The 205,573-nt window shown below is 44.3% G+C and overlaps 1 protein-coding gene across 1 annotated transcript; it reads left to right on the top strand.

Moving 5' to 3' along the window:
* The first annotated feature begins 6,830 nt into the window (after positions 1–6,830).
* On the top strand, positions 6,831–199,844 carry rasa3 (RAS p21 protein activator 3). Its single transcript, XM_043691244.2, has 24 exons — positions 6,831–6,943; positions 109,207–109,324; positions 120,736–120,839; positions 147,395–147,489; positions 160,106–160,182; positions 164,990–165,070; positions 165,866–165,938; positions 168,278–168,354; positions 170,305–170,409; positions 174,915–175,068; positions 177,675–177,823; positions 179,473–179,587; positions 181,367–181,441; positions 181,531–181,654; positions 184,161–184,267; positions 185,732–185,809; positions 186,943–187,020; positions 187,332–187,405; positions 191,317–191,423; positions 192,319–192,401; positions 193,971–194,179; positions 195,113–195,216; positions 197,011–197,194; positions 198,262–199,844. The coding sequence occupies exons 1-24, from the start codon at positions 6,889–6,891 to the stop codon at positions 198,335–198,337; spliced, it is 2,502 nt and encodes an 833-aa protein (XP_043547179.1). The 5' UTR covers positions 6,831–6,888; the 3' UTR covers positions 198,338–199,844.
* Positions 199,845–205,573: the final 5,729 nt, after the last annotated feature.

The following is a 205,573-nucleotide window of genomic DNA, read 5'->3' as shown; positions in this document are numbered from 1 at the left end:
ACATATTAAAACAGCCATCCCCAATGGACAAGCCCAATGTATACACAGGATCTGTTCAGGTGAGGAGGAATGTGACGGGCACCTGGAAGTACTCAGGGATGTCCTCATAAGAACGGGGTATGTTGTTCAACTCATCGACCGCCAGTTCCGACGTGCCACAGCAAGGAACCGTAATGACCTCCTCAGGAGACAGACACATTTTGCAACCCTTTGATGTTCAGTACTTCCTAGGAGCTAAAAAACTACATGTTCTTCACGGCCTGCAACACATTATCCATGAGGATGAGCACCTCACCAAGACCTTCCCCATGCCTCCACTTCTTGCCTTTAAACAACTACCAAACCTCAAACAGATCATTGTTCATACCAAACTGCCCAGCTTTCAGGACAATACCATACAACCCTGTCACGTAACTGCTGCAAGATGTGTCAGAATGTCGACACAGATACCACCATTATGCACGGTACACCTCCCACTATGTACGTGGCAGGTACTCATGTGACTCAGCCAACGTTGTCTATCTCATACGCTGCAGGCAGGGATGCCTTGAGGCATGGTACATTGGCGAGACCAAACAGAGGCTACCGCAATGGGTGAATGGACACCACAGAACAATTAACAGACAGGAATGTTACCTCCCAGTTAGAGAACAATTCAGTGGTCTGGGACATTCGACCTATGACCTTCGGATGCCAATCCTCCAAGGCAGACTTTGGGACAGGCAACAACGCAAAGTGGCCGAGTAGAGTCTAATGGCCAAGTTCGGTACTCATGAGGATGGCCTCAACCAGGACCTTGGGTTCATGTCACACTATAGGTGACCCCATTGCACTATACATCACATAGATGGACGGACACACAGACGGACGGACAGACACACACACACACTCTTTCTCTCATACACTCACACATACACTTCCACACATATCCTCTCACAGACTTAAACCCCTTTACACTCACACTCACACACAAACATACACCCTCTCACAGATACTCATAACCCCCTCCCTCACCTCCTCCCACACACCCACATGCACACATACACATATAAGTTTGTGGGGTGAATTTGTACTTGCAGAATTACATTTTAATTGGCTCAAAAACTGCATAAATCCATGTAAGATCCTGTAAATCTTTTTTTTAGATTGGAATCAGTCTGACCATTGTGGCACAGACAGCCTCACAGGGAGCTAACACCTTCAATACCTTATCTGGGCCGACATGACACCAATTGTTAAAGTGCACTTGAGAATGTAACTTTTAAAAAAGGTTTTGCGATTTGCATATGAAAGAACTGAAACCAACATGGTCATTCTAAAAGATGAGAGACTTAACAAACAATCAGGGTCTTTTTCAACATATAATTTCAATTACATCACACTATAAACTTTTGCTATAAGTTCTGTGACATATAATTTTATTCTCCACAATCACCTGATGAAGGAGTAGTGCTCCGAAAGCTAGTGCTTCCAAATAAACCTGCTGGACTATTAACTTTGTACAGCCCAGTCCAACACCAGCATCTCCAAATCTTGAATCTGTTAGTACTTGCTTTCAAAATTTTGTATCTTCTGCCTGACTGAAGTGGTGAAAGAGAGTATAACCAAGGCGGGAGGGGTCTTTGATTATGTTGGCTGCTTTCCAGAGATAGCAGGAAGGCTATGAGTCACTAGAAGGAAGGCAGGTTTTTGTGACTGGGCTGTGTTCACAACTCTCTGTAATTTCTTGTGGTCTTGGGCAGAGTAGTTGCCATGATGTATCCAGGTTGCTATGGGATGTGCACTTGATTGGACCATGCCATATCACCTTCCCCCACAGAAACATTTGTGAAGAAAGTCTTTTTTGACCACAGGCCCATCAGGCCATTGTCCCCATGTGGTGTCCTCTAGGCCCTGTAGGAAGAGCCAGTGATTAATTCTGTAGGACAGTTCCTGAGGGGACTGTCAAACTCATTTGGCAGAAAGCCTCAGCACCAGAACTTCCAAACAGGCACCAGTACATAACTTGTTTAATTGTAAGTAGGACTTTCCCTGTCAGAGTTGAAACTTTATTGCTGGAACAGCACAGCAGGTCAGGCAGCATCCAGGGAACAGGAGATTCGACGTTTCGGGCACAGGCCCTTCTTCAGGATTCCTGAAGAAGGGCCTGTGCCCGAAACGTCGAATCTCCTGTTCCCTGGATGCTGCCTGACCTGCTGTGCTGTTCCAGCAATAAAGTTTCAACTTTGATCTCCAGCATCTGCAGACCTCACTTTCCCTGTCAGATCATTGCTGCCCTACCCCTATCCTTGCTGCTGAACTCCTCCTTAACACAGAACTCTTTGGGCTGTTCCCGGGAAGACACACTGAGAGAACCATCAGCTGCAGCTGGAGGACTTATCAATCAGTGCCTGAAATATGCTAGTCTTCCAGTTCAAATTGTTGCTGATGACTGGGTGTTGCAGAAGTGCATATTTTAAGGTCCAGGAAAACCGAAGGACAGAGTAAAGTTTGAGGCAATGCTTACAAAGGCTAGATGATGAAAGGATACTGTCTAATGCCCTCCTACCACAGCATAGTAAATGAAATGGAAGCTGTTATAAAAACTTCTGAGCTGTATGCACCAGTGAATATTTGACATGAAATGTATATTGTAAATATAATCTGTTGTGGTAAGAAAATGAGTACCTCATGAACTGTAATGGAAGAAACTGATGTGCAATTGCACTTTTTATGTATTGTCAGTTTGAAATGCTGTGTAATCTATCTTTACACATTTTATGAATAAAATATGTTTTTGGAAAAGAATGTAACTTCACTTCCACTTTAACCTATTTTACTCAGGAGTTGTCAGCAAAACAATTGTATCAAAGGATAGCCATTTTGGATTGCTTTAGCTTGAGAAAAAAGCCCACCAACACTTCCATAAGGCTGGGTCCTGAATGCCTTCCTCACAATGCTACCCACTTTCCAAGTATCTATCCTGAGATCAAATATATTTCTGGACAGGAAAGTTTCTCCTGTAATGCCAAACCAAACTCTGTCCAACCAAACTCCCTCTCCTTACCTCTGATTCCGCTGGGCGTTTCCAGCTCTTATTTTAGCAGAAAAAGCATGAACTGCTATTACTGGCAAACAGGTTCGACTTAATCATTGCTTTGTGGTGGGCTCTAGGAGTGGAATTCTTATAACTCATCTTCATTACTGGAGTTCAGTGTCAGGAGTGTGTAATGCCCTGAACAACAGGATCATTTTAAAGGCAGTGCCACATTTTACCCCACCCAGTGCCTGTCAGCAAAAACAGAATACTTTGCAGCCCAGTCTCTATGCTGTGGTTTTCACATATTATGCTGCAGGAAAAGGTTGCAAGTAAGCAGCAACACTGCTGTTTGTGATCTGAGGATACATTTTATGAGACTCTACTCTTGTTACTTCACAGGACAATACATTGAGGAAGTACAGTAATATTTGGGTCACACAGTCCACCTTCAGCAAGTAATTATGGTGAGTTGCTAGAAATACATGAATCCCACAAACAACATGCATTTAAATGGCACCTTTTATATAGGTGTTTCACAGGAATGTTGACACTGAGCCATAAATATATGAAATATTTCATTGAGGTTCTTATTTTTAAAGTGCAAATTGTGAATGTAACACATCAATGTACATTATTCACTAGAATAACAAGCAGTTCGCTAGAATTGCTTGTTGAAGGTGGAAAGTGTGATCCAAACATAAATGCAGTTCTGCAATGTAACTTGTGTTTTGAAAGTATGGGATGAATGAAGAACAATACTTAAAATAACTGAAAATTGATGTTTAGCATGTCCATCAACTGTTGAAAAAAACTGACATAATGACAGATCAATGAACGGGTTTGAATTCTTCATTGCAACTGGAAATGACAAAACTGCGCTGACATCATGCATGGAAACCAACCAAAGGTACAACACACACAAAATTGGAGTCAGATGACAACCCAGATGGCCTCTTTTTGAGGTTTCTTCTTGATGAAACTCATTAATCATAAAACCTCACCCAAAGCATCATTGGCACATTGTGTGATGTGAGGGAACAACATTAATAGGGGCTTGTGATTCAAATGTCTTAGTGTTCTCTCAAAAACTAAGGCCAAACGTCAAGTTGAACTGGTTTGCCAGTGTTGGTTGGATGGCAGCCTGGCAGTTTTATCGCATGATCATCCGCACCACCCCCATTCCTATATACTACTACCATTACTCGTCTGGCGTATCCATCATGGAGTGTTCATGCTGTCACTAATGAACTGGGTTTTAATAAAAGACAAACTTTTTTAAATTAATATCGCTATTAGTCATCTCCTCAGTTGGGTCCAGAGATTCGCCGATACTTTTATAAGAGACTCCTCGACAGACCGAAGTGGAACATAGGTGCCTCGTCACTGGACCCGAAATGTTAACTTTGTTTTCTCTCCAAGATGCTGCCAGACTTGTTGAGATTTATAGAGTCATAGAGTCATAGTGATGTACAGCATGGAAACAGACCCTTCGGTCAGTCCCACCTGCCAGCACCAGTAATTTATGAATTTGTTTCACATTTCCAGCAACCACAGTTTTTCTTGCTTATAGTAGTGGAATTTCACCACGTTCTCTGCAATTTTCTTTCATTTATTTTCGTTTAAAATCTGCAGAATACCTACAGGATCTGAAATGATTTGATTCAGGTTGGGTGGAGGTGTGGTGTTAGCTAATCTTCAATTTATACAATTTATACACTGCGGCATTCACTCATTCGGACTACAGAATCATAAAACTTGCACTTTTTAAAAATCTATTACCTTCAGAAATAATGGAAGCTGCTTATATTGCTCTTTCACAACAATTTGCTGATTTTTAAAAAAAGACGTCATATCCTCTTTCTTTAACCAGTATTCTAAACCTGCGCCCTTTGGTTACCATCATTCCCGCCAATGGAAAGCAGTTTCTTCTTATTGACTAACAAAACCCATCAGAATTTTCAACATTTTTAAATTAAATCTCCCTTGAACTCGCAGGAGAGCAATCACAGCTTTCCCATCTAACTAAAGACCCTCATCCCTGGTACTACATTGCAGTTTAATGTGGATAAATGTATGGTTATCCACTTTGGTGGCAAGAACAGGAAGGCAGATTACTACCCAAATGGAATCAATTTAGGTAAAGGGGCAGTACAAAGAGATCTGGGTGTTCTTGTACACCAGTCAATGAAGGTAAGCATGCAGGTACAGCAGGTAGTGAAGAAGGCTAATAGCATGCTGGCCTTCATAACAAGAGGGATTGAGTATAGAAGCAAAGAGGTTCTTCTGCAGCTGTACAGGGCCCTGGTGAGACCACACCTGGAGTACTGTGTGCAGTTCTGGTCTCCAAATTTGAGGAAAGACATTCTGGCTATTGAGGGAATGCAGCGTAGGTTCACGAGGTCAATTCCTGGAATGGCGGGTCTACCTTACGCTGAAAGACTGGAGCGACTGGGCTTGTATACCCCTGAGTTTAGAAGACTGAGAGGGGATCTGATGGAGACATATAAGATTATTAAAGGATTGGACACTCTGGAGGCAGGAAACATGTTTCCGCTGATGGGTGAGTGCCGAACCAGAGGACACAGCTTAAAAATACGGGGTAGACCATTTAGGACAGAGATGAGGAGAAACTTCTTCACCCAGAGAGTGGTGGCTGTGTGGAATGCTCTGCCCCAGAGGCCCAGTCTCTGGATTCATTTAAGAAAGAGTTGGATAGAGCTCTCAAGGATAGTGGAATCAAGGGTTATGGAGATAAGGCAGGAACAGGATACTGATTAAGGATGATCAGCCATGATCATATTGAATGGTGGTGCAGGCTCGAAGGGCAGAATAGCCTACTCCTGCACTTATTGTCTATTCTGTTGTCTATTGTCTATCATGGTAAATCTCCTCTGCGCTCTGCCAGGGCCTTGGGATGGATGAGATTTGTTACACAACATTGCGTAGCTGGATTCCACACAGCGTGCTGAGTTTTAGTATTTACGTGACTCAAGACTGACCAAACGCAAATTCTGAGAATAGGAAACTGTTACAGATGAGTCAGAGTAAAACCTCAATTTCTACCAGTTGTTTTGATTGTACCCTTTTTTTTCCTGAAAGTACAATGCTGCCTCCGGACACTGTGGAGCAGAAATGAAGAGAGAGAGCTTCATTAGCCCTGAGGACGAAGTGAAGGTAAAACACACCAAGCGGCTGTGAATCGGAGTCTCGGCTTTGCGCTGGTTACATTCTGCAACATTATCGTCTCATTGTTACATTGTATAGACAATGGGAGGGATACTTTGTAACCAGCCACCCTTTGTTCCAGTGTTCCAAACCCGAGTCTCTGTTCAGCAGAGCCCGGGACAGGATTCTCAAACCTGCGCCCAGCTCCGCTCCATCCCACCCCTGGCAGGTTCCCCCACTCCACACCAACAGCCCATTCTTCCCCCCCCCCCCCTAAAAAAAAGCCTCTCACTCGCTTACCCCAGCCCGCTCCTATACACAACAGTAGCTTTACCCCCGTCACAGCCTTTCCTGTACACTGCTGACAGTCCCTCCCTCCAGTGCCGGCCCAGGGACTCGAACCGCCGGCTAAATACAGGGGCCATGTGCCATATCACGGCTCTCGGCCAATCCGTTGCGAGCGGAGGCCCGGCCTCCAGCGCTCCACCAATCAGGATGCGGGAGGGCGCCCGCGCGCAGCCAGTAGGGGAACGCGGGGCGCTGGTCCAATCGGCGCGGCCGCTGCTCTGGGCGGTTCTCCAATGGGAGTGTGGCGGTGCGGGCTCAGGGCCAATGGGCGGTGAGAGTGCGGCTGGGCTTGTGGATGTTGTGAGGCGGATGGTCGGCGTCTCGCTCCGGCGGCGGCGGTGGCGGTGGCGGCGGGAATGGCGCTGGAGGAAGAGGGGCTGCGGCTCCTACAGAGCGTCAAAGTCAAGATCGGTAAGCAAGCGGGCGGGCAGGTGGCCGGGGGCCCGATCCCCACTCGTTGTCTTGCGGGAGGAGAAGCGCCTGGAAGCTGGGGAGGCAGATCTGACCCTGCGCCTCAATCACAGTCCCCCCACCCCAGAACATTCATAACCCGCATCCCATCTCCATCTGTCACCAGCCCTCCCTCACCATCACCAGCTCTCATCCCATCAGTGCTGCTGTCTAGTCCTCCCCAAGTTTGCAAACCCCTCACCCTCATATCCTCCTCCAATCCCTTCCTTCACCATCTTTTCATTCCTCCTGTCACCCACCCCTTCTCAACCCCTCACATCCTTCAGCTCCTGTCCTGTGCCCACCTTCTGATTCACCCAGTCTGTCCTATGTGTCCTCCCTCCCAGGAAGCCAGCCCCAGACTCAGTGTTCTTCAAATACACATCTCGCTGCATCACATACCCACTACCTGACAATTGGCACTGTGCCCAGTGCCCATCCTTTCTGTATGCATCAGTATGCCCCATATACGCCTTCTCCTGTACATACACCCTTTGATCTCTCGTGTAAATTGCTATCATTTTTCCCTTCATATGTTCCTTGACATACCCAATTCCCCATTTCCATTGTCTATCTCTTCTCTCCCCACCACCCACTCCTCAATTTTCCCATCACCATACCCATTCCATGTCATTCCCTCCTTCATCTTCCCCATCCCTCTCACTCCCCATCTCAATTTCCCACTCTTCACATTTCCCTGGATCATGTACTCCCTCATCTCACCTTCCCTCATCCTTGTCTCCTAGCCCTCCCATCTCCCGTCTTCACCCTCTTCTTCCTTTTCTCCTCTTCTTCCCCTCCTACCCCAATTCTCTCTCCCCATTCCCCATTCCCCTCTCCCATCCCAACTTCCCTTCCTCCCCATTCCCAAATCCCACTCCTTTCCATACCCAACTGCCCCTCTCCATCTCCTCTGCTACTCATTCCCATCTCCCCTCCTCCCATCCTCACTATTCCCACCTGCCCCTTCTCCATCACTCCCTCGTCATCATGCCCCAACCTTTCTCCTCATCTTACCTCCATCTGTTTCCTCTTCTCCCTTCTCATTCTCTTTCTTCCAAATCCTCAAGATCTCCATCTTTTACCGCTCTCCATTCCCTCATGCCTATCCCTCTTCCATTTTCCTCCGGTTCAGCCTTCACCCCACCCATTTCCCCTTTCTCTTCCCCTCCCCCTCCAATGACTTTGTTCATCCCATTTCTGCCCTCCCACCATCTCCCATTCCCACCATCTACCCAATATTCCTCCCCTTCCTATAGCCAATCCCATCTCGTTCTCCTAAATATCTCATTCTCCACCCATCTACATCTCACCTTCATTCTCCTGTACACCCCTTCCTGTTCTGCCCTCTGATAATTCCACCTTCCCTCTCATGCTTTCCCTCCTCCTATCTCATTAGTCTACCCCATCTCCACAAACTCCCCAATTCTTAAACAAAAACAGAAATTGTTGGATGTCTCAGCATTTCTGGCAGCACCTGTGAATGTTTCGGGTTCAGTGACCCATCTTCAGAACTGCACTCTTCTTACTTTGATCCCAGCCTCCTTCCACCTTCAAACCCCTTGACCTCACGGATCCCCAAAAAACACATTCAGTATTTGCCTCCAACTCACTCTTGCCCACCTCTGCCCTCCCTTGCCTATCCACTCCATCTCTAACCCCACCTCTCCCATCCATTCCATCTCTAACCCCACGTCTCCTATCCACTCCATCTCTGCCCTCCCTCTCCCATCCACTCCTTCTCTAACCTTACCTCTCCCATCCACTCCATCTCTAACCTCACCTCTCCCATCCACTCCATCTCTAACCCCACCTCTCCTATCCACTCCATCTCCGCCCTCCCTCTCCCATCCACTCCATCTCTGCCCTCCCTCTCCCATCCACTCCATCTCTAACGCCACCTATCCACTCCATCTCTAACCCCATCTCTCCCATCCACTCCATCTCTAACCCCACCTCTCCTATCCACTCCATCTCTAACCCCATCTCTCCCATCCACTCCATCTCTAACCCCACCTCTCGTATCCACTCCATCTCTAACCCCATCTCTCCCATCCACTCCATCTCTAACCCCATCTCTCGCATCCACTCCATCTCTGCCCTCCCTCTCCCATCCACTCCAGCTCTACCCTCCCTCTTCTATCCACTCCATCTCTAACCTCACCTCTCCCATCCACTCCATCTTTAACCTCACCTCTCCCATCCACTCCATCTCTAACTGCACCTCTCCTATTCACTCCATCTCTAATTTCACCTCTCCCATCCACTCCATCTCTAACCCCACCTCTCCTATTCACTCCATCTCTAATCTCACCTCTCCCATCCACTCCATCTCTAACCCCATCTCTCCTATCCACTCCATCTCTAACCTCACCTCTCCCATCCACTCCATCTCTAACCGCACCTCTCCTATCCACTCCATCTCTAACCCCACCTCTCCCATCCACTCCATCTCTAACCTCACCTCTCCCATCCACTCCATCTCTAACCGTACCTGTCCTATCCACTCCATCTCTAATCTCACATCTACCATCCTCTCCATCTCTAACCTCACCTCTCCTATCCACTCCATCTCTAACCTCACCTCTCCTATCCACTCCATCTCTAACCTCACCTCTCCCATCCACTCCATCTCTAACCTCACCTCTCCCATCCACTCTATCTCTAACCTCACCTCTCCCATCCTCTCCATCTCTAACCTCACCTCTCCCATCCACTCCACCTCTAACCTCACCTCTCCTATCCACTCCACCTCTAACCTCACCTCTCCCATCCACTGCAGCTCTGCCCTGCCTCTCTCATCCAGTCAACTCCTGCCCCCACCTTCCCATGCCCCTCCATGCCTGTTCCTTCAGCACCTCCCCTCCCATCATCATTTCCCTTCCCTTTCCTCCCCATGCCTCCCATTACTTCACTCCTTCCCTTCCTCCCCTTCCACACACCCTCTTTCCCTAGTCCCTTTCCCGCTTTCCTAACCAACATATTTCCCCCTCCTTTTCACTCCCCCTCCCACCTTCCCCCTTCTCACACCCCTTCCCGTCCTCTTCCCTTTATCCCATTCTCCCCTTACCCTCAACCACACCTCTTTCCCTCCCCTCCCTTCCACCCTCCTCCCCTTCCTCTCCCTCTTCCTCTTATTCCTCCAATATCACTTCCCTTAACCCCTCCTCTCCCCTCCCTCCTTTTACCCTTACCCACTCCCCTCCCACTCCCTCCCATTTCCTGCCTCATCTCCTTCCCCATTCCTGTCTCCCCTCCCACCCTGTTCGTCCCCCTCCCTTTCCCTCTCTCTTTACCATTTAGCTTATGTCTAACCCTTGCCCTCTCTCATTTCCTTGCCTCTCCCTCCCTATTCCCTTTATTCCCCCACCCCGCTCCCCTTCCCTCCCCTCCATCTCTCCCCTTTCCTGTCCTCTCTCCCATCCCCTGTCCTACCCACTATCTCACTCCCCCATATCTTGCTCCCTCTTGCTCAGCTCCCCTCACCTGTTATGCCCACTTTACTCCCCTCTTCAGTCTCACCCTTCACTTCCCTCTCCCTTTCTTTCCCACTTCCCTTCCCCTCATCATTCCCTTTCCTCCCCTTTCCCTTTCATCCTTTTCACTCAAGCGTTCCCTCCTTCTCTGCTCCCATTTCCCTTCCCTACCCATTCCACTCCACCTTCTTCTTCACTCTCCCATCTCCTTCCCTGCTTTTTCCTTCCCCACATCATCTTCTCCTTTTCCTCCATCCCCTTCCTGCCATTTCTTTCCCCCCCCCTTCTCCTCTGTCCTTCTCTCCCCTTCCACCAGCTCTCTCCTTCCATCCCCAGTCCTCTTAACCCTCTTGCCTTCTCCCTTCTCTCCTTGCTGGCCTCTTCCTCCACTGTTCCCTCTCCTCATTTCCGTCCTCTTCCTCTTCCCTCCCTCCTCTACCCCACTGACCTATTCACCCTTTTCAATCCTCTGCGCTGTCCCCATCCTCTCATCCCCATCCTCTCCTCCCCTTCCCCTCCCCCACTGCCCTCACACCACCTCCCCTAACTCCCCTCCCTCCTCCTGATCCCAATGCCCTCCATTCCCTTCGCCTCTCCCCCACTCCCTCCCCCTTATTACCCCACTCCCTGCCTCCTCACCCCTCCTCCCTTCCCTCCTACCTCTCCCCTGCCCCATCCCCTGTCTTCTCTCCTTCTCCCTCCCGCTCAAGTCTTTGGCCATACGTCTCTCTTACTGTCCAACTTTCCCCTTCCTTACCACTACTCTCTTCTCTCACCAACATCCCCCCCTCCAGCTACCCCTCTTTCTAAACCCCCTCCCCTCTCAGTTGCCGTGTTGATGCGTGTTGTTGCAGCATGTGTGCATCACAGGGAGAGCAGAGACCTCTGTGTGTTTCTGTACAGTGTTAACGGGGAATCCCGACTCACTGGTGAACAATAGGAGTTGCTGTTTGAAAGAAGCTTTTTAAAGCGGCCGCAGGGAACTATTTGGAAAGTGTATATTTTCAGTGGTTTGAGCATGCATTCTGTGAGCTTGAATGACTGTGCCTTTCTGGGTTGTGTTTTATTGTGTCTGTCATTGTACGTGTGTTCCCGGGGAACTGAGTGCACAGCTGCAGTTAACCTCAGCTTGTCCAAAATCACTGCTCTGAGTCACCCAGCAGGCCTCCAGAACTGTCTGGGAGGATCATTTTTTTGTTTAACTTTTCACTCTGTTTTCTTTATTTTTCTGCTTTGTACCAAGAATTTGTACCCATGTACCTTTGTACCTAAGGTGACTCAATAAGTGGTGACTTGTAAACTTTATGCTGTACTCGTGTGACAATAAACCTCATTCAATCTGTGCAGGCTTTAACCACTCTCTAACCCACTCCCCCCAAGGCCCTTTGGGAGGAGGTGTCAGATCTTAGGGAGCTGCATGAGAAATTCACCTCCAGCATGGAAGATCAGGCCAACCAGAGAATAATCTTTGAAAACTGTATTTTTGGCTTGATTATTTACAGTATCAGTTACATTTGTAGCAGGTGACTGCTAACAAGCCATGGAATTGCAGTTTCACCATCATTACATTGAGGCTGCGGTCCCTGTTGCAGTTATGTGCCATTGGCGCTAGAATTATGACAAGTACTGTATAATCTCGCGGGCTGTTGGGTTACTGGGACAGTGAGGGGATAGTCTGCTATCTCCTGAGCAAGGTTGTATGAAACATGCTGAGATCTTTATAGGGGAAAGATTGCAATGGATTGCAAAGCTTCAATCTCCTCTCTGCTTTTCTCTTTGGTCTCTGCTCTTCAGTCTTTCCACATCCACTTTTGTAAACTCCAGGCTGCCACTGTATTGAAGTTCAGAAGATGAGATTCCTTATGATAACTTATGATCTTATGTAACTCTTAACTTAGTATCAGCTCCCCATCTATTCTTTCATTGTAGAGATTATTGATGTACAGTACTTGTGTTTATGGCAATAATATTTGTGAGTTCATATTATTTTTAACTGTCAAGTTACAGCTATTCAGACTGTAATATAGCAGAACGTCTGCAACAAAATGCTATAAGAGAGTAACAGAAAAGCAAAATGCAGGTACTGCAGATGTTGGAAATACTCAACAGGTCTGTCAGCAACCGTGGAGACAGAAACAGAGTGAACATTTCACGTCGATACTCTTCCACCAGAGTTCAAAGGCTGTTATTCAAAGCAAGTGTTGTTTTATTACTACGTAGCACTACACATATTGCAAAGGATTTTCCACATTAAAAGGTGAAGCAACCATTTTTAAATAGGTAGTTTTGCCATTCCGCCTCACCCTGTTTATTTGAAATACTAGGTTCAAAAAGCTGCACAAACACTGTTTAATGCATCTTTAATTTCCCATTTCTTTAATTCAATAATGAAATGTACAGATGCACACATCTTGGGTGAATGTGTTTAGTAGTGTGAGATTTGCTGTGTTTGGGAAATTTGTTCTCTTGTTGTCCTCCTCCTTCTAGATACAGATGTTATTCTCTTTCACCACCCGCCATTCCTGCCCTCACTCTCCATGCCATTTTCCCCTCCAGTTTCCCCGGGAACAGAGGCGATTGAATTTCCTGGGTTTTTACATTCCAGCTGCCTTATGATTTTCGGGTGATAGTTTCAACTCCGCCTTTTTTTTAACATTTCCTGAAATATTGAGGAAAATGTGTTCCCTCACATTGGGAATTGTTTGTACACACTGGCTTGTTGGAATGATGTTAATTGTCAGGCTCACTCGTTTGTTTGAGCTTTTGATTCTTGAGTCCTGAGCAAGAATAAAACCGATGTGTTTCCTTGAGATTGCTGCAAACCAAAACCCGCAGATGTTGACTAGAAATCGCCAGATGTCAAAATATCCTGCGCTCCTTGTACAGAGAAATGAGTAGCAAACAAAACCAACATATTATACTGCCACCTCAAAACGTCCAAAAGCATGCTAATACAGGAAACATGGCAGCCAATGTGTGCACAGCAAGATCCCACAAACAGTGAGGAGTTAATAGTATTAGTATATGTACAGCTGATTGAGTGATAAAGATTGGCCTGGAGACTGGGGCAATTCTTCAGCTAGTTTTGGAAAAGCGGCCATAGGATCTTCTGCTTTCTCCTGAGAGGGCAGATGGGGACTTGACATAATAGCAAAAGTGAGGACTGCAGATGCTGTAGATTAGAGTCGAGAGTGTGGTGCTGGAAAAGCACAGCAGGTCAGGCAGCATCCGAGAAGCAGGAGAATCGACATTTCTGGCCAAATTCCTGATGAAGGGCTTTTGCCCGAAACGGTGATTCTCCTGCTCCTCGGGTGCTGCCTGACCTGCTGTGCTTTTCCAGCACCACACTCTCGACTTGATACAATGTCCCATCTGAAAGCTGACACCTCTGACATTGTGGTGCCACCTCAGTGCCACACGTCTGGCAGTGCAGTGCCCATTTAGTATCACATTGGAGTACCATGCAACATTCTTTAAAAGGAGAACAAATCTGGGCTGCTTGCTTTAGGAGCATAGAGACATAGGAGTGGACTATTAGACATAGAGTCATAGAGATGTACAGCACTGAAACAGACCCTTTGGTCCTACTCGTCCATGCTGACCAGATATCCTAACGTAATCTAGTTCCATTTGCCAGCTCTTGGCCCATATCCCTCTAAACCCTTCCTATTCAGCTACCCATCCAGATGCCTTCCTTTGAACCTACCCCACTATTCAATTTGATCATGACTGAGTGCACATTTCAATGCCTTTTATCCTCCTATCTCTATAATCCTGTCGGGAATGGGATTCAGAAATTTATTATCTCTAATTTTGCTGCATTTTCAAGCATTCGTTAACCTGTCTTCCTCTTCATTAGTTACTAGTTGCTATTCCATTCCTGCTGCTTCCCATTAGTTCCAAAAATGTTTGCTTTTTCCAACTCCTTTTGAGATATTGAGTCTGCAGCTTCACCTTTTGAGACAGCACATTTCAGAACACAATCCACCATAAAGCGTACAGTGCATTTCTAAATCTGACCCCTGTTTATTGTCACAGATTACTAAAATCTGCATCTCCGGCTTAGTAACCCTTCTGGTATTGAGAACAATTGCTCTGTCTTCACATGGATGTTGATGTGTGCATTATTCCAGAGGAGCTTTTGGCTGGACTCCAATCTTCTGGGCATTTGTGTAGATTTTTTTTGGCTCTGCGTTGTAAGTCGATCTCGTAAATCCTGCCATGTCCTGCCTCTTTGGAAACTCCAAGTATTTTCTTTATCATCGTCCCCACAGTGTCTAAAACAATTCTTGCTAGAAAAGGGATGTTTAATTGTCTACTACATAATAGTGTGTGAGAAAGCAGTTGATATCAGATTTGTGACAAATGCTTTGTGGATGTCTGCTGTTGAGGGAGAATGAGAATAACTCAGCAGTTGGCAGTTCTGTGGCTTATTCTGTGCAGTCCAACCCAAATGGATAATGACTTGATTCTTAGATTTTGCAGAAAAGGAGGGAAAAGACAAAATCTTGTTGAACGAGGGTGGGGAATTGAAGAGGCAACTGCTTATGAATTGAAGGATTAACGGTGGCACAGTGATCAGCACTGCTGCCTCACTGTGCCAGAGACCTGGGTTCAATTCCTGCCTCGGGCAACTGTCTGCGTGGAGTTTGTACATTCTCCCCGTGTCTGCGTGGGTTTCCTCCCACAGTCCACAGATGTGCCGGTCAGGTGAATTGGCCATGCTAAATTGCCTGTAGTGTTAGGTGTAGGGGAATGGGTCTGGGTTGGTTGCTCTTCGGAGGGTCGGTGTGGACTTGTGGGGCCGAAGGGCCTGTTTCCACATTGTAAGTAATCTAATCTAAAGAATAAAGCTAGACATCTTATTAAGTAACTGAGGAAGGTCTTTGTCTTGCTTAGAATGTCAACTTATCAGATTTAAATATTGTCCAACAGGATGTTGCATGAATATTGGGACTCTTCATCTAATTGTGACATCAAGCAGTGATGCCTTGAATTTCTTTTTATGGTTTGACCTATCATTATGCACGAGTAGCAATAGCTTCAGATGTAAGAAGATACCATTCAGTCCAGCAATCTCATTCTTTTATCTTGACCCTTGTTTTCGCTAGTCACCTTTCCTGGACTTCTTTGAACAGCTGCCATGCGTGGTGAACATCAAATGTGAACCAAAACGTTTGATCTGTCCTTGTGAAATTATCTCTCAATGCTTGTGTTTGATTCACTCTATTTCAAAAATGACCATGACCTCCTCTTCTCCAAGACTTATAATCCTGCCTGGCTTGATGGAGGTTTCAGACAAGTGATATATTTCATTCAGTGTTGAGTTGAGCCGCATCCAGTTATACGATGCATTGTTGTGTCTTTCCACAGCTGGATTGTGTTCTGGAGAGCATTGTGAAATGTATAATTACTGAAGGTTATTGTAGACCAATATACAGCAATGAATTTGTTGTCAGATAGTGGATAGCATTCTTGCCTTTGGCTCAGGGGTTTGTGTGATCACATCTCAACCATGTAATCTCCTTTGATTCTCATAGTGGAACACTGAGGGAGAGGTGTACTTTTGACAGTCATGATTTGGAGATGTCAGTGTTGGGATTGAGGTGTACAAAGTTAAAAATCACACAACACTAGGTTATAGTCCAATAGGTTTAATTGGAAGCACTAGCTTTTGGAGCACTGCTCCTTTATCAGGCACTCCGAAAGCTAGTGCTTCCAATTAAACCTGTTGGACTATAATCTGGTGTGTGATTGTTGACTTTGGACAGTACAGTATTTCTGATGAAATGTGAGTGCTCATCTGCCCTCTCAAATTGATGGACAAGGTTGATGATAAGATCTTAATGAAAAGCATGGAAGTTCATGCTGGGTTCCTGGGCCAATGTTTGTTCATCAATCAATATCACTAAAACAAATGATCTCAGTCATTACCATATTACTGTATGTGGGAGCTTACTTTGCATAAAATGGTTTTCATATTTCCGACAACAATGGTTACATGTCAAGTTGTTGGCTGAGAGGCACTTTGGAATATCCCGAGGTAATGAAAGGCGCTCTTGAAATGCAAATACTTTCTTTCTAAAGATTGTTGCTCATTACCACTCAACGTTTATGAGTTTTGGATTCATTGTGATTTCTCTTTCTCCCGTAACACATGAGACTGGTTTTAACAATGCTGAGCCGTAAGATTCAATTTGAGTCCTGAATAACAATGGGGTCTGTCAGGCAAATCTCCAGCTAGTGATACCAACTTGAAAGGAAACCTTTTGTGGTGAAGTAAATCAGTTTGAAAAACCTGACATAACTGGTAATTTTCTTAAAGGTAGTCATAATGAAACATGCAATATTTATGAGATGTAATTGAACTGGGAGAAGGAGAGATCACTGAAGTTGAATAAGTTGGCTGATTCAGATTTACTGCTCACCTCGTCAAGATCTGCTCTCAGTGAACACCTATTCATGATTGTTTTCTCAAAGTTGCATAAATATTTTGAATAATTATGAGTCTTTTTAAGGGTGAAAATTACTGTTAAAAGCTTCATAACTGTGAAGTAGTGACTTTGTTACGAATTGTTGTTGACTTACTTGGAACAGCTGCAGTGGGAGTGAAATGTACAGCACTGAGGCTTCCTAAAGCAGTGTATGACAACAGGCGCAACCTGTACTTTTTAAATTTACTCATGGGATGTGGGCGTCACTGGCTGGGCTAGTATTTATTGCCCATCTCTACTTGCCTGTAGAAGGTGATGGTGATGCAACGATCCCTTTCATGTGGATAGACCCACAATGCTTTTAGGTAGAGAGTTCCAGGATTTTGACCCAGCAGCACTGAAGCAATGGCGATACATATGCAAGTCGACAAGTATGGCGCTGGAAAAGCACAGCAAGTCAGGCAGCAACCAAGGAGCTGGAGAGTCGATGTTTCGGGCATAAGCTCTTCATCAGTAATGGCTTATGCTCGAAATGTCGATTCTCTTGCTCCTCGGATGCTGCCTGACCTGCTGAGCTTTTCCAGCACCATACTTTTCGACTCTGACTCTCCAGCATCTGCAGTCCTCAATTTCACCTAATATATTTCCAAGTCAAGATAGTGAACGACTCTGAAGAGATCTTGTGAGTGGTATTTGCCCTTGTCCTTCTCATTGATAATGGTCAAGGGTTTGGATGGTGTTGTTCAAGGAGCCTTGGTGAATTTCAACAGTGCATCTTTAGATGGTGTACACTGCTGCTACTGGAGGGAGTGGAGGGGGTAGGCTGGTTTAGTCTGGATGGTGTCAAGCTTCTTGAGGATTATTGGAGTTGCACCCATCAGGCAAGTGGGGAGAACTCCAACACACTCTTGACTTGTGTCCTGTAGATGATACCCAGCACCTTTAACAATTTAAAGCTCTCCATGGAGCTTCCCTGGAGCCATTGTCAAATGAAAATTGGCACAGAGTGACATAAAGGAATATTAAGACAGGTGGCCAAAGATTTGGTCAAAGAAGTAGGTTTTAAGCTTCATCTTAAAGGGTGATGCAGGAATGTTTGAGGTGGAACTTTCAGTGGTTAGGTCCAAGACAGCTAAAGGCATGGCTACTGGTGATGAAATGATTACAGTCAATGACACTGAAGAGATAAGAATTTGAGGATCACCGGGATTTATGAGGGTTGTACGTGACAGTGGAGGTTACAGAAATTGGGTACAAGCCCTGGAAGGATTGTAAAGGAGGGGCTGCAATGGCCGAGTGGTGTTGTTGCTGGACTGTTAGTCCAGAGACCCAGGCAATGTTCTGGGGACCTGGGTTCGAATCCCACCATGGCAGATGGCAGAGGATGTCCTGGATGGTGTCAAGCTTCTTGAGGATTGTTGGAGTTGCACCCATCAGGCAAGTGAGGAGTACTCCAACACACTCTTGACTTGTGTCCTGTAGATGATACACAGCACCTTTAACAATTTAAAGCTCTCCATGGAGCTTCCCTGGAGCCTTAATTCCCTGGAATTAAGGGTCTAATGATGAGCATGGATCCATTGCCAATTGTTAGAAAAGGCAACCCATTTGGTTCACTAATCCCCTATAGGGAAGGAAGCTGCCATCCTTCCTTGGTCTGGCCTAAATGTGACTTCAGACCCACAGCAATGAGATTAACTGCCTTCTGGACAATGAGGGGTGGGTAATAAATGCTGACTAGCCAGTGATACCCTCATCCCACGAATGAATAATTAAGAAAAGCATGGATGAGAAATTTTAAATTGGTATGGTAATAAAAGTATTGCTCTACACTGGATCATTTACATTTATCTGATGAGTACCTTCCTTTATGTGTATGTTGAATCTCCAAGGTGCATAAATGATCAGGTAATCTATTTTGTTGGGGTTAGTTAAGGGCTAAGTATTGGCCAGGACAAGAGGTGTTCTCTCTGGTTCTTCTTTGAAATAATGTCAGAGACTAATATCTACTTGAGAGGACATATTGCTTTGGCTTTAATGTCTCATCCAAAATAGCACCTTGTACACCTCAGGACTTCTCAAAAGGTTTTAAAACCAATTTTGTTCTTTCTGCCTTTCTTCTATACACCAAGAAAGCAGCCAGTTTCTGCAAATGACGTCTCATCATAAGCAATGAAATAATGAAAAAATTGTGTATTTTATTCAGATGGTTTAAGGTGTAAATAGTGCCCACGCTGATGGGGAAAACTACCTGCTTCTCTTCCAATTAGTGAAGTAAGATCCTTTTATGTCGACCTGAGAGGCCGGAGAGAGCCGTTTTGTTTAGTTTTATGACATCAGCAAATTTGGAAATATACCTGATTGCCTTATCCAAGCTGTTGCTAAATATTGTGAACAGTTGCGGCCCAAAAAATGATCCTTGTGCTAGCTGCCTTGTCACTGCCTTTCACTTTGAAGATGACTTCCTTTGTTTAAAATTTGAATTTTGTAGGTGTCGCTGGTCAGATTGGCATTTATTACCCATCCCTAATTGCCCAGAGGCAGTTAAGAATCAACCACATGTTGTTGTGGGTTTGGAGTCCAAAACTTTCCTCCCTGAAAGGGCATAAGGGAATGTTTATCCATTCTGTGTCTTGTTTGGTAACCAATTCTCGATCATTCTGAGTTTATTAGCCCCGATCCCATTTGTGCTGATTTTGCACAGTAGCCTCCAGTGTGGGACGGTATCAAAAGATTGCTGAAAATCTGAATAAACCACATCCACTGGTTCTCCCTCATCTATTCTACACTTTTGCCTTAAAAACAAACACTCCAGTGCGTTCGTCAGGCACAACACTTGTTCCATTAATCCATTTTGATTATTTGCAATCCCATTGATATTTTCGAAGTGTGCTGTTATCACATCCTTTAGAGCATTTTACTTACTTTTGATGATAGGCTAACTTGTCTTAATTGCCAGTATTTTGCCTCACTCCTTTATAAACAGTGGGGGTTACATTTACCATTTTCTAATCTGCCAGGACTGTTCCTGAATCTACAGAATTCTGAATGATGACAACAATGCATCCATTATCTCCATGACTACCTTCTCTTGTACCTCGGAACGAAGACTGTTAGGCCTTGGGGACCTAAACTAACAACAATGCAGCACTCCCTCAGAACTGACCATCTGACAGTGCAGCACTCCCTCAGTACTGACCCTCTGACACTGCAGCACTCCCTCAGTACTAACCCTCTGACAGTGTAGCACTCCCTCAGTACTGACCCTCTGACAGTGCAGCACTCTCTCAGTTCTCACCCCCTGATAGTGCATCACTCCCTCAGTACTGGCCCTCTGACAGTGCAGCACTCCCTCAGTATTGACCCTCTGACAATGCAGCACTCCCTCAGTACTGACCCTCTGACAATGCAGCACTCCCTCAGTACTGACCCTCTGACAGTGCAGCACTCCCTCAGTACTGACCCTCTGACAGTGCAGCACTCCCTCAGTATTGATGCTATGACAATGCAGCACTCTCTCAGTTCTCACCCTCTGATAGTGCAGTACTCCCTCAGTACTGACCCTCTGACATTGCAGCACTCCCTCAGTACTGACCCTCTGACAATGCAGCACTCCCTCAGTACTGACCCTCTGACAGTGCAGCACCCCCTCAGTACTGACCCTCTGACAATGCAGCACTCCCTCAGTACTGACCCTCTGACAGTGCAGCACTCCCTCACTACTGACCCTCTGACAGTGCAGCACTCCCTCAGTACTGACTCTCTGACAGTGCAGCACTTCCTCAGTACTGATGCTATGACAATGCAGCACTCCCTCAGTACTGACCCTCTGACAGTGCAGCACTCCCTCAGTACTGACCCTCTGACAGTGCAGCACTCCCTCAGTACTGACCCTCTGACAGTGCAGCGCTCCCTCAGTACTGATGCTATGACAATGCAGCACTCCCTCAGTACCGACCCTCTGACAATGCAGCACCTCCCTCAGTACTGACCCTTGGACAGTGCAGCACTCCCTCAGTACTGTCCCTCTGACAGTGCAGCGCTCCCTCTGTACTGACGCTATTACAACGCAGCACTCCCTCAGTACTGACTCTCTGACAATGCAGCATGCCCTCAGTACTGACCCTCTGACAGTGCAGCACTCCCTCAGTACTGACCCTCTGACAATGCAGCACTCCCTCAGTACTGACCCTCTGACAGTGCAGCACTCCCTCAGTACTGACCCTCTGACAATGCAGCACTCCCTCAGTACTGACCCTCTGACAATGCAGCACTCCCTCAGTACTGACCCTCTGACAATGCAGCACTCCCTCAGTACTGACCTTCTGAAGTGCAGCACGCGCTCAGTACTGATGCTATGACAATGCAGCACTCCCTCAGTACTGACCCTCTGACAATGCAGCACTCCCTCAGTGCTGACCTTTGGACAGTGCAGCACTCCTTCAGTACTGTCCCTCTGAGAGTGCAGCGCTCCTCAGTACTGATGCTATGACAATGCAGCAATCCCTCAGTACCGACCCTCTGACAATGCAGCACCTCCCTCAGTACTGACCCTTGGACAGTTCAGCACTCCCTCAATACTGACTCTTGGGCAGTGCAGCACTCCCTCAGTACTGACCCTCTGACTATGCATCACTCCCTCAGTACTGACCCTCTGACAATGCAGCACTCCCTCAGTACTGACCCTCTGACAATGCAGCACCCCCTCAGTACTGACCCTCTGACAATGCAGCACTCCCTCAGTACTGACCCTCTGACAGTGCAGCACTCCCTCAGTACTGACCCTCTGACAGTGCAGCACTCCCTCAGTACTGACTCTCTGACAGTGCAGCACTTCCTCAGTACTGGCCCTCTGACAGCGCAGCACTCCCTCAGTACTGACCCTTTGATCGTGCAGCACTCCCTCAGCACTGACCCTTTGACAATGTACTGCTGCTTCAGCACTGACCCTCCCAGTGTAGAGATGCCTGAGTACTCATCCCCTAACAAACTACCACTCCCTCAGTCTTCAGCAGTGCATTACATTGCCAGTACTGACTCTCTGATAGCGCAGCCTTCCCCTAATACTGAACATTCAACAGTGTAGGCTGCCGTCAGTACTCGGCTTCAGACAGTATAGGACTTCCTTACTCCCTCAGTAGTGACCCAGTGACAGTGCAGCACTCCCTCAGTACTGACCCTGCAACCGTGCAGCACTCCTTTGATACTGACCCTGCAACAGTACAGCACTCCTTCAGTATTGACCCTGCAACTGTGCAGCACTCCTTCAGATCTGACCCTGCAACAGTGCAGCACTCCTTTGATACTGACCCTGCAACAGTGCAGCACTCCTTTAGTACTGACCCTGCAACAGTGCAGCACTCCTTCAGTACTGACCCTGCAACAGTGCAGCACTCCTTCAGTACTGACCCTGCAACCGTGCAGCACTCCTTCAGATCTGACCCTGCAACAGTGCAGCACTCCTTTAGTACTGACCCTGCAACAGTGCAGCACTACTTCAGTCCTGACTCTGCAACAGTCAGCACTCCTTCGGTTCTGACCCTGCAACAGTCCAGCATTCCTTTGGTACTGACCCTGCAACAGTGCAGCACCTCTTCAGTAGGGCGGCACGGTGGCACAGTGGTTAGCACTGCTGCCTCACAGCACCAGAGACCCAGGTTCAATTCCTGACTCAGGTGACTGACTGTGTGGAGTTTGCACATTCTCCCCGTGTCTGCGTGGGTTTCCTCCGGGTGCTCCGGTTTCCTCCCACAGTCCAAAGATGTGCAGGTCAGGTGAATTGGCCATGCTAAATTGCCCATAGTGTTAGGTGAAGGGGTAAATGTAGGGGAATGGGTCAGTTGCGCTTCGGCAGGTCGGTGTGGATTTGTTGAGCCGAAGGGCCTGTTTCCACACTGTAAGTAATCTAATCTAATCTAATCTAATCTAATCTAATCTAATCTAATCTAATCTAGTTACCCTGCAAAGTGCAGCACTCCTTTGGTACTGACCCTGCAACAGTGCAGCACCCCTTCGTTACTAACCCTGCAACAGTACAGCACTCCTTCAGTACTGACCCTGCAACAGTGCAGCACTCCTTCGGTACTAACCCTGCAACAGTAGAGCACTCCTTCAGTACTGACCCTGCAACAGTGCAGCACTCCTTTGGTACTGACCCTGCAACAGTGCAGCACCCCTTCAGTACTGACCCTTCAACAGTGCAGCACTCCTTTGGTACTGAGTTTCCAACATTACTGCCTTTTCTCAATACTGCCCAGGATGTATTCCTGAACTTCAGCCTCTGGATTCGGGCTGTATCTCAAATTTTGCATAATGGGTCTGATTCTAGTCCAGTCTGTGTAAAACAGTGTTTTCTTGTTAGGACCACTGTGAGTGCAGTGGGTCCTGGCTGCTGCATCCCTTGCTGTCTTGGTGGAGTGGACTGGATTCCACCCTGTACTGGTTTAGAAAATGCCGGTTATAGAGGTTGTCTCATCTGGGGCACTGGCAACTTTGAAGGCAGAATGGTGAGCTGGTCTGTGTGCTGTGAGGTTTGTGAGCTGATTTGGGTGTGAACAAATAGCCATTCCCCCTGCCTATTAATAACATGTATTTGCCTGTCTGTTGCCTGGGAACTTACAAGATTAAAAATCCAGACTGAAGTGATCTCTTTCTGTAACTGCTTAATCTCAGACTAAAGACAGCTTCGTATTACTGAAGACATTCCTAGCTTCAGCCGGTGTGTCTGCGTGAATACGTCTTGTCGATGTTACTGAGCCTCTACCCAGAGACTATGAATGAACTCAGATCCTCCAGGGCAGTCTGAGTATTTGAACTCAGTTTTTAAAACTCTCGAAATAAAAAGTTGATCTCACTTGAAGTGATGATACAGCGATCAGATGGTCACTAATACTCCAAAGATTCAGTAGTTCCCCTGAGGGAAGCTCTTCTGAATCATTTTGGACATATATATATATCATTCCAGCCCCATATCCCTGTGGTTAACTGTTCCCAGAAGAAAAAACAGGAATTGTTAGAGAAACTCAGCAGGTCCAGCAGCATTTGTTGAAAGAAAGCAGTGTCAATGATTCTGTCTCTCAACAGATGTTGCCAGATCCACTGAGTTTCTCCAGCAATTTCTGTCTTTACTTCAGATTTCCAGGTATTTGTATTTTTTTTGTTCTGAGAAAGGGCTGAGCAAAGTTGTATTAAACTCCTACAACATTGTTGGAGCAACTTCAGTACTGGGACTGCAGTACTTCAAGATGACCTGGCCTGGGATAATTAAGGGATTAGATTAGATTCCCAATAGTGTGGAAACAGTTCCTTTGGCCCAACAAGTCCACACTGACCCTTCGAAGAATAACCCACCCAGACCCATTCCCCTACCCTGTATTTACCCCTGACTAATGCGCCTCACACTATGGGGCAAGTTAACATGGCCAATTCATCTAACGTGCACATCTTTGGATTGTGGGAGGAACCCGGAGCACCTGGAGGAAGCCCACGCAGACACGGGGAGAATGTGCAAACTCCACACAGACAGTCACTGAGGCAGGAATCAAACCTGGGTCCCTGGTCCTGTGAGACAGTAGTGCTAACCACTGAGCCACCATGCCTGGACAGACAGTGAAGTGCCAAATCTTGGCATGAATGCCTGTGTTTCTCCATCAGATTCATTCTCAAGATATGATTTTGATATGGAACCTGTACTGTCGTGTTTTGTTTATTGCTGCTAAGTTCCATCATCATTGGAGTTTCCTGTTGATGCTTTGCAGCAGCTTAACAGATCTTGCTCGGAAAGTAAGACCTTGTAAGGGAGCTGTATGGGCTCTATAAGTAGAGCTGTCATTTCTTTGCTCAAGGACCACCCTGGAAAACAAAGTATTGTGAAATGGGAGGGAAGTTTGGACACTGAACTGCTGTTGGCAGCATAAAAAGCAGCAGAAGTAATTCCAAGGTTTCACCTAATTATCCCAGACTCATTAGCATTTTGTTTGTGTTTTGCTATGTATTCTGTAGCAGTTTGAGATCTTTTTTAGTTTGCTGTTCTTGTTACAGGATTGGTGATTTGGTACATCTGGAATCTTACTAAAATTCCTTTCATTGTTCATCATTTCCTGTAGGGTTGCGTTTGATAAAGAAAGGACCTTTTCCTTTCTCTGTCTCTCTCTCTCTGACACTTTGCTGTTAAATCTCCTTATTGAAGTTGAATGCAGTTTTGTTTTCCCTCTTCTGCGACTGTTGCTGTTCTGCTCATGAATGCGGCATTTAATTGGGAGCTGGTCCCCTGGGGGTGGGGAGGGGGGGGTTGGTGGTGGTGTTGGCGATAACTCAGAGTGCTGTCGGGGGATAGGGGAAATGAACACTGCCCTTATTGATGCATTCTACTCTGAGCCTGCAAGAGCCTTGCTTTTTAATGTGCAGAGCACATGACCCTCGAAAACAGTTCAGTCGCCTGTGGAACATAATGGTGGGGAAATAGTGCTTTGAGCTGGGTTATATTTGGCAAGCACTAGAAAACACAAAATCATTCTCCAAAATACACGCAGTTCAGGGAGGTTACTGATGATGAAGTCATTCTGGTACGTAATATGACACGATTTAATCATTTTTACATTGCATTCACAAAAATTGGATTGGCGTAGTAATTATAACCTTTCTTAAGCTGCTTGATATTTTAAAATTCATTCATGGGATGTGGTTGTTGCTATCTAGACCAGCATTTATTGCCTACGCCTAAGCGCTGTGGAGAAGATTGTGATGAACTATTCCAGTGAATCCCTGCAGTCCATGGGGTGATAGTTGACCCACAGTGAGGGGGCTCCAGGTTTTTGATCTGATCACAGTGAAGGAATGGCGGTAAAGAAGAACAGCCTTTGAGGTTTCACTGAGCAGTACATCCCCAGGTGGAGTCCTGAGTGTGTAACACTCTTCGAGCAATACCACCAAACTGGAGGTCCTGGTACAGCCTCAGCGCTACCTGAATCTGAGGACATATATAAGTAACAAAGCAAACTGCTCTGCCTGCAATCCATAGACTATATGCACTCAAGCCTCTGGCCAGGAGGTACCTTGGAATGTCGTACCCAGCAGAGGCCACAGCATAACCAAATATCAAACATCAAAATTCTGGTCACTGCTCTGGACAACCTGTAAACCTCTGGATCAGCTCATTCTTTTACGAATAGCCCAATGACCAACTCATGCTTCCTGAAGATCAGGCTGATTGAAGCTACAGAGTGGTTGTTGTGAACAAGCACTTGTTGCGGTTACAAACACTGACATTCCATCATGAGCTTGCCATTGGAGTTTCTGTCCTTGAAGCTACCTCAGCCTACAATCAGAAACACAGCGGATGCTGAAACGATCAAGGTGCAACCACATGCAGAACCACTGTGGTTGCTGAGGGATGTTTCTGAGCAGCTGAAAAGAGAGGGTAAAGACAAAATCAGCACTCTAAGAGTACATCAGTGATCTGCCACTGTCCTGGAATGACTCATTTTTGGAGGCGGGGGGGTGGGTTTGGAGGCAGTCTGCGGTTTTTACATACACATTTCATCGTGGTAGCAGGCTGGTTCAGTGACCAGATGCCTCCACCCAAATTGGGAGGCCCAGGATTCTGGGACCTGGAGTATCGAGGTTACCAAGCGATCAGCAAGTTATCTTTTTGATAGCCAGGGTACCCTTTTTGAACAGATCAGGTGACCCTCTGATTATAGTGGTAAAAACAAGGACGGCAGATGCTGGAAACCAGATTCTCGATTAGAGTGGTGCTGGAAAAGCACAGCAGGTCAGGCAGCATCTGAGGAGCAGGAAAATCGATGTTTCGGGCAAAAGCCCTTCATCAGGAATAAAGGCAGAGTGCCTGCAAGGTGGAGAGGTAAATGAGAGGAGGGTGGAGGTGGGGAGAAAGTAGCATAGAGTACAATAGGTGAGTGGGGGAGGAGATGAAGGTGATAGGTCGGGGGGGGGAGGGTGGAGTGGATAGGTGGAAAAGAAGATAGGCAGGTAGGACAAGTCATGGGGACAGTGCTGAGCTGGAAGTTTGGAACTGGGGTGAGGTGGGGGAAGGGGAAATGAGGAAACTGGTGAAGTCCACATTGATGCCCTGGGGTTGAAGTATTCCGAGGCGGAAGATGAGGCGTTTTTCCTCCAGGCATCGGGTGGTGAGGGAGCGGCAGTGAAGGAGGTCCAGGACCCCCATGTCCTCGGCAGAGTGGGAGAGGGAGTTGAAATGTTGGGCGACGGGGCGGTGTGGTTGATTGGTGAGGGTCCAGAGATGTTCCCTAAAGCGCTCTGCTAAGAGGCGCCCAGTCTCCCCAATGTAGAGGAGACCGCATCAGGAGCAACGGATACAATAAATGACATTGGTGGATGTGCAGGTAAAACTTTGATGGATGTGAAGGCCCCTTTGGGACTTTGGATGGAGGTGAGGGAGGAGGTGTGGGCACAGGTTTTGCAATTCCTGTGGTGGCAGGGGAAGGTTCCAGGATGGGAGGGTGGGTTATTGGGAGGCATGGACCTGACCAGGTAGTCACGGAGGGAATGGTCTTTGCGGAAGGCAGAAAAGGCTGGGGAGGGAAATATATTCCTGGTGGTGGGGTCTGTTTGGAGGTGGTGGAAATGTCGGCGGATGATTTGGTTTATGTGAAGGTTGGTAGGGTGGAAGGTGAGCACCAGGGGCGTCCTGTCCTTGTTACGGTTGGAGGGGTGGGGTCTGAGGGCGGAGGTGCGAGATGTGGACGAGATGCGTTGGAGGGAATCTTTAACCACGTGGAAAGGAAAATTGCGGTCTCTAAAGAAGGAGGCCATCTGGTGTGTTCTGTGGTGGAGTCCCAGGCCACCTTGGGCATGTGGGACTCGGGGATCATTTGAGAGCATCAAATGTCTTCTGGGATTGTTACCTCTGGAGAAGATTTCATATAAAGTGTGTGTGAAATACTTGGAACTGTCAACATCTGTCAAACTGTGTTTTTATGAATGGGAGTGTTTTCTTGCTAGACCACAGTCAGCAATATAGAACATTAAGTGAACTTTATTTCTTCTCATGTGTGCCTTGGGAATACTAGATAGTAGGCGAAAAGGGGAAAAACTGATGGGTGGAAGTAGGCGATGTGTTGGCATTGAGGGTCTGAGAGACCATGGGAGATGGATAAAGGATACCAGGTGGCATAGATAAAGCATGGGCAGTGTGTGGAGGTGAGGGCTGGAGGAATGTTTAATTTTTACTTCTTTAATTATAATTTTCAGTTTTCAAATTATAATTTGCCAGCACACCGTGGCAACCAGAGGTTTCCTCCGTTTTTTCTGGGTCACTGTCACTGATAGTCCGGTGCTCCAATACAAATTGGGGTGGCACAGCTGACTCAGTGGTGAGCACTGCTGCCTCACAGCGCCAGGGACCCGGGTTTGATTCCCGCCTTGGGCGATTGTGTGGAGTTTGCACATTGTCCCCGTGTCTGTGTGGGTTTCCTCCCACATTCCAAGGATGTGCAGGTTAGCTGAATTGGTCATGGGAAATAGTGTTCGGGGATGAGTAGGTTAGGTGCATATAGGATAGGGGAATTGATCTGGGTGGGTTACTCTTCGGAGGGTCGGTGTGAACTTGTTCCCACGCTGTAGGGAATCTAATTCTTAAAAAAAAATCCAGACTCTGGATCGAAAATGGAAATGCCGAATGACCATTTTTAAAAGTTGAGTTTGCAGAGCTGGGATTTCTCCCAACTCCACACACCTAATCCAGAAATTAAAATGGGGTGAAGAGTCCCCCCTCCCCCCACTCCCACTATCACAGTGACCAGGCTTCACACTGCCCCGGATCATGATGCCAACCATGAATGGAATACAGGCAGTGCATGGCCGATGTGAGCACCCGATGTACAGGCACCATCTTTGAAACCATGGAAACCCCAACCAAATCACGGAGCACACAATAGCATCACACTGCAAACTCAGATTTCAGGCTAACATCCTGGAGATCTACTTGCTGTTCGACAGGCTGTTAGACTGTTCGACCCTGGAGATCCACTTGCTGTTCGACAGCTCGTTAGACTGTTCGACCCTGGAGATCCATTTGCTGTTCGACAGGCCGTTAGACTGTTCGACCCTGGACATTCACTTGCTGTTCAACAGGCTGATAGACTGTTCGACCCTGGAGATCCACTTGCTGTTCGACAGGCCGTTAGACTGTTCGACCCTGGACATTCACTTGCTGTTCGACAGGCCGATAGACTGTTCGACCCTGGAGATCCACTTGCTGTTCGACAGGCCGATAGACTGTTCGACCCTGGAGATCCACTTGCTGTTTGACAGGCCGTTAGACTGTTCGACCTTGGAGATCCACTTGCTGTTCGATAGGCCGTTAGACTGTTCAATTCTGGAGATCCACTTGCTGTTTGACAGGGACTTAGACTGTTTGGGGAATTTCTTATCCCTGCTGTTCTGTGGTATTCAAATACTCTGTATGTGAACAATCACTTGTTATTATAGAATGTGAATGTTGTTGTAAGGAGAGCCATTTTGTTGAAGCTTTATGTTTTGTACTCATTAGGACAAGAACGAGAATGTTAAATTTCAAATGACCTTGAAAATATGTTCTACAGGAGAATAGATTACTATTTGCTGAGGCTTTTCCATGGAGAAGGCTATCAAGTCCGGTTGGTTGTCCAAGGTCTTGGATAATTTTTAAAAAATGTATGAAACGTAAACGTACCCCTTCTGTTTTCTCCCTTCATGTAACTATATGTTGTTTCAGCATGAGCCATCTTACGAACTCAGCTGATTATCTTAAATAGGTTCTAAGTGAAGCTGTGAGCACACCCAGGATTGTTCAGCAAGGGCTGTCCAATCACAGAATACATCTAACAGTAGATGTTTTCTAACCATGGCTGGCTGCAGCTAAATATGCTCCATACTCTGTTTCTTATGAACAATTAAGGAGGTTTAATGAACCAATGACAAGGAGATACAGCTGCTGTGCCGGACATTTGGCTCTGAAGTTCATGTCTAGCCTTACTCAGACTTGCAGTTGGCAGACATTATTTGGACTAATGGCGGCATCCAGTTAGTGGAAATTGTTACTCACGGGCACTGCAGAGTAGAATTATGAAGTGGCTTGCTGAACCTGTTGTTCAAATATTTGAGATACTTTACCTTTGCAAGATCAATTGGGGTAGACTTTCTGGTATAATAAATCCTAACCTCCTACACTGTGCATGTGTCAGATTTGTAAATGATACGCTCATGATCTTTGAATTTTTCCTTATACACCTGTAAAGGAATGGAGGTGAACGGAGACTGATATGGAGAACTAAGAATTTATTTATGATCTGTGTGTATCTTCCTTTTATTTTGCATCTGGCAGTCTCCCCAGATATGAAAGTTTCTGCCCAGGGACTGCTTCTTTCGATTTCTTAAGCAAACAATTTGGAGCTCTTCATTACCTGACCATTCTTAATGCAGCTTGATGCCAATCAACAAATGTTATGCTAGAACTCTGAAGTGTTTCTGACAGTTATAGCCTCAAAGTTGGTTTTAACTGGGCTCAGTAGGTAGAGTACGCATCTTTGGATCAGAAGGTTGTGGGTTCAAGTTGCTTTCAAGAGCCTTGAGCATAAACTCTAGGCTGAGGCTTCATTGCAACACTGAGGCAGTACTGCACTGTCAGATCAGGTGTTCAGTAGAGACTCCATCTGCTCTCTGAGGTAAATGTAACGGTCCTATATCAATGTTAGAAGAAGGATAGGAGAGTGCTTTTTCGAGTTTTGACCAATATTTATCCTTTAAACAACGTCATTGTCAACAATTGTTGATTCTATTGCTGCTTGTGGGAGCTTGCTGAGAACAAGTTGAATGTTCTGCATTTCTCCAATGAATATATTCTTCATAACATTCCAAATTATTTTGACTTGAAAATTACTTGAGGTGGGACAAAATTCAACTTGTGTAACTGTAAATGGGATTAGAGTAGGTTAGGATATCTGGTTGGCATGGATGAGTTGGACCGAAGGGTCTGTTTCCATGCTGTGCTTCTGTAATATTTACAATATACATAGCACGTCAGGTGTACAGCCTGATGGCAAACTCATTTCAAATTGAAAATTACAGAAAGTGCAGCAGAAGTAAACTGTTTCATTTTGAGATATCTCAGTACAATTTTAACATCCTTGATAGCCACAATGTAAATTCCTTGCCTGGACTTCTACTGTTTCCAGTCCTATGGATGTATGACTGTGTACTATGGCTGAAAGGTCTTAGAAGGCAGCCTATTCTAATTTTGCCTCTGCAGCAGCTGTTTGGTTTAATGAACCAATGACAAGGAGATACAGCTGCTGTGCCGGACATTTGGCACTGAAGTTCATGTCTAGCCTTACTCAGACTTGCTTTAGTCCATCTTCAATACATAACTGTTTGGCAAAGTGCCTCATTAACAGAATTTAACAAGGATCAGGATTTGGCTTGGCTAGAGTTAAGAAAGCCCCTTCCCCTTAGATCCTTCCTACATGCCCTGAGTCCCACTCCCACCACATATTGTCCTTGAGGTGATGGGGAAGGTGGTGTCTCCCTCCTTTGGGAAATGTGCCATTGTAAAGATCATCTGGAGAGAGGTGGAGTGGGTTTGTTCGCATTGGTCTTGAGCTAAGATTAGAGTGGTGCTGGAAAAGCACAGCAGGTCAGTCAGCATCCGAGGAGCAGGATCCGAGGAGCATTGGTCTTGAGCTGCTCTATGGTGGAGGAGTTTGCAGTCTACAGTCTGTTCCCTGGAATGCACACCTCACCTCAGGACAACTATCAGCTGTGGCAGGAGAACCATCAATGCAGTCCACCCAGTACCTACTGGTCCTCCAGTGTAAGGAATTGTCCCAGACCTGCTATTGCAGACTGGCCCGTTCCACATTTCCTACATTATAACAGTGACTAGCTTTCAAAAAGTCATTTGTTGGCTGTGTATCTGGGACATCTTGAGGTTGTTAAAGAGGCAAGCTGTTTCTTCCTTTTCAGAATGGAATTGAGATTGGAAAGCTTGAATAATGGAACCCATAACTTTAGGAGGTGGGAAACAGAACAGGATGGGATTATAACAGAGTTAATTTAAGGAAATAATTTAAATAGTTCCATGATGCTCCGATTTGGGAATTTGCATATTGAACATGTGTAAAATAAATGGAAATCAATCCAAGGTATGAAGAAGCTCCTTTTGTTTTATGGCTTCAGCACAGGTTTGATATTATTGACATCTTAAAATCCCACCCTGATCCAAACCCACCCTTTTAGGGAGGAGTGGGCGATGCATTAAATTTTCACTCACTCACACAATTAACCACCTCTCACTAACATACTCTCTTCGTACAATGATAATGCACTGGATTTTCAAATGGATGCTTTATGCAAAGTCTTCTGCTTCTTTCATGTGTTTAAATATATGCAAAACACATTGGCACCTCAAAGAGGAACACTGTATTGTGAGACACTGCATAATGAAATCAGAGAGAAAAAAATAGAATTAGGACTTTGATGCTCCTTAACCCTTCAGCAATATCTGTTCATCAAAATCTCCTTTGCAGGAACCCATACTCCCACTATGCCCCAGTTTGTCCCTTTGTATCAGTAGAATTCCTGCAATGTGGAAACAGACCATTTGGCCCATCAACTCCAGACCAATCACTTGAAGAGCATCTCAACTGGACCCACTCTCCTACCATATCCCTGCATTTCCCATGGATAATCCACATCCCTGGAACACAATGGGCAATTTAGCATGACCATTGACCTGACCTGCACATCTTTGGACTGTGGGAGGAAACCAGAGCACCTGGGGGAAAACCACACAGACACAGGGAGACTGTGCAAACTCCACACAGACAGTCACATGAAGTGGGAATCGTACCAAGGACCCTGAAGCCTGAGGAAGCAGTGCTAACCACTGTGTTACCCCAATACCTTCATATCTATAATTTCCAGCCTTGTAATCCTCATCCTCATGGTCTGGTCATGTTATTAGCTCAGAGGTGGGGAAAGAGTGCCTGGAACTTGGGGACTGTTGTGATCTGGAAACGTGGGAGATGTGTCAAGATAGGCTACATATAGAGCAAGACCCTATCCCAAGTGCCAATGAGAGAGCCCGCTGGATCAAGTGGCAATCAGTAGCCTAAGTGGTGACCATCAGATTTTAAAGCCAGTCAGGCTCCAGGGACAATGGTATTCCCCCTCTCTCCTACCACCCCACACAACTGGAGAAGGTCTGGGTGGGTTTGGAATGAGCTGTGGTTGGAGGGTGTAGAAGAAAATTGGAGGTATTGGGAGGGGAGATCTGACATTGTGGAAGAGATTGGAGACTGTGGCTGAAAGGAAGGAGGGATCCTGGTGTGACGATATGTCACAGGGGAGGAGGTGGGTGAGAAGAGACAGACCTCTCATTAAGGAGGTAGTTCCTGTGAGGGGAAATCAACTGATCCAGATCTTGGAACCAGGTGGCAAGATGCTTAGCTGTGGGAACCCAAAGTTGACAAGCAGGAAGCTGGAAGAACACAGCAAGCCAGGCAGCTTCAGGAGGTGGAGAAGATGACGTTTTGGTTGTCCCTAGCTATTGGAACCAGTAGCCTTCTCTTCATGATTCACCCCCCCACCCCCCCGCCTTTTGTTCTGAGAAGGAACTTCTTCACCCAGGGGATTGTTAATCTGTGGAATTCCTTGCCCAGGGAAGTAGTTGACAGTACTTCAATAATCGCTTTTAGAGCTAAGGTAGATACTTCTTCGAAAGATAAAGGAGTTAAGGGATGTGGTGAAAACATGGGTAAGTGGATCTGAGTCCACGAAAAGATCAGCCATGATCTTATTGAATGGCGGAGCAGACTCGAAGGGCCGGGCGGCCTACTCCTGCTCCTAGTTCTTACGTTCCTTCAGCTTCTTTCAGCGATTCCATTACATGAAAAATGTAGATTACATTTGAGGAGCACACCCTCATTATAATATTTAAATGATGGGCCAACTTCAAGAGTTGGGTTGGATGCTCCTCAACCCTCATACCAGCTCAGTTTAAAAAAGGAAGTGGGAATGTTCAAGATGTCTCCAGTGCAGGTTTGATATTGTTGACGTCTTAAGATCTCACCCTGATGCAAACCCACCCTTTTAGGGAGGAATGGGCGATGCGTTAAATTTTCTCTCTCACACAATTAACTACCTCTCACTACTATACTTGACTGCATCTCCTGTGGCCACCAATAGTGACTGTGCCTTCAGAAATCTCTTCCCTCTTTCAATGCCATCTGCCATAAGACCCTTTGTAAAGTCCACCAGCCACTCGAGCAAGGTTTTGGTCACCTGACGTTCAGTTCCAGTTTTCCCTTCATTGTTATGAACTCGCAGATCCTTCATCTCAGGGCAGTTAGGGATGGGCAGTAAACACTGGCATATCCAGTAGTGCCCACATTCCAAAGCAATACAAATTACTCATGATGGCAAACTGAAACGAGAAAAGATTTAAACATTTTACATAAAAAGATGTTTTGAGTGCATTCTGAGTGTGACAGTATGGATTGAGATTAATGACATCAGGGGAAAGCTAAGACAATGGGCCCAGGAGAAGGTTTTGATCTGGAAGGCTCCTCTCCAGTTGCCGTGGGAGCTAGTGAAGGATCAAGTACGTTTGTTAAAGGCAATACAGTTTGTGTTTGTTCAGCAACTTAACCAAGCAAAATGTCTCACCATACTTCACAGGAACATTACAAAGCAAAATCTGACAGAGCTATGTCAGGAGATTTGGGTTGGCTGAATAGTCCCAGAAGTAGGTTTTTAAGAGGGGTCTTAAAGACGAGGAGAGATGGAGTTACTGGGGGAATTCCATTCGTCATTGTCCAGGCATATATTGAATGAATGAAAGGTGGGGAAGTTTCGTTACAGGATACTGAACTCTGCATATCTGAAATAGTTAAGTGGCTCACACAGGGAGGGCGATACCAGAGTGGGTATTTTTAGCCGAGTCTGAGGAAGTAGTTTTTCCATTGAGGATAAAGAACAGCTGGAACAGATTGTTGGAATGGATTGCTGAGGTCCGGAACACTAAGCTTATTGAATAAGCAGCTAAATGTTGGAGGATGGTCAGTTTGTTTTTCTAGGAGGATGAGATTAAACAGACCTAAGGGCCTTCTTTGCTGAAATCTGTCCTGTGATTTAGAGGAAGTTACACAATGGACTGCAACCGAATTGCCAGTGCAAAGTTATTTACGTCACACCGAAGCTCCAGCGACCTGATCCTAATGAAACATCTAAGGTTCTGAGAGGATTTGTAAGGGTAGATACCAGGAGGATGTTTCCTCTTGTTGGAGCGACTAGAACTAGGGGACATGTTTAAAAGAAAATGAGCCCCTTTCATGATGGAGATGAGGCGATGTTTTTCCTCTCAGAAGGCTGTTAGTGTATGGAGTTTGCTTCCTCAGAAAGCAGGGGAAGCTGGGTCATTTAAGTTATTCAAGTCATAGTTAGATAGATTTTTGATCGACAGGTGAGTTATGGGACAGGAGAATGAAATTGAGAGCACAACCAATTTTGCCATTATCTTACTCAATGGTGAGCTATCTTGAAGGGACTTGCTATCTCTTGCTTTTCAATGTTCACTCTCTACTCCAGAAATTATTAAATCCTCAATGGGTTAGGCTTCAGGATATCTTCCCAATCTCCCTTTTGTTGGTGTGTTTTGTTTACCAGATTCTGACCATGAATGTACTCAGTCACCTATGCCTGCAGTCGTTTATTTTATCAGCCTTAACATTGATGCCATGGTCAGTGGGTAGAATGTTTGCCTCTGAGTCAACGGGTCATAACTCAAGACCTACTCCAAAAGCCTGAGTGTGTAAGTCACTCTGCCACTTGCAGTGCAGTGTTTAGGCAGAGCTGCACAATCTGAGAGGCTGCCTTTCAGGCAAGACATTAAGGGAAAGCCTCATCTATCCCCTGAGGTGGATGTCAAAGATCCCATGACGCTATTTGCAAGAAGAGCAATTGGATTCTCTTTGGAGAACGAGTTAATGTTTATCCCTCAACCAGCATCACTGAAAATAGATTTAAGTGGTCGTTTCCCATTGCTGTATATGGCAGTATGCTGAGTGCAAGTTGTTAATGCATATCCTGCATGGCAACAGAGAATATATGACAATGTACTTAATTGACTGTGAGGCAGGTCGTGGTATCCTGAGGTTATGAAAAGTGTTATTTACATGTGAGCTTGTTCTTCCTTTACCCTTGATTTTGAGTTGCTATCCTTATTTACCAAAAGATAGAAAATAATCCTCAAATCAGTTCATACAAGGTTGCGATGCTTTTTCAGGTTTATTCACAGTTTAATTTGCAGTGTAGTAATTTTTAGAAAAAATTTGAAATCAGTCAATAAGGAGTTAAAATCATCCTTCAGAATTTATTTTTAATATTTTCTCTTGGATAATCTACACGATTAGTGGATGAATCAATTTTTTGTAAACCTTCATAATGTTACAATCAGTACCTGTGGGTTCCAGTTTGTCCAGAGTTCAAATACATTACTGGAATTAAAGACAGAATGAACCGTCTGTGGAATTAGAGCTGTCAATCATTCATCATTAAAGTTGCTGATGAGCAGGTGGTCATCTTAATTCCAAATACTTCTAATATCTTGAACAAGTATGGTTTAATTAGTACTTAGAATAAAGCCCAAGTATCCCAACTAATGTTTAGATCAATCAACCTGCCCTTGCCTCGGGCATATCTCAAACTTTTATTAATACTGTGATGAAAGTCAAAAAGCTCTCATTTTAACTCTAATCGAGCAACAAGTGCCATGGGAATTGGTTTAATCATTCATTTAGATCCTAGCTGATCAGTCTCAATTTCATTTCTGTTGCTCAACAAAAACCTATCAATCTCAGTCGTGAGATATTCAAATTGAATTTGTTAAGAGTGGAGAAGAAAATGTTCTATTCAGTGTGTGGATGGACTGACTGGAGAAGGTGCAAAACCTGACCTACTCTTGGGAAATAGGGCAGGCCAGGTGACTGAGGTGTCAGTGGGGGAGCACTTTGAGGCCAGTGACCATAATTCTATTAGTTTTAAAATAGTGATGGAAAAGGACAGACTGGATCTAAAATTTAAAGTTCTAAATTGGAGGAAGGCTCATTTTGACCGTACTAGGCAAGAACTTTCAAATGTTTATTGGGGGTGGATGTCCGCAGGTAAAGATAAGGCTGGAAAATGGGAAGCCTTCAAAAATGAGAAAACTAGAGTCCAGAGACAGTATGTTTCTGATAGGGTGAAGGGCAAGGCTGGTAGGTTTAGGGAATGCTGGATGATAAGAGATCTTGAGGTTTTGGTCAACAAAAAGAAGGAAGCATATGTCAGATATAGACAGCAGAGATCGAGTGAATGCTTAGAAGAGTATAAAGGCAGTAGGAGTAAGGGGCTGCATGGTGGCTCAGTGGTTAGCATTCCAGCCTCAGGTGACTGTGTGTAGAGTTTGTGCATTCTCTCTGTGGCTGTGTGGGTTTCCTCTGGGTGCTCTGGTTTCCTCCTATATCCAAAAATGTGCCGGTTCGGTGGATTGGCCATGCTAAGTTGCCCATTGTGTGCGGGGAAGTGTTAGCTATGTAGATTAGCCCATGGGAATTGCAGGGTTACAGGGATAAGATAAGGGGGGGTGGGATGTTTTTCAGAGGATGGGTATTGACACAATGGGCTGAATGGCCTCCTACCGTAATAGAGGGATTCTATATATTCAGTGGTTCTATACTTAAGAGGGAAATCAGGAGGGTAAAAAGGGGATATGAGATAGCTTTGGCAAATATGGTGAAGGAGAATCCAGAGGGGATTCTACAAATACGTTAAGGACAAAAGAGTAATGAGGGAGAGAATTGGGCTCCTCAAAGATCAGCAAGGCCACTTATGTTTGGAACCGCAGACGATGGGGAGATACTAAATGAGTATGTTGCATCAGTGTGGATTGTGGAGAAGGATATGGAATGTAGAGAATGTAGGGAAATAAATAGAGAGATCTTAGAAAATGCCTGTATTTCAGAGGAAGAGGTGCTGGACAACTTAAACTCATAAAGATGCACAAATCAGATGTACCCAAAAACTCAGTGGGAAGCTAGGGAAGTGATTGCTGAGCCCCTTGCTGAGATACTTGGATCATTGATAGCTGTAGGAGAGGTGCCAGAAGACTGGAGGCCATTTACTATTGTCACTATTTAAGAAAGGTGGTAAGGAAAAGCTAGGGAACTATAGACAGGTTGTGGGCAAGTTTTTGGAGGGATTCCTGAGGGACAGGATTTACCTGTATTTGGTTAGGCAAGGACTGATTAGGGATAGTCAGCATGGCTTTGTGTGTTGGAGATCATGTCTCACAAACTTGATTGAGTTCTTTGAAGAAGTGATGAAGAGATTGATGAGGGCAGAACGGTGGATGCAATCTATTTGTATTTCAGTAAAGCATTCGGCAAGGTTCCTCACAGTAAACTGGTTAGCAAGGTTAGATCACAGGGACTATGGGGAGAACTAGCCATTGGATACAGAACTGGCTTGAAGGTAGAAGACAGAGGGTGGTGGTGGAGGGTTGGTTTTCAGACTGGAGGCTTGTGACCAGTGGTGTGCCACAAGGATCGGTGCTGGGTCCACTGCTTTTCATCATTTATATAAATTATTTGGATGTGAACATAGGAGGTATGGTTAGTAAGTTTGCAGATGACACCAAATTTGGAGTGTAGTGGACAGCGAAGAAAATTACCTCAGAGTACAACAGGATCTTGATCAGATGGGACAATGTGCCAAGGAGTGGCAGATGGAATTAAATTTAGATAAATATGAGGTGCTGCATTTTGGAAATGCAAATCAGTGCAGGACTTATACAGTTAATGGTAAGGTCCTGGGAAGTGTTGCTGAACAAAGAGACCTTGGAGTGCAGGTTCATAGCTCCTTGAAAGTTGAGTCCCAGGTAGACAGGATAATGAAGAATGTGTTTGGTATGCTTTCCTTTATTGGTCAGTCCATTGAGTTGGGAGGTCATGTTGCGAATGTACAGAACAATGGTTAGGCATTGGAATATTGCGTTCAATTCTGGTCTCCCTGATATTGTGAAACTTGGAAAGGTTCAGAAAAGATATGCAACGATGTTGTCAGAGTTGGAAAGTTTGGGCTGTAGGGAGAGGCTGAATAAGTTGGGGCTATTTTCCCTGGAGCGTTGGAGGATGTGAGGTGACGTTATAGAGGTTTATACAGTCATGAGGGTGAATAGCCAAGGAGTTTTCCTGGAGGTGGGGCTGTCCAAAACTAGAGGGCATGGAGAGTTTAAGGTGAGAGGAATCTAAGGGGCAACTGTATGAATGAGCTGCCAGAGGAAGTGGTGGAGGCTGGTACAATACAGCATTTAAAAGGCATCTGGATGGGGACATGAATAGGAAGGGTTTAGATGGATATGGGCCAAATGCTGGCAAATGGGACTAGGTTAATTTAGGATACCTGGTTGTTGATGAGTTGGACTGAAGGGTCTGTTTCCGTGCTGAGTCTGGTATGACATTTCTTCAGACTGTTTTAAAGCATTCTCCAAATTTCTCTGGGTTTGTCCTTGTATCCTTGTCACCACTCACATTCCCACCTGGTTTTGTGTCATTGGCCAATTTGAAAATATTCCATTTGGCCCCCGACATCCAAATCCCTGGCATAGATTGTGAATAGCTGATCCATGTGGTCCCACTAGAAACAGCCTGTCATCTTGAGAATGACCTATTTGTTCCTAGTCTCCATTTTCTACCTGTTAACAAATTCTCAGTCCATCCCAATATATTATCCTAAATCCCATGTTCTCTACTTTTATTCGGAAACCACTTTTTTTGGGATTTGATGCACCTTCTGAAAGCCCAAATGTACCACACCCACTGGGTTCTCATTTTTATGTTCTGTTGGTGACAACCCAGTATTTAAACATGATTTCACTTTCATAAATCCAGGTTGACTTTGCCATTATGTTCCAGGTATCCAGGTTTCATATCCTTTATGATAGATTCTGGCATTTACCATCGACAGCTAACAGGCTGACAGGCCTGTCATTCTTTGTTTCTCTACTCCTCCTGTTCTTAAATAGTGGAATAATATTTGCTACCATGTAATCTACAGGAACTGTTTTAAAATCTATAAAATTTTGAACAATGATCACTAATGCATCAAGATCTCTGCAACACTCTTGGATGTGGATCATTGGGTTCAGAAGATTTATCGACTGTTGAACTCATTAATTTCTTTTTATCAATACTGATTTCTTTTAGTTCCCCATTCTCCTGGCTTTCTTGTAATTCTGGGAACTGTATTTTTCCTCCATGTAGACAGACAGAAGAGGCTGAGTCTGGTATTTTTTGGCTAAGATTGAGTTGCGTTGAGGGATTCTTACTGCAAGGCTAAGCACATTCTTATGCTAAACCAGAACAAACGTGCCTTGTTAACTACCTATCCCACCCCCACCATGTCCCTCATATCTGATTCTATCCCCATTTTACCAATTGGCATTCTTGGAACAACTTGCCACTGTCAGGCTAGTTTGGCATTGACCAGTGTTCTTTGCACCTGTGCTATCTCTAAAATCCTGTTGCGTAACGTGATGAGCACTGTCAGGACAGGGCTGCCCTGCATGGTTCCTGACCTTTACAATTGACGTGACAGACAGGGGAAACTTGGAGCCAACTGGATAGGATGATGTTGAGGCAGGACCAGCAGTGGACAGGAGAAAGTGAGTCAGAGTTGAAACGTGTGGTACTGGAATAACACAGCCAGTTAGGCAGCATTCGAGGAGCAAGAGAGTCGACGTTCATCAGGAATGTGGAGGGTGGAAGGGGGCTGAGAGATAAATAAGAGGTGGGGGTGGGTCTGGGCAGAAGGTAAGTGGGAAGGCAATAGGTGGATACAGGTAGGAGGTGATTGTGATAGGTTGTTGGGGAGGGTGGAATGGATTGGTGGGAAGGAAGATGAACTGGTAAGTCAGGTCAAGAGGGCATTAGAGGGTTGAATCTGGGATGAGGTGGGGGAGAGTGGATTTGGAAACTAGTGAAGTCGATGTTGATGCCATGTGGTTGAAGGACCCCAAGGCGAAAGATGAGGCGTTCTTCCTCCAGTTGGCAGGTGGATTTGATTGAGCGGTGAACGAGACCCAGGATTTGTGTGTCCTTGGGGGAATGGGAGGGTGAGTTGAAGTGTTTGGTTGCAGGGATAGTTTAGAGTGTGTGTCCTGGAGATGTTCCCGGAAACTATCCGGGAGTTGGCATCCTGTTTTCCCGATATAGAGGAGAGCAAATTGAGAGCAACGGCCGCAGTAAATGAGCTGGGTGGATGTGCAGGAAAATCTCTGCCAGATGTGAAAGGATCCTTTGAGGCCTTGGATGGAAGTGAGTGGGAGGTGTGGGCAGAGGATTTACACCTCCTGCAACGGCAAGGGAAGATACCAGGTGTGGAGGATGGGTTGGTAGGGGACATGGACCTAACAAGGGAGTCGTGGAGGGAATGGTCTGCCCTAGCGATCGACAGAAGACCATCATGGCCTGGTCCACGGGTGCCATCTGGATCAATGCTTCTCTCTGATAGGCCATGCTTCCACTATCTGTGTTCCTGTACTCACCTCCCACCAATCTCAAGCTCTGCCACTCTCAGTACTGCCTGTCCTCCCTCACCCATTGTCACCCATCCGATCCCCTGACACCACTGACCCACCACGCACCCCCAATCCACCCCCCAATCCTGTCTACTCACTGGTTTGGGACATTTCCCCATCTGCACCACAAGTAACAGCGTTACCATCCACTATCATCTCCCTGTCAGCTGTCTCACTGTCATTTCAGGAGGAAAATAGCCCACACTGGGACAGAAAGAGTCAGGACATTTGGCTCCTCACCCCTTAGGAGAGGACTCTGACTCTGACTATCATGAGCAGCTGACTGACCGTGTCCAAGCCTCTGGACTAGGGTGGCCTTGTGATTCAGTGGTCAGCACTGCTGCCTCCCAGTGTCAGGGAGTTGGGTTCGATCCCAGCCTTGGGCAATTGTCTGTGTGGAGTTTGCACGTTCTCCACGTGCCTGTGTGGGTTTCCTCTGGGTGCTACGTTTTCCTCCCACAGTCCAAAGACGTGCAGGTTAGGTGGATGGGCCATGGGAAATTGCCCATAGTGTCCAGAGCTGTACAGGCTACGTGGATATGGTAAGGGGGTGAGTCTGGGTGGACTTGATAGGGTAAATGGTCTGCTACCACATTGTGGGGATTCTATCTGTGACTCAAATATCAAGGGCATACTGAGCTGGGGAGCCCCTGAGCAAAGACTACTCCCCTTGACTTGACTGAGATCTGTTGTTAACCATACCAAGCTTCCTCGCGGAGAGGGGAAAGTGCACAAAGGCACAGCAAAGCGAGGCAGGGCTCCTGTGAGCATTTAGGTAGGCTCAGAGTGGGTGACCGCTATGGCAGCAAATGAAGAGCCTGGAGATGCAGCGTGGTCTCGTCCATGTTCTGAGTGTGTGACCCTGAGTATACAGTGTCCTTACTGCAGCATTACAATGAGAGGTGCTGGTACAGCCCAAAGTGCAGCACTGAAACGCAGAAGTGTCACAAGGGTTCTTCGTGGATGGTGCACATTGGATGCCATCATCAGTGGATGTATTGTGTGTGTGTGTGTGTGTGTGTGATTGTCTGTGTGTGTGGGTGGGTGTGTGTGTTTGTGTGTGCGTGTGTATGATGGGGGTGTGTGCGCATGTGTGTGTGATTGTGTGTATGTATGATGTCTGTGTCTGTATGTGTGTGAGTGCGTGTGTGTTTGTGTGTGCCTGTATAGTGGGGGTGTGTGCGTGTGTGTTTGTGTGAGCGTGTGTATGGTGGGGGTTGTGCATGTGTGTGTGTGTGTGTGTGTGGGCGTGTGTGTGGGTGGTGTGTGTGTGGTTGGGTGTGTGTGGGTGTGTGTGTATATGATTGTGTGTGTCTGTGTATGGTGTCTGTGTCTGTATTGTGTGTATGTGTATGGTGGGGGTGTGTGTGAGTGTGTGTGTGTATGGTGTCTGTCTGTTTTGTGTGTGTGTGCACATGTGTGTGTTTGTGTGCGTGTGTTTGTGTGCTTGTGTGTGTGTATGGTGTCTGTATTATGTGTGCGTGTGTGTGTGAGTGTGTGTATATGATGTCTGTCTGTATTGTGTGTGTGTGAGTGTGTGCATGTGTGTGTATATGTGGTGTCTGTATTGTCTGTGTGTGTGCGTGTGTGTTTGTGTGTGCGTGTGTATGGTAGGGGTGTGTGCGCATGTGTGTGTGAGTGTGAGTGTGTGTGAATGTGTGTGTGTGAGAGTGTGTGTGTCAGTGTGTTTGTGTGTTTCTGTGTGCATGTGTATGGTAGGGGTGTGTGTGTGTGAGTGTGAGTGTGTGTGAGTGTTGTGTATGTGTGTGTTTCTGTGTGCATGTGTATGGTGGGGGTGTGTGTGTGTGAGTGTGTGTGTGTGCGTGTGTATGGTGGGGGTGCGTGCACGTGTGTGTGCGTGTGTGTGTGTGTGTGGTGTCTGTCTGTATTGTGTGTGTGCGTGTGTGTGTGTGCGTGTGTGTGTATGGTGTCTATTGTGTGTGTGTGAGTGTGTGTATGGTGTCTGTATTGTGTGTGTGTGTATGGTGTCTGTCTGTATTGTGTGTGTGTGAGTGTGTGTGTGCGTGTGTGCGTGTATATGGTGTCTGTATTGTCTGTGTGTGTGCATGTGTGTTTGTGTGTGCGTGTGTATGGTAGGGGTGTGTGCGCATGTGTGAGTGTGTGTGAGTGTGTGTGTTGTGTGTGTGTGAGAGTGTGTGTGAGTGTATTTCTGTGTGCATGTGTATGGTGGGGGTGTGTGCGCGTGTGTTTGTGTGTGCGTGTGTATGGTGGGGGTGTGTGCGTGTGTGTGTATGATTGTGTGTGAGTGTGTGTGTGTGTATGGTGGGGGTGTGTGCGTGTGTGTGTGTGGGTGTGTGTGGGATTGTGTGTGCGTGTGTATGGTGGGGGTGTGTGCGCATGTGTGTGTTTTGAGTGTGTGTGTGATTGTGTGTGCTTGTGTATGGTAGGGGTGTGTGTGTGTGTGATTGTGTGTGCGTGTGTATGGGGTGTGTGTGTGCGTGTGTGTGTGTGGGGGTGTGTGTGATTGTGTGTACCTGTGTATGGTGGGTGTGTGTGCGTGTGTATGGTGGGGGTGTGTGCGCGTTTTTGTGTGTGGGTGTGTGTGATTGTGTATGCGTGTGTATGGTGGGGGTGTGTGCGCGTGTGTGTGTGTGATTGTGTGTGCGTGTGTATGGTGGGTGTGTGTGCGCGTGTGTGTGTGTGATTGTGTGTGCGTGTGTATGGTAGGTGTGTGTGCGCGCGTGTGTGTGTGTGATGTGTGTGCGTGTGTGTGAGTGTGTGTGTGTGTGTGTGAGTGCGTGTGCGTGTGTATGGTGGGGGTGTGTGAGTGTGTGTGCGTGTGTATGGTGGGGGTGTGTGCGCGTGTGTGTGTGGGTGTATGTGTGAGTGTGTGTGCGTGTGTATGGTGGGGGTGTGTGCGTGTGTGTGTGTGTGAGTGTGTGTGCGTGTGTATGGTGGGGGTGTGTGTGAGTGTGTGTGCGTGTGTATGGTGGGGGTGTGTGTGAGTGTGTGTGGGTGTGTGTGTGGGTGTATGTGTGAGTGTGTGTGTTGTGTGCATCCTGAGATGATGATGTCCGGTGTGCAGTGAGCTGAAGTTGCCAGGTATCTGCTTTGATTTCCACGTTGAGACTTTTCGGTGCCCAGATGTCTGGCATGTTTGGTAAGATGGGAAGCGGAATATATTTGAGGTGTTTTGGGTCATTTATGAGGTGCTCAGCAAGCTGTAATTTTCCTTCGTTGGCAACTCAGTGCTGTCTTGTGAGAAACTCATCACACTGCTCAGCAACAGCATAACAGATGCAATGGGATGCTCCCAGTGTTGAGGGATCTCACTGGACTTCTTGTTCAATTCTGTCACAAACAACACCATAGTCCATTTCACTTAGACCCATATAAGATTCGACCCAAGCAGTTTGTTTAGTTTCTGGGTTATCTCCTTATTCCCTATTATAAATTCTCCTGTCTCTGCCTCTATTGCACCCACATTTGCTTTTGATGATCTTTTTCTCTTTACATATCAATTGAAGCTTTTATTATATTCTGATATTCCTTGCTCCCAATCCTCAGATTTATTACTCTTTTGGGAAACTTTATGAGTGTCTTTCTTTGATCTAATATAATCTTCCAGTGGCACGTTTATTTATTACTTAGTCCAACTGTTACATTGAATCACTTGAAAGCTATAACATGAACAGAAGACATTTTAATCCATGTCAATATTTTCGCTCCACACGAGCAAGAATCATATTTATCTATTCTGTTCCCATCTGTATTCATCATCTAGCCCTCCTGATCTTCATGCTTGGTTGGGCTGCAGGTTAAAAAGGTTCTCAAATGTTGACAATGTCTTTGACCCGGTGAATCTCACAGCATGACAGCTCAGTCTGTGTGAAGACGTTTCTCTTATCCTTTATCCTCAAAGTACAGCCCTTTCCTCTGACCACCCACCACCCCGACCATGAGAAACCAGCCAGTTTCTAGCTAGCCTTGCTCATATTACCTACTGAGGTCTGGGGCAGGAGACAAGACCAATGTTTCTTTGCGGATCCCTGACAAAGGAATACACCCATTCGTATAGGCCTGTTGAATTAACCCAGTCTTTCCTCGGTCCCTGATTTATTCGATACCGGATTGACAAGTCAAGGACGATCCACAGTCCTCTCTGAAATAACTCCACAGAGGTCAGTATCTTGTGGAGAATCTTTGACACTAGTCCAGCTCCCTCAGAGACAGCTCTCAGAGTGAACAGAACCGTTGACACTCCTGTTCTTATCTGTCAGCCAGTACTCCCAGATTGGAGCTATCAATCTGGTCCAGTCAGGGAACACATATTCTCTGAGGTAAAAACAATGACTGCAGATGCTGGAAACCAGATTCTGGATCAATGGTGCTGGAAGAGCACAGCAGTTCAGGCAGCATCGAGGAGCTTCAGCAAAATCGATGTTTCGGGCAAAAGCCATATTCTCTGAGGTCAACCAGGTTGAGCTTGTTCCAGTCACTGTACTCTCTGATTAAAATTAGGCCCCAGTTGAATTCCTCTGGGCCTGATCTGGTTATTGGAAACAGGATTGGTCTGTCTCGTATACCCTGCTTACCTGCAACTATCTGGGAGTTAAGATCTCTGTCTTTGGGAAGGCAGCAAATTAGATTTAAAATAAAACTAAGTATTAAAACTTATATTTTAGTCATGTCCCTTGCACCCCCCCACACCCAGTTTACTTTCTACATGACTGGCAGTCTTAAAATCAGGCCTTTCATTTCTAAATAAACAATGTACTGAGGAATAGCAGAAAACACCCTCATATTAAAGTTCTATTTATATTGCAAAGTTGAGATCTGAAACCAAAAGGCAGCAGACACTTGGGAGAATACCACAACTGTGATATTATTTAAATAAGTAACAGTACAGAGTTTTAAACTGCTTTGCTAAGTTGGTTATATGCACTCTTTGTTCCCGCAGTCATTGTTTATTAATCATTTGTAGCCAGGTCTTTACAGGCTAATTAAAATTCACTCCTAATAATTTAGGGTTTTTTTTGGAATGCAGAATTTTTGAATTCTAGAATCTGACCAATCCGAATGATGCTAATTAAGCCAGTATTTGCTCTTTAAACTGAGCTTTCCAATTAGTCTGTTTCCTACTGCTTTTTTTTTACTTCCCTGAAAATTTCTCCCCATCAATGTTTATCTAATTCCTTCTGGGAAGTTTCTTTTGAACCCGCCCCTACCAGTCTCTCAGAACATTCTAGAATATAATTTCTCTGCATGAGAAAAAAGTCCCTTTATTTCTCTCCATTCTTTTTCAGATTACTTTCAATCTGACCACTGATTCTGCTGCCAGAGAAACACAACTTCTCATTAATTACTCCATTACATCTATTTTAATCTATTTTTAATTTTATATGCTATTAAATCTCTCTTTAATATCCGCCTCACCAGTCTCTCTACACAGCGGAAGTCCCTCATCTCTGTAAGCAATCAAGTAAATCTCTTCTCCACCCTCGTCATTGGTCGTTAGTAAGATTTTAGAGACCATTATTAAGCATGAGATTGCAGAGTACTTGGAGGTGCACGGTAAATTAGTCAGCACAGCTTTGTCAAGGAGAGGTCATTGCCTGACAAATCTGTTAGAATTCTTTAAGGAGTTAATGAGCAAGTTAGATAAAGGAGAGCCAGTGGACATGAACTGTTCGGATTTCCAGAAGGCCTTTGACAAGGTGCTGCACAGGAAGATGCGAAGTAAGACAAGAGCCCGTGGTGTTCGAGGCAGGTTACTGGCATGGATAGAGGATTGGCTGACTGGCAGAAGGCAGAGAATAGGGATAAAGGGTTCTTTTTCAGGATGGCAGCCAGTGACTAGTGGAGTTACACAGGGATCAGTGCTGGGACCACAGTATTCATGTTATGCATTCACTCTGAATGAAGGAACTGAGGGCATGGTAGCTCAGTTTGCAGATGACACAAAGATAGATGGAGAGGCAGCTGGTGTTGAGGAAGTGGTGAAGCAGTGCTACCTAACCCCAAAGGACTTCATCTCTCATCTCAGCAAGGTCACTGAAAGGGTTAATAGTGCCAGGAAGCAAGCTCAGCAAATGTTTTTCATGTAAGTGCGGTTTTATGTGTGACAGCCAAAGCTATATCTGTCCTTCTCAATTGGTGTTTTCCCAGCTGTGGTAACTCTTGTCAGACAGTGTCATTTCCCCTGTCAATTTGGTGTCTTTGCTTTTCCTTAAACCCAAACCTGTTTTGACATTGTTAAGATTATTTCAAGGCATTACTATGTAAACAAGGCTGAAGATGCTCATTTTTTCATCATCTTGGTTTTGTGCATGGACGTTTGGTTCGTTATCCCAGGGAAACAATGGTTTTCAAGACTTAAAATCTGACTTTAAATTTCCTGAGGTTTTCCATTTCAAAATGTGTGGAAGGTAAAGTGATCCTGTTTAATCTGACGTTCTCTTAATGAAAGGAATTCCTTTGATAGAGCTGCGATAGTATAGCCCATTCTACCCTTGGGTGTCTGCAGAATTCAATGAGTATATTTTATTGTTTGCAGGACATAGACAAAATTGCACCAACATCCAAAAGAAACAATGCTTACATTTCCACAGCATCTGTACCAACCTCAGGATGTCTTAATCATTTTACAGCCATCAAAGTACTTTTGAATGTAGTCACTATTGTAGTGTTGGAAATTCAGCTGCAAATTTGTGCAGAGCCAGTTCCCACAACAAGATAATAACCATCCACACTTTTATTTTGGAATGTTGTTTGTGGCAATGGGATGAAATCCTCTGCTCTTCTTTGGATTGTGTTGTGGGATCTTACAACACTTTGGAAATGCAGACAGGCTTGCTTTAATGTTGCATATAAAAGATGACACTATCACACTCCCTCAGTACTGTACCACGAGTGTCCGTCCAGATTATGTGCTCAAGCCTGGTGTGGGAATGTAACCAATCACATTTTCTGCCTGAGGAACAAAATGCCAATCAGCGTTCCATGGCTTAAAAAAGTCTAGATCATTCTACTGTGCTGGTGTTCTTCTTGCTCAGTGGTGCAATGTTAGACATGTGCTATAACTTCCAAATGGATATATAGGGTCCCAGAATGTCGAATTTGAAGATGAGAGATGCACAAGAGTCCAGAGGGGTAATGTTTTCACACAGAGGGTGGTGAGTGTCTGGAATGGGCTGCCAGAGGGAGCGGTGGAGATGAATACAATTTTGCCATTTAAGAAATCTTTGGGCATGTACATGGATGCGATTTATATGGAGGATTTTGGACTAAATGCAGGCAAATGGACTTGTTTAATTGTGAAAACTGGGCAGCATGGAATAATTGGGCCGAAGGGCCTGTTTCCATGATGTAGACCTCTATGTCTCTAAGGGAAGTGTCCTCCGTGTTCTCGAACTAATGGTAATGTTACTGGACGACTAATCCAGAGAACAGGACCAATGCTGTGGAAACATGGATTCACATCTCACTGTGGTAATTGGGGAAGTTAAACTGAATGAATCTCAACCTGCAATGCACTGCCAGTCATGAAGCTACAAGATTGTCATCCTAACGCATTTGGTTCACTAATGTCTTTCACAGGCGGTAATCTGACATCCTTACAGAGTGTAGCTTGTGTTTTACAGTACAACACAATAACGTGCCTGACTCTGAGCTGCCCTCTGAAAGAGCTGAGCAGGCCACTCACTTGTCTCAAACCCCACCACAGAGGAAAAGCAGGATGTGTTTACCTCCCTGTGACCTGCAGCGGTTCAAGAGGATGCTTCATCAGTGACTTCTCCAGAATAATTAGGGATTAGTGACAAATGTTGGCCTTTCCAGTGACACTCATTATACAGGATTAACCAAAACAAAATGCATGGCCATTTATTTCATTGTGGGAAGTCGCTGTTGGAAAACTGTTTCACAAATTCTAATAAAACATTCTGTGATTTTTAGGTCAAGACTACATCCGATTAAATCTCATTCATTCTGTCTCTAGTCGTATTATTGGAGGCAAACTGTACCATTTTGGTTTTGGGGAGTGAGAAGTGGAGATAAAAGTTGGCTCTTCACCTGGGTTATTTCTTCATGGCTAATGTCACATGAAGTTAATTCATCAGTTGGTGATTAGTTTTAGATTAGATTAGATTCCCTGCAGGTGTGGAAACAGGCCCTTCAGCCCGACCAGTCCACACTGACCCTCCGAAGAGTAACCCACCCAGACCCATTTTCCCCTGACTAATGTACCTAGTACTATGGGCAATTTAGCATGGCCAATTCACCTGACCTGCACAACTTTGTGACTGTTGGAGGAAACCCACCCAGACACGGGGAGAATGAGAACCTGAGGCTGGAATTGAACCTGGGACCCTGGTGCTGTGAGGTAGCAGTGCTAACCACTGAGCCACCGTGTTGCCCAGTTGAAGTAGCATTTGTTCCTGATTAGAGTTAATAGGCATCGTGGGTTATTATTGTAACTTGAGTTACTTGCCTGTTCTAATTGGTTTCCATCAGTCACATAGTGACTCGGGAATGTGTGTGTGTCAGTGGAAGTATGAGCTCAGAGGGAGAATGGCTTCCTTGTCTGCGTTTGTTTTTCCAAAAACTTCCATTTTAATGACAGATTTCAGAGGATTCTGCTGCGCATCCGTAAATAGAGACGCAAGAAAAGTTAGGAGTATTTAAAACTTAGTCCAGCTCCTGAGGAAATGTTCGACTGGCTCCCAGCCTACCTCAAACACCCTCACCACTTTCCCCAGGCTTGTTACACCCATCAGATCCTGACTCAACATCCTCCCCATTCCCCCAGGACCCAACCCTACACCCTGCTCCCTGCCATGCCACTCTCTCAGTGTCAACACACTTCCCCAGGGCTGCCAGTCCAGACAAATGTCAAATAACTGTCATTAGCTCAGTCTTTGTATTGCTGCATAGGAACAACTGGGAACATTCTGCAGGGTTCATGACTGATCTGCACTTCAGTTGCAATTGTGCGCTTTTGCTCCATATCCCTTCGTTCCCTCAGCCAACAAACATCTATCAATCACCGTTTTGAAATTTTGAATTGACTCTCTGCCTCAACAGCTTTTCAGCAGACAGTTCCAGGTTTCCCCTCCCTTTGTGTGGAAGTACTTCCTGACATCATGCCTGAACAGCCTGGCTCCAGTTATATGGTTATGGCTCTTTGTTCTGGACTCGCTGCACCAGAGGAAATAGTTTGTCTTTTTTCTACTCTATCCACTTGAATCATCGTAAACATTTTAATTGGATTGCCGTGATTTGGAGATGCTGGTGTTGGACTGAGTGGACAAAGTTAAAAATCACACAACACCAGGTGATAGTCCAACAGGTTTAATTGGAAGCACTAGCTTTCGGAGCGACGCTCCTTCATCAGGAGGAGCAGCGCTCCGAAAACTAGTGCTTCCAATTAAACCTGTTGGACTATCACCTGGTGTTGTGTGATTTTTGATTGGTTTGTGACTTAGTGCGGTCCATGTTCATCGTGATGATGTAACTGATATGAAAATACACCTGTTTAGAATGATCATGTGGACGGAAAGGTCTTAAACACTCCTCTGAAGAGCTGTGTTTGATAAACTATTATGTACAAGTGTAAGTAAAGGAATGATAGACTACACAAAGAGCGAAGACCCTGACTTAGTGATAAGGAGCAAGTAGCCTCAGGGACAGTCACTCACCACCTGAGATACTCCAGGCTGACATCTTCTCCTGTAGGTACCAGTATTGACTTAAACCACAAGGGGAAACATGTTCACAGTGAGGGGAGCAAACCTCCTCAGCAAGGGTCATGTTCAAACTGAGTCCAAAAGACACACCGTACAAGGGAAGACTCAGAGACAGGACAGGACCTCAGAAGATGTTGAAGGTACGGTTGAGTAAAAAGTGGAAAGATGTCAATTAACAGGAAAAGTTAACAGGAAGAGTTCAGTTACAGGGCTACGGTGTGGGAAGACTCTCAAGGGTGAATAAAAAGAACCTCTGAAGATTTTACAGCCTAGCCACGGACTGGAAACACTCTGGAGTAGAGTCATAGAGATGTACAGCACGGAAATAGACCCTTCGGTCCAACCCGTCCATGCTGACCAGGTATCCCAACCCAGTCTAGTCCCACCTGCCAGCACCCAGCCCATCACTTCAACAATAAGAAGGAAAATCCCAACCCCTGATCCAGCTCAGTCAGAATGCAGTCATCTGTCAGGATGGCATCTCCTGTAAAATTCTTGCCATTCCCTCCTGATACCACGGATGGTCCTCATGAGGACAGAAGTGGGAGCTTTGGAAGCACCAGTTTCATTGGAATTGAATGACATCAGGCTTACAGGTGAAGGAGCAATGCCATTAAGTCAGCACAGTCAGTTATATGCTGTGGGCCTGTTAGTGAAGTTCTGGTAGACAAAGTGAGGAATACTATAGAGTACGATGAATTAATTGAAGTATTTGATGCATACGTAAGCCCTAAAGACATTTATTGATAGAACGATGAAACTTAGCAATCTCAGTGTTCAGAAGAATCATGAGAAGCCTTTTTAATGGATTTATGTTTTCTTGCAGAGTGTTATAGATACACAGTGTTGAAAGATAACTTATCTAGAGACCATAGAATAGTCAGTATCAAGGATGAGGAGTTATTGGGATTTCTAAAATCCCAGAAGGATTTGACATTGGAACAGGCAATGCAGTTGACTATCTGGGCAGATATCAAAACTAGTCAGTGCTGCGAGGAAACTTTGGGAGTTCTTCTGATACAGTCAAATGGGTAAGTGCAACAATGGTGTCGTCACCCTCCGAAAAGCTCGGCAAAATGGTAAAATAGCAGGAATCAATGTTATTGATCATCCGACCAGGAGACCACAGATCTTTAGGTGTATGGCAAATCATTGTGAAGCTCAGACACAGAAGTTGATATGGCAGTGAACCGCTGTATACATTGGAAGAATAAGAATTCCTCTTTGTCAGGAATGCATGTATTTGTCTGTCTCTCTGAGAGAGAGTACTTCAGAATGAAGGCAGGAGAGAATTTCCAAAGCTATTTAAAGCTTAAACAAATTGAAGCAGGCATATCACATTACTGTGCAAGGAGATGCTAAAGCCATCTGCTTGGACACTTCCTGAACCTCTGAGGAGAAAAGTAAATTCTCATTTAGACAGTATGATAAAAAGCACCAGTGACAGAACCAGCATGATGATACACCAAATGGACTGCAACGGTTCAAAAGCCAGCTTTGCGGCAGATAGGAATGGGCAATAAATGCCCATTCCAGTGAAGCCCGCTGTTATTTTATTCAATAGATTAGGACATTGCCTAACCCAGCATTTAGTGCCTCTGCTGAATTGTCCAGAGAGCAGGTAAGAGCCAACACCATTGCTGTTGGTCATATAGGCCAGACCGGGTAAGGATGGCAGATTTCCTTCCCTGAATCAGATCGGTTTTTACAACAATTGACAGTAGTTACATGGCCTCCCTTGGGCTGATTTCAATTCAAGAGGTTTGTTGAATTCAAATTTCACCATACAAATTTGAACCCAAAATATTAGCCCAGGGTTCTGGGTTACCAATGTGGTGACTTTATCACTACACCACTGCCTCTCCTGAATGAATTACAAAATGGGATTTCTGCAAGTCACGACGATGTCAGCTGCTGACCTGGCTCTGACATGAGTAAGAGGAAAGACACCAGTTTAGAATGGTCATATGACAAAAATCTGAGATGTGCAAGAGCTGTATTTGATAATCTACTGTGTTCTGATCTAAATAAAGGAGTGTTATAGTACATAAGGAGTTGAGGAGCCTGACTGAGCACTGAGGAACAAGCAGCCTCAGGGAACATTCAACATGCAGACACCTGAGGCAGCCCAAGGTATGAAAAAAACTGGTTCCTCAATGTGCAATAGAATAGTATTGGCTTAAAGCTCAAGGTAAACATGGATCATTAATTTTCCATCCTTGAGGGAATGCAAATACGATCTTGGGACCTGAACTCATACTTTTTAACACCAGTATCATTCTGGTAGAACTGGTTCACAACTATCTCCAGTAGTTTGCCAACTGTGATTGAATCTATTTCTGGAGATTTTATCATGATTTGTCCCAAGTTCCAACTATTAGTCAACTAGCACATCCATCCTTGCAAAATATTTGTTGTATCAATTAGAAAGTAACAAGGTTGTAAGTGACAACATAGTCCGTAGATGTTTCTCACAGGCAGGCATACACCATTGAAGGGAAGGATGTGTGTTCTGGGTGCCCCAAGTGACTTACTTCGGCTCCACAGTCAACAATACTGGGTTACACCCTTTGGAAGATAAAGTGAGGGCGATCAAACGTGCCCCCGCTCACACGTGTATACCGGCCCTTAGCTCTTTCCTTGGGCTGGTGAGTTATTATGGAAAGTTCATACATAACCTGGCCTCCATCCTGGTACCTTTGCATCAACTCTAGGAAAAAGGTCCCCCTCGGAAATGATCACCATAGCCTTCAGGAAAGTAAAGATATAGCTATCATTCCCTAAGGTGTTGGCACACTACAGTCCCAAGTGAGATCTCCTCATACGGCTTCGGGGTAGAATTAGCTCAAATGTGGCCCAATAGCGTATGCAACTAGGACTTTGGCTCATGCAAAGTGTAAATACGCCCAGAATGTGAAGGTAGTCATATATGGAGTCAGGAAGTCCTAACAATACCTTGATGCATGTAAATCTGTCATAATAATGGACCTTAAATCCCTGATGGGTCTAATTAAAGAGGACAAGGCGGTGCCATCATAGTTTATAGAGTGGTGTTGGAAAAGTGCAGTCGGTCAGGCAGCATCTGAGGATCAGGAGAATCGGCGTTTTGGGCAAAAGCCCTTCATCAGCCCCTCCAGCACCACATCTCGACTCTAATCTCCAGCATCTGCAATCCTCACTTTCTCCTAGTGCCATCCATAGCTTCAGGCTGAATTCAGCAGTTGGTTTTTATATCAAGGGAGTATAATTACAAGTTGGAACACCATCCAGGAGGTCAAGTAGTGAATACAGATGCATTGAGGTATCTTCCACCGACAGATACTCCACTACTGTTACTGTCACTGGAAGAGTCTGTAACGGTTTTAAATTTTCTGGATACGCTTCCAGTCAAAGCTGACAGTATCAAACTTTGGACGTAGAAAGATCTGGGCCAGGCAAAACTGAAACAGCTGGTGGTGATGGGGGAAACCAAATAGCCAGAATTAAAACCTTTTTGGATCCGCAGCGACCAGATCACAGTAGAGGATGGGACATTATTATGGGGAGCAAGAGTGACTGTCCTGAGCAAAGGGCACTGCCAGATACTGGCTGAACTCAATCAGGGTCATCCAGCGGTTTCTAAAATGAAGATTTTGGCGAGAAGTTATGTCTGGTGGCCAGGATTGGATGCAGACATAGATGTGTTGGTGGGTAAGTGTCCACAGTGCCAACAAGGGCAAAGGTTACGGCCAACAGCTCCCACCCATTTATAGTAGTGGTTGGGTAATCCCTGGACTTGGTTATGCATTGACTCTGCAGGCCCTCTCATGCGCACAATGTTCTTCGTCATTGTGGAAGCCCAGTCAAGGTGGCTGGATATGCATGAGTTTATTCGTCAAACTCAGGGATGATGATAGAAAAACTGTGCACATGGTTTGCAGTGCCCAGTATTGAAATACTCTGTGCATGTCCAGCCACCTTGAGTGGGCTTCCACAATGACTGGAAGTATTGGTCACAGATGACAAGCCATCATTTACCAGCAGGGAATGTGAGTATTTCGTAAAAAGTCAAATGGTATTTGTCATATAAGGACAGCTCTATACCATCCATCATCCAATGGTCTGCCAGAACGGGCAGACCAAACTTTGAAAACAGGCCTAGAGAAACAGCCTATCGCTTCACTAGATACCAATCTGCCCAGCTTCCTATTTGATGATAGAACCACCCCTCATGCAACTACAGGGATAGCTCCATCAGAGTCTCTAATGGGGAGAAGACTCAGGTTAAATCTGATCTTCCCACACCTGGGGGGGCAGTGAAAAGGCATCAGGAATGTCAATACTGGACACAAGCCTCCGCTAAGTGAGAGAGATGACTTTTGGTGTGGGAATGGCCCTGCATGGGTAAGAGGTATGGTTGATGCGAGGTCAGGTCCAGTGATGTATAAAGTTGGGGTAGGTGTGACATCCCTGAATAAGTATGTGATCTTAAATGATGTGGGAACAAATTGTGCTTGGCTTCTTGACTGCCTTTCTGACTGTTCCGGAACCCCTGGGTTCGTGCTCTCCGTCAATTGTTGAGGATACCTTGGAGTCCTAGATGGACAAAGCAGGATTCATTTCAATGCCTTTGCCGCCTGGAGGAAAGAAGGAGTTTCTTTCAAGACACTTGGGCGTGAAAGGTGAGCTACTGTGCGTCACACACCACCCGTATCAGAGGCAAGGTTGGAGGAACCTGACCCAGTGCTAAAACATCCCAAGAAAAGCTACAAAACAAAAAATGGCCTGCATTCTTGGACTCAAAGGAGATGGGGGCGGGGGGGGGGCGAATGTTGTGATTGTAACAAGGTCAGCCAGGTGGACCTCATAGAATATGAATCCCTTGACCGGGGCTGCTAATCTGGGTGCTCTGACTGTCAGATAAGAACAGGAGTGTCAGACTTCCAGCTCACTCTGAGAGCTGGCTCTGAGGGATCAGTGTAAAGGATTTCCCACGTGTAAATAAAGGGTGAGTTGGTGATGGAACACTGTCCTGTGTGGAACTGTTTTGAAAATCTTTTTGTCTGTCCCTATGATTATTCTCCAGGGTTGTATAGATTAGTGTGACTTGAGCAAACCGTCCAAAAAGCAGGAGAGTAAACTTTTCCCATGTTTCCTTGTCCCTCTCAACACCCACAGCCTAGTCAGACAACTGCATCTGTTTCTATACATAGTCACAAAACTTGTTTTTTTTTTGTCTGCCATTTGTATGAAATGTCTGTGTCTAAGAAAGGATATCGTTGCCAGGAAAAATTGAACTGGCTTAATTTCTATTTTCTATGAAGAGAATAGTGCTGTACCGTGAGAGGGTCAGTACTGAGGGAGCACTGCACTGTCAGAGGGTCAGTACTGAGGGAATGCTGCACAGTCAAGGGGTCAGTACTGAGGGAGTGCAGCACTGTCAGAGGGTCAGTGCTGAGGGAGTGCTGCACTGTCAGAGGGTCAGTACTGAGGGAGTGCTGCACTGTCAGAGGGTCAGTGCTGAGGGAGTGCTGCACTGTTACAGGGTCAGTGCTGAGGGAGGGCTGCACTGTCAGAGGGACAGTACTGAGGGAGTGCTGCACTGTTGGAGGGTCAGTACTGAGGGAGTGCTGCACTGTTACAGGGTCAGTGCTGAGGGAGCGCTGTACTGTCAGAGGGTCAGTGCTGAGGGAGTGCTGCACTGTTACAGGGTCAGTGCTGAGGGAGTGCTGCACTGTCAGAGGGACAGTACTAAGGGAGTGCTGCACTGTTGGTGGGTCAGTACTGAGGGAGTGCTGCACTGTTACAGGGTCAGTGCTGAGAGAGCGCTGTACTGTCAGAGGGACAGTACTGAGGGAGTGCTGCATTGTCAGAGGGTCAGTATTGAGGGAGTGCTGCACTGTCAGAGGGTCAGTACTGAGGGAGTACTATATTGTCAGAGGGTCAGTACTGAGGGAACACTGCATTGTCAGAAGGTCAGTACTGAGGGAGTGCTACACTGTCAGAGGGTCAGTACTGAGGGAGTGCTACACTGTCAGAGGGTCAGTACTGAGGGAGTGCTGTACTATTATAGGGTCAGTGCTGAGGGACTGAGAAGAACAGTGATTTTACTGAGGTATTTAAAATTCTGAAGGGTTTTGATGGAGTAGACATAGAAAAGATGTTTTCACTTCTGGAGGTGACCCAATCTAGGACCCAGAAATATGTGCGGCAGTCAGTAATAACTCCAATTGGACATTCAGGGAAATATATTTCCTCAGCCTGGTGAGAATGTGGAGCTCAGTTGAAATGAAGTTATAGCACCGGAAACGAGTCATTTGGATCAACTGCTGTGTGCCAGTTTAGCCTCTGCACAAGCCAACTCACCCCATCACCATCGAGATGACCCCTTGTCCAGCTTCCTAACATCAAAGTCCAACCATTTAACACATAGCAGTGAGCTCCACAATCTCAGTCCTCTCTGGGTGACAAAGTTTATCTTGAATTCCACATCTGATTTATTTGTGGCTTTGATTGGATTTCAAGAATCGTCTCTACTGCACCTCTTTCATAATTTAATGACCTCCATCCGTTTCTGCTTTCTGAGGAAAATTGCCCCAGTTTGTTCAATTGTACAGTCTGCTCATTGTACAGGTCAGTTCTGATATCATTCCTGTGGAGCGCAAAGACAAAACTGCAGCATACATAGAGCGACGGAGAATAGGAAATGAATTATTAGAATGCAATCTAAACTCGCAAAATGAAAGCTTTCGGAAATTGTGCATGAAGGGTTGTAATCTCATTTCAGAGTTTGGTTGGTGGTTATAAACGGCTTGTGGTTTGTTGCTGTAGCTCCACCTTACCACCTCGATTAGATTGCATTCTTATAATTCATTTCCTCTTCTCCATTGCTCTATGTACAGTGTATATTTGACATTTCCTGTTTGAGGATGATTGTTAGTTTGGGAACCAGACTCCTTATCCCCCAACCAGTCTGCTGGAAAAGGCTGCCTTAAACAAACATTGATGGGAACAATGGGGCCAGGTACTGTGGCCTTGTCTCTCATCGAGGTTACCTTTGCAGTGAACGTGAAACTTCCAGAATGTATCCTAAGATAATTAGTAGAAGCATGACCATATTCTGTAATGACCATGAACGGGTGGTATTCTGAAATGGTTTTGGGAACAGCCAGGTGTAAATATCTTGTGAATTCTGTCCAAAATGGAAGAGGGTGTGTGTCTGTTTTGGTAACTTTAGGCGAGGGCACTCGGGTGAGGGACTTGAGAGGATCTCTGTGTGCAACTGAAAGGCAAACTAAGTGTTTAGTTTAATATCTCACGTGCAGGATGCCATTTATGACAGTGCAGCACTCCCTCAGTACTGACCCTTTAACAGTGCAGCACTCCCTCAGTCCTGACCCTCTGACAGTGCAGGACTCCTTCAGTAATGACCCTCTGACAGTGTAGTGCTCCCTCAGTACTGACTGTCTGACAGTGCAGCAGTGTTCTGCAATCTCAGTATTGACCCTCCGAAACTAAAATATTCCTGAGTACTGCCCCTCCACAGTGCCGTGCTGTCTCAGTACAGATCTTTGGAAAATGCAATGCACACACAGCACTGACCTTCCCACGGTCCCATGCAACCTCAGTGGTGACAATCTGACCGTGTGATGCTCACCCTGCAATAGTGCAGTGCATGCTTAGTATTGACCCCTGATAGTGCAATGCACTCACAATACTGCTCCCCTCCCTTTATTGTGTGATGCCCACACTGTACTGAGTATAAGTCTTAAAGGACTGCAGTCTGAGTTCTCGTCTGAATTTAAACTCAAAACTGTGGAGTTTGATTTGAACCAACAGCTTGCAGGTTTGGTGACCTAAGTACTATCCATTAATGCATGACTAACCGTTGTTTTTTCATATTCACCCAAGGGATTTTGGTATCGCTGGCTGGGCTGGCATTTACTGTCCATCCTGAGCTGACCTTGAGCTGTCTTGTTGAACTGCTGGAGTCACGTGCTGTAGGCAGATCCACGCTGCTGTTAGGGAGGGAATTCCAGGATATTGACCCAGTGACACTGAAGAAATGGCAATATATTTCCAAGTCAGCATGGTGAGAGGAATAGAGGGGAACTTGCAGGTGGTGGATTTCTATATATTTGCTGCCTACGAGGTGATACTGCTTATGAGTTTGCGCAGTGCTGTCTCCGAATCTTTGATGAAACTCTACAGTACACCTTGTAAGTGGTACAAGCTGTTACTGAGTGTCAGTGGTATAGGGAGTGGATGTCTGTTGATTAGGTAAAATAACTTCACAGTTGAAATAGTTGAAAATTCATAGTTGAAATTTGTGTGGATTTTCTTGGTACCCCACAAACTATCACAGTTCTTCCATTTTCAACATTATGTTCAAACTGCATGTCTCTTTTTGGGTTTTATTTTCTTTCTGTGGTGCAGTAAAAAAGTTCTGGGATGGGGGCGAATAGACAATAGACAATAGGTGCAGGAGTAGGCCATTCTGCCCTTCGAGCCTGCACCACCATTCAATATGATCATGGCTGATCATCCTTAATCAGTATCCTGTTCCTGCCTTATCTCCATAACCCTTGATTCCACTATCCTTGAGAGCTCTATCCAACTCTTTCTTAAATGAATCCAGAGACTGGGCCTCCACTGCCCAGTGGATTGCACCGATTATTGGCTTAAGCCCGAGAGCGGGACTTGTATACACAACTTTATGACTCAGAGATAAGAGTGCTACCCACAAGGTTGAGTCTGCCACTTAACTTGAATGCTCACCTTTATGAAATTGCTGTGGGCAGCAGTTTAACAGCAAGCCAAACCAAACCAGCAATTACCTGCAACTAGATTCCAGAGCAATATTGATTACCTCACACTCAGAATGGAAGGGGTGTATACAGACCGGAATTTTATTAATCTTCCTTTGTTTGCCTTTTCTATTTTGTTTTTGCTGTTGTCTGCATGTGTTCCATTGCTTTCATTCCTTTTCCATTTACTGTCATTTCCTTATCGCTCTTTGCCCCAATTACTGTCCCCTTCTCCTGGATACTCTGTATTGTTCTCTTTCCATCCCCCTCTCTTTCTATATTTGTCTTTCTATTTCTATCTTTCACCATCTCTCTCACTCACTTGCTATTTCTATCTCTCTTGCAGTCTTGCACCATCTCTTTATTTCTCACTCGCCATCTCTCTGCCTTTATCTTGTTTATCATCTCTGTTACAACCTATTTCGCTCTCTCATCATCTATATAGCTCTCTCTTTTGCCATCTCACTATCCCTCTGTCTGTTTCTGTCTCTATCACTCATCATCTTTCTGTCTCTCTCTCGCCATCTCTCTGCATTTCTCTTTTTTGCTGTTTCTCTCTATTTCTCCCTTGCTGTTTTCCTTTATGTCTCTTACTGTCCCTCTCTCTTTATATCTCTCTCCTCTATCTCTCTCTGTCTCTCTCTCCATCTGTGTTGGTATCTTTATCTCTCTCAATGATTCATTTTACCTCTCTTTCACTGCCTCTGTCTCCTTCACTTGCTGTCTCTCTCTCTCTCTCTCTCTGAGTTCCGTGCCCCAGCTTTTAATTTACCAGGTATACTGACCCTTCATTCTTCTCTTGCTCCTTTCCCCTTTATAATTAGTTTCTGCTATTTAGACATTTCTTATTATAGAGAATCTGCCAATCTATGTGGCTCGGTCCTGGTCCAACCTGACATTTCCCAGCATTCCTACAAGCTGGGTACTCAGAGGCTCAAAGAATAAATGATTACAGCTCAGAAGGAGGCCATGTTCAAATTACTAAAAATGTGTCCATTGAGAGCCTGAATTATCATACCAGCCCAATTGGCTCCCTAATGTCCTTTACAAAAACTATCTTGGATCCCTTGTTCTTTTACTTGAAAGACACTATTCCCTCCAGTGCAGGGAGTACCTAAGAGGGGGGGCAGAACCTTAAAATTCGACTCAGATTGTTCAGTCAGTAAACACTTCTTCAAATGAAGGGGAGTGGAAATCTCGAACTCTAAAAGGCTGGGGATTCAATTCACATTCAAAATCGAGATTGATAGATGTTTGTGAGCTATAGTAAGGGTTAGGGAACCAAGGCGTGTAATGGAGTTAAGATCCAAGTTGACAACGATTTAATGGAATGACAGAACAGGCTCGAGGGGCTGAATGGTCTCATCTGTTGCCTATGCTCATGTGTTCCAGTGAATTCAGTCTAGGTCTGTATGTGATTTAGTTCCCACTCACAGGGCAACTTGAGGAGCGGGACACCAAAACGCAACTGTTTTTATCGATGTCCAAATCCTGAGCATGAACCTTTCTCAAAAACAAGGATCTACCTGAAAAGGTGGGTGAGGTTTAAAACCTCACTCAAAATCTTTCAGCATTGGTCACAGAGTAACCTGACATATTGTCAGTGACAAAACACGGAACCTCACTGTTCAAATGTAAAATCTGACTGAAAATATAAGGTGTGCTCTCCCAGTCTGTGCCCCATGTACCTGTTCATGCACTCTGCCTCGATGATTAATACTGTGCTGTGCACTTTATCTGCTCTTCACAGCATGGAACATTTCCAAACAAGGACACCAGAAACATTAAATTCTGCAATATGGCTTAGATAACATTACTTAATGGTAACTTATTTTAATTCTGAACAAATATTCTTTGTAATTCTTTGTAAATGTTATGGTACAATACTTTTGCTTTGAATTGAGGGTGCTGATAACCTTTGAAACTTATGAACACAGTAACAACGTAAGACAGGGAGATTATCTTCGGTCCTTTCAGCTCACCTAACTCCAGAATTTACTTAGTTAACCCCATTGAACCCACAATCCAATGTATTCCATTTGGCCCGTCAGACCCTCCTATACCCAGTATTTCTTTGGTACATTTTTAGTAATTCTGCACATCGTCAAAAGAAATTGCAATTTTTTTCACATTCTCTCAGTATGGGCATCCCTGACAATTGCCCGTTCCTAGTTGCTGTGAGAAGATGGTGGGCATGCTTCAATATTGTTCTGCTTGAATCACATAAGGTGCAGAGTTTCATATCCCATCCCTGACCCATAATCAGATGTGAGAAAGGTGGATAAAGGACCCACTGCCCTCTGTCCTGATTAAGTCTGTGGCAGACAATTAATGGCAATTGATGTTCCTCATTCTGCCACCACTGGGATTTGACTTATCAATCTGGATCCAGTTGGTGAGACTTAAACCAAGATACCTTTCTTTGTGGAGAATTTCATTATCTCCTCAGTCTTACAGCTCCTGCCAATCAATATTTCCCTGTTGTTCTCCCTTTAGATTTATCTGGTGAATTAATTAATCAATTAACTCCATTATCTGTGTAATGATGTGCTATATTTAACACACTTACATCTTCCCTTTGAATAATAAGGTATGAAGATGCACAAGCACTCCTTGAACAAAAGTCATGAAAGTAAACAAAATTGTTTTTCTATATTTTTATCGTAAAACCGATCAGTAATAAAATCACACTTTCATATTCCATACTGTATTTCCCTTGCCTTCTTTGAACAAGCAAAAGTCGATTTAATCACAGTGTCAGAAGCAAAATTTGATGTTGTTCATTTTTCAGTGACTGCTCCTATTACCAAGACATCTCCGATAATTCTCGGAGCCCGTACCACTTCTTGTGAAACAGCCTAACACTCGGTGACTTGCATCAACTGACTTTATTTTGCCTTTCCTTTCTAACATGTCCTTAAGCTAGCGAGGTCAATCCTCACACTTTTCTTAGTGACACATTTTATTGAGTGTATATTGTCCCAAAGAGAGGGTTGTATACATAACATTCTATGTGCGAACCTTCCTCAGATTGCCCCTTGCCTAAGATTTCCTGCAGAATATTGGATAAATATACAATTTGGGCGGCACGGTGGCACAGCGGTTAGCACTGCTGCCTCACAGCGCCAGAGACCCGGGTTCAATTCCCGCCTCAGGCGACTGACTGTGTGGAGTTTGCACGTTCTCCCCGTGTCTGCGTGGGTTTCCTCCGGGTGCTCCGGTTTCCTCCCACATCACAAAGATGTGCAGGGTCAGGTGAATTGGCCATACTAAATTGCCCGTAGTGTTAGGTAAGGGGTAAATGTAGGGGTATGGGTGGGTTTCGCTTCGGCGGGTCGGTGTGGACTTGTTGGGCCGAAGGGCCTGTTTCTACACTGTAATCTAAATCTAATCTAATCTAAATCTAAATCTAATCTAATCTAAATCTAATCTAATCTATACCCCTGTGTCTATATTAAACTCAATATTTCAGCAGCTAAGGTACATTACATTGCCCCTTTTATTTAATTTGTTTCCCAGGTCAACAGGTAACATTGATTATCCTTTTCCACGCCAGACCCAACTAGCCATCCAGAAGATTAGCATGAGCAGCATCAACAAAACAATTAGATTCATATCTTCTGGGACAGCCATGGCTGGAAACTTCTAAATTTGATATCTTTAATATTTTATTTGATCTCAAGACTTCCCTCCCAGGAAGATGTTTTATGACAGTACTAAGTTCCAATGTGCCATATCTGGCATCCAGTCTTATCAGTGTGCACAACCAGTTTAACAGTCCAATCAAACTCCTTAACTAATCTGTTCCTTCCCTGGATGCAACATCACCTTTCTTTGAGGACCTGGTCTGTTTAGCACTTTCTAAATTGCACTGGCAATCCAGAGCCACTCCTGACTTATGCTGATAAATGTATAACCCAATATTTTAAACACCTTTTTTTTAGATTAGATTCCCTACTGTGCGGAAACAGGCCCTTCGGCCCAACAAGTCCACACCGACCCTCTGAAGAGCAACCCACCCAGACCCATTCCCTTACATTCACCCCTGACTAATGTACCTAACACAATGGGCAATTTAGCATGGCCAATTCACCTGGCCTGCACATCTTTGGATTGTGGGAGGAAACCGGAGTGCCCGGAGGAAACCCACGCAGACAGGGGGAGAATGTGCAAACTCCACACAGACAGTCGCCCAAGGCTGGAATCGAACCTGGCTCCCTGGCACTGTGAGGCAGCAGTGCTAACCACTGAGCCACTGTGCCACCCGATTCTGATGCCTGACTTCCAATCCTGAATTTCTTTTTCATTTTGTTTCATAGTTCACTCAAAATCCGTAGAAACGCACTACAGAAAATAATCGACATGCATCATAGAGATGTCAGCCATTCTCTCTCTCTTGTACCAGGAGAATATTGTTGGGTTTGCTTTAAGCTGAATACAACCTGAGAAATATCCTCTATATCACCTAGTTCTTTATGTGGTTTCAAATGTACTTCCCTTTCACCTTGCAGGTTTACATCAATTGACTTATACTCCCAGGACAAAGAAAACTAAGAGCTTAAAGATTACTTTTCCTCTACTGCCATATCCACTCAAACATCATGATCATGAACTTCTCTTCAAAATTGCAGGCCATTAGTCTCGCTTTAGCCGTTATGTGTCCAATCAAGGAGCTCTTCTGCTGTGCATGTCCATCTGTATGATAAGCACAAGCAGTTTAACTGTGCATGGCAATTCAGGCAGCATCCGAGGACGGGCAAAATCGACGTTTCGGGCAAAAGCCCTTCATCAGGAATAAAGGCAGAGAGCCTGAAGCGTGGAGAGATAAGCTAGAGGAGGGTGGGGGTGGGGAGAGAGTGGCATAGAGTACAATAGGTCAGTGGGGAAGGAGATGAAGGTGATAGGTCAGGGAGGAGAGGGTGGAGTGGATAGGTGGAAAAGGAGCTGGGCAGGTCGGACAAGTCCGGACAGGTCAGGGGATCGAGTTTCTGGAGGTTAGAAGCTAGGATGAGGTGGGGGAAGGGGAAATGAGGAAACTGTTGAAATCCACATTGATGCCCTGGGGTTGAAGTGTTCCGAGGCGGAAGATGAGGCGTTCTTCCTCCAGGCGTCTGGTGGTGAGGGAGCGGCGGTGGAGGAGGCCCAGCACCTCCATATCCTCGGCAGAGTGGGAGGGGGAGTTGAAATGTTGAGCCACTGGGCGATTTGGTTGATTGGTGCGGGTGTCTCGGAGATGTTCCCTAAAGCGCTCTGCTAGGAGGCGCCCAGTCTCCCCAATGTAGAGGAGACCGCATCGGGAGCAACGGATACAATAGATGATATTAGTGGATGTGCAGGTAAAACTTTGATGGATGTGGAAAGCTCCTTTGGGGCCTTGGATAGAGGTGAGGGAGGAGGTGTGGGCGCAGGTTTTACAGTTCCTGCGGTGGCAGGGGAAAGTGCCAGGATGGGAGGGTGGGTCGTAGGGGGGCGTGGACCTGACCAGGTAGTCACGGAGGGAACGGTCTTTGCGGAAGGCGGAGAGGGGTGGGGAGGGAAATATATCCCTGGTGGTGGGGTCTGTTTGGAGGTGGCGGAAATGTCGGCGGATGATTTGGTTTATGCGAAGGTTGGTAGGGTGGAAGGTGAGCACCAGGGGCGTTCTGTCCTTGTTGCGGTTGGAGGGGTTGGGTCTGAGGGCGGAGGTGCGGGATGTGGATGAGATGCGTTGGAGGGCATCTTTAACCACGTGGGAAGGGAAATTGCGGTCTCTAAAGAAGGAGGCCATCTGGTGTGTTCTATGGTGGAACCGCTCCTACTGGGAGCAGATACGGCGGAGGCGGAGGAATTGGGAATACGGGATGGCATTTTTGCAAGAGGTAGGGTGGGAAGAGGTGTAATCCAGGTAGCTGTGGGAGTCGGTGGGTTTGTAGAAGATATCAGTGTCAAGTCGGTCGTCACTGATGGAGATGGAGAGGTCCAGGAAGGGGAGGGAGGTGTCAGAGATGGTCCAGGTAAATTTAAGGTCAGGGTGGAATGTGTTGGTGAAGTTGATGAATTGCTCAACCTCCTCGCGGGAGCACGAGGTGGCACCAATGCAGTCATCAATGTAGCGGAGGAAGAGGTGGGGAGTGGTGCCGGTGTAATTACGGAAGATCAACTGCTCTACGTAGCCAACAAAGAGACAGGCATAGCTGGGGCCCATACGTGTGCCCATGGCTACCCCTTTGGTCTGGAGGAAGTGGGAGGATTCAAAGGAGAAATTGTTAAAGGTGAGGACCAATTCGGCCAAACGAATGAGAGTGTCGGTGGAGGGGTACTGTTGGGAACGCCTGGAGAGGAAAAAATGGAGGGCTTGGAGGCCCTGGTCATGGCGGATGGAGGTGTAGAGGGATTGGATATCCATGGTGAAGATGAGGTGTTGGGGGCCGGGGAAACGGAAGTCTTGGAGGAGGTGGAGGGCGTGGGTGGTGTCTCGAACGTATGTGGGGAGTTCCTGGACTAGGGGGGATAGGACAGTGTCGAGGTAGGTAGAGATGAGTTCAGTGGGGCAGGAGCATGCTGAGACAATGGGTCGGCCAGGGTGGTCAGGCTTGTGGATCTTGGGAAGGAGGTAGAACCGGGCAGTGCGGGGTTCCCGGACTATGAGGTTGGAAGCTGTGGGTGGGAGATCTCCTGAGGTGATGAGGTTCTGTATGGTCTGGCATTTCATCAGAGGCATCCTCCATCTCAAAGTAAAGGCCACAACATTTCACAATAATTTAATTCATGTTTGTCATCTTTCATACACCCAAATTAGTTGTTTGCTTAATTGAATTTCTGGCATTCTCTGTTATTAATGAATGTTACCTATAATCAGTGATGAATTAGAACTACAGCATATCTTGAAAGAGTGGCAGAGAAATTAATTCCCACCGGTAGGCAGCTGGAACACTTGATGCTGAGTCTTAGATCACAGTAACATCCTGGGAGCACTGGAGAATACTCCTTAGGCAGCTCCTCAGTAAAGACTGAGAAACTCCAGACCACCGAAAAGGAGTGTGAGGGAATGAGCAATAGGGGCCCAAGGTGTGGTGATTGCATCCAGGAGCATATGGTATAAGACCATTAGATATAGGTTAACCAGCCTATACCAGCATATCCCATAATAAAGATGCAGACTTAATCTAAGTTTGTTTAATATATTATTACAGCTCCGTGATACTGTAACCCTTTTCCTATAAATTCTGTGTCTTCTGGTCCTGTTCCACCACCACCTGTGAAGGAGCAGCGTTCTGAAAACTAGTGCTTCCAAATAAACCTGTTGGACAATAACCTGGCATTGTGTGATTTTTAACTTTGTCTGCCCCAGTCCAACACCGGTTCCTCTAAATCATAGGTTCAGTTAGGCAGTTTTTCAATGTGTATTGAATTTATAACAACTAGGCTTCATAATAAACTTAGTTGTTGGTTTGTTATCAAATAAAAACTCATGCAAAGAAAATATTGGTTACAATATACAGTTGGGCAGTTGGCAATATAAATGTATATCTCCTTTAATGTCCCCAAGACAAGCAAATTCACTGTTCAGGAAAGAAAAAGTGTACTACTCTTTCGAATTTATCTTGCTGAAAAAAACAGCAGCCTCAAGGATAAAATATAGAACATTTCAAAATCAACTGCTCCTGATATTCTGGCACACGTGGTCACAGTTAAGTAGTCACAGTTATCTCTAAGGGTCTTGTCTGTCACAGCTTGCTTAGGAATTACAAGAAGTTTCTGCCATTATTCATTCAGCATAACCAATCGATTTCACTCTGAACTTAACAATAAGGCTCTTGCAGCACCTGGACAGATTAGCGGGGCAATCTTGCTGGCCTCTTATTCTCCCCCTCCCCCATCTTATCAGATAAAGCTAGAGCCCCTTCCAGCCAGTCAATGATCAAAATCAGTGGGCTTCAGGAAGAGATCAAACACCAGTCATCATTCCTTGGATGCCTTATGTTCACAGTGACCTTTCAGTTACCCTCCCAGTGTGGCGACCTCCTGGACTGGCTTAGCGGCCTCCCAGTGGGGAATAGCAACCTCCCAGCCTGGCAGAGTAGCCTCCTTCCGTAGGCATCTCCCAGTGTGGTATGTTCCGGCCTCCTGTATGGCCTCCCAGCATGGTGTGTCACTAGCATGGTGTGGGGCCATGGGTCAGTGTGGACTGGAAGCTGTGTGCCAGTATAGTCTGTTGTACTAAACCTTTTCTGTAATACTGAACATTTTATTTCTCTATTATCTAAGATTTTGTAATAAAGAAGCTGTGCCTTGGTACTTTTGTGTCTAAGTTGACACTTTAAGTGGCAACATATAAACTTTTCACTATAATCATTGAGTATATGGGACAATAAAGGCTATTCTATTCAATTCTTTTTTTAAAGATTAGATTCCCTACAGTGTGGAAATAGGCCATTTTGCCTGACAAGTCCACATCGACCCTCCAAAGAGTAACCCACCCAGACCCATTTCCCTCTGGCTAATGCACCTAACACTACGGGCAATTTAGCATCGCCAATTCACCTGACCTGCACAACTTTGGACTGTGGGAGGAAACCGGAACACCCAGAGGAAACCCACACAGACATGGGGAGAATGTGCAAACTCCACACAGATGGTCGCCCGAGGGTGGAATTGAACCTGGGTCCCTGATGCTGTGAGGCAGTGTTTCAAAAAAAAGCACTCCAGGTATTCCCAAAAATTTGGATTAAATCCATCTTTCTAAAATCCTTCAAAATAAGGATCTTCCAAGAAATATTGTGTATGAATGTTCTCGTACCAGACAATTCATGCATATTGGTTTTTGAGTTCCATCTACAACATCTGTTTGCCACACCCTGAACATTCACAGAGTTCATTCTTTTGCTAATGTTACCCACTTCTCGATATCTGTTTTAATTACCAGGGGTATATCCAATCTCACTCCTTTTAGTCCTGATTTTGTTTTTGTATTGACAGTTCCTGCTCTATGTCTGTGCAAACTCACATTGTTGCTCCAATTTGATCCTCTCCCTCTCTGTGCTGCTGCTGAATGTAGCTTTTGCGCAGTAAAGACCACTGGGAATGAAAGCTTGCCAAGGAATTTTTTTAGGAGAAAGTGAGGACTGCAGATGCTGGAGATCAGAGCTGAAAATATGTTGCTGGAAAAGCGCAGCAGGTCAGGCAGCATCCAAGGAGCAGGAGAATCGACGTTTCGGGCATGAGCCCTTCTTCAGGAATTTTTTTACAAGGCTTCCGATAGCTGACAAAGCATGTTTCTTCCTAAAAATCTAACTCCAGTTAATTCCAAGAATCCATCCATGTTCACCACCTCAGTACAGTCCAAATATTTAAAAGCAGACACTGAATTACGGATATTCAAATGGAATTTTTGCTATCTTGCATATGGTCTGTTAGGCTCCATTAAATGTTATTTCATAGAATATCCATCTCATAGAGTCCTCCAGCATGGAGACAGGCCTTTGACCCAAACTTGTGCATGTTGACCAAAACGTCCACCCATTCTAACCCTGTTTCCCTGCACTTGGCCCATACTCTTCTAAACCTTTCCTATCCATGTATTTGTCCAAATGACTTCTAACTGTTGTTAATGTACCCACCTCAACCACTTCCGCTAGCAGCTCACTTTCTATATTTATCAAAGTCTTCCCCATTATGTCTTTAGTAAGTGATCTTTCTTATACATTTTGTCTGCAGGTTTTTAGTAGAATTCCCAGACTTTTCTCAGTTGCGAATTGTTGGGCTGCTCGATCTGAGAATACCTTCCACTTGACCCTGTTTCTAGGGTGAGGTGGTATTACTGGTGCCATACCTTGATTTGTTTTTCCTGGTAATGTTTTACTCTATGTCCATGTATCCGCTTCATATCTTTCCATTTATTATAAGGTTTGGCTTCACAAACCATCGTTGGAAGGTCCTACTTGGATTCATCCATTCTACTTCAAAGTAAATCTGATAAAAAAACCTCTGTCTGAAAAGAACTCTTAGTTTTCAATGAAATTCTATTAATGTCCTTCCAGATCCAAGCTAGCTAGTGAGACAGAAGCCATGACATTTCTCTTTGTTGCTCGAGTTTATTTGCTACTCAGTCTTCCAGATCCTTCCCCTCATCAGTCATAGAGATGTACAGCACCTTCGGTCCAGCTTGTCCATGCCGACCAGATATCCAAACCTAATTTAGTCTCATTTGCCAGCACTTGATCCATATCCCTCTAAACCCTTCCTATTCCTATACCCATCCAGATGCCTTTTAAATGTTGCAATTGTACCAGTCTCCACTACTTCCTCTGGCAGCTCATCCCATACACGCACAACCCTCTGTGTGAAAAAGTTACCCCTTAGGTCTCTTTTGCTTAGATTAGATTTCCTACAGTGTGGAAACAGACCTTTCAGCCCAACCAGTCCACACCGACCCTCCGAAGAGTAACCCACCCAGACCCATTTCCCTCTGACTAATGCACTTAGCACTATGGGCAATTTAGCATGGCCAATTCACATGACTTGCACATCTTTGGACTGTGGGAAGAAACCAGAGCACCCGGAGGAAACCCACATAGACACGGGGAGAACGTGCAAACTCCACATAGATAGTCACCCAAGGCTGGACTTGAACCTGGTGCTGTGAGGCAGCAGTGCTAACCACTGAGCCATCGTGCCACCCTATATCTTTCCCTTCTCACCCTAAACCTATGTCCTCTAGTTGTGGACTCCCCACTCCAGGGAAAAGACTTTCGATATTTACCCTATCCATGCCTCTCATGATTTTATAAACCTCTATAAGGTCACCCTCAGCCTCTGACACTCCAGGAAAAACAGCCCCAGCCTGTTCAGCCTCTCCCTATAGCTCTAATCCTCCAACCTTGGCAACATCTTTGTAAATCTTTTCTGAACCCTTTCCAGTTTCACAGTCCCACTGCTCCTTGTTCATATTTACCCAATCAATTAATTCGGACCCCAATTACTTGTGTAACTTATTGCTGTGTTAACATAACAGCTGCAGGCCTGGGAGTTCATGCCCTATTGGCTCCCAGGGTAAGTCCTGGTTTTGAACTGACACTCTGCATGATTGAAGGATCAGCTGTTGGGAATGGGGAGTATGAGTCCTTTGCTCCTTTGCTGACTGAGTGCTTTTCTATCTCCCCATCACCACCATCTTACAATCCCCTCTCCCACTGGAGCCCAGTGACGAGACATTGCCTTTGAGTGGGGGGAGGTCAGAGCAGCAGCAGCAGCAGATGCAGCCATTGTTTCCCTGATGGCACTGCCACTCAGTAGCGTTGCTGGCGTCTGGATGGCTGGCATCTCTGGGGCTCGTTGCTACTCAGTGAAGTGCCTGAGCAGCAGAAGGACGAGGTGGGTCAACCCAAAAAGAGGAAAGTTGGGGCTTCCTCTAGATCTGCATACAGCAGGCAAAACCCCTGTCCCCGCCACTAAATCCAACTCAGGCTCTCAGACTGCACAGGGAAGGCAGTTTCCTCAACGGCATGTATAAATCAGCTGCTATTTTTAACACCAATCTACTAACCTCATGGCCACATGTACTCGTCGTTTTATCTTAACAAAACTGCAATTATACAGCTCCTTTAACAGTAACTATTCCCAGATGCTTCATTTCTGAATTCTCATGCACTGGTTACTAACGAGCACCTAAGGGACAGGACCAAAACGTTTTAAGGAGGGACTTGAAGGCGGAAAGGTAGAGATATTGCAAACGCCTTATCACTTTCCCAGGATGTTCCAGAGAGTTTATGTTCAATGACTCATGTTTTGAAGTATAACAATGTTTGTTTAAGAGTGTGGGAACTGGAGAAATAGAGAATATTTTTATTTTGTTGGATGGATGTGTTGGTTAGGTGCTGAAGAATCATCTTCTACTTTATAGCTAACCGTTCAGGATACACTATCTTATCCTTAAATAGGTTTCTGTCTACATGAGGCCCTAATTAGATTACATTACATTACAGTGTGGAGACAGGCCCTTCGGCCCAACAAGTCCACAACGACCCGCCGAAGCGCAACCCACCCATACCCCTACATTTACCCCATACCTAACACTACGGGCAATTTAGCATGGCCAATTCACCTGACCTGCACATCTTTGGACTGTGGGAGGAAACCGGAGCACCCGGAGGAAACCCACGCAGACAGGGGGAGAACGTGCAAACTCCCACCTGAGGCAGGAATTGAACCTGGGTCTCTGGCGCTGTGAGGCAGCAGTGCTAACCACTGTGCCACCGTGCCGCCCATTCTCAATCTGACTGGATTAATCTGGTGCTGAGCACGAGGATAGAATCTCAGCAATGTTACCTCCATGTACGGTGATTGGGTAGTCATGGTTTAATACAGCAAGTAAAAATATTGCATGTGGGAAGTCCGGGATGCTACCTGTAACCTAGACAAGCACATATGCAGGAAAGGTTACCAGTCACAGAATCTTCAGCTCCCGATGTCAGAGCTCGAATAGTGACTGGAGTCACTTGTCACATCTGTGAGGCTGCGAACTACATTTAGGGAATTGCTGGCAGCACAGGTTAGGGAGAGAGGGAATGAGTAACTGTCAGGCAGTGTAAGAGAACCCCACAGGTAGTGCAGGAATACCTTGAGACAACCCCACTCGCTAATTGTTTTTCCATTTTGGATCTTGGTAGTGGTGATGGTTCCTCAGAGGAGCATAGTCCCTGGCACCAGACAGGGTTCAACTGCATGGGAGGAGAGGGAGAGTGAGTGAAAGAGCAGTTGTAGCTAATGAAAGAAGATAAAGATTGAATTAAATCAGGAAATGAGAGGAGCATGTAAGTTCGATAATACAGTAATAATTGGCAACTTCAACTTACATATGGACTGAGTAAACCTAATCAGCTCTAATGTTGTGGAGGATGAGTTCATGGAGTGTGTACAATATGGATTTCTGAAGTTATACATTAAAAAGCCACTTAGTTTAGATTTCGTATTAAATAAAGAGAAAGGATTAATTAATAAATCTTGAGAAACAGTGACCATCGACGAAGCGTGTGGAAAATGGTGCACATAACATGACAGAATTTCATATTCAGTTTAAATGTGATATAATTAATTCTGAAACTGGGATCTTAAATCTGAGTAAAGGAATCAGTGAAGGTATGAGGGGCAGGTTTACTATCATGGATGAGGGAAATACCAAAAGATTAGAGGTGGACAGAAAGAAATATTATATGAACAACAATAGATGTATATTTGCTTTAGGCATAAAAATGCAAAGTGGAAAGCAGCAGAAACCATGGCCAATGAAAGAAGTTAACGATTGCAAGGGAAGTGGCTTATAAGGATGCTGCAAAAGTTGAATATAGGAAGAAATTTAGAACCTGTTGAAAGAGGACCAAAAAGCTGATAAAAGGAAAAGAGCATATGAATGCAAATTAGTTAGAAACATAACGGCAGATTGTAAAAGCTTCTTGGAGGGACAATCAGAGCTCAGAATAGGCAACTGTATTCCTGGATCGAGAATGTGGTGCTGGAAAAGCGCAGCAGGTCAGGCAGCATCCAAGGAGCAGGAGAATCGACGTTTCGGGCATAAGCCCTTCATCAGGTCATTCCTGGGTAAACTATACTGTTGACTGTTCAGTATTTATTATTTGACCCCAGGAAGAAGAAGTGGGTAAGTTTCAAAATCAATGTTCTTTAAAACTTCGAAGCAGAGATCTGTGAGGAAACGTTGCTGCTGGCCAGATAAATCTGTTCTGTGGAAACTTTGATTTACGGAAGAGAAACAGTTCAGTTTGGATTATGGTAGACATTAAAACCTTACAATTATTGTGAAGATCTCTGAAGGAGGGCTGAAGATTTTTTGCTGGAGGAGATAGAGTACTTATCATTCTGAGACATTATCTGGCCAAAAACAAGAATAGTGGTTAATGGCACTGAATTGGATTAAATAAAGAATTCAAGGACTTCAAGTACATCTCGTCAGTGGTGAAGAAAATATCAGCGCTCCTTTGAATGTGGAAGAATTCGGGTTAAAACAGAAAACTTAATTTAATGTCTTCAATGTATTGAGTCATTTGAAGGTATCTCACAGGAGCATGGTCAGACAGGAATTTGACAGTGAGATACAGGAAAGGTTGGGACACATGACTGGAAGCTTTGTCAAAGCAGGAGGTTTTAAGGAGCATCGGAAAGAAGAAGATCAAGGAGAAGAAATTCCAGAGCTTAGGATCTGGGCAGCTCAAGACAGAGCTGCTAATGATTGAAGAAAGGAAATTGCAGAAAGATAATTGATGAAGAATTAATTCCCACTCTGCGGATTCTCAAGAGCAATTAGGATTGGACGACCGATGCTGGTCTCACCATTAACCCTCACATCCCATTAAAAAAAAATTTGAATTGTAAGGAAATTACAAAACTGTCATAAACTTGTGTAAAATTCTGCTGGTAAGGGGTCACAGATATTTTGGGGAAACAATGTGAATTGTAAACAAACAGAATAAGGCCAAGTATATAAAGAATTCAACAAAAAGTAAATCAACTAATTAATCCAAATACTCTGTGGTTTAAGATATATGTATCCACTGTTCAATGGATGAATGGAAGGCAAAGTATAGAGGTGAATAAAAAACTGACTCACTTTCAGTATTGACTGGCTGAAACATCGTGCTCAGGGTAATGTACAGGAGAACTTCTTTGATTAACACATCTAACAAGGAAGGAAGCAGATACAAAAGTAAAATATTGCAGATGCCAGCTTTCTGAAAAAGAAACAGGAAGTACTGGAAATACTCTGTTTGACAGCATCTCTGTGAAGACTTTTGTGTTCAAATGTAGATTATTGACCTGAATTGTTTATTCTGTTTTTCTCTCCATCAATGCTGCTTGACCAGCTGAGCATCTCCAACATGTTCTGTTTCTATTAAAGCAAGGTTTTTGGAAGTGAAATTAGGGCCACATGGAATGTTTCAGAATAGGAGACCACCTGGATTACAATGAACATAATTTGGTTGAAATTAATTATGCAAAGAGCTCACAGCACATCAAAGATAAACATGCTCAGTTTGGAAGGAGCTAATTGAGGTGATTCAGGAAGGGATTTGCTCAGGTAGGATTGGGGCAGGTGACTGCAGGCTCGAACTGTAATTGGAAAATATTCAGTCTCAGGCTCCATTGTGCCTGTGGTTAAAGCACCAGATTTTTAAACCGGGGGTTGTGAGTTCAATTTGGGGTGGCATGGTGGTTAGCACTGCTGCCTCACAGCACGCGATCCCAGCCTTGGGTGGCTGTGTGGAGTCTGAACGTTCCCCCTGTGTCTGTGTGGGTTTGCTCTGGCTGCTGTGGTTTCTTCCCACAGTCCAAAGACGTGCAAGTCAGGTGGGTTGGCCACGGCTAATGGGTGGTATGAGGATGGGGTGTTGGGGTTGGGTCTGGGTGGGATGCTTTTCTGACGGTCGGTATAGACTTGATGAGCCAAATGGCCTCTATCTGCACTGTAGGGATTCCATGAAGAGAGTGTTTATATGCAGATGAGATGTATTTCTTAGAAGGGAAAATTTACAGAGTCCAAAGCTGTTACAGCCTGGATGATAAAGGAAATAAAAGTTAAAAAGAAAAAAAGAAAAAGGAAGCTTATGAGAAATGTCAGGAGCAGAATTCAATTCATAACCAGGAAGACAATGGAAAGTACAGGAGAGAATTGAAATCAATGCTGGAGGCAAAGGACAGTTCCAAGAAAAGATGATCAAATCTGAAATAACTCCACAGAGGCTGATATCTGCTCACTAACTCACCCTTTATTTACTGTGCATTATCATTGATTCTGATCCAGCTTCTTCAGAGCTGGCTCTCAGAGTGAACAGAACCTCTGACACTCCTGTTTGTATCTGTCAGCCAGGGCTCCCTGATTGGACCAGATTAACAACCCCAGTCAGGTAACTCATATTCTATGAGGTCCACCGGGCTGAGCTCATTACAATCACTACAAAATCAACCGTAAGTTGAAAAGATGCTTTTATTGCTGTGGGCTCTCAGCCCAAGCATGAATAATATGGGTAGAATCATTCACTTGTCTCTATGTGCCAATGAGAGAAATAAAAAGTCTGAGGAAGTGCTTCTCACCCACACTGTGCATGCATTACCCAGGCCCAACTACCAGCCCAAGAGTGCACACTGCTAGCTCTGCTGAAATAATGAACATTCATTCCCTAGGGTAGTGTCCTAGGCCTAACCATCTTCAGCTGCTTCATCAATGTCCTTCCTCAAATGTAAAGTCAGAGGTGGTGATGATTGCACAGTGTTCAGCGCCATTCATAACTCTTCAGGTACTGACGCAGTCCATTCCTTATCTAGATGACTAAACAAGATTCAGGCTTGTGCTTATAAGTGGCAAGTAACATTCATACCATTCAAGAACCACGCAATGACCATCTTCAATAAGTAGGAATCAACCAATGCCTCTTGACATTCAATGGCATCGCCATCACTGAACCCTCCACTTTCAACATCCAGGGGTTACAAATGACCGGAAAAATGAACTGGAAATACAGTAGCTACAAGAGCAGAAACGTGGCTGGGAATTCTACGTAACCCATCTGCTCATTCCTCAAAACCATTTACAAGGCACAAGTCAAATATGAAGGAACGTCCTTCACTTATCTGGATGAGTGAAAATGCAACAGCACTCAAATAACACCATACCACCCAGGGGTCAAAGCAGCCCATTTGATTGACACCCTATCCTCACTTGCGACATTAATTCCCTCCACCGTCGATGCAGAGCGGCAGCAATGTGTCCCATTTCCAAGCTGCATTTAGACAACAACACCTTCCAAACTCAAGACCTCTTGTACCTAGAAGGACAAGTCCAGTAAATATATGGGAAGTAGGAATAGGGGAGTACCACTGGCTAAAACGTCCCCTTCATTGCCACACAGCAACCTTCCTTGGAACTGTACATTTAAAAAATTCATTCACTCCTCCCAGCTACACCAGCATTTCTTGCCCAATCTCTACTTGACCTTGAGAAGGTAGTGGTGAGCTGCCTTCTGGAATTGCTGCAGTCCATTTGCTGTAGGTTTATCCACAATGCCATTCTTTCACTGGCTGGGTCAAATGCCTGGTATTCTCCTGCTCTGTCTGCTCTCTTCCTTTAGTTGAACCTATGCCATACAGAACTCAACAGCAGCTCACTACCATCTTCCCAAGGGCATTAAGCGATTGGCAATAACTGTTGGCCCAACCAGCAAAGCCCAGTTCCTGTGATTTTTTTAAAAATTCAACAGCTTCAGGGAGGTAAAGGAATTTAACCAACATTTTCTGCCCTTGAACATAATTCTTGGATTTCCTTTGTCTTTTGACACAGTTAGACCCTTCAGGTGGACATGAAAGAATCCATGTTACGATTTGAAGAAGAACAAAGGACTTACCCCAGTACACTAGCCAGTATTTATCCTTCAACCAACATCACTAAAAGAAATTACTTTTCTAGCCATTCTCACATTACTGTGTGTGTGTGTGTGTGTGTGTAGATGTGCTTCCTACATTGGAACAGTGACAATACTCCCAAAAGTATTTCTATGGCAGTATAGTGCTTTGAGGTTGTAGTTTGGGAAATACTAAAACTTACTCATTAAAGTTGACAAACCTTCACCAAGAAACGTACACAAGCAAGGAAACTCAATGAAATCACTGACCACATTGTTGAAAATCCTGTCATCTGGAATTTAATTAAAAATCAAGATAACTCAAGACTATAGCACAATAAATAAGCCTTGATAAATTCCTTGGTCAGAGCTGTTCTTCTGATTGGAAGAATATTGGCAAATCACCGTGATTGATGCATCGACAGGACTCGACTGCTGAAATGATGGAGGACATCTAAGAGAATATCTTCGATATACATTTGATCTCTTTGATATATATTGAAGATCTCCTCCTTCTGGAGAACTTTTCGAAGTCAAAGTTTATTTTCTAAGTCTATTTTTCTATGACACCCTATCGTGACATCAGAGCCACTTTACTGCCAGTGAAGCATCTTTTTGAAATGTAGTCATTGTTATGATGTAATAAATGTAGCAACCAATAAGTGGCAACAACTAGTAATTGATAAATAAAATAGTACCCAACTTTTTGGTGTTGCTGAGGGATACATATTAACCAATGCACTGACAAGACCTCCCCTGCTCTTCAGAAAGATCCAGGGAATCTTTCACATTGCAGAAAGACAGCCTCCCTACTATAGGGGCACTGTCTCAGCTGATTTATCAGCTTTGATTTTGTGCTCAGGTTAGCGGAGTGGGACTGAAACACTTAATCTTTCAAATCTGAGGGGCACGAGTGCTACATCTTGAACGCGTGAAGTTCACTGTGGATTTCCTTGGATTGTTCCACATATTATAGTTTGGTTATTGCACGTTGACACGGTGCTGCTTCCTATTCCTAGTCTTTCTTCACATAAAGCAGGAGCGACTGCACCCTGTCGTACCACTTACCTGTTCCATTTGATAATTCTATCCTGGACAGATAAAGATCATTCCATGAGAGAGAACACAGAGACCAAGCCTCATTGCAACTTTAATTCAATACTTTTGTGATAATTTGAAGTTAATCTTTGATGACAGAAATTACATCATAATTTAGCAACTTAGAAACCTCTAGCTGTTCTTTCTGTTCAACATTTGGCATGTTCCTTGATTTCAAAGTAATGATAAATAACCTATTTCTTACTTATTCAATACCCTCATCTCCAATGTCTTTATCAGGATCTCTTTTACTGTTCTTGGAGAAAATCTATCTTAGAAACCAAACAACAGTTGATGCTTGCAGTTACTTTGTTGAACGTCTTTAGACTGTCATGGAATATGGAGTAAAGTCACAAAACAATGCAATTGACTTACATTTATATAGTGCCTTTAACTTAGCTTCACAGTAGAGTCATCAAATTAAAAAGAAGGAAGCATATGTCAGGTATAGACAGGAGAGATCAAGTGAATCCTTAGAGGAGTGTAAAGGCAGTAGGAGTATATTTAAGAGGGAAATCAGGAGGGTAAAAAGGGGACATGAGATATCTTTGGCAAATAGGGTTAAGGAGAATCCAAATGGCTTTTACAAATACATGATGGACAAAAGGGTGACGAGGGAGAGAGTAGGGCCCCCCAAAGATCAGCAAGGCGGCCTTTTTATGGAGCCGCAGGAGATGGGGAGGTACTAAACGAGTATTTTGCATCAGTGTTTATTGTGGAGAAGGTCATGGAAGATATAGAATGTGGGGAAATAGATGGTGACACCTTGAAAAATGTCCATATTACAGAGGAGAAAGTGGTGGATGTCTTGAAACGCATAAAGATGGATAAGTCCCCAGGACCTGATCAGGTGTACCCTAGAACTCTGCGGAAAGTTCAGGAAGTGATTACTGAGCCCCTTGCTGAGATATTTGTATCATTAATAGTCACAGGTGAGTTGCCAGAAGACTAGAGGTTGGCTAACATGGTGCCATTATTTAAGAAAGATGGTAAGGACAAGCCAGGGAACAATAGAATGGTGAGCCTGACGTTGGTGTTGGGCAAGTGGTTGGAAGGAATCCTGAGGGACAGAATGTACATGTATTTGGAAAGGCAAGGACTAATTAGGGATAGTCAACGTGGCTTTGTGCATGGGAAATTATGTCTCACAAACTTGATTGAGTTTTTTGAAGAAGTAACAAAGAGGATTGATGAGGGCAGCATTGTGGACATGACCTATGTGGACTTCAGTAAGGCATTCAACAAGGTTCCCCATGGGAGACTGGTTAGCAAGGTTAGATCTTATGGAATATAGGGAGAAGTAGCCATTTGGATATAGAACTGGCTCGAAGGTAGAAGACAGAGGGTGGTGGTGGAGGGTTCTTTCTCAGACTGGAGGCCTGTGACCAGTGGAGTGCCACAAGGATCGGTGCTGGGTCCACTGCTTTTTGACATTTTTATAAATGATTTGGATATGAACATAGGAAGAATAGTTAGTAAGTTTGCAGATGACACCAAAATTGGAGGTTACCTCAGATTACAATGGGATATTGATCAAATGGGCCAATGGGCTGAGGAATGGCAGATGGAGTTTAATTTAGATAAATGCGAGGTGCTGCATTTTGGGAAAGCAAATCTTAGCAGGACTTATACACTTAATGGTAAGGTCCTAGGGAGTGTTGCTGAACAAAGAAACCTTAGAGTACAGGTTCATAGCTCCTTGAAAGTGGAGTCGCAGATAGATAGGACAGTAAAGAAGGCGTTTGGTATGCTTTCATTTATCGGTCAGAATATTGAGTATAGGAGTTGGGAGGTCATGTTGTGGCTGTTCAGACATTGTTGAGGCCACTTTTGGAATATTGCATGCAATTCTGGTCTCCTTCCTATCGGAAGGATGTTGTGAAACTTGAAAGGATTCAGAAAAGATTTACAAGGATGTTGCCAGGGTTGGAGGATTTGAGCGATAGGGAGAGGCCGAATAGGCTGGGGCTGTTTTCTCTAGAGCGGCAAAGTCTTGAGAGGTGACCTCGTAAAGGTCTTTAAAATCATGAGGGGCATGGATATGATAAGTAGACAAAGTCTTTTCCTTGTGGTGGGGTAGTCCAGAACTAGAGGGCATAGGTTTAGGGTGAGAGGGACAAGACATAAAAGAGATCTAAGGGGCAACCTTTTCACACAGAGGGTGGTGTGTGCATGGAATGAGCTGCCAGAGGAAGTGGTTGCGGCTGGTACAATTGCAACATTGCATTTGGATGGGGATATGAATAGGAAGGGTTTAGAAGGATATGGGCCGAGTGCTGACAAATGGGACTAGATTAGGTTGGGATATCTGGTCGGCATGGATGAGTTGAACCGTAGAGTCTGTTTCCATTCTGTACATCTCTGTGACTCTATGACTCTAAAATGTGACACTAAACCACATCAACTGATATTGGGATGGGTGACCAAAAGCCTCATTAATGAGGTCGGTTTTAGAGGAGCATATTATAGGTGGAGAGAGAGAGGTGGTGATAAGGAATTCCAGCACATTGAGTTTCTACAACTCAAAGTATAGTACCCAGTGGACGAGCAATTAACACAACAAATAGGAAGTTTGGATATGGTGAGACAGTTCTGCTGCTGGTGAATGAGATAATAATGTGTACTTCCCTCATTGGATCAGCATTAAACATAAGGGCGAATGTGAGGAATGCTGTTGATGTGGAACTATAGTGATGTTCTCCTGTCTCCAGGAGAACTCACGGGTCTTGTAGCAGGAATTGTTTCCTGTATTTATTTGAGAGCAAACATGATTCATTCAGATTGTCGTCTTGAGTCTTTAAATACCAATAGGATAAGGCAAGAGCCACAACATTTCATATTCTTCAGAAGCTCATTAGCATTTTTAAATTCACTCGTGTGTGTGTGTGTACATACCTGTGTGTGTGTGTGTGTATACGAGTGTGTGTGAGAGGTAAAGCTGATATTGCATAATCCCTTGCTCCCCTGAGAAGATACTGGAGGTTAGGCTTGATACCACTTAGAGTCATAGAGTCATAGAGATGTACAGCATGGAAACAGACCCTTCGGTCCAACCCGTCCATGCCAACCAGATATCCCAACCAAATCTAGTCCCACCTGCCAGCACCGGGCCCATATCCCTCCAAACCCTTCCTATTCATGTACCTATCCAAATGCCTCTTAAATGTTGCAATTGTACCAACCTCCACCACTTTCTCTGGCAGCTCATTCCATACACTACCACCCTCTGCGTGAAAAAGTTACCCCTTAGGTCTCTTTTATATCTTTCCCCTCTCACCCTAAACCTATGCCCTCTCGTTCTGGACTCCCCGACCCCAGAGAAAAGACTTTGTCTATTTATCCTATCCATGCCCCTCATAATTTTGTAAACCTCTATAAGGTCACCCTTCAGTCTCCGACACTCCAGGGAAAACAGCCCCAGCCTGTTCAGCCTCTCCTTGTAGCTCATATCCTCCAACTCTGGCAACATGCTTGTAAATCTTTTCTGAACCCTTTGAAGTTTCACAACATCTTTCCGATAGGAAGGAGACCAGAATTGCACGCAATATTCCAAGAGTGGCCTAACCAATGTCCTGTACAGCCGCAACATGACCTCACAACGCCTATACTCAATACTCTGACCAATAAAGGATAGCATACCAAACGCCTTCTTCACTATCTTATCTACCTGCGACTCCACTTTCAAGGAGCTATGAACCTGCACTCCAAGGTCTCTTTGTTCAGCAACACTCCCTAGGACCTTACCATTAAGTGTATAAGTCCTGCTAAGATTTGCTTTCCCAAAATGCAGCACCTCGCACTTATCTGAATTAAACTCCATCTGCCACTTCTCAGCCCATTGGCCCATCTGGTCCAGATCCTGTTTTAATCTGAGGTAACCCTCTTCGCTGTCCACTACACCTCCAATTTTGGTATCATCTGCAAACTTACTAACTGTACCTCTTATGCTTGTATCCAAATCATTTATGTAAATGACAAAACGTGGAGGACCCAGCACCGATCCTTGTGGCATTCCACTGGTCACAGGCCTCCAGTCTGAAAAACAACCCTCCACCACCACCCTCTGTCTTCTACCTTTGAGCCAGTTCTGTATCCAAATGGCTAGTTCTCCCTGTATTCCATGAGATCTAACCTTGCTAATCAGTCTCCCGTGGGGAACCTTGTCGAACGGCTTACTGAAGTCCATATAGATCACATCTACTGCTCTGCCCTCATCAATCTTCTTTGTTACGTCTTCAAAAAACTCAATCAAGTTTGTGAGACATGATTTCCCACACACAAAGCCATGTTGATTATCCCGAATCAGTCCTTGCCTTTCCAAATACATGTACATCCTGTCTCTCAGGATTCACTTCAGAGGACTGTTGAAAAATACCTGTATTTGGGTGGGACTGGAATCACAAAGAGATTGTGTCTGGGGCAGGAGGGACTTTGAGGGCATTAGAACAAGCCAACATTGCCACGGCCACTATTACTGAGACATGATCTTAACATTGTGAGGTTTGATTGGTCGCTCTCTGGGTTTGCAGTCTAGGCCTTTGGATATCTAGTCTAGAATATAATTATAACACCACCATATCCCATGGTATTTGGGAATATGCATCTGCCCTGATCAATTTACTGCTGCACTGCAGTGATGAGAGCAGGAGATATGTTGGCTTTGATCCAGGAGTGGTGCAAGATTTTGCAAGAGCTTTCACAAGAGAAAAATGTTTAATGTACATCTTTGCTTTACATGTGTCACCGTAAAAGAAATCCCCAGGAATTCAGAGTTAATCTCCAAAACGCTGTATTCAGCAAAACACTAAAGACAATGCATAGGGGCAATAGAAGTGTAGTATTCTTTGACATTCTTTCCACTTATTGGTCATAAAAATATTAGTGAGTGGGTAAAATGACTGGCAGTCTAGAGTGAAGCAATTGGATAATGGAGAGTTTGTTGCACTTGTTAGGTGGGTCAACATGACCGTTCTGAAGAAGGATCAACTCTGCCTTCTCTCCACAAATACTGCCAGAACTTCTGAATTTTTTCAGCAATTTTAAATGTTGCTTCAGCGTGGCTGTTGGCTGACCAATGGCATGGGTGGGGGAGGGGAGGGGGGAAGGGTGCAGTTGTGGTTATGTGATGCAACCTCTGCAAGGCATTCAACTGGAGTTGGTACTGATTAAGTAAATTGATGAAGCTGTCCCCAATGAGATCATGTACCTAATAAACCATACCTTTGATTCTGTGGTGCAGTGGTAGTGTCCCTAGTGTCTCTGAGCCCGAAGACCCGGGTTCAAGCCTCATGTGCTCCAGAGGTGTGTAATAACATCTCTCAACAGGCTGATTAGAAAATATAAAATAAGCCATGTTTAAGGTTCTTGTGGTGCAGTGGTAGTGTCTCTATCTCTGACCAGGAGCCTTTGGTTCATCTCCCACCTGAACAGGTTGGTTAGAAAATAGTTGCATTTTTAAAATGAAGGTCGCGCACCTCTTCTTATGCAGTGCACAGTCTGAGGTCAGCGATATTGCAATCGCATTGATCAGATTTCTCATGAGCACAGCACTGCCAGCTAATTATAGATTACTCTCAGCCGATCTGATTTGTGAGGAGTTTGTTTCATTGCTGTGGGCTTGCATGCAGACCATTGGAATTAAAGCAGCCATGGTGACCCAGTGCCTCCACATGTGTTGAAGTTATTCCGAAATGAACTATTATAAGGAAAGTATTTGTTTGCATTGTATTGGGACAGGGTGTGGCTGCTGGAATGGAGTTTTGATACTGAAAATGGCCAAGAGAAAAACTATATTCGATAAAAAGAGCCTGAGCCACTCCACGGGGATCTCACATGTCTAGCAGGCGCATTATTTCCCTGCAATTTATCTCTCCCTTCACCATCAACAGCAAACTGGAATATTAATTCCTGCACAAATGAATAATTCATGTGAAGAATAATGCCATTTCTTTTGCAAAACAGCATCATTCCAAAAACAGAGACAGGCATTGCTTTTGAGATTAAATTCAACATACAGAAGGTTAAACTGGTTAACTTACAGTCTTAAAGAGAATGAAGGAACAGAGAGATCTGAGGGTTGACAGATCAACCTGTTAAAGATCACAGCACAAGTCCTGCTAATAAAGCTTTACAGAGTCATAGGGCCCAATTTTAACTTTGCTTAAATGAATAGTTCTTAATGAGTTCACATCAAACCTGTGAAGTGAGAAAAAAAGCAGAGAAATTAAGTTAAATATTAATCAATCACTGGTTAGGCCTCAACTGATGTATTATGTCCAATTCTGGACGCAACTCTTTCAGAAGTTGAGAGTCTCTGTCGACGCTGATGAGTTTATTTACTTGTTTGAAATTATACAGGATCAAGAGTGTCCTCTTTCCAAACCTCCATACCCCAACAATAAGGAATATAGTTACAAAATAGGGATTTCATAGATGTGTTCAAATTATGAATGGATCAAATAAGAAATGAGATAATGTTTCCATGGGTGGAAGGTTTGCTAGCCAGAGAACATAATCTATTGCCATTTGAACTCAAATAATAATCCATCTCATAAAAGTCAGCCTTTGCCCAAAGAATCCAAACTCTCTGTCTTTACCATCCACTAGCCGCTGAAGTCAAACTAGGTCTGGTGTAAACCTTCTTATTCCTGGTGTCTTTGCAGAACAAAAGAAACCACTTTTTAGCTTATTTTGTGCCAGTTTCCAGGCCAGGTTTGGTGGGAACAGTCTATGATTGGCTAACTCTGTCATCAGTTAATGTGTGGCCATAATCAAGTAGGAGAAAGAGGACTTTAATTCCTCAAATATTACTCATGTATAAGGCAATAAATATTTGGTCTCAGATATTTCACCTTTACACATGTATATATGGTAGATCGAAGATCCTTGTTTTCAAATTCTCCGTAACCTCACCAAACGTACGGTGGCTCAGTGGTTAGCACTGCTGCCTCACAGCACCAGGGTCCCAGGTTTTATTCCAGCCTCAGATGACTGTATGTATGGAGTTTGCACATTCTCCCCGTGTCTGGGTGGGTTTGCTCTGGTTTCCTCCCACAGTCCAAAGCTGTGCAGGTCAGGTGAATTGGCTATCCTAAATTGCCCATAGTGTTAGGTGCATTAGTCAGAGGGAGATGGGTCTGGGTGGGTTACTGTTTGGAGGGTCAGTGTGGACTGGTTGGGCCGAAGGGCCTGTTTCCACACTTTAGGGAATCTAATCTAAACCCCCATTTCTGTAATCTTCTCCTGACCTGCAACCCTCCAAGATCCTTAGACTCCTTCAGTTTGGTTTTTTGCACAATCTTGATTTTACAGGGTCAATCACTGACAGCCTTCAGTTACTAGCCCTAGGTTCTGGAATTCATTCGCTAAACCATTTGCTTCTTTTTCCCCTGCTTTTAAGAAAGTCTTAAAAACCTACCTCTTTGATTGATCTTTTGCACGCTTCTCTTATCCCCTTTACGTAGCTCTGTGTCAAATTTCATTTTATAATTACTTTTGTGAAATGCCTCGGGCTGCTTTGGTCCACTGGAGTACTGTGTAAGTACAAGTTGTTTGTATTCCAAGATAATTGGCAAAAAAAATCATATTGTCATCTGCACTGTGCTATCTGAAGGAATGGTGGAAGGCAGTTAACCTTCATAGGACTGCTACTTCTAACACACAAATGTATTTAATATCGGAAGGATGTTGTGAAACTTGAAAGGGTTCAGAAAAGATTTACAAGGATGTTGCCAGGGTTGGAGGATTAGAGCTATAGGGCGAGGCTGAACAAGCTGGGGCTGTTTCCCCTGGAGAGTCGGAGGCTGAGGGGTGACCTCATAGAGGTTTACAAAATTATGAGGGGCATGGATAGGATAAATAGGCAAAGTCTTTTCCCTGGGGTGCAGAACTAGAGAGCATAGGTTTAGGGAGAGAGGGGAAAGATATAAAAGAGACCTAAGGGGCAACATTTTCACACAGAGCGTGGTGCGTGTCTGGAATGAGCTGCCAGAGGAAGTAATGGAAGCTGGTACAATTGCAACATTTAAAAGGCATCTGGATGGGTGTATGAATAGGAAGGGTTTAGAGGGATATGGGCCAAGTGTTGGTAAATGGGACAAGATTAGGTTGGGATATTCGGATATTATAAACGAGTTGGACTGAAGGGTGTGTTTCGGTGCTGTATATCTGTATGACTCTATCTATGTGTCAGCAAGCTTTAGAACTCCAGTTTTAACTATTCATTTGAGTAAGGTAATCATTTTTTAAAAGACAAAATAAAGTTTTGCATTGCTGTGGTGATTCAGGAATTCATAAAATGTTTCTGAGCCCAAGCAGTATTTTCTCAGTGTAGCCACCGTTGTAATACAGGAAATCCCATGATCCATTTGTGCACAGAAAGCTCCCACATTCAACAAAGTAATAATAACCAGATTAGTTGTTTTACCGATGTTGGTTGAGAGATAAATATTAACCAGGTGTAAACCCCTGCTTAATGAACAACAAAGACTCTAACTATATAATGATGTTGTCAGAGGAACAGTTTTTGTTTGGTGGGGAAAGAGATGCCTGAAATTCACCTGACAAGGGAGCAGTGGTCTGAAAGCTTGTGATTTCAATTAAACCTGTTGGACTGTAACCCAGTGTTATGTGACTTCTGACTTTGTCCACTCCAGTCCAACACCGGCACCTCCACATCATGAAATTCAATATTTACAGATCGACAGCATTTAATAATGGTTCGATTCGAGCATGAAGCAGAGAGCTTCTGTTTGATGCAAAGTCCAGGTTGAAATGTCGCAGTTGCTCATCTTGGAGGGATATTCTTGAGAATATAAGATCACTGGTGAATTTGAGTCTTTCTGAAACTTGTTCAAAGTTTGAGTGATGATGGTAATACTGCACTTGTGTGAAGAGTCAGCCATAGAGCTAGTGTAGGACTGGAATCAGCCTCAGATCAGATCTAGAAAAGGGTGAAAGCTTCTCTTTAAAGGGGATTTGTAAAACAGTTGGGCTTTTATAGTGTTCCAGTAACCATTCGCTGTTAGGTTAATTCAGTTTCATGACGAGATGGGCTTTCAACTTTCTCTTGCTAGTAAAATAACCAGAACAGCAGGCTCTCTGACCATGTGTCAAAATTTGCATTAAACAAAACAACCGTACGCATTGCGATCAACTGATGTTGACCGATAGAAATTCCACTCTGCAACATCCAATATACTTTGCTTAACAACCAATTTCGTCTCATGTTACTTTCTGTGAAAGACTTTATTGATTGATCTCTTAACAACTGTTGGCTAATTGGTCATCAACCCTACCCTTTGAGTGCCACAAAAGAGCATGAATCAGAGACAGAGCGATAGTACTTGGAGATAGTAAGGATTGCAGATGCTGGAAGTCGATAAAATGTGGATCTGGAAAGGCACGTCAGGTTAGACAGCATCGGAGGAGCAGGCAAGTTGACATGTCAGGTCAGGAACCTTCATCAGGACTGAGGAGGGGGAAAGGAGCTCAAATAAATACAGGGCAGGGGTGGGGCTAGGGGAAAGGTATGTAGGGTGGTGATAGGTGGGTGCAGGTAGGGCGCTATTGTGATTGGTCAGTGGGGAGGGTGGAGTGGCTTGGTGAGTAAGAAGATGGACAGGTTTGGTCAGGTCAGGGAGGCGGGGAGGAGAAGGAGGGCTGGACGTGGGATGAGGTAGGGGGTGAGGAGATTTTGAAGCTGGTGAGCTCTATATTGAGGCCATTGTCTGTAAGCTGCTGAGATGGATTATAAGATGATAGCACTGTGGCCTTGACAGAACGTCAAGGTTGGCGAAATATCGAGGGCCGAAGGGCTTGTACTGTGCTGTAATGGTGTATGTTCTATGACTCTCTGTCAGAGTTCCCAATACTTGTGACAGCTGCAGAAATTGTGATGGTTTTTGCTCTAGGAGCATTATGATGTGGCAGCCTTTATAAAATGTGCCAAGGACAGTTATAACAGTCATGGAGATCACAGAGTCATCACACCCTTCAGTCCGCCTCACCTGTGCTGACCAGATGTCCTAAATTAATCTAGTACTACTTGTTCCCATTTGGCCCATATCCCCCTAAACCCTACCTATTCCTGATGCCTTTTAAATTGTCACAATGTCTGTGGAGCCTGCTGAAATATTGATTCTGATAACAATGAAAAATTAAGAATGTAGCTCACAGTGTAGTGCTACTGGGAATGCTCACTAAGTCATATCGGGGAGATGAACTCATAGAAGTCTGGCCACATTGAATGATTTGCACATTTTTGCCATTTCCTGTTTGAGACATATTTGTACTGAGAGTCCCGCTGGTCCCTGCGGTGATGTGGGATTGAAATGATGTCAAAAAGCCCCATGTGATTAGGACAGAGCTATCAGTGGGAGAGGGAGAGATGAGAGAGCAAAACGGATGTTTTTCTCGATGTTGGCTGCTGCTTCAAATATTATTTCACTGAAGTTTGCAGAGAAATTTGCAAAGCTGAACTCTGTATTTCCAGCAGGTCCAGTGCAACTTAAGTACTTACATCCTCTATCTTTCTAAAAATAGATAATGCGGAACACATTGACACATGCCCGTTTTTAAAGACCAAAACTGATAAAGGAACTTAAATGAAAACATGTACTTTGAACAAAACAAATGAAAACTCTTGAAAGGAACCCTGATGTTGTCAGTGTGTCTCAGACACACTACATCTCATAGGAGAGATTCAAGTAATCCTCTTCTGAGAGTTGAGTTCACTTTGGACCCAGAGATACTGTAGGATTTGTGCTGTCACAGAAGGCCTGTTGTTGAATGTAGAGAAATGAGCTGTCACTTTAGTCCTGTTACATCATTAAAAAATAATTTTTCCAGTTACCAAGATAACCAAATAAATACCTCTATCTATACCAGGCTGTTAAACAGAAAGATGAATTAACTACTGAAGACAATTGTTGATTTATCATCAACACCTATTCAATAAGGATGAATCAGAAATACTGTAGAAGTGTTTGTCTTTCTAAACACCCCAAATTATACATTTATTCTCTTCAGTAAAAGAGGGAAACGTGTAAATTTCTCTGCAGCAATTGACTTTTTGAAAACCAAAACTTTGGCTAATGCATTACTCTTGAAGGCAAAAGGACAAAGCGTAGGATGTTCTGGCACATGTGGCCAAGTCTCTCGTCATGAGTGGTTGTCTCTGAAGTCTTGTAGACCCAACATGCTGAGGAATTACAATCTTGAGATGTTCGTTCTATCACAATTTTTCAAATAGATTTTATCCTGAACTGATGGAGAGCTTTTTTCTTTTCAGAAATGGGAAGGATGAGATGGACAGTTTGTTCTTAGCAGGTTGTCCTCCAATTCAACCAAATAAAACTAAGATCCTTCTCCAAGCCAGTCACTATAGAAATCAGCACAACAGAGGTCTATAGCAAAGCAAGCAGTCATCACCAGTCATGTGATCTCAAGGAAGCTTCATTTCGAAAAAGACCCCAGTGTTTATAGTAATCTTGCAATGATTTCTACTAAACAACTCACTCTAGCTAGGCCCACAAAATCTGAAATAAATTATTTTCTCTGTAAACCTTAAAAAATATGCTGGTAAGTCCTTGAAGCAATATTAAATACACTGTGGCTTTATGGCACAATTTTATAATCTAACTAGGTCTAAGGGTGTGGGAATTAATCATCGAGTCATATAGCATGGAAACAGACGCTTCGGTCTAACCAGTCCATGCTGAGCATTATCCCAAACTAAGCTGGTCCCACCTGCCTGCTCCTATAGCATCTGTTGTACACTGCCTGATAATCAATTTTATTGGAGTTAATGGAATTGAAGTTAAAAATGCCTCTTGTTAGTTTAAAGACACAGATTACATTTCAAAAGCTCAACTTGGCAGGGGATTTAAGTCTGAGACAGAGAGGGAGCTAAGTCTGTTTATAATGTGGCCAATTTCTATGAGGTAAATGCATGGAAACAGCTGCCTGCTGATGGAAATGTAAAACAGAGAATTGGATATAGAAGCTAATGCGTATTTTTACATTTCCAGTGAACAGGGAGCTTTGCAAAATGTATGTGTTTCACCTGACATTCTGATCACAACTCCAATTTCCTCTGTGGGCATTAGGTTTGTTAAATTAAACTGAACTGTTCTTTGAGATAAAGTCATACAGTCAGACAGCATGGAAATTAGTCCAATTAGTCCTTCGGTCCAATTAGTCCATGCCAACGATGTTCCCAAATTAAACTAGTTCCACTTGCTTGCCTTTGGCCCATATCCCTCCAAGCCTTTCCTTTTCATGTACGTAATCAAATGTCTTTTAAAAGTTGTAATTGGATCTGCATCCACCACTTCCTCTGGCTGTTCATTTCACACACGAATCTCTTTCTGTGTGAAAACATTGCCCCCTGTCCTTTTTACAACTTCCTCCTCACTAAAAATGTATGCCCTCTAGTTTTGTATTTCCCCACCAGAGGGAAAAGGACCTTTCCTCTTCATCTTCTCTGTGCCCCTCATTATTTTACAGCTAAGAATCACACAACACCAGGTTATAGTCCAACAGGTTTATTTGGAAGTCTAAGCTTTTTGAAAATTGTTCAGAGTTGTTCAATATATCACATCAGTGTATGACACTATGATCTTGTGTTATAAATTCTGTGTCCTCTGATCCTACTCCACTAACTATCTGGTAAAGGAGCAGCGCTTTCAAAGCTAGTACTTCCAAATAAACCTGTTGGACTATAACCTGGTGTCATGTGATTTTTAATTTTGTTCACCCCAGCCCAACACTGGCACTTCCACATCATTATTTTATAAACCTCTATAAGGTCACCCCCTCAACCTACTACGTTTCAGTGGAAAAAGTTGCAGCCTGTCCAGCCTAATTTTCTAAGTCAAGACCTCCAGTCCTGACAACATCCTTTTATTTGGGTTTATTTGTTAACTGCATTTCAGGCATCACTGCAAGGAACACAAATAGTTAACTTTGTTTCAAAAATTGGACAGGGCATTAAGTCGAGCATCAATGCCAGGTAATTAGACTTATTGTTATCTCAACATTAAAACTCATAAATTACCTTTGGCAGTTGTCCAACATTCTTGTGTTTCATCTTGGCACCTAACTTTACCGCTTTACCATGAGCTATGTGAACTTCTCAGAACACAAACAGGCTTGAGTTATGAGGGAAGAAAGGAGGCCTATTAATTCTATGCCAGCACTGCAGAGTAATACAGTCAGCCCCATTTCCACACTTTATCGGCGGTGAACTAGGAGTTTATTTCCCTCGTATGCCTCTGCAGTTTCATTTAATAATCATAGATTTTCTGTTTCCAGCATATTTAGAGAAGACATGTTTCAAATCAATACTATTCACTGAGTGAGTACTGCATATCAAAGGGTAATTTCTGAGGGAGTGCTGCACTGTCAGAGGATCAGTGCTGGGGGAGTGCTGCACTGTCAGGGGGGTCTGTACTGCGGGAGTGCTGCACTGTCAGAGGGTCAGTACTGAGGGAGCGCTGCACTGTCAGAGGGTCACTGCTGAGGGAGTGCTGCACTGTCAGAGGGTCAGTACTGAGGGAGTGCTGCATGCCAGAGGGTCACTGCTGAGGGAGTGCTGCACTGCCAGTGGGTCAGTACTGAGGGAGTGCTGCACTGTCAGGGGGTCAGTACTGAGGGAGTGCTGCACTGTCAGAGGGACAGTGCTGAGGGAGTGCTGCACTGCCAGAGGGTCAGTACTGAGGGAGTGATGCACTATCAGAGGGTCAGTACTGAGGGAGTGCTGCATGCCAGAGGGTCACTGCTGAGGGAGTGCTGCACTGCCAGTGGGTCAGTACTGAGGGAGTGCTGCACTGTCAGGGGGTCAGTACTGAGGGAGTGCTGCACTGTCAGAGGGACAGTGCTGAGGGAGTGCTGCACTGCCAGAGGGTCAGTACTGAGGGAGTGATGCACTATCAGAGGGTCAGTACTGAGGGAGTGCTGCATGCCAGAGGGTCACTGCTGAGGGAGTGCTGCACTGTCAGGGGGTCAGTACTGAGGGAGTGCTGCACTCTCAGAGGGTCAGTACTGAGGGAGTGCTGCATGCCAGAGGGTCACTGCTGAGGGAGTGCTGCACTGCCAGTGGGTCAGTACTGAGGGAGTGCTGCACTGTCAGGGGGTCAGTACTGAGGGAGTGCTGCACTGTCAGAGGGACAGTGCTGAGGGAGTGCTGCACTGCCAGAGGGTCAGTACTGAGGGAGTGATGCACTATCAGAGGGTCAGTACTGAGGGAGTGATGCACTCTCAGAGGGTCAGTACTGAGGGAATGCTGCACTGTCAGATGGTCAGTACTGAGGGAGTGCTGCACTGTCAGAGGGACAGTGCTGAGGGAGTGCTGCACTGCCAGAGGGTCAGTACTGAGGGAGTGATGCACTCTCAGAGGGACAGTGCTGAGGGAGTTCTGCACTGTCAGAGGGTCAGTACTGAGGGAGTGATGCACTGTCAGACGGTCAGTACTGAGGGATTGATGCACTCTCAGAGGGTCAGTACTGAGGGAGTGATGCACTCTCAGAGGGTCAGTACTGAGGGAGTGATGCACTCTCAGAGGGTCAGTACTGAGGGAGTGATGCACTGCCAGAGGGTCAGTACTGAGGGATTGATGCACTCTCAGAGGGTCAGTACTGAGGGAGTGATGCACTGCCAGAGGGTCAGTACTGAGGGAGTGATGCACTGCCAGAGGGTCAGTACTGAGGGATTGATGCACTCTCAGAGGGTCAGTACTGAGGGAGTGATGCACTGCCAGAGGGTCAGTACTGAGGGAGTGATGCACTGCCAGAGGGTCAGTACTGAGGGATTGATGCACTCTCAGAGGGTCAGTACTGAGGGAGTGATGCACTGCCAGAGGGTCAGTACTGAGGGAGTGATGCACTGCCAGAGGGTCAGTACTGAGGGAGTGATGCACTCAGAAGCATAGTGCTGAAGGAGTGTTGCATTGTTGATGTTTGGTCTCTTACAAATATGGAAAGTGTGTCCTAAAGCAGTGTTGCTCTGACAGTGTTGTGTAGGTACAATATTTTCATTGGAAGGTACATTCTTCCATATTATCAGTTAGTAATTCAGCAAGATATACGATACACCTTTCCAACAGGCAAGTTTGGCCATTGGATCGATGTTTGAATTGGCGGTTGGACACATGTATGTAACCTATATCTGCCAAGGTACAGCAGAAGATTGAATCTGTAAACAATTGTTTCACATCCCAGTCTTTCTTTTGTTTGTTGTTTTGCTCTTAACATTTCTATTGAGGGATTTTATTGTTGTGGCTCTTGTATGTCTGAAGGAGACATTGAGACCTTTAAGTGAATGATTCCTTGTTTGAAATGTATTGCGTATTTAATTTCAAAACATAGATATCTCATTCAGTGTTTGATTGCTGCTGCCTCTCCTCCCTTTTTCTGCATGGCACTTGTCTTGTGGCTAATCCTATTGTCCTGTCACTCATCCAAAATAGTTTTGGAGGGAATCCAAATGTTACCTGAATGTTGAAGGTTTCTTGAGTTATTCTTCTCAATTGTTTGTCTTTCTAGTGCTGTCCAGCAGGATTCATGTTCTCTACGTTTCCTCCGTATGTTTTAATGTTGTTCAAATATAGAACTCAGTTGTGGAAATATTCGTTACCACATTTTGGGTGATGATGCAGCTGGATTTAAATGCCTGAAAACTCTTCTGTCCAATACAAAACATTGTAAGTTCCAGAAAGAATTTGGTGTGCTTAGGTTTTTGTTTGAAAGAGTTTGTTAGTTATTGTTGTCATTGAGGTTGTTAGTTTGGCAATGGAAATGCCCTAACTGAATATTATTTTATTCAAATTCCTGATGCCTGTAGCCCTTCCTATCCCTGTAAACTCCAGCTTTAGCATGTTCTAAGGTCTCTGCATTCCTCTGATTCTGGGTGTCATGATTATTCCTGATGTTACTCACTTCAGCATTGCTATTGTGCATTCAGGGGCTGAGCACTTGAATTTCTTACTTGACACTCTCTACATCTTACTTCCTTTAAGATATTCCTTGACTCGTTTCACCATGCTTTGCTCTCCTGTCCTGCTAGTCCTTGATACAGCTTGGAAAATTTGTCTAGTAATCGCTGCTAATATGCACTTTGCAACATTTTACCACATTTTCCTTGTTAAAATTGGATGGTCTATGGAATCATAGAGTCGCAGAGATGTACAGCATGGAAACAGACCCTTCAGTTCAACTTGTCTTGCCGACCAGATATCCTAAGCAAATACAGTCCCATTTCCCAACATTTGGCCCATTTCCATCTAAACATTTCCTATTCATATACATATACAGATGCCTTTTAAATGGTGTAATTTTATCAGCCTTCACCACTTCCTCTGGCAGCCCATTCCATACACGCACCACCTTCTGTGTAAAAATGTTGCCCCCTTAGGTCCCTTTTAAATCTTTCCCCTCTCACCTTAAACCTATACCCTCTATTTTTGGACTCCCCACCCCAGGCAAAAGACCTTATCTATTCACCCTATCCATGCCCCTCATGATTTTATTAACCTCTATAAGGTCATCCCTCAGCCTCGGACGCTGCAGAGACAATAACCCCAGTCTGTTCAACCTCTCCCTTTAGCTCAAACCCTCCAATCCTGGCATGATCCTTGTAAATCTTTTCAGGACTCTTTCAAATTTCACAATATCCTTCCTATAGCAGGAAGACCAGAATTGTAAGCAATATTCAAAAAGTGGCCTAACCAATGTCCTGTATAGCCACAACATGACCTCCCAACTCCTATAGTCAATGCACTGACCAATAAAGTTAAAAATCACACAACACCAGGTTATAGTCCAACAGGTTTAATTGGAAGCACACTAGCTTTCGGAGCCACGCTCCTTCATCAGGTGATTGTCCTGAATCACCTGATGAAGGAGCGTCGCTCCGAAAGCTAGTGTGCTTCCAATTAAACCTGTTGGACTATAACCTGGTGTTGTGTGATTTTTAACTTTGTACACCCCAGTCCAACACCAGCATCTCCGAATCCTGACCAATAAAGATAGTCATGCTAAATGTCTTCTCCACTATCCTATCCACCTGTAACTCCACTTTCAAAGAATTATGAACTTGCAGTCTAAGGTCTATTTGTTCAGCAACACTTAGCTTTAAGTCCTGCCCAGAATTGACTTTTGAAAATGCAGCACCTCACATTTATCTAAATTTTACTCTATCTGATACTCCTCAAATCATTGGCCTATCTGATGAAGATCATGTTATACTCTGAGGTAACCTTTTTCACTGTCCACTGCACCTCCAATTTTAGTGTCAGCTGCAATCTTACTAACCATTCCTCCAATGTTCACAAACAAATCATTCATATAAATGATGAAAAGCAGTGGATCCAGCACTGATCCTTGTGGCTCACCACTGGTCACAGGCTCCCAGTCTGAAAAGCAATCCTCCACCACCATCCTCTATCTACTACCATATCTGTATCTAAAAAGCTAGTTCCCCCTCTCTTCTATGTGCTCTAACCTTGTTAACCAGTCCACCATGAGTAACCTTGTCGAGTGCCTTACTGAAGTCCATATAGATCACATCTACTATTCTGCCCTCATCAATTCTCTTTGTTACTTATTCAAAAAGCTCAATCAAGTTTGTGAGATATGATTTCCCATGCACAAAGCCATGTTGACTATCCCTAATCAGTCCTTGCCTTTCCAAATACATGTACAGGCTGTCCCTCAGGATTCCTTCGACGTCCCCATTGACGTCAGGCTCACTGGTCTATAGTTTCCTGGCTTGTCCTTACCACCTTTCTTAAACAGTGGCACCACGTTAGCCAACCTCCAGTCTTTCAGCACCTCGCATGTGGCTATCGATGATACAAATATCTCATGATACAGGCATCTCAGAGGGATTGCAGAAATGTGGGGTGTTAATCTGTACTTTTGTCGATGCCCCACTCCCTGCTGGCAGAAGAGAAGTTTTCTTCTTGACTCTGTTTCAGATTATTGCACTTTGTTGTCCAGGCTAGCTAGAAGTATAGTACAGAAATGGTGTGTTCAACTCAATGTTGTTAGTGTTGATTCTCTTCATTACTAGTACCAAATCTACCTCTATCTATATGTTCCTTTAACTCCTGTTCTTTTAACTCCCATTCTTTTAACTACCTGTTTAACCTGCCATTAAATGTTGAAGTGCTCTGATTCAGTCATTCATTCTGGTTGTGAAGCTCACAGCCTTATAACCATGCCCCTGCTCCTACTCTTCAAACTCTTACATCCTCTAGTATATCTGTGATCCATGGAAATAGTCTGTTTCGATATTTATTTTGTCCTATCCTTTTAAAGTAAATGCAAATATCCGACTGCTTCTCTTAAAAGCAAAATACTGCAGATGCTCCGAATCTGAAATAAAAAACAAAAATTGCTAGCGATACTGAGCAGGTCAGGTAGCATCTCTGGAGCGAGAAATCAAAAGTTAACATTTCAAATCAATGTCAAGATTAGAGTGGTGCTGGAAAAGCACAGCAGGTCAGGCAGCATCCGAGGGGCAGGAAAATCGATGTTTTGGGAAAAAGCCCCTCACCAGGAATGAAGTGCCCAAAACGTCGATTTGCCTGCTCCTCGGGTGCTGCCTGACCGGCTGTGCTTTTCCAGCACCACTCTAATCTTGACTCGGATCTCCAGCAGTACTCACTTTCACCTAGTTGATTTCAAATTAATGATCCATCATTGATCATTGACAAGTCATCAGCCTGGAACTTGAATTCTTGTCACTTTCCACAGGTGCTGCCTGAGGTGCTGAAAATTGTCAGCCTTGTTTGTTTTGTTCTGATTACCTCGTAATTGTCCTGACACAAACAACTTCTTATGTCAAAAGATCTTTCAGCCCTGACAAACTAACTGGAAGCTTTCTGCTCTATTATTGTGATGAAGTCTTCTTCGTTTTGCATTAAGTTTCAAATTATTTTTCTATTTCTGTTCAATTTATCCTTTTTCTCAGCGATTTGATTCTTTGGTCACTGGTTGATATATGTTGGAACACTGCGATAATGTGAAATTTATAACGGGTAATATATCATACATATATGTAATGGGTACAGTTGTGACCTTTAAAAGGCATTTAGATAAGAACTATTTGGAGGGATATGGGCCAAGAGCAGGCAGGTGGAACTGGTTTAGTTTGGGATTATAGTTGGCATGGACTGGTTGGACCGAAGGGTCTGTTTCCAATATGTATGACTTCATGACTCTTTTGTACTTCATATTGCTTGAATGACGTAAATTTGAGAGATTATCATATAATCCCTAGAGTGCAGAAAGAGGCCATTTGGTCCATTGAGTCTGCACAGGCCCTGCGAAGAGCATCCCATCCAAAAGCACTCCCCTACATTTCCCCAGCTAACCCAGCTAGCCTGTACATCCCTGGACGCTGTGGGCCATTTAGTGTGGCCATTCCACCTACCCTGCACATCTTTGGACTGTGGGAGGAAGCTGGAGCACTCAGAGGAAACCTACACAGATAATCATCCAAGGATTGTGAGGGACTGTGGCCACTGTGCCAACCTCAGGAAGTTTTAAGTTTAGTAAACCAAGTTTTGAAATGGTTTATTTCGACTGAAGATTGGAGATTTCTTTTGTTAACACAACTGGTTGTAGCTACTTGCTTTGCTACAGTCATTGCTGGGGCTTGTTTTGAACAGTGACTGGCTTGAAGAGGATTTTGTTTTATCTGGCTAGTTTGGAAGAAGCCTGTGTTGAACAGATGGAGCCGAGTGTGGGGGAGAGACTGAGCCGAGTGTGGGGGAGAGATTGAACCCAGTGTGGGGTGAGAGATTGAGACCAGTGTGGGGGGAGAGATTGAGCCCAGTGTGGGGGAGAGATTGAGCCGAGTGTGGGGGAGAGACTGAGCCGAATGTGGGGGAGAGACTGAGCCGAGTGTGGGGGGAGAGATTGAGCCCAGTGTGGGGGAGAGATTGAGCCCAGTGTGGGGGAGAGATTGAGCCCAGTGTGGGGGAGAGATTGAGCCCAGTGTGGGGAGAGATTGAGCCCTGTGTGGGGGGAGAGATTGAAACCAGTGTGGGGGGAGAGACTGAACCCAGTGTGGGGGAGAGATTGAGCCCAGTGTGGGGGGAGAGATTGAACCCAATGGTGGTGAAGATTGAGCCCAGTGTGGGGGAGAGATTGAGCCCTGTGTGGGGGGAGAGATTGAACCCAGTGTGGGGGGAGAGACTGAACCCAGTGTGGGGGAGAGATTGAGCCCAGTGTGGGGGGAGAGATTGAACCCAGTGTGGGGGGAGAGACTGAACCCAGTGTGGGGGAGAGATTGAGCCCAGTGTGGGGGGAGAGATTGAGCCCAATGTGGGGGGAGAGATTGAACCCAATGGTGGTGAAGATTGAGCCCAGTGTGGGGGAGAGATTGAGCCCAGTGGTGGTGAAGATTGAGCCCAGTGTGGGGGAGAGATTGAGCCCAGTGGTGGTGAAGATTGAGCCCAGTGTGGGGGAGAGATTGAGCCCAGTGTGGGGGGAGAGATTGAACCCAATGGTGGCGAAGATTGACCCCAGTGTGGGGGAGAGATTGAGCCCAGTGCAGGGGGAGATTGTGCCCAGTGTGTGGGAGAGATTGAGCCCAGTGTGGGGGGAGAGAGATTGAGCCCAATGGGGGTGGAGATTGAGACCAATGTGGGGGAGAGATTGAGCCCAGTGTGGGGGAGAGATTGAACCCAGTGTGGGGGGAGAGATTGAACCCAATGTGGGGGAGAGATTGAGCCCAATGTGGGGGAGAGATTGAGCCCAGTGTGAGGAGAGATTGAGCCCTGTGTGGGGGGAGAGATTGAACCCAGTGTGGGGGTAGAGATTGAGCCCAGTGTGGGGGGAGAGATTGAGCCCAGTGTGGGGGGAGAGATTGAGCCCAATGTGGGGGAGAGATTGAGCCCAGTGTGGGGGGAGAGATTGAACCCAATGCTGGTGGAGATTGAGCCCAGTGTGGGGTAGAGATTGAGCCCAGTGCAGTGGGAGATCGTGCCCAGTGTGTGGGAGAGATTGAGCCCAGTGTGGGGGAGAGATTGAGCCCAGTGTGGGGGAGAGATTGAACCCAGTGTGGGGAGAGAGATTGAGCCCAGTGTGGGGGAGAGATTGAGCCCAGTGTGGGGGAGAGATTGAGCCCAGTGTAGGGGGAGAGATTGAGCCCAGTGTGGGGGGAGAGATTGAGCCCAGTGTGGGGGAGAGATTGAGCCCAGTGTGGGGGAGAGATTGAGCCCAGTGTGGGGGAGAGATTGAACCCAGTGGAGGGGAGAGATTGAGCCCAGTGTGGGGGCGAGACTGAGCCGGGTGTGGGGGAGAGATTGAACCCAGTGCAGGGGGAGATCGTGTCCAGTGTGGGGGAGAGATTGAGCCCAGTGTGGTGGAGAGATTGAGCCCAATGGTGGTGGAGAGATTGAGCCCAATGGTGGTGGAGATGGAGCCCAGTGTGGAAGAGAGATTGAGCCCAGTGCAGGGGGAGATTGTGCCCAGTGTGGGGGAGAGATTGGACCCAGTGTGGGGGAGAGATTGAACCCAGTGTGAGGGAGAGATTGAGCCCAATGGTGGTGGAGATTGAGCCCAGTGTGGGGGAGGGATTGAACCCAGTGCAGGGGGAGATCGTGTCCAGTGTGGGGGAGAGATTGAGCTCAGTGTGGGGGGAGATCGTGTCCAGTGTGGGGGAGAGATTGAGCCCAGTGTGGGGGAGAGATTGAGCCCAATGGTGGTGGAGATTGAGCCCAGTGTGGGGGGAGATTGAACCCAGTGTGGGGGGAGATTGAACCCAGTGTGGGGGGGAGATCGAGCCCAGTGTGGGGGGGAGATCGAGCCCAGTGCGGGGGAGAGATTGAGCCCAGTGTGGGGGGAGAGATTGAGCCCAGTGTGGGGGGAGAGATTGAGCCCAGTGTGGGGGAGAGCTTGAGCCCAGTGTGGGGGAGAGATTGAGCCCAGTGTGGGGGAGAGATTGAGCCCAGTGTGGGGGAGAGATTGAGCCCAGTGTGGGGGGAGAGATTGAGCCGAGTGTGGGGGAGAGACTGAGCCGAATGTGGGGGAGAGACTGAGCCGAGTGTGGGGGAGAGATTGAGCCCAGTGTGGGGGGAGAGATTGAACCCAGTGTGGGGGAGAGATTGAGGCCAGTGTGGGGGAGAGATTGAGCCCAGTGTGGGGGAGAGATTGAGCCCAGTGTGGGGGAGAGATTGAGCCCAGTGTGGGGGAGAGATTGAGCCCAGTGTGGGGGGAGAGATTGAACCCAGTGTGGGGGAGAGATTGAGGCCAGTGTGGGGGAGAGATTGAGCCCAGTGTGGGGGAGAGATTGAGCCCAGTGTGGGGGAGAGATTGAGGCCAGTGTGGGGGAGAGATTGAGCCCAGTGTGGGGGAGAGATTGAGCCCAGTGTGGGGGGAGAGATTGAACCCAGTGTGGGGGGAGAGATTGAACCCAGTGTGGGGGAGAGATTGAGGCCAGTGTGGGGGAGAGATTGAGCCCAGTGTGGGGGAGAGATTGAGCCCAGTGTGGGGGAGAGATTGAGCCCAGTGTGGGGGAGAGATTGAGCCCAGTGTGGTGGAGAGATTGGACCCAGTGCAGGGGGAGATTGTGCCCAGTGTGGGGGAGAGATTGGACCCAGTGTGGGGGAGAGATTGAGCCCAGTGTGGGGGAGAGATTGAGCCCAGTGTGGGGGAGAGATTGAGCCCAGTGTGGGGGGAGAGATTGAACCCAGTGTGGGGGAGAGATTGAGGCCAGTGTGGGGGAGAGATTGAGCCCAGTGTGGGGGAGAGATTGAGCCCAGTGTGGGGGAGAGATTGAGCCCAGTGTGGGGGAGAGATTGAGCCCAGTGTGGTGGAGAGCTTGGACCCAGTGCAGGGGGAGATTGTGCCCAGTGTGGGGGAGAGATTGGACCCAGTGTGGGGGAGAGATTGAGCCCAGTGTGGGGGAGACATTGAGCCCAATGGTGGTGGAGATTGAGCCCAGTGTGGGGGGAGATTGAACCCAGTGTGGGGGGAGATTGAACCCAGTGTGGGGGGGAGATCGAGCCCAGTGTGGGGGGGAGATCGAGCCCAGTGCGGGGGAGAGATTGAGCCCAGTGTGGGGGGAGAGATTGAGCCCAGTGCGGGGGAGAGCTTGAGCCCAGTGTGGGGGAGAGATTGAGCCCAGTGTGGGGGAGAGATTGAGCCCAGTGTGGTGGAGAGATTGGACCCAGTGTGGGGGAGAGATTGAGCCCAGTGTGGGGGGAGAGATTGAGCCCAGTGTGGGGGGAGAGATTGAGCCGAGTGTGGGGGAGAGACTGAGCCGAATGTGGGGGAGAGACTGAGCCGAGTGTGGGGGAGAGATTGAGCCCAGTGTGGGGGGAGAGATTGAACCCAGTGTGGGGGAGAGATTGAGGCCAGTGTGGGGGGAGAGATTGAACCCAGTGTGGGGGAGAGATTGAACCCAGTGTGGGGGAGAGATTGAGCCCAGTGTGGGGGGAGAGATTGAGCCCAGTGTGGGGGGAGAGATTGAGCCCAATGTGGGGGAGAGATTGAGCCCAGTGTGGGGAAGAGAGTGAGCCCAGTGCAGGGGGAGATCATGCCCAGTGTGTGGGAGAGATTGAGCCCTGTGTGGGGGAGAGATTGAGCCCAGTGTGGGGGAGAGATTGAGCCCAATGTGGGGGGAGAGATTTACCCCAATGTGGGGGAGAGATTGAGCCCAGCATGGGGGAGAGATTGAGCCCAGTGTGGGGGAGAGATTGAGCTCAGTGTGGGGGGAGAGATTGAGCCCAGTGTGGGGGAGAGATTGAGCCCAGTGTGGGGGTGGAGATTGAGCCCAGTGTGGAGGAGAGATAGAACCCAGTGTGGGGGGAGAATTGAACCCAGTGTGGGGGAGAGATTGAGCCCAGTGTGGGGGAGAGATTGAGCCCAGTGTGGGGGGAGAGATTGAGCCCAGTGTGGGGGAGAGCTTGAGCCCAGTGTGGGGGAGAGATTGAGCCCAGTGTGGGGGAGAGATTGAGCCCAGTGTGGGGGAGAGATTGAGCCCAGTGTGGGGGAGAGATTGAGCCCAGTGTGGTGGAGAGATTGGACCCAGTGTGGGGGAGAGATTGAGCCCAGTGTGGGGGGAGAGATTGAGCCCAGTGTGGGGGTAGAGATTGAGCCGAGTGTGGGGGAGAGACTGAGCCGAATGTGGGGGAGAGACTGAGCCGAGTGTGGGGGAGAGATTGAGCCCAGTGTGGGGGGAGAGATTGAACCCAGTGTGGGGGAGAGATTGAGGCCAGTGTGGAGGGAGAGATTGAACCCAGTGTGGGGGAGAGATTGAACCCAGTGTGGGGGAGAGATTGAGCCCAATGGTGGTGAGATTGAACCCAGTGTGGGGGGAGAGATTGAGCCCAGTGTGGGGGGAGAGAGATTGAGCCCAGTGTGGGGGGAGAGGTTGAGCCCAGTATGGGGGAGAGATTGAACCAAGTATGTAGGGAGAGATTGAGCCCATTGTGGGGGGAGAGATTGAACCCAGTGTGGGGGAGAGATTGAGCCCAATGTGGGGGAGAGATTGAGCCCAGTGTGGGGGAGAGATTGAGCCCTGTGTGGGGGGAGAGATTGAACCCAATGTGGGGGAGAGATTGAGCCCAGTGTGGGGGAGAGATTGAGCCCAATGGGGGAGGAGATTGAACCCAGTGTGGGGGGAGATTGAACCCAGTGTGGGGGGGAGATCGAGCCCAGTGTGGGGGGGAGATCGAGCCCAGTGCGGGGGGAGATCGAGCCCAGTGTGGGGGGAGATCGAGCCCAGTGTGGGGGGGAGATCGAGCCCAGTGCGGGGGGAGATCGAGCCCAGTGCGGGGGGAAGATCGAGCCCAGTGTGGGGGGGAGATTGAGCCCAGTGTCGGGGGGAGATTGAACCCAGTGCGGGGGGAGATCGAGCCCAGTGCGGGGGGAGATCGAGCCCAGTGCGGAGGGGAGATCGAGCCCAGTGCGGAGGGGAGATCGAGCCCAGTGCGGGGAGGGAGATTGAACCCAGTGTGTAGGGGGACATCGAGTCCATTGCAGGGGGAGATCGAGTCCAGTATGGGGGGGGGGGGGGGGGGAGATTGAACCCAGTGTCGGGGGAGATAGAGCCCAGTGTAGGGGTTGGGGGTGGATGGGGGAGAGATTGAACCCAGCGCAGGGGGAGCCCATGCCTAGTGTGGGGGAGAGATTGAGCCCAGTTTGGGGGAGAGATTGAACCCAGTGTGGGGGTAGATTGTGCCCAGTGTGGGGGTAGATCGAGCCCAGTGAGGGCGGAGGTTGAGCCCAGTGTGGAGGGGACATCGAGCCCAGTGCGGGGGTGGGGGGAGAGATTGAACCCAGTGCGGGGGGAGATTGAACTCTTGTGAGGAAAGCCTCGTGTGGAGCACGTGCAGGCCCATGGATAAAGGAGGAATGTAATGCTAGACTTTTAACTATATTTCTTTATTTTTCTACTGTATAAAAAGAACTGTAATGTTTAAGTTTTAACTTATTTCTTTATTTTTCTACTTTGTACCTAAGATTTTGTACCTTTGTACCCAAGATGGCGTCGGGAATGGCGACTTTTCACAGTACTCCTGTACTCGTGACGATAAAATCTATTTCTAATTCCACTGATTATGTACATTAACCCAGTATTATATCTTTGTTGAATAATTTTGGTTTTGTAATAAATCATAATTGTATTTATGAATAAACCTGGTTGATAGATCTTTATGTTTTCCAGCTGATTGAGGTAAACTATTTAATAAATAATCTTGGTAGCTGGAAAAAATAACTATTTTACGCCATGACCTTCAAGTGATGGTACACTCCTCCACTTTCAGATATAATGGCTGTGTCTGGCATGTCCTCCTATCTGTCTGTGATTTCGTTGAATTGGAGTGCAGTATCTAGCACATGCCTCTCAGACTCACTTTTGTTTCTGTGTGGGAATCTCCCAAACGCTGACTCTATCTTTGTTGTTCCCAATCAAGTGTAAGTTATCAGAGTATAGAGACGGAAATCAACTTTTTCCAATGTGAGGCTTGCTATTAATTCCATTGCTGGGATTCGTTCAGGGGTCTGTATCTCATGCATTAGAAGTGAGCTTACAGTCTGCATTTCACTGAAGGAAGCTTACATAACAAGGCGTTTGTACTGTACCCTAGAGAGTGAATTGTCAAGTTGCATGTATCAAAGTAAGTGCAGAGACTACTCTAATACAAATCTCCATGCCACATCAGTAGATGAGGGTAAATGCTTCTTGTGAACTCCATTATGCCTCATTGTCCAGATTTTCCATTCCTGTGCACTCCATTGCCAACTGCCATTGAATCATGCCCAATTCTCTGGGCGAAATCTTGAGATCAGCAGTTGTTTCATCAGCTGCTTTGTTCAACCTCTGCCTCTGAGTCATTGTTTGTGGTTGGCTTTGCTCTGGCTGTAGTTCAGGTTTCTGATGTAGCAAACAGACGTGCTTGCGGGACATGAGAGTCATCAATACTCTGTCGCCCTCAAGTGCAACACCTCTGGCAGAGATCTTTCCGGAGTCTTAACAGCATATAATGTCAGCTGGTGTAACCATAACCTAGGAACGGGTGAAGGACTACATCACCAATGGGTGTGAAGGTGCTGATCAATCACTTGTGTCTGCCCCCTTCCAGACTGTCACTGACCATCACAGCATTCGATTGACCTCAATGAGAAGAATATGAACTGTAGGGACAGGCTGGAGAAGGCAGGGGCTATTTTCCCTGGAGGGTCACAGGCTGAGGGGTGACCTTATAGAGGTTTATGAAATCATGAAGGGCGGGGACAGGGTAAAGAGTCAATGTCTTTCCCCCAGGGTAAGGGAGTCCAAAACTAGAGGGCATAGGTTTACGGTGAGAGAGGAAAGATTTAAAAGGGACCTAAGAGGCAACTTTTTCATGGAGGGTGACATGCCGGAGGAAGTGGTGGAGGCTGGTACAATTACAGCATTTAAAAGGCATCTGGCTGGGTATAGGAATAGGAAGGATTTAGAGGGATATGGACCAAATGCTGGCAAACAAGACTAGATTCACGTAGAATATCTGGTTGGCATGGATGAGTTGGACCAAAGGCTCTGTTTCTGTGCTGTACATCTCTATGACTCTATAAATTAACATTTCAAATCAAGTTTAAAAATGATAAAACAATGCCATATTGCATATAAAATTAACAAATCACCTCTGTGCATTTCCTCAGCGCCAGCCTGTTGTGTGCTTTTGCCTGTTATTGTGCTGCTATGTAGTGCTGCCCAAATGGATGTAGCCTGGCTGGTGAAGGAATGCTAGCTTGGGTGGGGAGAAGACTCCAGAAGGCCTTGAGGGATGACTTCAAGCATCTCTGGACTATGGCCCATTTTCAGGCAGCACCATCCCAGCATGCATGGCAGGATTCTGGGCATGCTGACAGGTACCAGCAGTGAGAGGGATGGAGTGGCATTTGGGTAAACCACTTGCAGCAATATATCCAGGTTTCTCAGGGTCTGACTCCTAGCAATGACCTTCATGGTTGTCTGCTTCCATTATCTTTTGACTGAATGTTTACTTCAGGTCTATAGTCCAGCTGGAAATCGCTCTGTCACAGAGGCCTCCACACCCCCCCCCCCCACACACAACCCGCAGCTCCCACACTCTCGTCACATACAGGTCAGCTTCTGTTCACCTACGACTCCCAGTCTTTGGTCCCCCTCCCCTTTATGAGGTGTAGGCCAGCCTGAAGGAGCAAAGACTTGCCTTTCGTGGTACAAGCCACTCCTGTTATTGGCCCTTGACCTTTGGAAAATCGCTGGTGCTGGCAGCACTGTCTGTCTGTCGAGATTGTTCACAGGAGCAGGAGCCTTGCGTCTGCTCACAGGGGAAATGGACTTCAAATCCCATCTCTCTCTGTCTGTTTCTTGTTGTTTGTTTCTCTCTTTCTCTTCCGTCTCCAACTCTCTGGATCTATTTTTATCTTTCTTTGCTTCTTCCTCTTTCTGCTCGCAGTTTCTTTTACTGTATTTCTCTATCCGTCTTTCTCTCGTTGTCTTTCTCACATATTTTTGGATGTTGGAGTGGAGATTTGAGTCATATTGGAGTCCCCCTGGGGTTTGTTGAGCACCTGTTTGCACTGTGGATTCTTCCTGTTGTAGAGGGAGTTTTCCCTGATCAAGGAAAAAAGGCAGTGAGCTTGTCAATGAGCTCAGCTGTTCAAGGTGAGACAAGTTAAAGGGTTATACCCTTGGGGGAGCTCTTTCGAAGTGTCTGCTTTGGGTGTAATTTCTGTAACAGACTGTCACACAGGCTCCATGGTTACATCTTATTTTTTGAGGAGTGGCACTCATTAACCCAAATAGCTAGCAAAATAACCACAGCAGTTAAACAACATTAATTAGTTTCACTATAAATGTCTGCAAGCTCTGGGCTGTGTATGTGTGAGAGTAATTTTATTTATGTTTCTTTTCCACCCACTTTAGTTTCTCATAAGTGCAACTGCCAAGTTTCTAATGAGCCACAAAAGAGTTTTGCTCCTTCCTTGCATTCTCTCCGATCTGGAGAAGCATCTTAATTTAGTCTGAAAATAGACAGACATTCATTTATAAAGGTGCCTACCACAATACACTCTATGACAACTTGTCTCAACATTGATTGAGGGTTGAATTTGGCCAGGACGTTAGATGAGATATAACACAGAACAGTGCAGCACAGTACAGGCCTTTCAGCCCACAATGTTGTGCCGAGCATTTACCTTAATCTAAGATTAACCTAACCTACGCACCCACCAATTTACTTTGTCCATGTGCTTGTCCAGTAGTCGCTTAAATGTCCCTAATGTCTCTGACTCTGCTACCACCACTGGCAGTGCATTTCACACACCCACCACGCTCTACATAAAGAACCTACCTCTGAAATCTCCCCTATACCTTCCTCCAATTGCCTTAAAATTATCCCCTCAAGACAGCCATTTCTGCCCTGGCTATCTACTCTATCTATGCCTCTCATTACTTTGTACATCTCTATCAAGTCTCCTCTCTTCCTCCTTCTCTCCAGTGTGTAAAGCCCGAGCTCACTCAACCTCTCTTCATACGACAACCCCTCCAATCCAGGCAACATTCTGGTAAATGTAACCAGAACTGGACACAATATTCTGAGTGTAGTCTAACCAGGGTTTTATAATGCTGCAGCAAAACCTTGCGGCTCTTAAACTCAATCCCCCTGTTAATGAGAACCAAAATACCATATGCCTTCTTAACAACCCTATCAACTTGGGTAGCAACTTTGTGGGATCTAGGTACATGGACCCTGAGATCCTACTGTTCCTCCACACTGCCAAGAATCTTGTCTTTTACCCTATATTCAGCATTAAAATTCAGCCTTCCAAAATGAATCACTTCACATTTATCCAGGTTGAACTCCATCTGCCACTTCTCAGCCCAGCGCTACATCCTGTCAGTGTCACATTGCAGCCTGCAACAGCTGTAACCTCAACACTATCTACAACACCATCGGCAAACGTACTAACCCACCCTTCCACTTCGTCATCCAAGTCATTTATAAAAACTACAAAGAGCAGAGGCCCAAGAACAGATCCCAGTGGGATCCCAGTGAGAACTCCAGGCGGAATACTTTCCATCCACGACCACTTGCTGTCTTCTTTCAGTCAGCCAATTTGGTATCCAGACAGCTAAATTTTCCTGTATCCCATACCTCCTGACTTTCTGAATAAGTCTACCATGGGGAATCTTATCAAATGCCTTGCTGAAATCCATGTACACCACATCCACTGCTCAGCCTTCGTCAACTTGCCTCGTCACATCCTCAAAGAACTCAGTAAGGCTTGTGAGGCATGACCTGTCCTGCACAAAGTCATGCTGACTATCTTTAATCAAACTGTGTTTTTCCAAATAGCTATAAATCCTAACTCTCAGAATCCTTTCTAGTACCTTGCTTACCACAGACGTTAGACTGACTGAACTGTTAAACTGATCCCCTTGCCTTCTCTGGTGAATGTAAAAGAACTGAGGAGAGTATCCCCCACTGTCCTGTCCAACCAACATTGCAAACATGCATTATCTGATCATGATTACATTGCTGTTTAAGGGGTTTTGTTGTGTGCCAATTTGCTGCTGCATTTCTGATATTACAACAAAAGTAGTGACAGAACTTGAAAAGTATTTCATTGGCTGGTGAATGCTTTGGGATGTCCTGATGTCATGGTCTCTGCACTCCCGATCTCTGTAATCTTCTCCAGCTCCACAACCACCACAATCTCTGCAATCCTCCAACTCTGGGCTTTTGCATGTCCCTGATTACCATTGCTGCCCATGCCTTCAAATGCTTAGGTCCTGAGCTTTGGAATTAACCAATCTCCTAGCCCTGAATCTCCCCACTCGTTGACCTATCTTTCCTTTAATACACAGCTTTGAATGTTTTCCTAACTTTTCTTTTCATGGTTCTGTGTCAAATTCTGTCTGATTATTGCTCCTTGATGCAAGTTGTTGTCAATGTGTTCTGAATTAAATTGGACCCTGATGGTCTGACATTTGAGGAAAGCACTCTTTCTGCCAATGTGCAATAGTAATTGTCATAACCGAAGTTTGTATGCTGGTTGTGTTATGGGATGGAGAGAACACAGCAGGGACGAATCCAGGCATTTTTTTGTCTCATCTGCACAGAGTTTGGGACCTCTGTGTAAAGTTCTGTAGAGAACAGCTTGCTGTTGTTTTGATACCAGCACTATTTACATGGCCTTTCCTCTTACCTTGCAGGAGAAGCGAAAAATATGCCTCCCTATCCTGGACCAAACAAGATGAGGGACTGCTATTGTACTGTCAATCTGGATCAAGAAGAGGTGTTCAGGACCAAAATAGTGGAGAAATCCTTATGGTATATGTTCTCATGCTACTGAATTTTAATTTCACTTCTACTTTTTTTTCCTACTGACAGTAAAATACTTTATCATTGTGTAAAACAATCAGAATGGCATTTCTACACTTGCTCAAATGATTCTCACTCTCTGAAACTGCTACCTACTATTGATAGACTTACACATGGCCACATATCTCTATTTCGGTAATCTCTCCAGAATTAAATGAATACAGATGTTTTGGAAGGTTGGAAGAGGTTCACAGAGAGGAAGGTCTAAGTTGATGTGGTTTATGGTTTTCGATGTTAACTCAAGCGACATATACTACAGATAGTTGGGTTCTTGATGGATCAGAGATCTTGAATTTCATTTACAACACTAACTTGTCTATAATGTGACAGACTTGCTCACAAAGTGTGGATTCTATGATTAGTGATGTTCCTGTACATTACATACTGAAGGCATTATAATGACTCCATTGTCCAGAAAGAGTGAGTGAAGATGAGCTGCTTATCTTTATACCGAAAGGTCAGATGTCGTGAAGTCAATGCAGGCACATAACATTAAAGGTGTGTCACACAGATCTGTCTGATCTAGAATCCATACCATAATGCAGCAGAGGCCATGAGGAATTTGAATGTAGAGATGAGAATTTTAAAATCAAGGCAGTGCTTGACCATGAGCCAATGTAGGTTAAGGAGCATAGGAGTGAGGTGTGGACGGGACACGCTGAGAGTTAACACATAGGCAACAGAGGTTTGTATGACCACATTTGTTTGGGGAATAGAGTGTAAGAGAGTAATTAGGAGTGTGTTGGGACAGGCAGGTCTGGAAGTAGCAAAGACACCCGATAAGGATTTCAACAGCAGAGATAGGGGCAGATGTGAGTTGATGTAATGGCGGGTGAAAAGAAGTATCTTAGTGATGGCACAGATATGTGGTCACAAGGTTGTCCCAGAGTCATAGATGACTTCAAGTTTATGAGCAGTGTGAGACAGTTGACTCAGAGAAAGATGGAGTTAGTGGTCAGGGAATGCAGTTTATAATCTGGACAGAAAACAATAGCTTTGGATTATACAAGGCTTTATGACCTTTCACTGTGGAATGCTGGGAACCAAGTCATTTCTGAATTTCAGAATTTTCTGGATTGTAGAATTATATGAGAAAGGCTAAGCATAGGTATATGTAACCATAAAACATAGACATAAAAATCTACTTGAAGCACAACACAGTGATAAAACACCATAAAGCCGTAATAAAATTGTTTTACTTATCACACCACTGTATCTCCATGCTTCTATTTGAAAATTACTGGACTACAATGATGCCAACTACATCAAGGGTCTGCTAAAAACATTTCCGGCCAACTCGTGTTTCTGAACAATATATATCTGGACTGGAGAGATTATAGTTGATTTAATTTGAGGATGTTTTTGCTAAAAATAATGAAAGAAATCCTCTTTGATCAATCTCAAGTGACCACATAGAGCAGATCTATATGAAATGTAAATTCACTAGCCTTCCACATGACGTCATTTCTGTCCCAGCGAGCTAAGGCTGGATTTAATTCAGTGACAGTGGTGAGGTCTCAGTGGGCGATAACCTGAGTTTACAAAGCTGATTCTGGATTAGTGGTGCTGGAAGAGCACAGCAATTCAGGCAGGATCCGAGGACAGGCAAAATCGACGTTTCGGGCAAAAGCCCTTCATCAGGAATAAAGGCAGAGAGCCTGAAGCATGGAGAGATAAGCTAGAGGAGGGTGGGGGTGGGGAGAGAGTAGCATAGAGTACAATAGGTCAGTGGGGAAGGAGGTGAAGGTGATAGGTCAGGGAAGAGAGGGTGGAGTGGATAGGTGGAAAAGGAGCTGGGCAGGTCGGACAAGTCCGGACAAGTCGAGTTGCTGGAGGTTAGAAACTAGGATGAGGTGGGGGAAGGGGAAATGAGGAAACTGTTGAAATCCACATTGATGCCCTGGGGTTGAAGTGTTCCGAGGCGGAAGATGAGGCGTTCTTCCTCCAGGCGTCTGGTGGTGTTGGGACCAACACATTCCACCCTGACCTTAAATTTACCAGGACCATCTCTGACACCTCCCTCCCCTTCCTGGACCTCTCCATCTCCATCAGTGACGACCGACTTGACACTGACATTTTCTACAAACCCACCGACTCCCACAGCTACCTGGATTACACCTCTTCCCACCCTACCTCTTGCAAAAATGCCATCCCGTATTCCCAATTCCTCCGCCTCCGCCGTATCTGCTCCCAGGAGGAGCGGTTCCACCATAGAACACACCAGATGGCCTCCTTCTTTAGAGACCGCAATTTCCCTTCCCACGTGGTTAAAGATGCCCTCCAACGCATCTCATCCACATCCCGCACCTCCGCCCTCAGACCCAACCCCTCCAACCGCAACAAGGACAGAACGCCCCTGGTGCTCACCTTCCACCCTACCAACCTTCGCATAAACCAAATCATCCGCCGACATTTCTGCCACCTCCAAACAGACCCCACCACCAGGGATATATTTCCCTCCCCACCCCTCTCTGCCTTCCGCAAAGACCGTTCCCTCCGTGACTACCTGGTCAGGTCCACGCCCCCCTACGACCCACCCTCCCATCCTGGCACTTTCCCCTGCCACCGCAGGAACTGTAAAACCTGTGCCCACACCTCCTCCCTCACCTCCATCCAAGGCCCTAAAGGAGCCTTCCACATCCATCAAAGTTTTACCTGCACATCCGCTAATATCATCTATTGTATCCGTTGCTCCCGATGCGGTCTCCTCTACATTGGGGAGACTGGGCGCCTCCTAGCAGAGCGCTTTAGGGAACATCTCAGAGACACCCGCATCAATCAACCAAATCGCCCAGTGGCTCAACATTTCAACTCCCCCTCCCACTCTGCCGAGGATATGGAGGTACTGGGCCTCCTCCACCGCCGCTCCCTCACCACCAGACGCCTGGAGGAAGAACGCCTCATCTTCCGCCTCGGAACACTTCAACCCCAGGGCATCAATGTGGATTTCAACAGTTTCCTCATTTCCCCTTCCCCCACCTCATCCTAGTTTCTAACCTCCAGCAACTCGACTTGTCCGGACTTGTCCGACCTGCCCAGCTCCTTTTCCACCTATCCACTCCACCCTCTCTTCCCTGACCTATCACCTTCATCTCCTTCCCCACTGACCTATTGTACTCTATGCTACTCTCTCCCCACCCCCACCCTCCTCTAGCTTATCTCTCCACGCTTCAGGCTCTCTGCCTTTATTCCTGATGAAGGGCTTTTGCCCGAAACGTCGATTTTGCCCGTCCTCGGATGCTGCCTGAATTGCTGTGCTCTTCCAGCACCACTAATCCAGAATCTGGTTTCCAGCATCTGCAGTCATTGTTTTTACCTCTTACAAAGCTGAGACAGGCACCTGGTTGGTTTCTTTACGTTGTCTAGATTTCCAACCCTAAAACAACTGTTGAACTTTAAAATTCAGGTAGATTCGCCATTAAAATATGTTGTGATGATTTTTAAAAAATGTTTGTTAATGGCCGCAAGAGTGGGATATCCACTTTCAAAATTTTGGCTGTCCAGTCATTTGTGAGCTTCAGTATTTTAATTTCCTTGATTTTACCTGATTAGTACCCAATGCAATTAAACTGAAGAATGCTGCGACAGATTCTGCTGAGGTTTACCCAGTATGGAGCTTGTTGTGATGTATCTGAAGTCTAGTATGCAGTTTGAATAATCTGCATCATTTTCCTGTTAGGATGAATGGGAAAGCACATCTGATCTTGCAATGAATTAGAAGGAAGCACCTGTGTACCATTTCTGACAAATTTAGAACAGCCCAACAGGTTTTGCATCCAATGAAATACGATCGTAGAGAGGTTGCTATTACAACATGATCATGTCCTGATAATCTGTTTAATGATGTTGGCAGAAGGGAAATTACTAACCAGGGTATTCTTCTTCTTCCAACAATGCTATGCTTTCTTTCACATCCAACTGAAAATGCAGATGAGTTTAATGTCTCATCAGAACGACTGCACCTCTGACAATGTAACTGTCCTTAGTACTGCACTTGTCAAATAAATTTTATGCTCACATTTTAGGATTGAGATTTGAACCAGCCACAGGAGGATTACTGCAGGGTCACAAGGAAGCATTCAGGCAATTACTGTGGATAAAACCATGATGCTTGTGATCCTTCTGAATAGCTTTACTGAAACATAATTCGTCTCTTATTAGAGAACTGAACTATCATTAAAATAAAGTCTGAAGTTATTTTTTTTTCTAACTTTGGTATAAACAAGTAAATTGAATGCTAATAATGGAGGGACATTACTTAAATAAATGGGTGAGTTGGGTCAGACTGATTTATGTTCTAAAACTACAGTTGTCTGCACTTGGTCAAGCATGTCTTCAGAACGAATGAAGATGAAGCAAGATCGATTTTGCAATTTGCAACTCTGACACAGGCCCTTATTTGACGGCAGCAAAGCATTGATATTTCAGCAACAGAGGCTGCTTTCTGTGCACCAGAGTATTCACCCAGGAAAATGAGTAACTGAGTCATCAGCTGGAACCTGAATCAGACACACTGACCTTGTGTTCCAAGTCCTGAGTCTCAGACCCCTCAGTGTCAGGAAAGCTTAGTCATCCGGTTTACGTTGAATAGAAAAGGAAAATCCCAATTGGTCCATCAAGGTCACATTCTGTGTTGGCTGGAGGGAGGCAACAAGATGTTGCCTCACACCAAAGTAATCACAAGGGAAAGAACAACTTTTATCTACATAATAACTTTAGTATCAAGAAACATTTTGTGGTATTGAGCAGAAACATTATAATCAAAGCCCATAAGTAGATATTTTGGCCAGGTCAAGGGATGTATTTTAAAGAGTTCCTTAAAATGGAAAAATGAGGTGGAAAAGTTTAGTGAGAAATTCACAAAGTTTAGTGCCAAGGCTGCTGAAGATGCCAATTTCAAATCAGGAAATGTCAGAGTTTGAGAAGGAGCTTTCGAGCTGGAGGAGATGGGAAGGGCCAAGGTCACCACAGAATTGAAAAAAAAGTTTGAGAGTTTTTAAGCCACAGTGTTGCTTGAGTAGGAGTCAAGGTCAGCGAGCACAGGGGTGATAGTGGAACAGGACTTGCTGTGAGTTAAAGACCTGGAAAGGCAAAAAGTACAGAAAAAAAAAACAAAAAATCTTTCCTGGGGACAAGTATTCTTGAAAATTTCTCTGTGACCTTCTCAGGCAGTCAGAGTACAAGAGATTGCACAGACCAAATTATCTAGAAAAAGGTTCTTGTGTATAATACAATCTCAGCTGCAGTCAGGAACCTGTCCAGCTCCCACCACACCCAGTGGCAACACATTCTGGAGGTTCACAACTCTCTGGGAATGGAAGACACACCCAACATCCAGTCTTATCCTTACATTTATCCCAGAATGTCTGACTTTATTCTTTTTTTATATAGCCATTGGGGATTTGAGGGATCCACCCCATTAAATTAATAGGTTTGAAAACTGAAGTCAGAAATTGGAACAGAGCGACACAAAGAGCTTTGTTGTTGCTCCAGCTGACGAAGACTGGAGTCTTCCTGTCATTCTCAGTGCTGGGAAAGTTAGGGCGAGACTTGAAGAGTGCCTACCTTTCACGTTTCCAGCTAATCTTAACTCGTAATGGAGCGTGATGAGCCAATTTCACACATCACTTACACCAAATTATTCAGTTCAAATCTCAGAGCATTTTTAATTTGCTTCTCTGCCCTTTTGTTGTTGCAAAACTTCAAATCTTTGCAAGTGAGCATTCGAGGCTTTAATGAATAAAACCAGGGATTTGGTCTGTCACTCCTCCTTTCTGAAAAGATAATTCAGTGCCAGCATTTGAACAAGAGTCTCCCTTGACAAGTGAATAAGGACACTTTGCTTTTTTAGCTTTGCCAAATAAATATACAGAGTTTTTTTTTTATATTTGGCTTTGGTTGAGAAGCAAAGCAGAATTCTCTCACATTTGCTTGCAGAGCATTTAGAGCTGGTGAACTGAATAGGGATTTTTTTTTCACATGTTACTGCTGAGGGTTTCTGTGACTTAAACTCCAGTGCGGCAGTGACTGACTATGTCCCAGTGCCCTGTCTTGGGAGATTCTGCTGCAGCAGGACAGTAGAAGTTGTGGCCAGGCGGTTTAAACCGGTCTGGTTGGTGGGGGTGGGGGTCCATTGTGGGTTCATTTGAGGATAGTTTCTACAGTTGAAAAATGTCGTGCTGAAAAAACACAGCAGGCCAGGCAGCATCCGAGGAGCAGGAGAATCGATGTTTCGAGCATAAGCCCTTCTTCAGGAATGAGGCTGGTGTGCCAAGGGGGCTGAGATAAAGGGTAGGGGGAGGGAATTTGGGGGAGGGGCCCTGGGAATACGATAGGTGGAAGGAGGTGAGGGTGAGGGTGATAGGCCGGAGAGGGGGTGGAGGCTGAATCCAGATTCAGCACCGTCCTCTTGACCTGCAATCTTCTTCCTGACCTCTCCGCCCCCACCCCCTGTCCGGCCTATCACCCTCACCCTCACCTCCTTCCACCTATCGTATTCCCAGCGCCCCTCCCCCAAATTCCCTCCCCCTACCCTTTATCTCAGCCGCCTTGGCACACCAGCCTCATTCCTGAAGAAGGGCTTATGTCCGAAACGTTGATTCTCCTACTCCTCGGATGCTGCCTGGCCTGCTGTGTTTTTCCAGCACGACATATTTCAATTCTGGTACTGCAGCATCTGCAGTCCTCACTTTCTCCAGGATAGTTTCTATAGACTAGGTGTGCATTTTATCAACTAGGCACAATTAATGTATGATTTATTCGAAATGTTTACGATGATGTTCATTCGAAAGAAACTATGTCCTGTCCTGGGTTGGGCTCAGAACGAGGGGACAGAACCTTAGAATGGGAAACTGACCAAACAGGGTGATATCAAGAGACACTTTTTCACACAAAGGAGAGTAAATGTGGAGCTGTTTCCCCCTAAAAAAGTCTTGAGGCTTCAGATGGACAATTGCCACTTCCAGTTTTTTATTTGTGATGGTTATTAAGGATTATGGAATAAAGCTGGGTAGATGGAATTAATATACAGATCAGCCATGATCAAATGAAATGTCAGAACAGACCCAGTGGGCTGAATGGCCTCTTGTTTTCTAAGACAGAAAAATACAGTCAGTATCTGAGGGATGGGTTGAGAAGGGAGGGTCATGGCCGTGTTACCAGGCAAAATACAGCATATTCTTGTCACATGGGTAGGGGTGGACATTTTTAGTGCTTTCCCTTAGGTTTAGCTTCCAGCTTCTGGTCTCTAACAATGAATTGTAATCACCAGTAAATTAGCAATAAAGTTGCATTGTCGTTGTTCTTTACTGCGCTGGCACAACACCCTACTATACTGCATATGCTGTAGATTACTTTAGAGGGGCAGCCAATATTCATGAGGCAAACTAAGCAAGCAAATATACACAACAGATGAAGTGGATGACTAGTTAAGCCTGTTATTTTTCAGGTTGCTTAAGGGAGTAATGATGGTCAGAATGTGAGGAGAACTCCCCAGTTCTTTGTCCCACTCATGGCCTGGAAAACCTTTAACTCCCAGCTGGGTGTGAGGAAAGTGGGGACGGGGTGAATGGGTAAAGGGAGACTCTGAAGCAGGGGAGGGCGTGGCGAGGAGAAGTAGGCAAAGAGGAAGTAGAAAAGCAGTGACCAAGGAGAGGGAGGGAAGGAGTGAAGGAGAAAAGGGATTGAGTAGAAGACATTACTTCTCATAATCAATGATCCCCTATCTTATGATAACTCTAAAAATTACATGTTAAAATAATTATTTTAGTCAACCTCTTCAGACATATTATAACACACCTCCCGGGCAAGTGGCCTACCAGTGTGACACAAGGTTGTCTCAGCTTTTATAAAATTCTGGAGCTGTATATGGTTTTAACAGCGGGGTTTGTTGAATCATTTGCAGCCCTTGCACTCAGACTGGACCTTGCGATGAATACTAATTAATCACTGTCATGTGACACAGAAATTAATGCCAGATGCTGCAGTACACAAAGCCTCATTCTAACATTCAGCCATGGAACAAATACTTCCTAAATCCGTTCAACCCCTCACTCCCTCCCTCACAGCATCTTTAACATTCATTCTGCGAGTTGCACGACCAACCTTACCAGCACTGTGGGGAATTTGTGATCTAGGACGATGTTCTTTCGATCACAAACAGCTGATGCATTGCTCAGGAACTCTGCTGAATGGTGGTGTTTATCAGCAATGTTTACCAAAATGACCCCACCCCCCGCGGCCAACTTCAAGGCACATCTATTCCTTCACAATAAAGGCAGACCGTCCAGTTGAGGCTGAAAGTTATAGTGTTGATGCACGATACTAGAATGTGTTAGAATTATTTTTAATGGTGAAATATACATAAAAGATTAGCTTTCAACTTTAACTTATCAGCAAAGTTGGACCTGTCTCTTTAAGACACTTTTTAAGGTGTATAGTGGAAACTCAAAGGCATGTTACAAGTGCGCTTTCTTGGGCCATGAAGCCTTGGGAGTGGGACTTGAACTGGGAACCTCTGGCTCAGAAGCATGGGCGCTACCCACTGCATTTTCTCCCTTCAGGGAAACTAGGAATGGGTAATGATTTGGAAGAACCGGTATTGGACTGGCGTGTACAAAGTTAAAAATTCACACAACACCAGGTTTTAGTCCAACAGGTTTAAATGAGTAACATCATGTTCTAAGAATGAATAAGAACAATTCTGAATGAGGACCTGATATGCTGGCCTGCCCTATCACATTACCACAGAAACTATTTCATATGTTTTATGTCTCTTGTTTTCCATAAGTTGGAATTAATCACAGTTTTAGTATCAAATGCTGGAACTTCATTGGCTGTTTTTCTTGCCGCTATCCATGTGACTCATAGACTGATACATTGCTACAGGTCACATGACTGACATGCAGCAATGAATGTGGCGCCTGAATACAGGTTCATAAAGCAGTTAGTTCCTTACTCTTTATGGAAAATATAACAGTTTACCCTTTTGGTGAGACATTAAACTGAAGCCCTGTCTGTCCACTCGGCAAAAATTAAGGTCCCACTGTTTTGATGACCAGAAGATGGGTCTCTTTAATTTCCTGCCAGTATTTATCCCTCAACTATCACATTGCTGTTTGTGGGAACTCACTATACAGATTTTGGCTGCTGTCTATGACATTGCATTATGATTGTGGTTCAACAAATACATAATTAGCTGTAAAACATTTCTGGAGGTCATGAGGGGTGTTATAAAAATGTATGTTTTTCTGTTGGAACATATGTGAGAGGTTATTTTAATGGGGGTCAAATGACCATTTTCATCATTTTTAACTTTTCTTGTGTTGTTGAGATTCCCCGCTTGTCTCTGCCATCATGAAGTTGGTTTCAAGTTTGTACAATTAGGAGTCAGATGTTCCAAGGCAAACACTGAAAAACTAAAGAGCCATCTGGGAGTCATGTGAAGTTTAAAGGATCAAACATGGAATATTTGTACTTTGAAGTTCTTTGAGCTGTGATTACTCTTTTGTAGCTATTCCCAGGTTTTGGCCTGTCAAGCCATAAGTGTTCCAGTGAGTGAGCATCTCACGATTGCTTTACATTGTTTGAATTTTATCATTGACACAGTGTTGCCCAGAGTCCTGTCCAAATTGTATTTTGTTAAATCATTTTTTTGAGAATTGCTAAAGAGAGACCTGTTGCAAAGGTTTTTTGTCTTTCACTGATCTGAACTAATTCAAGAATGCAAAATTTCAAATGATCTCAACAATCTATATTCCAGGGGAAAAGAGTGTAGATTGGCTGGCAAGTTGACAGTCAAATTGCCAAGCCATTGTCATGGGGAAAACACTGAGGAACTATAGGCCCTCTCAGCTGCTCAGCAATTCAGAAAAGGTACAAAACTTGAATGTGTTTTTAATGCCAAAATATATATTATTCATTTAAAAAATCTGTTAAGTGCATGCAAAGGTCTAATAGTTCTATACAGGTTTTGAGGAGCAAAAAAACAACACATTGGCATTTGCTGTTCTTCAGAGCTTCCATGCAGTTGCAAAACAAAGCATTTTCTCCTGATGTAAGGAAACCTATTTACATTCCTTTTATGACAACGAAGGGGTCTTGGATCTTAACAAACTGTTGTTATACTTTGGCAGAAAAACCTTAGTTGGTGGTCTTTCCCCACTGTGCCTTGGCGGCAGCTGCCCCAAGCTTTAATGTGTTCCTCAGCATGTAGTCCTGGACTTGGCAATGTGCCAATCTGCACCACGCAGTCGAGGTAAACTCTTTACACTGAAAGACCAACATGTTTCCGGCAGACCAAAGAGCGTCTTTCACCGAGTTGATGGCTCCCCAAAGGGTGGCATGGTGGCTCAGTGGTTAGCACTGCTGCCTCACAGCACCAGGGGGGACCTGTGTTCGATTCCAGCCTTGGGTGAATGTCTGTGTGGAGTTTGCACATTCTCCCCGTGTCTGCGTGGGTTTCCTCTGGTTTCCTCCCACAGTCTAAAGATGTGCAGATCGGGTGAATTGGCCATGCTAAATTTCCCATAGTGTTAGGTGCATTTGTGAGAGGGAAGTGGGTCTGGGTGGGTTACTCTTTGGAGGGTCTGTGTGGACATGTTGGGCCAAATGGCCTGTTTCCACACTGTAGGGAATCTAATCTAAAGTGTAGTCGATGTGTATCTCCCCCAATGAACAGCCCGTGGAGCACAGAGCCCTCCAGCATGGAGCTCCATGGATGAAACTTGACAAAAACCACTCCATCTCTCTCCAGAGCTTCTTTGCAAAGGTGCAAAACATGGCCCTGTCCACAGCAATCAGTGTTGACATGCCGACCAAACAGCACCCTTTTCTCTTGTTGTTTCAATTGTGACTGTTGAAATTTGGCATTTGTCCTGATGCGTGCAAGACAAGTATTTCTGTTTACAGCAATATTCCAGTTCTGTACTAACAAGCAACTGTTTCCATTTTGATAAACTTACTATTAGCGTAGAGTCGCTAACAAAACTGGATTTGATACAGCTTAAATAGCTCAGGACAGTTGCTGTGAGATTGGAGTCACCAATTAAACCAGATCTGGCTATTACATCAAGTTTCTTTCCCTAAAGGTCATTCTTGATCCTTCTGGTGTTTTATGGCAATCCAGTAACTTCATGGTCACTTTTACTGACATCATCCTTTTATATTTTTAAACTGAATTGAACCTGTTGTGGAATTTGATTTCATTTTCTCTGGACTATTAGCCTCGTAACTCAAACACAACACAAATGAACCTGATAACTGTTTAGACTGAACACAAACTAAGGGTTTAATAATATAATGATTTATTTTATAAGAAAGGCTGAAAGCAAATCAACTTACAAAGACCATCTCTCTTTCAGCCCCTTTTATGGTGAAGACTTCTATTGTGAAATTCCAAGAACTTTCCGCTATTTAGCATTTTATATTTTTGACAGAGATGTCTTTCGGAGGGATTCAATTATTGGTAAGTGAAACGTTTGCTGATCAATTATTTAATTTGCAGATAGATCTTCCAACATTGGCCTTTTGTCAAGTACATAATATCTCCCAACTCAGCTCTTGGGGATGTTGGTGGGATGGAGGCATTGAATCTGTCTCCTCTGCATCATTCCAAACACTTATTGTCAATTTTACCTGGGCAGGCAGTACTTCAGGGTGGATATCACTTCCAGCTGTATTTAGAAAGCAAATTACTCCCTTTTTCTTTAATTTGTTAATACTAATTTCAGGGGATGAAAGAAATCATATTATAATAACGATTGTAAAAGGGATGAACAGACAATTGGTTAGTCTTCAGCACGCAAATAAGCATTCACCATATTGAAGCTTGTGCTAATTATCGATTTGCTCCCAGTGTACTAATTGTTCTTCACTAAATGCCCGTCAGAAGATGGTGATGACATACAATATAGTTTTAGACATTTTCATAGATTTTTAAGCAACTGAGTAGCATACTAGGTCACTTCAGAGGACAATCAACTCACACTGCTCTAGCTAAGGACGTCAGATTTCCTTCCTTAAACGACATAGCAAACCATTTTTTTTAAAGCAGCAATTCACTAAGTTTACTGAGATTAGCTTTCAATTTCCAGTTTATTTATCAAACAAAATTTAAATCCCCTCCCGTAGCTACTATGATGGAATTTGAACTCATGTCCCACAATCATTAATCCAGGCTTCTGGATTACTAGGCTCAGTACATAACCACCATGCTACCTCTCTGCACTACAGGCCAAGAGCTAGCTTTGGAAAACATGTGCACGTTATGCAGGATGGGTGATATATTCCATAACTGAAGAGAATTTACCTTATTCCAGGTTAGTGCTGGGGTTTAGAATCTTGGGTTCCTTTCAGATCTCTGGCTGTATGGCAGCGAGGGAAATATTCAGTTATTTTCTGTTCTGAAAGCTGAGCAGGAGAATTAAAATCAGCCTGTGAGGCAGAGGAATCCTAACTCACAAAATAGATTGAATATGGCAGAGAACCCTCTGACACGGCTACACAATGATTAGTTACATGACAACAACAACTTACTTTTATACAATTTCTTTAATGTAGAGAAAAAAATCCCATGGTGCTTCACAGGAGTGTATTCCAACAATACGTGAAATTTGTTTCTTGTATATCTTGTGTGATTTGTTCATTTGCTCCCTCAGTTGAAAACATGATGTTTATATATTCAAAAATAATTTTTCAGTTGACAGCTGTAAGTAGATTGTCTGATCTTTTATCTCATTGCTGTTAATAGGACCTTGGTGTGCACATATTTGTTGCTACATTTCTTACACGTCAATGCTAGATACACAGTCAGGTCCCACCAACCGTAACAGGGATCTGTTGCATGAGGGATAAACTTGGATTGAAATTTCTTGGGAATCAAGTGTCCTGGAGCTTTGATATTCCATTCACAATATAGTACTCATTCAGTACTGACCCTCTGACAGTGCAATCCTCCCTCTTACAGATCCCCTGCAGACCAGCACTCCCTCAGTACTGACCCTCTGACAGTGTGGCACTCCCGCAGTACTGACCCTTTGACAGTGCAGCATCCCTCAGTACTGACCCTCTGACAGTGCAGTATCCCTCAGTACTGACCCTCTGACAGTGCCGCAATCTGTCAGTAATGAGCATTAGACAGTGCAACACTCTCTCAGTGCTGATGCTCTGACAGTGCAGCACTCCCTCAGTACTGACCCTTTGACAGTGCAGCACTCCCTCAGTACTGACCCTTTGACAGTGCAGCATCCCTCAGTACTGACCCTCTGACAGTGCCGCAATCTGTCAGTAATGAGCATTAGACAGTGCAACACTCTCTCAGCATTGACTCTCTGACAGTGCAGCACTCCCTCAGTAGTGACCCTCTGACAGTGCATCACTCCATCAATACTGATGTTATGACAGTGCAGCACTCCCTCAGTACTGACCCTCTGACAGTGCAGCACTCTCTCAGTACTGGCCCTCTGACAGTGCAGCACTCCCTCAGTACTGACCCTCTGAGAGTGCAGCACTCCCTCAGCACTGACCCTCTGAGAGTGCAGCACTCCCTCAGCACTGACCCTCTGACAGTACTAGAGTATGGGCTCACATCTGTGGATCTGTGCCTGATCTTCTGACTCATACTTGAGAGTGCTATCCACTGAGTCATGAGTGATTTACCTGGCAGCGAGTGAAGCCCTATAATCTCTATCAGATTTCATTGTTAAATTGTTATATAAATAAGAACAGAATGGTTCAAGAGTCATGTTATGGCAGGCTGACTGATTCAATGCATTTTTCTTCTGCTTTGGAATTATTAGGCTTAGTTTTTAGCTTTGAGGTTTGCAGACTCAGTGTTGTTCTCACAGGCTCTTGCACTTGCAACTGTTTTTAAAAAAATCAGAAGTCTTGGGAAGTCAATCTGCTAATTGCTGTTGTGCTGACAAAATCAATTGAACCAAAGATTTAAGAAACAATAATTGTTTGGTTTGCATTGAGTGATGGATCAGTTATGCACAGAAAACAGCCAGTCTCAGGGCTTTTAACAGTGGAGAGGAATATGTTCCTGCTATCCTCCCCTGCCTGTCTTTAGAAATACAACTGCGAAATGTTTTGAGGTCTTGTTACTACACACAAAATACTGAGTCACTGCAAGTCATTTTTGCGTAGCGTGTTGGAATCTTTTATGTCGGGAATGCTTTTTGACAGACTGAGTGAATGGGCAAAGCTGTGGCACGTGTGACGTCCATTTTGGGGTAATGAAGGATAGATGAGATACTTCCTAGATAGTATGGTGGGATATCCAAAGAGATTTGGGAGTTCAGGTGCATAGATCATGAACAGGTGCAAAAAATAGTAAAGAAAGGTAATGGAATGATGGACTGGAATACATTGATGCAGAAGTTATGCTGTAGTTAGACAAAACTTGGGTTAGACCCCTCTTGGAGTACTGTGAGAAGATCTGGGCACCACATCTTAGGAAGGATTTTTTAAAGTCTCGGAAGGACTACAAGTTATGTTTACAAAAATAATACCTGGACTTCAGGGGTTAAGCTATGATGAAGGATTATACAAATTAAGCCTATTTTCTCTAGAATTTAGAAGGTTAAGGGATGATCTGATTGAAGTGTTCATGATATTAATCGAAAAAGACGGGGTAGATAAAGATCAACTTTTCCATTGGTTGGGGCTTCTAGAATTAGGAGGAATCGTATGTGAATTAGAGCTGGATAGTTCAGGGGAGACATTAGGAAGCATTTCTACACAAAGGGTGGGAGATGTTTGGAACTCTCTTCCACTCATGGCAGTGGATGCTGGATCTATTGTTAATTTTAAGTCTGAGATTTTGTAGTTGTTTAATCTTGAAATTAAGTTGGTCTTGCACATGGTACACAAGATTCCATACAAAGATTGGACAAACACTATGTTGGACAAACAGGCAGACAACTAGCAATCTGCATCCACAAACACCAAATAGCCACTAAACGCCATGACCAGTTGTCCCTAGTACCACACACACAAATAACAAGGACCACAAATTTGACTGGGACAACACAACGATCATACGACAAGCTAAACAGAGGAGAGCCAGAGAATTTCTAGAAGGATGGCACTCATCCATCGACTCAATCAACAAATCATAGACCTAGACCCAATATGCTGGCCACTACAACGAGCAACATGAACTGGCAACTGGAAGCAGCAGGAATGGAACCAAATAAATTCCAGGAGACACAGTCCAGCAGCACGTCACAGGAGGCTCCAAAGCCCTGAAAATGTCACCCAGACAGGGGATGAAATGTCTGCAAATCAACTTCCAGCTCGGCGAACATACCCACAACCACCACAACCAGCACCCCAGCTACAAACCTTTACACATTCTGTGAAGATATTAAAGGATATGAGTCAAAGGCAGGTCAGGTTTAGGGTTGGGCCACAGATCGGCCACAATCTCACTGAGTGGTGGAACAGGCTCGAGGGGCTGAATGGTCTACTCCTGTTCCTATATTGATCAGAATTAGCCGACATATCTCATCTGAAAGACTGTAAGTCTGACAGTGCAGTGCTCCCTCAGTACTGACCCTCTGATAATGCAGCTCCTCCTCAGTGCTGTTTCTCCAATAGTGCAATTCTTGGGATATCCTGATAAATTAGTAACGTTTGATAAATTGGAGATTTTTCTTTATTGTTTTTTATGCAGCTGAGGGAGTTCACGGCTTTTTGTTGGAGGACTATTCTATCTTGAGCTCTGTTCATGTGGAACGGGTATAATGCAAGAGAACTGACTTCACCTCAGATTGACCCAACCCTTGGCAGGAACCCCAACTATACTACTGGGATTGCACTGAGTTCATTCGGTCCTAGGATATGAGTGATGTCCAAGACTTGAAGAACTACATTCCAAACAACATTATTTCTGTTTTCTGAAAGAGTCAACACTTCTTGCTGTTGAGTGTTTTTTAAATGCTGTTGATTGTTCATTTCATGGAGTACATGTTATTTTTCTTTCATGCACATGAGTCTTATCTTCTTCCTTACACCTGGTCCAGAAATGTCACAAGTTTAAAATGTTTGTCCTTGTATTCAAATCTCACCCCTGCCTTTATCTATAAACCTTCTCCAATCCTACAGCCCTTCTGAGACTTCTGCACTCCTCCAACTCTGGACTCTTGCCCTTCCTCGATATCCAGCATTCCATCCCCGATATCTGGCATTCCTTCTCCGGTGGCCGTTCCTTCAGCTGCCTGATCTGTGAGCTTTGATATTTCCTCTCTCAACTCCACTTTTCTCTCTCTGCGATTCTTTGTAAAGCCCACCTGTCCCTTCAGCCTGCTGGGAAAGGAGGGTTTGAGTTATAAACAGAGGCTGTATGGGCCGGGGCTTCTTTCACTGGAGCATAGGAGGTTGAGGAGTGACTTTATACAGTGTGAACCCCCGTATCCGTGGAATCATTTTCTGCAAAATCAGTTACCCATGGTTTCCCACGGCCTGAACATTTAAAAGGGAGCGTTCTAGAACCAAGGACCAGTGGGCTGCTGGGAGGGTATGTTTCCCATTTAAGTGAATGGGTTCGCGACGATCTGTGGTTTCGGCCTTCTACAGTAGGTTCAGGAACATATCCTCCCGCGCATGCAGGGTGGCTACTGTGGATGTTTATGAAATCATGAGGTGAATGGTAGTGTCTTTTCCCTTGGGTTGGGGATTTCAAAACTAGGGGGCATATTTTTAAGGTGAGAGGAGAGAGATTTAAAAAAGACACGAGGGGCCATTTTACACAGAGAGTGGTTTGTGTGTGGAATGAACTTCCTGAGGAAGTGATGGATGAGGGTACAGTTACAATGTTTAAAAGACATTTGGATAAGTACATGAATAGGGAAGGTTTGGAGGGATATGGGCCAAGTGCAGGCAGATGAGGATAGTTTAGTTTGGGATTATGTTTGGCATGGAAAGGGTCTGTTTCTGTGCTGTATTACTCTATGACTCGTGCTGGTGGATGAAAAACCCCCTCCGTTTCCAGGGTTCAGCTCACTGTCAGAAAAATCAGACACATTGCAGATTTGATCCAGTTCTGCTTCTACAGTTCTCTCATGAGCAGTTGCTCCTATTGTGGTTTCAAGAACTGGTGACATAAAACAAAGTGTATGCTGGAGAAGCAGGCTTGTTCTCCTTAGATTAAGGTGAGATTCATTCGAGCTGTTCGCCAGCATGAAGGGCTTCAATGAAATAATTAAGGAGAAACTGTTCCAATGGCAGGATGTTTGGCAATCTGCGTGGACACAGTTAAGTTAATTTGGCAACAGACTTCTATTTCTCACATAGCTGTGATCTGGATAACACTGCTTGAATGGGTGGTGAAAACAGATTCAGTAAAAACTTTTAAAAGAGACTTTAATAAATACTTAAAAGGGAGACATTTGCACTGGTGAGGGGAAAGAGAGACTTTAATAAATACTTAAAAGGGAGACATTTGCACTGGTGAGGGGAAAGAGTGGGAGAATGGAATCAATGGATTAGGACAGGTACAAGAGTCAAATGGCCTCCTTCAGTATTGAAAGATTGTTAATTCGATAACAACAATGAACAGCAGTGTGAAGTTGTCTTCGTAAGTACAGGCCCTGAGGAAAGTAGGATTTTGAACTTTTGTGTCAGTAAAGCTTTATCTTTTAGCCAAAATGAGAATGCAAATTAGTGAGCAGCTGTTCCAGTTGGGTCCGGGAATTGAAAGCAATACATTGGGGGATATCGAATGTCGAGTACTAGTCCTGACCTGGCACAGCAGATTTGAAGACAGTTAGAGAAATGTCAGGGTTTTAGGATCAGTTTCAATTGGTTGTGGTGTCTCATGTTTATTTATGTTGGCATTTTCATGGTTTTTCATTTGTTCCAGTTTGCAAAACATGTTTGAAGTTTGTGTCAAATGTGGACAGGGTGGTTAAGAAGGCGTTCATCACACTCGCCTTCATTGCTCAGACCTTTGAGTGGAGGAGTTGGAAAGTCGTGTTGAGGTTGTACAGGACATTAGTGAGGCCTCATTTAGAGTACTGTGTCCAATTCAGGTCACCCAGTTATGGGAAGCATATTACTAAGCTAGACCAGGTTCAGAAGAGAGTCACCAGGCTGTTGCTGGAAGGTTTGAGTTATAAAGAGGTGTCCAGGCTGGGGATTTATTCACTGGAGTAGGTTGACATATGACCTTATAGAGGTTTATAAAATAGTGATGGTATAAATAGGGTAAATGGTGGGTGCCTTTTCCCCAGGATAGGGGGATTTCAAGACTAGGGGCTGTATTTTCAAGTTGAGAGGAGAGAGATTTGAAAAAGACATGAGGGGCAACATTTTGACACAGAGAGTGGTTCAAGTGTGAAATGAACTTCCTGAGGAAATAGTGGATGTGGGCACAGTGACAATGTTTAAAAGATACTTGGATAAATGATGAATAGGAAAGGTTTGGAGGGTTGTGGGCCAGGAGCAGGCAGGTGGGACTAGATTTTTTTGGGATTATGTTCGGTATGGATTGGTTGGACTGAAGGGTCTGTTTCTGTGCTGTATGACTCTATCACTCTATTGAATGCATTTCAGAGTACATTAAGATAAGGTATATAAGGTAGGATAAGGTGAATTGGCCTTGATAAATTTCCCATAGTGTTCAGGGATGTGTAGGTTAGGTACAATAGTCAGGGGAAATGTAGAGTAATAGGATAGGGAAAGGGTCTGGGTGGGTTATTTTTTGGAGGGTCGGTGTGGACTTGTTGGGCCTAATGGCTTGTTTCCACACTGTATGGATTCGCATATTCCAAAATAGATTTTCATGGGCAATAGGATTGGGAAACAGCAGAAACAGATCTGTTGCCGTTGCCCCTGCATCTCACTGTGCCTTTGAGGAAGTGGAAGTGATTTCACGTGGGAACAAATGGTGCAAGAACTCAACTTTTTTCTGGAGTTTTGCTCAAATCAACTTCTGGGATTTTTGCAATACTCACACCTGATTCACACACTGGGTTTACCTCACCCAAAATGTTTCTGGCTAATTGTCATCCAACCAGGAGTGAGCCATGCCTCGGGGTTACCCAGAAGCCTCCAGGAATACAATACTAACTTTCTGGACATTGCTGCAAGCAAATCCTGAGATAATCCAGTGGGGTTGTCAAAATTGTGTTGTGCTTTCATGTTCGTTAAACACGTTTACCTATCACTTACAAAAAATATTGGAATGGGTTAGAGTGTTAGAAAATGTTTGACTAAGTGTGGCAATCAGAGAGGGCATGTGACAAAACCTCTCGGAGTATTTTCAATCCGAGTTGGCCAGCCACATTCAGCATGTACTTTCTTAAAGGGAAACTCCACATTCTTCACTCAAATTTGTTGCCTATTTGTTGCTTCGATGCATTGTTGGCAGGAAAGAAAGCATGAATATAGGGAGGCAGAGAGAGATGGGAGGTCTCCCGTGTACATCCCACTATCCAGCGATTATCCATGTACACAGATTCCATTATTGTCACAGGAGAAGTGTCGACACAGGCTGGGATCCAGCAATACAAAGTGACAGGTTGCACGACCAGGAATTCATTGCGGCAGGCAGTCAAGTAATTATTGAAGTCAAAGGGTTGAAGTTCAGTTTCGCTGCATTATTTCTGTTGGTAACAAAAGGGCCACCTGAGTTTTCCAGGAGCAAGCTGTAGTGCTGACAAGGACCAGTGCAGTCAGTATCGTAAGTTGGGGCAATGCATTTTTAGGTAACACCATGGTTGGTTATACAAGAGAAAACACAGTGAAGTAGCAGAAGGGAGTCTGCAGTCATGTTGTGTAGAGATTGAGGACACCTTGCTTGCAGCCAACTTACATTTTTGGAACTTTTCTTTCTGGAAATGCCTGAGAGACCTCTGCAGTGTTTCTGGAGCTAATTCCTGGGTTTGACAGAGGAGTGTCCATCAGTGTTCCCTTGCTTCATCAAGGTGCTGCTTTGAGTCCCCTGTAGCAGAACCTGGAGGGATCTAAACCCTACACTGACCCCCGAGGAGGAGGGCAGTGCCAGAGTTGGAACTGGTGGTTCTGTGAGTTGGGTGAAGTGACAGAATTTCCTCATCAAAGATGCCTTGTTACTCTCCCACCTCCTGGTGCTGCTGTGACTGGGAGTTGAGAAGGGTGTTAAAGCGAGAACACATAATGTATTTTAATGTTCTCAATGATTTTAGATGTCGTAGGCCTTGTCATAGCTCACCCAATGAAACAGAGAATCTTCTATCCAGTAACGCCAAGGATATTCACGTGTCCTTGTCCTCTGCAAGCTGTGGTCTCATCCACTTCCATTGCATGCTTTTCAGGAGTGAGGGCTGAATGTCAGTGATTGTGTGGCATTGTTTCAGGGTAATGTCCCTGCCATAGCTGAGTAGCTGGAGGTTTACAGAAGGAGTGAGAGGAGGTGACGCTGGTGGCATTTGTTAGTCTGTGAGGCTCGGTGGAATATTTGGATGTTGGCGTGAGTCCTGACTGTCAAGATTGTTGCTGCTGAGAGATTAATGAAAGCTTGCTGCAATGTGACAGGCTGGTGCTTCAGTGTCTCGGCATGTGAAGATGCAATCACTGACCTTGGCCACCCAACTGACATCAGATTGTGGCATTGCTGCCAGGTCCTTGTGTGATGGGGTGGGGACTTGGCCTGCCTGGACATCTGCTTCTTGTACTTTTCTCGATGGTCATCATCCATAACGGTATCCTAGCAACCACCTCCACCAATGGAAACACGACATCTCTCCACTGCCACCTGAAGCACTGCATTCGTCAGTCTTTATTCCTGTATGTGACATGGTGTTCACTTTGCAAGAATCTCCATTACATCAATCTTTTTGTGTGGCTTCTCTTAAAGACACAGCCTAACATTTAGAAGAGTAAGCTGCCCCGTCCCATGTGATTGGCAGCCAATGCTGCATGAGCAGTGTTAAAGATGTACCAGCTAAGAGTCACCACCATTCAGATCAGATATGTACACTAATATATATTCCCATTGATCTGAACAGACTTGGGCTTTGGAATAACGTCACAGAGGCTGGTATCCCATTACCTAATTTATTTACACATGAACAGTCCTTAACTTTATTGCTGCCTCATTCCGAGTCAGCTATCAGAGAGACCAAGGCCACCTTCCTATTGACCAGGAAGCAGTTTCATGATTGTGAAAGGCCCGCCCTGTGTCACTTACCTTACGGGCAAAAGTAGAGGCAGAAATCTGAAAACGGGAAAGTGAAGGAATCATCAAGCTGTCCAATTTGCAGAACAGGCAGCACTGGTCATATTGACTGTGATTTCCCTTGGGTCGGTTAGCCTTTGCAGGGATTTTAAACAAACGGTAATTAGCTTCATGTCACTGGATAAACACCCAATCCCTCAGGTAGAGGATTTATATGCAAAACTGGCAGGGGGCTGTCCTTCATAAAGCTGGACATGAGCCATGCTTACTTACAACTGCATTCAGACGAGGATAGCGTGAAGTATGCTACAATTAATACCCATGTGGGCTTGTACCAATATGCAAAACTGCCACTTGGAGGATCGTCAGCTGGTTCAATCTTTCAGCGGACGATGGGGAACATTTGGAAGATCTCCTTCAGGCCAGTATTTACCTGGATGACATTCCAGTAACAGGGTAAAATAATAAGGAGCACTTAGAGAACTTAGATATAGTCCGAGGACTTTTTCCCAAGGCAGGTGTACACCTAAGAAGGGAAAAATATGTTTTCCAGACCCCCCAAGAGTCTTTCCTGATGAAGAGCTTATGCCCAAAACGTCTATTCTCCTGCTTCTCGGATGCTGCCTGACCTGCTGTACTTTTCCAGCACTACACTCTCCACCCCCAAAGGTCCTACTTGGGCTACAGAGTTGACAAGACCAGGTTACACACTTTGGAAGATAAAGCAAGGGTGATCAAAGGTGTCCCGGCTCCAGTGTCTGTACTGGACTTATCTCTTTCCTTGGGCTGGTGAATTATTACAGAAAGTTCATCCATAACCTGGCCTCCATCCTGGTACCTTTGCATCACCTCTTTAAAAAGGGTCAGCCGAGGAAATGATTGCATTGACAAACCATAGCTTTCAGGGAAGTAAAGAAACAACTGTCATCATCTGCACCTCCATCTTCCGCCTGGGTAGCCTACAGCCCGGAGGACTCAACACTGAGTTCTCCAACTTCAAACAACCTCCCTCCCCATCCCCCGACTCCCTTCCCACTCCCTCCCCATTCTTGCCACTGCTCCCTGCCACCAACTGGATTCATTCCTCCCATTGACTAACCAGGTGATACCCTCTACCAGTCTTCTCCTGTCCCCACTTCACCACTCTGCCCCGCCACCCCCTTTCTCTGTGGATCCCCCTACACCCACCCCCAGTCCTGAAGAAGGGTTACACCCGAAACGTCGACTTCTCCACCTCCTGGTGCTGCCTGGCCTGCTGTGTACTTCCTGCCTGTCTATTTTGGATTCCAGCATCTGCAGTATTTTTGTCTCTAATCCTCTCAGGTATTGGCACACAAGATCCCACTCTCATCACCCTGAAATAACTCCACAGACTCATGAAGAAATTGGAACCTCACAGTCTCTGAAAATTGGGACGTAGGAACGTCTATCTCTTTCCTTTGGTTCCGCATTGGCCTTTACTTTTTAAGTGCCAAATGCAATGTGCCCAAAGTCTCCCCATCCCCATGCCCATTTCCTGCCATCTGCCACACGATCACAAATGAAAGATTCCATGAGCTGCTTTGAAAGTGGGGACAATATGTTTGCCTTCTGAGAGAGGTTCGGTGAGGTGTTCACACTCCCTCAAGTCGTGGGTGAGTGTGCATTGTGGGAGGGAGCTCATGGTAGAGTAATCAGGCACGGATTGTGAATATACTGAACATTCAAAATATTGTCTTCCACATAGCGTCTTTGTGAAGTCAATGGTCAGTCCAGAGTCTGAACTAAGACCATTTATGGAGTCTTGGTCAGGAATCACTCCAAAAGTTGGCAAGCGGGACAATTTCAAGTGATCTGTCCTTCGTGGTCAATCAATGACCTCATGTTCAAAATTAACTGTTTGTTTAGCAATTAAACCTGATGTAAACTTGTCTCCACTCAGACTGTGAAATATGCTTTTTTGCATAACTAAGTTGGCAATCAACAGATAAGCTCACAGCTGATTGCACTCAAACCATCCTGAGCCACAGAGACTTAGGTTGGAGAGAACTCCTCTTGGTTTTGCCTGAATTGGTTCAGCTTCCCTTCCCGCCTCCACTCCCTCATACTCTTCCCTCTCCTCCTTCTTCTCCCCCTCCACTTCCTGACCCCTCCAGCACTCTTGGCTCCTCCACTTCACTCTTTCTTCCTGTTCCCTATCCTCCTTCATCCCCTCCCCACCTTTCCTAACCCGTCCAGCCCCCTTTTTCCGCTGCCTTCTCTGTCCTCCTTCTTCCCCTCCCCAACTTTCCTGACCCCTCCAAACACCTGTTACCACTGCCTTCTCCCTATCCTCTTTTCCAGAAGCAGATATCCTCCACATTTCAGGAAGAAGCTGGAATTTATTTTGCACCTTCATCCACATCCAATGAAGTACACTCAATGTGATGTTATTGTTTGAATGTTAACATAACATAACATAAGAACATAAGAGCTAGGAGCAGGAGAAGGCCATCCAGCCCTTTGAGTCTGCTCTGCCATTCAATAAGATCATGGCTGAGATCCACTTCTCCACTCTCTCACCCGCATCCCCTAATTCCTTTATTGTTCAAAAAAAATCTATCTTAGCTTTAAAAACACTTACTGAGGTAGCATCAACAACTTCCCTGGGCAGGGAATTCCATAGATTTACACCCCTGTGGGTTGAAGAAGTTCCTTCTCAATTTGTTCCTAAATCTGCTCTCTCTAATCTTGAGGCTATGCCCTGTCGTCCAAGTTTCACTGCCAGTGGAAATGTCCTGTCTACATCTATCTTAACTATTCCCTCCATAATTTTATGTGTTTTTATGAGATTCCCCCCTCAATCTTCTAAAGTCCAGTGAATACAATCCCAGTCTACTCAGTCTCTCCTCATAAGCCAAACCCCTCAACTCCAGAATCAACCTCGTGAACCTCCTCTGCACCCTCTCCAGTGCCAGTACATCCTTTCTCAAGTAAGGAGACCAAAACTGCACACAGTACTCCAGGTATGGCCTCACCAGCATCCTGTACATCTGCAGCATAACCTCCCTGTTTTAAACTCAATCCCTTTAGCAATAAAGGACAAAATTCCATTTGCCTTCCTAATTACTTGTTGTACCTGTACTTGTAACCCTCTGTGATTCATGCACAAGGACACCCAGGTCCCTCTGCATAGCGGCATGCTGCAACATTTTAACCACTCACGTATAATCCTTTTTACTGTTACTCCGACCAAAATGGATGACTTGACATTCATTAACATTGTATTCCATCTGCCAGACCTTTGCCCACTCAGTTAAAATATCTATGCCTCTCTGCACAGTTTCACAGACCTCTGCACTTTGCTATGCCACTCATCTTAGTGTCACCTGCAAACTTTGACACATTACCCATGGTCCCCAAATCCAAACCATCTATATTGCGAATGTAGGAACAAATGAGTGGAATTTAATGCCCTCTGCTGGGGCAGGATTAGCAGCAGAGGGGTATTCATTCATGTGGAAGGGTGTGGTCTCTGTCAGCTTCTCCCCCCTGTGCTCCTGAGGCAGGTAGGGGAGGTTGGTCTCTCCTTGTTGGAGACTCGGTGTCAAATTGAGGCTACCCGGCAGCAGGAATGGGCACGGGACCCAGTACGATTGTTCCTCCTGCCCTTGCTTCCCATTACCTTCACCTCTGCCCCTGAAACTAGCAGCCTTGTGTCAGTTGGCAGTCCTGAGTCTCTGGTGGGTCAGTGACCCTATGTTGGAAATCTCACAGTATAGAGTGACGCCTCTGTGACAGTGTAGCATTCCTTCACTCCTGTCCTTCCAACAGTGCAGGCTCCGACCAATTTTCCACTGATGACAGTGCCGCACTCTGTCAGTAATGAGCATTAGACAGTGCAACACTCTCTCAGCATTGACTCTCTGACAGTGCAACACTCCCTCAGCACTGACCCTCTGACAGTGCAGCATTCCCTCAGCACTGACCCTCTGACAGTGCAACACTCCCTTAGTACTGACCCTCTGACAGTGCAGCATTCCCTCAGCACTGACCCTCTGACAGTGCAACACTCCCTTAGTACTGACCCTCTGACAGTGCAGCACTCCCTCAGTACTGACCCTCTGACAGTGCAGCATTCCCTCAGCACTGACCCTCTGACAGTGCAGCATTCCCTCAGTACTGACCCTCCAACAGTGCAGCCCTCCCTCAGTACTGGCCCTCTGACAGTGCAGCATTTCCTCAGTACTGACCCTCTGACAGTGCAGCACTCCCTCAGTACTGGCCCTCTGACAGTGCAGCATTTCCTCAGTACTGACCCTCTGACAGTGCAGCACTCCCTCAGTACTGACTCTCTGAGAGTGCAACGCTCCCTCAGTACTGTCCCTCTGACAGAGCTGCACTCCCTCAGCACTGACGCTCTGACTGTGGAGCACTCCCTTTGGCCTGACCCTCTGACAGAGTAGCACTCCCTCAGTACTGGCCCTCTGACAGTGGAGCACTCCCTCTGGACTTACCCTCTGACTTTTCAGAGCTGCCTCAGTACTGACCCTTTGACAGTATCATTTCTATTTTCATCGTTTGGCTTATTCACCTTCATTGCTTTCTGCCTCTTCACTTTTGTTGGGTAAAGCATTTGCTAAAGCTCACTCTTTCAGCCAGTTGTCCTTCCTCAGTGACTGTGTAACATCTGCCACTTGCTTCACATCTGCCTCTATCAAAAGCATAAAAACACTTTTATTTCTGGACACCTTTCAGTTCTGAAGGAGAGTCATAATGGACTCAAAGATTACCTCTATTTCTCTCCACACATACTACCTGACTTGCTGAGATTACTTCAGCATTTTCTGTATTTGTGTCAGATTTCTGAAAAATTTTGGTTGTATTTTGAGAGTCGAAAAGGTTTAGGGAACAAATTCAAGGGGTTCGGATTTTGGCAGCTGCCATATCATGGATGTGACAAAGGAAATCAGTCCTATGTAGAGATGCACAGAGATTTGGGGGCAGGTTTGATCATTTGATGACTGTGGGAGTGAGTTTTGGTTGAAGAGATGTAAAACTGGATCTTTATGTGCTTACTGTGAGCTTTGATCTGCAACCCGCCTTAAACTGTGTTGTCATTTATTTTTCTGACTTGAACATTCCAGCATTATTCATTCTGCTCACTATTTCCCCACCGCAAGTGTGTTTCCAGAATGTGTCATCATAGTGTATGTTCGGATAAACAGATTGCATAATCTGCAATCATGCCTGAAACCTTATTCACAAGGAGATGGATGACAGTCCTAATGCTATTCCAGTGCATCCATAACGTCAGAGCTTCCAGATGCGATGCCTTGAAATGCGTTTACATTTCCTGCAGTTGAGATTTTAAATTCAGAACAAACATTGGGCAATTTAAAACTGGTTTGAAAGAATTCCCCTTGTTTACCCAATTCTGGTTCTTTTGGTTTAGATGCATTTTAAGAAAAAACAGCTGTATACTGAGAGGCTAGTGCTGATTGGCTGTAAAGTGGATTCTGTTTGGTAGAGGTGTTGCTATCGGGAATGCAGCCATTAACGATTATTGATTATTTACTAAACTTGTAAAAAACTTTACACCAGGCAGGTCAACTCTGATTGTTTCGGATATTGCTGTGAGAAATGAGTCACCTAATTTGTTGAGTTGTAACAGGCTATGTTCTGTCTGTCAGCAATGAACTGGGCTCTGTATATTAACATGCCCAACTTCCAGCACACACAATGGTACCACACTGTGAGCATGACTGACCGTCAGAAATTTATCGTCAGCATAATTCTGCACACACTTGGGATTATTCAGCAATTGCTATCCACTTGCAATTTCTCACCAAATGATGAATACTATGGTGAGTTTTTCAAGCCTGGGTAGGTTGGGTATGTCGCTGGTTGTGAACAGTCCAAGGGAAAAACTGTTTGATGTGTTTTGTATCCAGTCTTCTGGATAAATGCATCAATAAGTGGCATCACACAGCCACTGAAATTCATATACTACATTAATCAATTGTGCAAAAGGCAGAATGTCTCTTTGGTATGACGGTAGCATACTGTTAGCAGCAAACAGTAACAATATGAGTGTTGTGGCTTGTAGACAGTAGACAGGCTTTAGAGAGTCATGAGATGAGTTACTTACCAGCTAATTTCCAGTCTTTGAATTGATTTGGTTGCCACTTTATTTAGGTGACTGGTCTGGTTTTGTTTATGGTGAATAATAAGCCCCAGAACATTGACAGTGGAATATTTATTGATGGTAATACCATTGAAATGGTTATTGTCCAGCACTCATTAATGTTATCTCCACTCAACCCAAGCCTGAATGTTGTTTAGGTCTTGCTGCTTTTGGACATAGAGTACTTCAGTGACTTAAGCATCATGAATGCTGTGCAATTATCAGTGAACATTCCAACCTCACATCTTATAATGGAGAGAAAGTTATTGATGAAGGAACTGTAAATGATTGGGCCTAAGACACCCATGTAGTGATGCCCTGCGGCTGAAATGATTGACCTCCCAAAATTATAATCATCTTCTTTTGTATTATCTTTGGCTGTAATCACTGGAGAGATTTCCCCCGATTCACATTAACTCCAGGCTTGCTGGGGATCCATGATGCCGCACTTGGTTAAGTGCTGTCTTCCTATCACAGCAGTCACTCTTGCCTTAGCTCTGAAGTCCAGTTCTTTTGTCCATGTTTGAACAAAGCCTGTAAAGGGCTGCGTGGCCCCGGCAAAACCTAAACTGAGTGTCAAAGAGCAGATCTATTGTTGAGCAAGCGCTGATTGCTAGTACATTCCTGACAGTTGTCCTGTAGTTTCATTTCTTTTGTATGGACCTCAGAGATCTGATCTCAGCAGAAACGTCCAGAACTGGAAGTCAGTGCTGTAATCCACACAGTCAAGAGGGCATACTGGGAGATAACCCTTCCCACCACTCTGCAAATGTGTGAGAGTAGACAGATAGGTTGGTAATTGAATTTGCCCTGCTTTTCATGAAAGGCAATACCTGGGCAATTTAACATATTTATACAATTTAACAGTGCAGTACAGCACAGGAACAGACCCTTTAGCCCATCAAGCCTGCACTGATTCCAATCCTTATTTAGACCTGCTACTTATTACCTGTGCACAGTTTCTATCTCTCTGTTCTTCTGCTGTTCAATCGTCGATGAAGGTATGCCTTAAATATTGCTAACGTACCTGCTTCCACCACCTGCACAGGCAGTGTGTTCCAGGCACCCACCACCCTCTGTGTGAAAATGTTTCCCTTCACTTCACCCCTAAATGTTTCCCCTTTCACCTTGAACCCGTACCCTCTTATAGTTCACCTTTTCACTCTGGGAAAAAGTCTCTGACTATCCACCCTATTTGTGCCTCTCATAATTTTGTAGACCTCTATCAGGTCATCCCTTCGCCTCCATCTTTCCAGTGAAAACAACCTGAGTTTATCCAAACTCTTCTCTTACCTAAAACCCTCCAGACCAGGAGGCAACATCCTGATAAACCTTCTCTGCACCCTCTCCAAAGCATCCACATCCTTCTCTCGTGAGGCAACCAGAACTGTCCGCAATGTTCCAGTTCTGGCCTGCCTAAAAGTTTTATAGCTGTAACATAACTTACCAACTTTATATTCGATGAAGGCAATCATGCATGCTAGATGCCTTCTTGATCATCATATCCACTTGTGTTGCCACTTCGAGGGTTCTGTAGGCCTGTATGCCTCGATTTCTCTGGATGTCAGTGCTCCTAAGGGTTCTGCCATTTATAATGTGCACCTGTAGATAATAGCGTTGTAAATGTTCTGAAAGAGCTTGGCTGGAACACAGCTCTTTAGGGAATATATTTTCAGTATCCAGTGCTTTCAGCTTTTTCTTGATATTGCATGGAATGAGTCAAATTGGCTGAAGACTGGCATTGTGATATTGGGACCCTTAGGAGCAGACCCGAAATGGATAATTCAGTCAGCATTTCCGGCTGAAGGTTAATGCAAATGCTGCAGCCTTGCTATATGAGGTGGTATGCTGGGCTTCCCCATCATGGTGGACGGGTGACTCTGTGGGGCCTCTTTCTCTATTAAATTGTCCAATTGCCTACCATCACTCATGACTGGATGTGGCAGAACTGCAGAGCTTAGAATTGATCTGTTGGCTGTTAGACTGTTTAACTCTGTCTATTGCATACTGCTTACAGTGTTTAGCACAGGAGTAGTTTACAATTATGGCTTCGCCAGGTTGACACCACATTCTTAGAAATGCCTGGTGCAGCACTTGGCTTGTCCTTCTGCACTCTTCATTAAACCGGGGTTGACCTGCTGGCTTAATGGTAAACATGGAGTGGTGGATATGGCAATGCATGAGTTTAGAGATTGTAGATAAGTACAATTCTGCTGCTGATCATCCGCAGTGCCTCATTGATGCCTTTCCTTGAATTGCTAGATTTGTGTAAAATCTATTCCATTTGTAATGGTAATGCCACATAACATCATGGAAGGTATCCTCAATACGAAGGTGGGATTTTGTCTCCATAGGTTCTATGCGGTGGTCACTTTTATTGATACTATCAATATAATTGCTTGATTGATGAGGAATGAGGTCAAGTAGGTTCTTCCCTGTTGTTGGCTCCCTCACTGGCTGCTGTAGGTCCAGTCTAGCAGTTATACCTTTCAGGACTCAGCTAATTGGGTAAGACATGGTGCCACTGAACCATAGCTGATGGTGGACATTAAAGATGTCCACCATTAAAGTCAGGGTATATCTTGTAGCCTGGCCAGCTTCAATGCCTCCTCCATTGTTCAACGTGGAGGAGAACTGATTTGTCAGCTGAGGGGTAAGTGGTAATCAACAAGAGGTTTCCTTGTCCATGTTTGACCTGATGCCATCAGACATCATGAGGTCCGGCATCAATCTTGAGGATTTCCAGGGTAAATCCCTCCTGATTCTCTATCACTGTGCCACTGCCTCTGGTGAGTCTTTCCTGCTGTTGGGACAAGACGTGCCTAGAGATGGTGATGATGGTGTCTAGGACTTTTGCTGTTTGGTATGATTCCTTGGAATTAATTGTATCAGGCTGTTTAATGACTAGCCCATTGGGTAGCTCTCTCAATATTGACATAAAACCCTTGATTTTACTTAGAAGGAATTTGCAGGGTCAACAGCCTGTGTCTTGGTCAATGCTGGGTAGCCCATCCACTTTTATTCCCTTTTACAGAATTTCCCATGGTGCAACTGAGTAGCTTGCAAGGCCATTTCAGAGGACAAGTTAAGGGGCACCCACATTGCTATGGGTCTGGAGTCACATTGCAAATCAGATCAAGTGAGGACAGCAGAATTTCCTTCACTGAAGGAGATTGCTGTTAGGCCTTTTAAGTGGCAATTATTTCATGGTTGCCCTTAGACTAGGTTTTGATTCCAGATTGAGGAATTGAATTCTAATTTCAAAACCTGCTGCAGTGTGACTCAAATCTGTGTTCACAAGCCATTAGTCTAGGGCTCCAAGTTCATAGTCACTAAACCACAGCAAATGAAGCGCTGTTTGAAGTGTAGCTCCTGTAATGTTTTAATACAGCAAGCTCCCACAAGCATCAAGGGGAGAATGATTAAATAATCTGGTTTAGTGACATTGATTGAGAGATAAATATCGATCAGGATTTTGGGATGAAATACCCTGCTCATCTTTAAAATAATGCCTTTGTTTTGGTTTCATGTTCACCTGAGGGCAAATAGGACTTTGTTTTAACATCTCTCTTGAATCCCCTCAGACATTTATTTCATTGTATTTACTTCAGAAAGCTTAATTACAATCCCAGCTTCGACACATCACTTTAATGCATTCACACTTCTAAATGCATGACAATACCAATTTTTATAATTCCAAAAATATACTTTATTTGTAAAAACATCTCTTTATATATACATTATGTGGAGGTGCCAGTGTTGGACAGGGGTGGACAAGGTCAGATGTCAAATGATACCAGGTTGTTGTCCAGCAGATTTATTTGAAATCACAAGCTTTCAGAGCATTGCTCCATCACCTGATGAAGGGGCTACACTTCGAAAGTTTGTGATTTCAAATAAACCTGTTGGACTATAACCTGCTCTCATCTGACTTCTGATATATATATACATTGTCATAAATGCATTTTGGTTCTGTACAGTAGCACATCATAGAGTTATAGAGTCATAGAGATGTACAGCACGGAAACAGACCCTTCGGTCCAACCCGTCCATGCCGACCAGATATCCCAACCCAATCTAGTCCCACCTGCCAGCACTTGGCCCATATCCCTCCAAACCCTTCCTATTCATATACCCATCCAAATGCTTCTTAAATGTTGCAATTGTACCAGCCTCCACCACATCCTCTGACAGCTCATTCCATTCACGTAGCACCCTCTGCGTGAAAAAGTTGCTCCTTAGGTCTCTTTTATATCTTTCCCCTCTCACCCTAAACCTATGCCCTCTAGTTCTGGACTCCCCAATCCCAGGAAAAAGATTTTGTTTATTTATCCTATCCATGTCCCTCATAATTTTGTAAACCTCTATCAAGTAAACCATTAAAAACATTTGAGTTTGATTCTATTCTAACAAACCACAGTTACCTCTTTTGGGCAGATAAAATATTGAACAAACTAATAACAACGTTATTGAGAATACAAATGAACAGCTGGTTCATCTATACGTACAGACAGGGTGAGAGTGGTGGAAGAGACATGTTACGTCTTGGGAGAGTAGGCTCAGAGAACTTACTAAATTAGTTAATCAAGCTTGATTGAAAGGGTATGTAATGGTTGCACTGACGTTTATTTATTCACATAAGGTGACTCACCATTTGGTTATTCATTGCTTTAAGACTCAGAAAGAGGAATTGTAACTTATATAAGCTCTGAAACTCCAAGCTGCAGTACGCTACTTAACACTTTGAGAACAGTTGATAAGTTGTTATTCAAAGGGGAACATGGATGGGAGTAAGGGAAAGAACACATTTTATTTGCAGGAACTAAACTCTTAACTTTCTTAAAGAACCCAGCACGCATCATTCCTTCAGGAAGCAGGCCTTGCACTTTTGGAATGCCTTCCATAAGATGTCCCAAAGAGCTTTGGGAGTGTAGTTAAAGCTGCAATATAAAAAAGTACAGTAGCCAAATTACACACAGCAAGCTGTCACAAGCTGTATTCTTATCATCAAATGGGGCATGGGAGTGAAATAAATTGTCATTGTTTTTCTCTGCCAAATGGGACTAGATTACAATTGCAACATTTAAAAGGCATTTGGATGGGTATATGAATAAGAAGGGCTTGGAGGGATATGAGCCGGGTACTGGCAGGTGGGACTAGATTGGGTTGGGATATATGGTCGGCATGAATGGGTTGGACGGAAGGGTCTGTTTCCATGCTGTACATCTCTATGACTGTATGACTATGACTCTACTAAATTAGGATATCTGGTCAGCATGGACGAGTTGGACCAAAGGGTCTGTTTCCGTGCTGGACATCTCTATGGCTCCTCTTAAGCCCAAGACAGCGATGCATTTTTTGATTGACTCCTTTCCCTTTTTACTCCTGGCTTTTATTGAGATAGGCTGACAGGAGTTCCTCCAATCCTTGGGTCTCGAGTTCCAATTTTTGAAATAAACCCTCAGCCATAAAATCTTTAAGATGAAATTACAAGACGTGGGGGAATTGCTTCAGTACTTTATCCATACGCACAACCACTCAGAAAATGAAGGAAGATAGGACAGGAGAGGAAATAGCTGAAAAATTTGTTGCTGGAAAAGCGCAGCAGGTCAGGCAGCATCAAAGGAGCAGGAGAATCGACGTTTCGGGGATAGATTCCTGAAGAAGGGCCTATGCCCGAAACGTCGATTCTCCTCCTCCTTTGATGATGCCTGACCTGCTGCGCTTTTCCAGCAACACATTTTTCAGCTCTGATCTCCAGCATCTGCAGTCCTCAATTTCTCCCAGGAGAGGAAATATGTTTATAAGTTCTGTCAAATCCAGCGGTCTTAAAAATCAGTTCTTTTGAGTGACAACTATTGAAGTAGTGTCCAATAACAGTATGAACTGTGAGCTAGGCCCAGTAACCTCCCTTTTTGCAGAAAAAAAAGTAGAACTTCTTTCTAGCCAGCAACTTGGAGACAGAGTCAGAGATGGAGGGTGAAACAAAGAACGGTGGATGCTGGAAATCTGAAACAAAAACAGAAAATGCAGCAGTAACTCAGCAGGTCTTCTGGGGAGAAAGCAGAGTTAGCGTTTCAAGTCCAGTAACACTTCTTCAGAACTATCTCTCCACTGATGCTGCCAGACCTGCTGAATTTCTGCAGTAATTTCTGTTTGTGTTTCAGAGTTGGAGGGTGCTAGGCACATTGCTGTTGCAGCCTGGACACCTATTATTCCTCTGGAAGTCCGACACTAACTGACCGGGAATCCTAGAATTATATACGTAAGCAATTCAGCAATCTCTGACACAGTCATAGAGTCATAGAGATGTACGGCATGGAAACAGACCCTTTGGTCCAACCTGTCCGTGCCGACCAGATATCGCAACCCAATCTAGTCCAACCTGCCAGCACCCGCCCCATATCCCTCCAAACCCTTCCTATTCATAAAACCATCCAAATGCCTCTTAAATGTTGCAATTGTACCAGCCTCCACCACTTCCTCTGGCAGCTCATTCATACACATACCACCCTCTGCGTGAAAAAGTTGCCCCTTAGGTCTCTTTTATATCTTTCCCCTCTCACCCTAAACCTATGCCCTCTAGTTCTGGACTCCTCGACCCTAGGGAAAAGACTTTGCCTATTTATCCTATCCATGCCCCTCATAATTTTGTAAACCTCTATAAGGTCACCCCTCAGCCTCCGACACTCCAGGGAAAACAGCCCCAGCCTGTTCAGCCTCTCCCTGTAGCTCAGATCCTCCAACCCTGGCAACATCCTTGTAAATCTTTTCTGAACCCTTTCAAGTTTCACAACATCTTTCCGATAGGAAGGAGACCAGAATTGCTCGCAATGTTCCAACAGTGGCCTAACCAATGTCTTGTACTGCCACAACATGACAAAGTCATTGACAAAGATAAACTAGACAGGCAGGAGGCTGGAAGAACACAGCAAGCCAGGCAGCATCAGGAGGTGGAGAAGTCAACGTTTCGGGTATAACCCGCCTTTAAGAATGAAGGGTTTCCTGAAGAAGGGTTATGTCCGAAACATTGACTTCTCCACCTCCTGATGCTGCCTGGCTTGCTGTGTTCTTCCAGTCTCCTGCCTGCCTGCTGTGGATTCCAGCATCAGCAGGCTTTTTTGTCTCTATGTGACAAAGATAAGCGTTTACAGTGCTGATAGCCCATCTCAGGATACTAATTGGAAAGTCATTAAACATCAGTGAGCTTTACCTTCCCCATCAGAGTTTCCATTATGAGTCAAAGAGGCCACTGTCAACCATTAATGTCCATTCTAACAGTTTTCCTTTTGTCCAGAGCTGGCTGGAGACACACAAGTTGTTTCTAAGAATTTTGTGCTTGCTTTAGCTGGGCTGTTCTGATAATGCGGAGACTTGAAAAGTTGCTGGAAATCATTTGTTCATTGGTCATTTTAAAATTGTCCGTTTTTGAAAGAAACTAAATGTATAGAAGGGAATTCTTGTTCATGATTTTCCTTCATGCCCACTGGGAATGACCGGAATGTTATATATTTAATTCAGTGCCATTGGTTATGAAATAAACGTTGACCCAGAACTTGTAAACAGAATAAATTCACTGGAGAGAGTGAACAGTTCTTATAGGCTTGGTGGTTGAAGATTACGTGGGGTTGCTGTTGTGGAGATATTTGATGGAAGATGATTCCAAATATCAAAGAATGATACACACCCAGGATTGTATGAGGGTGGAGAATGCTCTATCAACCTAATGGATTTAAAGGTTCCATGATTCTATGTCAGAGAAGCTTTGTGAATGTAAATTATCAAAAGGAGTTATTGCAGATTGCAGTTTCTATGGAAGGTAAGAGAAAGAAAATAATCACTAAATAAGAATGTTACTTATTTCATGGTTTGGATTGAGACTTTCATTTTGAACATAGAACAGTACCGTACAGGAAAGGGCCCTTCAGCCCACAATGCTGTGCCGAACATGACTCAATGCTAAACTAATCCCTGCTCTCTGTCATTGGTCCATATTCCTCCGTTCCTTGCATATTCATGTGTTTATCTAAAAGTCCATTAATTACCCCTAATTTTTAGTTACCACTTTAAATTATGAGTTAACCATTACAGCTATAAAAATATATAAGGTGTTTAGGGTGTTATTCATATTGATTTTCCATGTGTGACAAATTTCTGAAGTCCCATTGTGGCGTTCTGTTGCTTTCCAAAGCGATCAAGAATTACAAGGTGAAGCCAGTAACTGAAATAAGCAGAAGAAGTCTTCTGTTCAGTCATTGCAACATTCTTTCAGGTGTACAACAACAAGTAGTATTTATGTAGCTCTTTAATGTAGTAGATGTCCTAAGACAATTCCTAGAGCAGTAATGAGAACAAAAATTAACACCAAGCCCCATTAAGAGATGTTAGGGCAGGGACCAAAGGTTTTAAGGTGTCAAGGTAGAGAGCGAGACTGGAGAGGAGGTCGGGATTTGGGCAGGGAGTTACCAGCACCCAGGCTGAGGCAGCTGAAGGTACAGCTGCCATTGGTGAAGTCGGGAAAAGGTGGAAGCCAGGTGAAAACCACGAAAGGAGCCCACTGCCACATCAATGCTCCACCCACCCCTTCCCATGACCACCACCTGCCCCAAGTGTAACAGAGCCAGCAGTGGCTGCACTGACCTGTACAGCCACCTATGGACTCACCCTGAGAGTGGTAGAGAGTCATCCTCATCTACGAGGGATCACCAACAACGATGATGATTAAATTAAGGATGGACAAGCTTCATGTTGAAGGTGTAGTCTGTACTATCTGATCAATCTTTGACATGGAAATGGAATGAAAACCTACAGTAAAAAAGAGGTGGAGATTCCAAGGGTCTAATTCCATTGCTGTAGTTAATTATCAAGTGAGGTACTGGATAAACATCCTGTCATTCTGTTGGTCAGGAGTAATTTGCTACAGGCGAAGTTGCCAGAAATGACAAGCTGTTTTTGTGTTCTTTTGTTTGTGTAGAGATTTTCACACGTGGAAGTGTTTCTGTTGAAATGAGCTCCAGATTTGCCATTGCAGCCATGTGATTTGTTTGCACCTTACCTCAAAGGCTACAACACCCTTAATTGTACAGGGAGAACTTGTGTTCCAAACAGCTACAACAGATAGGGCGAAGAGGTTTGGAACTTGATGGGTCAAACCTAAACTCTGCTGTCTGCTTGTGAATGACGATACATAATCAAACAACTACAGCAGGAGGGGGCTCCACAAATATCCTCACCCACAATGATATGGGACCCCAGCACATCAATGCAAAAGATAAAGCTGTAGCATTTGTAGTCATCTTCAGGCAGAAATTGCTTAGTGGGTCATCCATTTTGGCTTCCTCCTGATGATCCTAACATCACTGATGTAAATCTTCAACTAATGCAATTCACTTCACATGATATCAGGAAACAGCTGAAGGCACAGGAAGCTACCGATGTTATGGGCCTTGACAATATCCCAACAATTGTACTGAAGACTGATGCTTCAGAACTAGCCATGCCCCTAACCAAGCTGTTGCAGTACAGCTACAACACTGGCATCTACCTAACAACGTGGAAAATTGTCCTGATGTGTTCTATACAAAAAAAAGGACAAATCCAGTCCAACTAATTATCAGCAGTAGCCTGCAAACTGACAAGGGTCACTCAGCTCCCAACCTCATTACAACTTCAGAGCATCCATGGTCAAAAGCGCTGAAGTCAGAGGTGAGATGAGAGTTCGATGTACTTGATATCGAGGTAACATTTGATAGCTCAACTCGATCAATGTTACTCAGAGGGAAAACTCCTTGTTGGTTGGAATCATACCTAGGAAGGGGATTGTGATTGAAGTCAATAATTTCAGCCCAGAACTCCCCAGCGTAGTGTCCTAGGCTACTTTCTCAATAAACTTCCTTCCATCATTAGTTTAGGAAAGTGGATGTTTGCTGACAATTGCACAGTATTCACCATTCACACCCTCCTCCAATACTGCAGCAGCTTGTGTTTGTAGTGAGTTCCACATTCTCAGCGCTCTCTGCGTAGAGATGTCTTTCCTGAATTCCATATTGGATTTACTAGTTCTTATCTTGCGTTGGATTCCCCCCTTTAGAAAGTATCTTTTCTATATTCACTGATTTCATAATTACAAAGAGCAGGTCACCTCCACAGTCATCTTTACTTAAGGGAAAAGATCTCCAACATGATCAATCTATCAGATAACTATCATCTCTTGACCTCGATGTAATTTTTTAAAAACCTTTATTGCATTTTCTTTAGTGTATACTGTTTGTAACATACAGGTCAAAACTTTCCTCAGTTTCCCAAGTGTGTTCTAATCAAGGTTGGCACAGGCCAAAGCTATGAGCAGTGTTACTCATATCATCTGACCAGGGCTGACAGAGATCAGGAATCTGCAAGTGCTCTAAGTGGGATGTAACCAATGTAAATGTTGGCCAGAAAATTATACGGCAGATGCTAAAAATGTGAAATACCAGCAGGAAATGCTGGATACACTCAGCAGCCAGTGTGAATCAGCTGGGTTCCAGTGGAACCTGAACTGTAAAACCTATTTCTATATTCACTGATACTGTCCAACTTGATGTAAATTCTAGCATTGCTGCAATATTTTGGGTAGTTATTAGACAGAAGAACAGAATTCAGGATGTGCGCTAATAGTGTAATTTTGAGAAGAGTTATCATTAACCATACAAATCCTCCCTACTTCTCTTTACAGGCAAAGTTGCCATCAAAAAAGAGGAACTTCAGAAATATCACAATCGAGATACCTGGTTCCCACTTCAGCCAGTGGATGCTGACTCCGAAGTTCAGGTGAGTTCAGTTGGGTAATAAGTGGCAGACCCATAATAAGAGCCACATTTCTGTAGCACCTTCCATAACTCCAGGCCATCTCATAGAGCCTTACAGCTACTGAAGCACTTTTTGAAATGCAGTCACTGTTTCAATGTTGGAAATGCAGCAGCTAATTTGCACACAGCTAGCTCTCACTACCTGCCACGTGATCGTGACCAGATCACCTGCTTCTGGTGATGTCGGATTGAAAGAAAAATATTAGCCTCAGACACCAGGGAGAATTGCCCTGCTGTCTTCTTCTGAGACTCAGTTTAAAGCCATCTAAAAGACAACAGCTTTGACAGTGCAGCAGTTCCTCAGCCATGCATTTGTGAATCATGTGAAATATCAACCTCGGATCAGGAGTAGTCCGTTTGGCCTCTCCATCCTGCTCCACTTTTTAAAAAATAGGGAAGGTTTGGAAGGATATGGGCCAGGAGCTGGTAGGACTAGGTTAGTTTGGGATTGTAGTTGGCATGGACTGGTTGGACCGAAGGGTCTGTTTTCCTGCTCTGTGACTCTATGATCTATGCGGTCTCACCAGTGCTCTTTGGTTGATCTGAATGCAACCTCTAACCCATATGCCTTTCACAATTCATAACTTTTCACCAAAAATATCTATCCACCTCCACCTTCAAAATATTCAACGATCCTATTTTCATCACCTTTTCAGGATCTCAAGGTTCCACATGGTAGATTAATTAGTAAATTTAGGTCACATGGGATTCAGGGTGAGCTTGCCTATTGGGTACAAAATTGGCTTAAGAGCAGGAGACAGAGAATGGTAGTAGAAGGTTCCCTTTCAGACTGGAGGCCTTTTCACCAGTGGTGATCCACAGGGTTTGGTTCTGGGATTGTGTTTGTTTGTCATTTATATAAATGATTTGGATGTTGAAAGGGTTCAGAAAAGATTTACAAGGATGTTGCCAGGGTTGGAGGATTTGAGCTATACGGAGAGGCTGAATAGGCTGGGGCTGTTTTCCCTGGAGGGTCGGAGGCTGAGGAGTGACCTGATAGAGGTTTACAAAATTATGAGGGGCATGGATAGGATAAATAGATAAAGTTGTTTCCCTGGTGTCGGGGAGTCCAGAACTAGAGGGCATAGGTTTAGGGTGAGAGGGGAAAGATATAAAAGAGACCTAAGGAGCAACTTTTTCATGCAGAGAATGGTACGTGTATGGAATGAGCTGCCAGAGGATGTGGTGGAGGCTGGTACAATTGCAACATTTAAGAGGCATTTGGATGGGTATATGAATAGGAAAGGGTTTGGAGGGATATGGGCCGGGTTCTGGCAGGTGGGACCAGATTGGGTTGTGATATCTGGTTGGCATGGACGGGTTGAACCAAAGGGTCTGTTTCCATGCTGTATATGACTCTATGGCACTATGACTCTATGAGAATGTAAAAGGCATGTTTGCAGATGCCACCAAAATTGGTGGCATGGTAGATAGTGAAGAAGGTTTTCTGAGATTACAAAGTGATCTTGATCAAATGGGTCAATGGGCTGAAAAATGGTAAATGGAGTTCAATTTGGATGAATGTGAGGCATTGCATTTTCGTACAGCAAACACGTGCAGGACTTATACAGTAATGGTAGGGCCCTAGGTAAGGTTGTAGAACAGAAGAACCTAGGGGTTCAGACGCATAATTCTTGAAGTTTGTGTCACATGTAGACTGAATGGTTAAAAAGGCACTTAGCACACTTGCCTTAATTGCTCAGTCCTTTGAGTATCGGAGTTGGGAAAATATTTTGAGGTTGTACAGAACATTGATGAGGCCGCATCTGGAGTACTATGTTCAGTTCTGGTCACCCAGTTATAGGAGGGATATCAGTAAGCTAGACAGGGTTCAGAAGAGATTTACCAGGATGTTGCCAGGTGTGGAAGATGTGAGTTATGAAGAAAGGCTGGATCGTCTGGCTGGGGCTGTTTTCACTGGAGCATAGGAGGTTGAGAGGTGGCCTTATAGAGGTTTATAAAATGATGAGGGGTATAGATTGGGTTAATGGTAGGTGTCTTTTCCCTATGATGGGGCCTGTCAAGATGAGGGGGCACATTTTGAAGGTAAGAGGAGAGAGATTTCAAAAAGACATGAAGGGCAAATTTTTTACACAGTGGGTGGTTCGCGTGTGGAATGAACATCCTGAGGAACTGGTCGGTGCGGGTACAATTACAGTGTTTAAAAGACATTTGGATAGGTACATGAATAGGGAAGGTTTGGAGAGATATGGGCCAGGAGCAGGCAGGTAGGACTAGGTTAGTTTGGGATTGTGGTTGGCATGGACTGGTTGGACTGAAGGGTCGGTTTCCATGCTCTGTGACTCTGTGATCTATGCGGTCTCACCAGTGCTCTTTGTAAATGAACATTTGCTCCAGTTTAGAGGCTGAAATGTGAACCTACAATCTTCTATCTCAGAGGCAGAAGAGCTCTCCACTACCAGCTATGCTTACACAGCTGATGCTATATATAATAAATCCGAAATCCTGCTATTCTCAATTGTAGTGACAAGCAACCGCCTTCATTTGTACCTTGCTGTTCCATCAGTGGGAGAAGAGTCACATTTGCAGAGAGAGACTTTAAGTCCGGTGGGATCAGGTTTAATTGAAACATTCAAAAGGGAGTTAAATTGTCGTCTGAAAAGGAATAACATGCATGGTTATGGAGAAAAGGCTGGAAAAAGGCACTCAGTGAATTGTTAATTCAGAGAGCCGGTGTAGACATAATGGACTGACTGGCTCCCTCCCGTGCTGTAACAATTTCTGCGTTTTGTCAGTGATATCCACATCCACATCTAACTCTGAAAAAGATCATGGCCTAGGAATTTGGAGTGTCTATCATTGGGTGTTTTGAGGAAGTGTTATGGGAAGGTTCAGGGTGAAGAGAGGTGAAAATGGGATTGGGGTTTGGGAGAGAAGGTTGGGGCCTTTAGCCTGAGATCCAGAGGAGTACTCCTGTCGTCCTGGCTCCACATTCAGATAAAGTTACCTACCTTCTGCTCGATAGCTGCTGCTAGTTTGTCCCAAGTGCAGCTCGTGATGCCACTGTCTCTGTCAAAAGGAACCTGTATTGCTGTGGAATCTGAAGTTGGCATTAGAATCCTAATTTTCACATGTAAGCACAGTGACAACTGCTCCTGGGGTAGTGAAACAATATCGCTTGAATGACCTGATTGAGAAAGGTGAACTTCTAGCTGGAGCTGTTGACCTACTTCCTGCCTGCTATTTTGGGGCCTAATAAATAATAATGCCTGAAACGTCAATGCTACATTACTCAGTTTCTAGCACACTGGATGTTAAGAGTGACGGAGTGTTTATTTTTAACATCTCCTCCGTCAATACAGACAGATTTACCAGTTCTCTATATAATCTGCTAATTCCTGTTTCGTGGTAGTCTATCATTGCTGAGAGCAATTTATGAAATGATGTTTCTGATGTGAAACCTTGGTTAATGGTGACAAATATATGACAAAATTACACCTCTGACACTTGCAGCTCTACCTCTGATTAGCATTTGAGCCCAGAGCTGCTGTTAATGGGAAGGGGGAGCCATAATTAACACATCACCAGTATTACGATATGGTTGCACAGAATTATGTAGAGTTTTACAGCACAGAAAAAAAAAAGCCTCAACTCCATAACTCAATCAGGTTTCACAAATGCATACTTCCACCCTACACCACTTGACCCTTTTGACTGAAACAAACAGTGACGGTAGGGCCAGGATAAATTTCATTGTCGAGTGCAAAGTGAGTTTAGGGCAGTCACCAGGTTGTGAAGTTGCAGGTAAGAGCACTCAGGTGAGCTGGCATCTCCAGGCCTAGTCCCCTGCAGGTCTGGAAGGCAGGATTTAAGTCTCAGCATTGACAGGTGTTTACCGTTGGACTTCCTCCAATTGGCAGGTTGCCTGTTGCGGCTGGGCAGTTGGCCAGTATGTCATGTACTGTTAAGACTAATGGTTGTGGGTGAAATTGCCTTCGACATAAAATTAATGCTTTGGATGAGAAAAATATAAAACAGCTCATAATAATCCAGTGGTTATTTTGAAGAATCTTTTGTTTTGTTTCGACAAACTTAAAACTGCCACAGGTAAAAATCCAAGCAACATGTCCGACATCTGAATGATGTTCCCTCTGCCATTTTTCACCATGTACTTTTTTTTCTGGTAATTTTCATGACAGCAATTGTGTCATTTTGGTCAAAAGAGCTTTCAAAGCATGTAGCATTTCCTCCGCTCTGCCATTAGACACTGGAGATCTTTCCGAACATATGGTCACTGTGTAGAGCTCTAGAATATAGTCTTGAGTACACAGAGTAACCACTGCACAATTATTCTACATCTTCTATTTTCCTTCGTGCGCGTGTGTGTGTCCCACTCTCTTTCTCTATTTATTTCCAACTTTGTATTACGCTACTCCACTTTTTTTTCACTTCACAGTTTTGCTAAGTTTCTTCTTTTGTAGAATGTGAGTGCTGGTGTGTGGGCCAGCATTAATCACCCATACCTAATTGTCCTTGAGAAGGTACTGGTGAGCCCCCTTCTACATTTTTGTGAAGTTTACCAATGTCCCAGCCAACCTAGTATTCTTAACAATATAAAAACCGAATTGCGGATGCTGTAAATCAGAAACAAAAACAGAAATTACTGGAAAAGCTCAGCAGGTCTGGCAGCATCTCTGGAGAGCAATCAGAGTTAACATTTCAGGTCAAGTGACCCTTCCTCAGAACTGTTTTTGTAATATTCCTAACTCACGTGACCACTCAGTTCACATATCCCTTTAACCTCCTTTCCCTCAACCACCTAGAAACTTCTTCTGAAATTTTGATGTGATCTCTGCTTCCTTCACCACTGATGGAGAGGTGCCAGTGTTGGACTGGATTGGACAAAGTTAAAAATCACACAACACTAGGTTATAGTCTAACTCCAAAAGCTAGTACGTCTAAATAAACCTGTTGGACTATAACCTGGTGTTGTGTGATTTTTAACTCCATTCAGTACTGGAATAGTGAATTGCATAGTCTCTTGGGGCGACACAGTGGCTCAGTGGTTAGCACTGCTGCCTCACAGCACCAGAGACCCGGGTTCAATTCCCGCCTCGGGCAACTGTCTGTGTGAAGTTTGCAGAATGTGTGAAGTTTGCACATTCTCCACAAAGAATGTGTGAAGTTTGCACATTCTCCCCGTGTCTGCGTGGGTTTCCTCCCACAATCCAAAGATGTGCAGGTTAGGTGAATTGGCCATGCTAAATTGCCCATAGTGTTAGGTACATTAGTCAGCAGTGAATGTTGGGGAATGGGTCTGGGTGGGTTGCTCTTCGGAGGGTCGGTGTGGACTTGTTAGGCTGAAGGGCCTGTTTTCACGCTGTTAAAAGAAATCACTATCTAAAGAATTGCTTTTGCTCTCAATCCTAAATCTTCTGCATTTAATCTGATTTTCTTGATTTCTTTAGTTTTGGACTCTTCGATCATTGAAAGGTTTTCTTCCTGTATACTCTGTTCCATCTCCTCATTACTTCAAACGTTTCTTTCAAATTGTCCCTTACTCTTCATTGCCTGAGAGAACAAATGTTGGCAAATTTCTGAATGCAAAAACAATAGGGAGATAATAATTGGGCAAAAGTGAGGACTGCAGATGCTGGAAACCAGAGTTTAGATCAGCGCAGTGCTGGAAAAGCATAGCAGGACAGGCAGCATCCGAGGAGCAGGAAAATCGACATTCATCAGGAATAGGGGATAATAATTGGGGATATTTCCCACCAACATATTAACTGAGCTGCAAACAATGTGAAAGACATGGAGATGACAAACGTTGTGAACTGCATTCAAGAAAACATTTGTAGGCAACACATAACAAGCCAAATTAAAAGGAACACAATTCTAGATTTAGTCTGAGGAAATGAAGGTGGACGATGTAACAGTGGGTGATCATTTTGGAGATGGTGACCGTAAAACAGGGAGAGTTAGCATCATGATGGGAAGGGACAAAGGTAGAATGGGGGTAAAACATCTTAACTGGGAGAAGGCAAACTTTATAAAGTTGAGAGATTGTCCGGCAAAGTTGGACAAGTTACAGTTGCTGAAATGAAAGTCAGTGGCCAATCAGTGGGAGGTATTCAAAAGCGAGATTTTACGGTCTCAGTGTAGGCATGTCCCTGCCAGGGAAAAAGGTGGTATGATCACATCGAGAGCCCCTGGTTATCCAGAAACATAGCAGGCAAAATAAAGCAGAAAAGTGGAGCTTATGACAATCTCAAAAAGATGTATACTTTCAAAGGCTTAGAGGATTATCGAGCATGCAGAGGTTAAGTGAAAATGGAAATTATGAAATCAAAGAGAGGATAAGAATGAATATTGTCAGGTAAAATTTATGAAAATTCAAAGATGGTTTGTCAGTACATTGAAATCAAGAACTAAGGAGAGGATTGGGTAAATCAGGGTTATACCTGGTCAGTTATGAATGGCTGTAGAATAGGTAGGCATGGATTTTAATGCATTATATGTGTCTACCTTAATAAAGGTGAGGGGTGATGTTGACATTCTGGTTAAACAGGAGGAGTATGAAACAGTAGCTAAAATAAGCAAAATGAGAAAGGAAATATTAGAAAGATTGTCTTCCTTGAATCACTAGGTCTGGGTGAATTTTACTTAAGGCTATTCAAAGAAACCAGGGAGGAAATAACAAATGCTTTGAGGATCATTTTCCAATCCTTATTAGATACCAGAGGTTGCAGGTCTGAAAACTTTGTACTTTTATTCAAAAAGGATGTGAGGAACAGACCAACTAATTATTAGCCAATCATCCTGACCTCAAATTGCTAGAAACAAACTTGAGAAATAGCATGAACTGTCACTTGTAAAAGTATGGAGTAATCAAGGATTTTCAACACCGTTTTGTTAATGGAAGACCATGCCTTACTAACTTATTGAATTTATTGAGGAGGTAGCAAGGACGACTGATGAAGATAAGTGGATTTTCCTAAGATCATTGACAAAATCCCAGATGGTAGACTATTCAGAAAGAAAAAATGCCCATGGGACACAGGTGAATGTTGTTATGGACTAAACCAGACTCCCTCGAAATATTTTAAGAAAGTAGCCTCGACACGAACATATTCTTATTTTAAAGGTAAATGCAAAGTGCTGTATTCCAGATGCAATTTGATTGGTCAAACCGCTCGACATTAAGCAAAACACAATTTATTCATACACTATATTTAAAATACAACAAAAGAAAGAGCTTAGAATAACTTTATTGGAAAGCTTAACAGAATAATAGATAGAGAAACTATCATTAATTAACTGTTCCAATATAGTAACATCTCATAAACGCATCCCTTAGCAAAAGCGCAAATTCAGAAAACAGATTTTCTCACATGCAATGCCCAGAGTAGGAAGAGAAACCCCAGCTTCTAGTTGCAACTGAGAGAGGGGAAAATAGCTTTTACTTCTCAAAGCCTCCAGCAGCTTCTCTCTAAACTGAAACCTAAGGAACTAAAAGAAACTAGAAATCTTGATCTGTGAGAGCCGGCCGCACCCATCCAGGCTGCTTCTATTGTTCCAACTTTTAAAAATCTCCAGGGCCTGGCAGTCTGTTTATGTTACTACAGACTGCTTATTCAATCTCTTCTTTAAAAGAAACCTAGGGAAAATGCCACAGCTTCATCATGTGATGACTTAGAGTCATAGAAATGTACAGTATGGAAACATACTTCGGTCCAACTCGTCCATGCCGACCAGATATCCCAATTCAATCTAGTCCCATCAGCCAGCACTCGGCCCATATCCCTCCAAACCCTTCCTATTCATATACCCATCCAGGTGCCTTTTAAATGTTGCAATTGTACCAGCCTCCACCACTTTCTCTGGCAGCTCATTCCATACATGTACCACCCTCTGTGTGAAAAGGTTGCCCCTTAGATCTCTTTTATCTTTTCCATCTCACCCTAAACCTATGCCCTCTAGTTCTGGACTCCCCGACCCCAGAGAAAAGACTTTGTCTATTTACCCTATCCATGTCCCTCATGATTTTGTAAACCTCTGTAAGGTCACCTCTCAGCCTCCGATGCTCCAGGGAAAACAGCCCCAGCGTGTTCCGCCTCTCCCTATAGCTCAAATCCTCCAACACTGGCAACAGCCTTGTAAATCTTTTCTGAACACTTTTAAGTTTCACAACATCCTTCCAATGGGAAGGAGACCAGAATTGCATGCAATATTCCAAAAGTGGCCTAACCAATGCCCTGTACAGCCACAACATGACCTCCCAACTCCTATACTCAATACTCTGACCAATAAAGGAAAGCATACCAAACGCCTTCTTCACTATCCTATCTACCTGCGACTCCACGTTCAAGGAGCTATGAACCTGCACCCCAAGGTCTCTTTGTTCAGCAACATTCCCTAGGACCTTACCATTAAGTGTATAAGTCCTGCTAAGATTTGCTTTCCCAAAATGCAGCACCTCGCATTTATCTAAATTGAATTCAGAATGACCTCAGTGGCATAAAATGAAGATTGATGGTTGACGGATGTTTTAGCGAATGGAAAGTGGTTCCCAGTAGTGTTTCCCAGGATTCTGTACTGTTTGTGGTATCTTTAATGATTTAGACTTAAATGTGCAAAGCATAATTGGGCAATTTGAACATGACACAAATATTGTCTGTATATTTAACAGTGAAGAGAATGGCTGATGACTGCACAAAGACATCAACGGTTTGATTCAATGGCAGAAAAGTGGCAAATTGAATTAAATGTTGAGAAGTACAAGGATTTCCATTTGGAGAGGGCAAGGGAATACCCAATAAAGAGTGTTGACAGAGGTAGTGGGAATGAGAGACCTGGGAGTGCATGTCTACCAGTCCCTGAGAGTGGCAGGTCAGGTAGATAAGTTGCTAAAGAAGGCATAAGGGTTACATTCTTTCATTGAGCGAGTTATTAAATATATGAGTTGGGGAAGTGCTGGGTCAATATAAAACAAAATTTAGGGTGTAGGTTTGCTCGCTGAGCTGTAGGTTTGATATCCAGACGTTTTATTACCTGGCTAGGTAACATCATCAGTGGCAACCTCCAAGTGAAGCGAAGCTGTTGCCTCCTGCTTTCTATTTATATCTTTCTCCTGGATGGGGTTCCTGGGGTTTGTGGTGATGTCATTTCCTGTTCGTTTTCTGAGGGGTTGTTAGATGGCATCTAGATCTGTGTGTTTGTTTATGGTGTTATGGTAGGGGTGGCAGGCCTCTAGGAATTCTCTGGCATGTCTTTGCTTAGCCTGTCCCAGGATAGATGTGTTGTCCCAGTCGAAATGGTGGTTTTTTTCCTACGTGTGTAGGGCTATGAGAGAGAGAGGGTCATGTCTTTTTGTGGCTAGCTGGTGTTCGTGTATCCTGGTGGCTAACTTTCTTCCTGTTTGTCCTACGTAGTGTTTGTGGCAGTCCTTGCATGGAATTTTGTAGATGACGTTGGTTTTGTCCATGGGATGTACTGGGTCTTTTAATTTTGTTAGTTTTTGTTTGAGAGTGTTGGTGGGTTTGTGTGCTACTCGGATTCCAAGGGGTCTTAGTAGTCTGGCTGTCATTTCTGAAACTTCTTCACCACAAACCCCAGGAACCCCATCCAGGAGAAAGATATAAATAGAAAGCAGGAGACAACAGCTTCGCTTCACTTAGAGGTTGCCACTGATGATGTTACCTAGCCAGGTAATGAAACATCTGGATATCAAACCTACAGCTCAGTGAGCAAACCTACACCCTAAACCTCAACCTGAGCTACAAACTTTCACAAACCTTGCATAAAACAAAATCACACAACACCAGGTTATAGTCCAACAGGTTTATTTGGAAGTACTAGCTTCCTGCAGAAATACAAGAAAGCAGGCAAAATCCCCAGAAGCGAGTACTTCCAAATAAACCTGTTGGACTATAACCTGGTGTTGTGTGATTTTTAACTTTGTTCACCATCACCTCTTCATCAGGGTCAAAAAAGATATTGGTAAGATCACAGCCAGAATTCTGTGCACAGTTCTGCTCACCACATTGCAGGGAGGATATAATTGCTTTTTTAGAGAGAATACAGAGATCTCCATGAGTGTTGTTAAGGCTTAGAAATTGCAGCCACGGGAAGAGATTGGATGGGTTAGAGATGTTTTCCTTAGAACAGAGGAGGCTGAGGGGTGACTTAATAGAGGTGTGAAAAATAATGAGGGGCTTGGACAGACTGGTCAGGGAAAACCTGCCAAGGAAAATGACCAGGGCACAAATGTAAGGTAATCATTAGAAGGATTAGAGGGGCCATGAGGGGAACCTCTCTTTCACTCAAAGGGTGGCAGATGTCTGGAATTCATTGTCCTGTCTGGCTGGGGTGGAAACCCTCAACTCACTAATTTAGAATCAACCTAGATCTACACCTGAATCATCATAACATGCAAGGCAAAGGGTTAGGTGCTGGAGAGTGAACTGGAGAGGTTTGGAGGAGAGGAAGCTAGGGAAGTGTGCAGTACATGGGAGTTGAGGGGGTCAATTTGAGAATTATCCAGGAGTTAGACTAATCGTTTACCTTTTACTGGATAACTTTTAACTCAGTAGAAGCATAACCCTTTGAATTCTCAGGGTTTTGTTTTAGGAGGATTGGAGATGCTGGAGAATTTCCTATCATAGAATTCATAGAATCTTAGAATTCCTACCAAGTGGAAATAGTCCCTTTGGCCCAATAGGTCCACACTGACCCACCGAAGAGTAACCCACCCAGACCCATTCTCCTACCCTATTTCTCTACATTTACACTGAATAATGCACTTAACCTACACATCCTGAACACTACGGGCAATTTAACATGGCCAGTTCATCTAACCTGCACATCTTTGGATTGTGGGGGGGAAACCGGAGCAAACCCACGCAGAAACAGGGAGAATGTGCAAACTCCACACAGACAGTCGCCCGAGGCTGGAATCGAACTCAAGTCCCTGGCGCTGTGAGGCGGCAATACTAACCACTGAGCCACCGTGCCAACTCTTCAATTTCCCTAGCAATTTCTACAGAGTTTGATACATTGGGGTTTCTGGGGGGGAGTCACCACATACAACTCCCATCTAGAAATGGTTATCTGTTCATTGGGAAATCCTGGCCTAGAACTGATGAATGTCATGAATTCTATTTCTAGCATGTTGACAGATTCATGCTCAATTTTTATTTACATATTTAATTGAGAATAAAATTCAAGTTTTCCAACTGCAGCGTATGAGATTTCACCTCCCTATCACTGAATTATTAGTCTATTAACATATCCACTCTCTCACCTTACCAGGCATTGTGGTGCAGTACTGAAGGAGCACTGCATTGTCGGAGGGTCAGTGCTGAGGGAGTGCTGCACTGTCAGAGGGTCAGTGCTGAGGGAGTGCTGCATTGTCAGAGGGTCAGTACTGAGGGAGTGCTGCACTGTCAGAGGATCAGTTCAGAGGGAGTGCTGCACTGTCAGAGGATCAGTTCAGAGGGAGTGCTGCACTGTCAGAGGGTCAGTGCTGAGGGAATGCTGCAGTGTCAGAGGGTCAGTGCTGAGGGAGTGCTGCACTGTTAGAGGGTCAGTTCTGAGGGAGTGCTGCACTGTCAGAGGGTCAGTGCTGAGGGAGTGCTGCACTGTCAGAGGGTCAGTGCTGAGGGAGTGCTGCACTATCAGAGGGTCAGTACTGAGGAAGTGCTGCACTGTCAGAGGGTCAGTGCTGAGGGAGTGCTGCACTGTCAGAGGGTCAGTGCTGAGGGAGTGCTGCACTGTCAGAGGGTCAGTTCAGAGGGAGTGCTGCACTGTCAGAGGGTCAGTGCTGAGGGAATGCTGCAGTGTCAGAGGGTCAGTGCTGAGGGAGTGCTGCACTGTCAGAGGGTCAGTTCTGAGGGAGTGCTGCACTGTCAGAAGGTCAGTTCTGAGGGAGTGCTGCACTGTCTGAGGGTCCATGTTGAGGGAGTGCTGCACTGTCAGAGGGTCAGTTCTGAGGGAGTGCTGCACTGTCAGAGGGTCAGTATTGAGGGAATGCTGCACTGTTAAGTGTGCTATCTTTTGATGAGACAGTACACTGAGACTATGTCACTTCCCAGAGGTGAATATCAGATATCCTGCAGCCACAATTTCACAGAAGAGCCAGGAGTTCTCCCTTCTGTTCTGGTCACCATTTATCCCTTAGCTGGTTGAATCAAAAACAGACAGCTACATTTGTCAATGTAAAGATCCATGATTGCATTAAAGTGCTTGTTTCAGCAGCACATGTAATAAAATTCACACAATACAGGAAAGGACAGCATGGCCTGTGCATGAGGTTGTCATGAAGATGTTCTATATCCGGGTCCTCTTGTGATGCAGTGGTAATATCCCTACTATAAGATCAAGGCTCAATGCCCACCTGCTCCAGAGGTATGTAATGATGTCTCTCAATAGGTTGATTAGGGAAATAAGTTAAATTTAAGAAAACAAATTAATTGTTGTGTAGTATTTTGTGTTTCCTGAGGATGTAAGCGGAGCTGTTTAAAAATCTAAGTCTTCTCTTTGTTAACGAGTAAACCTCAGTGTGTAGCTGCAGTCTTGTCTGTGCATCTTGTAACTCCTCATTATGAAAACTATTTCAGGGCAAAGTTCACCTGGAGCTGAGGCTGAGTGAAGTCATCACTGATATTGGGACCATTTGCCATAAGTTGGCCACACGGTGAGACTCTGTTTATTTTTTGTATTCTCATGACCTGTTCTTCATAGAATCCTCAGAGTGTGGAAGTAGGGCATTCAGCCCATACCAGTCATTTGAAGAGCATCCCACCCAATCCCTGTAACCCTGCATTTCCCTTGGCCAGTCCACCTAACCTGTGGGTGGAAACCAGAGCACTCAGGGGAAACCCATGCAAACATGAGGAAAATGTGCAAACTCCACACAGATGATTGCCTGAAGCTGGAATTGAACCCACGTCCCTGGCACTGTGAGGCAGCAGTGCTAACCACTGAGCCACCAGACTTCCCCAATTCTTGTTTCTTAATCAATTGCGCAACGAGAGTTTCTCTGTGATTTTGCTATTTACTCTGGCTGTGAGCCCAGGGGAGTTCTTCACAAGGAAATTATTTGTGCTTGCACTACAAGTTCTTCCAGATTCCTGTGGACCAATCAGCCTTTAGAAGTCTTTTTCCCTTCTCAAGGTGATAGAGCACATTTTAAAATGTTTAAATAGTTAGGATCAGGAGGGACCATTTCGTCCCATAAGCCTTTTTTACCACTGTGTTCGGTCATGGCTTTTGTATATCTTACAACATCCACTCAAGTTAGCTGTGTGAAGGGATGAAGGGCTTTTGCCCGAAACGTCGATTCTCCTGCTCCTTGGATGCTGCCTGACCTGCAGTGCTTTTCCAGCACCACACTCTCCCAGTTGATGAACTAACCAACGTTTGCTGGTCTGTGCTGTTACATATATTGAAGGTGCTAGATATAGAATGTTACAAAACCTGTAGATCCTGTCCTCCATTTCGGCCATGCGAAAAATGTCACGGGAACTTCTCTGCACAGTGCTGTGTTTCTGGATGTCAAGTAGCCAGTGATATGCTGGGTTTACTGCATTAGTACGATATGCAACAACATATCACAAGATCGGGACAGAATAGGAAGATCATTCACTGCAGTTACTCATTCGTCCAGATGAGGATGGTTAGAATGTAAGAGTGACCATTTGGCAGAGCTAAGTGCAATAATCCCATGAAAGAAATTTAGATTGTTATTTGATAAAGAGAACTGTTACAAGCAATTGAAAGTGAGAAGGAGAATGGGATATTAAAAGGTGTGTGGAGAAGAGTGTGATTAGAATGGGTCAGATATTCAGGGACATCAGGAGTAAGCATGTGTCCATGTCACAAAAGACAGGACATTTAAGGAGCCAACAAGCAACCAATTACTATATGATGTGCAGTCATTGTAATTGTGCAGCTAAACCCAGCAGCCAAGTTGCACGTAGTAAGAAACAACAGAGGTAAATAGTGTATGTATCTATCTTTGTTTATGTTAATTAAAGGGTAAATATAGTCCAGACCATAAGCAAGGTATTTATAGTTATGAACTATGTGGAGAACTGGAAGAGATTGAATTGTTTTGATACTTTCTTGGTTTCTTGCAAATGAAGTCAACAGTTGAATGTGGACCGTAATCCACCTGCTGAATACAGAAGGTCAAAAGACATTGATAAAGTAACCAAACAGAGCTTTGCTGGAGATAAGAAATGGGGTTTATTGCCCTGTTTTGGACTAAAACCTAGCTTTGGAAGAGACTATTGGGTTCCTGTGCTGATGGCGGATTCCTGGACTTGGTTTCTGTTTCACAAACACTCAGGGAGGAAAACGTCCAAAGCTTCAGGAATGCTGCAAGTCCCTCTCTCCCTCTGTTGGGGATTGACAATGTTTCTATACCTCAGTACTTTAACTATGTTGGAAACACTGATAAGCTGAGCTTTCACCACCATCCAAAACCTTGGAATCTGCCGGATTTCCATCCGAACTGGAGCTTGTTTGGAAGATCTTTCATTGGTTTACATCTGTTAGCAGTTTAGTTTGTCAACAAGAAACTCAACGGACTGAGGGTTCACCAGACTCTGTCTTTTGTTTTTCAGAACACTGGGCCAATAATGGTGGTCTTCATTTGCCTTTTTTAAAAATACCATCTCTAAAGTAATCTTTTATCGTTGTGTTGAGTGTGACAGTTTGGGGATTAAAGGGGGATTATACTTCCAGTTGTAGTTTAGATGTTACCCAGTATTTCCACTTGTTTTTATGATTGAGTATTGTTTTATAATAATTGAGCCCATTATTCTGGATAACAGTGCAAAGTGGAAACAATTGGTCACTTTGGAGGATGGATCAAAACCTTTTTATTAATGGTGGAACTTATGGAGATAATAGCAGCTCATTCCACCAATCACAGTTGTAATAACCTTTATGGGAACCTGCTGAGCTCAAACTGGATGCAGCAGCAAGAACAACAACCTGTGTTTACGTAGTGCCTTTAGCAATATAAAATACACTCAAGAGATACCACAGGAGCATTACTAAACAGAAGGTGAGACCCTCGCCTCAAAAGAAGCCATGAAGGCACATCACTAAGGGATAGCTTAAAAAAGGGAAGAGATGTAGGGAGGTTTAGAGATGTAATTTCAGAGCTTGGCACCCAAGTAGCTGAAGGCATGGCCACCAATAGCAGAGTGATCAAAATCAGCGATCCATAAAGGGGTTTCTGGGGCTAGTGTAAGTTATAGGAATGGAGAGATGTAGGGCCAGAGAATGGGGCTAGTTGGTTTTAAAGCAAAGGTGAAAATTTTAAGCAAAAAATGAGACTACACCTGGTGAAACAGCAGCACTCCAAAAGCTTGAGATTATAAATAAACCTGTTGGACTATAACCTGGTATCGTGTGAGAATTTTAAAATTGAGGCATTGACCAACCAAAGCCAGTTAATATAAGGGTCAAGGGTGAATGGGATTACAAACTGCTAGGTTTTGAATCACCTGTAGTCTGCAGAAGTGAGAATGTTGGGAGGCTGGCTGGGAATGATTTGGAATCATCAACCACAGGAAACAAGGAGATGAGTAGGAGCTTTAGGAGCAGATCAGCTGAGAAAGGGACAGAATCTGCAGATGGAATGGAGTTGGAAATAATTGGTCTGGGTGACCATGTCATTCGAAGGTTACCGAATGCGATACCAACGTTGCAGCATTTTAAAACACTTGCCAGGGAGAGGGATGGTGACTGTTGCTAGGGAACAAAATTAGTCATGGGGACTGGAACTAAAGGCTCCATTTTTCCCAATGGTTAGTTGGAAGACATTCCTACTCATCTGTTATTGGCTTTTGGATAAAGTCTAATTCAATAACAGTGGAGGAGTTTTGATGCTGAGGTGAGGCTGGGAGCTATCCATGTCCATGTGAAAAGCAGTGCTGATTTTGGATGATGGATGGGGTCCAGATGAGAAATAGGAGTGGACTGAGGATAGTTCGTTGGGGACATCAGAGATAACAGTGAGGAAATGGGAGGAAAAAATCCAACTGCAAGTGAATTTCTAGCTACAGTTAGTGGCTACAAATGGAGCTAAGTTCCCTGCTTCAGCACAATGACACACTTCAAAATACTTCATTCACTGGAAAATGTTGGGATGTCTTATAGTTGTGAAACACATTTAAGAAATGCAAGTCTTTTTTCCTTTAATTGGTAATGATTAGTACTTTCTGTTTGCATGAATGACAAAGAAAATAATGTCCTGCAAAAGTGCTAAATTGCATAATGCTAACCATTTAAAAATGTTAAACAGAAGCATTTAGTGCCAACTAAAAAGTAGTATCATATCTGTCTTGTTTAGGGTTCCCTTTGAAATGGGAAGGAAAAGAAATATTTTAGCCGAAAACACTGATAATGTTTGCGTTGTGTAAAGCACCGACTGTATTCCCAAAGGGATGGATACTTTGCTGACAAACCCAGAGGTTCCAGACACATGCAAGATGTGGAACAAGTTAGAACATGTTCAGAGGGACTGTGTGAATCTCCTACTTTATTGGAAAGGAAATGACAATTTGGTTCCTACTGGAAATTATACAGCACTTGCCTCATCGCTATTCTCCATATCCTTCCAGGCTTGAGTCTCGGTTTAGCACTTGTTTAGCATAATTGATGTCTTTCTTCATGTGGCTTCTAAAAGAATTAATTTGGCAGATTAGTCAATTTGCTGCCAGTGGAGCTTATGAATTTTACAGTACGTCATGTTCTTCCAACAGTTTAATTGCTCGGTTTGAGTCAGCCCCAATCCCTCGGACATTTCAACTAATGGAATCAAGACTATTTAATTTCCCCTTAGTCCCTCCACATGCACATGCATGCATACAGTCTCTGTGAAACACACACACACACACCCTTACATCAACAAACTCATGAATAAATTTGCACACATTCACATCCATTCTCATACATGCACGAACACACTCACATTTACGTTTATGCTCACATTCACATCCACACACACATCCAATCACTCACTCAAACTAGCACACACTCGCACTCTTGCACACACTTATGTTTGCACATACACAAGCTCACACACACAAATGTTTATTCATTCACTCTTACACACAAGGCTCTCTACAAACGCTTAGATACACACACATTAGCACATGCATACACCACCCTATCTCTTTATATATGTATGCACACATTGATATGCACAGGTCCAAATAAAGTCACTGACCCCCTGACAGTTTAGTGGTTCCTTTGAACTGTTCCTGTCACGGGACAGACCTCCCCCTATAGTGTTCCTCTGACAGTGCAGCATTCACTCAGTCCCGACCCTCTCATAATTCACTCAGATGTTTTCTGCATTAGGTAAATTGGTTCATCATTTTGTGAGGAACGTAGGACACGGGTGCTACTGTAAAGAATGGGAAAGCAGAAATTCATCACCATTTCAATGATTGAACTGTTTCTCATTTTTTGTTTCCACTCAGTGTTATAGAATGCGAAGACCTGCCAATAGTCAATGGACAATGTGATCCATATGCAACGGTTACCTTGTCTAGCCCATCCAGGTATCTCTTCATTTCTAATTATGATTATTGTTTGATTGTAACCAGCAGCAATGGCCAAACATAATCTAAATTTTAATAACATTCCTGTGTACTTCCTTTTCACAAACATGTTCTCTGTTGTAACAACTCTTAGTCTAGCTCTACTGATATTGGGATAGATTTTCAACCTGCAACCTGGAATTAAAGATGTCCAGATTTTATCTCCATGAACCCCAACATTTACCTTTGCTGTATTCACAGTCAGGACAGTTACTGTGTCTGGCCACCAGCCAGCTCTGTAGTATGCAATTCGAATTCTCCCTCTGCCTGCTGCAGTAGCGTATTGGCAATGTTTCTGGATGACTAATTCAGAGATGGGGAGAATGACTCGAACCAAACTCTTTGCAGCAGAAATCCCAGAATCAGAGAGGGTTGGGGGTTTGGCAGTGGTGGAAAAATAGGAATGTAAAACACTGGTTTCACATCGCCTTTGATCAAGAGTGAAATTGCACATGGTGATAAACCATACCCACCAGTTACTTTGAGAGGCTAGTTGTCTTTGAAGTGAGTTTATGTCCCACTATTTGTGAATCATTAACACTGTGGCATCATCCAGGACAATTAATCCTCCCTTTCTCTCTGCAAAGGTGCTGGCTGATCTGTTGAACATCACCAGTTGCAAACTGACTTTATCACAGGTCTCCCAACAATCAGCAGTACAGTATTTTGCTTGTCATTTTTAAAAGTTTCCATCTGTATGAAACTTCCAAACTGTGCATTGACAAAGCTGCCAACTCATTTTTGCTTGGTTACCAGATCTGAGTTGAAGAAAACTAAAGTGAAACGAAAGACAAACAATCCACAGTTTGATGAAGTGTTTTATTTTGAGGTAAGTTCTCATTGAAGAGTTGCTTCAAATTGTTGCATTTGATCTTCATAAGTACAGACTGTAAGCGTTGATAATTGTGTTTTAGTTTTTGGAGAGACCGTGTGAAATTCAGCCTTTCATTACTCATTGTTACACCACTTTTCAACTCTTTAATAAATCATTGTGATGAACATTTGAATGAGAATTATTTCAGTAAACTCTTTCCGATGACACTGAGCAAATGTGTCAGTGGGGTCTGGAACATCTAGTACTGACGCTCCTTGTGAGCTCCCTGTCCAGATTCCTGATATACACTCCTGATGTGGAATCCTGGCAAGCTCAGGGCTGACTTCTGGCACTGTTACCCAGTTCACTTACAGAGCTGCTTTCTTCTGTTTCCAAAACTATTTCAGACACACCAAATAAAAACGTCTGAAGTTTTATGTCAAGTGATTGTGTTTTCATGTGTTAGGAAAAACTCTCTCTATAAAAAAAATCTCTCGTGAACCTCTCTTTTGGGCGTTTCTGACCCAGTGCAGTGACAACATTGGGATCACCCCACTCGATTCACTAAGACCTAGAATACTAACAGCTATGAAATTCCTGCCCCCTGGAATTCCGCATCCAAATTACTAATCCCCCACCCCTACCCTCCTCTGTTCCTCTCAAAATCCTCTGCAAAAACCTGATCTTTCTATCCCTTCTGTTTCTCTCCCTTAGCATCTTAATTCCCAACCATTTCCCATTCCACATCCTTAACTCCTCATTGTCCAACTCATTTTTTATACCATATGCCTTGCCTTTTTAATGTCAATGCTTTGGAGTCTAAATGGACTTCAGCAAGACCTTCAACAAGGTTCTGCAAGGTAGACTGGTTAGTAAGGTTAGATCACACAGGATCCATGGAGATCTAGCCAATTGGATATAAAAGTGTCTGACAGTAGGGGATGGTTGGTGATGGTAGGGGTTGTTGTTCAGACTGGAGGCCTGTGACCAGCAGTGGTGCCATAAGAGTCAATTCTGTGTGCATTGTTGTTCCTTATTCATATAAACAATTTGGATGTGAATGTAGCAGGCATGGGTAGTAAGTTTGCTGATGACACTGACATTGTTGGTATAGTGGACAGTGAAGAAGGTTATCTAAGATAACAACAGGACCTTGATCAACTGAGCCTGTGGGCCAAGGAATTGCAGATGGAGTTTAATTTGGATAAATGTGAGGTGTTGTATTTCGGCTGAACTTACAGAGATAATGATAGGGTCCTGGGGAGTGTTGTCGAACAAAAAGACCAAGTGATGCAAGTACTTAGTTTGTTGAAATTGGATTCACAGGTAGACAGGGTGGTGAAGAAGGCCTCTGTTATGGTTGACTTCATTGGTCAGACCGTTGAGTACAGGAGTTGGGACGTCATGTTACAAGACATTGGTGAGGCCACATTTGGAGTACCGTGTACAATTCTGGTTGCTCTGCTATTGGAAAAATATTATTACAATGGGAAAGGTGCAAAAAAAGATTTACAAGGATGCAACCGAGACTGGAAGGTTTGAGCTATAAGGAGAGGCTGTTACATTTTTCCCGGGAGCCTAGGGGGCTGAGGAGTGTCCTTCTGGAAGTTTATAAAATCTTGAGGTGAATAACCAAGATCTTTTCTCTAGGGTAGGGGAGTTCAAAACTCGAGGGCATAGATTTGAGGTGAGAGGAGAAAGATATAAAAGGGACCCAAAGGGCAACCTTTTGACACAGAGGATGGTGAATATATGGAATGGGCTGCCAGAGGAAGTGGTAGAGGCAGGTACAGTTGCAACATTTGAAAGGCACCTGGACAGATACATGGATAGGAAAGGTTTAGAGAGATATGGGCCAATTGTAGGAAACTGGGACTTAGTTCAGTTTAGGAAACCTGGTTGGTATGGACCAGCTGGGCTGAAGGGCCCGGTTCCCGCCCTGTATGACTCCATCACCCTATAGCTTGCATTACGTGGAAAGATCTGTCAGAAAGCAAGTTTCTCTCATCAAAACATAGCCTAATACAGTACAGCTGGTTAAATCATTGATGTTCAGGTTGCTATGTCTGCTATTGTTGTGTGTTTCTACATCATCCTAGTAGGGAAGCACTGCAGGTATGCAGCAACATGGCATTAGCTCATAGACCCTGTCCCTCTGTAGGGCGGAGAGATCCCAGTCTACCCACTGTGTGTCTGGTCAGAACATTATAAACCTTTCTGTCTCGCCACCCTCTAAAGTTGGGAATCATTGTGTATTGTAGCTAGTTTAGATGTTCACCTTAAATGCTGTACTACAAACTTCCTCTGCAAGGGAATTCTAACCATCCATCTCTCGTTTCCTGATTTCATTGCAGGTGACAAGGCCATGTAGCTACAACCGAAAGTCACATTTTGATGTTGAGGAAGAACATGTTGAGAAGATGGAAATCAGGTGAGGAGGTTTTCTGGAAGCTGGAGTATGTTTCTGAGTCTGCTGTCAAATAACATAGTTGTTTCCCAGATTAACTTAAAAAAATGTGTCTTTATTCCTGTGCAGGCAAAACTATGACATTGATTGACCGCTTTGTGGTGTGATTCATTTGTACAGGTTCATGTCGGCTTTGCAGTAGGAACTAGTCACATCATTGTAAATGGGGGTTCTCTTTCACACTCCCTGCTCATGTTGGATTAATTCCATTGACCTATACTAATACCTCATTGTATCCAATACAACATGCTGTAAGCTTTTTGACCCTGCTAAATGTTCCCTTGCCTTTTGTATATCTCCTGAGACAGCCCTATTCCCAAGCATTATGAAAATCTCAGTCTCAAAGCTTTGTTTAAGCAGAGTCCATAAATTATCTTAGAAGGGAATTAGATAGTTGCTTGTAAGATGGAGGTGCAGTGTGACTGAAGATGTGGACATTTATGGAAGGTTTGTGCAATGATTTGATCTGCCAAAAAAAATAGGCACTATTGCAAAAGAAAGATTGTAAGAGCTTTGGAGAATGAGCAACAGGATGTGATTAGACAGATGTGCTTAAGGAAATGGCATTGAAGAGGTTAATGTTCATGTTACATTGGCTCCACCCATTTGACTGATATCTATGAGTTGAGACAAGGAGTTCTACTCTAGTTTTCAGAAGGAGCAGATATATCTGTACCAGCTCCCTAAGGTCTGAGTAATTATACCTGGCCAAATAGGTAATTGTACTGATTGCTATGATGCAATAACCTTATTTTTTTATCCAAGAACAATATCTCATCCACACCAGTGTGATTTTGCTGCTTAATCAATTGAAAGGACCGTTTCAAAACAAAAGCTGATTGGTGATGGTGAACTAACTCAATGTTAAGAGAAGTGAAAGTCATCATAATCCCAGAGGACCATAGGGCTGCTCTCTCATTCGAGAGAAGTAACTCATCCTGAGTTTAACCTTAGGGTCACCAAACCTCAGCTGAGGGCTGAGCTGGAGAAGGTAGGGCCTTCATGGTGACCTCAGCCAGTATGGGAACTGACCCTTCAGTGTTGGCATCACTGTGCATCACAAATTGACCGTCCAGCCCAATGAGCTAACCATTAATCCTTACCCTTAATTACCCCCATCACTTCCTGGTACAGAGGCAAAGTACCAGGAGTCGTCATTTGGGAAAGTACCACAACTGGATGGGATAGGCAAGGATGTGGGGAGTGAGGAGGGGGAATGGTATCAGACTAGAGCTGATATTACAGGGTATATGAAATGAGCATCAGAGTGAAGTTAGACCATGTGGAATATTAAAGGATGTGGGAAGTAAGGGGAAGAATAGCAATGGATTGCGTGCAACGTGAAACATTTGTGGAAGTGAGAGAATGAATAGGGTTAGACTGGAAATGAAAGGGAAGAATGGGATTAGCTTTGATGGGATATCAGAGTACATGAGAGTAATGCGGAGAGAGGAATTAAGCTGAGTGGCCTGTGTGGGGAATAGTCCTTGCGTAGGAATGTAGGCATTAGCGGATGTTTCAAAAATAAAGGTTTAGACCATTGTCTACCATCCTAGTCATTGCAATAATGGAATTGAGGACTAATCACAGTGACCACGGTCTGTTAGTCAATCTCTTATCAATAAACCAACCCAGGCATGAGGTGAGGAGTTCACATTTAGTGGATCTATTGCTTGTAAAACCAATCTGACAGCATCATCATCACTTTTATCAAGACCAGATTTTTATTTCCAAATACCAGCCAAATAAGGCAATCATTGTACAGTTATACTCTTGCATTAAATATGAGATCTATATTTATTAAGGTCCATATTAGTCTGATAACATCCTATAATAAGCAATGGGGCTTAAAGTTCTTTGATAGTATGTGACATCTTTTGCCTTTACTAAGAGATGGAATGTTTCTTTTTCCAGGATTGACCTTTGGAATGCCAGTAACTTAAAGTTTGGTGATGAATTTCTTGGAGAACTACGTCTCCCTTTGAAGATTTTAAAACAGTCTTCATCCCATCAAGCATGGTAATTGAGAGCTCATTCAGTTCAATAATGCCCTTCCTAAAGGTATAGACTGAACAACAATCTGCACCTTGAACTTTCCTTCAAATGTTGAGTTGTTTGCCTTTATGTGGGTGTGCTGCCAACTGCAAGTGGTGAAAATGTCGCTGGCTTCTGAGTCTACAGTTTGGTGACTTGAGCCACATCTGGTTGGCACGGAAGGGAAGGACAGATGCACAGAACCATTTTTGAGCCACATGTCAAAGCATCACATCACCAGAATGTTTGTAACACACCAAGGTGCTGCACTTGCCGAGTTTCAATGGCCCGTACATTTCCCTGCTATTCTAAGGCGTCATTTTATTCCATTTCACCATTGTGCAACTTGACTGCAGAAACAGCAGCATTGTTCTTGATGAAGCAACTGATTGAATAGGCAGTTACTTACATCCTATTCTATTGACTGCCATAAAACAATTTCCCTATATGCAAAAATTAAGCGGATTGTTTATAGCTATGATCTTTCAAAATATCTACATTCTACAATGCACATTAAGCCAGAATTTATTGTATTTGATGAACCCTCTGTTGAATTTGCCTTTTGAACAACAGGAGTAGGCAATTCAGCTCCTCAGGCCTGCTCTGCCATTGGATATAATCTGACTGATCTCACCTTGTCCTCAACTCCACTTTCTCGCCCATTCTCCATAATCCTTCAACCCATTGGTATTTGAAAATCTGTCTACCTCCTCAAATTTACTCAATGTTCAAAATAAGTGGATCATAGATTGATAGCCTACAGTGTGGTACCAGGCCATTTGGCCCATCTAGTCCACAACGACCCTCCAAAGAGCATTCTACCCAGACCCACCCCATCTCTCTGACCCCACATTTCCCTGTGGCTAATCCACCTTAAGCTGCACGTCTTTGGACTGTAACTGGAGCACCCGGCAGAAACCCCACACAGGCACAGGGAGAATGTGCAGACTCCATAGAGATAGTCACCTGAGGGTGGAATCAATCCCGGGTCCCAGGCGCTATGAGGAAGCAGTACTAACCACTGAGCCACTGTCTCAAACATAGTGACTTCAAACCATCTGCTATGATGGAATTCAAACCCCTGTTCCCAGAAGATTATGCAGTCTGGATTATTGATCTAATGACATGACTGCAATGCTACAGTGTCCCCTACTTCTGTACAGTAACATGCTGCAAGTGGGAAATGACAAGAGCACAGCTCTCTCCACAAAGCAACTGGGATCTGCAAGACCAGTTTGAGCAACTGCGAAACTGTTAAACCAGCTTGAAGAATTGTTAACGAATGGTGCAGTCACAGCAGGAAGGGTAGGTTAGAATACTGATCTTATCTTAGATCAGGAGATAGTGAAATAGAGAGAGAGGGAGGGAGAGTGAGGAGGTGGAAAAGTTTTATGATTCTTTTGAATCTTCTATTGCATTTGAAAGGTGAAGAAATGAGACTCCACTTTTATAAAAGTTAATTTTCAGCATCAAAGTGATTGTTTGGGATTTGTCACAGCCTTAACAAGAATACGTAGACTAAAATAGAAAACTCAGACTTCCGGGATGGTTTTACTCTGTATTTCGAATGCAAATATAGCTGTTCCTACTTTTTAAGGCAGTTACTTTCACTGGTTTATGATGGAGTGAGGCAGCTTGACACTAACTTTTGGGTTTTTTTAATTTAGCCATGCATTGAAGCTCAGCTGAAGTTGCTTTTGATTTGTACATAGTTAATGTTGATTACTATTAACCTCACCATTATTTTTAATGTGAATTTGGAACCAGCGGGTCAGTTTCTATCACGAAAAATTGTGACACCCTGTCACCTGGAATTCAAGGCGTTATCCCACAGCATGCTGGTGGATGACGGTGGATTGATGGACATACTTAGGAGAAAGTGAGGATGCTGGAGATCAGAGTCAAAACATGTGGTGCTGAAAAAGCACAGCAGGTCAGGCAGCATCCGAGGAGCAGGAGAATCGGCATTTCAAGAATCACATTCCCGATGAAGAGCTTCCGCCCAAAACGTCAACTCTCCCTGCTCCTCGGATGCTGCCTGACTGGCTGTGCTTTTCCAACGCCACACTTTTTGATGCATATATCTGTCATGTACCTTATAAACTTTAAGGAAGAAAGCTGCAAGAAAGTTTATGACACACTGCTGCCAGGCCTGTGTGCCTCCCATAGCAAACTCAATTGGCTTTGCATTTCCTCCCTTTTCACACAGGAATGCAATACAGTGGTTAAATAAAAGTAGCTTACATTACAAATAAAGCCACATGGAGTGTAGTAAAAAAAATAGTTACACAAAGAGCCTGTTAATAAAAAATTCCACATTGCACAGACTTAAATGCATCATGTTGACATTGGGAAGGAATTTGTTAGCATGTCTTCACATACTAAGTGGTAGAAATCCAGCAATGTGTGCCATCAACAAGGTGCACTGCAGAAATACAGCACAGATCCTTGGTTTCACCTTCCAAACCCACAACCACTTCCGCCTAGGACAAGCGTAGCAGATATATGGGAACACCATCTCCTGCAAGTTCTCTACCAAGCCAGTCACCATCCTGACTTGGAAATATATCGCTGTTCCTTCAGTGTCACTGGGTCAAAATCCTGGAATTCCCTCCCTCAGGACATTGTGCATTTACCTAAACACAAGGACTGCAGCCATTCAAAAGGCAGCTCACCATCACCTTCTCAAGGGCAAGTAGGGGACAGACAATAAATACTGACCAGCACATGTCCTACAAGTAAATAAAATAAACTTCCTTTAAAATTCACATGTAGGTAGACCAGGGAAGGATGGCAAAGGAAAGGGGATTACAATATGGGAAATTGTCTATAGACACCATGAAACTAGCTTTCAATTCCAGACTTTATCAACAAATTTAAATTTCAACATTTTGGTGCATAGGGATTTTAATCTAAGCCCCCAAAGAATGGGTCCAGTGACATCACTGCTACATAACAGTCTCCCCAGCTGTTTCAGATCAAATCCTCTCTTTGTGCTCCATTAGCTAATCCTGTCTCCTGGATGGCATGTAAAGAAGCTACCAATGAGCCTCATATACCCGCATTAGAGAGAGGAAGGACAGATTGGATACTTCCTCTGGAATTGCAATCCAGCAAGTTCTGGATGGGAGTGGACAGAACACGTGTGTACTGACAGAATAATTAAATTGAGCATCTGTATAGTGGTCACCTTATTTAATTTGCTCTTGCATAAATTTATAAGTAGGAGGAGGGAAATCAAGGACCAGCTATTCATGGGTAATGATAATGATCCTGTTAACAATGGTCCTTATTCAGGTGTAAATTGTCTAGTAATCAGGGGATGAAGAGAGATGGCAGGACTCATGAATCTCCAGAACTTGTTGGTCAGATTATACCTCCTTGCAGTTTATTTCACACCAATGGCAGCCCACCCTCAAATTCCTTATTAATTTAAAAAACTTCCTAGATTTGCACATTAATTTATGAGTGGCACAGCGATTAGCACTGCTGCTTCACAGCGCCAGAGACCTGGGTTCAAATCCCACCTTGGGCGACTGTCTGTGTGGAGTTTGCACATTCTCCCTGTGTCTGCGTGGGTTTCCTCCCACAGTCCAAAAGATGTGCAGGTTAGGTGAATTGGGCATGCTAAATTGCCTGTAGGGTCTGGGTCGGCTGCTCTTTGGAGGGTCGGTGTGGACTTGTTGGGCCGAAGGGCCTGTTTCCACACTGTAAGTAATCTAATCTAATTGCTTGTTAAACTCACCACAGAAAGCCTGGGCTGGTAATTTATAGCAGAAGGAGCTCTTTATCAAAAATTTCATTTTGTTTTTTGGGATTATGTGCTTTCATGGTGAATGCCACTTTAATTGACCAAGTGTTTTTTGTAATGCAACTCAATCTCTCTGACCTAGAAGGGGAACAGTTTTCAGTGGAAGTCTCTTTCCTGCAGCCAGTAAACTTTTACTTTGAGATATTTTTTAAAAAAAGCTTTTATTTTCCTGTTTTGTCTCTTTTTTTTGTTTTCTCTCTCTCCCCTTAATTCTCCCTCTTTGGGGTGAATTGTCCAGACTGGAGCTGGAGGGAGGAGGGGACAGGTGGTGGAGGGGAGGGGAGCAGTATTGGGGGCATCTGGAAAATTCTTCAGGTGGGTTATGTACTGCCCTTCTGCCCATCTTTAAGCTGCCTGCAATGTTCCATGGAGCAGTACGGGACAGTTGAGGGCTGCTTCCTGCCTGGTGTAAGTTCTGTGGCTGATTGGAGGATTTCAGAGGTGGCTGATGGGAAGGGGAAGTAGGCAACTCCCTTGAGGGTATAAGCAAATGTTTAGTGTGTATGTTTTTGAGTTATTTATTATCACATATATCTCGAAAAAGTGTTTTGTCGCCACAATCTAGCACCATTTTGAATTACAAAAAGAAATTTGATAAATAGAGATGATTTATATTTATGTTGAGATGTCTGTGATGAGGAAAATTAACAATTTCCTTTCTTACTGTTGTATGTTGCAGGTATTTCCTTCAGCCCAGAGATAATGGCAAGCCAAATAAACCTGTTGATTTGGGTTCCTTACGGCTAAATGTTGTTTACACTGAGGACCATGTTTTCCCTTCTCAATATTACGACCCCTTGAGGGATCTTTTATTAAAATCAGCAGATGTTGAGGTAGGGTTGTGTACTCTGAGCTTCAATCTTATACGAGATCTAACCTAATGGTAACCTTAAATTAGGTCCTAATCTTAACTCTCAAACTGACGCTAACCCTAACCCCAATCCCAAATTGAGGGCTAACATTCATGGGAGACTTTATTCAAACTCATTGAAATAAACCAAACTTGCCAAATGAGAATACAGACACAAGAGAGGACAAACAGCCTCCCATTTGCACCCATTCTTGACCCGAACACCTGAAAGATGGTCTTGGTAACACATGTGGGGTGAACGTTCAAACCCTGTGTCCCCAGTGAGCACAGGTTGGAGCTCAGTAGATTTCCACTTCACAGTCTGTGTCAGGAACTGAGTTACCATGAAAGTGACACACCCCTTCCCTGCCCCAAACTGCCCCCACCTCAGTCACCATTTCGCCTCTCCACCAGCTCTCATACCCACCCACCTCTCTCCATTAGCTCCTCCCCCACCTCTCTCCATTAGCTCCTCCCAGACTGAGCTGAAAGTCCAGTTGGCACATCCGCCGAATTTCCTTCAACTTCTGGAACTGAAAACAAAAGCAAAACGGAATTTTATTTTAAAAAAATAAGCTAAAAGTGCTCGAAAAACTCCATGGGTCTGTCAGTACTGTTGTAGAGAGAAACCGAGTCAGTAAGGAAGATTTGTGTTCCTTCATCAAAACTGTAAGAAGTTTGAGATTTTGACAGGTTTCGAGAAGGTATCTGGTTGGGTACATGAATAAGGAGGGTTCAGAGGGAAATAGGCCAAATGCTGGCAAATGGGTTTAGATTAATTTAGGATATCTCGTTGGCATGGACGGATTGGACCGAAGGGTCTGATTCTGTGCTGCACAGCTGTATGACTCCCTAACTGCGGATCCAGGGAAGTGGGTGCTGGGGAGAGACCAAATGTCAGAAGGGATGGAGGTGCTAGATGAGGGAGATTGTAATAAAGGAACGAACAAGTATGGGTCTCAGGGAAGGTGTCATTGTTAGCAGCAGAATCCCAGGAGGACATGATGTTTGAAAGAGGGGATGGTTTCTGTAGATCGGGGACATTGGGGAGGGTGGGTCAACAAGGAAGGGGTGCATAAAGAGTGTTCGTAAAGAGTGTTTTAAGAGAGGTTCCCACTCTCGCACACCCCTCCCAACCAAACCACTTGCCACCCCACCCCCTCTACTCCCCATTTCCAGCTCCCCTTACAGAGCCCTGCCATTACAGTATCCTTTTCCCATCTCCATCCCTGAAACTGGAGTATGACCAGCTTTGGAGGAGGCAAAACACTGGGGACAGGTTATGGTGGCGCTGTTTTAAACAGGGTTGTGAAGGGGTGGGTTTTGCAAACTGCCCTAAGAAAGCAGCCTACATGGATTTCACTGAACCTTCGGGCCTTAACAGACCAGAACATTGCAAATTCTTTGTGGACAATTTGCAGTCATGAATTTAGAGTTGAATCGATTTCACAAAGAAAAATGAGCCCCTTCTGTTACTGGTTGCAACTTTTTGGGAATGCCAAATTCTTTTTGAGGTCATGATTTGGAGATGCCGGTGTTTGCTGAAAATGTGTTGCTGGAAAAGCGCAGCAGGTCAGGCAGCATCCAGGGAACAGGAGAATCGACGTTTCGGGCATAAGCCCTTTTTCAGGAAGGGCTTATGCCCGAAACGTCGATTCTCCTGTTCCCTGGATGCTACCTGACCTGCTGCGCTTTTCCAGCAACACATTTTCAGCTCTGATCTCCAGCATCTACAGACCTTACTTTCTCCTCAAAGATGCCGGTGTTGGACTGGGGTGTACAAAGTTAAAAATCACACAACACCAGGTTATAGTTCAACAGGTTTAATTGGAAGCATTAGCTTTTGGAGCAACGCTCCTTCACTATCACCTGATGAAGGAGCGTCACTCCGAAAGCTAGTGTGCTTCCAATTAAACCTGTTGGACTATAACCTGGTGTTGTGCGATTTTTATCTTTTTGAGGTGACATTGTTGTAGGGAATTACCAGGCAGTTACACAGCGCATTGCTGCCCCCTGCTGTTGATTTAATGTTACTGTATCACCTGGAAACCACTTACCGCACTGTCAAAGCAAAATCATACAATTTAAAAAAAGGACAAATTTAAAAATCACACAAGACCAGGTTATAGTCCAACAGGTTTATTTGGAGGGACTAGCTTTCAGAGCATTGCTCCTTCATCAGGCAGTGAAGCACTCCCTGATAAAGGAGCAGCGCTCTGAAAGCTAGTGCTTCCAAATAAACCTGTTGGATTCTAACCTGGTCTTGTGTTATTTTTAACTTTGTCCACCCCGGTCCAAAACCAGCACTTCCAATCATTTTAAAAAAAGGAGCTAGATTGGTATTTGGACATGAAAAGGCTTGGAGGAGGTGAAGCGCAAGGATCGACATTACAGCCAACAACTGAAGAGATAGCACAGGTGTGACGGGCCAATTGACCTCCCTTTCAGTAGTGGTGATGTCATCCCTTTTCTGAACCGAAGGGAAAAGAATCCTGACATCTCCCATTCTTCTTTCAGTGATGAGAGCAGAGTGACCGTTTTCTTGTGCATGGAACAATGCTGATGCTGTCCCTGTTTAACTCTCCACAGCCAGTTTCCGCATCAGCTGCTCACATGCTGGGAGAAGTGTGTCGGGAGAAACAGGAAGCTGCTGTTCCCCTGGTCAGACTCTTCTTGCATTACAGCAAGATTGTCCCCTTCATCAGCGCGATAGCAAATGCTGAAATAAACAGGACCCTGTGAGTAAACATTTTATTTTAGAAACGTCATCTCACTGATTCTGAGTATTGTTGATAGAATTACACAAACTGCTCTTCCTGCTTGCTTCCCTCCTCACTTGGTGTCACCTACACTGGCTCACGTTCCAGCGAAGCCTCCAATCTCACCTTGTTTTGTTCGGACAGGGGGTGGGGAGATGGGAACAAGCTCCCCTCTGTCCACCCTCCCTGATTGGCACAACAAAATGTTTCAAGACCTTTTCAGCATGTAGCATGGGAAATCATGAAGGTGTTGCGTAAACACAAGTTTTTAGTTTGTATGATGAAGGGCAGTACCTAGGATGAGTAGGACCTTGGTGTGCAAGTACCTAAATCCATAAAGGCAACAAGATAAGTGGACAGGTTAGTTAGCAAGGCATAAGGGATACTTGCTTTTCTTAGTTGAGATAAGGACTAGAAAAGCATGGAGCTTATGATGGAGCTGTTTTGAACATTGGTCAGGCCACAGATGGAATACTGCACATTGTTCTGGTAGCCACATGAAAAGAGGGATGTCATTGTACTGAAGAGGAGTACAGGACATTGTCTGGCCTGGAGTGATTTAGCTATGAAGACAGAGCTGATAGGCTGGGATTATTTTCCTTACAGCAGAGAAAGCTGGACGGGGAGCCTGACTGAGGTGTAAATAATTATGACGAAAGTAGATAGGGAAGAAACTTCTCCCCTTAGTAGAGGGGTCAATTACCTGCGTGGTGGGGAGCTTTCCTGATGAAGGGCTTGTGCCCGAAACATCAACTCTCCTGCTCCTCGGATGCTGCCTGACCTGCTGTGCTTTTCCAGCGCCACACTTTTCGACTCTGACTCTCCAGCATCTGCAATCCTTACTTTCTCCTAATAACCAGGGGGCATTGGGTTAAGGTAAAGGGCAGGAGGTTTAGAGGGGGGTTAAGGAGCACTTTGCTTTCACTCAGAGGGTGGCGGATATCTGGAACTCACAACCGAAAAGGGAGCCATCACAATATTTCAGAAGTATTGAGATGAACACCTGAAATGCTGTAATACATAAGGCCATGGGCAAGTGAGAGTTAGTGAGGTGACTGGCATGATGGACCAAAGGGACTGTTTCCATGCTGCAGTATTTTATGACTTGAGTTGGGAGCACTAATGTCAGAGGAACCACACTGAACCCAATGCCAGGTCATTGTTCCTAAACACTCACCTGATTCAGGGCTATTCTGTTGTTAAACCCTTGTTGTGGAGGTTAGACTGGGATGAATGAAGTCAGAAGTCACATGACAACAGGTTATAGTGAAACAGGTATATTTGTAATCTCTTCACCACTTCACCTAACGAAGGAGCAGTGCTTCGATAGTATATGATTTCCATTAAATCTGTTGCACTATAACTTGGTGACTTCTAACGTAGTAAACCCAGCATGTTGAGGTTAACAAACAAAGAGCCTTCATAGGCTGAACATGCCACTGTTGGAGGTGATGCCAATGTTGACGTCTGTAACACACTGCAAGCAGAGTGAGAAATATGGAAAATCTCTCGGCAGATTCCTGGTCAGCCAATCAGACACTTGCAGACCCTCAAACATTGTCTCCTTTTGCAAAGCTTTAGTCACTGTGTTCTAGTTCACCCAACTACACAGATTTGTTCCTTTTCAGGGATCCAAACACCATATTCCGAGGGAACTCCCTAACCTCCAAGTGCATTGATGAAACAATGAAACTGGCCGGGAGGCATTACCTGCAGGTCACACTGAAGCCAATTGTCGATGAGGTGAGCAGTATTTGTCAGGGTTAGGGTCTATGTTAATCAGATCAAAAAACAGATCACACTCACAATCACTCAAATATACACTTAACACCCTCACAGACTCAACTGCATGCATACATGGACACTCACATACACAGTAGCACGCACATTGACTCTCACATTCTCACAAACGCCATGACTCTCGCGTTTACACCCTTACACACACAGTGTCTCTCACTGACAATCTCACACACATACTGATGCTCACGTTCACACACACACAAACACACACAGTCTGTCACATTCACACACACTCACACAGACTCTCACATTCACACTCACCAATTCTCACATTTACACACACACTGACTCACATTTACACACATTCACACACACACTGACACATATGCACTCACACTGTAAACTGACACACAGGCTTACACACTGTCATTTTCACACTGACTCTCTCAATCTCACTCTCTCACACTCATGCACATTATTTCATATTCTCTCTCTGACTGTCATGTGCTTACAGTCACACCTCCACATACTCTTACACTGGATATCACAACTGCATGCAAGTTTACACACACACACACTCATTCACACAAATGCTGACTCTCAAACACTCGCTGGCACATACTCTCCCACACATCCAAACTCAATCTCTCAGACACATTCTCTCTCACACACACCCGGAACACTCACACGTGTACATTTTCCTGGAAGTCTCCTGTTTTTATCTAGTGTAGTATATTCTATAATTTAGAATTTATAAACCAACTGTAAAGTCCTATTGAACGACAATATTTGCTCCTACATTATCAGGAATCAAGGAGTTCCATCCTTAAAGCATCAGCAAAACATTTCAGAATGCTTCTTCATAAAACTGATATTTAGTAGCTACTGGTTGAAGAGATACTCTCATGCACTAACCTGCACTCTCACCTTCCTGCAGTCATCCCCTTGCACTTACACATTCTTGCAAAGTTTGGGAGAAGATTTGTAGCTCGGGTGCTCGTTGTTGTGGTTCTGTTCGCTGAGCTGGGAATTTGTGTTGCAGACGTTTTGTACCCTGTCTAGGTGACATCCTCAGTGCTTGGGAGCCTCCTGTGAAGAGCTTCTGTGATGTTTCCTCCGGCATTTATAGTGGTTTGCCTCTGCCGCTTCCGGTTGTCAGTTCCAACTGTCCGCTGCAGTGGCCCAATGGCCCCAATATACCGGCCACTACAACGGAGAGCTGGAACTGACAACCGGAAGCGGCAGAGGCAAACCACTATAAATGCCGGAGGAAACATCACAGAAGCTCTTCACAGGAGGCTCCCAAGCACTGAGGATGTCACCTCGACAGGGGACAAAACGTCTGCAACACAAATTCCCAGCTCGGCGAGCAGAACCACAACATTCTTGCACACTCACTCCCACATACTCATTCTCGCATTCTCACTCTCTGTTTCACATGTGCACACACATTTCAGCTCAGTCATTATTGAGTGGATCTGAATTTATCACAGATGAACATTTAGGCTCTTTTCATTAAGATCTGTCTGGATCCAACAGGCTGGTAATGAATCCAATGGAAAGCCAAAGGGAAAGTGTGTTTTATGATTCATCATTTGGAGAATGATTTCCAATTTTGCAAAGTCTTGGTTTACAGTGAATTTGTGAATGGTTTATGAGCAAAGGGAAGGTATCAAGATGAAACATTGTGTAAGATCTATTAAACATATTTGAATTATTTAGGTTGACTGACGAGTATAAGTTCAGTTGAATTGTAAACCTTTTTTGACTTCTATTTCATAGATATGTGGAATGCACAAACCTTGTGAGATTGACCCAGTTAAGCTGAAGGATGGTGAAAACCTGGAATCTAACATGGTAAGGCTCTTCAGTGTTTGCAATCAACAATATGTGATTTCTATTTCATTAATTTCAGTGTTTGTGTGCCACCTCTGATTTCATTACAGGACAACCTCCGGCAATATGTTGAAAGAATTTTCAATGTCATTACCAAGTCTGGTATGAGTTGTCCCACAGTCATGTCTGACATCTTTTTCTCACTGAGAGAATCTGCTGCAAAGAGATTTCAAGGTAAAGTGACCCATTCTGTCTACTCCAACATTCAGCACCATTTGCAATTCCTCAAACACCGAAGTGCTCCATGTCAATATGCAGCAAGACCTGGATAATATTTATTCTGGGTCAATAAGTAACAAATAATATTTATCAAATGCAAGTTCCAATCAAAGACTATCTTCAACAATGAGAATGTGTATAGGATATAAGCAGGCAGGGAAAGAGTTAAGTTCTGAGTTAAGCGGTTCAGCTGAGCATGACTCTGATCAGATAAGAACTTACAGTTATCAATGGGGTGCTGGAGGCAAAGGTAATGAGTTAACAAGGTGGAAAAGCAGTCACTAAGTAGAGCCATTTAACAATGTTGGAAGTGTTCAGTATGCAAGGTCAGCTAAAAAGGGGAAAAGTATCCATTGTATGAATCCAGTTAACAGGGTTAAAAACATTCATTGTATAACAGTAAAGGGCTTGATCTCTGCTATTGATACTAGTTGATTGTAATGGTTGCCCAATTAATATGTATGTTGCCTTATCTGATGCTCCTCCCTGTAAAATGACTACATAGTTCTTTGAGAAACTGCTGTTCCAGAGGAGAAGACCGTGAACTCAGTCCCTGTTCACATGGGCGATTGTTCTCTTTCCCTCCAGGTACCGGAATAACAATGAATGAGGTAAAACTACACAGTATCTCTGAGCATTTTGCTTCGACTGAGGGGCGGGGGGGAACAGGATGACAACAAGAGTGACTCTGACCATTCAATGGCACCACCATTGTTGAATCCCCCATTAACAACATCCTGGATGTTACCATTGACAAAACTCAAAACGGACCAGCCATATAGACTGTGCGCCAAAAGAGTAGGGTCAGAGGCTGGGAGTCTTGAGGTGAGTAACTCACCTTCTGACTCTCCTAAGTCTGTCCACCATCTACAAGGGACAAGTCAGGAGTCCAATGGAATACTCCGTACTTGCCTGGATGAGTGCAGCTCCAACAACACTCAAGAAGCTTGACTTCAAAATAGCCCACTTGATTGGCACCCCATCCACCACTTTGTCTGACACCAATGCACAGTGACAGCAGTGTGTACCATCCACAGGATGTATTTCAGCAACTCACCAGAGCTCCTTCAGCAGCACCTTCTAAACCTGTGACTATTTTCATTTAGAACGACAAGGGCAGCACATACATGGGAATACTGTCACCTACAAGTTCCCCTCTAAACATATGCCATCCTGATTTGGAACTACATTACCTCTCCTTCACTGTTGTGGGATCAAATTCTCAAATTCCCTCCCAAGCAGCAGTGTACCCACACCACACAGACTGCAGCAGTTCAAGAAAGCAGCTCGCCAACACATTCTTAATGACACTTAGGGACGGGCAATAATTGTTTAGCTTACCCAGTAATCTCAGCATCCTACGACTGAATAAAAAAAAAACTCCAGCCGATGGTTGAGATGAGATTGAACTTGTAACAAATCGTGGCCCCACAGCACTGGATATCTTAGTTTGACCAGATTTGGAGCACCGGGAACAGTTCTGGTCTGCATATTAGAAATAGCATATTGAGCCACTAGCGGAGATGCAGTGAAAGTTTACAAGGATGTATAAAAAAGCTCTTTAACCAGAGAGTGGTGGGATTGTGGAAGTCGCTACCACAGGATAAAGGTGACTGGATATAAGTGGAGGTTATATAAATGCATCAGTTCAAAAGAAATAGAAGAATGTACTGATAGACTGAAATGACAGAGAAACAAGAGGAGGCTGATGTGCAGCATATAGAGCAGCATGGATTGGTTGGACCAAATAGATCTGGCTGTAGGTTCCACAACACTAGATGTGTAGAAGCCTATTTTGGTCTTTTTTCATCCTCATTCCAGTAACGGAATTAATGTAAGGATTCCCTTGGTGCAGCTTGAAGGGAACTCTCCATGTCCTGGCCAATATTTCACCGTCAAAAAATAGGAAATGTTCAGCTAGTGCGTTGTTTGGTATTTGTACATAACTACAACTATTCTCCAGGATTCAATGAACTAAGCATAAACAACAACGGTTTGAATTTATATAGCACCTTGGACATCGTGAAATATCCTCAGGTGCTCCACAGCCAAAAATTGTGGAAGACGATATTCGGGCAGGAATCCAAAAGATTGGTCAAACATGTAGCTCTTCAGCAGCATCTTAAAGGAAGTGCGACAGAGAGAGAGAGGTGGGAAGGTTTCGGAAGGGAATTCTCCAACTTCGGGCCCAAGCAGATGAAGGCACAACTTCCCTTGGTCAATCGCTAATATCAGGTTTGCCACAAAGGCTGAAATGACGGAAGCACAGAGATGTTGGGATGTTGTGTGATATATAATTAGGTGATCTTTTTAGCAGTGAAAGTTTGTAATAAGTGAGGCTGTAGTGTACAATTATCAGATAAAAGAGAATAGCCACTGTGTTGGTTAATCCTCTTGTGTAAATCTAAGCAGAATTGTCTGCAAAGTTGAGAAGGTAACCTGAGTTCTGTTGTTTTCCTAGGTGACGCTGATGTAAGGTACACTGCTGTAAGCAGTTTTATTTTCCTGCGGTTCTTCGCTCCAGCCATCCTTTCACCTAATTTGTTCCAACTTTACCCTCACCATCCGGTAAGTCCAAAATGTGGACTTTGTCACTGTGCAGAACAAACACATCCAAGAGCTGAACTAATGCAATAGTTAGGACTCATTCTCGAAAATAGGGTACAAAAGGGCAAACAAACAGAAAGATGAAAATGTTAGTAACACGAGACAGGCTCATTCAACAGCACTGGCCCTTGTGGCATGTAGGAACCTGTAAGTGCTGATTTTACACAGTCACTTTAGTTTCTGAAACTAGTCCTACTTTATATGTCTTTTTGTATTTGAATATTGCTGAAAAAGAAGAATATGGTGTGAAGGTTTTCATCTTGCATCCATCAGGACAGATAAAATATCCATATTTCGTCACACCTGTCCTCTATGTATAAGGAAAAAACCTGTCCAGGATTGCATCTGTTTTGCCTCAATCAAGAGTCGGTCAATACTAAAAAGCGAAGGAACTGCAGATGCTGTAAATCAGGGACAAAGATAGAAACCACTGGAAAAGCTCAGCAGGTCGTGCAGCATTGGTGGAGAGAAATCACGGTCAATGTTTCATGTCAAATGACCCTTCCTCAGAACTGGGGTCAGTAATGCTCTGAGCTATTGTCTGTGTGCAACACCCAGCTAAGCTGTTCCCTATTCTCATACAACATCAATAGTTCTTCACCTTGAAATGTGGCATTCATGAATCTGTCCTGATGAATACAAAAGGAAAAAAGCTATTACAGCGTGCCCCCTTTTCTCAGCCTCACTCAGATTCTGTACTGCCAAATAACCTTTGGTATTTGATCAGTATTTATCCAGCTCTTGAATGATTTAATTTTGATCAATTACTTTGACAAAGCATTCCATATTCTGTTAACTCAAGGTTCTTGTTGTAACTCGGTTGATAACACTTTCAATCCGTGGTCCTGAGTTTGAGACGACTCCAGAGATTTGATCACATAATCCAAGCTGACTGAGGGAAAGCTGCATTGTCAGATTTGCAGCTTTCTAATAAACAGAAACCTCACCATCTTTCTTGGGTGTAGATAAAAGATCCCACAGCCACTGTTTTGAAGTTCTTCTCATGTCTTGGCCAATGTCTTAATCAACACAATTAAAGCTAATTATTTGGTCAAACATGTGTAACTTGGTGTAAGGTATTTCTCTGCCGTATTTACCTGTATTTAACTTACATGTCATAATTCTCTTCAAGCTGTTAAGTGTTCTTGGGTGAAACAAGTAACTTTGAATCGATGGATCTCATGTTGTCCACTACAGCAGGTTTTCCTCACCTCATGTCTGACTCATAGACAGAGGTGGATCACTGTGTCAACAATATTTTATCAGAGGGAAGCTAATTACAGTAAGGTAGTGACTACCAAAGTTATCTCCTTCACCTGTAAAGGATTTGTATTCAAATGCAGTTGAGTTATTGTGACTGTGGCTTGCTGAGTTTTGAACATCTTCTTCATCCCAAGTGCTGAAGGATTTCTTCATTTCCTCTAGGATCCATTAACAGCGCGAACACTGACCCTGGTTTCAAAGACCATCCAGACTTTGGGTAGCTTATCCAAATCCAAGTCTGTAAGTCCTCTGATTTACTTATTCCGCATTCTAATAAGCGAAGGAACTATATTTAATAGTAAAGATAAAGTTGCCATCATTCCAAAGGACCCTAGGGCTGCTCATGTCTTACAGACTGATGACTGTTGGTGAGTTTAACTTGAAGGTTACTACACCTCAAGCGCAGGGTGTGTTTGAGAAGGTGACACCTCCATGGTGGCCTTGTCTGGTGTGGGAATTCAATCCACACCCTTTGGCATCACAAACCAGCTGCCCAGCTAACTGAGCTAACCAACCCCCATTTAATAGCAACCAGGTACAGGGCAGTGACCCAAACCCATGCTTCCAGTCGGAAACGAGGTTTAGACGGCGTTTAAGCCAATAGATTGGATATGATGGTGGACTCATTATGCTACTGGACTCACCATTCAGAGGAAAGAAGGTCAAATCCAATCATGGTGATTGAGAACCTGATTTCAATTTTAAGAATATGACTGCAAATAAGCTCAAATAATACAACTGCAAATAATAAAACCAGGTGGTTGTAAAACAGGTTCAGATGAGGCATTCAAGAGAGTTTGGATGATTATTTGAATAGGAATTATATGTAAGGGGTCTGAGGAAAAGGCAAAGTTAAAAATCACACAACACCAGGATACAGTCCACCCGGTTTATCTGGAAGCATTAGCTTTCGAAGCGCTGCTTCTTAAGAGCCTGGTGTTGTGTGATTTTTAACTTTGTCCACCCCAGTCCAACACCAGCTCCTTCACATCAGGAAAAGGCAGGAAGTTGGCATGAGATAATTCTGCTCATTTGAAGAGTTGAGGCAGCTTACAGTACATACATGAGCTCCTTTGGCACCACGGCAATAATGTGGAACAAGACAGAAGTCATGAGACTGCAGGACCATTAGAGCAGAGATTCTATTGCTGAATAATGACGATTAAAAGTACTCTACTTCATGAAATGTAACAACTTTTCAACTTGAAGCCTTTCACTGTATTTTCCCTTAAATACAAGTGGTAATAAATAATTCATTTTAATTTAAAACTCCGATTGGTAATTCGGGCTATCTTAACAAACATTTCAATGCTGCTTGTTTGTTTTCCCATCTTTTTAAAGACTTTCTTCTGTTGCCTTTATTTAATCTGCAGGCAAGCTTCAAAGAATCCTACATGGCCACATTCTACGAGCACTTTAACGAGCAGAAATATACAGAAGCTGTAAGAAATGTAAGTATCTTGATGAGCATTTTGTGGGTCGGGTTTGGGTTTGTGATGGGGCTTGGGTTGATTTAGGGATTGGAAGTGGCGGGGGGAGTCAGGATTTGTTTGTGGATTTATGGTTTGTGCTTGTGATTAGACAGAAGGAAACAACAATGATCGTAATGTTATGGATTAATATTTAAAGCTACTTTATGAAGGCCGGGGGAGAGGCAGATGAGTTGGTTTTGTTATGGCTTATTGGTGGCACAAAGATTTAAGTAATGGCATAGAAATAGATGCAAGTCACTTTATTACTACCTTTTCTGTTTTGAATGAAGTTCCTAGATTTAATCTCCTCATCTGGAAGGAAGGACCATAAAAGCATTGAGCAACCCATTGTATTAAAGGAAGGGTGAGTTTCTGTATTCTCCCATTTTCATATGCAAACATTTTACTGCTCTGCATTCACTCCATTTTTATTTCCTGTCCATCTTCAACAGGGCAATTAGGATTTTGTTGGTCCTATCAATCTTCACATGAACTAAAGACAGTTATGTTTAATAGATGGATAAACACGAGAGATTACATTTTGGTAAAACAAACGAGGGCAGGACATGTGCAATTAAAAGTAGAGCCTTGGGTGGTGTAGCAAAACACAGAAACCTTGGGGTTCAGGTGCATAATTCTTTCAAGTATGCGTCGTTGGTAGGCAGGAGGCATTTAGCATGCTAACCTTCATAGCTCAGACCTTGTGAGTATAGGAGTTGGGTCATCATATTGAGGTTGTACAGGATGTTGGTGAGGCATCTTCTGGCGTACTGTGTCCATTTCTGGTTGCCCTGTTATCAGAAGGATATTATCAAGCTGGAGAGAGTTCAGAAAAGATTTATCAGGATGTTGTTGGCAATGGAGGATTTGAGTTATAAGGGAAGGCTGTGTAGGTTGGCACTTCTTTCACTCAAGTGTAGGAGGTTGAGGGGTGACCTTATAGAGGTTTATAAAATCATGAGGGATATAGATAAGTTGAATGGAAGGTGTCTTTTCCCTAGGTCGGGGGATTTCAAGACTCGAGGGCATATTTTTAAAGTGAGGAAAGAAAGATTTTTAAAAAATGAGGGGCAACTTCTTTACGCAGAGTTTCTTGTGTGTGTATTGAACTTCCAGAGGAAGTGGTAGATGTGGACACAGTTATAACATGTAAAAGACATTTGGATAAGTACGTAAATATGAAATGTTTGCAGGGATATGGGCCAAGTGCTGGCAGGTGGGACTAGTTTAGTTTGGGAACATGGTTGGCATGGACTGGTTGGACCGAAGGGTCTGTTTTCAAGCTGTATGACTCCATGACTGTATAAAACCAGCATATCACATTGTATATCATTTTTTAACATTGTTCTCGGGATGTGGGCGCCATTTCTTGTCCATTTGCTGGATGCCCTGAGAAAATGGTGGTGAAGTACACCTCAGTCTCTGGAGTCTCTTGCTGGGCTACATTGGCAGGCAGCTAATTGTCAACCACATTGCGACAGGACTGGAGTCACATACATTTTTCCTTTTCTTCCACTGCAGTATTAATCCAAATTTCTTTTTGGAAGTTGCTCTTGAATTTGCTCCCAGCACCCTTACAGGCTCCACACTGCAGCTGAGTAAAATAAAATCTCCTCAGTGCCCTCCTGACCTCTTTGCCAATTGGCTTACACCTCTGTCCTCTGGTCTCTGAACATTCTGTCACGAGAAACCGTTTCCAGTTCCTTAGTTATTCCATAAAAAGCCTTCAACATTTAGAACACCCCTGTGAAATCATAGAATCCCTACAGTGTGGAAACAGGCCCTTTGGCCCAACAAGTCTACACTAACCCTCCAAAGAGTACCCCACCCAAACCCATTCCCCTCCCCAATTACACTATATTTACCCCTAACTTACATATCCCTGAACACAATGGGACAATTTAGCATGGCCAATCCACCTAACCTGCACATCTTTGGACTGTGGGAGGAAACCCACACAGACACGGGGAGAATGTGCAAACTCCACACAGACATTTGCCCAAGGCTGGAGTTGAACTTGGGTCCCTGGTGCTGTGAGACAGCAGTGCGAACCACTGAGCCACCGTTCCACCAATATTTCTTTTTATAATGTTTTTCCATTGTCCATCCTGGTTCCTCTGTCCTAACATCTACTTGTATCCAACAACATACTCAGCTTGACCTTTTCACATTCTTGGCAGCTGATAAAGCATTTTAGGAAAATGTTAATATTTAACACAAATCAACTGGACAGTGGTAACTAGTTTTTGCAACAGCTGTAGAGTGAAAGTGAGCTATGGTGTTAGCAAGTCAATCTTCATCAATATTGGTAATGTTCAGATTTAATGTTCCAAAAGGAGAGAAATAAAGTTTGATGAAAGTAAATGAGGATGCAACTAATGACATGATACTGCACATTATTAAAATAAATTGTTGAAGGTATCTGTTCAATTAACTATTCTATAGATAAAATTAGGCTGTTCAGTCTTCCTTTGCCTGTCCTGCTGTTGAATGAGATGGGAGGTGATGTATGATCTAACTCCATGTTCCCTCCTTTACTCCACATCCCTTTGCTTAGCAAAGATCTTGTCAATCATTTTTAAGTAGATTATTGATTTAGCTTCAATCACCATTTGTGGAAGAGAATTCCAAATTCCCACTGCCTTTTGCTTCCTAGTGTTTCCTCATTTCACTCCTGCAAAGTCTGACCCTAATTTTTGGACTGCATATCCAAGTCTGAGACTCCCCAATGAGCAGAAATCGTTTTCCTCAATCTACCCTGTCTGCTCTGTTTAATATCTTGAAAGATTTGATTAAATCAACTCTCAGCCTTCTAAATTCTAGCACTTCAGTGACACATTCTTGTGGCTGTGTGTTTTATTTCCCATTTCCGGAGTCTAATTCGTTTGTGCTCGGTGCATTTTATATCTGCTGGCTCAGTTTCTGTTTTCTTTCCATTTTCACTTAAAACCTCTTGGGCATTGGTTTCTTGGCATCGCCTTGTAGATCAGTCACTTATTGATTACTATCTTGGAGTAATGTCCTCTGATTTTGGTCATCTCCACACATGGAAATGTTTTCTCCAATCTACCCTAATGAACTCCTTCAGAATTTTAAGTTTCTCAATTGGGTGAACCCTTAAAGCTCAGTTTTCTGTAGAAAAGAGACCCTGCCTGTTCATTCTGTCCTGCTGTAAATGTTACTCTGAGTCTCTATTGTTGTCATTTCCCTTCACATGCCTGAAGTTTTTTTTCTACCTGTTACCACTTGACTGACTGACTTGACCTCCTGGCAGCAGTTGCACAGCCTTTGAGTGATATTACCATCATTGAATCTCCCACTGTCAACATGCTGGGGGTTACCATTGACTAGAAACTGAACGGGTGTAGCCATACAAGTGCTGTGGTTATAAGAGTAGGCTATGATTCCTGCAGTTAGTAACTTTTTTTCCTGACTGTCAAAGCTTGTCCACCATCTACAAGGCACAAATCAGGAGTATGATGGAACACTCCACACATGACTGGATGGATGCAGCTCCAATAACGCTCAAAAAACTTGACACCATCTATGACAAAGCAGTCCACTTGATTGGCACCGCATCCACAAGCATCACCTCCCTCCACCATCGACGCTCAGTAGCAGCAGTGCATTTACAGGATGCACTGCAGAAATTCATCAAGGCTCCTTAGACTGCATCTTCCATGCCCATGACCACTTCCATCTCGGAGGATAAGGGCAGTAGATACATGGGAACACCACTTCTCCTTCAAGCCGTTCACTGTCCTGACTTGGAAATATATCGCCATTCCTTCAGTGTGGTTTGGCTAAAATGCTGCAACTTCTAACAGCATTCTGAGTCAACCTACATCATTATGGACAACAGCGGTTCAAGAAGACAGCTCACCACCACCACATGCTGAAGGGCAGTTAGGAAAGGGAAATAAATGCTGGCCCAGACAGCAATGTCAATGTTATATTAATGAATACAAAAAACACAGAATCACACAAACAAGTTCAGTAAAGAGGTCTGTGAGTCTTGTCAATTTTAAAGACTACAAGCCAATCTAAACAGAGAGGGAATGTTCCAGTGCTTGACTTCCATAGGTTGTTGTGTTTGTATTAATTGACGGATGAGCTCTGTGAAAGAGAACCCTTTGTAGGACAAAGTGCCTTTTCAATACGTTGTCCCATTGACTATTCCCAGTGTTTTATTTTCTGCCTGTTGTTACTTCCTTGGTGACTGTAAAGATTTGACTTGTTGACCTTCCTGACTAATATTGATGGTTTTCTGTCCAGGTTTATGATCAAGAGAGCCCAGGGAAGAAATCGCTTTGGTATCAAGAACTTTAAGAAGAGATGGTTCCGGCTGACCAATCATGAGTTCACCTATCACAAGCACAAAGGTGGCCCATCATGCAGTTTTCCTTTCCTGACTGAGAGAGTTAATGTCATGCAAGGATAGCACATTCATTGTTCATCATGTTCCACTCTGCTATGCCTCTTAACTGTGTTACTTCCAGTTGTACATTCATCAGACAGACACCAAGGGCCATCCTCTGTTGTTGATCAAGTGTGCACTTTTTTTTTTAAGAGTCTTATCATTAAGTCATTTAGACAATTTCTTGCCCACCACCGACAAGATGTTCCCTAGAATCTGTCAACATGGCCTTCCTGCTCTGGGAGAAAGGAATCGATTGATTAAAATGAGCTTGCATTGTCCCTCCCATCACACGTGAAGTTTGTTTTCCCACAGCACCTTGCCATAGCTTATTTCCCACTCGCTACTAACTCTGGTCACTTATTGACATGCAGAGTAATGAGGTCACTAACCTTAGGAAGAGGTTGGATAGATAGGTGTAGGAAGACTCGACTTCTGAACAAGACCGATACCACAGACACATCAGTACAGTATGGATAGTCACTAATAAATCCAATGCCTTGCCCAGAGATTGGTAAGAAAATGGAACCCAGCATTCCAAGGAGTGGTTGAGGTGAATGGTGTAGATGCACCTACAGGAAAGCTAGGTAAACACATGAAGGGGAAAGGAATGGAAGGATATATTAGTATTAGAATTGGATAAAGAGTGGAGAAAAGGATTAGATGCCAGCATGGATCAGATGGGCTGAATGGACTGTTTCTGTGCTGGATATTCAGTGTTGTGAGTTTGATCAGTTACGTTGTGATTTAATGAATGACCATAACCAGAAGGCTTCCCAGGAACAGTGAATAACTTGGGTTTTGGTGTTAGTTTGTAAGCATCAGAATAAATGAATCTTCTTCCCAATTTTCTTTTTCAGGTGATCACCCATTGTATAATATTCCAATTGAAAATATTCTTGCGGTTGAAAAACTGGAGGAAGAATCTTTCAAAATGAAAAATGTGAGTTAAATGTAATACAGTTCCAGATGTTCTTGTTTAAAATTCTGGAAGGTTCGGACAGATTGATTATAAACAAATTGTTTCCAGTCATTGAGTGGTCAACAATGAGGGGCTAAAGATACAATCACAACTACCTATTTTAAATATCACCTTACACAGCGGAAAGCATCTCCAGGACACTTCACAGGACTGTCAATCAGACTAAGATTGACACTTGAGCAAAGAAGCAGGTATTGAGTTTAGAAACCAAAATCTCTGCCAATAAGAAAGGTTTTAAGGAAGATATTAAGAGAGGGGGAGAGAGAGAGAGAGAGAAAGCATAGTGGAAATTTTAGGGAGGGAATGCCAGGGCCTGGAGTCCAGATAGCTGAAGGCATGGCAAGCCTAGAATCCCTCCAGTGTGGAATCAGGCCATTCCACCCATCAAGCCCACACCGACCCTGCAAAGAGCATCCTGCACAGCCCTACCCCATCCCTGCATTTCTCATGGCTAATCTGCCAGGCCTGCACACTCTGGGAAATTTAACATGGTCAATCCACCCTAACCTGCACATCTTCAGACTGTGGGGGGAAACCGGAGGAAACCAATGCAGACACTGGGAGAATGTGCAAACTCCACACACAGTCGCCTGAGTGTGGAATTGAACCCGGGTCCCTGGCACTGTGAGGCAGCAGTGCTAACCAACGAGCCACCAGTGAAGTGTTTAGAATCAGGGGTGTAGAATAGAGGAAATGGTGGAATTAAATATAGAATTAGAGGAAAGCAGAAATCTTAGAGAGTTGCGGGGATGTAAGAGCTATCAGAGTGAGTGGGGACAAGATCATAGAAGAATTTCAAACCAAAGATGAAATTTTAATGTCAGGGAAATCTTTGTACCAGTGTAAGTCCTGTGAGCAAAACCTGAAGGGGTCCTGGGAGAAGATCAGGAGGAGGGCAGAAGCTGGGAGGCCAGCCAAGAATGCAATGGTATGGTTACATCCGGAGATAATAAAAACAAAGATGTTGGTTTCTGAAGCAGTTGATGGGAAGCAAGTGCAGAGCTTGGAATTTGATGGAGATGGAAGTACAGGAGGAGGAAACCATGCAGACACTGGGAGAATGTGCAAACTCCACACAGACAGTCACCCAAGACCTGAGACCTTGGTGCTGTGAGGCAGAAGAGGTGAAGGGACAGGAAATAATAGCTACTGCCATCACCTGGTTTAATTGGGAAATAATTCCAGTTAATCTGTTGCTCCTCGCTTGCGGAATGGGCATTTCTAAACACAGCACTGAGAGCTGAGTTTCAGAAAATCTGGGAATGTACAGTTACTCACAAAAGTTAGGAGAACGTGAGGACTGCAGATGCTGGAGATCAGAGCTTAAAAATGTGTTGCTGGAAAAGCGCAGCAGGTCAGGCAGCATCCAAGGAGCAGGAGAATCGACGTTTCGGGCATAAGCCTGAAGAAGAGCTTATGCCCGAAATGTCAATTCTCCTTCTCCTTGGATGCTGCCTGACCTACTCACGAAAGTTGCTGAGCTTTTGTTCAAACCAGAGTTTAACTGTTACCTTGTGATGTTTGATTCAGATGTTTCAAGTTATCCAGCCGGAAAGAGCTCTGTACATACAGGCCAACAACTGCGTGGAGGCAAAAGACTGGATCGACATCTTGACTAAAGTTAGTCAATGCAACAAAAAGCGTTTGACCATGTACCATCCTTCTGCCTACCTCAATGGCCATTGGCTGTGCTGTAAGACAAGTGCAGACACTGCACCAGGCTGCACGCCATGTACAGGGTAAGAATCGTTACACTTTATGCAGATTGTAATGAATAGCAGTGGAGCATCAGGTAGAGAGCACTCACAGAGGGAAATGATGAGTGATCCATGAGTTGTGTTGCCCTGCCTCACACTGAGACTTTTTAAAGATTTCCTTTGTGCAATCTCTAAAAGATATTTGGGGTTCTCCTGCCCTTACTGTTTCCAGTTTGGCGTTCCATATCCTAGCACCTTTAGCATTTAAAATAAATTTTCCTAACTTGTTTCTTTTATCTGTACAATAACTTTATACCCACTACCTACTTACTCACACACCAGTGTAACTAATTTTCCCATTTACTTCATCAAAACCTCTCCATCCGTCTTTTTCTAAACCTCCCTGTGCTCTAATACAAACGGCTCCAATTTCATTGTCTCAGTATAATCCATAATGTGAATAGGAGCAAGACCCTACAGATCCTCTGATGTGCTCAGCTATGCAAAACAATCATGGCTGATCTTTTGACTTAACTCCCATATTAACCTTTATCGATTGACTCCCTAAGCACCCAAACATCTATCAGCCTCAATCTTGAAAAATACAAAATGACTATCCATGGCCCTTTCTGCATGAAGATTTTTCTTCTCATCTTCATCCTAACAGCAAATCCTTTACCCTGAGACTCGACTCCTGATTTTAGACACTCTGTTCACAGGAGTATCAGTCCTGTTTGGCCTCTTTTCGTCACTGAAGCTTCTTGACACTGGTGTAATTCCAGTGAGTCTCCAGTGCGTGTGATCCCCAGGATCTTGACAATTATTTCTAAAAAGTGCCCAAATGCGAACTCAGTGTTTTGGTTTCAGGGGGCAGTGCTCCGGATTGGGTTAGCTTCTGATGCCCAGAATTAATTTAAATTAATTGAAAAGATGAGAATGCTGTGTGATTGAAGTGGTCTTTCTGGTTCTGTGCAGTGGGCTACCAGCTAACATCCAGCTCGATGTAGATGGTGACAGGGAGACTGAGCACATATATTCACTCTACAACAACTACAGGACCAAGTTAGAGAAACTACAAGGTGAAGTATATTGGCAATGCTTAAAGTATTGCTAAAAAGAGACAAGAAGTTGAAGCTTTTTGCTTTGCACTCATCAGGACGAGGACAGGAGAAACAGAATTGTGGGGGACAAAGGGACACCATTTTATTCAGTGTGAGAGAGGGTGCTGCTCAGTTTGGCCAGGAGGGGTCTGGAGCTGCAGCAAGAAAGGTTAACTCTCAATCTTAATTCACAGAGCAGGCAGGTAGATTCTGATTGGTCAGGGTGTTGCCATGGGGATGCAGTAAGGATTGACTGTCTCCATGACCCCTTTTTTTTAATGAAAAAGGTGAAATTAAAGTCAAATTCTTTTTCGGCTGCATAAATGCATTACACTGCGGTCTTGCCTGATGATCTTAAATTGGTTTCTGGTGTAACTCTTAGTCCAGTCTGGAATATTTAATAAGTGGACTCCAGTAGCAGAACCATAACTCATGGTGGGTATGCTTTCCTGACACTTACCCGAGGTTGGGTGAGCATGGTTGGCATGCTGCACACTAAGTGGTTATGTAAATGGACGTGCTTGATATGCTCCACCAGTCATACTGCCTACATACTTGGCATCACACCTGTAATCTCAGAGTTATTGCCACAAAGATGAACTATTGCTTTAGAGGCCATGTAGAGAGAGGTCTTGCATGGACCCAGCAACTGATCAAATCTTCAGAATGTCCCTCACAAATAATAATTGATTAAAAGCATAAAATTAATCACTGCTCCATAACCAGTTAACAACCTAAACATGAGGATGCTGTTATACAGGTAGTGCCTTGGTTAGGGTATTCTGCACAGTTCTGGAACCATATGAGAAAAATGGCTGTTCCAAACAAAGAAATATTTGCTGCCAATGTAATTGCAAGGGACCCGCTCACTGTTAATGAAATGTGATGTTTTTATTGAAAATATGACTCTGATTTCCATTGGATCAATAGGGCAGAATAGGAAATTATTAAATTACCGTTACAGAAGGAAAGTGCGTGGGGCTGTCCATCAAAGCGCACTGGGAGTATCAGTGGAGCAGAAAATGGGATGGCAAGGGATTAGGAGAAAGGGAGAGTGAATGGGGTGGTGATGGAAGCAGAGAGAGATAAGTAGAACAGAGTGCGGGGCAGTGAGTCTCAGGTACAGGCTGGGACTGCTGGGGTATGTGTGCCCTCCAGCCTGCCAGGGGGCGCTGCTCCCCTATGTCTTGCTGGCAGAAGCCACCTCTGTCAGGGAGGATGCTGTCAGGTGGGGCCTGCAGAATGTAGTCATGGTGGGGGTTGGAATGGGGAAGGGTGTACAGCATCGGCAGAGGAGAGCAAGAGGTTGTGCCAAAATAGGGCAATTACTGTCCACTGTAAACAACATTAAAATCGAACTTGTGATGCCCAAATGGATTTCAAACCCCAGTATCTTAATAACGTTAAAACTGAGCAATGCTAAAGGGGCATTGTTAAATGTGAGTAACTGTGCTAACTTTTATAAGTTTAGCCAGTATCTCTGCACTTATTAAACTCTGATTTCCTGGGCATTCTTGATTTCCACTAGTGATCATGCCTACAACCATCTGGTCCAGTACTCTGGAATTCCTTCTCTATAATTCTCCACTTCTTCTGAAGGAAGACACTCCTTAAGATCTGCCTGTTTTGGTCACCTATCCTAATATCTCATCAAGTGACTTGTATCTGACAGTATTTCTGTGAAATGCCTTGGGGAGGTATGAAAGATGCTGTAGAAATTCAAGTAGCTACTCTAGTTCTTAAAGTAATCACCTCTGTTTCACTCATTACCAGAGGCATGTGGCAGCAAGTCTGTATATGATGGTCCGGAGCAGGAGGAGTATTCATCATTCATCATTGATGACCCTCAGGAGACGTATAAAGTATCAAAGCAGATTCTAGCTGCTGTGCAAACCCTGGAGCTGCAGCATGCTCAGTATACAACGAATAAATTCAAGAGGACCAAGTATGGCAGCCAGTAAGAGTTGCATCTTCAAATTTTTCCTTCCTCCAACAATCTATCCCTTTGAAAACATGTCGAGTTGGATAGGATAGGAGGAGCTTATTGTGGGATTGTGTGGCCTGTTTCATCGGCTATAAATATGGTCTAACATTCCTGCTCTCACGTTGTCATCATATGATTTATCAATCACACAGGGACATCAACAGAGACATGGATCATGCCTTTATCTTGGGGGCAATACATTTCAACCCCCTACGAAAAGAGGGTGGGTGGGCAAGTCCCCTTCCTCCCCTCTCTGCTGAATGACATATTTCCACTACTAGGCGAAAGTGAGGACTGCAGATGCTGGAGATCAGAGTCAAGATTAGAGTAGTGCTGGAAAAGCACAGCAGGTCAGGCAGCATCCGAGGAGCAGGAAAGCCTTTGTCAGAATCATGGAATGATAAAGATGGAAGCATTCAGCCCATTGTAATTGTTTCAGCTATTTGAAAGAACTATCAGATTTGTCCTACTCCCATTCTCTTTTCCCGTAGACTTGCATTTTTTTCCTTTTCAGCTATTTCTCCATTTTCCTTTTGAAGATTATTATTATTAAATCAGCTTTCACCACCCTTTCAGGTAGCCCATTTCAGATCGCAGCACTGCATCAATAAAGCTTCTTCATATCACCTTCAATTCCTTTGTGAAATACTTAAATCTGTGGATACTAATCCTCCTGTCACTGGAATAGTTTCTAATTTACCTTGTCAAACTCTTCATGAATTTGAATGCCTATCAAATTGCCATTTAACCTTCTCTGCTGTAAGGGGAGCAACTCTAGCTTCTCCATATAACTGAAGGCTATCAGCCCTGAAACCAGTCCAGTAAGTCTCCTTCTCCACACCTTGACTTCCTTTCCAATATTGGACACAAACCTCCAGCTGAGATCTATCCAGGGTTTCCTAATCATTTAGCATAGCTTCCTTGTTTTTGTATTCATTATTCCTATTTAAAGTTCTGTGAATTCAGATGGCGCCTATTCAACTGTGTGACAAACTGTACTGGAAAGTTCATTGAAATGTGCATGTTGTTTTCTTTTGTAGGGAGCATCCAATTGGTGATAAGTCTCTTCAGTGTTACATAACTCAAAACTCAGGATCTTCAACCAATTCTGTGTGACTAACTGCCTTAAGAAAGACCTGAGGGTGCCAAGAGTATTACTCTAATAGCTGAAGGTGCTGGATATTTAGCAACCACAGACTGAACACGAGGTTTAAAGCGCAGAACATAATTCGTTATCATTTGTACAGATTTGGAGCATTCAACTTACACACTTTCTTTATGATTTTAACAATGTTTTCACAAACCGTTAGTGTGCACTTTAGTCGTCTGATGGTACCGGATGACTAGCCATTTGCCTTTTAAGGCAATTATTTTATACCTGCTTCGGGGAGTGATCAGTTCAATGATCATCGAAAGTGAACCAGTCTTCAAGCAATCCATTGTAATGTCGTGCGGATGGAAACTGAGCTGAGTATTGAAGTAAGGAAGCAATAGAATCTCACCAGCTGCAAGCGCACAAGAGAGAACTCTGGTAACATCACCAAACTGGAAGCCAGGATGGAGAGGGAGCTTTCTGCCCAGTATCCCAATCAAGGGGGAGGTGGTGTCGGAGTCTCAGCAGAGCCTTGCTAATATACCCTTTGGACATGTCAACATCAGTTAGTATTCACCCTACTTCCTTATAGAGCGACAGGAAAGACATCCATTAATAGTATTACTTTCTGAATCATACCCCAGACTGCTCCTCTCCCCTCCTGAATTGAGGATTCTGTTTCTAGTGAGAGGAGCCCAGTGTTGCTACAGTGTCCGATCCATCAAGTTCACAGGCACTGCTGTCTTCTACAGGTGGTGCCAGTGTGTGTACATGAGGCCAATAAGCACCAAGAGTCCTGTCCCAATGATTATTGATTTGAGTCATTGGGGCTGAAATTCTTATCTGTACTTGGAAAAACAGACTCTGTGCCATTTCCTGTTGTATGTGCAGTCATAAAAAGCCCTCGCAGTTGGGTATGCTGTACCAAGGACGTGAGTGGTACTACAGTCCACCTGACACAGTATAATGACTGAAGGTGCAGTGATCTTGCATTGGTGCATCCCCTATCAGGGCTTTGTGAAATGGAATGTTACTCATGCACTGTGAAAAAAGTCATTTGTTAATACCATTACTAATGACAGTTATAGAGTTTAGGACCCAGGCATTCTGCTGTGGCATATGTACTGACCCCAATGCCTCCTGCTTCAGTTTTAACAGAAAGCAGGGCTGAAATCTTCATTTGTAATCAAGGGATGGAAAAAAGATCACAATGATAGGTAGATAGAATTCCTCTGACGTTGCAGGGAGTTGTCCATTATTATGTATCTGTTTTTAATGGAAGCACTGTCCTAGTGTTAGAATTGGTTTATCGTGTTTTAGAAAAATGTTAAATAAATTGTATAGTAGGTAAGACTCCTGATCCAATAAAAGGAAAATGGATTGAGAAATGTTTAATAATGTGGAGAGTCCCCAATTGACCTGCCAGCTGATGCGATTCTCCTCCAGTGCTTGCAACTTAACACTTTACCTGTGTTACTAATCGGACTCTTTGCATTTTTATCTGCCAAATAAAATCGCAAGTTTTTAACAGCTGTCTGCTCATGTCTTTAACAGAACTGGTTGAAATGTTCCGAAAGGGAAGGGGTAAAGCAAGAGTGTAAATAGGGAAGTATAGCAATGAAGATGGGAAAGCAGAGGTGAATGGGTGGCATTGCTGCCTCACAGCACCAGGGACCCAGGTTCGATTCCACCCTCGGGCAACTGTCTGTGTGGAGTTTGCAAATTCTCCCTGTGACTGTTTGGGATTTCTCTGGGTGCTCTGGTTTCCTCCCACAGTCTGAAGATGGCCAGATTAGGTGGATTAGCCATGCTAAATCATCCAGGTATATGCAAGCTAGGTGGGTTAGCCATGGGAAGTGCAAGGTTCTGGGTGTGATGCTTTTTCAAGGGTTGATGTGGACTCAATAGGCCGAATGGCCTGCTTCCACACTATAGGAATTCCAAGGCAAATCATGGCCTGAAAAGTGTACTTCTCAGAATGGGACATGGACTTGAGTGACATGCATCATTGAACAATTATGAATATCTTAATCCTTTTCTCCTATTCTTCAAGTGAACTTCACATTTTCCAACTACAGGTCGTTCTGCTGTAATGCATATTTTCTTAACACAAATTTGCTATAACACGATTGAAAAATTGGGGACACTTTTGTTTCTAAAGCATGAAGTTTTAAAGTGTGTATTGGTTATAACGTGATTCCGGCCCTATCACATGGTGCTGCTATCACACAATTTTCTTATAACACGGGATTGCATGGGAATAGAAGTACCGTGTTACAGAACTGACTGTTTATTGGTGGAGGATTAGAGAACAAATGATGTGCCTGGTGCCTGTCAGGAATCTCTGGACACACTGTTGCATTTTATAGACATTTTATATGCAGTGCTTTGGCAATATGAGGACAGTGTGCACTGCAAGATTCCAGAGCCAGCAGCGAGATAAATGGTTAATAACGTTTTTGTGATGTTGGCTGAAGGAAATCATGATCCAGAATAGTGGGTCAAACTACCTTGTTGTTCTTCAGAGCAGTGCCGTGTGAATATTTTCCATCCATCTGAGTGGGAAACTGAGGTCCCCAATTAATATCTCATCCAAAAGACAGTACCTCTGCCAGTTCAGCACCCCCTCAGTGCTGGGTTCAGCTTCAAGGTGGGCTAACTGTCTGGAATAGCTGGAATGGAATCTGAAAATCTATAAACATGGACCTTGTTGCTGTAATTTCCATCTGACTGGATCCATGACACAGGGCCAGAGGGTTACCTATTGTGTGTGGGGGGTTTTCTTATAGCGAGAGGGTCAATTTCTGTAAGGAGAAAGTGAGGACTGTAGATGCTGGAAATTAGAGTCCAGGCTCCTCGGATGCTGCCTGACCTGCTGTGGTTTTCCAGCACCACTCTAATCTTGACTCTAATCTCAATTTCTGTATGTCTCCTGTTGACTGTCAACTCACTGTTGAGAGTATGTTGCTGGAAAAACACAGCAGGTCAGGCAACATCAGGAATCAGGCTCCGGCCTATTGAGTCCACATCAACCCTTGAAAAAGCATCACACCCAGACGATTTTCCTGCTCCTCGGATGCTGCCTGACCTGCTGTGCTTTTCCAGCAACACACTCTCAACTCTGATCTCCAGCATCTGCAGACCTCACTTCCTCCTAGTTGATGTCAACTCACTGTCTTCATCCCATCAGTGAACAGTCCTCTGCATGTTGTGCATATTGATGTCAAGCTATGAACAAATCAGGATTGCTGTGAACTGAGTGCTGAGAAGACCATCAGCCTCAATGTTATTCTCTTCATATTGACTCGACCTTAATCAACTGCTCAAGTTACACCAGTCCAGGCAATGCCTATTCATCATCAGCCTCTTTGTCTTTTTCCCCATCTCAGCCTCACAGCAATGGAGACATTAACTGATTTGATGAGCATTTCTCCACTAGCCATCATGCCAGCCACCATCAACTTCGGAAGGGCTTGAATTTTGGCTGCATGTTCTTCTGTTCCATTTCCCCACCATCCCATGATGACATACAATGTCTCTGAATCCTCCAAGTTACTGAATTGAACATCTTGCTGGTTTTTTACACAACCTTTTGCATTCTTGACCTCCCTCATCCCTCTGCAATCTACTCCAATCTTGCACCTTCTCCTGCATTCTCCAATTCCCCCACTGCCTCCCATCCTCACTCACGCCCTCCGATCCCCTCCTGCACCGTGCCCCCAATCCTCTTCTGCACCTTCAAATCCTCTCACTCCACAATCCAATCTTCATCTCCTCCCACCCTCAAATCTTCTCCTGAGTCATTTTCTCATCCCCGTCTTAAGTTGCATTCTGTACTGTAGAACACTCTCTCGAAACCCCTGTATCTTTTCATTGTTCTGTCTCACTTCCATAATCACAAATGCTATTTTTCCCACACCTTGTTTTTGTGTCACTCCTTCTCCATGTTCATCCAACTCTTCTATTTCTTATGTTAAGGACATTGTATAAATACCAATTGGTTTGAAGGAGGTATAAGTATGGGATATTGGCGAGATCAGAATGATGGCATTACTCCCGACCTGAGTTGCTCACCCACAAATGGGGCAATAAATGTACAGATTTTTAGAGGATGGAAAGGCATGGTTCATCCAATTCACTTTAAAGTTATAAAATCATGCAAAGACACAGCCCATTTAGCCCACCCTTCCTGTGCTGGCTATTTGGAAGAACTATTAAACCCATGCCATTCCTATGCCATTTCCCCATTTTCCGCCCTTCAAGGAGTTACCCAATTATCCCACCCTAGAGCCACTTGGAATGTTAGTGGGTTGTTGACTGAATATGGGGGAAAGTGAGGACTGCCGATGCTGGAGATCAGAGTCTAGAGTGTGGTGCTGGAAAAGCACAGCCAGCCAGGCAGCATCCCAGGAGCAGGAGAATCAACATTTCGAGCAAAAGCTTATGCCCGAAACGTCAATTCTCCTGCTCCTGGGATGCGGCCTGACCGGCTGTGCTTTTCCAGCACCACACTCTCGACTGTTGACTGATTATGGCTCTTACCAATTAATCTCCATCAGCCCCATCGATGAAGCAATGAAAGCCCCCCAGTGGTGGGAACCTTTGGGAATGTTCAAGTCCTTCATTGTGTGTTTGGAAGCACTCCAATAATATTACTCTCCAGACTGTTCAATTGCCCCCACTTTGTTCCTACCCATTTGAGATTTCCTTGAATGAAAATAATTGGCAAGAGAACCAAATGAGAGGTAAATATTCTTGTGCAACATGGTAGGAATGCCAGGGAAGGTGAAAGTGATGTTGAGATTTGAGGAGAGATCTTCAGAGTTTAGGAACTTGATGCCTGAAGACAGAGTGAAGGGAACCAGGGATAGCACCAGGGGCCAGCTGGAAGAGCAGGGATATCTCAAGATGGTTGCGAGAGTGAAGTAGGTTACAGAGATAGGAAGGGAGAGGCCATAGAAAGATATAAGGATAAATGATGTAAAATAAAGATATGGCCAAATATAGATTAGCAAGCACAAGAGCAGTGGATGAGTGTGCTGATGTCAACAGATTGTGGAATAAGTGAAATGGCAAAGTATAATGGAGGTGAAAGTAGAAGGTTTTGTGATTAAGAAGATATGGGATTAAGATCAGATCAGGCTCTGGTGCATCCTAAGCCAATTACTATAGAAAGGGTGGATTTGGTGGCAAGGGAATGATGTTTCTGATGGGAACTGAAGAAAACAGCTTCCATCTTCCGAACATTTAACTTGAATCAGATGATGGTGGTGGCAATCAGCAGGGCAACAGAGAAGAAATAGGAGCAGGAGGCCATTCAGCCCCTCACACCTGGTCCACCATTCCACAAAGGATCACAGCTGATCACTTATCTTGGCCCCCCCCTTTCCCACAGTATTCCCCTGATATTTAGTTCCCTTCAAACTGAAAAGTCTATCAACTTCTGTGCTAAATATACTCAAAGAAGGAGGTGTGGAATAGAGAATATCAAAGATTCACTGAGTGTAGAACATTTTCCTTTTGCTGAATAGTTGATCCTTGTTCTGACAGTGACCCCAGGTATTCTAGATCTCAGAACCAGGGGATTTATTTGATCAGCTTCTAACCTGTCAAATTCCTTTATTTCAATCAGACCTCCTCTCTGTGGATAAAGGCCTAGTTCATGCAATCTCTCCTTAGAGGACAATCCTCTCATCCCAGGAATCAGTATTCTAAGCCTTTGTTGGATTACCCCAACGCACAGTCTTCCCTTCATGGAACTGCAGAGCTCAGGGCGTGGCCTCACCAAAGTCTAGTCAATATTTCTTAACCAACCTGTCCAGGTGGGTTGTAGCACACCACTGGTGCAGATGGGACGTGCACTTGGGCCTTCAGAGACAGGAAGCCTACCATTGCACCATGAGAATCCTTCACCACAGCTTTGGATAATTGCAGCAAGATTTAAGAATCAATGGAGCCATACAGCACACAAACAGACCCTTCGGTCCAATTCACCTGTGCTGAACAAGTTTCCTAAACTAGACTAGTCCCACTGGCTGTGGTTGACTTCTCAACCTTTTCCCATTCAAGTACTTGTCAAAATAGCCTTTAAATGTTGCAACTGTACCTGCACCCAACACTTCCTCTGGAAGTTCATGCCACACACAAATCACCCTCTGTGTGAAAAAGTTGCCTTTCTGGTTCCTTTTAATTCTCCTCTCACCTTAAAATTAGGCCCTCTAGTTTTGAACTCCCCAAACCTAGGTAAAATACCTTTGCTATTTACCTATCTATGTCTCTTATGATTTTATAAAGCTCTATAACCCTTTAACCTCCCACACTCCAGTTAAAAAGACCCAGCTTAACCAATCTCTCCCCATAACTCAAACCCTCTAATCCTGGTAAATCTTTCTGCATTCTCTCCAATGTAATAATATCCTTGTTAAAGGAGGAAAGACTTCCTCACTTTGATACTGAGTATTGGAGGGTAGTGTGGTCAGCAATAACATGAAGACTTCGGTCCGCAAGATCTATCAACTTTCCAAATACAGTTCCCAACACATTGACTCCCATGCGTAACATATCACCAAATACAATCCCCACCTCACACACAGACGTATGCGGAGACCCTCAAAGATACAAATCCACTCTCAAACACAGAAATACTCAGAGACCCTCAAAGATGCAATCTCTCACTCAGAAAGAGAGAGATGCAGAGACCCTCAAAGATGCAATCTCTCACACAGAAAGAGAGAGATGCAGAGACCCTCAAAGATGCAATCTCTCACACAGAAAGAGAGAGATGCAGAGACCGTCAAAGATGCAATCTAACTCCTACGCAGAGATAAATGCAGAGACCATCAAAGTTGCAATTTCACACACACAGAGATATATGCAGAGACCATCAAAGATGCAATCTAACTCTCTCCCACACACACACACACAGATATATGCAGATATCCTTAAAGATGCAATCTCTCACACACACAGATATATGAAGATATCCTTAAAGATGCAATCTCTCTCACACACAGATATATGCAGATATCCTCAAAGATGCAATCTCTCACACACACAGATATATGCAGATATCCTTAAAGATGCAATCTCTCACACACAGAGATATATGCAGATATCCTTAAAGATGCAATCTCTCACACACACATATACGCAGATATCCTCAAAGATGCAATCTCTCACACACACAGATATATGCAGATATCCTCAAAGATGCAATCTCTCACACACACAGATATATGCAGATATCCTTAAAGATGCAA

Source organism: Chiloscyllium plagiosum, unplaced genomic scaffold, assembly GCF_037043375.1.
Source record: "Chiloscyllium plagiosum isolate Xiang-an unplaced genomic scaffold, Cpla_swu_hap1 HiC_scaffold_6, whole genome shotgun sequence".
In the NCBI taxonomy this organism is placed as follows: domain Eukaryota; kingdom Metazoa; phylum Chordata; class Chondrichthyes; order Orectolobiformes; family Hemiscylliidae; genus Chiloscyllium; species Chiloscyllium plagiosum.
The sequence above is the reverse complement of the archived record's forward strand: the minus strand, read 5'-3'. Positions and strand labels throughout refer to the sequence as shown.

Coding starts and splice junctions, on each gene's coding strand:
- rasa3 (XM_043691244.2), top strand. CDS start 6,889: ATGGCGCTGGAGGAAGAGGGGCTGCGGCTCCTACAGAGCGTCAAAGTC. Junction 175,069..177,674: donor TAAAATCAGCAGATGTTGAG/GTAGGGTTGTGT, acceptor AACTCTCCACAG/CCAGTTTCCGCATCAGCTGC. Junction 181,442..181,530: donor AAAACCTGGAATCTAACATG/GTAAGGCTCTTC, acceptor ATTTCATTACAG/GACAACCTCCGGCAATATGT.